The 288358-nt window shown below is 47.1% G+C and overlaps 1 protein-coding gene and 1 long non-coding RNA gene across 2 annotated transcripts; both read left to right on the top strand.

Annotated features, from left to right (window-relative positions):
* Window positions 1–11566: 11566 nt before the first annotated feature.
* On the top strand, window positions 11567–13354 carry LOC138579834 (piggyBac transposable element-derived protein 4-like). Its single transcript, XM_069650061.1, has one exon. It carries the CDS (start codon window positions 11567–11569, stop codon window positions 13352–13354), a length of 1788 nt encoding a protein of 595 aa, XP_069506162.1.
* A 75779-nt stretch (window positions 13355–89133) lies between these two features.
* Window positions 89134–236591, top strand: LOC138580173 (uncharacterized). Its single transcript, XR_011304195.1, has 2 exons — window positions 89134–89272; window positions 236267–236591. It is a non-coding gene; the product is annotated as an uncharacterized lncRNA (long non-coding RNA).
* The last annotated feature ends 51767 nt before the right edge of the window (window positions 236592–288358 follow it).

Genomic DNA, 288358 nt, shown 5'->3' on the forward strand with positions numbered 1-288358 from the left:
AACCAAGCCCTGCCATTACAATCTGCTCCTGGGTGCTTTATTCTTTACTGTATATGATTTGCTTCACCAATGTACATCATTTCTTAGTCTGAATATTCAAAATAAAAAGTGGTTCAAATGTTCTTCCCTGCACTTGGACCAGTTAATTTTTTGTCCACCCCTGCTTCATTTTCAGTATTTCCTGCTCCCACTGTCAATCAAACTGCACCCCCTCCTTATCCAGCCCCTTCTGGAATGTAAGTCCTGCCCCTCTACTCCCACGTGTCCATTTTGTGCACGTGCAGTCTGCCTGGGTTGCCCTCGCCATTACGTGCAGTCAGCCTGGCTTGCCCTCGCCATTAGCAGTTATACGGTAAAGGATTTGTTTTTTCACCCCAATCTACGCTGGGCTTCTAACATTGAGTGCAGCTTTGCTGCCTGCTGGCCACTTTCACTAAACAGTGGCAGGAAACCCACAGCATGACTACGCATGTCGGGTCCTCCATTTCTGCAGAAACCGCACTGACAGGTCAGTTCTGAACGTTCCAGTTCTTAGACCTGTGCCGGCGCTGTTACTGCCTTTGCAATGTGAGAAGGTGCTCTCTGTGCAGAAAACGTGTAAAAACGAGTGTTTTGCCGCTTTAATCCAGTCCGCAAATGCACGAGTCTAAGAGGTGAAAGTTAATTGGTCGTGCGGTTTCACTTCCGAGACTCGCGCGTTTGCAGGATTTTCTGGTGAAAACTAGCGCTCTCTCAATTGCTGGAACTTTGATTGTTGCATCATGCAACATTTCTGCTAAACGCTGCAGGCCCCTGGGAAAGCACCATGAGGTGCGCTGGAGGTAAAGGGCCGGAATGTTTGCATCGGAGTGAAAGGTCCTGGATATGCGCAGTTGCTGTTTCCCAGTGCTGTAAGTATGCTCTGACGGTTTATTATTCCAATCTTTTTACACATTGGACGTTTTCTTTTGCTGAAATGTTGTGCTCTGAAGCTTGCAGGAAACTAGAGTATGGCATTAACGTGTGGCCACTAATTTGAAGGTAATTGGATTTAAAACCTATGACAATATACCGGGCATTTGTTCTCACACGGATGATGCACATTTAAATGATGGCGCTATTTAGCATGGCGAGGCCTTATGTACACTAATTTGGCTGTTATTGAATGGCTTTTTCTCGAATGCTAGGTTTGCTAGCCCGTTTGCTGCCTGCCTCTTTCTTTCTGGAGTACTAGAGGTAAGGGGGTGGCTTGCATGAAAGCGTTGCATTTTGCTGGTTGCTCTCACATTGGTCTCGTCCATGGCTGTGCACAGAAGCTCCAGGGCCTAGGCCCTAGGCAGTCTTCATGGAGATGTCAGCGAGCAGGATTTACTGAACCCATACAGTGCTGCAGGAAGGGTGGGTTTGATGTCTGTTAGGGCTGTGGGTTTCACTTTACCTGTGAACTGCACTGAATTCCTGCCTTATAGCACCCCCTCTCATTGTGTTTGGTTGAGATCTTATTGACCCCACTGGGAAACGTAATGCACCTGTGCGGTGTGCTAAAGTCATAGTTTAAAAATAAAAACCATTGGACAACTCGTTGTGCCAACATGTTCCAGACTTCACGAATTAGTTACCTGTACCGACTGGCTGGCAGGCGCCATAGACCGTAAGATTAAGCCTTTGGTGAGTTGCATTTAAATGCGTCCCCTTATAGGGAAAGCAAGCTCATTCATTTACTCACTCTCCTTATTGGCCATACGCCCTCTGCCTTTCAGGTATACAGACTGTACATCTCTAAGCTCCAGTATCAGACCCTCAGCTTATGTGTGCAGACTTCTGCCAACCCTGAATAGACATAAGGTTGGCAGGTTTCAGTCTAACCATCGCAGGGCCCAATTTCATTTTGCAACTAAGATCTCACAATGGCGTCTCGCAAAGCAGCACGAGAGAACACCATTGTACGGGGGAAGGTGGTGTGGGCTCAGTAGGCAAAACATAATACACTAGAAGTACAGGGCTGGAATTCCAATATGCCTTCCCCGATGTGTAGCTACATTGTGCGAACATACTTTTGCTTTACTTAAAATGGACGTTGAATACACAAGGTTGCTCCCCTCGCATTTTGCACTTTCCACACATCTATCACTAGTGGGTTGGTCCCATTTTGTAGCAGCAAATGCGTCCCTTGTACTCGCTGTACTTCTGGTTCTTGAGATTTTGAGAAATGGCACAAGCAGCACACAGGGAACACAATCTGCATGTTTGCATGAAATGATGAAATATATATGCAATCGAAAATAACTATAGACACGCTTTGAATAACTTTGCTGCTCACAGACTAGGCTGCCAGGAAATTAGAAAGTTAAGGTGCGAGTTCTGCAGGCCTTGTTAAAAATGTGTGGGGGCCTGCTGAGGTTGAGAATTGATTGCCGGCACTGGTTGGGTGATATTGTATGTATGAAGCACTTAAGCGTAAGTGCTATATAATAACTCATCATCATCGTTTAGCCTTGTTCGTACGCTTGCATTCAGTCATTTGCAGTATGGGCTTATGCACTGATTTTGACGATACATATGGTGATCCATTCTTGTATGAAATGTATTTCACTTTAGAGTGATATCGTAACCATATTTTTCGTAGTGTACTTAGAAAAAATGCTGTGTGATGCCACTTCCTGTTTTGACAAGGGGTGACATTTTTAGGCAACTGAAATTGTAATGTGGGTTTAGTACTTGCATGTCATGAGTCATTGGAAGGGTAGGGAGGAAAGGAGGCAGCTCATTCTCACAGCAGGTCTGAAGTGTGTGGTTTCGGACATGAAGGAGAGAATTAACTGCTTGTAACATTAAATCTTCACCAGACGAGTTTCATTAGAATGCTATAAAAGTTAGATGCCCCCACCCAGGTATGTTTGCCCCTTTAGATATTTTCAAAGAAATCACTGTATAGCGATCCAGCAGGGAGTTGAATCACTGAATGCCCACTGAATATCTAGGAATCTTTCTATGTGAGCAACTGGCTGGCCTGCAGGAACCAGTGTTGAAAGGCAGTGCAGTGATAACACTTCTTTTTTCCCCAATGGAAGACGGTCTGCAGCAAACGCAGCTTGTAAGGCAAGCGCCATGAAGTAACCACTTTAAGCCCCATTTTTTAGTAATGTATAAAGGATTATATAGCCATGTTGTTAGACTGCTTGCTGGCAATATGAGAGTAGTGGCTAGGCCCCCATCTGAGGACTGAGGCTTATTTCAATTGAAAAAGTTGAAAGGCCCTGGCGCCATCCCAGGGATCCAGGGCCTTTTAATCTATGAATCCTTCTTTGTGAGCAAGTGGCTGGCACGGAGGAACCAGTGTTGAAAGGGAATGCAGTGATAACACTTCTTTTTTCCCCAATGGAAGTGACAGCCAACGGGCTGCAGCAAACGCAGCTTGTAAGCCAAGTGATGCAAAGCGCACACTGTAAGCCCCAGAACGTAAGTAATATATAAAGCATTATTATTCCATGTTATTAGACTGCTGACTGGGAATATGGGGGCAGTTTCTGGGGGCTTAAGGCACCTGTTATTTGAAAGGGTTCAAATGCCTGCAGGACACCTTTCCAGTTGTGTCCCTCTCCACAGAGACTGCTGTGTGGTGGGGGGATTTCATTTTATTTATTTTATTTGTTACACGCCCAGACCCTCGGGTGTCACAGCGTGGTTATAAGACAGCTTAGAGATTAATAAAAACACCATTACATTGGTTACATTACATCATTAGTGGACAGTTATATTCAGCACGGGAATATTGGTACCATCGATATTGATGGTTGAGTATTCTGGGTGAAGGGTTGCTATTTTGGCTGGAGATCCTACAATGAGGACTTCTGTCTTCTCATCGTTAAGACATAGGCTGTTTAGCGCCATCCAATTTTGTATGATGAAGTACATTTTATTGATTGTTACGGTGTCCTGGTCATAGCAAGCTGGTTCATGCATTTGTAGGATTGGGACTGGGTGGGGCACTGTGCTTTTGGATGTCATTCCCTGATCCACCTTCACCCAGGTGTGCCCGTGAGCATGTTACGTGTGTTTGTGCATGTGTTTCACCCACGTCTCTAAGCCACTGACTTTTGTCCTGTCTCTGCATCTGCAGTGAATGAGGCTTCCCCTGATCACAGTCCGATGCTTCAGGAGTGGAGCACCATGAGCAGGAGTAACTTCCAGCATCTCCTTGTCGGCCTTGATGAGACCCCTCTGGACCAGGAGTCCAAGTACAGCCAGGTAAGAGAACGACCTTACAGGCATGATATGGAGTGTGGGGTGGAAGGTGCAGGAGAGTGCAGTGGGAGAAAGTGGCAGTAGAGGTCTGCAGTGGTTGGGTGGTATGCAATAGGTAGGCTGGTGCGTGCATTCGGAGGATTGGGGGTGGGGGCACTGTGCTTTTGATGTCATTCCCCAATCCACCTTCACCCAAGTGTGTCTTTCAGCATGTGACATGTGTTTGTGCATTTTAACCCTACTGTTTTTTTGGGCTGGTTTTCTCATGGAGACATCATGAGTGACCCTGGTGTAGGGGGCATGTGTGAATGTTATCCCCACCATTTAAATCCAGTTCAGGAGTAACACCACATTGACTTTTTTAGTAGACAAGAAAGCACTGGATACAAAAGAATAAGAAATAAGCCACTAATATATGGTCTAACAGTGATATTTCTAAACCGAAGCATCTGAAAGACAATTGCCATTCTAAACATCTGAGTATCTTGAATGTGTGTATGTATGTACTATATTGAATTCAGTTCATATTTATCTGTTTTGGGCTAGCATGTCTGTGGTGTGTTTGAAGCTGTTAATGTGTTCCCCTATCTTGTCTCTGAAGGAGCTGCTGCCGGTATTGCACTTGTAGGTGGATTGTGGTGTTGCAGGGTCTGGCAACAGCCTGATGACATGCTTCATAGCTTGGAAGATCGCTCTGCTCTTGTTGGAGGCTTCCATGAGAATTATGTCGTGGTTTGCTTTTGCTGTGGTGATGAGTGTCAAATGTGCTTATACGAGGGCTCTCAGGCTTAGGGCTCTTCTAGTTTGTGGGACTTTCTGTGGAATTTGTCTTTCCTGCTCATGCCATGCTTTTTGCTGAGTAACAGTGCTCATAGGTGTGGAGTGCATGGCATGCTAAGGGTTGGGAGACACTTGGGGAGACCAGGAGACCAATGACAGCTGGGTAAGAGAGCACCCCTATGGCCCAGTGTGGTGACTGCAGTGTGCCAAGAAGTGTGCAGTGGAAGGTGGGAGCAGAGTCCTGCAGTTGGTGGGGGGATGCACCAGGTAGGTTGGTGCATGCATTCAGAGGATTGGGGATTGGGGGGCATTCACCCAGGTGTGTCCTTGAACATGTGACATGTGTTTGGGCTTCCCCGTATCACAGTCCAAAGCTGGAGGAATGGAGCACCATGAGCATGAGCAATTTTCAGCACCTCCTCATCCACTTCGAGAAGACCCCTTTGGACCAGGATTTCAAGTACAGCCAGGTGAGAGGGTGCTCCTACGGGTGTGCCATGGAGTGTGGGGGTGGAAGGTGCATGAGAGTGCAGTGGGCCCAGGTGGCAGCTGAGGCCTGCAGTGGGTGGGGGGATGCGCCAGGTAGACTGGTGCATGCATTCTGGGGGATGTGCTGATTTCAAAGTAGTCCCTTTTTGCTATTTTCGTGATGTGTGCTGTATTGAAGCAAATTAAATCCACAAGAGAGCTGCAGTTATCAAAGAGGCGCTAAGTGCCGGTTTGATAACTGGTAAACTTAGCACCTCTTTGATATGCTAAGTAAGGGCAGTTGACCTTGCTGGCTGCACGGTGTACCGTGGAGTGCTGATAGATAACAATAATGTTCAGATGTTAGCAAACCTTTGGCTAATCAGTGATGTATTTATTTTTCAAAATGACAGATGTGTTAAAAATGCTTATTGGTTGCGCTTGTCATTACCTGATTATTTGTCAGGTGTTGATGTTTAAAGGCACATGATTATTTGCCTTGTGCACTTTCTTTGATTGTGAAAGGCCAATTGAATGTATAAACATGTCCATTAAAGATCTGCTCACTTGCATATTTTAGAGTGCCCCCCACACTTGTTTTCTTAAGGCTTGTGCCCTTATGGGATGCATACATGACAGCTGGCAGTGCAGTGCACAGGGAGTTGCATTCCGTGCACACATTGGCACGCTTTGGAAAAACGTTTGTTCTCCCACTAAACAGTAGATTATGAGCTGCACTTACTAATTGCAAGTGCTTACAAATATGTTTTAAATATTTAGGGCAACCACGCAGCAGTCATTGATGTCATGGCATTAGGCGCTCTGCCAGCGCCGGGGCTGTGACTCAGTCGAATCATGGCGGGATATTCCCCTCGTTTCCGTGCCAGTTCAATCAATTTCAGTTACTTAAGTGCTCTATAGTTGTCGTTTTGGGTCATACAGGCATAGCCAGTAGGAAACACTCCCTTAGCCCCCCCCTGACGGCCATCTTTAGATTTTATACTGCACGTTAGTGTTGGGAGTACTCTAAAATATTCATTTACGTTCCCGCAGTGTGTTTACCAACCTGGGGGTGGCTCTATTACCAGGTGGCCTTGTGGTCCCAGCGTTCTTTTGTTTTGCAGGTGGTCGGGAGGTATTTATAGAAGGAAAGCTGGATGTATAGTGGACCCAGGCCACCAACAGCCTTGTGGATGATGCAAAGGGTCTTCAATTTGATCCTTGCAGTCACCAAGAGCCAGTGGAGAGATTTTAGGGCTAGAGAGATGTGGTCCCTGGGCTTGAGGCCATGGATAAGTCTTGCAGTTCTATTCTGTATTAGTTGAAGGGGTGTCGAAAGGGAGGAAAGAGGAAGAGGCTGTTGCAGTAGTCCAGCCTAGAGAGAACCCGGGCTCTGGAGATGTTGGGCTTCTGGGTTAAGATGAGGAAAGGTAGAATGCCCCGAAGGAGGTGCAGCTGAAGGTTGGACTCCTTGGCAAGGTCTGTGATGAGTGGAGAGAAGGAGAGAGAGGAATCAAAGATCATCCCAAGGTTTTTTGCCACACAAGTGGATGAAGGGGACACAAGGAGTCTGGCGAGAGAGTGGGGAACAAACAAGGAGCAGGCATCCCAATGAGAAGGATCTCTGTTTTACTGGCATTAGGGCAGAACCCATTGGCAGAGCACCATGCCTGAATAGCGGTCAGGCAGTCGGGTATGAGGGAGGAGGAGGTAGAGGATGGCAGCTTCAAAGAAAGTTGTGTGTCGTCTGCATAACACTGGAAATGAGTGGAGAACATGGGGCCAGGTAGATGTTGAAAAGCCCTGGCGATAGGATAGAGCCCTGAGGGACGCCACAGGCAGAGAGTGAGGTGGAGGAGGGAAAAGGACCCATTTGCATTTGAGATGGTCTGTTTGAAAGGAAGGAGGTAAATTCCCTGTCTGGGAATCCTAGGGTATCATGGAGACGGTTTATGAGGATGAACTGCTTGACTGTGTCAAAGGCAGAAGAAGGATCGAGGAGTATCAGAAGCAAGGGAGTGTTTGAGTCCAGATTAGAGAGTTACTGACTAATGGGATTGACTGCAGGAATGGTCTGATATGATTTGTTTGCCTGTGGTGAGCATCTGATGAGGCAATGTGGTATGCAAGTGCTGGATGTGGTGACAGTGGGACAAATGGCCTAAGTGAGTTTCTGATGGGGGTGTGTGCCTCAGGATGTCTTATAGTTGTGTTAATTGGGAATATTTAACACTGGGTACATCTTCTGCACCTGTGTCCTCTGTTTCCCCTCCATTGCCTTCTTAACACTTTGCAACATGCGTGTGACTCCACCATCTAGTCTTCTCTGGTCTGGTGCAGGAGAATGGGTCTTAACTCTTTTGGTAAAATGGGTGTCTGATGCAAATGCCTGGAATAGTGAGAACTCCTGCTGATGTTTCTTTGTAAGAGGTTGAACTGTTAGCCTGCTGAGACATGGAAATTGGCTGTAATGGGTGGGGCGAGGGATTGTGCCTCTTTTTTCTTTGACTGACTTCTTTTCATTCTATGTTTTTGGAATTATTTAATTGAGAACGGTGGCTGCAGATGTCTACGCACACTACCAGATCAATCTGCAGGCAAGTGTTGCAGATCATTGAAATCATCTTCCAGGTAAGTCGGTGACTAGCTGGGTATACCTACGCTGTGGGCACCATGTGGTGACTTTTGAAGCAGCATGGTATACTTACTAGGAATCCGAGTTTATTACCAGAATTCTTCTTGCGCTATGAATATAAATACTTTTCTGAGGTTTGTCTACTACATGTAAAATTATAATTTAGACGAGGGCTCTCCACTAGATTAGGCCTATGCAGTTTGCATCTATCCAACCCGCCCATCGCACCACCTGATGGGGCAATGAGTTCCCCCCGCCCCTCCGTGTGCTCCCCTGAGCAGCTGGTAGACGGCAAAATCTCTGCATCCGTCTTTTTTTTGCAGGTGGATCCGGGCATCGTCTTCTCTACACACAACACAGTAGACCAGGGAATGCCACTAGATTAGGCCCATGCAGTTTGTGTCTATCTAACCTGTCCATCGGAGCGCCTGACGGGCAGAGAGTTCTCCCACCTTGCGCTCCCCTGGGCAGCTGGTAGACGGCAAAATCTCTGAATCTGTCTTTTTTTTGCAGGTGGATCCGGGCATCGTCTTCTCTACACACAACACAGTAGACCAGGGATTGCCACTACATTAGGCCCATGCAGTTTCTGTCTATCCAACCCGCCCATCAGAGTGCCAGACGGGCAGTGAGTACTCCCGCCTTGCGCTCCCCTGGGCAGCTGGTTGACGGGAAAATCACTGCATCTGTCTTTTTTTTGCAGGTGGACTCGGGCATCGTCTTCTCTACACCCAACACAGTAGACCAGGGATTGCCACTAGATTAGGCCCATGCAGTTTGCATCTATCCAACCTGCCCATCGGAGCACCTGATAGGCAGTGAGTTCTCCCGCCTTGCGTTCCCCTGGGCAGCTGGTTGACGGCAAAATCACTGCATCCGTCTTTTTTTTTGCAGGTGGACGCGGGCATCGTCTTCTCTACACCCAACACAGTAGACAAGGGCTCACCACTAGACTAGGCCTCAGCAGTATTTTAATTAATGCATTTCTAAATATGTCAGTAAACTACTGGTTGCTCGCAGTAATCTTAGTTTGATTTTCAGCATCTATGTTTCAATTTGTAATTTGTTAAAATATTTTGGTGTTGGAGTTTGAGGGAGGTGGGAGGGCATGGGTGAGGTGGGATGGCATGGGTGTGGGGAGTTGAGGGAGGTGGGAGGGAATGGGTGTGGGGGATTGATGGGTTTGTGAGGGCTAATTACTCAGTTTCTCACTTGTTTTCCCATACACAGTTACTTAAAGTGTGCATACTCCTCTAGAGACTAGCACAACATATGCAGTCTCCCACTGGCCTTCCAATGTGCTGTGGTTAAGGTTCGCAAAACGATTTTGCCCTACTTTCACCACCATTTGGACATCGCGATCGTCTATTGATAAGTTTGTGGGGGAGTATTTTAGTCTTATTGTGGGTGACAACCAATTCTTTGTGTGTTTTCTTTGCAGCATGGGAGTGAACACTGCACCAACCACCTTCACCCCCCTTTCTGCCTGAGCCGCCTGGTTGCCGTGTGTGATATCTTATCACGGACGCCGTGCTCTCAGGAGGAAAGTACCCTGTTTTAGGAGACTTTACACTGTAGTAGTTTGAGCGGCCTGACATGTTGCATGCAACACTATGGATCTTGCTTCTCTATTGCTCTGTTTTTTTTTGTAGGTGAATTAATATATATATATATATATAAAAACTAGGAGGTGCGGGGCGCACTCTGGCTCCCAGCTTAGTATACCTTCCACAGTCCAGTTGATCTTCTGCTCCAAGTGCTTTCATTTCTCTTGTAATCTTCAGGAAGGCAGTCTGTTCAGGTGTTGCTAGTTTATACCAAATGTGGCCACATGGAATATGTTGAATAAAAGTGCATACCTTTTATTCTCGTTTACATTTTCTGTGTGCAAAATGTGCTTAATGATCTTCCCAACATGTTCGGTCTAAGGGCTGGTCAAAGACAGATGCCATAAGATTTTTTTTATGTTGAAGTTAGAGAAGCAGAAATTACCACCATAGGAGATTTTGCCCGCATCAGTGATCCCAGCTGTGTCTATGGTTGGCCAGGCTCTCTTAAAATTATTGTTTGTGGTGCTTATTACTGAAATGGAATGCATTTAAAAGCATGAAATGTGTTTATAATTAGGAGGTAACTAAGCCCACAGCAGGGGTCTGCAACATGTGGCTCTCGAGATCGTACTTATTTTACTACAACACCCATAATTCCTCAATATAATCAATATGTGTCATGGTGGAAGGATTTTGCAGCCCACACGATCTGCAGTTTGAAAGTTTATACTCCCCTGGAACCCTTTCTTTTTCATGCCACACTTTGATTGCACTACAGCATTTTTCCAAGCAGGCTTTGCCCATAGTGAAGTGGGTGTTTTAAAAGAGGAGGAAGTGCATTAATTTCATGTTTTTACTGACATTCATGATTACTAACAACATCTACCATTTCTCCATTTAAAAAGCATGCAATATAAATGACCAATGTGATGTGGTTACTCTTATTCATGTGCACTGGGTGCTGCTTGCAAAAGGGGCTGAGCTTGCAGCCATGGAGAGCTGAAATAGATACATTTACCTGCTTTCTGTCAGCAGGCCTTCTGACAGGGCTCTCTGTGTGAGGCGAAGTAGACTTTTTTTTCTCCAATGTTTGTGACAGAAAATGTAGATCTATTTCTTGGTTTATAAGTGCTTTTTGGTGTTACATTATAATTTTACCACACACTTTACAGTAATAGATTGTAGGGACTGTTCAAGAAAAAGGCTCTCCAAAAACATTTTCTGACAAGACAGTCACACACAACCCATTCAGCTCTTTTTTCTCTCTTCTCTAAGAAAGTACTGATATTCTTCAATAAAATAACCAAATCCACCCACAGTCCCCACATTTGACCACATTATAACACATGTCAAGTATTCTCAGAAAGGCTCCTCAAAGGGGTTCATGTGTATAACAAATGTTAGCTATGGGGCATGACCAGGCAGCAGGGGGTGCTACAGTGCCCAGACATGTCCATTGTGTGTGACCTTTGCTAATAAAGTTCAGCCTTGCGGCAGTGAAAGGGGAAAAAAAGTACATTTAGCCTCTGACTGACTGGAATCTCTCTTTGAGGGCTTTGTGTGTGAAGGAGAGAGGTTGTGTTTTTACTGCTTGTGTGAAACCAATTCTTTGTCAAGGAGATTGATTTCAAAGGTGAATTTGGATATTTGGGTGACTAGGTGATTTTGTTTTGGTAAATTCTACTTCGTGTAGCTTTACTGAGAAGGAAATATTTTTTTTTTACCCCTTCCTGAGTCTTTCTAGGACACATGATACCATCCCTGTGTGTTTTTGTTTTGTTTTTTATTGGCTGAAATTTCTTTGTCTCCATCCTGTCATTAGACTTTTTTTTTCTGAGAGGGTTAAAAGATTGTGAAAAGGATCAATTAATTTAGAAAACATTTTGACAGGATATTTTAGGGGAAAGAAATGGCAGCCAAAAGATTTAGAATTGACAATCAAGATGCTTTATTTGAGCTGATGGCAGAGGCACCAGACATTAGCTCAGAAGGGGAGAGTGATATTGAGTTTGAGCCTGAGGGGTTGGCAGAGACAAGCAGTGGAGAGGATAGTCCCTCTGAGGATGAGTGCAATGACGACTCTGGGGAGGAGGGACTGTCACAGGAAGATGTTTGTGACGCCTATTGGGATGAGGTTTTGCCTGGCGCAGATCCATACAGCAATGGAGTGGAGTTCAGCGTCAGGAACCCAGGGGGTCGCAGTCTTCCACTCAGAAATTCTCCTCCTATTGTGTATTTTAACTTGTTCCTCACAATGGACCTGCTAATCCACATATGGAGGGAGACAAACAAATATGCAAGGGATCTACTAGCAGCAAAGGCAGAGTGGATCCAAATTCATCCTCATTCACGGCTGCGCCGGTGGATGAATGGAGGGTTGACTGTGGCACTTCTAAAAAAATGGATTGGCCTTTTTATAAATATGGGAATTATTCGCAAGAAAAATGTAAAAATGTACTGGGACCTTACACACCCTTCTCAGGCCACACCTTTCTTTGGCCAAGTCATGCCGTTGTGGCAATATCTCATTGTCACACGGATGATCCACTTAAATGACAACGCCACTGCAAAGGCACGGGGAGAGGAAGGGTTTGATCCCTGGCATAAGGTGCGTCCAGTTTTGGACTCCCTGAACCGTGCATTTAAAAAATACTATGTGCCACGGCAGGTGCTCTCCATTGATGAGTCCATGATTGGCATGAAGAATAGGGTCGCCTATATTCAGTACATGCCCAACAAAAGACATGCCAGGTTTGGGATTAAAAAATGTGAGGTCTGTGACAGCAGCAACAGCTATATTTTGCACGTTGACCTGTATGCAGGCAGGGATAAAACAACAGGGTGTGAAAAGGGATTTGTATATAACAAGGTCATGAGCCTCTTAAAGTCTTGTGACTTACTTAATAAGGGATATCACTTAATGACCGACAATTATTACACCAGTGTCGGCCTTGCTGAGGATCTCTTATTAACCACAACCCTTCTAACAGGCACAGTGAGGGTCAACTCTAAGGGTTTGCCACCCGAGATAACCAGGGCCAAGTTACAGCCGGGTGGATCAAAATATTTGAGAAAAGGTGGGTTGTTGGCATGTGCCTTTAGAGAAAAAAAAAGCCATCGCAAGCCTGTGCTGCTGCTGTCCACTGCCAGTCTGGCAAGTGATGTACTCGTGCATACTAGATGTGGCCAGTCAGCCATCAAGCCCCAAATCATTCTTGACTATAACAAAGGAATGGGTGGGGTTGATGTAAGCGACAGAAAAATATATGAGTTTGCTGCAGAGAGACCAACACATAGGTATTGGTCGAAGATATGGCGTAACCTCATAGACGTTTCCATAATGAACGCCTATGAGCTTTACAAAATTAATACTGAACACAGCAAACTCCTTAGCAGGCACAGCTTTGTAGTTGATATCATAGAGGCTCTCTGCTTTTCTCAGGAGGGAACGTCCTCTGAACACTCAGCAGCAACCCCACTGCTCGCCCCATCATCAAAGGAGCATGGTTTTGCCATTTTGCCGGCAAAGAACGAAAGGGACTGTGCCATATGTTCTGACAGAAGTAAGCCTGGTGGACGAAAAAGATCACGCCACTGGTGCCCAGGCTGCAATGTTGGCATCTATGAAAGATGCTACCCGCTTCTTGTCCATAACACCCCATGCAACATAGACCCGGATGATTCAAGTGTAGGGTGATACACATGAAAGACACTGCAAAATATTGTCTACACAAACACCTATATGTACTTTACCTCCCATTATAAAACTGATCAGGTTTTCCATGTGGGGGAGGGGATAGATTAAGCAGTTTGGGGGCTTCTTTTTTTAAAAATGTTTAAAAAGGTTTAACTCGGAAAACAAGTAAAAAATACTCAAAAAAATATAAAGTGAAAAAAATATGTTTACCATTTTTTTTGTCAAATAATTTTCCCTCCCTATTTTAATAAATATATTTCATTGTACATATATTCTGGAAAAATATAATACATGTTATAAAATTAACACTAACAACCCTTCAAAAAGTGCCCAGTCCCTAGAAATAATATACACGTAAAAATAATTAACAAATGGGCATGTCGATGACACAAATTGGACTCTGACCCATCTCCATTCCATTCCCCTGCTGATCTGTCTGCTTTGGCACCGGGCACCTGGTTACCCTCTGAGTTTCGGGCCCAGGTCCCTGCCCACCCAGCCACACACCCGCACTGCCTCCTGGCAACCCTGGCACTTGGGTCTGTATCTGTAACCCTACATTCCCCTTACCTGCACTTATCAGACACCCCTTGTCTGCGCTTTAACCTTGCACTTGCCACATTGCTTGCTGCACTACCAGTTGTTGTTGTTTTATCCCTTGCTCTGCACTTTCCACTCCTCCCCTCTCCCTTGCACCTTCCCCCTTCCCTTTCCCATGCACCTGCGTGTTCTCAATGTCACTGGGCCTAGTAAGATTGTTGTTTTGTCCTCCCTTGTTCCGCTCACTTGCCTCGTCGTCCTCTGAAACACTTGTGTATGAGCGCAATACAAATAAAATATCATATCATAGCCTGCTCTGTCCGGAGTAGGCGCACGTGGGAGTGCACCAGCAAAACAGAGTGACAAACAGGGGGCATCGCAGCTTACTTCTTGATGGAAGAGCCTACCCCCTGCACGGGGAACACGTTTTACCCAAAATGCAGGCCTAAAGTGACAGGCAAGCGTCTCAGCTGGTTGAAATGCATGACCCTTTTGATAGAAAGCCTTGTGCCCACAGACAGGCTTGGCAGGCTGCAAGTGTGACAACTGCGAGACTGACCCTAAGCCATGATGAGCACTGTGCAGTCCTCATCAGACCCAGTATGTGAGGATACTGTGTACATTCCAGTGCTGTGACAGCCAGGAGAGCATTGTTCAAGCCATGTAGAAGGCCAGTGTTACTTTCAGCACTAACACACTTCTCCCAGGCTGTAGCTAACATACATTGGAGACTGATCCCTCTCCATTCCACGGCCTGCCCTGTCCAGAGCAGCCATACATGGGAGTGCACAAGCAAAACCAAGTAACGAAAAAGGGGCATCCCAGCTTAGTTCTTGATGGCATAGCCTACCGCCTGCACGGGGAACACGTTTTACCCAAAATGCAGGCCTAAAGTGACAGGCGAGCGTCTCAGCTGGTTGAAATGAATGACCCTTTTGAGAGAGAGCTTTGTGCCCATGGGCAAGCCTGGCAGGCTGCAAGTGCGACAAAGGGGAGAATGACCCACTCCACGATGAACACTACAGATTCCTCTTTAGATACCATACATGTGCAGGGTTTGGAATTGAGATTCAATGAGCAAGAGCTACATCCAGCTCCTGAGTGTTGGGCATCCCACTGTGGGCAGGAGCTACCACAGGGGAACCAGGAGCCACCAGAAATGCTCCTTTTTGTTCATTTTGTATGAACCATTGTGCTTAAATGTTTATTAGATGTGTTCTAATTCTTCTGTATTAACATTCCCAAATACTCAAAGTTAATGTCACATTTCCGTGGTTGGAAGGCACCAGTTGGCCATATGAGCCAATGGTAGCTCCTGGTAGATGTTGGTTTTAAGCTAACCAGGCTCTACTATGCTAGAAGCAGGAGCTAACTAGCACCCAGCTCCCCTCAATTTCAAACCCTGATGTGTACCCTGGGTACACTCCACTCCATTATCTGCCAGGAGAGCATTTGAATGCCATGAATGAGGGCACAGTTTTCTAAGTACTGGTACTCTTCACCCAGGCTCTAGATCACACAAAGGTCCTTGGTGGGTGTCACAGAAGAGGAGGCTGCTGCAGGATTGGCCAGTTCCTTACAGACTTTGAAAAGATCGGCCATGTTGTTTGATGCCGCAGAGATGCGTGCTTGAATAAAGACTCTTATCTTAGAGTGGATGCAGAGTCGATATTGCCTTTGAAGAAGGCAGCAGGCCGGTTTGTCAGAGGGGCGGTCCACCTGACGCATTCCATTTCCACTCAGCTGCCCAACACATGTGTTTAAGGGCAGCCAGATCAGAGTCGTACCAAGAATTGTTCTTTTTGGAAGGCTTCAGTCCGACCCACATGACAGGGGCCAGAGTATCAAGGGTGTTAGAGATAGAGAGATTGAAGTTAGCGAGGGCACAGCAGGCAAGGGAGCCTGTGCAGAGGAGGAGGAAGACACAGCAAGCAAGGGAGTAATCTTAGTTTGATTTTCAGCCTCTATGTTTCAATTTTTAATTTTTGTTTTTAAAAATAGTTTTGTGTTGGGGATTGAGGGAGGTCGGAGGGCATGGGTGAGGGGGATTGAGGGAGGTGGGAATGGGTTTGGGGATTGATTGGTGTGTGCGCTAAGCGCCGAGATGCCTAAGGGCGATGCGCGCTTTACAAATAAACAACCAAACCAAACTAATTACTCTGTTCCACTTGTTTTAACATACACAGCTACTTTAACTGTGCATACTCCCCTAGAGACTAGAACAACATATGCAGGCACCCACTAGCCTCCCAATGTGCTGTGGTTAAGGTCCACAAAAGGATTGTGTCCATTTTGCACACCCATTTGGAGAGCGTGTTAGAGAGTGTGTGTTGTTATTTCATATTAGCTAGGGTTATTGAGTATGGTATGTAAAACATGTTCGCTGTCAGCAAGCACTGTACAGAGCACTATGAATTTATGTGCAACACTTTGTTCAACATAGACTTTTTTTATATGTAGCGTAACATGATACCTCTTTTCAAGGCTGAATGTATTCCCTTGTCCAAGCTGACCCACATTTGCATTGGTAATGTGGATGGTCTGAAGAAGGACAGAGACTGATATCTTCCAGTATCAAGTATTTTATCAATTACAAGAAAAGGTGTAAACTCCTAACTCTCCCAAAACTATGGGTTTTCTATGCTTTACACAAAACTAACTAGGGTGGTCGTCAGTAATAGTCAGTCCAAATTGAAGATCTGTTCTCCATCCAAAACTAATCTATTCTGTCCCTACCACTATCACCGGGCCTGTATTCAGGAAGAAGAACTTTTCTCATGTTGTCAGGTTGGCTTCAGGCTTCTCTGCTTCTCTTTCTCTTGCTCAGTGTCCACTCTTTGATGTGAGCGGGTCTGTGGTTTCTGCGTCATTGTTGGACTTAACAGTCCACTGACGCTCGTTCACGCCACCACCTAAGGTTCGGTATCTTCCTTGGCGTTCCCTTCCTCCAGCTTCTCCTGCTTCCAGCTTCACTTGTGTCACATTCCCACGCCAGCTTTCTTCCAGGTTTGAACCCTGCATGTCCCGGTCTCTCTCATCTCTCACTGCACAGCTGACTCGAAACCCCCGTACTTATCTCTCCAATGGGACTCTTTCTGTTTTATGACATGTTGCTGGGACTTCCAGAGCGGAGCCTCATAGTCATTTGTATCTGTTTCCTGAGTTTTCTCAATTACTCGGGCACTTCTTCTCAGTATTACAAGAATACTTCTCCTTATGGTGAAACAATGGTTTTATACCACAGTAACAAACATTAGCTCGGTCTTCTTGTCTTCTTTTCGATTATAGCTGTTAACGGTGGGTTATAGGGGGGAGTCTCACCCAGTGAGGTCCCGCTTGCCTCTACCCCTTGAGAAAAGCTATTGTAAGGGATGTTCCAAAGATCACATAATTTCAGGCAATGTCATAAACATGCATTCTAGTTCCAACCTCCAGTTTTTTCTAAGAGACCAAATTCCTTGTTTTTTCCTATATGTTTTTTTATAAGACACTAATGCTAAATGGCTAGTAATGCTTTTTGCTGGCTCTCCCATTTTCAGGAAATGGCCATTGGCAAATTCAGGAGGTCAATGTTCAAAGAACAAATCATTCTCCAACCCATCTTACTTCCATGCTCCCCTGTCCCTCCGGTCATCGTTTCCTCCCCTCCACACCCTTTTAACCCACTCAGCTTATTCTTTTAGCTGCAGCACAACTGCTGCCGCCATTCCAGCCTCCATCATGGGCCGACGTGGAAAGAGAAGAGGGACTCAGCATGGAGCCACACCTTCCATCTCTACGGCCCCCATCTTAAGTTAATATTTTGTTTGAATGGGAAACATACCATTTATTCCAACAAAATAAATTGTTATTAGAACCCAGGTTTCCGGATTGGAAACCTGAGACACTACTGGCAATAGCACCAGATCCGGCAGGCCAGATCATGGGGTAATGGCAGCTGGGCCCATTGCTGAGGTCCTCCCTGTGCTCCGGCCTATAATGTGGGCTCAGGGCCATCGCCCCGCAATGTGGCCTGCCGGATCAGGTGTTGTTTCCATATTACAGTCACATTTCTGTAATGTATGTCTGGTCCGTGGTTTTTGAACAAAATAGGAAAGTATGTACCATGGCTTTGAGATGACATCACACCTGTCTGTACTGGTTCCACGGTTTCAAAACAATTGCCAAAAACCCATTAAGAATGATTGTTCTAAGATCAAAGCTCAACAATAATTGCCACTTCACTTAGATATCCAAATCCTGGGATAGTGCGTACCAACAAATTACTCATGGCTTCACATTTTTATAAATCTGCTCAAGAGTTGTGAAAATATAATCAAAAGTCATATTTAGAATATTCTGAGATCAAATGTCAAATTAAATGGCCACTCTGACTAGCTACAACATTTATGAGATAGCACATACCATAACCTTTACAGGGATACCCCACTCATCGAAATCAAACAAATGGTTGCTGAGAAATTACAAAAAAACATTTTGCAAATGCAAATTTCAAGGTCAAAGGTCACATTTCCTACCCCCATGCCCTACTTGATGCATAGAAGACAAAGTACATGACATGACCATTCCAACAACACCTCGCTTGTATAAATGTTCTACATGGTAGCAGAACAAAAAAAAGTTTTAGTTGAATGATTTAGAGGTCAAAGGTCAAATCCCAAAGCATCTCAAACTATCTGTACCTTTTATACGAAAGAATGTACCACGGGATTGAGATGACACCACATTTGTCTATATCGAACCCAGTTCCAAAGCAATAGCAAAACACACATTGAGAATAATTATTCTAAGGGTCAAAGGTCAACGATAATTTCCACTTGACTTATATATCCAATAGATGTGATAGTACATACCAATACATTAGTGTTGGCTTCACCCTTTTCTAAAACTGTTCAAGAATTGTCATAATATAACAAATAAATCATATTTACAATCCTTTTTTCTGAGGTCAAAGGTCAAATAAAAAGGCCCCTTTGAGTATCTGCCCCATTGATGAGTAGCACATACCATGTCCATTACAGTGATACCCCACACAGCTAAATCAAATGAATGGTTGCTGAGAAATTACAAAAACACTTTGGAAGTGCTCATTCTAAGGTCAAAGGTCAAATGTCACACCCCCCTAGACCCTACTTGATGCCTCCAAGTCAAAGTACCCAACATGACTGTTCCAATAACACCTCTTTTATATAAATGTGCTAAATGGTAGTAGAACAACAACAAAAAAACACTTTTGGGTGAGAGATTCTAAGGTCAAAGGTCAAATAACAAATCCTGAGGCCTAATCTGATCCATAAATTAAGAAGCACAATTCAGGACTTTCGAAGAGACACCTCATTTGTCAAATTCAGTCCCACCGTTGTATAACAATTACTAAAAAAGCACTTTGCACTTGATTATTCAGAGGTCAAAGGTCAAATGTCATAACCTCTCAACATATTAGACAATGGATTATGGAGAACATGTCATTAACTTTCAAAAGACACCGTAATTAAGATAAACAGATCTAGGGTTACAAAGATATGATGACAAACACATTTAATGTAGTGCATTTTAAGGTCAAAGGTCAGATATAAAGACTCTGTGACCCATTGGCTCACATACAGAGATAACACGTTCGAAAATTGTCTGATGACTAAACATACATACCAGAACAAACCATTTACTAGACTTTATTGAGTCCCAGTTCTGCAATAGAGATTCTTGCAGGGAAAACAACAAGGGAAATAAACAATGTCAGCCATTTTGAAGTATATGTAAGACTACCCAGAATGTTTGAAAAGTGATGATATTCTCTCTTGGTCTGCCACCAGCCTCCAGCGTCCTTCAGATTTGCTTCCTGCTGCATACACTCTGCATCCTTCAAAGGGTCGTGAATGCTCTGCTTGCCACACTGCTTTCCCAGAGAGGTTTGCTTTTGCCAAGCAGTCCGCAGGCCTCCTTCCACAGCTGACTCCATTTGCACAATACTTCCGGCTTTTAAAGTTCCTGCCACAATGATTGGTCCAAAAAGGACTAGACCGCTCACTGTTGAAACTGGAGTTTTGCATTACTCTTGCTGGCCTCCACCTCGACCCAGTGCACAACTGATGTCTGCATGTCTGTGTGTGTCTTAATAAAGTGAGGATGTGTTTCTCTAGTTCTCTAGTTGGTCTCTTCCTCATTCCAGTACCAAACCAGTATTTCCTGGGGAATGTTTCAGGGGACAAACAGGGAAATTATTGACAGTAGCCTATTAAGGCTTGCGGGACAGAAGACTCATTATGAAAAGGAAATGGGGATACCATGTCTCACCTAAGGGCACCTCTTTACCCACTCCCCAAGTCTTCTCCACCCAGGTGATATTCCATTGCATATCCACCCCCAGGATCAGGATCCAAAAGCGATTGCCTTTCCCTGGTCACCCAAGAGGAGGATACAAGGGGAAAAGAAGTGAGGACGCCCTCAGGTTCCTCACATTGAACATTTGGGGAAACTGACTGTGAACAATCCTGGGAAAGGGACATACCCAGAACAAGTGATGGTCATCCAAATTGCTGGTTGTTTATTATTTGCTCATTTATGTTGTTGGACATTTGCTTTATATGTGTTGTTGCTTAGTGTGAGGGCCAGTTTGTTTCGGTTAGAAGTGATTCCCTTAGTTCTTAGACTAGGTAGGGAACTCCCTGATAGAGTAGGTTAGGCAAGGATTTATTTGCATTATTATCTGTTAATAAAATGTTTCACCCCGAGAACCATACAAGCAGTTGTCCGTATCGCATTACTGACCCCTCACACAACCCTCTTGTATTTTTGGGACAAAACTGCCCCCAAGCCTACCTTCATGGCGTCAGTTTGCAGTAAGAACTTCTTGTTAAAATTCAGAGCTTTCAGAATAGGCTCACTACATAAGATGGTTTTCAATGTGTCAAAACAAGTCTGATCAGACATTTTCAATGTATTTTCTGTGGAGCCGCATTCTTCAATTTGTCGGTTAACCCAGCTGTAATAGTGGAGTATTAGGGAATAAACTTCTAGTAATAACCAGCCAAGCCGAGGAATGCTCTCAAATCCCTTTTGGTATTTGGAATTGGAGTTTATTGTATGGCTCTAACTTTCTCTCTTTGGGTCGTACCAGCCCATTCCCTACAAAAAAGGCCAGGTACCTTATGGCCGATTAAGCTAGATGGCATTTCTTAAGGGTACCAAAAGATTAAGGAGGAATCCCGGAGAGCACTCATCAAACAAATAACAGAGTGCAGTCTCTATCTATTTCTGGGTAGGGTCAATACTTAACAATCATGAGAGAATCGAATGGCACAAAATCAAGGACTGAAACTGGAGAGAAACAACACCAGGATCCACATCTAGACGGTGGCCACTCCTGACCCCCAGCTACTCGGGGTGGCCCCAATGCAGATCCATACCTAGTGACCATGACACATATCCATGGACTCCACTATACTAGATGACACTTAAAAGTAGGGTGATTATCTCCCAAACCACTATCCATCTGCCACGTCCCACCTAAACTGTAGATAAACCACTACAGATAATCTGAGAATATGAAGGGGCCTTTGACAACTAAAACCGCAGTACCAGCACTTAACTATACTCAGAGAAGTGATTGATGATTGAGTTCCAGCAGCACTATGGCCACTACAAGATAGCACCCATTTCGGACACGCTGCTATGAACAACAACGAAGGACACAGCACATCCCATGTGCGGAGCATGTTCCCTAGCAACCGATGCCAAACCGCCTGCTAACTTAACAAGCGAAACGCTGTGGCTGCCGTGCCCCATTTGACAACACGAGCCTGGAAGGAGATTGCAAGATTGAGAAGACACATACACGCGCACATCTAACACCCTGCAAGTTGAGACACTAATAGAAACTATGCACTAATCAGATGCCGCTCGAAGTCACCAAACAATCGAGCGCATTACAAGTTCACAGTAGCCTTTACAATGCACGCTGACTCCTGCCTCATTCCATTACAGCGCACTTGTTGAGGCGCCGATGTAAATACGTGATCAGGGAGTACGAAGGATCCAAATTTTTCAGCACCACCACTACGTGCACAAAAGTAAAACCGCAAGGTAGGAGCTTACTCCTCTATTCCACACTATGGCCTCACACAGATCTATGTATGCCCGGCAGAGTATTACAAGAAACACTGTGCTCTGTACCTCATGTCTGTAGGAGCTTTTCTTCAACCCTGACACCGGTCCTGAAGGAAGCAAAACCGGACGAATATAGAGGAGAAATAAACCCTCCAATCTCCTTCTTACTTGACTTTAGTATATGCAGTACATGCTAGCCAATGTTTCCACTGTTCTGTTCCACCCCCCCGCGCGCCGTTGCACCAAGTTGGCGACTACATGCAAATGTGAAGTCCTATAACTGCCAGTGATGTCAAATCCTGTATTTGGGCCCCCCCCCCCCCGGGAAATTCATAAGTCGGCTCCCCTGCCTGGGGGCTCGCCTCAGTGATCTAATCATGCTCTGTGTGCACAGTGCGCTCGCACAGAGCGGATTAGGTCAAAGGAGCGAGCTCCCCAGGTTTGCCAAGGGTCTGCCTTGGCTCCTGCTGTGACATAGGTAGGGAGGGCGGAGCCAGAAGAGCACCAACGTGCCATACAGTAGCGTTTTCAAACAACATTGAGTGCTTTGGTTTGTGATGGGCTATTTGCGGCTGAGGCTGGCCGGATCCCGAGATCCAGCTACACATCTGATGCCAGATCTCGGATCCAGCGAGATCTCGGATCCGGCGAGAGCCGCCACATTGGCCTGCGTTGTTCGACACCAACATAGGGCATGGTGCAATATATACATGCCAACCGTCCCGATTTAGGCGGGAGACTCCAGATGTTCCTGTTAAAAATGTTGCTGTTTTTTACTGTCTCCCACCTAAAATAGCCCTAACCCCAATGCAATTCAATGGGGAAATTGCATGCTCCTGATTATCATGATTTCTCCCTTTAAAGGGATCTAAAAAGTTGGCATGTATGGCATAGATTTCTAACAACATAAAACATAGAGGGTTTAATAAAGTGCTGTTTAACTCTGTTTGCTTATACAAAATTAAAACAATATGGTTTACTTCCAAATGTATGCTATAGCATTAAAGAACATGTTTTTTAGAGCCGTGCCTAGATGGTATGCGTAAGTTGGGTTTGTGTGTCTAGCTATTCCTGGGTTTTTTGTTCACCTGCTGGGAGTGTAGTCCCATTTCTATTTTGTGTATGCAGTGTTGTGTCGTGACCCTCCCATGTGTATTGCCCCTGTAAGGGAATGTGTCCCTCCCACGTGTAATGCTCTTTTAAGATGGGCCATGACTGTGTCAGAACGGCTGCCATAGCTCCCAACCTTTTTTGTCAGCATGGCGGGTGAAAACACCCGATTTTCTTTTTGGCGGGTGAGAGGCCCATAGAAGTGAATGGGCGTACGAAGGACTTGACGGGTGATTCATCTGCTTTCAAGGCGGGTGACACCCGCCAAAAGCGGGTGAGTTGAGAGCTATGCTGCAGACTCCAATATGGAATGACCTGAGTCCGTGCCTCATTCAGGCATGCAGGCCCACATCATGTAAGCACAGGCCTGTATGCCATGTTGCCATGGGGCCCGCCAGCCAAAAGAATGGCAAGGGTCCGCACGTGCGGGTAAGGCTCGCCCTGCCCCTCCAAGACCGAGTGTCTCCCGGGCAACCCCTCGAGGCACTGGGCCTCCGTTGTGCTGATGTCCCATAGCACCCCCAAGGGGCTGGTGCGATGTCCATGGCCAGCCCCCCATAACAATGGCGACGAGGAAGTCGGAAACCTCAAAAAGAAAAAAAAGAAGGAAAGAGGACGAAGAGCCCTGCAATGCACCATCCCTGCTGTCCCTCATTTGTATTGGTGAGGGGAAAGGAGGGAGAGAGAGAGGAGGAGCAGCATTAATTGTCGGAGACCAGGGCAGTGCTGGTGGATCCTCACGGGCCCTCTGAGAAGAGGGTGCTTGTGCGGCCAGGGGAGGGTCAGCCCGCAGCCCCCGTGGGCCTCGGAGGCCCTGCGGCATCCGCCGCCGTAAGGGAAAGAAAGAAGAAGAGGCGAGTGCCCAGCCCCCACCGCAAGCCATGGGATTGGCCTATGCTTCACGGTTCAAGTTTACAGTGTAAGCCCGGGCCCCCCCGGCGGTGAGGTATGTGAAGCCCGGGTGCCCGCGCTCTGGAAACAAGGCCATGCCGGGTAGTTGCTGTTTCCGGGCCGCCCAGTGGTGAAGTGAAGTGAGCCGGGAAGGCCCACACAAGGAAGTCAGAGGTGGAAAGCCCTGAGTGATCCAGGGCCACCAGCTTTGTTGAGAATGCCATCTGCCGCCGGGGGAGAAAAGGAAATGGGGCGGCCACAATGAGGAACCCTGCTGGTGGGTCCTCCCTGGCCGTGGCCCTCTGTGTGGAGGGTGCTCGTGTGGCCAGGGAAGAAACCTGCCTGCAAGCCCCTGCGGCATCCGCCGCTGTGGGGGGAAGAAAAATGGTGCATCCGAAGCCGCGGCCAAGAAACAGCCTCCCGCTGAGAGAAGAGAGTCCAGCTTCCCTGAATTGGAAAGAATGACCGGTGAGTGCCCCATGCAGGGTCAGCCTGCATGTCCCCATGCAGCCGGCGCAGCCGGAGTACACCCCGGACCACACCCCGGACCATCCGGCGGTGGAAAATACTGCTGCTGCTCCTGCCATCGGAGCAGTGCGGGGGAAATAATGAGGATGCCCACTGGACCCAGCCGAGAAATTGAAGGCGGCCATGTGAGATCCCGGGCCGCTGGGCGGTGTGGATGTAAGCTCCAGTCCGGAGCGAAGATGAAAGGAAGCCCCTCCGGCCAGTGGCAGTGATAGAATATGCATGCTCCATGCCGGAGCTAAGGCACGTGGAAGTAAATGCCCCCCAGAGCATAAACGAAGAGGGGCGAGAGTGCAACCCGCCCCCACCCTTGTTGGCAGCAATGAGACTGCAGCCCGGAGTGAATCCGGCACCGTAGGTGAGGAAATGGCTCCTCGTAGGAGCAAAGATTTGATGGCACGCGGGCCCAGATGGCGGTGAAAGCTGTAGAACGCATCAGGTGCAGGAAGGGGGAAAGAACAGAGAAACTGCCCCTGTTTGATGGAACATGCCGGAAGGAAGGCATGAGAGCTCCGTGGCATGCCGACGCCCCCAGAGTGATTCCTGGGCCTGGCAGTGAAACAAAGGAGGTCCTAATATCGGAGTTTCATAAAACATGCTCCTATTTAGCTGAAATACTCTGGCGTCGGAGCTCGAGAAAAGGAAAGGCTCCCCAAATGATCCCAGGCGTGGCGGTCTGGAGAATGACATTCTCCGGTCTGGAGCAGTGAAGCATGTAATGCTGCATAGCAGAGCTGAAGTGCCCTGCTGTGGGAAGCAGCTCTGTTGTCTGGTGGCCTCGCATCCACAGAGGGGTAAGCAGCTCCCCCTGTACTCCCAGAGTGGAGCAAAGGAGAAGGAACAGCTGCTGCCACTATAACTACAGCCCTCTAGGGCGGGACATGAAGTGCTCCACATCGGGGCAGAAGGAATGAAGAGCTTGCTGCCCTGCCCTGCAAGTTATGCTATGTTGTTCAGTCGATCGACTACAATGAAACAAGTGACTGTTTGACGATTGCTTTGCCTCGCCTGATAAACAATTAAAGTCATCAAGAAATTGCGAGAGGGGCAGTCGTGGCACATCTTGGCGTCAGATGTTCATGCAGGGTTTTTCCTGGGGTAGCTAGATAATATGCAAGTGGCTGTAACACCACTCTCAGCGCCTTGCTACCAGCGTTACCCGTCTCACCCTACCACTGGTGCGGGCTCCTGTCTGGAGCAGAGGAGGTGAATGTCTCCCGCCTGGAGGAGGGAGAGGCTGAGGTCAGAAGGCAGCATCTTGTTGCTGTGGAGAGAACTGGGCAGCAAGTGGCCCCAACACTGTACCACTACAGTCACCCTGCCTCCCCTACAGGTGGCCTTCATACCATGCCACAAATGTTCCTTGACTTCTATACCACCTAAGGTCCAGGCCAATGTGGGCCCAGGAGTGAAATCTGCCAGCCCCCTGAGCTGAGCCAACAACTTGTGTCTGGCCGACCAAGACATGTAGCTAGGACACACACCACCAAGAAGCGGTACAACGGGCAAGATAGGGGTTGTGGCTCCTCACGAATGCTTGGGGCCCTCCTTTGCCCCGGGAGGAAAGGAACACTCCTGACTGGGGGCGCATGGCCAAAGGGGGTGAGTGTTATCCTTTCACCACTGTGCCCTGTTAACATCACATGGCGCAGCCTGGATGCCCTACGACCTGTGTTTTGCTGCCCTGCCCCCAACATCAAGTGACCATGTCGATGTGGCCCCTGGTACCTGCCAGGTGCGACTTTGCCAGCCTCTGAACAGTACCATCAATGGACCTGCACCCGGGGAAGGGAGTGCTGAACGGACACAGATGAAAAGTGGACTGGTCTCCTGCAGTCCTGCAATTGCTCAAAGAGGACACAGTGAAAAGGTGTTTTGATGCTGGTGAACCTGTCTGTTAGATACATGCTTAAAGTGGTCTCAGTAACGAACAGTGATGTGAAGCTGTGCTCCCGCAGTTTATAGGGGTGCTCTATGTGGTACCAGTGGCTACACATGGGCGTCAGGCAGTGGTTGCAATTCCATACCCCAGGTTAATAAAGGGTTTTGTAACTTGTGGTCTAACTGCCAACCATCCACCGGCACTTCGCCCACCTGAGGGTGATGGGTTGACATGTGTTGTATGTGTATAAATATGTGAGCATCATGTGTGTAGCAGTGGCATATCCTATTTGTGGTTGGTCCCACGACTCTGAAGTAGCCCAAGTAATGTCGTTCTGTAACGGACGGGAGGAAATAATTTATGTTGTAGTAACAATTGTTTGTTTGTTATGAAAAAGGAGGAGTGTTGTGTTGTGACCCTCCCATGTGTATTGCCCCTTTAAGGGGATGTGTCCCTCCCACGTGTATTGCCGTTTTAAGATGGGCCATGACAGTGCCATGGCCCAAGCTATTAAAAGGAGCCATGCAGGCGCGTGCACCAGAACAGCTGCAGACTTCAAGATGGAATGATTTGAGTCCATGTCTCATTCAGGCCTGCAGGCCCATACCGTATAAGCACGGGCCTGTGGGCCATGTTGCCATGGGGCCCTCTTGCCAGCAAGGGGCCAGGGTCCGCATGTGCGGGTAAGGCTCGCCCTGCCCCTCCAAGACCGGGTGTCTCCCTGGCAACCCCGTGAGGCACTGGGCCTCCGTGGTGCTGGCGTCCCATAGCACCCACAGGGGGCTGGTGCGATGTCCATGGCCAGCCCCCCATAACATGCACTGTCCTGTCATCCATTTTGTGACACCTTTGGCTTCCCCTTTTTTTCAAGGAGGAGCATTTGTGTCCCTGAGGTGATTTAACCTCGCAGGTTGGGAGAACTCCCCTGCCAGGCTAAGGCGCTCGTTTGGGTGAAGACTGGAGCTATTGCCCGGAGCGCGGGCACAGAAAAGGAAACACGCAGGACACGGAGCGAGGATAGTTATCTCTCCTTTATTCAACCGCCAACTGGAAACTGGCGCCAACGTGCGCCTGTTAGGAGGTGTTTAGACTTACATCATTGTGTTTATACTTACATCATTTCAGCTGCTGCCATGTAACCTAGTTACCAAAGAATCTTTGTTGTTATGATTAAGCAAGGGTTCCAGATTCGAGCAGCAGAGAGAGGATTGAGAGCAGGAGGACAGCCCACAGCTGGGGGCCTTTCTCTTGGATGAACTAACTAAATAAATCCTCACTAAAGACAAGGATTGCAGTGAAGTGTGGTCATTTACTTATTAACATTGGCGACGAGGACTGGGCCAAGGAGAAAAGGCCCCCAGCAGCAGCAATATTGATTACAGTTTGGATGCAACCGGACGGAGCGGCACACTACATGTGTAATAGCAGGCGAGAAACACGGCCATTCTCCTGGAGCGGAGTAAACCAGTAAGGTGTATCCTGGAGCGGAGTACGAATTCTGAGGAAGAAGTCAGTGCCTGGGAGTGAAGTGAACCACGAAGGAATCCTGGAGCAGAGCACGAATACTGAGGAGGTTGATTTGTGGTTTGTGATTTGCAACTACGAGAGACTGCGCTGACAACACCAGCAGAGGTCCCACCTGAGGTCACTCACAATTTGGATTGCCATTGCCTTGATTACTCACTGTCTGGCCGTTACACACACGGCTGCGGCTTGCAGTTGTTTATCTTTGAATGGAACCCGGCTGTCAGGTGAACGAATAGTCGACCAAGCGAGCGAGGAATTCTTGGAATGTTGCAGCCTGGGGTCACGTCAGCACGCAAGTAGACTAAGGGACGTGGAAACGTGGCGGCCATTTTTACGTCGTGTCAATAATACGTTTCGAACAAACGAGACTGTCGAGTACTTTGACACACAGCAACTGGTACTGCAGTTGGACGCCAGACCTGGAACGGTGGATCACACAGGAATCTACCTGGTGGGTGCACACCTTGTAAAATTAAGTACAGTTGAGTGACATTGTGGCTGTGCAGGGTTTGTTGTCTGGGGGTGACATTCTTTAATTCACAGCATGGCAAATGTCCCAGCCCCAGTTTTCTTCCTTCCTACACCAGGTGAGCCTAGAGTGCGTTGGATAGACTGGAAGGAGGGATTTCAAAAATATGCACTGGCAGCATTTGGACCCAACTTCTCCAATGAGCGCAAAGAGGCGCTCCTATTTCACTGTTTAGGCGCCGCAGGGCAGGAAGTGGTCAAAAAACTACCAGAACCTCCAGACATTCCAGATGGGGGGCCATATGAGAAAACATTAGCAAAATTAGACAAACACTACTGTGTTGAAGAGAATATAATTCTTGAAAGGTACAAATTTGCTACGAGAGCTCAGAAAACTGGAGAGAGTATTGAGGAATTTGTAACTGCTCTCAGAGGTTTAGCCATCAAATGTAGATTTGACCATTGTCGAGATGAGCATGTCAGGGATCAACTCATGATTAAGTGTTCTAACGATAACATCAGGAAGGAGTTATGGAAGGAAAGAAATCCTTCTCTTGATAGAGCAATTGAGATAGCGAAAATGATAGAACACACAGACAAATGTATACAAATGCTTCAGTTGGATAATACATCTCAAGATAAGCCCAAAACAGATGACAATGAAGCTGCCATACACAAGGTTTCGAGAGTGATGCAGAGAGGTGCGGCAACTTCGCGCCGCCCTTGGCAAATGGGTAGGAGACCTGAGGGTCGCCAAGGTCCCTCTACCAGAGCATGGGGACAAGGATCATCTACCAGAGGGTCGCCCAGTGAGAATGTTACATTCAGGGGTGGCAGGGACTCTGGTTATCCTAGAGGTGCATCAACTAGGAGGTGTTTCAGATGTGGGAGTCTATCTCACAAAGCATCTGACAAAGAATGTTATGCAACACACATTGTATGTAATGAATGTGGGGTCAGGGGACACATGGCTAGATGCTGTAGGCATTTTTATACTGCCTCAGGTCAAATACATGAAGTTAATGCAGATCAAGAATTTATATCAATTGATGATGCTGGTAGGGAAGTTATTTTTTCTGTCAATGCCATCGATGGGAAGGTCAGGAAAAAGAAACCATATGCAACTGTGTTAGTTGGAGGGGTGCCAGTATCAATGCTCATGGACAGTGGAGCAGATTATACTTTGATAAGTGTGCAAGTGTGGAAGGAGAAATTTGGATGTTGTACATTGTGGGAGAATGTAGTCAGAGCAAATGCTTATGGAGATGTGCCCATAGAAATTTTAGGGTGCTTTAAAGCCGAGCTCCAATTCAAAGACAGGAAGGCGATAGGGACTGTCCATGTGGCCAACAGAGGTGGAGAGCTGTTGTCCTGGAGTGATCAGGCAGAGCTCAAGATAAGACTTGAAGCAAGCCACCCAGAACAGGTGTTGGCTGTGGAAGGTAAAAAATCTGGTGGAAAATCGGTCTCGAGCACTGTTATGGAAGGGGCCAGAGGGCAAATGAGTGTTACTAAGTTAGGGTGCTTAAAGGGATTTGTGCACAAAATTCGTTTGAAAAGAGATGCTATTCCCAAAGTTGCCAAATTACGGACCATTCCCTTGGCCCTGAGAAAAGATGTAGAGAGTGAATTGAAAAAAATGGAAAGTGAAGGAGTGATAGAGAGAATTGATTCCTCAGAGTGGGTTAGTCCTATTGTAATAGTGAGAAAGGGCAATGGATCTCTGCGGATATGCATAGACCTTAGACACCTGAATAAAAATGTAGTGGCTGACAAATTTCCTTTACCCAGAATAGATGATTTATTGGCAGGTGTGTCTGGTTCCAAAGTATTTTCTCTTATTGACCTCAAATCTGCATATCACCAAGTAGAATTACACCCTGATTCTAGAGATCTCACAGCGTTCATTACCCCTATTGGCCTTTTCAGATGTATAAGAATGCCATTTGGATTGGTTTCAGCAGCTAGTGTATTTCAGAACGTCATGTACAGATTACTGGGAGGAGAGAGAGGTGTCATGTGCTACCAGGATGATGTGCTAGTATGTGGGAAAAATGAGGCAGAACATGATAAAAGGTTAGAGAGAGTTTGAACATATTCAAAGAGGCTGGCCTTACAGTATCGTTAGAGAAATGCATATTTAAAACTGACAAAGTTGAATATCTAGGTCATGAAATTACAGGTGAAGGGATCAAACCCAAAGAAAAGGCCATAGAAGCCATTCGCAAGATGGAAGCACCAAAATCCAAAGCAGACATACTGTCTTTTCTAGGTTTGGTTGAATTTTATGGCAAGTTCATTAGAGGGTTGTCAAATTTGTCAAGGAATATGAGGATGTTGACTCGTAAAGGTGTTACGTTCAAGTGGAATGAATCATGTGAGGAAGAGTTTGGTAAGATTAAAGATGCCATAGTTAATGCACCCATTTTGAAAACGTTTGAAGAAAGTAGACATTCATTACTATTTGTGGATGCTAGTGACTATGGTATTGGGGCAGTCCTAATGCAGGAAGATCAGGAGGGATTACACACCATAGCATTTGCATCTAGATCTCTCTAAGGACCTGAGAACAGATACTCAGTGGTAGAAAAGGAAGCATTGGCTTGTGTCTGGGGAGTGGAAAAATTCAAGAGATATCTGTGGGGCAGAGAATTCACAGTATGTACTGACCATAAACCCCTTATAGGAATATTTACCAAAGGTGGTCTGGAGGGAGTCTCCAGACGCATCATGAAGTGGGTGACGTCCCTACAAGGCCTGCAATATGACATGCTTCACGTTAGTGGTGAAACCAACGTAGTTGCTGATGCCCTATCTAGATCAGTAGTGAGAGAAATTGTGTCTGAGGAGTCTTCTCTGACTCGTGAGAAAGGTGTTGAAATATTTCAAGTTCATGAGTCAGTAAAGAAAGAGGAGTGGGACAATGCATGTTCTGAGGATGAATTGTACCAGAGAGTTTTAACATTGGTGACGCAGAACAGAATAAGAAATTATCTTGGTGATTTAGGTGGGTTTGCCAAAGTTAAGGAAGAACTCTGGATTGATAAAGGATATTTACATAGGGGACATCAGATGGTTGTACCTATCAAAATGAGAAAATTAATAATTGAGCTAGCTCATGTTGGGCATTTGGGACTGCCTAGAACCAAAGGCTTAGTTAGAGCAGAATTTTGGTGGCCCAATCTTGACAAAGACACTGAAGAAGTGGTCAACAATTGCTGCGATTGCATTGAAGGTAATAAAGGTCTCAGAATTCAGAAAGTACCCATGACTGTTAGGAAGCCATCCACGGTTCTCTGGGATGAGGTTGCTTTAGACTTACTAGGTCCTTTCAATATCAGTGGTGGGAGAGACACCTATGTATTGGTCGTCATAGATTTATTATCCAAGTGGCCTGAAATATTTACACTAAGAGATATATCCAGCAGTAGCATCATTAAATGTTTGGAGCAATTATTTTGGAGAGAGGGATTCCCCAGGAAGTGTTTATCAGATAATGGCACCCAATTAGTTTCCAAGGAATTTAGAGAGTTTTTGAGTAACCATGGCATAGAACAAGTAACTACCTCATTATATCATCCCCAGACCAATGGGTGCGTAGAACGCTTCAACCGTACACTCATGGATGCCATTAGAATTGCGGTAGCCACAGGAGGTGACTGGGTCAGGACCATTATGGAGAGAACATTCCAATATAGACTAGCACCGCACAGAGTTACGGGTGTATCTCCATTTGAATTATTAAGAGGGAGGAAACCTAACTCACACATGTGTCCAGGCTGGATGGGAAGGTCAAAATTTGTAGGAATAGATCTGGAGGGAGTGAGAGAGAAGATATTTGAATCAGGGGTAAGATCCAAGGAGCAATATGACAGGAAAAATGCTTGTAGAGAATTCAGTCTTGAGGAAGGTGATTGGATCAAGATCAAACTTCCCACCAAGGTGCGCAAAGGCGCATCCATATTTTCCCAGCCCAAACAAGTTGTTAAAGATTTGGGATCTTCGGTTCTTGTTAAAGGAGGTGGGGTCTGGAACAAGGAGAGGATAGCAATTTGCAAAAAGGTAAACAACACCTTGTAACTGCACTGCACGGTATTTACTGCATTTTACTTATTCCTCCACATAGCGTTGTATCAGATACTATGTAAATAATGAACTGTTTGATTTTCAATGAAATTGTTTATCTACTTTAGGCAAACACTTATATTTTGGTAAAAGGAAGGGAGGTGTTAGGAGGTGTTTAGACTTACATCATTGTGTTTATACTTACATCATTTCAGCTGCTGCCATGTAACCTAGTTACCAAAGAATCTTTGTTGTTATGATTAAGCAAGGGTTCCAGATTCGAGCAGCAGAGAGAGGATTGAGAGCAGGAGGACAGCCCACAGCTGGGGGCCTTTCTCTTGGATGAACTAACTAAATAAATCCTCACTAAAGACAAGGATTGCAGTGAAGTGTGGTCATTTACTTATTAACAGCGCCTCTCTCCACAATGCCCTTGGGCTCCCTCCTCCCACCATGTCGTGCTCGCCTCTAGGGGCGGCGCCTAAGGTTAACCCTGTGGGGGCGGGTAACACCTACCCCTGACAAATGTCCAAACGACACACTAACATTCTTCGACCAATCTCACTGGCTTTCTGATGGCTCGTCTTGGTCTTTCGTGTTGGACTTCACACTTGTCATCAGTCTGCACTTCTTCATTTTGATCTGCTCCGCTGTTGTGATCTCCTGGCGGATACCATGGGTCATCTCGGGGAATCCGAGGCTCTGGAATGTCCGGTAGCATGGGGGACTCATGATCCTCCCTTTTAACGTAGTGTTTGAACTGTTGACAGTTTCTTGTGATGGTCTTGTCCTGCCCTTGGGCCGTCACCATTGTTCCTTTCACTGCTGTGATTTTCATGGGGCTCGGGGCGTAGCGAGAATCTGTCTTGCGAGCCATGGGTTGTTGTACCAGGACTTCGTCCCCTATGTGGAAGTCTTTGGGCGTTGCTTTGTGCCTGATGTCGGTGTCTTGCCTTGCTATTCGTTTGTGTTCGGCATCTCTTTGTAGTAATTCTTCGTCAGGTCTCACTGTGCTTAGCGGAGTTCATGGGCTGCGAGTGTGTACCTCGTAGTGTAGCATTAGTTTGGCTGGTGGCTGATTGGTGGCGTCATGAGGTGTATTTCTGTAGTCTCTCAGAAGTCTGCATAGGGCCTGATACGGGTTGTTGGCTTCTATTCGTGCTCTCTGTATGGTCTTTTTGATGGATGCCATGAAGCGTTGGGCCATTCCGTTGGCCTGGGGATATCGGGGTGTGATCTTCATATGCTTGAAACCTAGGTGGACCGCTAATGCTGCGAACTCATGTCCACAGAACGGGAGCCCATTGTCTGATTTGATTATTCTGGGGATTACCCATTCGCTGAGGACTTCTTCCAGTGCTTCTGCGACTTGTGGGAATGCTGTAGTGGCTACCCTCTTTACTATAGGGAACCACGAGTGTTCGTCTATCAGCAGTAGGAGGTACTCGCCCGATTCCTTTGGGCCGTAAAAGTCTGTCGCTACTCTCTCCCATGGATGGTCTGGTATTTGGGTATGTTGTAGGGGGGGGGGGCAGAGCTTCTGCCAGCGACGTGCACTGACATGCGTGGCAGTTTCGTACCCATTCATCTACTGCAGTGTCCAAGAACGGAAACCAGACGTAACACCGTAGTTGTTTCTTTGTGTTTTCGGCACCTCTGTGTCCTTCATGCGCAGTTCGGACCACTTCTTTTCTTAAGACAGCTGGTATTATGATGCGACAACCCCATAATAGTATGTTGTGGTCTTTTACTGCTAGTCGCTGTGCACCCTTGCCAGTCTCTCAATTTCGTCTGTGCATACCCCCGGGTGTGCCAACATCGCGCGTCGATAGTCCTTCCACTTATTGGCTGATGTCAGGCCTATGGCAAGTGCGGTGGTTGGGTCCGCTGCAGATGCTGTTGCGACAGCGTCTAGTGAAAGCGCTGGAGGCAGAGAGTGTTCGGCGACGTAGTCAATATAAGTAATATCCCCACTCCTTGATATTGGTGGTCCAGCCGGATGCCGTGACAGGTAGTCGGCCGGGTTGAGGTCGCCCCCGGGCCGATGAATATCATAGTCGTATTCTTGTAGTCGTATGCCCCATCGTTCTATCCGCTGAGGCATCTTGGTGTGAGGGTTTCTGAACAATGACAATAACGCCTGATGGTCAGTCACTAGGGTGAATATTTTGCCAATCAGGAAGTTGTGAAAGTGTTCAGATGCCCAGTCTGCTGCGAGACTTTCTTTCTCCGCCTGGGAATAGGCCATTTCGGGTGTGGACAGGGCCCTGCTGGCGTAGGCCACCACTTGTCTGGGGTTTATGTCGGCTCCACTGGTCTGTGCCAGGATCGCTCCCAAACCCATGGGGCTGGCATCCACAACCACTTCTGTATGCCATTTTGGGTTGAAATAGGCGAGGCGATGTGCTTCAGCAAGGGCTTTCTTGATGTCACGAAATGCACGTCGGCGTTCTGGGGTCCATGCGAAAATGGATTCCTTCTGAAGCAGTTTCCTCAGCGGTTCTCTGAGTGAGGCATAATGTGGAATGTACCTGGAGCAGTAACCAGCCATCCTCAGGAAGGACTGGATGTCGGCCACTTGAGTCGGTTGCTTGAGGTTGGGGATGGTGTCTACTTTGTCGGGGTGAGGCATCATTCCTTTGCTGGAGAAAATGTGTCCAAAAAATGTTAGCTTGCCTTTGCTGAATCTGCACTTTTCGATGTTGAGTGTGAGACCAGCGGCTTGTGTGGCCTCGCACGTGGCAAATAGGCCTGCGTCATGTGCTTCTTTGGATGAACCAAAGATGAGGATGTCGTTGCTGTAGTTTAGCGCTCCTCGTATGGGCCTGATGATTTGTCGTACAGTCTCTTGAAAAATCTCAGCTGCGGAGGAGATGCCAAAGTTAAGTCTGCGGTTTCTGAAAAGTCCATCGTGGGTGGCAAACGTTGTGGTAGCTTTGGAGCCTGGGTGTAATTCGAGTTGATGATAGCCCTGTTTTAGATCAAGTTTGGAGAACAGGGGTGCATTGTTTAGTTGTACGATCATGTCCTCAATGCATGGGCCCGGATGTCTCTCGCGCTGAATGGCGGTGTTGGCTACCCTCATATCGACGTACAGATGTACAGATGCCTCCTTCTTTTGGCACTATGACGAGTGGGGATGCCATCAGCCAGCAGTTGCTCAAGCTCACGCGATACTCCGTCCTGAAGGTGAAAACCGACTCTTCTCGGGTGTTGTGGTATCGGCCTCACGTTTTGGTCAATGTGTAGTTTGATTGGGGGACCCTTCAGTTTTCCCAGTCCCGAGCATATCTTTGGGTATCTCTGCTCAATGTCTGTTTTTGAGGTCAGGTTCTCAGGGTGTTCATGATTCACTGCTCGGACTTCTTCTTTTGGCTCCTGATCGACTGTGGTAGATGTGATTGTGTCTCCTGCTCTCACGTGGATCTCGATTAACCCTAGGCGAGAAGCGGCATGGTAGCTGAGTAGACATCTGCCTTTTGTGAGGGACCTGATCACGTGGATGGTAGTGTCCACTTGGCGACTATTTAGGAGCAAACGACGCGTGAATCGTCCGAGGCTGGCGTGGCTGCACCCAATTGGAAGATCCTGGAGTGTGAAGGTTCAAGTGCTGGTGGTCGTGGATTTTTCATGTATTCTTGTTCTCCCATTATGTTAACGGTGGCACCAGAGTTTACCTTGAAATTAAAAATGCAGTTTTCCATTTTGATCAGTATTTTTGGGTCTTCTCTGGCCTCCTCGTTGTCAAGTATCAGGTTGACGTATTCGTCCTGGTATTGTGGGTCATGGTGTATGTAGTATGCGGTGGCTGGTGGTTCATAGTATTGTGTGTCTTCACCATGACCTTCCGGAGGGTTGTCATATTCATCCGTCAGTTGGCGTGGCTGATCTGGGTATTCATATGCTTGGACCTGTTCATACTCTTGATATTCGTCAAGTGCTCTGATGTGTCTCCTTTGGTTCTGTTGGTAATACGTTTGTGCCCCTGGAGGAGGTGGGCAGAATGGCGTTCTAACCAGAGCTTGGGGCGGCATTGTGGGGAACGGTTTTCCTTCTCTGCATACTGATTGGAAATTACCTTCCCTCCCGCAGTTCGAGCACCTCTGTGACAGCGCTGGGCAAGTTCCTGAATGAGGATATGCCATGCCACAAAGGTAGCATTGTCTCTGTTGTCTCAGGATTTGTGGTTACTGTGATCTGTAGGGTTGTGTGCTCCGATCATGCTGGCGAGGTGCCTGAATTGCAGCGATGAGTTCAGTGGACTCATGTTTTGGGTTGTTGGTGCCGGTCATAGATGCGGCTTGTGCATCCACTCTTTCCAAAATGCGTGCTAGTTTACTGCCTTCAGGGATGGTGAGTGGTTTCTTTAATAGCTGCTTCTTTAATGCAGGGGATAGACAGCCTTCTATGACTCTGAGGCGAATTGCTTCTTCTAGTGAGAACTCATCGAATTTGCAGTGTGCTCCTTTCACTCGTAAGCGGGTTATAAACTCATCCACTGTTTCTTGAGGTTTTTGGACACACTGGTTGAAAAGGTATCTTTCATAATCGCGATTTGTCTCGATTATGAGCAATTTGTCTAGGGTGCTCCTCAGTTTTTTTCCGTTGCGGGGACTGTCTTGACAATTGTTTTGATCTCCCCCCCACCAAATTCAGAAAAATGTCTTTTATGTATGGAGAGTCCCCATCGCCCAAGCCTCTCACGAAGTGGTGGAAATCTTCCATCCATTCGGTCCACCTTGGTCCTTTGGTGGCTTGTGGCGTAGTGGAAAATGGGGTGGGGGGCATCCTCAATTGGATGGACTTGGCAGCGCGCGTTGGCTGTGGCGACGCAGGACTACTCATGTTTGCTAGGTGGCTTGGCTGGCGTGGACCTGCACCGGTGGGTTGTTGGTGGAATTGAAAACCTCACAAGAAATGTATGCAGAGACACAATGTAACTGGCAGCATGTGCCTGGTGGCACTGTGGGCGTAGCCACTTGCGGTGTGTATTATGCGTGATGTAAGTCTTGATTTTGGGATCCTCACCTTTATAGATTGTTGTGCCAGGGACTTTCAGTTTTCTTCGTGTGCAGTGTTGTGTCTTTTGTTGTTATTTTCTTGTAGAATGTGGTTAACTTTTCTTGAGATGTGTTTAATTCTTTCTGGATTCAGATCTGCTGAGCCCTGTGTTGAAACTGCTGCTGGCTTGCAGGTATTGGCTGCTCATAAGAGGAGGGGTGGGCTGCTCACACGCCGCGTGCACGCTCTCCCGGATTGCCGGTTCAGGGCGAAAGAGAAAATGAAAGCGGAATCAGGCGGCCTGCCGGTTGTGAGTAGAAGAGTGGTGGGGCGCTCGGGCGACGCTCGCTGGATCGGCGGGATCGGCGACCGAAAGGAGGAGAGCAAACCTGCACACGCCGGGGGCCGGGGTTGCTGTCAGCATTGCGGACTGGAACGCCGGTAGGAGGAGGATTGGGCGGACTGCCCGTGTGTCTCCGGAAAGTTGTTGATGAGTCGAGCGGACAGCCCGTGTGGAGGAGGAGGACTGGCGGTGTAGGCGTCCTGCCTGCTGGGACCGACCTCGTCGCCAGTGTTGCCTGGAGCGCGGGCACAGAAAAGGAAACACGCAGGAGACACAGAGCAAGGATAGTTATCTCTCCTTTATTCAACCGCCAACTGGAAACTGGCGCCAACGGGCGCCTCTCCCCACAATGCCCTCAGGCTCCCTCCTTCCACCATGTCGCGCTCGCCTCTAGGGGCGGTGGCCCAGGTTAACCCTGTGGGGGCGGGTAACAGGAGCGAGCACTGAAGAGGGATTGTGAGGGAGTGGGTACCCTGTCCTGTGACTGGTTCCTCACAGCGTTTGACAGGCCTAGCTGTCGGGTTCTTAGCTTCCCACAGAGGAGAGTGCAGAAGCAGGGGGCTCCCGTACCCTTGAAGTGTTTTCCAGTCCGCGCTTATCCCACCATTGCGGGTTGATATCTCTCTCCCCAGAGAAGCAACCAATAGGGAGCCGCAAGCCTTCAGGGCCTGTCAGCGCTGGACATGCGAGGTACCTGGCGTGAGTCAGTCTTCCCTCTGTGTGTGCGAGAGCATAGCGGTGTCTTCTGTCAGAGCTCACTGCTTTCGAAGGCAGTTTTCCCTCTGTGGTTGAAGCAACTGAGAGATAGGACGTGAGGAGGCACCACGGACAAGAGCCACTTTACTCATTTTTCCTTAGCAGATTGTTTTTTTTTGTGTTCATGTGGCGCCTGGTGCAGGGGTGGACTGGGAACCAAAAGAGGCTCAGGGTGCAGAGGCATTCCAGGAAATCTCCAGAGTTCCTTATAGGCCAGTCCACCCCTGACCGGATGAAAAAAACCAAAATGTAACCCCCCTGCTAATTGGACGTCTTGTCCCGTTTTCAGCTCCACCCATTCTCTCACCTGTCTCATCCTAAGCAGTTCATGTTTGAGACACGTGATGAGTTTCATTGAGCCTGTTTCAGCAGACACCTGTATGGGTTATGTGCCAATTCCCAGGCGATATGCTTTAAATTTACTGGAACTGCGTTTCTAGACTGGATTTTCTGTTATTCAAATTTAATATCCTCTCGGTTGTCTGAGGAAGAATAAAAACCTAACACTAGCCTCATACGTGGTCATATTCCCGTATTGTTTTGTTTCTCTCACTTCCTTTCATTCATTCACTGCATTGGACTCAGCCATTGTACATCGGACAGATATCCCAGGATGCTGTGGGCCAAAGTTCCTCGCGCGCAAAGGGAGGTGAGAGATTGATAAAGTGTGCGTGGAGAGGAGGAAAACTGAACTCTGCCAGCGCCTAACCCTAGGCAACTGGCAGGGTTTTGCTCCGACTGCACAAAGTGGCACTGCATGGACTGTATTGCTACTGTCAAGTCCTGTGGGGACTCTTTGCCATTGTAGGAATATATGATATGATAGGTTATTTATAACGCGCTTAATACCCAGAGGTTGCTAATCAGGGATCCGAACCTGTGTTGCTCGGTGTAGTCTTGCTTCCAAGGCCAGCACGTTGCCCCTGAGCTACCCTCCCGAGACCTTTTGGATTGGAGCAGCCCATGTTCCTTTGGGCTGTTAGCAGTGTGTGGGTTGTCCTGGCCTTGTGAGTTTTGTCCTGTGTGTGACTTTGTGCATGTGTGGTAGACTGCAGCTACCAGGGTTTTCTCGGGGTGTTGACATTATGAATAATTAATTTCTCATTCCTTTTGCATATTGCTGGGGACGTTGGAAGGTACGTGATTCAGCTTAGACTGTGCCCCCAAACTGATTGTATTTGAAAGCGTTAATATAGCACCCGCAATGGGGGAACTGTTGTGTTCAGTTGTGTAGGCTCAGGTGGGGTTGTAGTAGCTGAGAGGAAATAACCTGCCTACTATAAGATATATGTTGATGGATGTAGAGTTGTGTTAAAATATAGTTATATCTTCTTCTTTCAAGCATTTGGACCCATGGTCATTCTAACAAAACATGAACTGCGGTGTCACTCATGATGTTGTGGGAAGATCAAAGTGCATTTCTCCTTTTGTGTCTTGTTATTTGATGTAACACTATAATTATGTATTTATAGTGCTAATATAAACAACACCCAGTCTCGGGGTTGACAAAGCCATTGGATGTGCCTTGCCTTCATTCCTTCCATAGGGAGCATATAAGGCTTTTCTTTCTTTATAGGGGGTACTGCATTATTTTCCCTCCCCAGGTAAGGGGTTCTGGGAGCTAGCCCTGCTATTCTCTACAGTAGAGGCCTTTATTTCCTATCAAGAGGCCTCAGTGTACTGCCCCTGCCCCCAGATTTCCAAACAAGTGCATGTTGCACAGTAGGGGGTGAGCCCATTCCCATTTTACCTACAGCTTGTTGTTCAATCATACATTCCCACAGGTGCTCCTCATACGCTGCTAATTTAGAGCAGATACCCCTTACAAAGTCAGACCGAAATGCTCATGCTGAAAAAAGTCAACAGCTCTTCTTAGTTTATTTATTTAAAAAATCAAACTGCCTTTTCATCTGGCCCAACGCTTCTGGATGAATGAATACTCAGGCTGGCGTAGACTCCACACCTAGCAGTACCCAAGGGCATTAAAAGTAGGACCTCTCCAGGTCTGGGGTACTTTTGAGCGTTTCAGGTCAAGATGACTTTTGGGGCTCTAGCCTGAGGTACAGGTGATATGGCCTGGCCTAGGAATGAGAGGACTCCCGTGATGCTCTTTGGTGCTCTGTGTGAAGGCTGACTTTGAGGGTCTTGTCTGGTTTTTTAGGGAGCCTTGATTTCTTGAATGGAATGCAGATGACGTATAATAGTCTGGCCTGTGGTTATGCCTTCTTTGGTAGGAAGCTAATCTTTTGGGATCTGTTGGGGGTAACTTTACAGGGACTAGTTCGAGGAGGAGATAACCTTTCAGTGTCTACTCTGGGGGTAGAGGTGACCTTTGAGGGCTTGTCCTGGTGTGGAAGTGATCTTTGAGGGCTTGCCCTGGGCGGAGGCAGAGCGTAAACAGGATAGGGCCTGAGCGGGCAGGGTCCACCCAAAATGTGTAGATGACCACTCTGCATTGCTGTGTGGGCATTTACAGATGTTAATGTCACTGCGGTGGTCCCAAATACATTAGATTCAGGCCCCACCCACTGTCTGGGCAGAGGTGACCTTTGAGTGGGTTTCATGGTAATGCAGGAAAACGTTTGAGGGCCTGGTGTTGGGTAGAGGTGATGTTCAATGCCCTTTCCTGGGGTGTAGGTGATGTTTAAGGGCCTGTTGGAGGTGTTGGATGGGGGTGTAAAAGTGCATTTTAGTGGCCTGTCCTAGAGTGGAGCCCTCAGATGCAGGTACCTTTGTGGTCCGGTTGTGAGATGGAGATAAAGTAGAATGGCCTGTGTGACGAATCAACTTCCGGGTCACAATTGTTCCAGGGATGAATATTGGTTTCTAAACCATCAAACAACCCCACACCTCTAGTACACCAGAAGGGATCCGAACAGATTGGAATACAAGTAAATTATAAGACCTCCTTGTCCAATTTTGGTAAAGTGGACGGAACGTCAGGCTTATCTCCTCATGGTCATGGATCATTGGTTAGTTGCAACACAGCGAAAATACAATTATTACCCAATGATAAAAGGGACTGTCCAGTCAAGGTTATATACAAATATCTACTTTATTATTCCTACAACAGACAGTTCTAGCACACTGTAATTACAACCCCCCCTGAAAAGGAACACAGAGGACAGACAGTTTCACGAAGGAAAGGGATGCACTCTGGATACTGACAGGAGGGTAGTTGGTAAAGCAATCAGTCTTACTGTTCAAGGTTATTTGGTTTCAGCACCCAGGGGGCAAAGGGTCGTAACTTTCTCTAGGGGCCTTCAGAGAAGGACCAGGGGGGCAGAACCACAATGTACCTGGTGTTGAAGAAGTTCTTGGCGCTTGACAGCGTCGAGGCCGTTCCAGGGCGCTTTTTTGCTCCGAGTTATTCATACAGATTAAAAGATATATGTTTACTTCTTCTATCCAGGCAGTAATAGCCGTTTCTTCCTGTGATACTATGTGCACCACTGATATCCTTGCAGCTGTGCAAGTGAAAGCAGGGGCACAAGGTCCTAAGTGTCTGTTTCTTATTTTTGTTGTGAGTATTTGTACTCCCCATTTTTATTTTGGGGAGTATTTGCCTATTTTCAGGGAGTAAAAGTGACCAATACACTGCTTATCTGTCATGCTGGCTAAAATCATAGTTTTTGCGAACATATTTTTTATAAAGATGTATATATTTGTCAGAGTGGTTTATTATGGCACGTACACTTTTCAAATCATCTCTATAAAACCGAGTTTTCTTGATAGCCAAACAACACATTTCTACCAGACGTGGTCAAGTGGCTAAGTTTAAAACTGGTCTCAAATCACCACTTAACTAAGGTGTGTGATCCTGGCATAATTCTTTTATTTAGCTGTGCCTTACCTGTTAAACCCAACCCAAAACCGCAGCGAGCATATCTATAGATTTATCACATCACAGAGATTATTTTGGCAACACTTAGTGTAACTTGAAATGATTCCGTCGAGTATAAACAACCTAAGGTTCCTGTGACTTAAATGTCTGTGATACCACAGTGATGCCAATACAAATGCAAATGACTGGGGCATACCTCGGACTGGGAGCCGGGCAATCGGCCCTCGGCTAAAAGCGCTGACTCAATGGTGTGGGCTGGTTTTATTTCACAGTGTGGGCCGGTGTTGTGCACTACATAATGCACGCTTCAGCGCCACAACATTAGAGATTCCAGTTTCACTCAAATTAATTGAATGCAATGGTGTGCCTGGCATTATCGAATATACGTATTTTCCCTTGTTCGTGCACACTTGACCTATTGATATACACTTGTCAACTGGCCCTGGAGGTGGAGTCTCACATGTAAATCAGTTGTCTGATGTGCGTGCAGTGCCCGGGCTTCAGGACTGCACACCACGGGTAGAACACAAGTTGGAAGCGGCTCCTGGCAGCTGGCACAGCGCCACCCTCAGTAGCTGGGCTTCAGGACTGCACAACCGGAAACGGCCTGGATCTATTCACGAGCAGAGCTCACACCTCAAAGGGAAGGAGAAACAGCCTGCAGGGCTACTGTAAGTGCCCTATGACTCAGAAGTACATGACGCACGGTTCATCTCTTCTTGACAAACAAAAGTCGCAGGAAAAAAGAAAACTTGAGGAAGTAACTGCTTAATTTAAGAACTTGAGAAAGATTTTCAGGGTAGAAGAAAGCTTTTGGGCTGTTAAAGGAAGGGAACGTCATTTGGGAGGTCTCCCTTGCTACCCCCGTGGTCTCCCTTGCTACCCCTAAAAAAAAAGATTTAAAAAAAAATGATGTTTTTTTTTTTAATGGAAGCTCCTGGGCTGTGGCCAGCACCATGTGGCCCTTTGTTTCTGGAGTGCCTGGCTTTCTTGTACAGGCCTCTTAAAAGAATCAGGGTGGGTTCCACCAGTGTAACACTTTGAGCAGTGACCCTAAATAAGAAAGAATAGTAATAACAAATAATTTGTCTTTCTGGAGTTCTATACAATAATTGCTAGACTCATTAAAGGTTTATTTCAGGCACACTTCAGGGGCTGAGTCACTGATTTAGTCTGTTCATGAACACCTCAAATTCATAATGTAGACAAAAACTTCCAAAAAGTATTTAGAGTAGAATAAGCATCCATTTCAGACAATGCATTTTGCTTTTCACAAGTTGCAGTCATAGCAGGTTTCTTCTGCCGTTGTCTCTGTTAAGATCATCACAAGACATTGTATTTGTATTTATTACATTTATAAAACGCCTTTCGCCAAAGGTATTCCATCTCGGTGTCCTCGGTCACTTGCCAAAATCCTTGTGCCTAAAAGCTTGTGCACAGTGCAGACATGTTTGACCATAGCCCTTGATGTCATTGTGCCACAATGATTGCCTTGTTGTAATGTGTCTATCTTTCCCATCTCCCTGCATGCTGTTCAGGATGTTTGTTTGCATCTATGAGGTAACGAGTGACCAGAGTACGCGATGTCGTGTGAGTGCACTGCTTTCCCAATTTTGCCAACCTCTGAAGCCTGAAAAGTAGATCCACGCAGGCTTGACATGTGGCCAACTTTGCACCAGACCTGCAGATGAACTGGCCTGCTGTTAAATCTCAGTTACCAGATTAATGGTATCCACTACAGAGTGTAATTTGCTTTCTGACTTTGAGAACATTCACACATGTAATTGCTCACTTTACTATAGCCAGAAAGATAGCTCACTGGGTGAAGTGCTTGCTGCTGCGATGTGTGCGTGATCTTCAGGTTGCAGGTTCGAATCCCGGCAATGCCAACTCTGCTTTTTATCCTTCTGAGGTCGATAAATGAGTACCAACACAGGTTAGGTGATATTGTATGTATATTTGTTATATATAAAGTGCTTAAGCAGAAGTGCTACATAATAACACATCACTATCACTTGGCCTTGGATGTCTGCTTGCATTCACAGTAATTTGGTAATGTGGGCATTTACACACTGATATTAACGATACATATGGTGATTCATTCTTGTATGAAATGTATATCACATTAGTGATTTCGTAACCATTTATTTCGTAGTGTACAATGCTATGTAATGCTACTTGCTGTTTTGTCAAGGGGTGAAAGGTTGTGTTTCATCGCTTCCTGTAATGTCACTTTGGGGTGGGGTCAAATGACACCACTTCCTGTGATGTCATCAGAGGTCAAAGGTCATGTGATGTCACTTTTGCTACATCTGGCATTTTGGTGAAATGACGTCCTTGGTAATACGATCCTGCAGGCTGGCTGCAAAGTGATTTTGATTTCAATCTGCTAAAATGTTCTGAAAAGGGGTGATTATCAGCACGTGATGCAGGCTGCAGAACTGGGCTCAGCTTGTGAGGTTTTCCTGTTTCCAAAATCAGTCGCCAGTGAGGCTTTCTCTGTGTACAGGTGTCCATAGCTGCTTCCAGTTTACGTGGTGCTTTACTCGCAGTGTAAAGTAGGGGCTGATTAGTGTTGTAACGATCTTCGCTAATCCATGATGGAGAATGAGAAAGTTATATTAATCCCTACTGGCTCACACAGTCTGTGCGATGGAGGGTCAAGAATCTGTGACCGAGAACTATGGGTTGCTTTGAAATGCAATGAATGATGATGACTGCACAGACCCCTGTCACGAGTGAGTGCCCTTTAAGACACCTCACTCGTGAGGTGGACGTCACAGGCGGATGTGACGTGGTGAGGGGCGGGGGAGTGCGGGCACGGCACTTGCCGGTTAGAAGAGCAATAAAGAAGTTCTCCTCCACTCTGCTGGCTCCTGTCCGTTATTTGGGGCCCTCCGCCCCTAACATTTGGCGACGAGGATTCTCCCTGCTGCCAGCAGTCCTCCTTCCCGCCACGTTGGGGATCCCCCCCGTGTGCGCCTACTTTACTTTGGTGATCCCACCGACGAGCGGATCCCCGCTGAAACGGCCTCCTTTTCCCACCTCCTCCTCCTTCACACGCGATCCGAATCCTTGGAAGCCTCGCACGCAGCTGCCGTGCAGCTGAAGACTTCTCTGCACACTGCGCCTGGTGCTTTCCGCCAGCCTGAGCACCACCACAAAGCAACCACAGACTACCACGGGCCCACAGAGCTTAAAAAGAAAAAAAAAAAAATGTTTTCTTCTACATCACCACTCCTCATTTGCTGGGGCCTTCTTCCTCGTCCCAGTACCTCTGTGACTTTGTGCCGACCTGCCTGCAGAACGACTCTCAGCCCCAATCCACCGCTGAGGCCACATCCTACACGCCACCATGAGCACCACTGCTGCCCAGGCATCTTCTAGCTCCCAACCCCCACCTGCGCCGGCTGTCACCAGATCCACCGCCACAGCATGGCGCATGCCGCCCCCGTTTTCCATGACACCTCAGGCAGATAAAGGACCACGATGGGTGGACTGGTTGGAGGACTTCAATAATTTCATTGAAGCCGCTGGAGAAAAAAACTCCCCTCGACTGCGCAGCATGTTCATAAACACGGCAGGGGGAGAGATAAAATCACTTATCAAAACCATTCCGCCAGGGGAAATGGCTGATTTTGATGCCCTCATCGCAGCCCTGAACAAACGTCTTGTCATCGCTCCCAACAGAGACTATGAACGATATGTCTTTAACCAATGCCGTCAGCGCACTGACGAGACTGTGGATGAATTTCTCACGAGGCTCCGCGTCAAAGGTGCGCATTGCCAATTTGACGCGTTTTCACTTGATGAAGCGCTTCGACTCAGAGTGATTGAAGGGTGTGTATCGGCGACGCTACAGAAGCAACTCCTGAAAAAACCTGTCACCATCAAAGAAGTAAGTGCAATGGCACGTATACTCGAAAGAGTTGAAAAACAAGCCACTCACATAGCCAGCAATGCCGCTGGACACCTTGACAAAAGTGACGTGATAGCTGCGATCCACGCTGGGAACAAGAGCGTTTCTCCAAGCAACATGTCGACCCCGCGTTTGCAGAGACAATGCTATAGGTGTGGGATGGCGTTTCCGCATGCAGGTTCCTGCCAAGCTCTCTCTCAAAGTGCGGCAACTGCGGTAGGGAGGGCCACTTCCAATCTGTATGCAGGGAAGGTAAGCCGTTCCCCACCGCACGTGACACGACGAGAGCCCAAGTCAGACCCATTGAAAGATTCTACACTAGCCCGCCTCAACAGCCCCGGTTCTACCAACAGAGCCCGAGGAGATATGTGCGGGTGGTTGAAGAAGTGTACCCGGAAGATGACGGCCAAGGCTATGAGTCACAAGGACAAATTGCGCATATTACTGATGAATATGATGGACCGCCAGCAACGCGCCGCGAGTTCATAGCTGAAGTGCAAAGTGAACATGATTATGACGCTACGTATGACCCGCATACAAGCGACGAATTTGTCAATCTCATAATGGACGAACAGGAAGCCCGAGAAGCACCCAGGATAGCCATTGACATCTGCGGCAAACAATTCTGCTTTCTGATTGACTCTGGAGCTACGGTGAACGTCATGGGTGAAAAAGAATTTCTAACGCTCTGCCAGAAACCGACGCTAAACCTGTCCATGTCCAAAATCTACCAATGGGGGGCAGACACACCGCTGCAAAGCGTCGGGTCCTTCAAACGAAGATTGACGTTCGCTGACAAATCCACCGATACTGTGATCCACGTCATCAGGAGCCCCACCAAAGGTTGCTGCCTGCTAAGTTACAAGACGGCGTCCTGTCTCGGATTAATCAACATTCTCGTGCGGTAGGAGGACGTAGTCAAATCGTCGGAGGGTCCAGCTATACAGCAAGGCCAGATCCGCGCCCTGATATCCCGCGAAAACACTGCCATAACCAAGGATGACATTGTCCGGGAATTTCCGCAACTGTGTCAAGGCCTAGGTAAATTGAAGGGCCCACCGATAAAGTTACACATAGACGCGGCAGTCAAACCAGTCCCACAACACCCACGTAGGGTAGGATTCCACCTGCAGGAGGCGGTGTCCAGAGAACTGAACCAACTACTTAGAGATGATATAATTGAGTCTGCCACGGGGCCGACTCCGTGGGTGTCCCCCCTTGTGATTGTCCCAAAGGAAGGCGGTCGTCTGAGGATATGTGTAGACATGAGTGTAGAAAACACCGCCATACAGCGGGAGAGACACCCTGGACCCAAGATTGAGGACATGATAGTCCAACTGAACAAATCTGTCCTTTTCTCCAAACTAGACTTAAATCAGGGGTACCATCAGCTAGTACTTCACCCTGAGTCACGGCCAATCACCACGTTCGCATCGCATGATGGACTATTCCGCTACAAGAGACTAAATTTCGGCATCTCCTCGGCGGCCGAAATTTTTCATTAAACCATTCGGCAAGTCATACGTCCCATTAAAGGAGCTCTCAACTATAGCGATGACATTTTGGTCTTTGGCAAGTCTCGCAGTGAACACGATGAAGCACTCCGTGCAGCATGCCAGGCAGTACAGGACGCAGGTTTGACCCTCAATATAGAAAAGTGTCGGTTCAGCAAGGCGAAGATGAAGTTTTTTGGCCACATCTTCTCTGCAGATGGCATGACTCCGGACCCGGACAAAGTGGCGACCATCTTCCACCTCGATAAGCCTTCCCAGATTGCCGACGTCAGGTCCTTTCTGGGGATGGCGGGATATTGTGCCCGGTATATCCAACATTTTGCTTCCATCACTGAACCCCTCAGGCGTCTGCTCCAAAAAGACACTCCCTTTGTATGGTCTGAGGAATGTCAGGTAGCATTTGATACCATCAAACACTCTCTGACTGAGGCAAGGAGGCTAGCATATTTTGATCCTGAATGGCATACTGAGATAGTGGTGGACGCAAGTCCGGTGGGGCTAGGGGCAATCTTAGCACAAACCAGTGGACAAGACACTTACCCGAGACACATTGTGGCATACGCCAGCAGAGCTCTAGCTCCGCCTGAGTCTGCGTATTCCCAGGCAGAAAAGGAAAGCCTGGCAGCCGTCTGGGCGTGCAAACATTTCCATAATTTCATCATCGGAAAAAAATTCACACTAATTACTGACCATCAGGCCTTGTTATCGCTGTTTGGCAATCCTCGCACGAAAATGCCCCCCAGGATCGAAAGATGGGGCATCCGCCTACAAGAATATGATTTTGACATTGTTCATCGGCCTGGGGGCGAGCACAACCCTGCTGATTACCTCTCCAGACACCCAGTGGGCAACCACACTCCAAGACAGGGCGACGCGGAATACATAAGCTATGTCACTGCCAATGCACTACCGCCCGCCGTATCCATTGACACCATTGCGACCGCGTCTGCTGCTGACCCGACGATGGCACTAGCGATCAGCTTGACGGAGAACAACAGATGGAAGGACATTCGCAGAGCAGTCCAGAGCCACCCAGGAGCATCTCGAGATGAGATGGAGCGTCTGGCGAGAATACACGTAGAACTGGCAGTCCAAGACAACTCCATTTTGCTGCGAGGATGTAAGATAGTCGTTCCTACCTCACTGCGAGCAGCAGTCATCAAAACGGCGCATGAGGGACATCGAGGTGCGGAGAACACCAAACGCCAGCTGAGGTGCAGCGTGTGGTTCCCCTTCATGGACGATATGGTTGACCGGTGGGTAAAGAACTGCATAGCATGCAGTTGCACAGCAAAACCTGAACCGCCAGTCCCACTCAAAGTCATGCCAATCCCTGAACATCCCTGGGAGAGAGTGGCGGTCGACTTCTACGGGCCACGGGAGGAAGGAGACTACCTACTACTATTCATCGATGAACATTCAAGATTCCCTATAGTAAAACGTGTCAAGTCGACAGCATTTGCTCATGTCGCAGCAACATTTGATGAAGTCTTCAGTGAGTGGGGAATACCAGAGACTCTCAAGTCAGACAATGGGGCCCCGTTCAGTGGTCATGAATTTGGGGTGTTTGCAAAGCACATGGGATTCCGTCACCAAAGAGTAACCCCGAGATGGCCGCAAGCCAATGGAATGGCGGAAAGGTTCATGGCGTCCATTAAGAAGACCATGCAAAGAGCACGCCTGGAAGGAACTGACCCTCATCAAGCGCTGTGCAGAATGTTGCGTGATTACCGCAACACGCCCCATGAAGCCACTAATAGGACTCCAGCAGAGCTCATGATGAAATATCAAGTGAGAACTAGGGTCGTCACCAACCCAGCGAGGAAGCCCAGAGTAGATCAGGAAATCATCAGAAGGGATGAAGCCGTGAAGGAGAAAGCTCGCGAACAGACTGATAGGAGAAGGAGAGCACGTCCCAAGGAATTCCAAATTGGTGATGAAGTGTGGGTTCAAAGGGCCATGATGAAAAAAACTGACTCGCAGTTTGCACCAGAACCGCTCCAAGTAGTGGCTGTCAAAGGAACAATGATCACTGCCACTAATGGAGAGCAGGAAGTGACCCGCAACAGCTCAAGGTTTAAGCATGTTATGCAAGAGACAGAAGAAAGATCACCACAGGAAGAAGACGAAAGAGACAGTCAAGATGAAACTTGGGTCCCCCTCGGACCACAGGTCCAGCGCCAGGTGTACCCTGATGAAGACACTGGCGGCGGCTCTGACCCTGAGCCGCGAGGCAGACCCCAGAGAAATGTGAGGAGGCCTCCCAGGTTAGTGGAGGAGTGTTGATAGCGTTGCCACTTGGCCAAGTTATGTTATGAGGAGCGAGTTTTGCAAAGGTGACTTGAAAGGACATTTTGTCCGGGGGTGTTGTCACGAGTGAGTGCCCTTTAAGACACCTCACTCGTGAGGTGGACGTCACAGGCGGATGTGACGTGGTGAGGGGCGGGGGAGTGCGGGCACGGCACTTGCCGGTTAGAAGAGCCCCTAACAACCCCCTGCCTTTATGTGGAGTCTCTGTGGAGTCCACCCTTTTTTCTGTGCCTGCGCTGAATTGTGAACATTGTGCCTTTAACAATTTTGGCGAGCAGTCTATCTACAAGCAGTCTATCTATACCATTTTCAACATCGGAAGGAGGAGACTTGCTGACTCGCAGACTCGCGGCTTAAACCCCCAGCTGATCCATTCATGGAGTGGACGCAGAGTCAGCAGAGTCTCGTGGAGTCTCTGTGGAGTCCACGCCTTTTTCCTGTGCGTGCGCTGAATTGTGAACATAATGCCTTTAACTGCTTTCAACTGAAATTTTGGCGAGCCGTCTATCTACAAGCAGTCTATCTACTATTTTCACCATCTGAAGGAGGAGACTCGCTGACTTGCGTCTTAAAACCCCAGCTGATCCGCGAAGCGGACGCAGAGTCAGCAGAGTCTCGTGGAGTCTGGGTGGAGGCTGCAGTGAGGCAGCGACTACACCTAAACCCATTCGGGAACCGACGATTTGTGCGAACTGTGTGAAGTGTGTATGCTGTGGAGGCGAGGGAAGCGAATGCTGATGGTAGACATGGCCACAACAACAGGACCCCGTATCCAACAGCGCACCAAGACAATCGACATAGTGGAGATTCCCCCTTGCCCAGTTCCATCTCCTCTGTTGGAACAATCACCTTCCGAACGTATCCAGCTGCGTGAAGATGCAGTCTGGAAAACCAGCAACAGAACACGAAGGTGAGTGCCTTTCCACCTCTAATCTCTATTCTTGACTCCCCCACGAATTTAGGGACATCAAGCACGGATGATGTGTTATATAACGAAGAGCTTATGAGACCAGAGAAATCAGTTCAGGAAGCTGATAAGGTGAAGCAAATTAATGACTGCTCTGCTCAGCCGAAGGATGAGAAATTAATTTAATTCAACATCGGCTTCTTGCACGTATTAAATAGAGAAACGAAAACAGACACAATTGATGACCAGATCAAAGAACGTGACTTTGATGCTAATGATAAACAAGCTGTGGCTGGTAAAGAAATGTTGCCTAAAACCTCTAGGTGCCACGAAAAGAATTCTGATGCGCCTAATGAAAGACCCCATAGCAGAGAAATAAAATCACAACAAGCTCATAGGAACTCTTTGAAACACTGACAATGAGCCGAAAGATAAAAGCTGAGTTGGTGGAAAGCAGTTGTCAATCGAATTATGAGCAATATACCAAACAACCTTTGAATACACGATTGCCAAATTTGTCAAAACATAACAGACGTATGGCACACCTTTCGTTGCATGTAATTGAAATTGAGGATCTGATGGTGAACGGAATAAAGTATTAGAGCCCTATACTACCAAGGAACAGATCTCTTCAGAAACAGTATTTACATCAACTTCTTTCCCATCTGTGGGCATAGAAATGTCTAAAAACTTAACATTAAAGCAGAAAAAAGAGTCAAATAGAATACAAGAAAATTAGGATCTAGGCAAGCCTCAACTGCCGACTCAAAATCTTTCACTCAGGAATATGCAACAAGATGGGAAAGCAGATAAATGCCAATGTACGCTGCCACCAGAAATAGAACATGAAGCAATTCTAACGTCGATGCTTGAGCTCCAAAACCTGCTTACGGCAGCTTCAACACATGCATTAATCCCATTTGTAAAGTTGTATGAGGCAATCAGTGAATCAATAAAGGGCCAGGCTACATTATTAGTGATGATTCACACAGAGCAAATATATTTTGAAACCTTCATGAATAAAATCGAAGCAAGACTAGATGTGGAAGCAGAGGCATCTAATCTTTGGCAAATGAGACTATTTGATATTGATCGCAGCGATAGAGCGGATAAAGCATTAATGACGACAACTATCAATGCTCAATGAAAAACAGAAGCGACAAAGTGATAACAGAGATCAGAATACTAAATGGCATAGTCCAAAGCAACAAGATAATGTGACAATTTGTATAACAGAAGAACAAAGATCCGTATCAAGGATGGCAGGAAATGATGCAATGAATAACAAAAGAATACCAACTGAAAAGAATCGAAATGACAATGGTAAAACAAAAAGTGCCAACTCTTCTCGAATGCCTCAAACTACAAAAGAGTTGGATACACAAAGACAAGGAACCCAACAGGTAGCTATATCTACATCCTTAGCCCCTCAAGAGATGGAAACGTTTCCGAAATTTGATAGAACAACATTTGTTGCTGGTAACTCTCAGCTAAACCCCCTTAAGGGGAAAAGAAAGACCGGCACTGCTGCACAAAATATAAAGAAACAGACGAAAAGAGAGTCAAGAGCCTTTCTAAGAAATCTGACGATACCGACACAAAGGAATCCTTCAAAACACTGTAAAATGTCTGAAAAGATGAATCCACAGAAAGGCCAACAAAATGAGAAGGACAAAAGTGATCTAAATACAATTCAACTAATTCCATTAACAACTGAAGAACGCCTAGACCAGGATGTCCTAATGAATTTTTCAACATATAAAGAAGAAGAGACGACTCCACATGAGAAAGAGGAAACTCATGAAGAGGACCAATCTCTAATCTTAGTCGATGAATACGAAGAAGGCCAATCGACAACTACGGAAAGAAGAGATTTATCCTGTGAAGCCATCACAGATAATGAATTAGGAAATATAACTACGGATTACAGTCTCATTTCAGATACATCTCTTCAAGAACAATCTACTCAACTGGAAGAAAGACGGAACAGCGACAGTTCAATAAACGCTCCAGAATCAATAACAAAACGGTTAAAGCTCCCATTTCCAAAATCCCAGACGTAAAGATACAAATAATAAGATAAAGTTGAAACAGACACACACAAAGAATGATGACCTCATCTTGAATAGAACTAATATTATTCAGCTAATTAATGTTATTCCGCGACTAAAAAACATTAAATCTGATGACATTAACTGAGTCGAGTTTATACATAAACAACAACCAGATGAGGTCTGGATCCAATTTAAAACCTCTCTAATGCTTGAAAAGGTGATGGACAACATAGAAATATTTACTAAATTGGGATTTAATTGTACCCGATTTGCAAGAAATAAAATTGACGAATATGACGGTCTAATCAACAAAATGGAATAGAGGCTTCCAAAACTCAGAAAGCTATGTATCAAGGCTCTTATCAGGAACAATATGGAGATGAAGAGGCTAATTCCACAATGAATTATCATTATGAAAACTCTATGATTCGAAATAGAAAACTGGCCCACTTATATCGGCCAATTCATAGAGAGGATGAACCCCGAGAACATAATAGAAAACATACTAAGAGGGAGAAACAGTAACAACTAATCGTGCCTCAAACTACAAGATTAAGCTTTTGCTCATGTAATTCCAGATGTGCGGGCCATCTATTAAGAGACGAAAACACTGCCTTGAGCCAACATCAAATTATCTGCTTACAAGACACTTAGCTTAATCAGACGCCAATCTGTGATACACAACTCATATAAACCCTGCTAAATTCGGCAGGCCTTTTAACGCTGGTCAAAATTTATGGTATTATGGAAGTTCTCCAGAGGACAAACCTAAATTTGTGGATGCAATATACCATCATTGAATATAAGACACTGATGCATTCCATGACGAATAAGGAAAAAAATAATTCCATACCCAAAAATTGTTAACATCTACTTGAAACAGATCGCGATCAATGCTGATCTATTAATTGAATCAGTTCTGACATCTATTGATGACATCTGTAACAACATAGATATATAGATCTGTTCTTGTGTGGAGATCTCAATTTTCATTTGTTCGATAAGAAAGGACAGAAGACCGAAAAAGGGAACCTCCCAATACGAGCACACATTTGGACCAAAGAAATGGAGAAAAGGTGTATGATATTAATCAATGGCCACAGGCTTGAAGATATTCCGTCCAATCCAAATTGGTAGAGAGGCTTGACATTCGCCCACCTGGACTATATATACCTCTAAAGGAATTACAGACATGATCATTACATTTTCAAACACCAAAACCGATACAAATGATCATAACAGAATTTCAATCGAATGGACACCCTACATGTCTACACCAAAAATAGGCTATAACCATCCAATGGAGTTAAATTCTGGCACAAACCATCTAAGAATATCAGAAAAACAAGCGGAAAAATTATCCAGTGCGTATCGAGTGACAATCTTAACAGACACTGAGAAATTAGAATATAGTTGCCTGCTAAAACCATTCATGTTAACAAACAAGAACAAAATAACTGAGAAAAACACATATATACAACAAACAAATAGCAATAAAAAAAAAGAGAAGCTACGAAAGAATATAAGAACAACCACTAAGTCTGGTTTGGAAGATTGCTGGACAATTATAAAACAGCTAAAGCAACAATATAGAAATTGGCTCAAAACTATTAAAGCGACTTTAATTCAGAATGATGTGGAAAATATGCTCATGGCACTCCGAAATAAGAACAGTAGGAACCTATGGAACACATTAAATGAAAACTACTGACAGAATGAGAGATTGATATTAGATGTTCCCGGAATCTGAGTGACCAGTACATTTTTCAATACTATACCAGAGGACGGAAGCTCAACATAATCATCTAATCTGATAAAACTAATAAATGGAGCATCTGCAGGGACTCTGAAGACATTCTAAGACAGATAAAACAACTGAATACTTCTCAGGTGCCCGGACCTGATGGACTGAGCAATGAAATGCTCAGCCAGAACCCAGAAGCATGGACTGACTTCTTCGTACAAATAATGACGACAATTGAGAAAAATTAAATAATTCCGAGGACATGGAAAACCGCTATTCTGGTCCCAATTTTAAGGCAAGGTGATCGAATAGCGTCTGAAAACTATCGACCTATTGTACTTCTGGTTCCTTTAGGTAAAGAATTTGCTTCTCTTCTACTCAGAGAGTTAAACAAGTGGGCAAAAGCAGCCGGAAGAATGGACCAGAGACAAACTGGGTTCGTAAAAGACACAAGAACAAATATTAATTTTATTATTCTCAACTTGCTGAAACAAGAAGCATATAAAGACAGGTCAACGACCTATGCAGCCTTCATAGACTTCAAACTCACGTTTCACTCTGTCAACAGAGAAAAGCTGTGGCGAAGGTTGGCGACATGGAAATGCCCGAGCGAAATCCTTGATCCAATAAAATCCCTGTATACAAATACAACAATAAGAATCAGACTATCGCAAGATGAATTCTTATCAGAGGAAATAACTACCTGGAATCGACTTAAACATGGGTGCCCTTTGGCTGCGACTTTATTCAACCTCTATACATCGGATTTTGCAGAAAACCAACAAACTATGATAGCGAATCCCCCTAAATTGAATAATTTGCCGATAGCATGTATGCTGATGATTTAGTAATATTTGACAGAACACAAGTTGGCCTACAAAAAAGACTGAGATAGTTGGAAAGCTATGCATTAGACAACAACCTGCATATTAATTAAAAAAAAACACAAGTAATGTCCCTAACAAAACAACCAAATAAGAAAAAATCACACAGTCAAATATTTGGGCGTGCTGTTGAATCAATCGCAAGCTGAAAATGAATGTGTAGAGTAATTAAAAAACGAAAGCCCTATCTTTAGCTCACCAGGGAAGGGTTTTACACAAAATATACGGATCGTATTCAATGAAGTCTATTATTACCTTTTATAGGCAGAAAATAGTAGCAATCTTAATCTAGCAAGCAATGCTGAATGCTCCAATTGATATATGGCATTATTTAGAGGGTCTGGTATGGCGCAAGATCCTATCTCTTCCTCCTGTATACCCAGCTGAAAGAATACGATTTGAGCTTGCTTTACAATCTCTTGAACTAATTAAGAAGTGGACATTTCTAATACTCTATAGGAAGACCTTGACCATAGACGGCATACCAGCAATTAATATTCTACGCCAAAAAGAATCTTCATCAAAATAAATTGTCTTGAACATGTGGAAAAAAGCACGCACTCAAATAATGGCGAACAAAGGGATAGCTGAATACATGCTAGTCCATCGTCCACAGCACGCAAAGAAGAAACTTCAAAACAATGATTGGATCCAAACTATAGAAAAAAAGCAGAATACCAACTTGCTCTTCATTGCACAACCAACGTACGTCCTCTAAATCAATTGCCTCAATACCTTCAAAACAAAACAGCTACAGGAAACAATGGCGTTTTGTAGATTTTGAACATTGTTCAGAGACATGACTCCACGATGAAAATAGAACTTGATGCTAAACTACGATGGTCACAAATTCTAAGTGGAGAAGACAATGTACTTACATTCAGAATTATGCAATTCTGGAGAGCGATTATTGCAAAAAGTGCTAAACACATATCAGACTTGTGATTAATAAAGACTATAGACTGCAAGACTTAGACACTATGAAGAGGGAAAAGAAAAATTGGAATTATTGTATAATAAAAAAGTTTGTAATAAACTATAATATTAATAACAAAAAATAAAAAGGAATATGTGGAGTATCTCAGTCACACAAGGGACGCAAGCCACCTATTAAACACACCAATATCATCAGTTGTCACCTCACTGAGGGCTTGTTTTACATCAAGCAGGGAAGGGGAATTCTGGCCAGCAGGGACCTGTAGGAAGCACCTTCAAACAGTCAGTTGTCCATGGTTCTAAACAAAAAACATAGACGAAAAAAGGGTGTGCACCTTTTAATCTGGCAGGCCTACACAGGAGGTAAAGCTGGAAATGGGCCTTCTTGGCAAGGTCCGAGATGTGAGGAGAGAAGGAAAGAGTGGAGTTGAAGATGACACCAAGGCTTTTTGCCTCCCTCACAGGAAGGCGAGGGTAGAGGGCCCCAGGTAGGCGGCCAGAGTGAGAGAGGGAAAGCGGGAGCAGAGGTCCCAATGAGAAGGATTGGAGGCGCACCAATCCTGAATCGCGGATAGACAGTCAGGAATGAGTGAGGAAGGAGAGGAGGCTGAAGGAAGCCTGAAAGAGAGCTGACTGTCATCTGCATAACACTGAAAGTTAGAGGAGAAGGTAGAGATCAGGTGGGCCAAGGGGGCCAAGTAGACATTGAAGAGCCAGGGTGAGAGGTTAGAGCCCTGGGGGACACCACATTTGTAAGGGAGGTGGTGGAGAGAAAGGACCCAAGTTGTACCTGGGAGGGATGGTTCAGGAGGCAGGCGGTCAGCCAGGCCAGGGCCTGATCCGAGATGCCCAGGTTCTTGTGCAGTCGATTGATCAGGGTGGCGTTATTGGCCGTATCAAATGGAGAGGAATGGTCAAGGAGAATGATGACAGAGGGAGAGCTGCATTCAAGATTAGAGAGCAGATTTTCAGTGTTCAGGAGAGCAGTTTCTGTGCCTCTGGCTGCTCAGAAGCCAGAATGATGGTCATGGAGACAACCAACAGATTCAGTATGGAGAGTAAGCTGGGAGGTTGTCAGCTTTTCCAGGAGTTTGCCCAGGAAAGGAGTGCTAGAAATCGGGTGATAGTTTGCCAGACAGGTTGGATGGGCAGAAGGCTTTTTTAGGAGGGGGTGAACAAGGGAGTGCTCGAGGAGAGAGGGGAAAGATCCAGTGGTGAAAGAGTGATTACAGAAATCGGCCAAGGGTTGAGCGAGGGTGGAGATGTGGTCCTTAATAGTTCTGGAAGAGCAGGGGAGCACCTGTTTGGACTACACTTTTATAGATCAGACTTGTCTAGAAACATTGTCAACTGTTGCGAGAGAGACGGAAGAGGGGATGGAGATGCAGGGGGAGGCAGCCAAAGGGGGCCTGAGAGAGGTAGAGGGGGAGTGGGAGAGAGAGGAAGAAAGCGAGGGCAGAATGTCCTTAGTTTTACTGATGAAATGAGAAGCCAAGGCCGTACAGAGGACCTGGGAGGGAACAGGCGAGGTGGAGACTGCAGTAGGTTTGGCCAGCTCCTTGTAGATTTTAAAGAGTTTGGCCGTGTTGTTAAAGGCTTCAGAGATGCAGGCTTGAATATGGGCCCTCTTCTTGGAGAAGACAGAGTCTGTATTGCCTTTGGAGCAGGCGGCAGGCCACTTTGTTAGAGGATGCGTCCAAAGCTTTCCACTTGCTCTCAGACTCCCGGCACTTGTGTTTCAGGGTGGCGAGGTCAGCGTCATACCAATAGTTGCAATTGGAGGTAGGCTTATGACGGTTGTACAAGGATGTACAAGGTGTTGGAGATAGAAAGATGCAAATTAGAGAAGGCTGTGTCAGAGTGGGAGTAGGAGGAGAAGAGAAAGTAGAGGCAAAGGCATCCACTGACACTCACTTCATGGGCCGAATGACCGAGAAGGAAGGTGGCAGTGCTGGGGAGGGCTTTGCCTGGGGACAAGAAGGTTCAGGTGGGAGGAGAGCAGAAAGTGGTCAGTCCAAGAGAGAGGAATGGTGAGAGGGTTTGAGAGGGATGTCTGAGGAGATGAGTACATCCAAGGTGTGTACGGCAGAGTGTGTCGGTCCAAAGGGTTCAATGGAAAGGGAGAGAGAGTCGCAAAGGTTGCGGAAGAGCCTGGAGGAGGGATTAGAAGCATCCAGGTGGATGTTAAGTTCTTTGAGGAGGAGAGGGAGAGAGGTAGAGGCAAGGAGAGAAGAGAAGACGTCACCCCATTCAGAGAGGAAGAGGGTGACCTAACCAGGTGGCCTTTAGATGGTGGCCACAGTCAGAGAGAGGCCAGGAGAGATAGAGAGCCTGGAGACCAGGCATTCGAAGGAGGAATAGGCCTGCATAGGAATGACAGAAGCAGGAACCCACTCAGAAAAGATCAGAGCCACTCCCACCCCACATCTGGGCTCTTCATCTGCTCTCTCTCTCACGCTCCTATTCTGTTCTCTAGTTTCCCCTTCCTTGCGCCTAAACTCTGGAATTCCCTACCAATCACACTAAGGAATCAGACCTTTCTCATGGCCTTCCAGAAAGCCCTCAAAAGCACTCTCTTCAACTAGCCCTGTTGGCCCTTTGTGGCCCTTTGTCCTCCCACCACTACCCTTTTTCATCACCTTGGTAGGTCTTCGTCACTCCTCTTGTACTTCTCTCATTGTCTTTGTCTGCTGCCCTCCCCTCACTAGCACTGTTGTAAGGGTTCAATGTAACCACACACCTTCACTGTTTGTCTTGGCTCTCTGTAACCTCGAGCCTGCTGTCTTCACTTTCATCTATTTTTTCTTGTAACTAAGCTAAGTTCTGCATGCAACAGCACTGTGATGCCTAAGGGCTGCTTTGTGCGCTTTACAAATATAAAAAATAAATAAAATAAATAATATTATTTGATTTGTTTTCTCTTTTCGCTTGGGGCTCATCTACTCTTCTCTGATTAGTCACAGTGAGACTTTCTCTTTATTCAATGTCCAATCTTTCTCTTGACTAGGACAAACAACACTGTTCCAATTACAATGGTTACACTTCTTATGTATTTCCAACACTTGGTCCTTATACTGGGTCGAGTATGAGTGTTGATTCTTGCTCTCTTCCAACACTTGGGATTTACTGACACGAGTATGAGTGTTCCAGTAATGATTCACACTCTTTTCAGTACTTTTTCCTTACCGGGACGAGGATGATTGCTCCAGTAATCATTCTCAGTCTCTTTCAATACTTGTTCTTTACTGGGACGAGTATGAGTGCTCCAGTAATGATTTCCACACTTCTTGTATACTTTCGATACTTGGTCCTTACTGGACGAGTATGACTATTCCCTCAGTTATTTTCAGTCCCCAGCCCGGGTTTCCCGCTCACCACGTTGTGTGTGGTGAAAAAACAACACCAGAGTGACAGAGATGGAAAGGCCATGCTAGGGCCCTATTGTGAGAGTGAAGCTGGCTAATGTGGAGTTCCATTGAAATATAAAAGCCAGTACAAAACAGTGATTTCCAACACAAGGCCTAGTAAAATGGAAAGACATGGGCCTAGTCAAGTCCTCTAAAATGGACAGGTGCACAAGTGAAGGGGAATCTACCTGAGAGCTTAAAACTGATGGATATGCCCAATGAATAAGAAATAACATGTGGTGCTGCAGATTTGAGGACTTCGTGTAAACAGGGAAGAGGCACCTTTTGACAGATTCAAAACTGCATCAGTACTCATGGGAACATTTACATTGAAATGATAGGCATGTAAAAAATACCAAGGTATTTAAAAAGTGAAGCCCAGTGATATATTTCGGAGAAAGGCACTTTTTAGAAATAAACTGACATGCAAGTGGAAAGGCCCACTTGTTGGATTTTCTACGTAACTGGGGCCGATGTGTGAATAATACCTAAAGTGAACTTATATCTGTCCAAACCGTATGTCAAGAAAGATTGTAGCTTAAACAACATGCCCAAATATAATGGTAAAATGTTACGTGTAAGCACATCTTCTCGATTTAAAGCTGCATTTTTTGAAGTATGGATGCAGCTGGTGTTTTCCTCACTGAACTGAAAGGTCTGTGCCTTTGACAATTTGAACTCACGACCTGAGCTGGGCCTACCAGGAAAAGCAGGCCTAGTTCAGTTAGAAATGCAAAGAAATAATAGAGAATTAGATGCAAATTGTGGGAGTTGTAGATAACACAGCCAGCAGAAATTACCTTTAAGGTCAGGTCCCCATTAACTGTGCATTAGTGACCAACAGAAATTACCTCTCGGGCTGACTCAACCTCACTAATGGGTGATCAAACATTGTGTATGAAACAGATAAGCAGATGTTCATGTCAGCTGACGATGGAGAAATGAAACGTAGGAATAGGTGGGGGCTATGTGAAACTGAGGGACATATGTGATGCCTTTCCATTGATTAACATTGGACTCCTTTTCCCTTAATGAAAAGAGAATTGTGTGTCCCGGTGAGCTCATCCCTGACTCATTTTAAAGGGGAGAAGAAGCCTGTTGGTATCATGTAAATATGAATCCTGTGTGATGTATACAATTTGAGCTATGAAGACCATTATGATTCCGGCTTTCTCATAATTCAGAGGGAATGGAAATTTGGCGTGGTGATAGGTTATGGAAGTAAGGTTTGAATCATGAAGGGTCACAGCTGTGAATATCTCAGCTGAGGAGTAAATCGATAAAAATTGTAGCTCCTCCTAGGCAGGAATCATATGACTCGCCATAAAATATAGAACTCAAATATATATATTTGCCTGCAGTTATCTGAAAAATGAGGGTAGCTGCCATTTCGTTTGATTTCTAGGAACACTAAAAGTTAAACCCACTTGTCATTTTTGGATGATGAATCTTTCTCCTCCCTCAGCCTTCATCATCCACACCTCCCAACTCCTTGTCCAATCAACAGGAAGTGGGCGTATTGGGGGAGCAGATGGGGAGAGCTGGCCAATCTGTAGCATGGGAATTATGATAATACTGGAGTGTTACCAGCCCTATAACAGTTCCGTTTTTATTCTTATAGGGATCTTTTTTTGACTTTTGACTCTTGGGACATTTCTTTGGACTTTTGATTTTTCCCTTGTCTTTCCCACTCTATTGCTGGAGGTAGTCTACTGCTGAACTCTTGCAAAGAACAACTAGCAGAGAGACCGGGAGAACTACCCAGGCCTTAAACATTGCATGGGAGACGGAGACCGGGAAATCTAGAAGCTACTTGGGCCTGCCATTTGAGGAGCCAGAGGAAGTCTGGGTGCTGGGGACTATCCCTGACTGAAGCCTTTGACCAGATCTGTGCTATCCTCAGAGGAGCCCTGCTGTTTCCCTGGATGCCCCATAACCAAGGCCTCCGATGTAAGTAGATTAATCCAAATGCCAACAACAGTGTGTGGTGGATTCTGCCAGCCTTAATCTCCATCTTGCGTAGTGGGGTGGAACTGGGGAGACCCTTGGCACATTTTATTAAATTTTACTCAAATTAATTCCACTGTAGAAAATCACCCTTTCAATTTAAATTGAATTGTTTTGGGGACTGCCTGCCTTAATCCTTTCCATTAAATTGTGGGGAGGAGGGGAAGCTGTGTAGCACATTGAATTGAAGTTAAATTAATTAATTCCCATATAGAAAATCACGGGATGAGTGTTGTTAGAGTTCAAAACTAACAGAGATCATGCCCAGTGTGTTAGAGCCGGTATAGACAATGAAGTACTTGGTTGACTCTGTCTTTCTGAAACCCCTGTCTTCTGTACCGAAGGGGTGATGTCCATAATCCCCAAATAAGTAACTCTAAAACGCTGCCATTCAAGTGAATATAGAGGGTGCAAAACGTAATTTCCCATTTATGTACTTGCATCCCAAAACGATTTTCCCAAGGCTCTGCATTTTATGCTAATGAAAAGCCCAAAACGAGTTTCCCATTGAGTTCCTTTCCTAAACTTTGCCTTTCAAATAAAAAGGCCCAAACAATTTTTTTCATTGTGTCTATTTTTAAACCTGTGCCTTTTTAATATAAAGCCAAAACGATGTTGCTACTGTATTCCCGCTCCCTGCACCTTGCCTTCAAATGAAGGGGCCATATATAACTGATGCCTGGGGGTTGCTGGGAGAGAAGAGCATTGTGATAACCCGAAGCAATCACTGGGGGTTGTTTCAAATTTCATAATTGTTAATGTGCAGGACATTCTTTGTGTTTGTTTGGATGCAAAGTCTCTAAATCTTACCTGTGTGTTGTAGTATCTGTAAATTCATTAGAAATACAAGTCAGTCAATTGTTGCAAATAATTTGAAATTGTGATATTGTGTTGTGCCACTGCATTGGTGGCTGATGTTTTGGTTCTTTGTCAAACCTTAAATAAACAAATATTCTTACTATACACTGGTCTGGTTCCTAGCTCATTGGTGGTACAAAGCGTATTTGCTGGGGTGATGCGAGATAGGTTGGAGGCCACACTAAAGTTGAACCTGTATAAGCACTTTGGGTGTGCACGACCTTGCTTGGGGGGGGGGACTCCCTGAGTTAAGAGTGACCGCCTAATATATCGTGACAGTTATCTTTATGTCTTAGGGATCGTGTCACTGGGCCCACAGTTAGGATGGGACTCTCTTTTGAGATTGTCAGGTTGGCTTCTATGCGCTCCTCTTTCTCTTCTTTTGGCACACTCTGTATTACCTTCTGGTAAGTGGTCTTTGCGTCCCCGCGGCACTCCCAGGCCCTTTTGGGCATGCCAGCACTTCTTATTTGGTTCCTCGTTGGACCCTGTTCCAGTACTTTGGTTTCTCGAACCTCGGGTCTTCTGGAGTGTAACTCGTTGGGGTTCATAAAACAGCTTCGTTCCAGCATTGGAAGCCATGCTTTCCCATTTCCTTAAGCTCTGTTCACCCGGTTTGACAAAACTGTGGTAATTCTCCCATGTAAGCCCCGGGATATGAGGGCCATCACTTTTGGATCCCAACCCTAAGGGTTTGACAAGCGAGGGAGGATCACCTGGGTAGGGGAGTCCAGGGAAATAAACTTGTGACACCCGCAGGCGAAACGCAGTATTCGATTCGGAAGGAAGTGACATAAAATATGCGTGAAGCCTTCATAGGATATTCGGTTTATCTTTCTTTGAGCAGAGAAGGAAACATCGAACTATAATAGGGTACCCAAGGAAGGGAAGTGTAGAGACCAGTGGGAACAGAACCTTTTGTTTAGCCTTAAAACTGATTGGTTCCCCTCCTACTCAGGTCGCAGGACTTACTACCAACTCCAATCCAGCTATTCTAGGTTGTCAGAAAGAAAGGGTAATGCAGGGAAAAGGGAATTACCCAGGTTATACACAAATCAAACCTGGTATTCCCCTTCTCCACACACTCAATCATCCTATTATTCCTCAACCTATAATAGCCATCCTCAGTCTTATCCCGATCCCGCTCCCCATTTCCAGCATATACTGAGACGAGGAAGAGGCGTCCGAGAGTAAGAAAGATTACCTATGGGAAAAGTCCCTACAGTACTGTGAGGAGGAAGATGACTGAAGAGGCCTACTACACAATACCAACATGTCCCATTAATGAAGTCAGACACTTGAGAACTATGCACACCTGACCTTTATTGAACACCGACCAAAGTATAAAAGGTGGAGTTTTGCCAGAGGAAATGAGTGGGTTGTGAATGCTGAGCGAGCTGTGGAAACCAGAGAACAGGAAGCTGTAGCAGGAGGTCTCTGAAATACCCGGTGGAGAACGGGACACTGAGACGCTGACCCGCTGCAGTGGGAGGGTTGCAGCGTGGCGAGGGAGCTGTGTCTCTGAGGAGCTGAATTTGGGCATGCTGAGTCCTTTGCGTCATGGCCAGGCTGATGCGTGTTCCCCTGGGAGGAGTCCAGGTCCAAGGGATGTCTGAGGGGCAGGTAGCAAGACCCTGACCTCCGCACCAAAGTCGGCGAGCCTTCCCGACAGCATTGCGTTAACCGGTGACTTTCTGAATGCTAAGAAACCACATGTTAGGCTGAAGCGGGAGATTTGAAAGTGTGCAAGCAGCCCAAAAGGAAAAAAGACAGAAGTGAAAGCGTGCAAGCGGCACAAAAAGAAAAGACAGAAGTTAAAACATGCAAGTGGCACAAACAGAAAGGAGAGAAGTTGAAGCGTCCGAGCGACACTAATGGAAAGGAAAAGAAGGGCATGCAGTATCGGAGTGGTCGCGCATAGGGGAAAGTAAAGCTATGCGTTCTTGAAAGTCTCTGATAAAGACCCAGTGCTGGAAGGAAGATACAAATGGTGCCACTTGAGAGAAGGTGGAGCTACACCGAAGGTGAAGTGGGTGCAAAATCCCCAAAATGTTGTGAAAAGCTGTTTGAACTAAAGAGGAAGAATTGTGTTTTGAAAATGAACCGTGAAAAGCAGAACTTTTGTGTTTTATGAATTTTTTGTTGAGCCTGGAAACCAGAGGGAAGGAAACCCTGAGAGACCTAAAGGTGTACTGTGTGTTTCATGAAGCTTGAGGAAGGGAGTCCAAGCTAGTGTAGGAACATTTGAGAAATGTGTGTTTCATGAAACAGGGGAAGGGAGTACAAGCGAGCCTAGGACATTTTGTGAACTGTGTGTTTCATGAAGCTTGGGGAAGGGAGTCAAGGCGAACTTTTGTGAACTAAGTTGTTTTGATGCTACAGGAGCCTTGCCTGGAAGATTCCAAGAGCATTTCTAAGTTGAATTATTTTTGCACTGGAGAGGTGAATCCTGAAAAGGAGGCAACCTGAATCCAATCTTGACTTATACTTTTCTTTGGAACACTATTTTTCTTTTGGAAGATATCATACACAACATTTGTTTCGAGAGTGAGGGCAAGCATTAGTTTGACAAAGACAGATTTTGTTTTGGGACTTACGGACCTCGACTATCCTTAGAAACATCATTTAAGGGAATGCCCAAAGTAGAGATAGGGCAAGATAGGCATTCATCCCAACCCATTATCTTGAAATAAAGGTTTTCAAACTGTTGTCTCTTGTGTCTGTGTCTCTCTTGTCAGCATGCTTGTCTCACACCAGTTGGTTTGGAACTTCTGGGCTTCTCTCTTTCTCATGCCTCCGCCTTTCAGATTTATGACGCTGTGCTGGGACTTTCCCGGCGTAACGTCAAAGTACTTCTTCTTTGTTTTACTTGTGCTCTGTATTACTCCAGTGGTTTTCTTCGTCTATGTACCAGATAAGGATTTCCCTTCAGTTTTTCTCACGGATTCTATATGACAATAACAAATACCAGCCTATTTTTCATGTTGCCTTCCAGTAGGCTTGTTTAGCAGTGGGCTATAGGTGGGCTGGTTAGGGAGCTCCTCATCGGAACGTGGGTCCTTGATCCCAAGGGGGAGTCTCTCCCGGTAATGTCCAGCTTTCCTCTAACCCCAGGGAGGCTACTGCGTAGTGGACTCACCTCTCTAGTCTCCCAGGAAAAGGCTCCCCCGGGGAGAAGTGAGGGTATTGTGTAGCGGGTTCACCGCTCTAGTCTTCTAGGGAAAGGCTCCTCCGGGTAGAAGTGAGGGTATTGCATAGTGGGCTCACCTCTCTAGTCTCCCAGGGAACGGCTCCCCCAGGGAGAAGTGAGGGTGTTGCGTAGTGTGTTCACCTCTCTAGTCTACCACGGAAAGGCTCCCCCGGGGAGAAGTGACTGAATCCTGTGATTTGTCACAATGTGTACGCTGGGTTGAAGTGAGGCCACTAAACATTGTGTAAAATTTAAATAGAAGTTGGAGTCTGATGCGCATGGGAAAAGAGAACTGGTCTCTTTCTTTCAGTGCATGGGGATTTCTGGACTGCAAAGTTTAGCTATTTATTATTTGAAGACCAATTGTGCACAGCAGGAGCGTTAATTCACAGCAGGAGCGTTTGTTCACCAGATTCTGGGATGGCCAGATTCAGGGCGGCATACTCACACTGTCTTACAAATACAATGCTCACCATTTTGCTGATAAATGATAAGAGCGTGTCTGCTTTCTCCTCACTGTATAATTAAGCTGAATACGTATATGTTTACCACTTTGATACTATTTGGGTGAAAATTCATTTTAAGATTAGTAGGTTGGATTTGTAGAAATTGTGTCTTTTCTTTTTTTCATCTATTTGGGGGTGAACATATTTAAGTCCACAATAACTACTGATAATAGAAAAGCATTATATGCAATACTATTATTATGTGTCATTATATAGTACTTGGTGCCGGATTCCTCCTGCTTTTACGTGTTTTAATAACAGGTGTTATTACCACTCCATTAAAGGCTGAGTACGCCCTGATGTGTGATGCAAACTTGTGATGTGCAGGCTGTCTGCTTCCCCCCCCTCGCTCCCGTGAGAGATGAGAGTACTTAATTTGTGACCGATCCACCTGGGCAATTACCATAATTATGCGTGGCACTATCCCTCCACGATCTTCCCAAAGAGAAGTCACGAATCGCTGGAATTCGCAGATGTGTGGCCAGTTTTTCGGTTGTTGTGAGCCACTTTATATTGGCTGCCCGTGCTAAATTCTTGACCCCGAGTGGGACCTGGACTCCCTGACTTTTGCCACGCACAAGGCCTTGCAAATCTTAGAACCAGCCCCACGTGTTACTTTAATAAGACGTTTTACAGTTGCAGATCGTAACTGCAAACCCTGCTGAAAGCATTGCAAAGTCAATGCTCCCTGTGAGAAATGCTGCAAAGCAGGGTCAAGAAGAACGACAGAGACTGCGCTGCCTGGCCAAGGAATGGGATGCGACATCCACTGCAACAGGCAGCAAGCAGCAGACAGGGCACTCGTAAGTGAGCAGAAAGCCCAACATGGTCTATGGGTTTCATTTGCCTGTGGTCCTGTTTACCTTTGCTCGATCTCGAAGGGCGGTACATTGTGGCAATAAGCCACGAGGTGGCGGGCCAATACCGCCCCAGGTAATGCCCCGTGGGCATTACCTGCGGCGGTATTGGCCCGCCACCGAGGGGCTTATTGCCATTAGCACCCCGGCCCGTTAGACCGGGGTGCTAATGGGATTTTTTTTTTCCTGTTTCACTTATTTCGAAACAGATTTTTTTTTTTAAACATTGAAAAAAATGGCCACCGGGAAAGGGAAAACGTAGTCTGTTTTCACTTTCCATGGCGGCCATCGGGAGCGGAAGCGCTGGAAACAGAAGTGTTCCCAGTGCGTTCGCTTCCAAGACCAGAAGAAAAAAAGAAGGTAAGTTTAAGGGAGGGGGACGGGGAAGAAAAAAAAAAAAAAAAAGAAAAAGTACCGCGGTCTCCGGCGGGGGACGATGGAAGGCTCCAGCCGTGTGGAGGCTTGGAGCGGGGATGGCCCCACTCCGAGTCTCCGCACGGCTGGAGGTTTCCATCGTCCCCCGCCGGAGATCGCAGGATAGAAGGGAAGATGTGCACCTACCCCCACCATTCATACACACAGCCCTCACAATCTCATAACTCCTCCCACCGCCCCGTCTGCCTCACAAAATTCAACAGCACACTGCTCCTCCTCCTGCCTCTCACCCCGTCACCTCCCAGCAAAGCCTTCCCACTCAGCTCAGCCACACCCAGCGCAGACATCCGAACTCTCATCAATTCTCTCTCCTCAAAATGTCTCTCACACCTAAGCAGAAAATGTCCCACAGCCTCAGGCACCCCACACACCGCACAGTCCCTTGACTCACGCTTCCCCACTCGAAACAGACAGTCATTCAGCCCCACATGCCCTATCCTCAACCGATTCATCATCTGCGAATTCCAGTTCAACTTCCTATCCAAAATCACCCCCAAATACCGAAACTCTTCTACGCTCTTCACCCTCATAACTTTCAAAACCAAGTCTAACTCCTGCTGCACCCTTCTCCTCGAGAAAACCATACTCACACTTTTATCCACAGACACCGAAAAGCCCCATTTCCCACACCACTCCTCCATACGCACTATTGCAGCTTGCAGCCGACTCTGCACCAACAACAAACTCCGCCCATACCACACCATCATCTGCGAAGAAATCCACCTGACACCCGATTCCCGCCAAAGCCCGAAACCATGGGGAGGCTTGGAGCGGGGATTGCCCCGTTTCGAGGGTCCTCATTGGCTGAGGGGCTGCCACGCCCCTCGCCGGGAACAGAGTAGCCGGCACGCACGGCGTAAGAGGGAATACTGTGTGGTATGGCTCGCCAATGAGCCAATCATCACGTAGTATTCCCTCTGCGCCGCACGTGCCGGGTGCTAATGTTTAGTAATTCTGAAAGGGCAAAGAGCAGCCACTACCCCATCTAGCAAGAACTGTATGCCACAACTTTAAAGAAGCAGTGACTCCCAATATCAACACAATGTGATCTGCCGGCTCCCAAGCCTCTCTTTACTATTGTTCATTCTAAGTTCATATCTCCAACATCACCCCCTTACGGACTTGGTACATTTCCTTTCATTTATTGGGATTTATAACCCGCTTTCGCCAAAGCGTCATTAGAACAATTAAAACAAGAACAGTACAATCATAAACTAACAAAGAGATAAATAAGTCAGGAAGAGGCACATGATCGAAGATGAGTTTTAAGCCGAGCACGGAAAAGAGAAAAAAGTAGAAGTAGAACGAATTAGAAGAGGGAATTAGAAGAGGAAGAACATTCCAATGAAAGGGTGCCAAAAGAGAAAAGAAATGGAAACGGGACGAGGCACAGGGGAGTTTAGGAACAGCCAGTCGATAAGTGAATTCAAAACTAAGAGATCTGGCTGGAGCGTAGCATGATAAAGAAGAGCAAGACCTTGAAGACATTTCAACACAATAGAAAGGAAGTGAAAGAGAAGATGAGACCCAAAAGGCAGAATGGCAGCAGAAGAAGGAGCTGCAGCAATACATGAATGAAAAGATAGCTCGAAAAGCAAACAAACAGTAAAATTATAGAAAGATCGAAGAGGAGCAAGACGAGTAGCTGGGAGTCCAATCAACAGAGAAGGACAATAATCAATGCGAGAGAAAATAAGGGTGAAAATAAGAAGCTTAGTAGTGTTGGGAAGGGGACACAATCTTCCCGCACCCCCAGGTGCTTTAGAATAAGGCAACCCCATCACCAACGTTGTAAGAGACCGGGGGGAGGAGGGTGCCCTTACTGGCTTCCGCGCCAGGACATTATTGCATATTTTGTAAGTATAGTGTACATGCCCAATAGCAATATTAGCAGCCATTACTGTGGCACAAAGCTTAAATGAAGCACAGTAGTTTGCGTCCCAGGCCTAGGCCACAAACATTAGCAAAGGAATAGGTTGCATCCCAGCCACTGATTAGAAAGGCCAGAGCTGCACCAATCCATAAAGCCTCCATTGTCTTAAACTGTTGCCAACCATCGCTCCCTGGGAAGAATGCACCCTGCTAGGCCATGGGAGGAGGGCTGCATGTCTGTGAACAGTGCAATCCCATGAGAAGGAGGGGACGGGCCTACAACCCCCACCAGTCCCCATCCTAAGTTATAGCACCCAAATTCCCTGGCTTTGAGGCCCCTGAATTCCAAGGTTCCAGATAACCCCAGACCACTGACCATATAACTGTTGGACCCCTCATCGATCAAAAAGATCAGAAAGCAGGGTCTTCCTGCCTTCATTCCCGGGTCACGTGATTTGTGCTGCAAGGTGCAGGAAGGGATAATATTATTGCCCAGAACAAGGGTGGGAGACCTAGGAGCAATACCTGCCTGTCTGGGAGCGGGTGAAGTGTGTGAGTTAGTATGACTTCGCCTTTCCCCCTGTGCCCCTGTCTGTTTGTACCAGGTGCTCTATTACATAGATATAGATATGTTTTTCTTAGTTAGTAATATAATTGGCGGAGAGTGCAGTGAGTGTTTGGTGTTGGTGGAATACACTTGTTACACTTGCTACCTCAATAACCTGTGTTGGAACTACAGCGTTTGCCCAGAAGCTGCAAGAGCCTTTCTTCACTGTTTTCTACCAAGTTGTGTTAAAAAGGCTGGGTTTAAGCAGAGAGTGCAGTGAGTGTTTGGTGTTCGGTGGACGGGGGTCCACGCACTCTGGCACTCTGCTGATAACACTACTGGACCGTCTGTGGTGAGCTCCATTTCCGATTTGGATTCTGAAATTATTTGGGTTTGTGGCTCGGCATTCCAATCCCCCAGTCCGTCCGTCTTCCATCTCGTGGGGTCAGCTGGGCTCAGCATCTTCGTGGCACCAAGGTTGACAGCACAATTAGCTACTCCCTATGAACAACGCTTTTCTATCATTCTACCGTGCACCTGGCAGGCTCGGGGGGGGCTGATAAAAGGGGAGGGTTGAGGTTATTCTGACCCGCACATTCTCCATTCATTCCCGCCCGCGTTATGGGCTCCAAGGCTTCCACCGTCGCTTTTGGACTTTAATTTATCCCTCCCAGTATCTCACATTACAAATCATATGGCTGTCAAAATGTACTCATTTGTTTAGATCTTTATAGTTTATTGCTTTATGGTCGGTGATCTGGGGTCAACTGGTGTCCTGGAGTTCAGGGATCTTATGACTGGGGTGGTCGTGAGGGCCATAACTCGTTGTGAGCAATGGTGGGAGTCGGGAACCTACCTTGGCTTGCACCAAGGCGCCGGCCTCTGTCTCGTGGCCTTGCAAAGCACATTCTTCTCAGGACGTGCTATATTTTGTTTCATCTTCTAACGTCGTGCGGGCCTATCTCACCAGTGCTTGGGCCTAGCCAGAATCCATTGTGGGAACGCAGCCAACTTTTGCTTCGGCAATGGCTGCTCCTAGCTACAAAAATGGCGTCTGTTTATATGCGCACCAGTCCGCCTCTCAAAACTGGACCAAGCCTACAAAGCCTTCAACATCGAAGGCCATACCATACCACTAGCTGCCCCTATGAAGACTCTGGGTGTTTACTTGGACTCCAAACTAACCATGACCCGCAAAGTCAACCACATTGCTGCTTCTTCAGGTAACGCCACTAAGCTCACTAACCCCGCAAACCCTTCATTTCACCCAAGACCGACTTGAAGTAGCATGTACCCTCATAGGATCCAAACTTGACTACTGTAACTCTCTCCTATGCGGCACCACTGAAAAGAACTTACACAAACTACAAGTCATACAAAACAATGCCCTCCAGGCTGCCCTTGACATTGGCAGACAGGAACACATCTCGCAATCCAGAAAATCAGCCCATTGGTTCCCTGTCAAGGACAGAATCACGCTCCCCTTTACCTGTCCCAGAAAATCAAGAAGCACTCAGCAACAAGGCCAGTAAGTTCTGTCTATGCTTTTCGCCTCACTACACCAAGATTCCACCGGAAAAAAGCAGGGGGTGCCAGCTTCCCAATGCAAGCCTCCACCCTCTGGAATACGCTTCCCCCACACCTGCGATGAGAACCTTCCTACAACTGCTTAACATTAAAACATTCTTGTTCAATTGACATTCTACACCTGTGTAACTCCCCCCTTTTTGTCCATCTCCAATCAATGCCTATCGAATGACGTTCTCCCCTAAAAGCCCCCCGCCCCTCTGTTTCCTCTTTTATTCTTTGCAACCAGCGCCTAGATGCCCATGGGCTTTGTGTGCTGCTTTATAAATGTACAAATAACTAAATAAATATGGAGGGGAACAAATCCAGATAGGCATAAAAAAATGAGTATGCTGCCCTATTTGTCACGCCATCCTGTAGGAGACCTGTTAGAGGCTAATACTCACACATATGATGAAGTACTGGATACAGATGGGGGGACGAAGTGGAAATAATGGGTTACGAAAAGGAATGTGACAGCCCAGGGGAACCAAATGAAATTAGCTTTTTGGGTAGGGCGGACAATAAAAAGTCAGCGAAAACGAGATGTGAGAGTGGGCATGAAATGGCACCTAGATGCTCTGAAAGGGCCATCTAATCCGAAACCATTGTATTCTGAGTTCTTGAGGTGTGTTATGCCGCCTGGTAAGCTCCCACCTCTTGATAACCCCAAGCTAACGACTTCTGGGAGTGATAAAAACATCAAATGGGTGAGAAGCCATTGCAAAAAACATTCCAGGAAAAGGCTAGTGCCAACACGACAAAGCCCACCCTTAAAGAGAAAAACTGATTGATACTGTGTGATCTTTTAAAATCAAATAATGAGATAGCTTTGAACAGATGTGTACATGGATATTTTACCTATGCGGCTGATTCTATCTGCCGGCGTAGATCAAGTGGTGTTTATACTTGAGGAATGGAGGACAGAGTTGTATTGCATGTAAAGCTGAAAATGATTTATAACATGATCCAAAGTGAAGAAAGCTATTTTTAGGGGTGGATTATGATATCTTCCTGTTTAAAGGTTCTTTTAAAACAGATCTTTGCCAGAACTTCAGAGTTAATGTAGAAAGGACAATTAGACGTAGATGACATAAGATTTAAGTGTACTGTGGATAGCAAAGGGTGTTGGACAGTACACATGTAAAATGGACATGGGAAAGCTCTCGCTGTACAGGAATATTGGTTGTAGTTGGCATCAGGCCTTGTTCTCCCGTCAGCAGTGACACCTAATTGTATTGTATTTTATTGTATTTATTTATTTATTTATATAGCGTCATAGCCCTAAGGCATCTGGGCACATTTCTTAGAGTTACATATTTACAGTTACAAGCAGTGTATTTGCACATTTACAGGAGAATATTCACATAGGGAGTTAAATATATACAGAAAAAGGCAGGGTATATGTAGGTTACAGTAGAATTTTGACATAAGCTTTGTTAATTACATGAGAGGAAGTATAATGCATACAGAGCAGAGTAGCTGGGTAAAAAACACAGGCATTTGGAAGAATGGACTATGTATAGCAGGACGCTACGACAAAGAAGGGTTAGTTTTCCTTCAGGATGAGCCAAGCTTTGACCTCACTACGGAATTTGTAGTAGGACAGTTCTAGTCTGGTATTAGGAGGTAGGGCGTTCCAGGTTTTGGCTGCAAGAACCGGGAAGTTTCTGACATCTGCCTTTTGTAGTTTAAACCTGGGTATGATGAGGCAGTTGGAGTGGGAAGATCTGGGGCCTCATTACGAGGTATGCTGGTAGCCATGCCGCTATTGGCGGCATGGCTGCCGGCAAAACCGCATCCGTGTCCGTGTCCTCGGAATGAGGACTTACCGGACCATTCCGAGTTCGGATGGCCCGGTAATTCCTCACTCGAGGACACGGACACGGTTCATCCCCATTCCCATTTCAGCCCCCATAGGGCTGAATGGGAATGGGAGAGGGAGTAAACAACGGGCCATTACGAGATGGCCCGTTGTTTGCTCCCTCTTCCCCTCGCGGGACCCGGTATGCACGCCTGGTTTTCCCAGGCGTGCTTAACGTGTCCCGCGAGGGGACCTCGTAATGTGGCGGAACGGGTTGAACGGTGCCGCAGCCTTTTACGGCGCCGTTTAACCCGTTCCGCCAGGGTCGTAATGAGGCCCCTGGTCTGTCTGATGTGTTAAGTTTGAATTTGTCGCAGAGGTATTTTGGTGCCTGATTGTGTATGAATTTGTATATGAGAGAGAGAGTTTTGAATTTGAATCTTTGATTGATTGAGAGCCATCTAACACTACGTCTCATCTCTGAGATGAGTAGTTTTCTTGAGAGGTTAGTTGCTGCTCTAAGTGCGTTGTTTTGATAAATCTGCAGTTTGCGTAAATTATGCTGACTGGTGCCTAGGTATAATGCATTACAGTAGTCTAACCTAGTTAGTATGAGAGCCCTAGCCAGAGTGATACAGTTATCAGGTGTCAGGAACGGTCTACAAGCGTTAATGAGCTTACAAGTGTAAGAAGTGGTGGACGCTGTAGCATTGATTTGTCTTCCTAGAGAGAGGGTGGAGTCAATGTGCATACCTAACGTTTTGACGTCTTTTAGACTTTAATATTGTTGCAGTCAATGTCAAAGGTGTTTAATTTGTTGTCAAGTTTATTGAGTCTAGCTTGGGGTCCTACTAGGAGAAGCTCAGTCTTGTCGTCATTGAGGCACAGACCATGTTGTGCCATCCATGCTTGGATGATGAGGTATATGTCATTAAGTCATTGACAGTCTATGTCGTAGTTGCCTGTGATGAGTAGGAGAATTTGTGTATGGTCCGCGTAGTTAGTGTAAGAGATACCCATATTGTCTAGTTTGTCAAATAGAGGCTTTGTGAATATGTTGTAGAGTGTAGGGGAGACACAAGGGCCTTGTGGAACCCCACATGTGACAGCAGTTGGGGAGGCGGATGCCGTTGGTGTGAACACTCTGGTTGTTCTGTTGTTGAGGAATGATTGGATCATATAATCGCGTCATTGGAAAAGTGGGCTGCTGAAGAGAGATGGTTACAAAGAGTTTTATGGTCAAGGAGGTCAAAAGCAGCTGATTGATCTAGTAAGAGAAGGTGGGCAAGGTTTCCTGTATCTTTAATATTTTCAATGTGGGTTACTAGATCTATCAGGGCTGTTTCAGTGCCGCTCCTAGTCCGGAATCCGGATTGGCGTAGCCCTAGAAGGTTGTTGCTTTCCAGGTGGTGCTGGATCTGCAGATAGGCTGCTCTTTCAATGATCTTCAGAAGGAAAGGCACTGTGGTGATTGGTCTGTAGTTGGAGGGATTATTGGGGTTGAGGGATGGTTTCTTCTTGAGGAGTGGCATAACTCAAGCATCCTTAAGGTTGATGGGCACTGTATTAGACTTGAAGGAGGTGTTAATTAGCGAGGTAATGAATGGAGCGATCTCCTTCGCTGTTTCTTTTATGATAGGTGCAGGGCAAATGTCACCCATGCATCTGGGAGGTTTTAGGCTTAGTATTATTACTTCCACTGCTTTATTGCTGAGTGAGGAGAATGTGAACAGGTCTGATTGATCAGGTGGAGGTGTAGGTATTGTCATTGAAGGAGGGTTGTTGGTTAGGCTCGAATTTTTAGTCTCAATTTCCTTTTGTAAAAGCTCGATTTTGTCTGACAGCGCTTTTTGGATATTCTGACATCAGCTGATGTCCTTCGCGCAGGTGGTAGGAGGAGTCGTTGGTGATTCAAACACTCTAAGTATGTTAAACAGTTCCTTAGTATTTGATTTGGCATTATTGAGCCGGTCGTTGTAGGAGTGAGATTTGGCTAAGAAGATGGCAGATTTGTATATAGCTGAAGCTGATAAGAAATTTTCTTTGTTAGAAGTTGACGGGAGGTTTTGCCAGATAGTTTCTGCTGTTCTTTTGTTTTTACGCATTGTTCTTAGTTGTGGGGTAAACCATGTAATTAAGTGGGCATGAGGTTTGGCTTTGCGCAGTTTTTTAGGTGCTATTTTATTGATAGCATTCAGTAAGGTTGTGTTATAGAGGTTAACCAGGTGAGTAGGATCGTCATTGAGCTAGAAGGCAGTGTCCGCATGTAGGAGCGGTTGCAGAAGTGGGAGTAACTTGTGGGACGTTATGTTCCATGTATTTCTTGCTAGTCTAGGAGGGGCCATTGTTTTCTCAGGGTTCGAGATGTTGTTCTTAATTAGGGTGAAAAGGATGGCATGATGATGGGTCCAGGCGAGGGGCTGATTAGATGTGATAGTGGTATTGCAATTGCAGTCAGCGATCCAATCTAATTGTTTGAGTGAGGCCCAATTCCACAATACTATTACTAATCACTTGTGCATTCTTATCGTTGGTGTCATATAGCCCGAGGTTAAAGTCTCTGAGGAGGAGGATTTGTGAGCTCGGTTTACAGTTGTTTGTAAGCAGTAGTGATATGTCTTCCTCAAAGGAGGAAAGTGGCCAGAAGGTCTGTAGAGCAGATGGGCTGTTATAGTTTGCAAGGGTGATAGGGGCAGTTTGATGGGGAGATGTTCTGCAACAGGGAGTGTTTGGCTAGGAACCTACCTGAGGCCTTGGGAGGTTTTTGCAATAAAGGTGACGCCGCTACCTTTTGATGAGGTTCTATCTTGCCTGATAATAGTATATTGGTCTGGGATAGCTAGTGCTAGCAGAGGGCCTGAGGGGGGTTGGAGCCACGTCTCCGTGATGGCTAGGAGGTCTAGGTCGTTAGTTCTTATGAGGTCATTGATGTCAAGCACATGGGCTTTTAGTGACCTGGCTTTAATGAGGCCCCCTTTCAAGGTAGTGGTGATGTTTACAGGTGATGGTAGAGGGATGTTTTTGGCCGGAGGGCTAGGAGTAGGATGCGGGTTGTTCGAAAGGCTAGCCTTTTCCCTGACTGTATCGAGGAGATGCATCGTTGGGGAGAAACAGGAGGTTGTCTTGAGATGTCTTTTTGGGAATCAATGTCAGTCTTAGACATCTAGTTGCTGTAGGGCAAGGTATGTTGGATGTTGGCTTCCGGGCATAGAGGTTTATCCATTGATCTGGCGTGAGACCTTGGCCTTGACTATGGATATGTGTGGGCCAGGTTGTAAGTTTTGTTGAGTGTTATTCAAGATCCGGTAGGAAGTGGGTAGGCTTGATATTGGCTGAACAGGGCAGAGTAGTGGCCATAGATAGGGAGCGGCTAAACTTTGTTTCCATGGAGTGGGAGAGCCAGTGAGTGTCGTTAGCTAGTTCCAGTTGCAAGTTGCTATGAGCAAGATTTTCCATAGTGTTTAGGAAATGCTCACATGAGCATAAGTTGGTTAATAGACAGCAAATAATCAGAAAGGGTAGTATCCTGTCTGAGTTGGTTAGCAATAGGGCCATGGGGTTGGCTGCAAGGGGCGTCTATATAGAAGATCAACAATAGTTCTAGTGCAACCTAGGGCGTATAGTTAGGCAGCAACAGTGAGTGTGACTAAGTGCCTGTTTGGTTAAGGGTGTGAGGTATGGTGGTTATGTTGTGCGCGCAGATTAGATGGTAGGGCCGCTAGGTGATTGTAGGAGTAATAGAATGGGTAGCAGTGTGTATACGTCCAGTTATGTCGTTTAGTTGAGTTTTGGCAGAAATTACAACGTTTTACATGATAGCATCAATCCTAGTAAAGAAATATGAACATAGGCGCCTGTGGGTCGCCAATATAATTGGTAAATAGCGTCAGTAGTAGTAGGGCTGTAGTAGTATTGACTCTGCATATAGAGATATATCATAAAATGCAGAGATAGTGCATAGGTAGACAGTAGTTGCAATATAATGAACGTTAGGGCAACTGGGATGCAGGCAATAGGCAAGCACAAATACAATTAATATCGGTAAAATCAGCAATAGGCAGGTATAAGTGAACAGTCAGCGAGGCAGCGCTAACCGCTAACTCCTTGTGGGCACTCAGAGATACTTAAAGTTGACCAACATTGACTTAAAATTAAGTGTGGAGTGTTGTAGGCAAGTAATAACAATTAGCGGCTGCCGCGTTCAAGATATACGATGTGATGTCGTTTAACAGTTGTGATATGTTGTTAGAAGTTAATCAGCAACTTGAAACAGTAAGGAGGCAGTGACATATGCATAGTGAATGGCCGGAGGATCCAGTATTGCAGGATAAGGCAGTAGAGCATTCGGTGAGAGGCCAGGTTATGATCGAGATCAGTGAGAGCAAAGGTTAAAAGACCAAACATCCTCTTTAAGAATATTATCAGTGGGCAAATAATAATATCCCGGAACAGTAGGGGATATAATCGTTTTTTAAACCCTGTAGGGGATGTTCCGCTTCTGTAATCCTATAATATTTTTGCATTGCAGGAGCTATGGTTATCTGCGGTGCCCTGGTTGGATGGTTATAGAGTGTTTTTGAATGCGCAGTAAAGGGGGTCTCGGGCTGTCCGAGTGGGGACCTCTTTGTTTGGATTCGTATTTCTTTATACCCAAAAATGGAAAGGATACAGCTTGATTCCCAGTATATATTGGCAGTAAAGTTATTATGGTTAGAGGTTGGGGGACAGAGGCTTCGAGATATGCTTTTGGTAAATGTGTTTTGGAATGTATATGTATATAGAACAAAAGAAGAAAATCTCTTCAAGAGTCTGAATAAACCTTTGTGTGATTGATTTTATCAAGGCGGTTCTACATGTGTAATTGTAATGTGCAAATTGAATTGTTTTATTAAGGATGATAGCGAGTGCCTAAAAGAGCGAGAGAACCTATTGGGCAGGGGCCATATTAATAAGGAATGTGAGTCCTGGAAACTTGCTAGAGCGTCCGTAGCATTCAGGGTGCGTGGGCGCATGTGGGCAGAAGCTATGTCCAGTTGGTCAATGCATAAACTTAATGGGAATACCCCTGGGGATTATTAAAAGAATCCTACGTGGATTAGAGGTCAGAGCAAATCCGTCTTTGACTATATTTATGTCTCAGAGAGTTTATTGTCTATGGTGGAGAAATTAGTAATTGGGAGATGTTCAGCTATTGACCATGCCCTATCTATCAGTATACATGTCCTTGAAGTTAAAACTAGCAGCCTAGCAGTAATGGGCCTATAAATCTTGAGGTTAATAAGAACATAAATAGAATTTGTTAGTCGCAGAGAATTACCTCTATCTTGAACATAAAGATAGGTGAGTCGTGGGACAAGGTTGGCCCGAGTTGGGAATATTTTGATCCAAGGTCTTTTGGGCGATTTACAAAGGGCAATGGCCCAGAGAGTAGAGGAGCAATGAAAGAAAACACATACTGGTGTCTCTGGTAGGAAGGATTATGATCAAGTTTTGCAGGAATGAAAGTGAAGTTTGAGGAGAGAAATTCAAGAGCTCAGAAGAAAATAAAATAAATATAGAAGAAAATAGGCAGATTATAAAAAAGCTGAACCAACAATATATGAACTGGGATAAGTCCTACCACTACAGACTGGATGATACACTTGCCCAAAACATGTTGACGTATGTAATTAAATGTAATGCTACCATGTTTTGGAAAGCTGTCAATGTGGTAGATGGTACACGTAGGGTGCCCGAGGAAGCTATGGACAATGTAATATCCAAGGGTGAATGGAATGATTATGCAACTAGGACATTTTATACAACAAATGTGGCTAGACGTAATTTTGTAAAACAAAATTAAAACATGTTGGCGGGCACCTTCGACACATACCACCTTGAACTATTGATAAAGAAATTCAAAGGGGTCTAGGGTGGTGGGGCCTGATGGAATTCCGAATTTGATATTTAAATCTGATGCCAAATTATGGGCTAAGGTATGCCAGGTGTTAAAGGCAGTGATAATAAGGGGAGTGATTTCTGAGTCATGGTGGAGGGCATATGTTGTCCCAATATTTAAAAAGAGCCCAAGGGAATTATCGAACCATAACCATTATGGACTCTTCCTCCAAGGTGTTTGCTGGGTTGCTCTTGATGGATATTAAAATCTGGGCCAAATAGACTATCCAAATATAAAACAAGTTTTAGGGAAAACTGTGGCACTACCTTGAACTGTATGATAGTTCAGTTGTTGAGATGAGTGCTAAGAAGGGGGACACTGCCATTATATATGGCGTGTGTGGATCTAGCGAGTGCTTTTGATACCATTGATCAAAATAATCTTTGGAATAATCTCTATGAGTGGGGATTCCCAGAAGGTCTGCTGAGAGTGTTGGTAGAATTTCATTGAAATACTTGTGTACAGATACGGTTGGACAGCTATGGGAAGCTGGGGGCCCCAGTCATGACTGATAGGGGCCTTAGACAGGTCTACCTTTTAGCGCTCTGTCTTTTTAATCTTTACTTGTCTGACATAGTTAATTACCTGGGGGAATGCTCTTCATTCCCCCCTAAATTAGGCAACTTAAGCGTGCCAATCCTTCTCTTTACGGATGATATACTCCTCTTCAACAGTACCCCAATCGGTCTTCACAGTGCTTTGGATTCCCTTCAAAACTATCTAATGGCAAAGAATTTGGTTATCAATGACGAAAAGACGGCTATAATGAAAGTTTGTAATAGGGAACGTAGGAATTTAAGGGCTTGGTAGATTGAAAGTAAGAAGATGGTTGTATTAAGTGAAATAAAATATTTGTAGAGTTCCTAGTTTGTACTTGTCTTAAGCACATGTGTACACACACACACACACACACACACACACACTCTCCTCTCTCTCTCTCTCTCTCTCTCTCTCTCTCTCTCTCTCTCTCTCTCTCTCTCTCTCTCTCTCTCTCTCTCTCTACCTTAGTGAATCTTGTTTTCTCGATCTCACCACAGGATCACTCTTGAGTTGGCAGCTTCTCCAGTGCATTGTCATGCTAAAGACCTCCTTGTTCATTAGCTGCTTGGCAGCTTTAGTTTGTTAAAGCCTTCAGGGCTGCTGAATTCAACGCTGCAGAGACCCATACAGGGCTGGTGCTGCTACCCCATCCTCAGGTGGCACAGTACACTCTGCACATGTGTTTGTGTGGGGCACAGAGCATGTGCCTCCTGCAAATGCACAGAGTGTACTCTACACTTCAAAGTTAGGAAGAGCTAATTAAGCCATTTAATTAAAGGGAATAACATAAGAACACAGTGGCTGGTTCAGGGATTGGGGCTGGGTGAGCTATGCCCCAACGCCCAAAATGAAAAAGCCAGCACTGAATGTACATCACATTTTATATATGATTTATGTATTTAGATCTGAACCAATGGGGATGAGGGGAAAACAGAATGCAGTTAATAAGTAAATATATAATCCATATTCGGTGAAGAAGCTCTGTCCCCTTTAAAAACCCTTACTCACTGAATTTTTTATGTTTGCATTACGCCAACGTAACCATAGCATCTCTTTAACTATAGTTGGCCAGTGGCCAATTACCCATGCCTTGGACTCCACACTGCCACCCGGATTGAACTTTCTGATTGGCTGGCCGTCTCCTGTGGCCCTTGTACCCAAGGCCTATGCCCATGCCTTAGCCTACCCTTGCTCGCCACAGGGGCTACTCAGCCTGGCCTGTGGCAAGGCACAGTGGTGACATTGACCCCAGTGGTGGTTTGTGTCACCCAGATGATCCTGGTGCCACTGGTGATCCATGGGCCATGGATGCTCTCCTGGCAGCCCCCAAAGCTCCCAGATGGGCCACTGGCCGGTATCTAGTCTATCCATCGAATATACTTTCATCAAATTAATATCCAACAAAATGTATTCATTGAAAGCCTTTTCCATCGAAATTCACTTTCATTGAATACATTTAGTTGGATTTTAGTGTTAGGGTTAGGGAGGGTGCCCTTGGTGGTTGGAAGGGAACCCCCCGCCCCCCACAATAAACAATAAACACTAAAACGTTACATGGAGCTGGCCAGTGCCAAAATACTTTATAGATTTCAGCACTGGACAACACCATGTTACGTTTTAACATTAGGCATGTTTCATCAAATTGCCATGCAAAAAATGTAGTGTTTATACAACAAAACCCTTTTCGATTAAAGGGTTTCGATGCATAAACACTTTGCATTGTACGTATGTTAATTTGATGGAACATTTTTCGTTGAATACATTTCGATGCATTCCATTTCCGATGGAATGCATTTGATGGAAAGACCATAAAGCCACTGGCCATGGCTGCTGGCCACCGAATGTCAAAAGGTGGTGATAACCTCTTACTCCAGGGCATTGCTTTTGGCCATGCCCTGATCCATCTGACCTCTCAGAGTGGCCTCAGTGCCCCCTGAAATTACCAGTTAAAACATGCTGACTTTAAGTACATTGACCAAACCTGAACGTGATTTATTGCATATAGGGAACATTTCATTTTTATACTTTTCTATGTATTGGTTAATAGGTCATCAACATCCCCAAAATGAAACCTTCTGACAAAATGTATGTCAATTTATATAAATATTTATCATTAGATGTATATAATATACATTTGGTGTCTAGAAGTGAGATTTAGAGAATGTTAATTTTATATTCTAATACCATTTACTATTTTAGTAATTTATTTTTTAAACAATCATTAACTTGTACTAGAAGTAATTGAGCACCTATTTTTCTCGAAATCAATTGCTTGTCTGTATTTGGTGTAATTGTAATTAATACTTAAACTACACAATATTGCGGCTTTTAAGTATTTCTGGGGATCCATACAAATACCTTTTTCCTGCAACAACAGTGTGGCCTAATTGGTCGATTTAACTCTACTACCTTTGTACAGTGGCGTGCACTGAATTGGGATGGCAATTGGGGCTTTAGTAACCTTCATGCTTCCCTCACTGCTCTCACTCTCTGATACCCCCACCATCTGATTCTCTTCCCACTGACCTCTTCAAACAGGATACCTTTCCACTCTCGCTCTCTGTGCCTTATCGGCCTCTTTTATCCTGTCTCACTATATACTTCAGCTGTCTCTAACTCCCCTCTATTCTCTTCTCTTTCTGACACTCCCTTCTCTCTCACTTCTTTTTCTCTCTGTCTCTCTCGATCCCTATCTATTTCTCAAATGGATACATTGTACACTGTGGTTGCAGGTAAGAGTTCGCCAGGTCTCCCACTTCATTTCTGTAAGTGCAACACTAACCATCCTGCGACGCAAAACTTTAAAAAATGTACATCACCAAAAAAACTGAAACTGTATAATACCAACTTGTGCCCCTCTGCAACTTCAAGCCTTTTATCCCTGCCCTGAATTTCAGAACAGTTGCCCAAGAGTCAGCCATCTCCCACCTGGCATCTGGGAACCCCCTACTCACAGGAGTCCCAGATGCCACGTTGCCTCCCTCCCTGAAAACCATCCAGAATGCTGTAACAGTACTAAGAATATTTGACATCACCCCATCCTGAAGACTCTGCACTGGTTACCCCTTTAAGCACGCATCATGTTCAAGCAGGTTGCTTCACCTACACAGCAATCACAAACAAAACAACTGTACAGTACCTGGCTGAGAAAATCACCATCTCCGAAGGGCAAGGCGCCACAGAAGCCTCAACATGGTCAGACTGTAAGCAAGGAATTGCGAGAGCGAGAAAAAAACGACTTGGAAGCAGGCATTTTCCTGCTATGCACGATGTCTCTGGAACAAGTTTCCAATGCAGCTAAAACTGCCCCCCTCCATCCTAAAATGTAGGATAGACTTGAAAACACTACACTTCAACGAAAATCTCACCAATCGCTAGTTTTTTCCACTCAACCCTACTTGTCCACCTTTGAGGTCTTTCCTGCTCAGTCTACCCATTCCAGCTTCTCTGCTATCCCTACACCTTACCTGTTACACCATTGGTGCATTCCCTATTCGTAGTGCTCTTTAGCTCTCCAACTCAGCGTCCGCCTTATAAATGCCATGCATACCTACAGAAACATCTTGTCTGCTGTACCTGGCCAACATTTTCAATTGCCTTATTCAATCAACATTTGTAAACACCTCATTCCTTCTATAATTCCGAACCTCTTGGCCATCATTAACAAATCATTGAAGACATGCTCAATGTTTAAAGCATATACAAAATAAGCCATTCTACCTCTTTTAAAGAAACCATTTGATTATCCCTAAAAAATGGAGAACTGCAGTCTCATTCCTCACTGGCCAATCAGTGTTTGCATCCTCCAGGGCTGTCGTGCTAACCAGTATTGAATGACTGTGTTTTGGCTTTACAATGTTGTATTTGTATATATTGTTTTGGATTTGTGTTATTATGTTCTGTTGCTTTTAGTTTTGGATGTTCTGTATACTAGAAACAAAATGAGCCTAGTCTAGGAGATAACAGGGATTTTAGTCGCCAGGGAAATGTTGACCTGTTAAAAGTCAGTAGTTAAAACTGTGTATGGTTTAGGTAAAAAAAACAACCTCTAATATTACATCAGATTACATATCCGCAGAGTGCTCCAAATGAGTGAACATCTTAGGCTGTACTCTGGCAGGGCATATATACTGAGTGAGCAAGAATGAATTGTGGGAAGTTTAGTTCTGTGTAGAGGCTGTACGTATTGGGGTAATTTGCTGCTACAATAAATGGGGGTCTTTTCCAAGTCCCCTGAGCCTAAAGTCAAGACATAAACCCAAAGGGTACGTGATATACCCCTTTATTTATACTCTAGTGGATTTCAAAAGTTTTACAGGTGTAGTGGGACACAAAAAATGAGTAGTGTGTCTGCCTGACTTTGCCACTTTGCCTACTAAACCGCAGTGTTTTATGGCAGCATGACATTTTCATGCTGCTGTAAAAGCTATGGATTCCTATCGTTTATTGCACCTTATAAAGTAGCAATCCATTGTAAATGCTGCCTACCATGTGTAAATGGAAGGTAGCATTTACACTTTCTTTGCAAAACAGAGTGTACAAAAATTGTATTTAGGTGATTTTTGTCTGTTTTAACACTGTAACGTCTTGGAAAATGTGCATGTTGGGGACACAAGTGCACATAAGTGCTAACATTGCTGGTCGCCTCCATACAATTACACTTTTTGCAAAATCACCTATTACCTATAGCGAAGTGACCACATTGACGTTGCCATATCAACCCTGGTATGCTATCCACATGTACACAACAGCTGTCTGCTGTAAAAGAATATCCCTGTTCATGGACCAATCCCTGGGGGATAAATAAATCAGAACAAAACTGCATGTCCCATAATTCCCCACTTGAACAGAACCAAAACCAGGACTGTTTCCAAAGAGTGGAATTTTTCCCTTGGGATGGGATGGACCAAACAACAGACCCAGTTAGGTTGTCTAGGCCAGAAGACTGGAAAGCATGCCCCTGAGCAAGATGGCCCAAACCATGTTAACAAACCAACAAGAAAGGGACTACATCACCCATATTGCCTTGTTCCCAACAGAGAAAAACCTGGACCAGATTGCAAAACATGCTTACAGATTTGGAATCAGGAATATAATAGGGAAAACTGGACTAACCCACAGGAGTGTTTTCCAAGTGATCAGTCTTTGGGAAGTCACATCACTCACCCATTTGATATCCATAGTGGCAGCAGGAAACGCAGTCTTTACTTGTACAGTTATTGGACAGATTGGAGACAGAGCCCCCTTCCTTTCCTCACTACCAGGAACATTGGGGAGGTGAAAACTCATGCCACCTTTACAATTTCCAGCACAAGGGAAACACATTCACCTGAAGCTACAGCCTCCGTTAAAAGGGTATCCCTACATATTATCCCCACCAAAAATATCGTCGTACATATGGTCGTCTGTCACGCCATAGGCGATATTTTTTGGGGGGATAATTTGTGGGAGTGGGAGTTGCGGGGGTGTCCCCTGCTAATTTAAAAAGAATGCAGGGGTTGTGGGGGTGTCTCCCGCAAGGTCCATGGCTCAATATCGCCGCAAAAATATGGCAATATTTTTGTATCGCAATATTTTTGCGGGGATATTAGCATATGGAACCGTTAAAAGAAAGGGAAAAGATACCAGCACGAGAAACAGTCTTTCCAAACACCCATCCATCGGAGTATTGCTTAATACGTACCCTGAGCTAGTTCACACAGAAGGAGTCACCAAAAAGAAATTCATGGAAGGGAAATTCCCAAGCCACAGACAGGGGCACAAACCAGCAGCTCCTTCCCCACCAGCAAGAAACACAGACTGAAGTGGGTTCAAAGATGGCGGCTTCCCTATTTACCGACTTCCTCCATGAACTGAGGGCTACAAAGCATTCCTGACATGGAGCATGCCCAGAGTAGGCAGGTGACCCCCTCTGGCCAATTAGCGTGAAGCTACTCAGTCCAAACGCTATATAAGGTCAAGCTCCCATGATATGAGTGGAACAGAGTTTTGCGGCACAGAAAAGGCGAATTGAGATTTTATATAGGAAGAAAATTGCTGGAGCAGAGAGGAACATTGCTGTCCTAGCTGTAAGAACTGCAGGGAAAGAACGGATTGCAAGACCCAGAGAGTAGGGAAGCTTGATGGGGACATTTTAAGGTCTGGAGTGGAGTGGTTAATTCTAACTCCTGGAGAACCCAACTCCAGCCCCAGTGAAGAAAAGGCTAGAGGAAGGAAATGTTGAGGCCAAGACAGAGAATATGAACGTGATGTCTCTAACTAAGGGGAAGGCAGAGAAGGTGAAGACGAAGGCTTTGCTAAGGGGAAGCCAGAGCAGGAAAGGGCATGGCCTCTATGTCAAGTGAAAGAAAGGATGAAGGCCCTGAACAATGAGAGCATGTAAGTGCCCCAAGACGACAGAGAATGGAAAGGTAGAGACATTGCTGGTCATTGGACTGGATTTTTTAGATCTGACAGAAGATGTCTCCCTGGGTTTTGGATCCAAGAAATCTACTCGTGGCCATTAAGTTAAACAATCTGCTTTTGTTCCTGAACCCGGATTCGAACCGTGACCACCAGGCCCAAAGTCGAGTGACTTACCCACTACACTACAACACCTTCTGCAATATTCCTGTCAGGATTGTACACTGCAGAAAATATGCAAGAACAGCTTTGCAAAGATGTGCACCTTTTCTAATGTGCTTTTAACATTACAGGAAACTCCTCCTTTCTTTAACAATGTATTCATCTCCTGCAATGTAAATGTTTCATTATGGGTGGTCGGGGTGCTGAGAAAAATCTTGTGAGTTCTCCCTTAACTTAACGTACAACCCGTCTCCAACTCCCTCAGGGTCAGTCGCTTCTCCAAGCAACGAGTTGATGGTAGATTTCTTTATTCGGCTGGGGCCTCCCTCTGGAACAGCCTCCCTGAAACTGGAGGCGAACCATCTCCGGTTCTGGAAGCACCTCAAGACCTTCCTCTTTGCTTCTGCTTTCTCTCCTCCTCTTCCCTGCTGATCTCCTGCCTGAAACTGCACTGGTCACCTGGCTACCCTCTGATCTCGGGCCCAGGTCCCGTCCCCCACCAGCTGCACACCTGCACTGCCTCCCAGGCAACACCTGCATTTGGGGGCTGTTTCTGTATCCCTACAGACCTCACCAGCTCCTGACACTGGATGTCTGCACTTACACCTGCACTTGCCACTAGCTGGCTGCACTTTTACCTTCTTGCTTTATTTTTTTATTTATTCTTTACTGTTGATCCGATCTATTGCACTGTCCCCTCCCCATACCCCTGCACTTACCCTTTTCCCCCTCGCCTGCACTTGCGCAATCTCAATATCACCTGGCCTAGTAAGATCATTTGACTTCCCTCTGAAACACTTGTGTATAGGTGCGTTATAAATGCCTTATCATATCATGTCATGCTTCTAACTGCCTGCCCCTCCCCCTCCTAACCCCCAGGGCTAGTGGGATCCCACAGTTAATCATTTCCATTTCCAGCACTTGGTAGAGACGGTGGACTATAGCGACAGCGAAGGTGTGGAAAGTGAAAGATCCCCTGGGGACTAAACCAGGAAAGAAAAACATACAGTGTCCTTGTGAAGTGTGGGTAAACACTATAACAAACCCCAACCTTCCTGACACCTTACTTGAACATCCTTGCTGCGTCACTTCTTACATGGGGCTCCTAGGTTTCTGTCAGCTGGAGAAGCAGAGTGCATTTGTAAAATGCAGTTCTGGAAAGATAACTGTACTGAGTGTGGCAGAATGCATTCTGGAACATGTAGGCCTCTGAGAGATGTTTGTGTTGAATGATGCAGTGTATATTCTGAACATGACCTGCAAAGACCCTTTTACTGAGTAAAACAGGTGCATTTCAGGGCATATGCCTTGAGAAGGCACAGTATTAATAGTGAGTGTGGCAGGATGAAAATGGTAAAAATGCAGGCCAGTGTGGGGGATTCCATAGAGCATGGAACAGAGTGCATTCTGGGAAATTTAGTAATTTGGAGAAGTTTGCAGAGGGTGAGCCAAGTGCATTACGATATGTAAAGTCATGGGGGCATTGCTGTATATAAGGTTTAACGCGTACTTTACATGCTTGCCAACCCTACCAATTCAGGCGGTAGGCTATCGCTATTTAAGCAGTCCTACCACCTACCGCTTTGCTTGTCAAAACCTACTGATTAATGATGGCCCCATTAGGCCTGGCTACCAGGCCCAGAGCAGCATCCTCCATTCAGTGTATTGAAGGGCGGCGTAATTGCCCATTCATTTTGATTGATGATGGTCCACCCTCGGTTTCAGAGTGTGGCCTCAGTCCCCCGCCAGCTAAAATGAGAAACAGTGAAAGTCTTCCTTGAATTTAAGAATTAAAGCCAACATCATAACCACCGTCATTGCTCAGTGGGTAACCTTGAATATTACTGTTTTGTTATCCAATCTGTACCATTACAGAAGCGATGGAAGTTTGTCGGCAGCAATGCCAGTGTTTATGAATAATGATACACCTTCCATCTATGTCTTTTTGATGACAGTGGTGTGGTTAAGATGAGGGCCAATGAAGCCTATAGTGTGCACTATAAACATGATGATAATGGTGATGCATGGTGCAACACTGTAGTCATGTATGTATGAGTGAGGCATTTCTGTGTAATGGACACGTACATGAATTACTGCTAGCTGTTGAGTTCCTATTTTTGAAGCCACCGCACTTTAAATCCATTTAGGTAGAGTGATTTTTGACAGCATCACACATTGAACAATTGAGGTGAGCCCAGGTTTTCATGATGTAGAGATCCATTTTGTAAATATGTTTTTTTTAAAACTTGTAATCAATCAGCTTGAGTAAACAACATGTGGGAATAGTTCCTTAAGAGGCACTCACTCCATCCATTCCACCGCTAATTAAAGATTTCATTGATGTGACTGCTGCAGGTGATGACTGCCCAGAGGAAACAAAAATGCAATGAAGAAGACCTACTGTAGGCTGCTCCAAGTGCAGATGCCCCCATCGCCTGGCATGCCTTTGATGGCTGAGATTCTTTGTCTGAGGGGTCCCAGCCCTCTGACGAGTTCAGGTGAGTCAGTGAGGGCTTGACATTGATCAGTGGATTCTCTTCCCCAGGGGCCACTAGTGCACCACCTTGTCCATGTTATGTGATCCTTTGGGTGCTAAGGAGTATTTTGGTGGTGTGACAAAAGAAAATAATAATTGGCATTAGGGAGCAATATTCTTTCCTCGGCCCATGATGCAGACGCAGTCTTTGCATTTGCAAAGAATATAAACCTGTTCAGATTATCTGCAAATGCAAATGCAAAGACTGGTTGTGTTCCCAATGCCCTGCACATCAACGTCAATGGAACAGAACCGGCAACAGAGACACCTAAGCATTGATTCCTGGACAGCCTGTGAAAAGCATTATCCAAAGACACAGGAAAATTGGCACATGGAAAAGATGATGCCCCTTCACCCCGCCCTCTTCCTGCCTCATTCAGGCCGGGGATCGGCTCAGAATTGCTTGTGCATGCTTGCGGTTTCGTGCAGAAGCAATGTGACCACGCAGTTCGACTGGACTGCCCCTTTTGGGGTGGGACCAAGCCGGATTTGCATATGGTCTTTCCCCTTTTGTAATTGCTTGGCAGGTGAAGAACGATGGTCTGGAGGGTTGCCCAGAGCAATGCCAGAGGTTAATAATAATTCTAAACATTTCAGCCATCAGCTCTTTTGTTTTATTATGGGCAAAGTGACCATGATGAGTGTTTTTTGTGTGGCCATACCGGCTTACATTGATGAAGCCACTTTGGACATTGCCTGAGTGGCATACATTTTTACTGACATTATGGACAGAGCCAACATAATGAGTGGTCTTCCTTGGGGGTGCATAGGGATTACATTTGGTGAAGACAGCATGGACATGTTTTCATGCTTTTTTTACTGGCATTGCGTGCAAACTCAATATGATGAGTGTTCTTACTTTTTTGTATTTTCTATTTTTTATTACATGCCTATGGCTAATATGTCTATCCTTTTGCATATTGTTTGTTTGTTTGTTTGTTTTATTATTTGTAATGCGCGAGCATACCCTAAGGTAAAAGTGCGCAACCTTTACATGAAATTGTGAGGCTTAGTTACAACAACAAAAATATATAACACACAGTAAAAGTAATATCAGGATTATATACATATATACAAATAGGCAGCAATAAGTACAGGCAATAGGCAGTACAATATGTACAGATGGCAAGAGTATGAAAGGAGGCGCCTGGATGTGCTTGGCGGCCTACGTTTTCAGCCATAAAATGACCTTACATTGAGAAAACACAGACTGTGTAACAATACAAAACAGTCATTGCTCATCACAAAAAAAATATATGCATAAATGTAAGAAAACACCATTCAATAACATTTGTTAAAATCTTGTTTCACATTTCTACAGATTTGGGGAAAATCCACTCCCAGACATGTAGAGCAGCTGCCACAATGAATAATGATTTGGCCGAGAAAATGGGGGCCCAAAATTGGTCAGTACGAATACACTCGGGCGTGGAGCAGAAAAGCCCATAACCCTTTATGTAAAATTCATTAAACAGGTGCAACTAGTAAGTATGTGTCTGGCAGGCTCAACCGACCCCTTGCAAAATCGACAGTCTTTGCTCACGTGGGATTTTGGCCCATGCGCCAGTATATTCTATCACCAAATTCAGACGCAGATATAGTATAAAATGACTTAGGGCAACGCTGCAGATTTTCGTTAAGTAACTATGTGGCTGCCTAGGGTAAATTACCTGCATAATGTAATATGAGTACTGTCACTTTGCTGATAGGCTATCAATAGAAGACATACAGTGCCAATCTAGGGATTTTGTTTTTAATTTAAGAAGGAAATTGCCAATATCCGTCATGTCACTGATTTGTAAACCAATAGCAGCCAGGTGGATTTGCACTGTATTGACCAGATCTACGTGGTCAAGATTGCCAGTCCTACAACGTGGGTGTTCTGTGAACAGTGTTAGTATGGAGCCAGAAATGTTGCCAGACAGGTGTATTCTTCCAGAAGTTTACAACAAGCCATCTTCTACAAAGTCTGCAAAGAAGGCATCCCCAACTCCAGCCAAAGGGCTTCAACAGAGACTGAGGAGGGGAGACCAATGATGGATCACAGTAGTTCGCCTCAGTGCTACTTATCCAGTTTACAAGCTTCCCGATAAGGGTCTCGAAGCCATGCAGAATGCACAGGATAATGGCCTTTTTATAGACATCCAGGAAGCCCTCTATTGAACCACCACCTACACTGTTCATAACACTTTTAATCACCTGCCACTTACGAGTAGCTTTAATAGATAGATTAATCTTAGTGATCTACATGTACTGATTTAGATTGAATTGTGAAAATTAGCCCAGCATCACATTTAGATAGAATTGTGAAGATTAGACATGTGTTACATTTAGATAGAATTGCAAAGATTAGCCATGCGTCACATTTAGGTAGAATTGTGACAATTAGCCATGCGTCACATTTATATAGAATTGTGAAGATTAGAAATGCGTCCCGCTTAAATAGAATTGCAGATTAGCCATCCGTCACATGTAGATAGAATCGAGAAGATTAGCCTTACGTCACATTTAGATAGAATCGTGAAGATTAGCCACTTAGAAGATCTTTGAGAGTACTTTGAGGGGTCAGAAATTTGAGACGGACACACAGTTATACTTTGTTCACAAGTTGCCATTTTTATTAAATAAACTAAGGCTAAAGATAAATGACCTAGTGTCCAAAAGATATCTGACCTTCACACTAATATACACAACAAAATATACAAGGTTTGTTTGGCTTTATTAAATCCTACGAAATAACATGTTATGTTGAACTCAACATTTGTAAACAGTAATCCTTGTGACCGGGGTTGGATGTCCTTTCCCTGCATCAATTCAGGAATATTTAGAACCAAATTCAGTTTCAAGAAAGTTCTGTATAGTAACAAAGTTCCATTCAATGTAGCATAAAAAGTCGTTTTCATTCAATGTATCCTTTCACTTGGCAAAGTGATTGTCTCTCTTCCAAAGGCTTGCTCACAAATCAAAGCAATTGTTAATGTTTTCACAAACCCCTGCTTGGAAAACAAAATTCTTCTCGTTCCAAATACCTCCTGCTTGGTATAACAACAGTATTTTCCTCCAAAAATAAATTCACAAATCAAATGTAAGTGTTCTTTTCTCAAAAGGCCAAGCACTTGTTAGTACCTCATTCTTCTTCTTCAAAAGAAACACTTTAGTCAGGATGGTTTCAACAATCGCTTTCTGAAATGAAACAGTTTATCAAGACAAGGTGATGGAGTCAACATTTCTTTTCCACCACAACCTTTTACCACAACCACAATGGTTCAAATCAACTTCTTCTTCCTGGTCCACTCGCCTGCCAGTACTAACTTCAATGGGTCCCTTTCCTGGTTTACTCACCTGCCAGCATAAAACTCCTACTACTACAATGTTTACTCCGTGGTAATGTTTGTTCCAATCTCTCCACACTAGAACCATAAATGAGGAGTTTTGAACCAACTGCTTCTCTTGATATTCTTTTGACTTTCATCAAAAAGGGTTACATCTTTTCCCAAATTGATATTCCACAAAAGGATAATTGTTATCTTGCTTGTCTTTTGGATTTTGGCAATGCAGGTTACAGTTCTCTCCACCTTGGTCTCTCATACAAGAAGTGCTTTGCTCCTGCAGCCTTTGTTTTCTGGCATTGCAACCTCTTATCTGCTGGCATTGCAGGTTATAATTATCTCGCAATTGCCATCTATTTCTGGGAGAGTTATACCCAATTTGACTTGGTATTTCTCTTGTGAGTTACAATAAACCCCTATTTGCAATCCCTCATTAGGAGAGTTGTGCCCAGTTCATCTTAATTCAATTGTTTGGTATTCAAAATAGTTCATATCACCTAGTGGTCTCCTTCGGAGTGCCCCAGGGTCACCTTTTTCAGCCCAACTCAATGGTATGCCTTGGCATGTACGGCTGACTCGCCGGTGTTGCCACTGCTTTCTTCTGCTTCTGACAGCTCCTCTTGGTCTGCCGCTGTGTGCGCCGACCTTCAATGGGGCTATCGCAGCTCTGCACACCCTCCTGTGTGAATGCAATATGCCACAGCAGTTCACAGCGTGTCAGGAGCTTCTTTCCCACACGGCGTGGCTTGCTTCAGCACCGCTTCCCGCTGCGTGTCTTCTGCATGGCCATGTTGCCCAGACCTCTGCCACATCTCCTACACAGCGTTTGGTTGCCTCCACAACGCCATCAGCTTCTGCTTCTCCCTGCTGCTGTACTGCTGCTTCTCTCCCACCTGAAATTCCTTTACGTTTTTAAAGGTCCCACTCAGGTGTTTTACATCAAAACAACTAGACCGCTCATACCACTTCTTTAACTTTGAGCCCCTCTTCATTGTCTCAGTGATAAGAGCATTATGGGACTTGAAATCCATAATGTTCTTGTTTTTTTTATTCTTAGTTAACCCCATCTTAGTTAACCCTGACTTAGAGGAGCTTATTAAAGGAGTTGGTGTTTTGTCTTTAGGTTTAGGACCTTGATATAAGGCATAATCAGAACATCTAGAAGATGTGATGTTAACTTCCTGATCTCTGAGTGTACCATTTTCCTACTTGTTAAAAGGGTCTTTATGTTTGGTACTTTGGGTAATTCTGGGAGAGGGAACCATACAGTAAGAACATGCCATTAGATAGTTAGGCATTAGGGAAATCTCATCCTCAAAAGCGGATGAATGCCGCTCTCCTAACAGAGTCACCACTTCCCCCTGACAGCCGCCACCTCCCATGGGGTCCTCCCTCATGCTACCATCCCCAGGGTTAGGATCAAGTAGCGGCTGCCTTCCCCAGGCCACATGAGAGGAGACTTTAGGCTGGGGTTTAGTGATGACACTGCAGGATTCATCACAGTACCCAATGTACTAACCACCCCTTTCCTGCTCCCCTGCGACACATCTCACTTATACTATACATGCCCACTCAGCTAGCCAAACAACACACAAAAACACACCCAACATAACTAACACCCACAAACAAAAACAACCCCAGGCACTGGACCTTAACCCCACAGATACAACAAGCCAGTGCACACAACCATACCCTTAAATACCCGCTAATGTAACACATAAAACACACACCAGCATAACAGCCATTCACACACAACAAACATCCCAGGCATTGGACCTCACCCTGTGGATACAGAAGCCAGTTTGCATGAACACAACCTTAAATACCAGCTGATTTCCACATAAAACACATAAACACTCATCCAACATAACAGACATTGACTCACAACAAACAACCCAGGCATTGGGCCTCACCCTTATGGATACAACAAGCCAGTGCATGCAATCAACCCATCCGCAATCCAACACACACAGATGGCAGTTTCCAGATTATGCCCCATCCTATCCCTCTACTCTCACTAATCTACCCGATCCTCCGTCTTGCAAAATCACATGAGTGCCTGGAGACTGGCCCTCAGTGGTAGCTGTGAATGGTATAAATCAAAACAACTTAACAAACATCTACAATATTGAGCTTAACCCCCACCCCCATATGCCAACATATGCCTTCTTTCATGTATCTGCATGATCTTGTGTTTGCTCTGTGAGTTTCTGACTCCTCCCATCTTCTGTGTCGGTGGAAGATTGCAGCACTCATTCAGGGCAGTATCCATATCGGCCACATAGAGGTTAAATAAGAGGGGGATGAGCAGGCACCCCTGCCTGAGTCCTTTATTCGTGACCATTGGGGCTGTAATAGAACCGTTCTGAGTGAGCCTAACCGTTACAAAGGTATCAGTCTACAGCAGTTTAATGCAGTGTAGCAAGTATGGGTTAATACCCCAATGTTCTAATTGACCCCATAGTCGGGGTAGTAATGTGTTGGGGTGTTATTTACATTCATTATACATACTCATGTATTAAGATAGCCATAGAATAGAAAGTTATGTATGTTCTGAACTCACTCGTGGGATTCCACTCACATGTTTTTCTCCATACGTGTGCTGAATTGTTTTATGATGTCACACTATTCCACATTGAGTGTTTTCCTTTATGAGTGATTCTAAACTGGTCAGTTGGGGTCTGCCTTGGAGGGCAGCGCCTGCTGTTGTGTGTTTCTCCACTTAATAAATACTCAAACGTGTGTTCCTTGTTTGAGTCCAATTACTTAACATTGGCGACGAGGACTTGTTTCACTGACTCACCTTGGAGCTTTATTCGGACTATCTGTGGTCCATCCAGCCCACCGTGCCCTGTATCGGCCGAGTCCTGCCCCTTCCTGCGTGTGCGACGGCAGGCGGTTTGGCAGGAAGGTGGAGGAAGACAGCGGATCATTTCAGAGCTCCAGGCAAGTCGGGGTCATTCTTTGGGGCAGGAGGGAGAGCCGCGAGGGAGCCGCGTGTGCCATAGCGCTGCTCCAGGATCCCCGCGAGGGGAGCGCAACGGTCTTGGGACTGAGCCGTGCACGAGCGCCGCCCCACGGAACCCTGGCTCCGCCCCACGTGCTGGCCTGCAGTGATGCGCACGTCCTTGGGTGTGTGTCAGCCCCTGCAGACCCCGGTCTCCCCATTGTGACGTTGGTTGCCTGGCAACTAGACTCCCACGCCTGGGAGCGGTGAAGGAACACTGATTTCTATTGTTTCTTTGTCTCCAGAACGAAAAGCTTATGCAGCACTGCTTCTTTCGCTGCTCATTGCATCAGATGAATTGAGAGGCCTGTTCTATCCGCATATTCTACTTCACATTGTTGGAGGAGGAACTTTATGATTACATACCTCCTGGGACATTTATCTTCTGCAGCAGTTGGCACACCCAATGCTAAAGTTAATTTGCTGATTTGACATTGCAAGTCCTGTTTCCACAACACAGTCCTGCTCCCACAAATTCGCAAAAGAATAAAGAGAAGGGATAAGAGAAAGAGGAGAACATTTTTGTGTTTTGTTTTTCCCTTCTTTCATATTTTGTTTTGCATTTACCATGGCTGCATCCGTTCCTCCCCCCCTGTCCTTCTTGAATGAACCAGGCCGTCCCCCCATCAGGCGGGACAGTTGGAATTTGAGGAATTCATGTTCCCGTTGTGGGAACCCCAAATATGGTGCCAATTTCCCAACCTGCCCCGCTAGGTTCACAGAGTGCTTCAAATGCAAGGGCAGAGGGCATTTTGCAAATGTCTGTAAGGCCACTACCATAAACCTTGTAGAGCCCAGAATAGAGGGCAGACTCAGCAATGAAGAAAGCATTAGGAGGAATTACAATATACAAGAGGTGTCGAGCACTCAAGAACCAGGCCCCAAGTATGTGTTTGAAATTTCGGCCATTTCTGGGGAGACGAAGGGACCGGTGGACACCTTCTTCATTGATGGATGCAGACTAGTCATGAAAGTTGACACTTGCGCTCCCTGGACCATAATATCAAGGACACTTTGGTGAACACCTTGAAGAAGAGTGATGCAATAATTGGCCCTACCAACATCAGAGCTTGTGGTTATGGGGAATCTGCAATAGAGATTTTGGGGGAATTCGCTGCAAAAGTACTTTACAAAGAAAGGGAATGCCAGGCCAACATCCTGGTAGCCAAGAAAGGGGCTTCTTTGTTGGGTTGGGAGGAACAAAGGAGTTTGCGCGTGAGAGTGCAGGCAAGTGCACCCAACCCAGTGACGATTGCTGAAGTTGAGGATGTCTGGACCAAGGAGTTTCCTGACGTATTTTCTGAAAAATTAGGGAAACGCAAGGATTTCGAGCATCACATAAAACTTAAGCATGGTGCACAGCAGCAAGTGCCACTGAATATGAGGGGTCAACTTCGAGATGAGTTGGATGATCTTGTTGGCAAGGGAGTGATTGAACCAGTGACAGCCACTGAATGGCTATCGCCAATTGTACTGGTGGCTAAAGCTAACGGAAAATTGAGATTATGTGTTGACTTGCGCAGTCTAAATCAGAATAAAAATGTTGAGAGGCATCCGCTCCCAAACATTTCGGAAACTCTTTCCATGCTAGGCGAACCAAGGATATTTTCTATCATCGACCTGTCAGCAGCTTATCATCAGGTTCCATTGTCCAGAGAGTCTCAGCACCCTACTGCCTTCATCACCCCTGAGGGCATCTTTAAGTACAGTCGCATGCCATTCGCTCTAGCTTCCGCGGCGTCTGTATTTCAGAGGGTGATGGAGGAGGTAATTAAGGGCTTGAGAAAAGTCACTGTCTTCCAGGATGACATTTTGGTGTTTGCTGACAATGAATGTGAGCACAATGAGACATTGAGGGCTGTCCTAATCAGACTCAGGAAAGCTGGCTTAACTGTTCAGAGGAATAAGTGTAAAATTGCTGTGGGGAAAGTAGACTACTTAGGCCATAGAATTTCTTGTGATGGTATTTCCCCAAAGAAGTCTCTTGTTGATAGTATTAGTAGTGCTCCCCAGCCACAGGACAAAGAACAATTACGTTCATTTATGGGACTGGCGGAGTACTACCATAAGTTTGTCAGTGGTTGTGCCACCATTTCCTCTCCGTTGAGAGACTTGCTAAAGAAGGGTGTAAAGTATGAGTGGTCGAGTGAGTGCCAAGAGGCTTTCCAGAAGATCAAAGAGTGTATCATAAGAGCGCCCTCTTTGGGGGGGTTTGTTTCAGGTAGGAAAACAATTTTGGCTGTAGATGCAACTACTCTGGGTCTTGGTGCTGCACTATCCCAGTATGATGCCGGAAAGGTTGAACACATTATTGCCTTTGCATCTAGACCCATGAGGGGGGCGGAGGACAATTACTCTGTTATAGAAAGGGAGGCGTTGGCAGTTTTGTGGGCTGTGGCACATTTTAAGTTTTATCTCTGGGGTCAAACCTTTACAGTAAGAACAGATCATAAACATTTGGTCCAGTTGTTGGGTAGCGTGGAATGGGCCAAAGGATCTCCCAGGATATCAAGATGGATGATAGAACTGTTGGCCTACGATCTCAGAGTTGTGTATATACCGGGCAAGGACAATGTTGTAGAGGATTGCCTATCTAGGCTACCCGTGGAAGGAAAGGATAATGGGGAGGTATTTCTAGAGCAAGGTCTGAGCATTTCTGAAATTGAGTGTGAGGCCATAAGCAAGGATGAGTGGGAAGTTGCTGATGGTGAAGATGTTGTGTTAACACAAGTCAAAAAGTGGACCAGAACAGGGTGGCCCAATAGAAATCTTATTGAGAAGAAATTTGACTGCTATCATGGAATAAAGGATGAGTTAAGTCTGTCAGATGATGGTTTCAAGCTCAGGAAAGGTACTAAAGTAGTTCCCCCCCAGTGACATCAGGTCCAAATTAGTGAGCATAGCGCATCAAGGACATTTAGGCATGGGGGGCACGAAGAGATATCTTAGGCAATCGTTTTGGTGGCCAGGAGTTGACAGTGATGTGGAGAAGTGTGTAAAGAACTGCAGGGAATGTGAGAGAAGTGATAAGAGTAAAGTTGTTAGGGAAGCACCCATAAGACCCGTAAGTGTTCCTGATGAACCCTGGAAAAAAGTTGCTGTAGATTTGGTGGGCCCACTGCAGAATTTGGGCGAAGATCTTAAGTATTTGATTGTCCTAGTTGATTACCACTCAAAGTGGATTGAGTGGAAGGCGATTTGCGAAGCTACCACCTCCCAAATGATTTTGTTTTTTGGGGAAGTATTTTATAGAGAGGGTTTCCCTACGGAACTGATTTCGGATAATGGTGTTCAGTTCTGTTCTGATAAGATGGTAGAGTTTTTCAAGAGGTTTGATATAAAACATTCTAGGACGGCTCTCTACCAACCCAGGGCAAATGGTCTGGTAGAGAGGGCGAATAGGTTGGTAAAAGGGTGTCTACAGCTGGCGATGGCAGCAGGCTTGAACTGGCAGAAGGTATTGAGAGAGATGATATGGAATTATTGCACGACTCCGCATACTGTTACAAAGGTCTCTCCTTTTATGTCCCTCAAGGGTAGACAACCGGGCACAAAACTTTTTCCGGGTTGGTTAGACTTGGCAAAGAGTGTGAATGTGGATAGAGATAAGATCATGACGCTTATCAGAGAAGCCCAGAATGAATATAAGGAGAGGTTTAATTCTGAAAGGAAATCCAAGGAGATAATCTGGAAGGAGGGTGATCTGGTCTATGTCAAGAATCCCAGATTGTCTCCCAAATGCATTGAGGGTAAATTCATTGGCCCAAAGAAAATTGCTCCCGTGAGAGGCAATGTAGTTATCATGGAGGGGGGAGAGTGTTGGTCCATGTCCAGATTGGTAAAGTGCAATAATAATGGTGAGGCAGAGGACCATGAGACAAGTGAAAATAGCCATGACAATGAGCAGTTGTATGAGTCAGAAGCGAACAAAGGTGTACAGGAAGATAATAACATGAATGCAAATTCAGGGAGGATAAGAAACAAGCCTCTCTGGTTGAGAGACTACTACCTTGAGTGGTTCTGTCAATATTGTAGGGGAGAAGATGTGTTGGGGTGTCATTTACATTCATTATACATACTCATGTACTAAGATAGCCATAGAATAGAAAGTTATGTATGTTCTGAACTCGTGGGATTCCACTCACATGTTTTTCTCTATACGTGTGCTGAATTGTTTTATGATGTCACACTATTCTACATTGGAGTGTTTTCCTTTATGAGTGATTCTAATCTGGTCAGTTGGGGTCTGCCTTGGAGGGCAGCGCCTGCTGTCGTGTGTTTCTCCACTCTTATAAATACTCAAACGTGTGTTCCTTGTTTGAGTCCATGATGCACAATCAAAAGCTGCTGAATAACCTTTAAATCAGAGATATAGATCACTATCGTCACTGCACTGGACATCGGCAGCCAGGAGTTGTAACGCCCACATAGAGTATACAGTACAGCATCATCTTCTAAAGCCGATTTGTGGTGGCTTAAGTAGCTTAATAGTCTCAGCACAACTACAAAGCAGTATTGTTGAGAAAATCTTGCTGCTTGAGTCCAGCATGGCGAGTAGCAAGAAATTACTGGGCTCATCATTAGTTCCCCTTTTGTGAACCGAAATGAGTGTCGACCACTGCCAGCTGTTTTGTATGGTACCGCTGCGTATAATCTCTGCAAACATGATTGCTAGCAGTTTTGCCCAGTAAATCAGGTTCCTCTTTAGATTGACTATGATATTTAATATGGCAATGGCATTACCCTCCACATCCCCACAGCTGTATATCGGTTTGTCTTGACCCTAACCAATTCGGAATCCCAGTATAATTCCTTAACGTAGGAGGTACAAGCTAAGCCTGTGATTCCACATAGCTCCTCGCAGGGTTTGTGCAGAAAGGTGGCTGCGATAAAGGTGCCAGAACTTTCTGGAATTGTGAGTTTTGATTAAACCAAACCGCATCTTCCAGTTAGAGGAGAAGATTGTATGTTTATGCAACCGCAGCCAATTTTTATGTTGGGTGCTCAACGCCCCACTCTGCAGTTTCTTGTGGACAAAGTAATAGTGTTATTTCTCTTATTGCAGCTACTGCCTTACTCCTATGTATAAGAATATCAAATAGAGGTCGGGGGCCGTTTTGCGGCATATGTTTGCAGCGCATTGAGGGAGGCCACAAGTATTTCAATAGGGTAAGCATGTCCCCATTGCAAGTCTGCAGCAGTGCCTCTGGGGAATGATGACAGACCACCACTAAAGCATTCATTTTGTAATATTAGCTTCGGACCACACTATTCGGTTCCCCTGTAAATTACAGGTGCCCGTGCCAGAGAGCCACTCTGGTTATCCTGTTTATCTATTTGGAAAGTGGCACACAGCATGGTATGATCACTCAAAGGGGAACAGTTCCTAAGTCTCGAGTGACAAACATACTGTCCAGGCAGGTTGAGCTTTCCCCGCACTGCCGGGTAGTAACCGTAAGGAAAGTGTTGCAGTCACTGGGGATGAGTGGTTCCAGATTAAAATTCAGCAACATCTCGGTCCACCTGTGTCCCTTACTTAGCAAGCCACATGCATATTTCGTCCCTGGAGCAGTGGAACACATGGGCATATTCTCCCCAGACTCAAGCAACCACTCCTCCGCGACTCCTATGCAATGAGCATTGAAATCGCCGGCAAACGATATTGCCCCACCAGGATGTTTCAGCTGCCACCCCTGTAAGACCTTCGTGCACAAAACCATAGTGTTTGCAAAGGTTAAGAATGAGAGTGCCAGCACCTGCAGAAGGAAAACATTTCATTACAATGCGTAAACAATAAGGACATTCTGTTCCCATGTCATAGCAATGTGCATCCGAATGAGTCTTCACTCAGCTACATAGGCCGCCACTAGGGCGTCCCTTGGCAGATTTTATAGCAGGACGAGTAAAAGACTTGTATCCATCAAGTATAAAGTTGGATGTCAGCCATGCCTCTTGAAGAAGGAATAAGTCAGCCAAGCGTATGGCATTGATCCCATCTGTGTGAGTAGAAAAAGTAGAAAAGCCGTGAGTGTTCCAGGAGAGAACAGGAAGGAATTACCCCAGGGTGTCAACATTGGGCTTCATCCAATACCAGTTGCCAGCCGGTAGCAATTGAAGGATGAGGCTTCACATGAGAGCACGATTTGTTAATTTCTTGATTTCGAAGGGGAAGAAACTCTTTCTGCAGGTAAATTATTTCTTTTCCCATCCATTCTATATAGTGGTGTAAGGAGATGTTCATAACTCGTAGGATTCTGTTGGATCTGTAGGTCAAAGCCCATACTCCTAAAAGATTTAGCAAAACAGATCAACCTGTCAATCATCACAAATGACACAAATGTGACCCTAGCCCAATTACTGTTACTACGAAGGACAGGCAGTTCAACACTCTTGATATCATTAGATGTAATAATCCTTAATTCGTGTATCTGAGTATGAAACAACCACATCAGATTTGGTTACTACGACAGCTCGTGCTTGATCGAGAGTGCATTTGTCTGCTTCTGTCAGAGGATGTGAAAATAGGCCATATTATCAAAGAATGTTGCCGGCATAGCTTGCCGTAGGTTTTGTGGCATAAGTGTTGGGGCACTCTGTGCCTTGATGGTGCATTCGGCGATAGTCTTCGTAGTATTCCGTCCTGGCCAAACCCGGGGCACTTCACAGAGCGGCGCACACTGCACGCCAATTATATTTTTCAAAGAGGACAACGGAAGCCCATTCGCTACGCCTGGGCTCTTTTGTTCCAATGGTCTCTGCTTGGCAAAAATGAATTTCGGGGCATGGGGCACGGGAACCAAAAACTATGCATCTAAGGTGCCCGCTTTGGCGGTGGTCATATCAGGGCTGTGATTTTGGATGCTATCAGTCTTTGGCATGGTCATCCTGGAGTTGCCCACTGCAAAGGCTAAACTACCGTTGTTACTTGTCTCAGCCAATGGGCCCGCGTTGTCTGGGGGTCTTGAGGACCTCACAGATGTTGAACCAGCGGACTGTACAAACGTCTGCATGGATTTCCGTTTTTTGCACTTATTTTGAGGTTTCTTACTGGCCAAGCTTGGGGCGGGCTTATAATTAGGAATATGCCATAAGGCTTTAGGTGGCAAGATTTCAGGGCGAGAGACTTCTGGCAAGTTCTCCTTTATTTCTGCTATAATATGTGGCGATGAAAAAGTAGACGGTGGAGAGTTCATCATGCTCGATTCATTTACTGGGTCTGCGTCCGATATATAAATGCTTTCGTCAGAAGGCGTATGGTTACCTGCATGATCAAACCTAGAATTATTAGTCAGCATGACATCGACTACCCTTGCCAGGATGGGCTTAATTGTTGTATGGTAGCTGTCTGAGGTGAGATAGCTTGAGATGTCATGTGGAATGTTTATGTGTGGATGATGGAATATTCTGAGTGAGTGTTCTGTGTAGAGGCGGCTACAGCTGGCTGGCCCTGGGTGATGGGAGCCGGTGTTGTCACAGCTTATGTCCTTTATGTCTTCATGTGGAATTGTAACTAAGAACTTGGAAATAAACTTACCTGAAGAAATCTTAAAAGAGCCTGGAACCTGCTTTTTAACAATGGCGACGAGTCGGTCTTTGGTAACCTACGTGCCACAAGCTGATGGACTGAGGACCCTGCTGCGGGGGGTGCAGGAAGGACAAGCTTCTGGAGAAGGACAAAACCGCCCCCAAAAAGCCAGAGGATTAAAGCCCCAACTTTGGTGGGACCGGCGCACATAAGTAGTGGGCAAGCTGGGCCCCAGGGAGTCTTCAGGAAGAAGCCATGACATGGCTCCCCAAAGCGCAGGGGCAGGAACAGGAATTGGGCCCCATTGCAGAGGGATCAGCTCCAGGAGCAGGAAGGAGGACTGCGTCCCAGGGCTCCGGGGAAGTCCAAGAAAGAGACCCCTTTTTGGATGGGCAGCTCCTAAGTAGGAGGCAGAGCTCTGCCCTGGGGGCTGGAGATGGCGCTGGACCAGCAGGTGAAAGATAATACTGGCAATACTGGGAAATTGATGTGGAAAGCTAACACTGTACCCTGGTCCTCCGTGAGATGTAATGAAGAGCTAGCCCACTGGGAGGAATGTGATGCTACTCACGTTTTTTATTAAAAGTTAGAATGGCAATAGAAAAAAAGAGACACTGCTCTGGGTTTGGGAAATGGATGTGAATTTGACATGAACAAGGAGGACTGTTTGCCTGACTACACGTCACTCCCATGTCTTGTGCACTCATAGCAATGGGGAGTTGTTGTTTTAAACAGTGTCCTTCTCACGAGATAATTGCAGGCTTTGAAGTTATGGGAGCCTGGCAGCACCGTACTGTGCTTATCGTGCACATCATGTTTTTGGCTGTCTGAAACTCTGGTTATTTATGAGCCTTTCGTGGCGAGGTCTCCTGGGAAGTGAACGACTGTTGGCCTATGAAGCTCTGCAAAGCCCTGCTGAGCAGTATTGACTGATGATGTCACACATGCAGCAGGGGGAGATGGTGAAGCGTAGAATGTTCTTTGGAATGTGCTATTGTTAGAGCTTTGTATTATAAGGGCTGTTTGCTCTGAGGATATTAAAGGGTAAGTACTTTAAGGAATCTGACGTTTGACAAGACATGTGTCTTAGAAGGAAGGAAGCAAAATATGTGTGCAGCTATATTAAGGCAGGAATGAACAATGCTTAGAACATGGGAACCCTATGATACAAATCGAATCCAAGAGACATGGTTTGTTTAGGTGCCAAATGCTGTGGTCTCTGCTTGGCAAAAGAGACATTTTCGGCGGATTGTGATGCTGGCATGCCGCTCCGTCTCAGTTAGTGAGGCCACAGGTAGCGGCCAACAAATAAGGTGACATGTTTAGGTCATGACAGTATGGTGGGGTATAGGCTTGTGCAGAGAGTAACAGCCATAATGTTGGGTAGTTTGGAACTTTAATATACCTATTTAAAACTGGCAGAGCATTTTGCATGTGCAGGATGGTGAGTGCCTTGGTGCGATGTGAATCTGTAGAATGGGGGCACTGCGAGGATGCAAATGAGTTCGTGTTTATAGAAGATATACATGCATCTTAAACAGCGCTGTTCTGTTATGTAAATGGGTAAGTGAAACAGTGACAATATAGTGTGGCAATATGTTGTATTGAAGGGTATTTAGCATAATTCTTTTGAGGAATTGCAGGTTTCGAGTGCCAAGCACCATGGCACATGGACACTAACATGCATAAATCGTTGCTGTTAGTGTAAGATGGGTGGTATATGTATGATTGTGATAGCTTTAATCATTTTGAGGATTTTCAGCTATATTGCACATGTCATTAGAGCCTTTGTAAATGGCTATGGGCTCATAGGTTCGCTTAAGAGCCTACAAATGGCTATGGATGTTTGAGTTCATAAAAGTGTTAGTTTTGGGGATTTTACTTACATGAGCAACATGGTTTTGTATTCAAATGTGCACAACGCAAATGTTTTCAATGCGGTTTATGTATTGTTTACAGCATATGGTTGCAGCATTCTATGATTTTGGAATGCATGTTATGATGAATCTGACTCAGATAGGTTGGAGAGAGTCAGTGAGTGTTGGGTATTTGGTGAACTCACATTCAGCATTGATGTGTTGCAGTGTGAAATGCATGGTTTGAATTGTTTGGGTAATGTCAGTGGGGTATATAGTTTTCCTTACATTGTTTTGGTTTGGTTTGGATGGTTACCTGATTCCGGTAAAGGTTGAACAGCGATGAGGTTGTTCTGTGAGGGAGGTAGCGCCTCGACTCTTTCAATTAAGGATGTTAGGATTTTCTAATTTCATGTAAGGGGATTGGTCTGCTTATAGGGGTTACCTGATTCCAGTAAAGCTTGAACAGCGATGAGGTTGTTCTGTGAGGGAGTTAGCGCCTCCTCTAGGTTTTTTTTTATCCTTCTCATCACATTGGACAGTAGGTAGCTGGTGGTAAAGGGGTAGCTGGGGACGCCTGGTAATGACCCGTCGGTATTGAGTGTGGCAAGTCCTGAGATGATGAGTAAATTGCTTTCTATGTTACTTGTGGTATTTATTGTGGATTTCGTTGTATCCAGGGGTTCAACAGCTTGTTTTGGGTTAGGATGTTTTCCTTGCTATAAGACCGTTTAGTTTTTACCAGTCATTGATGTTGGCATTGGGAGTGCGTGGCCACTGCTCCCAATGTGTTTGGAAGGCTTGTACATCCTGGGCTGGTGTAATGAGTATGGTATTAAGACCATGGGTGTTTGTGATCTCAGTGATGTTGTATGTTTCCACTTTGTGAATCCCTGTTGGAGTGAGGTTGTGATTGTCTTTTTGGAGGCTTTGAGGTCTCAGTTCTCTAGAGTGGCAGTCTAGAAGCCTGCTGGGGTTCCAGGGTGGCAGCCTGGACACCCGCGTTGTTGTAGGCGGGGGCAGGTGGTGGGAGGTGTAGCAGTCATGTGGTTGTTCAGGAATGTAGGTGAAGTAGCCCAGTTTCAGGGTTGGCCAGGTCCTGGGGCGAGAGCCCAGTTGCTTGTTTGTGGCAGGAACAGGCAGATGGATGACAGTATTTTTGTTATTGGTACATGGAATGTAGTTTGTCAGGGTGTGATATTTTGATGGTTGGGTTTGACCGTGCAAGTGTCTGTCTGCCAGTTGAGTGTTACGTGTGCATATATCTTGGAAGGTGGTAGTTGTGTTGTTCTGGTATGTGACTTGTTCTGTGCGTGTATGGTTAAGTAAAGGAGGGAAGTGTGTTGTATTGTGCCTGTCTGAGGTGAGGTAGCTTGAGATGTCATATGGAATGTTTATGTGTGGATGATGGAATATTCTGAGTGAGTGTTCTGTGTAGAGGCGGTTACAGCTGGCTGGCCCTGGGTGATGGGAGCCGGTGTTGTCACAGCTTATGTCCTTTATGTCTTCATGTGGATTTGTAACTAATAACTTGGAAATAAACTTACCTGAAGAAATCTTAAAAGAGCCTGGAACCTGCTTTTTAACATTAATAACACAAACTGAAATGTGCGTCCACTGTCACTAGAACTGTGTTTAAACTTGGGGTAAAGGAGATGTCAGTAGGTGCAGGGTTATCGTTCACGTATGACACACTAGAGTCCATGCTCTATGGTGAAGGGAGGATAGCTCTCTGGTAACGCGCAGGTCTTGGAAGCAAAGCCACGCTGAGCAACACAGGCTCAAATCCTGGATCCTCGCTTGAAACCGATCTAGCGATTAAGCGCGTTATAAATAGCCTGCACTTGCACAATCCGAGTATACAAGGCTTAGTAGGATCATTCCTCCCTTGCCCTCCCCCTTGCCTTGTTGCACCTTGAGACGCAACTGTATAGGTGCATAATAAATGACCAATAAAATAAATAAAAATATGAATCCAATTCCGCCAGCGCAGCTATAGCAATTCGTTCCAAGTCAGGACTGGCCGACAAATTTGTATTAAGTATTATGCATTGAGAGGCCAAGTTTGTGTTCGGCAATGTACCTCGGAAAGATTCTTTTTGGAAGTTGAGACATAAATTCAAGAGAGAGTTATTGTTGTCAGTGTTATTTTGTGATGAAGGAGAACTTGCCGTAGCGGGAGCACTGATTACGTTGACAGACTTAGTGCGAGCCCCGGCCGCGGGTGAGCAAAATCTGGTGATTTTGGTAAACTGTGTTTAGTGCAGTAGTGTTTCTTTCTTTTTGTAATGACAATCACAGACAAAACCATGCACACAAGGAAAACCATTAAGCCTCCATTACCCCGCCCCTATGCACTGAGCAGCCAAGTGAAACGCCAGGTTGTGTCTTTATGGAGACAGAAGGCTCAGTCGCCGGCGAAAGTGTGCCAATTCAAAAGGAAATCAGTGATGCAGAGCAAGTGGACAAACAGGTTCCTCCTACACAAGCCGGTACAGCTAAACAAACTCAGCGGTCCTCTACAAGCCGGCACAGCTAAACAAACTCAGCGGTCCTCTACAAGCCGGTACAGCTAAACAAACGCAGCGGTCCACTAACAAGTGAAAGCTTTTTTAATGATGGCTCCTGCCCCTCGGGGCCGGTGCAGGGAATTTTGCCACCCTAGGCAAAGTGTCAGATTGGCACCCGCCCCACTCCATATCCTAATCGTTCTCAACCAATCTTCTTCATTTTGTTACCGATTGCCCCAAACCCCCTTCTACTCCATCATATGCTTGTGCATGAGGGCTTGGTTCAGTGAAACAGTGCCGCAAAGTCCTCTTCCATCCAATGTGATGAGCTGTATAAATACCAGATTTGTGGCAGCGATTTACCAATTTTATAAATAGGTTTTAAAAGTTACCTTACCACATTTCCTTGGAAGGCTATTGAAATCATCCCCTAGTTTCATCCTGAAGGCTGTTAGGGAATAGGCGTTTGGAACAGGATTGGTTAATCATCTACAGTACCTCCTAGAAATGCAACTAAAACATAGGAAAGTAAGCCATAAGCTAGATAGTGGGTTGAGCGCTCACTGCTGCGATCTGTGTGTGATCTGCAGGTGCATGTTGGAATCCCGGCATGGCCAACTCAGCCTTTCATCCTTCCGAGGACGATAAATGAGTACCAGCTTTGATTGGTGATAGTTGTATTTAAATATGTTTCATGTAGGTTCCAGGTCTATGCACTCACAATGTAGACACTTAAGTGGACTGAGCGACAGAGAGCAACTGTGATTTGCTCAGGATCACCCAATTTTGGTAAAGTGGGTCATCCCGTTTTCTGATCCAGTTTTCCTGTTGCCAAATTACATCCATCCAAACAGGAAGCACTGTCTTTCGAAGACCCACCTTACAGAAAATCTCCCCCAACAAACATAGCAAAACATTTGGTTGGCTTTTCTGGGAAACAACTGCGGCTCATATGTGAATCTGGCAATACACAATATAGAAGGTTAAGAAAACATGTTATGCAAAACATGCCCAAATCGCTTTTAGAGGAGAAATGACCGCAGGAGGAAATGTATATCTTCAAACGTTAACGCTGTAAAATAGGTTGCTCAAAACATTAGAAACACGTGGCATGTCAAAAACATGTTGAGAATTAAAATTTGAGAGTAGACAAACTTAATGAAACAAACCCCACTTCCACATTTTGAAAACGATGAACTGTTAATTGTCTTTTTTTTTTAAAGAGCTGAGTCATGTAAAAGCATGCTGAAGACAGCTGTTGGTACTTGCCAGCCAGCTTCACTCTCATTGAATTGGCCCCTTTCCACCAACCACACCCCGCACAGCCTTAAGTTCACAAGGTGTGAATTGCCCTGCAGGAGTGGCTGACTTCTAGGCCAGCATGCATAAAAAGAAATCAACAAATGAATGTGGGGCAGCTCAAAACAGCAGCTCCAGATGCCCTGCCAGATTTGGTGCCACACCACCAAAACAAAAGAAACAAGCATTGGCAATGCCAATGGTTTGGGCCTTTTTGTAGACATGGGAAAGGCATTTGCCAGGCACTGCCGCAGTGGTATCAACTGGCCATTGATGGTAGCAGGTGCAAATGGTGTGAGTACCTGATCATATGACTGCAGTGCCTGGCAAATGCCTAATACCTATACACAAGTCAAAACTGTTGGCTTTGCCAATGCTTGTTTTAACCGACCTTCTGTCAAGGACAGCATAGTGCTTATAAATCAAGTGGCTGCAGGCAGGCCTGGTAAGATATTTTTATTATATCAGTAGCACATGTGAAGCTCATATTAAGTGAGTAACTCAGAAGACTGATTTGAAAAAACATTGGCATGCACTACAAGTGCAAAGTTGTATGGTAAGGCTTGAGTAAAGCGAGCTCAAAGACATCCCAGGAGTGAATACGTTTTGTGCAGGAAGTGGGTTGGAATGGCCATAGGCATTAGCATGGCCTTGCATAGTCAATGGGTGGGTCAATAAGCAAACAACACCGACAACCTTTGTGTTCCTCATACGCTATTGCTCCCCACTCAGATGCAATAGTTTGGTGGTGCTTTCCAAAACAAAAAATAAATGCTCTCATCACATGGCCTGCGTGAAGTCCAGGACTGCAGAATAACCGCCCCTTCTGCCCGCCACCTCCATCACCATTGTGGCAGGCCTGGGCCTGACTGCATTTTTTTCTTAAATAAATGGTAACCAAATCTACAGTTACCTGAACGTATTAGTTCACTGAAAGCCCAGGGCCCTGAAAAGATGGGCAAACTGGCACAGACAGGCTCTTTGCATGGTGGGCACAGGGGAGTTGTAGACGTGGGTATTTTTTCAGCATCACCCTACATGGAATCTTGTGGGTTGCTGTGGATCGTGGTAACCCTAAGATTTGCTTATTGCTAAGCCACCTCTCTCCTTTCTTGTAGCCGGGCAGCAGTCGGAGGGAACACTGGAAGCTCAAATGGGCACACGTGTCCCACACAGGCAGATGGGGGCAACTCGGCACGCCCAGCATGACTATTGCAGAGGAGACTAGATTCACTGGGCATTTAATTATCTTATTAATAGGTGAGAGGGCAACGAGTCAAAGAGGGGTGCATTGTTGTGAGATGTGGGAAGAAAACAGTGGGAACGGGACAGGAGGACAAGAACAGGAAACATGAGCAAGAGAAAGGTAGGCATTGGAAACATGAGGGGAGAGTAGTGGGACAGTGACAGAAGAGCAGAGGAGACTGGGACGAAAACACAGGAGCAGGGCACAGGGGGAAGCCAGGCAGTGACAGGAAAGTCAGCATGCTGCATGCAAGAATATGGTCGGCCGGCGGCGGCACGGGCTGTGCAGTGTGCAACTGAGAGAGGAGAGCAGGGGTCGAGTGTCCTGGCGGGGAAAGGGATAGAGTCGTATCCTGGTACACACTTGCATCAGGGCACAAAGGTTATGCAGTCTATGCTAATGATGTGAGCAACTCATACAGCGAAAGCACTATAACAATAACAAATTATCAGTAAAAACGGATTGCATTATTTTCCATAATATTGCTGTAAGCCGCTGTGGCAGACTCAAGCTGCCCCCCACTCCTGAGGGGCTGTTACTGTTATAGCCAACAGACTGAGCCATTGCCAGCCAGCCAGCCAGGCATAGGCATAACATTTAATTAAGACAGAGAGAGGGGTTGGTGGGCACCGCATGCACGATGCGCCATGGTGTTGGTCAGCAGTAGTCGGCACAGCACCTTTGTCCTCACCTGCGTCGGACTAATAGTCTCTCTCTCAGAAGAGCCAGGGCACGGCCCAGGCCGCTCTCACAGGCAAGGCAGGGGCCACCGCCACCAGGATGCAACAGTCGCCTAGTACTGGCCTGGTGCACCACACAGCAAAAGGCTGCTGCAGGCCTGGAGCTAGTGCAGGGTGCACAGGCGGCTATCACGTCTGCCGGTCCGTACCAATTCAAGTTAACAGGCTCGGGGGGCTCAGCCAGGCTGCACAGTGCACTGTAGCATTGACTGACTCATGCCATTGAGTTGACAATCAGTCGAGGAGGCACGTGCAGTGCTTAGCGGTGCTCTAATGCGCACGTGCCAGTGCTGTCATGGCCATGGCACTCGTGACCCTGAACTGACCCCAAGTCCCAACCTTCATGGCACCACCTGGTCTGCTGCTTCTGCAGGCAGCCTGCAGACAGTATAAGAGGGCAGGGCCGGTGCTATCACTACCGGCAAGGCAGTACTTGATGTGAAGGTGTTAATGCAGAATTTTGCCGCTCAAAAATTCCCAACATATAGGTAAGCGCCTAACCTTGCCTAGTGATAGAACCGGCCCTGTGCTGAAGTTTAATATGGACACTACCTGGAAGGGAAATTCAAATCTTGTGGTCTTGAGTCTGCCAATTGCTGAAGCTTCTGTCATTTTCATACCGTCTGCTCAGGGGCAAGCTTCTCAAGCATCACAACCAGCAAACAAACCCGTATGCGGGTGTTTATTACAAAAGGGACGGCCGGCGAAGGCTGGTGCCGTTCACAGATTCAACAATATTGTTACATGTGAACAGTGCCTACTTCCTTCACGGTGCTCCTCTCACTTGAAGTGACCTTTGCTACAGTTTACTTTCCAAAACTGCTCAATGCGCACTTTAAATGCAAAGCAGTTTTGGAAAGTAAATTGTAAGGCATCACACATGGAGCACCATGTCTCGTACCGCTGTGTGACAGAGGGAATCTGGATCTATAGCATGCTGTGTGCCTCAGGCTCACCTTACTTTCAATAAACATTTGGGCATGCACTTTGTAGTGAATTAAGAGTACTGCTCCAAATAGCCAGCTACAGAGATAGTTTTTATGACAACACTGACTGTAGGAAGTGCCGGTGCTCAGCTCTGCCTCCAGAATGTGCCGTGGTTGAGCACCGCCAAACACTGGCACAAACTAAGCAGTGCTGAATAGGCTGGAGAGGGTCTTCAAGAGATAATACAACAGCTAGGTTTGACTCTGCACAGGGACAAATGTGAGTTCTGGAAGAAGAGATTTGAATTCTTTGGGTTTGTGTTCTAGGATGGAGGGATATCGGCTGTTCCGGCAAAGGAGCGAGGTATTGAGGAGGCAAGCCCCCCCATCCAACGCGTCTGAGGTGTTTAGCTTCCTGGGAATGGCCACATACTGTGGTAGGTTTGGTACAAAACTGGCCACGCTGTCAGAGCTGCTCTGGAACCTAACCAAAAAGGAGTGTGCGTGGAGATAGATGCCCATGGAACAGTCAGCGTTCGAGAGCATCAACTGCGTCCTCACGGCCAACGACACAATGACGTTTTTCAATCCAGGATAAAAGGCAGAGATCATTGTGAACACAGGTGCGTTTGGCCTGGGAGCGGTGCTGTTGCAGCCGAACGCCAATGAGGAGTCTCGGCCTATGGCGTTTGCCAGCAGAACGTTTTCGGCGACAGACTACAGGTGCTCACAGATTGGGAGGGAAGCCCTGGCAGTGCTCTGGGGCTGCAAGCACTTTCACCTGTATATCTTTGGTAAGCCTGTCACAGTTGCCACAGATCACAAGCCTTTGATACCGATCATAGCCCATATCGAGTAATGAATGCTCTCCCTTCAGGAGTACAATGTGGAGCTAGTGTACCGTCCAGTGAGTGCCAATGTGGCAGATTACCTATCCAGACACTGCCTTAAGTCGGGTCAGACCGAGGGCAGTTGCGAGGAAGAGGAGACAGAAGAGTTTGTACGGTAACTCGCAGTGGTGGAGAAGTCCAATTCTATGTCTCTGGATGACATTAAGGCAGTGTTAGCACCAGAGGAGTGATTCCAGATCATACAGGCGGCAGACAGGAGTGGCGAATGGAAGAGATTCATTGAAAAACTGGACAGGCGTATCTGTGAGGCCTGTCAGGCACTGGAACAACTATGGCAGGTGCAGAATGAGCTCACGGACACTACGGATGGGTTCTCCCTGAGAGGATCCAAGATGGTTATACCGGAGAAGCTGGTCTCAAGGGTGATGGATCTAACGCACAAAGGACACCGGAGAGCAGCTAAAACAAAAGCGCGTCTCCGTATGAAAGTCTGGTTTCCAGGACTGGAAGACAAAGTGGACGCATTCATCAGGGGTTGCATCTGGTGTGAGGCGGCAGCCCTCATTGCAAGGAACCTCAGATAAAAGCCATGGACCGAATCTGCCTGCATTGGGACATTGTGCACATGGATGGATTCTGGGTCCACGTGTCGTGACATGCATTTTCTGGTATTGGTGGACCAATGGTCGGGGGACCCGAGGAGGAGTTTGTGGAGTCAACATCCCTGGTGGATGTCGATCTGGTACTTGAGAAGTGGTTTCCCCACACAAGTGTGCACTGAAAACGATTCCAAAGCGGGGCGTCTTCAGTCACAAGGAGTTTGTCATCGGAAGGTGACGCCCATTTGGCCATGTGTAAATGGGGAGGCAGAGAGATTTATGCGCACCCTGAACAAAGTGTTTCGAATACTGCATTGCCATGGTGAATGTGAAAGAAGGGCACTGTATCAGTTCTGTATGAGTACCGCACAACCCCCCCATTGTTCCACCAGGCTGCCACCAGCGGAGGCACGGTTTCAACGGATCCCAAGAGGGCTGAAACCTGAATATGCACCTCGCAACCCAGGGGTCATTGATGACTAAGAGGTGTTTGAGCAAAGCAGAGTTGTGAATGAGAATGAGAGTGATCGTCGAGGCCTACAGGACTATTCTTTGGAAGTAGGGTATGAGGTACTGCTGCGGTCGAGGCATCCCAAAGGAAAGTTGACTCTGCCACACAAGCCCAACCTATTTGATGTTGTGGACGTACATGGGTCGATGATTTCACTCTGCCAGATGGACCGGACATGGTTGCCAGGAACTCCAGTTTCATCCGGAAGTTGGTGGAATCACCAGGTCAGGTGGGATGCTCTTCAGAGAGAAGGGCGGAATCCCTTAGGAAACATCCCTTAGGGAACACTGTTTGGGAGGAGCTAGTGCATTTGGCTAGCGCTTTCCTGCACCCCTCAAGCGCTTCACAATGAGGCAAGACTTCTAAGCACTATAGCACTGAGAAAGCTTTTTTTCATGCAAAAATAATCACACACAGGCATGGCAGTCACTAAATTTAGATATGTAGTATTTAAAATATAATGTACACATAAATTAGTTGATAAACATGTGTAAATGTTATTCTGTGTAGTTTTAAAAATCAAATGTCAAAGCACACGGTAAAGTCAAGCTGTGCTAAATATAGACTAGGCAGGCTAGAGAGAACGAAGTGTTCCTGTCAATCACAGGCCAATCGAGAGTAAGATTCAGCACGACATAGTATTAGAGAAGTGTTTTTCTGTAGACGTTATTGGACCATATCAAATATAATTTTATGGAGTTAATGTTGAGAGAATGGCAGGAAGATGTGTTTATGTATGAATGTTTATAACATAGTAAATTATGCTAAACAAGAGTGACAAACTATTCCTGCTAATACAGCATTAATCTTAAGTAGGGAACATGACCATGCAATACTGGAGCCTCTGCAGCATCCCTTGTATGTCAAGAAGAACGTGTTTGATTGAGCTCTGCTGGGATCCAGTGACCAAGTGAAGGGTATTTAAACCCCAGGCACAGCAGCAGTCTTCAGAGGGTCTTGGAGTCAGCAAAGGACAACGACAGAATGCTGGCCTGGAATGGCAGTCCTCTGCCATTTCCCTAATCCTCATGATCTGTAAAGATTACAGCCTTGTTATCACCTGCAATACAGACTCACGGCTTTTAATTCCCTAGAGGGGTGCATTTTACTCTGGTTTATGGTGATTATGGGTCCCCTGTATTTAAGGGGCGTCCCTGTAAATTGGGGTTCGCTTTCAAAACCTTCTCCATTGTAATCCCTTAGGAAACATCTTCTCCATTAAAATCCAATAGAATCTATAGTATGGACCACAGTAATTTCTTTCAAACCCCACAGATGCACAGAAATCCTTTACCTTTGTTGCACTGAACTAGTTCTTATTATTCCTTATAATTTATTGATTTTGTGATAAGGTATGGTAGGAGTATACAATCTCTGCCACTCCCGTTTTTTGGGACTACAACTCCCATCAGCCGTAGTCAGCATTGTCAATTGTGAGGGACCATAGGGGTTGTAGTACAACACATCTAGAGGGCTGCAGTTTACAGACCCTTGAAGTATGTGCTTCGGGGATATAAAACTGTGCCAAATTAAACAGATTGCACCAAAAACAATCTTACTTAAAAACAATTCCAAAACCCTTTTGAATTTGAATACCATAAACTAACACTAAATATTTGTTAACATATACAGGTTGGTTTTTCAAACTGTAGGCTATGGGTGCCCAAAATAACATTTTTAAATGGGTCCCACGCATCAAGCAGATAGACTGCAAGCACAATGGTTGAGTTAGCAGCAATTCGGGAAAAAAACTGCAGACACATGCCTTGTAAAAGGAACCCACACACAATATAAGTCATGTTTGCTGGTAAAGAAGCCTTTCTCGTTAGGATTGGACTTTTCTGATAGGTGTTAACTCTTTAAAGCCTGCTCAGAGCCCCTCGCAGACCATCATTCACAGTGTGTTTACTCCATTATACTACAACGCAGGGTTCTGTTGAATGGAGGCAAACAACATATTTTAGGTCTGTCGCAAGACCAAAATCCCATTGTTCAAATCTACATGTTATTAGAGTGCAATATCAACAATGATCACTGACAAAACTGTCACTGCACCTGCCATTGCGTTATGATTTACCTTGTGTTCCAATTGGAGGTTCTATAGAAATTTGGGATCAGTGTGGGGTGGGGGTTCCAAGGTGGACGGTTGCTGGAGTGCGGGCTGAGTGGCTGTATTGTGGGTGTATCTCCGTGGGCGCTTAAATAAACAAGTTGTCAACTCTCCGGAACCAGCCTGATCCTTTCATTGGTGAAGAGCGGGATTGCTGTGTGGGTGCGGTGGCAGCCCGCAGAGCCCCGGAGCTGAGCCAGCAGGCTCATCTGGCTGCTGCCTGCCAGCGTGTGGATGAGGGATTCTGCAGCAGGATCCATTGAGGCGGGCCATCAACGGCGCTTGAACAGTGGGATCCATTGAGGTGGGCCATTGACGGCACTTAATCAGTGAGGCACAGCAGGTCCGCGCATCACTCCTGGGCATGGAGATAATCGAGAGGGAAGAGCTGGGACTGACATGCTGGCAGTGCATTAGAGGAAAGGTCCCAAAAGTGTGCGCAACGTGTAGCCATTTTAGGGTAAGCAATCACCATGCCCTCTCCTTTGTTACAGTACTTTCACAATCTTCAAGATTTGAACCCTGTTCTTCGTCGCATTATGCCTGGAAGGAAAATAAACAGGAAAAATCATGTCCTTGAGCAGAGTGACTCTCTAGTGTAATATCACCTGAGATACTTCAGGGGCCACAGTCATGGTGGCATCCGGTATTCCCTCTCCACCACAGTACCTATCTGAACCTGGGCTTCTTCCAATTCATTGGGAAAGATGGAGAAAAATGTTTCTTACCTATTTGGTGGCCATGGAGGGGGGACACATTTTCACCTGCCAGGAAACAGGCAGTCCTTTTGCATAATCTGGGCACTGAAGAGCGCAATGTTTCTGTTGGACTGTAAGCGATATTCAATCAACACTACAGCTAAGTCAATGCCTAGTCTGGGATGCTGAGGAAAACCCTTATTGATGTATTTTTATAATCAGTTCAGTACTCTGGATGACAACCCTTGTATAACACCCCCCTCTTAGAATCCTCCTGACCCCACTGAGCCAAGAAGTAGGTTTGTTTTGCAAATTAAAAGGTTTATTTGAAAAATTAAACAATTTATATTTATGTCCCACTTTTATAATAAATTGATATCTGATAGTACACTTAGACATATGATGTTGATCAACAATGGGTAATCTGGCACTAGCACACTTCTTTACAATCAATGAGGAGTTAGGATAGGATGGATAAAGTAGCAAAAATACTTTTATGGTTTCAAGGGAAAAGCAATGAGGAATAAAATGCAGTACAGAAATACTTGATATGATTTTAGCAAAAGATAAGATAATCACTTTTTCTCTGGCAATTCACCCCCCTCCCCTATGTAATGTAAGAAATGGAAGGAGATGGAAAGAGGAGCACACAGTTCTCAGGAATGCAATCAAATACAATACGAAATTCAGTTCCCCCCCAGCAAGCTTAGAGGAAACAGGTAGGAGTTTGAAACACAGGCCCAAAAGGCTTTTTAAATGTGATGGCAATGGATGGGAAAATGTGCCAACTGATTTTAATTCCCTCTAGAGATTCAGGGTGAGTGGGAGATGCGTGTTGGTATTAGTTCAGGCTCACTTTAGCAATGCTCTATGAGTTATTACCAAGTTGCAAACGGATTTTAACAAAAGAAAGAATGGAGCTGCTATTTTGACAAGTGGAGAAATTGAGCCAAAATCGCAAATCGCTGTAAATTTCGCGAGTGCGTGTCTCGCGATTACGGGAAAAGTATAAGGAGTAGGAAGTTCTAGATTCGTGGGAAAGCTTAGATTCTAAGCTTTCAGATGAAAGTTATATTTCGTTCCTAGCCCAAACGGTTCCAGAGATACGGACGATTAAATAAAGGTAGTTTTTCGGATTTAAAGTAAACTCAAAATGACAGGTGACAGCTTGCAGCTGCAGAATTGACAGGTGACAGTTGTGCAGCTTTACAAATGACAGATGACACGATTTCTAGGAGGCAGTTCTACTTAGGTTAACATAGTTTGGATTAGATTATTTTAACTAAGAGATTGGTTCTGCACAGTTCTGCTAGGTACTCACAATATAAATTTGGAATAGGCCTCGCCACGGATCTGGTCAGGTTTTGGACTGGACTCCGGTTCTGGTCTCGGCACTTCACAGTGATCTGGGTCAGCTCTCTGGTTCTTCTCACAGCGGTCTAGCCTCTCTGGATTCTGGATGTAACACTGCTTTCTGGGTACTGCTACAGGTTCTGGAGATTGATGGATTTGAAGTCTGGATCTCTGGATGTGAAGTCGTCGGTCAGCATGCTCTGCAGCAAATGGAATTGAATGTCTCTACCTGTCCCAGCAGTCTCTTTTTATGTGTTTTGGAAAGTGGGTGTGTGCGTTGGTCATAACTAAACCTGCCCCTCTCACTTGTCATTGGCCCAATTCTCCCTTCTCCCATGATTGGTGGAAGGACATGTGAGTCAGAGTGATGCTGTAGGTTTTATGGTCAGAGGAACCTCCCCTTGTCAGATTGCACACAAATCTATTTCTGACCCAAATACATATTTATCTATGCACCATTTTTCTAATATTATAGGTCCAGTTAACATATTTTCTGTAGCACCAAACCATCCGATCCCTGGCTTTGTACGATGTCGTGTCCACTGATGACAGAATTCTCCCCTTTTCATCCAGATAACGACCTCTAAACCTTTCCAGATTTTACACAAATGTGCACCAGGGATATGGGTTACAGATGATAAAGTGTCAGATTTTTAACATGCATACATTTGGAGTGAGACCCTATTTTCCGCTAGCAACCCCCCAGAATACACCACAGGGTCCTCACGCCTCTTAAAATGTTCACAGAAAAATCACAAAAATAAAGATATTACTTATATAATTCTGACAAGTCCGCATTATGAGTAATCTATCTTTTTAAAATTATGCTCTGGTCAAAAAGGGGTGTGGCTTCCCACATCACAGGGTGGAATAACTGGTTTATCCACTTCCCCCAAGCTCAGCTGGCTTGCAGAGGCACTTCCCCTCCCAGTTTCCCCTGAGAGGAAGCCACTTTACGGCCCCCCCAATATAACATTTGCCTGAGTCCAGGACAGGCCTTTGTTCAACTCCCTATAGTCCCCAGCGGCTCCACCCCTAATCTAATCAGAGAGGTGACAACTCCTTTTGGCAAGGGGCAGCAGGATGCAGCTAGGCCTGGGAAGAGTGGCTGAACAGGTTTCTCCTGTCGGGGGTAGTTGTCAGGCAGAATCCAGTTTCACTAAGCCAGGTTTCAGCTAAATGTCACTTTTTGTTCCCTGTTTTCTACATTCAAATCAAACTGACAATTTTTACCTATACATTAAATAATTACTTCCTTCAAGTCATTTCAGAATATAGTTTTACATTGTATCCATCTCTTAGCAAGTCTTTCCTTGGCCTGGTTTTGTTTCATTTGTTCAGTTTTACACAAAAGTCTGGTGGTTTTAAAACACCGGCTTTCTGATAGTGGTGAGTACTGGTAATGCAACCATTTTTGGGATTAAGAAAATGAATTCCCCACAGTTCTGAGTTGCTTTTTTTTTTTGGCAATTAGCATTGCCATTCCCAAAGGTTTCAGGCTACTGTGTGTGTAGCCCAATGGTGGTTTTAGGCAGTGCCCTCCTGTGCTCACAACATAGGCAAAAATGGGTGGCAGCCTATTCTTCATGTTTTCCCTGTGCGCTCTCTGGGGAGTTCTGGCCATCATGATGTTTTCCATGCCAGTACTGCACAGTTTTATTGTAGGGCTTGGATGCATGGGTAAAAACATCCCACAAGGCCCCCCTCTTGCGATGGCCATTCTGTCCTTTCTCAGATGGAACTCGCAAGATCTGGGATGTTCTCCTCATCTTCTTCCGGTAGATGGCACAGTTCAGCATCTTTTCCCCCATCCAGTTGGATCGATCGATTCCCCTCACCGGTCCTGATGGGAATATTGGGCGATACCCCGGGCCCCTCGGGTCTCTGCTCCCGGTCCCCGGTCGTCCTCCTTGGTCAGTCTCCATGGTTTCATCTCTCCTAGGATGATAAAGCAAAGCGGCAATACACATTCCTAGACATTTTTCCACCACTATTAATGGTGTGGTGAACATATGCATTTTATGAATCAGAAGATATGTACATATACATTTTCTTTTTTAATTTAGGAGACAAGAACATATATATATATACAAGGATCACAGAATTTTATATGCTATATGTGGAATATTTTAGGATTGGAACTGAGTTATTCTGGAGCGGCCCCCTCTGGGATTCCAGTGGATTCCTCCAGTTGTTGCAGAGTGTTCCTGGGATGGCAACACTTTAGCTGATTTATATGTACCCACTTGTCTTCCCCCTCTGCCAAACCGCCTTTGGGGATGTGGATCTTGTAGGCCACAGGGGAGATTTTGTCTATAATTTCAAACGGTCCCTTCCATGTAGGCAAGAATTTTCGCTGTTTGGCCTGGTTCCTTTGGAAATTGTATAGATAGACCCGATCACCCACCTTATATTCCTTTCGGGTAGTTTTTAAATCATAGTGGGTCTTCATGCTCTCGGCTGATTTTTCTAGATTCCGCTGAGCATAGGCAAAAGCATGCTGAAGGTGTTTCTTTAAATTCTCCACATACTCATGAGTTGTGGAGGCATTTATCAACGTTTGCTCTTGGGTTCTGTAGAGCAAATGCTGGGGAAGCACCATCTTGCGTCCAGTCATCAACTCAAATGGTGACATTTTAGTTGCAGGTGAAGGGGAAGATCTGATGGCCATTAGGACCAGAGGTAATCGGATATCCCAACTTGGCCCAGAATCTGCCACAAACTTTTTTAAGATGCTCACAATGGTTCGGTTGCATCTCTCTACTGCCCCAGAAGAAGCTGGCCGGTAAGCAATATGTAGCTTTCTTTTGACCCCCAGTATCTCCCACATCTTTGTCATTACTTCACTGGTGAAGTGGCTACCTCTGTCTGACTCAATCGTTTGAGGTAGACCGAAACGGGAAAAGATGTGGTTAATCATCAGGACAGCTGCTGTTTCTGCCTTGCAGTTTGGTGCCGGGAGACATTCCACCCACTTGATAAACAAGCATGTAACGGTCAACATGTACTTGTTTCCTCTAGACGAGCGAATCACAGGGCCTACAAAGTCGATTTGCAAATCTGACCATGGCAGTGTCATCCCCCTCTTTTGGAGAGGCGCACGGTGTGTGAGGGATGATGGCTGAAATTGTGCACACACAAGACACCCCTTCAAGTATTGGTCAAGGTCCTGCCCCATGTGTGGCCAGTATGCAACCTCTCCAGTGTTGTGTGAAACCCCCTATGACCGGCGGTGGCCGCATCATGGGCGTGACTTAACATCAGGCTTCGGACTGAGGTAGGAACCACCCACTGATCGTGGCCAGCTTTGGATTTCCTTACCAGCAAACCGTCTTGGATTCGGAACATTTTTGGACATTTCATCAACACTCTTAGGTCCTCTTTCCCAATGTAATCTGTGTCCGTCAGGGGAAAGTTCTCAGGGTCCTCAAGGTGTTGGTAAAACTTACCAATGATTGGATCCCCCTTCTGAGCTGTAATCAAATCAGCATCAGGGGTCTCCTTGCTCCATTGGGCAGTTGAAAGATCATTGTGAGCATTTGTCTGGGACCTAGTGATCGCAGTGACCTGGATTTCCCCCAACAGGAACTCTATTTCTATTAGATCCCCTTGGATGGCTCCGGTTTTGGCCAGCTAATCAGCTAAGTAATTTCCAGTTTTGTCTGGTCCCTCTACTTTGGAATGACCCTTGATCTTTTTCCAGTAGATGGTCATCCCATTCGATGTGACCAGATCATCAATATTTTGGATTAACTTCCCATGTTTCAGGGGTTTGTTATTAGCACATAACATGCCTCTGGTTTTCCAGTTAACCAGGTGCTCCACGAACCCGTTCCGTACATAATCCGAATCTGTGATTATGACCAGTTCGTGGAGTTGATGTTGGACAGCAGTGAGGATGGCCTGATGCACAGCCATCAATTCTGCCACCTGACTACTTCGGGGACCAACTTTGTATCCAGCGGAGGGTTCTGGGAACTCCTTCACCCATGCATTCCCTACACCAGCCACCAGTTCTTTCTCCCCGTCGTTGTCAACATGGTAAGAGCATCCATCCACATAGACAGTGGCCATTCCCTCACACTTGTCTTCTTCAAAGACTTTGTGTGGGGAATTAAGGTATGCCTCCATGTTGTCCTTGATTTTTAGACTTTCGTCCTCAAGACAGTTTTCTCTGGCACAATCATGCAAGTCAGCCAGACCTTGCGCGAGGGGACTCTTCTTATTTTGGCCATATCTGACCTCCACAGGAAAGCCTTGCATTGACAGAATCCAGGAAGTAATTCGGGAATTACTCACATTTCCGGCCCGGATTCTGTCACTTTGGAGATATTGCAGAGGCAGGTGTGGAGTCTCCACTATGATGTGTTCCCCCTGGATAAACGGGCGGTAATTCTTCAATGCCCACACCGTTGCCAGGAGTGCCTTCTCACAATCGTTGAATTTTTCCTCCACAGAGGATAAAGTTTTGCTCGCATAGGAGATTACTTTATTGACCTTGTCATGCTTTTGGTATAATACTGCCGTCAAGCACGTATTAGAGAACCCTGTCTCCAGGAAGAACGCCTTGTTTCTGACAGGGTAAGCTAGGCAAGGCGCTTGTGAGAGGCTTCTTTTGAGTTGTCTTACCGCCTCGGATTGTTCTGGACCCCATTCCCACTTGACCCCCCCCTTCAGGAGATGAATCAGGGGTCTAGTGATCTCTGCGTAGCCCTCAATGAACTTTCTGCTGTAATTAGTCAGTCCAAGGAGGCTCCTTAGTTCCCGCAGAGTTGTGGGATCCTTCAGTTTCTGGAGTGCTTCCACTTTTTTTTCTTGGGGACAGAGACCCTGAGGAGTAATCTCATGCCCCAAGAAATTAACACGGGTTCTACACCACTGTGCTTTCTGAAAGGATTGTTTTGCTCCGGCGGCCCTCAACTGTGTCAGAACATAACGGATCTCCGCTATGTGTTCCTCCACAGATGAACTTTTGATGAGGACATCATCTACATAAGCCAGGTTACCCCTCGAACCCAGGTCGGGCATGGCCTTATGTAGGAAAATGTTTAATTCATTGCCGGAGTTGAGGTATCCGAAGGGAGTCCGGGTCCATGTGTACTGCTGGCCCCCAAAGGTAAAAGCCAGTTTGTATTGGTCCTCCCTACTGACAGGCACGGTCCAGTATCCATTGGTCAGGTCTATTGCAGTGAATACTTGTGACCCTTGAATCTGGGCCAGCCCTTGGTCAATGTAGGGCAGGGGCCATCGGGAAGTATGGACCCGTTTGTTGAGCTCCCTAAGGTCGGCGCAGAGTCTCCACTGGCCGTTTGGCTTCAATATTCCCAGCACCGGATTATTGAAGGTGCTGTGTACTGGACGTATTATTCCCCGGGACTCAAGGTTCTTAATTATTTCAGTAAGGGACTCCATGGATGCGAGAGGCAAACGATATTGCTTCACAAACACTGGAGTCATTCCAGGGTCCGTGGGAATTGTTGTTGTGTGGATGTCGGTGCGACCACAGTCATATGAGTCTACCGCAAAGAGATCTTGGAAATCCAAGAAAACTTGTTTCAACTTTTGCTTCTGTTCCAGAGTCACACAGGCATCAGCTAGGTTGACTCTCTCTTCCACCATCTGCCTGAAGCCTGGAAAGACTTCTGGTTTGGCTATCTCAGCGGCCTCCTCCAGCTGGGTGGAGAAGTCCCTGGTCAGAGTGTTGATTTGGACTGGAGGCTTCAGGTGGGAAAGGAGGTCCTCATGGACCTGGAAAATCACCTCATCCCTCCTGAAGTCACAAGTCACATCTTCCTTACCATAAGGGCAAGAAGTGTACACCAGGAAGTTCCCCCCATGCCGGGTGAAAATCCTGTCTGGTGTTGTATTGTCCTCACTGTCACTGTCAAAACAGTCCTTGGGGATTGGTCCTAACAGTTCATTTCCTAAATCAATGGAGAAATGTCGGTCATCAACCGCCATTCCAGTAGTGGTGCCTGCGGCTAGAGTAATACTCTGTAAGTCGCTGTTATCCACCTCGATTGGAATTGTCTCATGTTCTATGTTGACTAATGGTGTTGGGTTTACCCCTAACCCTTGCTGTTGGAGAGAAGCATTTAGATGAATATAAGCATCAGGGTTTTGCAATTTTTGTCCTCTTTTAACTTTCACTTCCAGGGAGAATTGTCGGGTCCTTTCTGGGATGGTGACTTCCTCTTTGATCTGAATTTCAACTGCATAAGGTAGCAAATGAGCTGACCTAAATGCTTTTTCTGGATCATCAAAGCCCATGGGATTATCCGCTAATCGGGACCAAGCGTTGAAGTTTATTAGGTCCAAACTAATGGCAAAGCGATTGAGAATGTCACTGCCTAAATAAAAGGAGGCAGTGACGTCTCGCAGGACCCAACAATTATGGACTATGCTCTTGTTGCCAATGGAGATTTTGAGCATACACCTGCTTGGCAGGAGATGTTTGGAATTAGGTGCTTCCAGGTCCATTTCCCATTTGTCTATCAGTTTGAATGTGGGAATGGCTGGATCTTTTGGGAGTTGGCGGAACATGGCTTCGCTGATGAAGCTCTTACCGTTGTTCACAAACACTCGAGCGAGAACAGAGTCCTTCCCATCATTTAACTGAACAGGGATGAACAACTGCTCTCCAATTTGCTGAATATCAGCCAGGCTCTGAGCTGATTTCACATCTTTCTAGACTATAGGAGTGGGAGTTCTGATTGCGGATTAGTAAAGAATTTCAGGGTGTTTCCTTCCAGTGTGGAATACCACCTTAAACTGGAAGGAAGGTTGATTTTCAGAAATAGAGAGGACCCCCATCACCAGTCTGTTGTCCTACTGCTATTACTGTCACATCTGGAATCTGGTTGTTCTGGAAGTGAAATTCTACTTGGTCAGATTTTTGTTCAACCATGTGGCAGGTGCCGTTTAAACTAACATGGTTGACATTCTGTTTTAATTGTATTGGTCGGCTAGTCTGGGTCCAGAGGACCTTGTTTACGCAATCTATTAGGGGTGACAACCTTCTCAGGAGGTCATTCCCTAGTAAACAAGGGGTGCCCTCTGGAGTCACTACTATGACCGGGTGTTTCACCTTGTGTCGCCCAATTTTGATGTCCAAATCTGCAGTCCCCTCGACAGGAATTTCCTTCCTGTCAAAGTTCTGCAGTTGTCCAGGAAGAGAGGTGAGAGGAATACGGTAATTCTCCCCCCTTCCTGCATTTAGTTCCTCAAAGGCCCTTTTGGACAGAAGGGTAGCTTGGGATCCAGTGTCCACCAGTGCCAAAATTGTACCCTGCCCCTGTACTTGTACCGGGGCATAGTATCTTCCCTCCTTCTCCTCAAGGGGGCACAGATAATGCAAATTTTTGGACAACTGGTGGGCTAACTTTCTGGTTTTGGACATTGCTAGCGAAGAGATTTGGGCAGAATTCTGTGGAGAGCCTGGGGAATCTGAAAGAAAAAGTTGGCAACTGGAAATGGTTTTGGGTTCTGGGCCACCCCCCCTTTTTGGAGGCAGTCCTCAGGGTGGGTTTGACCCACGGGATTTTGGTATTGTCGGTTCTGGAATGAGATGATGGGCGGCGGTAGCTCAGTCTCCACATCTCCCCAGTCTGAATTGGCATCCCTTGGGACCCATTTTTCCTTGGGCGGAGTTCCCCCATCTCTGAAGGAGAAGATCCTTTTCCCAGGATCTTCTGAGGATCCCTCTCCCTCAAATTGGAAGACCTGTACCTCCTCCACAAAGTGGGTCTGTTTGGGTCCTTTGTTTCTCCTACCCCCCCTCTGCTCCTTGGGAGGCAGGCTTTCAGGGGCAGGAGATTTTGTTTCCGGTTCCTGGTTTTCCAGGGGCTGTTTACAAGTTGGGAACAAAGCTTCCTCCAAGGCTTTACACCCCCCTTCCCCTTGTGCCTCCTCCCTGGGAACCGGTGGGTTATCGGGGTGCTGCCCCCGTCATTGTTCTGGAGCACCACGTCCAGAGTTTGGGGCATTCTGCGGTGGCATACTCATCTGAGGGTTTTGTTGAGCCCTCAGTATGTGACCCAGATCTCGTGCCATATTTTGGACCTGGCGCTCAAGTTGTGAAACCCGCTCAGGCTGATACGGGGCTCTATTTTCTCCCCTGGGCTGATCCCGGGAAGGGTAGCTATCCCTTCTCTGTTAGTACCCCTGGTTGGGAAGATTTTGGTACCCCTCCACCCTTGGCCTCCCCTCTCCCGGATTAGGTTGTCTGGGCTCAGGGAATTGGGGAAAGAAGGATGGATGATTTTGGGGCTGGAAATTGGGTGGATACCTGGGGAAAAAGTTCTGCCCAGGATTTGGAGAATTTCTGCCCTCCTGTGGGAAGTTGGGAGGGAAGTTCCCTGGGTTAGGTGCTTGGCTGGATCCCCCCCCTTGGGCTGGAGGAGTCCACACATAACCCAGGATTGGTCTGTTTCCCTTGTAGCGGGGACTTACATAGTCAGGGGGGCGGGGGACCCCATTTGTGGGACTACCTCCTCGACTCCCTGTCTGTGACTGGCCCAAAGGCCTTCTGGGCTGTGAATTATTTGGTGCAGGCAGGTTTTTAGGCCCCCCCATCTCCAAATCTAAAACGGGGCAACCTTTACCTCTGCCACCTTGGCAGCAGCAGGGGTGCTGTTGGTTTTGGGGTTTATCGGCGCATTATTTTTATTTTCGATGGGCTTCTGCACCTCATAGATCCGGGTAGCCTGTTCAATGACCCAGTCTAAAGATCTTTTCTCATGAAAATCTCTCACGAGCTGGGTCATTATGTATTTGGGTAAGGCATGGAAAAAACGTATTGATAAATTCTCTGCTATCCGTGCACACCCTTCTGGTGGTCTGCGCAAAAGCACGTTTTAATTCTTGCACAAACTCTTGTGGGGCATGATCCTCCCCCACATTGCAAATTGTAGGCTGCCTTGCGAGCCTCTTGAGGATTTCTGTGAACAGAAAAATGTTTCAAGATGGCCGCCTTATAGGTGGACCATCTTAAATGATTTTGGTCCTCCAGCCCCGCAAAGAAACTGGAGTATTCTGGGGAGAATGTCCATTTGACGTACTGGATGCAGCTACTGCTGTCCTTCAAATGGAAAGTCTCCATCATTTGCTCATAGAGCTCCAAGTGTTCCCAAACGGAATACTTGGCGTTCTTATGATAAGGAGTGATGACACTCCGGATTGCCTTTATTTGTTTCAATGGGTCCTTAAGCAAGGCCCTTTTTGCCTTATTGGCCTTTTTGGTTCGGGTAACCCTGGTCCATTCATCCTCCGACTCAGAAGCGCTGCTCCCAGAGGTGCCCGTCTGATCTTCCAGGTTTTCCCGGATTCTGTGAGCCTGGGAATGGCTGGCAGAATGTGGGGACCTGGTCTCCTGTGTCCTGTGACACTCAGAGGAGTCTTCAGATCCCTCCTTGCTACCAGGATTTGCTGGGTATCCCCCCCACTGACCTAACTGGGTAGAGGTTTTCAGGATGCCCTTAATGGGCCTATTCTCCTGGAGTTCCCCACTAAATTGCACTGTGCTTGGGTGCCCATACCCGGATGCCCGCCCATCCATTCCTGCGAGGTACTGGCCTATGAGCCCCATACTTCTAGCTGGATAGTAATCTGCCATCCCCGTGGCCCTGGGCTCATGTGCGCGAGGGGACATAGGGGTGGCAGAGTCCAGGGACTGGGAGAGATGAAGGCCTCTGGTACGAGGGCTCCTGAGGTTATGCTCAGGAGTTTCTCTTTCCCAGCGAACCTCATCTCTATCCGCCCCTGCTTCCTGTTGCAATGCAAGAGCCTGCGCTTTCAGTTCCTCAGTTAAGGCCTTACTAGACTCTATCAGTCTCTCCTGCATGGCTACCTGTTGCTGGAGCCTATCATTGTGCTGACAGAGAGCATCATTTTCTCTCTGTGCCTCCTGATTGGTCCTGGAGTACTGGGCCAGTCTCTGCTGCAGGAGGGTTACCTCCTCAGTTCCATCCCTACTGGCCTGCTCCTTTCTTGCCAGAGCATCCTCCACCCTCCTGGTGTGCTCTAACAAGTTCTGGTGTTCTTTTTGGAGGTCACCCAGTCCCTGGAGGGCCAGGTGATTTTCTTCCATTTTCCTTTTTAAGTGGCAGACTTCCTGGCCTAAGGTATCCCTTTCCTGACTAAGAGCCTGCATCAGTGCCGCCAGGTCGTCCCTTTGCCTTTGGAAGGCATAAGCTTGCTGGCGCTCCTGGTCAAACTCTGCCTGGGTATCCAGGTCTTTCAAAATCAGTTTATTGCTCTCTGCCTTCTCCCTATCTAGGTGGCTTTGCAGGGTGACTACCTGCTCGGCACATGCCCTATTGAAACCTAATTGTTGCTCCAGCTTTTTCTGGCTCTGCAGTAGGGAGTCCAAACCTTCTTGGTACTCCTTATGCAAGGCCAGAAATCTGGTATCCTGGTCCGCCTTTTCCTGTTGCAGCACATCCATATCCTCCTTTATTTTAGTGATGTACTGTCTGCTGTCCTTTTCTGACTCCTGGCTCCTGAGCAGCCTCTGCTCAGAAGAGTCCAGATCAGATTGGGCCTACTCTAATGCCATCTGTTGCCTATTTGCCAGATCTTGGCCTTCAGCACATTTGTCCTGCATGGCTCCCATATATAGATACAAATATGCCGCTATCTTGGCAATCTTATTATGTTCATCTTTGGCTTTAGGGGCCATATATAGTTCACTCAGGGCCACATGTAGGGGACCCTGATCTCCCCATATATCTGACCCCGTTTCAGTGACCTGTTGCGCGATTGCCTGCAACTAGACCGTTTGGTCCTGATGAGTCCACTCACCTCTCACAAATAGCTTATGTAAGAAGTGCTCTCTGGCTATTTTCATATCTACCAAGGTCGTCATTCTGGAATTTGAGTTCCTTCCTGATTTACAGAAGTTTGTATTTTATTTTGCAAAACAGACCGTTTCCTTAGAGCGTTCCTTTGAGGGATGCTTTCACAGTGTAAAACAGCGTGGTGATCTAACCGGATATGTGTATCTGGTGAGTTGGCACACTGTATTAATCTGCACAAATGGTAAATCTAACCCAGAATATCCCGGACGAGCCCCCACTTTTGTAAGCGATATTCAATCAACACTACAGCTAAGTCAATGCCTAGTCTGGGATGCTGAGGAAAACCCTTATTGATGTATTTTTATAATCAGTTCAGTACTCTGGATGAAAACCCTTGTATAACACCCCCCTCTTAGAATCCCCCTGACCCCACTGAGCCAAGAAGTAGGTTTGTTTTGCAAATTAAAAGGTTTATTTGAAAAATTAAACAATATATATTTATGTCCCACTTTTATAATAAATTAATATCTGATAGTACACTTAGACATATGATGTTGATCAACAATGGGTAATCTCGCACTAGCACACTTCTTTACAATCAATGAGGAGTTAGGATAGGATGGATAAAGTAGCAAAAATACTTTTATGGTTTCAAGGGAAAAGCAATGAGGAATAAAATGCAGTACAGAAATACTTGATATGATTTTAGCAAAAGGTAAGATAATCACTTTTTCTCTGGCAATTCACCCCCCTCCCCTATGTAATGTAAGAAATGGAAGGAGATGGAAAGAGGAGCACACAGTTCTCAGAAATGCAATCAAATACAATACGAAATTCAGTTCCCCCCCAGCAAGCTTAGAGGAAACAGGTAGCCCAAAAGGCTTTTTAAATGTGATGGCAATGGATGGGAACATGTGCCAACTGATTTTAATTCCCTCTAGAGATTCAGGGTGAGTGGGAGATGCGTGTTGGTATTAGTTCAGGCTCACTAGGAAGTTCTAGGAAGTTCTAGATTCGTGGGAAAGCTTAGATCCTAAGCTGTCAGATGAAAGTTAAATTTCGTTCCTAGCCCAAACGGTTCCAGAGATACGGACGATTAAATAAAGGTAGTTTTTCGGATTTAAAGTAAACTCAAAATGACAGGTGACAGCTTGCAGCTGCAGAATTGACAGGTGACAGTTGTGCAGCTTTACAAATGACAGATGACACGATTTCTAGGAGGCAGTTCTACTTAGGTTAAAATAGTTTGGATTAGATTATTTTAACTAAGAGATTGGTTCTGCACAGTTCTGCTAGGTACTCACAATATAAATTTGGAATAGGCCTCGCCATGGATCTGGTCAGGTTTTGGACTGGACTCCGGTTTTGGTCTCGGCACTTCACAGTGATCTGGGTCAGCTCTCTGGTTCTGCTCACAGTGGTCTAGCCTCTCTGGATTCTGGATGTAACACTGCTTTTTGGGTACTGCTACAGGTTCTGGAGATTGATGGATTTGAAGTCTGGATCTCTGGATGTGAAGTCGTCGGTCAGCATGCTCTGCAGCAAATGGAATTGAATGTCTCTACCTGTCCCAGCAGTCTCTTTTTGTGTGTTTTGGAAAGTGGGTGTGTGCATTGGTCATAACTAAACCTGCCCCTCTCACTTGTCATTGGCCCAATTCTCCCCGCTCCCGTGATTGGGGGAAGGAAATGTGAGTCAGAGTGATGCTGTAGGTTTTATGGTCAGAGGAACCTCCCCTTGTCAGATTGCACACAAATCTATTTCTGACCCAAATACATGTTTATCTATGCACCATTTTTCTAATATTATAGGTCCAGTTAACATATTTTCTGTAGCACCAAACCATCTGATCCCTGGCTTTGTACGATGTCGTGTCCACTGATGACAGAATTCTCCCCTTTTCATCCAGATAACGACCTCTAAACCTTTCCAGATTTTACACAAATGTGCACCAGGGATATGGGTTACAGATGATAAAGTGTCAGATTTTTAACATGCATACATTTGGAGTGAGACCCTATTTTCCGCTAGCAACCCCCCAGAATACACCACAGGGTCCTAACGCCTCTTAAAATGTTCACAGAAAAATCACAAAAATAATGATATTACTTATATAATTCTGACAAGTCCGCACTATGAGTTATCTATCTTTTTAAAAAGATGCTCTGGTCAAAAAGGGGTGTGGCTTCCCACATCACAGGGTGGAATAACTGGTTTATCCACTTCCCCCAAGCTCAGCTGGCTTGCAGAGGCACTGCCCCTCCCAGTTTCCCCTAAGAGGAAGCCACTTTACGGCCGCCCCCAATATAACATTTGCCTGAGTCCAGGACAGGCCTTTGTTCAACTCCCTGTAGTCCCCAGCTGCTCCACCCCTAATCTAATCAGAGAGGTGACAACTCCTTTTGGCAAGGGGCAGCAGGATGCAGCTAGGCCTGGGAAGAGTGGCTGAACAGGTTTCTCCTGTCGGGGGTAGTTGTCAGGCAGAATCCAGTTTCACTAAGCCAGGTTTCAGCTAAATGTCACTTTTTGTTCCCAGTTTTCTACATTCAAATCAAACTGACAATTTTTACCTATACATTAAATAATTACTTCCTTCAAGTCATTTCAGAATATAGTTTTTTTTTTTAAACATTTTATTATTTTTATTCAAACAAAACAACAAACAACAAAACATAAATAACAACTGTAACAACATAAACACTGCACTCCCCCCGTCCCCCCTTATGAGCCTGTTTGTTCCTCGCCCTCAGTATCTGTACCGTATGTCAGGGCTTCGCTGCTTTCGGATTCTGCTGGGGCCACTACTGCTCCAAACATTTCAGCTATCAGCAGTTTCCATGCCATGAGGGACCCCATTTCCTCATCCTCCCCTGTGCTACTTGCTTCTTGCCACACAACTGTTTCAGCCTCCGCCCATTTTTGTAGGTCCTTCCACCACACCTCCACCTGCGGCCTGTGACACTCCTTCCACTCCATAGCGATCCTATGTTTTGTAAGCACATATGCCAGGGCTTTCAATTTCCCAACATGTTTGTGCTTCCGCGCTCTGGGATACCCCCCCAGCAAGCAGGCCCAGGCCGAGTCTATTATGAGCATGACCCCCTTCTCCGCTAGCTTCTGTGCAACCTCCCTCCAATAGGCTTCAATCACTGGGCACGCCCAGAACATGTGTATCATGTCTGCGTTCTCATTGTCACACTTAGGGCAAGCCTGGCGCCCCACATTTCCAAACCTTGATATTCTCCGAGGGGTCATGTACGCCCTGTGCGTTATGTACAGCTGCAGTTGTTTAAACCTGGCATTCCTCGACACCTTCTTGTGATATCCCAAGGCCCGTCCCAAATCCCATCTTCCATGGGGGCTCCCATCTCTGTTTCCCATTCTGATCTCAAATGCCCCAGGTCCTTCCCGATTTTAGTCATCAACATCTCGTACAACCTGGACACCTCATGCCCACCCTCTGATGCATCATATATCACCTCGCCGGTGGTGTCTGGCGCCTCTGCCAAACTGGCTGCCGGCCACCTACTCCGAATCTCCTGTACTATCCTGTGATAAGTGACATATTGACCACTGTGCAGTCCCGACGTCGTTCCAAGTTCCCCAAACTCCGTAATAGCCCCCTGCTGCCAGATGTCTCCCAAGGTGACTAGACCCACCGACTCCCAATTAGTCCTAATGATTACCCTCAGTTGCCCGTCCCCCTTCGTCAGCGCCACCAGCGGTATCTGCGGGACTCACGGGGAAGGGTCCCCCATCATTCGGCAGGCACGGCGCCACATGGTCCAACCTAACAACAGCATCTTAGGGCGCTCCCTCATCTCCGAGCCAGCCAACCAGATCATTTCCCGCAAGTAAAAAGGAGCACAGTCCCTCCCAAACAATCTGTGTTCCGGGGTCTCCTCGTCAGAAAGCCACCTAGCCACATACTGCAATTGTGCCGCTACATAATAAGCCTCGAAATAAGGTAGTTTAATACCACCCTTCTCATAGAAGTTCTGCAGCTTCAATAATGCAACCCTATGTCGGGTACCGTGCCACAAAAAGTCCCTGCACATGCTGTGCAGCTTAACAAAATACTTCCTAGGGATCATATAAGGGATGTTGTTAAAATAATGTAAAAGTCGGGGCAGGACCATCATTTTAAGCATAGCCCCTCGACCCATCATCGCTAGGGGCAACCTCTCCCAAAACCGCATGCACTTCCCAATTTTCCTTATAGCAATTTCGGTGTTGTTCTTGTGTTCCTCCTCCATAGAGTGATACACATCTATCCCTAAGTAGCGGAAAGAACCCACCGCCCATGGAAACTGCAACTGTAACCTCTCTACAGGCTTTCCCATGTACCTCCCCAACGGGAATAGGCAAGATTTCTGAGGGTTCACTGCTATACCGGAAAGCCTGGCATACCGTTCCATCACCTCCAACACATATTAAAGGTTCTCTTCCGGATACATTAAATACAATAACAGATCGTCTGCGTACAAGGATATGAGATGCCTCTCCCCTCCTATCTCAATGCCAATCGGCTCATATTGATGCCTGAGGTATATTGCCAGGGGCTCCAGGGCCAGAATGTATAACATCTGGGACCATGGGCACCCCTGTCTAGTGCCTCTGCCCAGCTGCCATCTCTCAGATTCCACTGCCCCCGTACGGACCCTGGCTAGCGGTTCGCTATATAGCATTCCAGCCCATTTAATATAGCTTGGTCCCATGCCATACCCTCGCAGGGCCGCCAGCAGCCACGGCCACTTAACAGAGTCGAACGCTTTGACTGCGTCCAGTGCCACAATGGCCATTTCGCCGTCCTGACTGCACCCCCATTCAACCACTTGGTGGAGTCGTCTATGGTTGTGAGTGATATTCCTACTCGGGACATAGCCTGTCTGGTCTGGGTGAATCAGCTTACCGATCACTCTCCGCATTCTATTGGCCAGAACCGCTGTCAGGATCTTACTGTCCTGATTCAACAACGATAGGGGCCTGTAGGAGCCACAGCTATGTCCCGGTTTATTGGGTTTAGGGAGCGGTATAATAATCGCCTCCCTAAGCGACTCCGGCAACCGTCCTATTTCGAACGCCTCATTGACCATTTCTAGCATGGGTGGGAGCACCTCCTCCTCATACATTTTATAGAACTCACTGAAGAACCCATCTGCTCCCGGAGCTTTGCTAGTGGGCAACTGCCTCACAGTCTCTTTCAGTTCCTCAAGAGTGATCGGTACATCAAGCTCCTCCCTTTCCTCGTCACTCACCTTGGGCAGACCTATGTCCTCCAGTACTTACTCAATTTCATCTTGGTTGCTCCCCTCAACATCCCCATATAAGGCAGTATAGTATCTCACAAACGCCCTGTTTACTCCTTCTTGAGTGTCCTCAGTCTCACCCGCATCGCTGGTTACAGTCTGAATCGAGGACCTAGGGGTTTCACTCTTATACAGCCATGCTAGGAGCTGGCCCGTTTTATCTCCTCCCGCATGTTGTCTCTCTATGTACTTTTTGTAGTTACAGAGCCTATCCCAGCATTCCGCGCACTTCTGCTGTAATCTGAGTATTCCTTCCCTATCTACCCCATTCCCCTCCAACTCCTTCTCCAATTCAATCTCTGCCGCCTGTAGTTCAGCCAGAACCCCACCCAGCAACCCCTGTGACTTCGCTATGGCAACCCCATGCATCACCACCTTAAAGGCCTCCCATAGAGTGCCCGCCGACTGCACACTGCTAGTATTCTCTTTGAAGTAAGCAATAATTTCATCTCTCAGACCCTCCCTGAAACAGAATATAGTTTTACATTGTATCCACCTCTTAGCAAGTCTTTCCTTGGCCTGGTTTTGTTTAATTTGTTCAGTTTTACACAAAAGTCTGGTGGTTTTAAAACGCCGGCTTTCTGATAGTGGTGAGTATTGGTAATGCAACCATTTTTGGGATTAAGAAAATGAATTCCCCACAGTTCTGAGTTTTTTTTTGTTTTTTTTTGGCAATCAGCATTGCCATTCCCAATGGTTTCAGGCTACTGTGTGTGTAGCCCAATGGTGGTTTTAGGCAGTGCCCTCCTGTGCTCACAACATAGGCAAAAATGGGTGGCAGCCTATTCTTCATGTTTTCCCTGTGCACTCTCTGGGGAGTTCTGGCCATCATGATGTTTTCCATGCCAGTACTGCACAGTTTTATTGTAGGGCTTGGATGCATGGGTAAAAACATCCCACAGGACTGACAGAGCTCGTAAAAGGGGGCCAAGGAGAACTGGATGATTTCACTTCTGCACTTAAGAAACTTCAAGAACACTTTGAACCCAAGTAAAACATCACGTCTGAGAGACATACATTTTTCAAAGGGTCCAAGAGCCACCGGAACAGTGTAGCTGCCATATGCTGCTGTGTTGAGGACAATGAGCCATTCATGTGACTTCGGGCCACTAACACATTCTAGTGTATTGCACAAACAGCACTAGAGTACACTGCTGGCCGCCAAGGATTTGACCTTGGATGAGGCAGTCGAAACCACCAGAAGTATGGAACGGGCAGTGCATTATATAAGAAACATGAAACTGGAAAAGTAGCTTCAATAGGTGGGTGCCCTCAAACCCTCAAAGAAAGGTGGTTAAGGGAGCAAGGGTGTCAAGTGTTTCAAGTGTGGAAGTGGCAGGCACATATCAAACAGTGTATTTTGCCCAGCTAAGAATGCTAATTGCCTCATGTGTAAGAGGAGGGGACATTTTCGCTTGAGTGTGCAAAGATGGTGTAATAAGTATAGTGGAGTCTATGAAACAACGTCCAGAGCAGGAGTTCTCCAATTCAGCCCAGCTACAGACCTCGCAAATGCAAGTCAGGCATGATCACTGTTCGAGATCACTGCCATCACTGGAAAGAAGACGGGCCCAATTGATGACTTTGTGTTGAATGGCAAAGCCTTACTGATGAAGGTTGACAGTGGATCCCCGTGGACGATTGTATCCAGCGATACTTACATGAGAGTCTTGGGCGGGTCTCTGCAGGAGCTGTTGGAGAATGAAATCGAATCATGTGCTTATGGAGAAGTTGAAATTGAGCTACTTGGGAAGTTCCCAGCATCAATTGAGTATAAAGGCAGGACGTGTTCAGCAGAAGTTTATGTGGCTCGTAAAGGTTCGTCATTGTTGGGTTGGGATGAACAAGTTGAGCTACACATTCACATTCAAGCTAACTTGAGTGAGCCGGTATCTGTGGCGGAAGTAGAAGATAGATGGGCGAAAGAATTTCTAGAGGTGTTTGCCAACGAATTGGAGAGACTAATGAAATTTGAACACGAAATCAGAGTCAAAGATAAGGCGATCCCTGTGGTCCGTAAGGTGAGACCAGTACCCCACAACATGAAGGAGAAGCTAAGAAACGTGCTAGATTCATTATTCCAGAAGGGAATTATTGAGAAGGTAGAGAGCTCAGACTGATTGTCTCCCGTTGCTTTAGTGACTAAAAGTAATGGGAACTTGAGGCTATGTGTGGACTTGAGAGACCTCAATAAGAACATTTGGATTGATCACCATCCATTCCCAATTTTACCTGAAGTTGCGACACTGGGGGAAGGTAAACGGTTTACAGTGATAGATCTATCAGCAGTTTATCACCAGATATCACATGGGGCCTCATTACACGGTAGGCGGTAACCATGGTGCTATTAGCGCCATGGTTGCCGCCGGTACCGTACCGAGTCCGCCTTGGTGGATGGCGGAATTACCGCCCTACTCCAAGGTGAGCGGGGGCGTTAATTCCCCATTCACCAAGGCCCTTCCCCATTCCCATTTTTGCCCCCATGGGGCATAATGGGAATGGGGAAGGTGCTAATTACGGTACCGCAAATTGTGGTACCGTAATTAGCTCTGAGGTCCCTTTGCGGGTCCCGTCCTTAATGCCTGGAAAAACCAGGCGTTAAGGGCGGACCCGCAAAGGGACCTCGTAGTAAGGCGGTAAGGGTTTACCGGTACCGGTACCGTTACCGGTACCGGTAAACCCTTACCGCCTACCGTGTAATGAGGCCCATGATGTTTTGTTTCATGCCAATTCCAAGGAAGAGCATGACAGGCTGTTGAGAGTTGTTTTGAGCATATTGAGGCAAGCAGGTCTCACGGTTCAACAAAAGAAATGTAAGATTGGTGAGTGTGGAGTATTTGGGACACTGCGTCTCAGCAAGTGGTATTAGTACTAAGTTCAGTTTGGTTGAGCCGATTAGCAAAGCCCTCGAACCAAAGGACAAGGATCAGCTGAGGCCCTTACTGGGGTTAGCTGAGAACTACCACAAGTTTGTTCTGAATTTTGTGATGATTTATATGCCACTAAGATCCTTGTTGAAGAAAAGGGATGATGTACATCTGGTCTGAGGACTGTGAGCGTGCGTTTCAGAGAATCAAGCCAGACATTGTGAAATCTCCCTCTTTAGGGACATTTCGGGTTAAGGACAACACCTATCTCACAGTGGATGCCAGTATGTTGGGTTTGGGAGCATCCCTTACTCAGAGTGATAGTGATAAGGAGAAGCATGTAGTGGTGTTTCTATCTAGGCCTCTTAAAGGTGCCAAAATGAATTACTCTGTGGTGGAGAGAGAAGCCTTGGCAGTGTATTGGTCCATCCTACATTGCAAATTAATTTGTGGGGGCAGCATTTTGTAGTCAAGACACACCACAAACCCCTGGTCTCGATGTTTTCGAGTGGTGGATGGGGCAGTGGCTTGCCTAGGATATCCAGATGGCTTGTAGGTTTGCAATCCTATGACTTCCAGGTGTGTTGCCTCCCTGGTAATCGGAATGCGGTAGCAGATTCTTTAGGAAGGCTTCTGGTGGGGGTGCCAGACTGTAAGGAGGACCAGTGTGGAGAAGAGGTTGTGATGGCCAGCATAGATCAGGAGGCAGTGTGCCAGAGTGAGTGGGAAGTGGTGGAAGATGATGATGAAGTTCGAAAGTGCATCAAGGAGTGGACAGTGGTTCTTTGGCCCGGTAAGGAATTGTTGAAAAGAAATTTTAGGTATGGTTTGAAGTGAACAATGGATTATCTTTGATAGATAAGAGGCGCAGGACCGGAGCCAAGATTGTTCCTCTTCAAAGTCTCAGAGGGAGACTAGTTGATCTTGCACAACATGGGCATTTGAGTGCTGATGGCTAAGAAGTGTGAGGTGTGTGAGACAAGTGACAAAAGAAAGTTAGTACACAAGACTCCTCTAATTTCTCTGGGGGTGCCAGCGCAATCTTGGCAAAAGGTTGTCTTTGATGTTATAGGCCCCATCCAAGGGTCCGGGAATGGTTTGAAGTTCATTTTGGTGATGGTTGATTACCATACGAAGTGGGTGGAATGAAAGCCAGTAAGGAAAGCTACCACTGTGGAGCTCATTAGATTTTTGGAAGGAGTGTTCTTCCGGGAAGGGTTTCCTATGGAAATGGTTACTGACAATGGTGTTCAGTTTTGTTCCGGGGTCATGAGAAGATTTTTGGTGGAGTATTCAATTAAGCATGTTCGAACAGCACTCTGTCATTGCAGCGCCAAGGGTCTGGTGGAAAGCAGGAATCTATATATATTAAGCTGAATGCATGTATGTGTGTATGTTTGTCCGGCTATACAAATCCACACAGTAGAATCCACATTTACCAAATTTTGCATGGATTCCTCTTTTGTCTGGTACAGGATCGTAGTCTATGTTTGGATGCAAAAATTGTATATGCAAAAATAAATTTGGATGTGTGTGTGTGTGTGTGTGTGTATGTTTGTCCGGCTATACAAATCCTCACCGTTGAACCCACTGCTACCAAATTTTGCATGGATTCCTCATTTTTCTGGGGCAAGATGTAGTCTATGTTTGGATGCAAAAAATCCACTGCAAAGACACCCTCATTTACTGATGCTCACCCTGATTCACTATAGTAGGTACTGGAAAAAGGCAATATTTCGAAAAGTGTCTGAAGCAAAATGTTCCATGTGTTGGTTATTCCTTTGAAATTTATTACTACTATATACAGTTCAAATGGTTTATTAAAGCATTTTTAAAGGGAATACATTTACATTGTTTTATTTTACTAGGCCACTCCAAATATGGGAAATGGCAAGGTTACAGTCTACTTAAGTTCATTCGCAAGCAGAGAGCACAATCAATCAATCTTTCTTGGACATTTTCTCAAATGTCCTGAAGCCATTGAGTGACTGAAACATGCCGCACAAAAAACGAACATCACTTGGAAAAGCTGCATCCGATGCAAAGCGAAAATCAATATCAAGAGCTTCTGAAACACAACAACAAACAGCAGCACAACTTGCCGATTAGAGGACAAGAGCAACTTTCTCCAGGGCAAGTGACATGCCAGAGGAAACTGAAACAAGACCTGCGCTGACATGAGGACAAGAGCATTATCCTCCAGGGCACATGAGACACCAGTGCAAAATCAAGCAAGACTTGCTGACAAGAGGAGATGAGCAACATCCTCCAGGGCATGGGACACCACTCTATCAGGACACGTGCAACGCTGGGCAACCCAATTAGTAGATTCATAAAGGGAGGTATTTAATTAGCTATGTTTACTAATTTGCACTAGCTTGTGGTGTTGAATCACATGATGTGGGGCTGTTGCACCACCCCGCTTTTGGTGACCAAAGCGTCTCCTTTTGTATCTCTCAAAGGTCGTGAGCCTGGCACCAAATTGTGTCCCAGTTGTCTTGGTATGGCCACCTCTTTGTTGGTTGAACGTGACGAAGTAATGAAAGTGATAAGGGAGGGTCAGGAGCATTATAAGAAGATTTGTGATGAGGACAAGAAGACTAATATGATCAGGAATCCCAGATTGAGACTCAAATATCTAGAGAGCAGGTTTCTGGGCCCCATAAGGCCCTCAGCTGTGAGCAATGGAGTGATTATGTTTGAAGGTGTAGAAGTGTGGTCGAAGGGCAGGTTGGCGTCCTGTCTAGGGCAAATGACTAAGGACGGTATCAAAGTGGAAGATAAGGTCAGTCCTGAGGGTGGTGGAGTTTCTGGAGTGGGTGGGTCAGCCGGGCGTGCTGGAGCGAATGAACCGTCTGTAAGGATGAGTGCAAGAGCAAGGACAGAGTCGGCCCGGCTCAGGGATTTTCTGTGCAAAACGTCATGTGTCTCTATATGAAGCCTGGGTAATTGTTGCCATCATATAGGTGAGAAATTGTCTTTCAACTTTTTTTTATCCCTGTTATAGCTGTGATCTTTACTTAGTGCTTTATCCCTTTCCCTAATTTTGTTGCTTAGCTCCCTTGTCCTTTTCTCCCATTTTCCTTTTGGTTCCATAAGGAGGGATATATGTTATGGTTTACTTTGTGTTCCAAGTTGGGGTTCACACTCTTAAATAATCAAGTTGACAACTCACCTGGCCCAGCCTGATCCTTTTACCCTTTTCCACCAGCGCCCACAAAAAGCTGCATGGTCCTAGCAACACACCAGTCGACATCTTCTGCAAAGTGTGCTCCAATGTGTACTTCAGAGCTGGAGGCCTGGGCACATTTGATACCTTTATGGTGCTGCTGGCATGATCGTTGCTACGCAGCGGGCCTGCTGGCTCCTCTGTCTCTCACGTAATTTTTTATTTCACTTTACTGTAAGAGACAACATAAACAAAAATATAATGCTCTCTTTACACCCATCTACTCCGTACAGAATCTTCCATCCTGTGTTCCTCCCGCCTCATGATTTTTGCAATGCCCTCGTATGCTTCTTTCAAGTCAAGTGTTTATTTTTTGTACTAGTTGGCGTGAGGCAGCTGCAAGCAATTTTTACAATACGTAGTGTTGAGACCTTCGACCTGGGCCGATATGCTTTGCTGCCTGGTCTCCTGTCTCCCATGCATTCACCAGTCAGACAAGGAAATGTGAGCATCTCAGACAGAATGGTGCAAGCCATTGTGCACTCACTGCATTCTCTAAACAGACTTAGGGAGTCATTACAAGTTGGGTGGTAAGGGATACCGGGCACCGGTAAGGAGACTGGTGCTGGTAATCCCTTACCGCGCAATTCTGAGGTCCCTTAGTGGGAACCGCAAGGGACGTGTGATCGGACCACACGTCCTTTACGGGTCCCGTTAGAGGACCAGGGCGCTAATTACGGGCCTGCTTTTAGCAAGCCTGTAATTAGCGCCTTTCCCATTCCCATTGAGCCCTATGGGAATGGGGAATGGCATTTGGAATGGGGACTTACCGGGTCAGCCTAGGACGGAATGTCCCGGTAAGTCCCCACTCCACCAGACCGGGCCCGGACACGATTTTGGAGGCAGCCATGGCTGCCTCCAAAGTTGTAATGAGGCCCTTAGATGCTGACATTTCACGCTAAACCGCTATAAATCAATTCATGGTTTTTATGATTAAATTAAGCATTTGACAGTAATTATACTGGTATACTGGTAAAACGTTACACCCCTGCCCATGATACTGCCAAAAACATTATTTGATTGTGGAATCTCTTAAAGCCAAGAATCCTCCTTTCACACAACTCTTCAAGAGCTTTTATTCACGCAATGTTGCAGTTGTGGGTTAAAGGTCCAACTAGATCCGTCAGTGAAAGATTGTCCAAACCGGTAGAGAAATTATATGTACCTACTATCCCATTCCAGAAATAAGTTGTATTAAAACACCATGATGCCACAGCAACAGTTTTTGTTGCCCAAAAGGTAATTGGGCATCCAAGACTATTTAGAAACATGCTCCATCTGCTCTCAATATAAGAGTTCCAGCATGATTACACCAGCCACTTCCTGACCATGCCATGTATTGTCAATGGGCTTTATTGTTGATTTACCCCTCAGTTGTCTAAAGAACAGATTGGGTTTTAGTTGGTCTCTTTGCTGAAATTGACTACTTTATTGAACATAAAGGGCTACATACTGTGGCGGATTGTCATTTGGCTAGGGTGTGAAAGATCTGGCTTTTTTATTTTTGTTAAATTATAAAATGATGCAGGTAATTCTGTCTCAGAAATGGTGGTCTGCTAATCAGACACCCATTTCCAAAAGCTCCATGCCAAAACCATAGTGCATGCATGTGCCCTGCTGCATCAGTCTCCTGATATCCGCAGCACCTTCTCTCAAGTGCCACAGGGCAGGTTCAAAAGTCACATGTGCATTCCTGACAGGCTGGAACTCCAAGTGTATGCAGACAATGGCTGTATTTTAACTTCTGCACCTCTGACCGAAATCCAATAATTGTCTGCCTTATCTGCTGACAGGGTAATCTCCAAGAACACACCATACCTTATTGTATGGTAACTGATAAGAGCACACAGGTTTTAAAGCCACCCCAGTTTGATACTATACCAGTGTCAACTCTGTCAGCCCATCTTGTGTTTCTGTGGGGTTCTCTTTAATTCCTGCACACTCCATTTCCTGTGAAATAAGGAACTCTTGGTATCATGCAAGAAGGCAAGAGTCACTTATTACAGAAATAGGGATTGCCCCCTTCCAGCAGGCTTGTTTTTGTCTAATTCCCTGTGGTATTTTTCGATTATGAGGTCTCTTACTCTTTCCTTGTTTCATTTTGGACTTTCCAGAAGACAAGAAGAATGCATTTGACCTCTATTGGGGATGCGGTCCATTCCAAAGCCATCCACGTTACACCAAGCCAAATGTAATTACAGAACAATGGGCCCTGCAGTGGTGAAATTCACTCCGTATGCACTCTTTAAACCAGCTAATGTCTGTGTTTGGTTGCCCTCTGCACCACCTTCAGTGCAGATTGATGGGGAACGAGAATTTGAGGTGGAAAAATTGTTGCATTTCAAATAGGTATGGGGTGGTATATAGTACATTCTAGACTGGGCGGGTTATGGGACTGAGGAGAGGTCGTGGACAAACATCACTGATAAATGTCCCAAATTGATTAGGACATTTCACCAGAAATATCCTTCAAAAACAGGTCCTGTTATATGTTTTGTTATGTTAAATCATTTCTTAAGCACAACATACACCAGCTAGGGCATCTTGGCGTTGTGGAGGCCGGATGGACAAAAGAAAAGGGAGCTAAAAAGGAAAGATTTGATGGCACGAGGGAAAGGCAGATGATCCCTCCTCGCCCCGGAGAGACGGAGGCAGCGCATTACATAGTCGTGCAGTGGCAACAGAAAAGGAACACCCATGAACACGGGACTGCTTAAACCGAGGGACAGATATGTGACAAGCCAGCGAAGAGCGGAGGCAGCGTGTAGGGACATATGGTCAAAATGTTGTCTGCAAGTACTCGGGCCCGTACTTGTAAAAATCCAATGGACAATGCATAGGGCCTTAAAGTTAACCCGCTTAGTTAGCGGAAGTCAATGAAGTGAAGCTAGAAGAAGGGTAGCTAAGGCAAAAACGGGAGGTCCCTAGGGCCACCCTAGCTGTGCCATTCTGCATGATCTGCAGTCGTTGAAGAAGATATGCAGGTTGTGCCAGATATAATGTGCTACAGTAATCCAGTAAGCCAGAAGTCAAGGCTGACGCTACCAAAGGGCAAAGATGGAGAGGCAAGTATGGTAAAAACTGGCGTGGAGTCTGAAGTTTGAAATACACTGCCTGGCAAACTGCACTCACCTGCACCTCCATTGAAAGTGAAGCAGAAAGGATCACCCCTAAATCCTTTAAAACCAAACTGGGAGTAGGCACAGAACCCAGCTATGGCGGCCAGAAATCAGCAGACCAAAGAGAGGCATCCACAGCTGACCCTATGAAAAGCACCTCTGTCTTGTCGCTGCCAAGGTGAAGCTAGTTGCTGGACATCCAAGAGTGGACAGCCAGCAAGCAAGAACGGCAGATATGAGAAGTAGAGAGAAGGAATAGATCAAGACGCACCAAGATCTGAGTGTCATCCGCGTAAGAGTAACTCTGAAACCCAAAGGAGTGATTCAGTTTAACTAAAGGCTGTATATACCGATTAAAGAGGAGAGGAGAATGAGCGGAACCCGGAGGTACACCACAAGTGATGGGTATATCAGATAACGTAAAAGGAGAGAGAAAGAGGGACTGTGAAAAGTTAGAAACTAGTCAAGGATCGAGCCCACAATGCCCGTAGAGACGAGTCTGTCAACCAGGATAGTATGGTCGATTGTGTCGAATGCGGCGAAAGATCTATTAATATCAGTGCACCAGAGTTGGAGGTGCATGGTGGGGTACACTCCACCCCACCTTGTTAGGACTCAACCCCCATTGATCACAGCCAGGCAGCTTAAACCAATTCCTGACAACCCTACGAGAGCCCTGTATCCCATTGCCTGGTAGTGTGAGCGCCCAAGATGGGGCATGGGGGTTGATTCAACAGTGATTCTCCATGGGAAGCAACAGGTACAATAGGACGTCCACTCCCATGATTCCATGTGCTCACACAGGATATGGGGAATATTTTCACCCACCATGGATGAAAGGCCTATAATAGGGCACATTGTGTTCTAACATGCTCATCTTTGATGGCAATGAGATGCCTACCTACCCACACTCCAATGTTAATTCTTATGTTGCCTGAGTGAGGAGTATTGCTCTCGCTCCAGCTCTGATCATTCCTCAACCGGACTTTGTATTCAGCCCTGCAGTTTAGCAACCGCCCTATGCCTTGCACCCAGACAAAAACAAGAAGAAAGAACAGAAATAACATGTGAGTAACCTTAGCATTAGTTCATCACAGTACTTGCATTTAGTAGACTTACCACCTGCGTGAGTATGAGAAGATAGTATTAACCTCTTACAACAGATCTTGGACTTACATGCAATTAATATATTGCATACATTTCTGGGGGATTTTGGGACATAGTATATCACGCATAGTGTAGAATAAGGACTTTACATGGTGCTGCACAAGTAGGGCACTAACAGCGTGTAAAGCCAAGGTGTGTGGAAACCCTAGACCTGAGCCATTCCCATAATCACATGTGCTAATCATAATTTACAGATTTGACATAACACTGGGTATTGCTAAGAATTAATAGGTGTGAGGAAACACTAAATCCTCTGTATACTAACCAATCGCCATGCGTGTGAAGGAACATAGAAGTTGATTCTAACTAGTTGTAGAAATCTCCAAAATAAAGCTATCATCTATATGTGTGGTCATGCTGTTATCAAGGGCCAATAAAGTATTATAAAGTCTATTGTGGGATCTTGGGAGGGAATTGCAGGAGTCAGGGCCCCAACCAACTTCCCATTTCTTCTACGTTGTCCTGGCGGGCAAGCCTTTGAGCGAATTTGTGACGGGGGACAACGTGATACTTCCTGCACACGGATTCTAACAAGGCTCTTTTGTTGATGCCAAAAAAAGATTTGACATCAAAACTGTTTAAAAAACGAGGGGTGCTGTTGCGCGCATCGAGTATGGCTGCCTGAAAGGCGAGCTCCGGCTCGAACGAAAATCCTGTTCTAAATATATCCTCCCAACGCCGGTCCAGGCGCTAAAAGAAGGAAGATTCCTGTGGCAGAAGGTCTCCTGGACAAACCCTGGAAAAACTGGGCGCATATGTGACGAGATCACTGTGTTATCCTGCCCGAAGCGCTTTGGCGGCCGAGAGGAATTGGCGTAACCCAGCAGCTCCGCAGGACATTCACTGTGTGCCGGAGGCGCGGTGGGAAAGAACAGGCTGCATTGGGGGAGGGGCGTCACGGCGACTGCCATACCGCAGAGCCTGGGAAGAAAAACGTAGTGCGGCTGCGCCCCAGCCTGGTTCGTTGTGCTGCCGCTGGAGGACAGCGTGGGCGACCAAAGCTGAATAGGCAGAGAGGGAGAGAAGCAGAAAGCCGACGAAGCCGCCGGAGGAGCTGTGCACTGCTCTTGCTGGCGTGCGATGCAGGACGCTGCAGATGCTGCTGGGGGACTGGCCCCTGCTTCCCCGCGGAGGCACACCGACGGAGGCACATCAGAGCAGAGTGGAGACACGCTGGGGGCGAACTCCCGTCCCTCACACCAAGTAAGTGGGGCGAGGTGGGGAAGGAACCCACCACCACAATAAACATTTGTGGATCAATGCTGGCCCTGCTGAGGAAGCGCAAGGGGCTGCACCCCCCAACATATGGTGAAAAAACATTGATCGGATAATAACAAACCCCTGGTGTGGTGTGGCTACCGGTGCCCTAAGGACATCCTGAAATACAGGGGGCAGGACTGGGCGGGCCCCACCGGGCTCAACTCCATTCGCCCCGGAGTGGTGCAGAGGGGCGCCCCGTTGAGAACCACATTGAGATAAACATCCTGATCAGACTTTTGCGGTCCCCCTGGCAGAGATTTCCGCTCCAATAGAAGGAACGAAATAAGTGTGAAAACACCCTGTGCAGGTAGGGGGTGAAAAGGAGAAAGTGCTTCCATACTATCCGCTCCCTTTCCACTGAACAATCACACAGCTGACTTTAATACGTGGGAGAACACAGTCCACTCTCAGGCCATACACCACAACACATGGGCCGCACCGAGAGGAAGGGCACAGGAGGGAAAAAGACCAGCCCAATGGACTCCTTCGCCAGCTCCCAACCACACAGGGCGGCCGACGGGATGCAACAGGTGCCCGACAGACAGGAAGAAGATCCCTTAGAGCGCCTAGCAGCACTGGTCCAGAACGGATTTATGGCGGTCAATGTCAAACTGGATGACATAGTGGCAACGATTGGATCCCTGAAAGCTCGAGTGGAGAAGGAGAGCACGCGTATCATGGAAGCGGAGAGTAGAATAAGCACGAACGAAGACACAATTTCACAACATGGCCGCGACATAGCCCAACTCCAAACAGAACTACGCAAAACCCAAAGTAAGTGTGAAGATTTAGAATCGAGATCTCGAAGGAATAACATCCGCATTGTTGGAGTTGCGGAAAACTTTGGCAAGGGCGACATGGAGCGACAAGTGGAAAACCTTTTGAAGGATATCCTGGGAGCAGAATCTTTTTCGGAACATTTCCTTGTGGAGAGGGTCCACCGCACTCTGGCACCACCGCCGAAACCAAGGGCACCACCTCGCACCATAATAGCACGTCTCCTCAACTACAGGGACAGGGATGCTATACTCAGACTGTCCAGAGAGAAAGGCAATTTACATTTTGAACACAACAGAATTCACTTATACCCAGATTTCTCCGCTGGTATACAGGCACAGCGACGATCCTACGAATTGGTGAAAAAACAACTGAGGATGCGCAACGTACCATATGCCTTCATCTTCCCTGCGAAGATGAGAATCCAACATGGTGGTAGAGCCCACTTTTTCGAAAACCCCACGGAAGCCATGACATACTTGGAGGCTTCTATCCCGCTGCCTCCCAGAGACCAGGTAATTGATCAAAATGCCAGACCACAGCTGGGAGAGGAAAGGCGAGACTCAGCAGACTGACTGGAGTAAACCATCTACTCCCCGTCACAGGAAGAAAGGAATACTTGCAAAGAATGGCCTGGACACAGGTTTATTGTAGTTTCGAGCCGTGAGCCCTTGACAGGGTAAACCGGATGGCTGCAGCAGGCTACCCTGAGGAAAGCTCCATCAGTTTTGTGGAATGCCCATGGGGAAGGTTTCGAGAGTTATCGGGCAGCATCGTCATGTTGGGGGAGATGATGCGGGTGGGGGGGTCAAATTGCCATATGAGACTTCGATATGTTGAGCTGTATGGGATTCGAGTTGGGGGTAGGTGGTTCTGGGACCCAGTTGGAGGGGTCCTGCAAGTTAAAATTTGTGGTCGCGCCGCAGTACATGACACGCGTCCAAGAAACATTGGGATAAGGAACACAGTAAAGACACGCAGTCATGGCACACACTAGGCCGAAGCTATCTATATAAACTTCTTACATGGAATGTTCGAGAATTGAACAACCAAACTAAATCGAGCAAGGTGGGAGCCTATGTCACTAGGCACCACCCGCAGGTGATTATGCTGCAAGAAACTCACGCACTCCGAAGGTAAACATAGAATTCTTGTAGAAGTGGGGGCAACATAGATATTACACTGAATACTCCACACAGGCAAGAGGTGTTCTTACTCTGATTCACCCCTCTGTAGGCTTTCGATTTGGTAAAAGCAAAATAGACACTCAGGGTCGCTATGTCATAGTATGGGGTAGCATTGTGGGGAGGGAGATGGTGTTAGTAAATACCTATGGCCCGAATTTAGATGACCCTGATTTTTACATAGACGTGGTACATGAAATAGGCTACAAGGGGTGTGAACAGATCCTGTGGGGAGGAGACTTTAACACCATCCTGGACATCACGCTAAACCGCTCCACTACCAAACACCGAAATCCCTCCAAGACAGCAGCAATGTTACAATAAATCCTACCACAATTGACAATGGTTGATGCCTGGAGATCGCTACATCGACATAAGAGACAATACTCGAATTACTCCTCGGTGCACGACACTGAGTCTAGAATAGATTACTGGCTGGTATCTACATCCCTCATGCACCAGATCGATAACTGTGAGATACTTCCCCGCACCCTGTCAGACCACTCCCCCATCACAGTGTAAATGAAACTAGAAAATGTAAAACCCCCGTCTCGGAGATGGAGGATGCCACCAGACATTCTTAAGGACCCAGCAGTAGTTGACGCACTGCATATAGAGGTGGAACACTTCCTTGATACCAACAGGGGATAGTTCCTGATAGGAACTCAACCCTTTGGGAAACCTTTACGGTATGGGTGAGAGGAATACTAATCTCTAAGTCTATGGGTATGTTGAAGTCAGTCAGGGTAGAACTGGCGGAGGTAGAGAAATGCTTGGGAGACCTGGAAGCGCGGTATACAGTTGCGCATGAAGACAAAACCCTCTGAGACATTAACAGCAGTCTACTGGAATTCAATAAACTAGAAACTAGGGAACTGCTCTATATGTCAACCCCTCTCAGAGCACGCAGATACGGCGAAGGGAATAGAGCAGGTCGCACCTTAGCCAAGACCGATCTCCAGCATATTAGCAGGGGACGGCACAGTGGCCACTAGTGTAGAGGGGGTAAATAGAGAATTTACCCGTTTTTATTCAGAACTATACTCTAATCATGATTTGAAATCAGCCAGCGATGTAAGAAAGTACCTTGATAATATCACTCTCCCGACACTGCCCATAGAATACAAACTCGCGCTCGACCAACCCCTAAAGACTGATGAGATCACAGAAGCAATCAAGTCGTTGGCCAACGGCAAAGCACCGGGCTCAGACGGATTGGGAGTAGAGTTGTACAAGGAACTAAACGAGGAACTGGCCCCGGTGCTGCTGTTGGTGTGGGAGGAAGCTATAGAATTAGGAACCCTCCCACCATCAATGAGAGAGGCTATAATAACAGTGCTTTTGAAACCTAGGCGACCACCCAACGAGATGTCCTCCTACGGACCCCTGTCCCTAATAAATTGCGATGCCAAAATCTTTGCTAAAATCCTGGCCACGAGACTCCTACCACATATGCCCACATTAGTACACCCAGATCAGTGCGGCTTCATTCCCACCGGGTCAACGGCTCTAAACCTCCGGAGACTGTTTGGAATCATGGCCCAGATAAAACCTGAAGCCCAGGCGGTAGCTGTATCCCTCGACGCTGAAAAAGCATTCGATTCAGTGTCATGGACGTACTTATTTACAGTGCTTGAGAAGTTCGGAATTGGCCCGTACTTCCTGAGATGCGTCAGGCTACTGTACTCTGACCCCGGAGCTAGAGTGCTAACTAACCGTACGCTGTCCGACTGGTTTGGGTTGAGAAGGGGCACGAGACAGGGATGCCCATTTTCCCCCATACTGTTCGCCCTCACAATGGAACCAGTCGCAGCAGCCATCAGGGAACATCAGGGACAGAGGGGCATAAAGATGGCTGGCTTAACCCAATCAATATTCTTATACGCGGACAATACATTGCTGTATATCTGGGAACCTGATATACATCTAGGTCCGGCGATGGAAACCATACACGAGTTTGCCGATCACTCAGGCTATAGGACCAACAGATCTAAATCCGAAATCTTTCCCCTAACCCCTGCCACGCGGTGCCCGAAAAACACACATGGACTGCAATGGTCCCCCACTAAAATAAGATACCTGGGAATTATTGTGTCGGGGGAAAAAACCTCCCTATACTCCGACAATCATGAACACCTATTGAATACTATCTCCACCAAACTCCGCCTGTGGGCAAAACTTCCTATTACACTTATTGGTCGAGTGGCCATACTAAAAATGGTAATCCTACCGAAGCTATTATATATTTTTACTAACATCCCGATATGGCCTGGTGGACAGTTTTTCGCAGCCCTCCGAACCTTGTTTGTAGAGTTTGTGTGGTGCGGGGGGGGGGCGGCCAGAATGAAATGGGAAAAAATGGTGGAGCCATATAACAAAGGGGGCATAGCAGTCCCGGACTTTGAATTATATTACCTGGTAGCGCAGGCCCAGTTTGCCAGATACTGGTATGACGATCTGAACACCTCACCTCACATCTGTATAGAGAGACACGCAGCACACCCGACCGATTTACGATCCATCATCTTTAAAGTTAAGCATAAAGATGACTGCCCATTCGACCCAGTCAGTACAACAGTACATGCATGGTCTAGGATCTATCGTAGGCTCCAACTAGAAACTCCTTATTACTCGGAAGTCCCCTTCTGGAACTTCCCCGGCATCGCACCATCTTATGACCCTGACGTTCAGAAAACATGGGACCCAGAGGGAGAATTCAAAATTAAAGACATCTTCCCCAATGGTAAATTCATAAAACTCAAAGAATTCAAGATTGGGATGTGGAGGGATCAGTTGAAAATACTACAATATCATAGGATGCGAATGGCCTTTAAGGCTAGATGGCCTCTATTCCCAGACAAACCCCCTCCACACCCATGCCTCGTGGTCTTGTCCACCCAGGCGGGAGTCAGTGTCTCGGGGCTCTACGCAGTTGTACAGGCAAACATGCCGACGGTAAGGAAGCTGACCTGGGAACCACCATATCGGATAGGTCATGGGAAAGATACTGTGAACTAACCAAGAGGGTATCCATCAATGAGGGCCTCCGCCTGATCCAATTTAAGGTATTAAATAAATTGCTCTACACACCCGAGAAAATCGCTAAATTTACAAGGAACGGCCCTGACAGCTGCCAGAAATGCAGGAGCGAACATGCCGACTCATTTCACATGTACTGGAGCTGCCCACCTATATAAAGATTCTGGGGAGAAGTGACGAACATTCTAGTAGAAATCACACAAGTCCCAGCAGACCTAACACCCCAAAAATACCTATTCGGAGACATTGGGAAGATCTCAGAAGTCACTAGAAGACTATTTAACGTTGCGTGCGTAGTGGCTAAAAAATTTATATTACAGAACTGGAAGAGTACACACGCGCCATGCATAAATCACTTTCTTAAAGAACTGGCGTATGTCAATGAATGTGAGGAACAGTATGTAATATCACTCCCGAGGACAAGTAAACCTAAAGACATTTGGGCTCCATTCAGAGTATATTTGTGCGAGTTGGGATCGGCCAGTAGTAGCCCAGCAGGGCCTTGAAATGAGCCGGCTTTGTAAATATTATATGTCTTACTGTGTTTCTGTACTTGATATCTAAGTTACTGAAATGTATGGAATGTTGTGTTGATGAGGTGACGTGTACCACAATCAATAAATAAAGTTTTTTTTTTTTTAAAACTGTTTAAAAAACAGTGTCCTTGTGCACACATTATGATGAATTCTCAAGAGAGGACCAGAGGGATCCTGAAGCAAGACTCAGTCACAAAGAAGATGAAGCAAAGAAATACAGAGCTCACTCATAGAGCAGAAACTCACTCATAGAGCAGAAACAGAGTGAACCACTCATCTCCTAGGAGAAAATACTCAAAGGATAACCATGACCGGGGACAGTGGAAGCAATTACTGACCCACAATAGTAAGCGTTGCTTCGGCAGGCTGCTGATAATCGGCACACCTTGCTGTCAAAATATATCTTTTTTGATGTAAAATATTTGTAAATGTTTGATGTACTTTCCTGCTTTGAGAACACAGGTTACTGTGATTGCCTTTGCAACAGCAAGTTTTTGTTACCTTTTCAGTGATTTATTTTCCAAGTGCTCATTAAAATTGACCTTTTCATAAGTTCTGCAGTATAGTGTAGATGTGAGGGAGGTTTGGATTAGAAGCTGACAGGATCACATCATGTTCAATATCCCAAAATCTCTGTTTGTGGATTGAAAGTTCCTCAATGCTGAAACTTCATAAACAAATTAGCTTGGAATGTTATATTTTAGATTGGATTTAACTCATGATATTGACTTTTTCCCAGATTTGGGGGCCGATTCATGGAATAAATGTGCGCCAAAAATAATGGCGCAAGCGTGAAAAAACAGGCACACGCGCACGCCTGCGGTACATGGAAGTCCCTGCGGGTGTTTTCCTTGGGATGTGCGCCAAACCCACGCGTCATAGCAACATTCTGAAAGCCGTGCGCGAGGCGCACAGCGAATGCGCACCACCTTAGTGCACACACCAAAAATTGGGCGTAACGCGCAGAATGGGGAACAACGTGTGAAAAAGAAGGCGTAACTGGGAAGTACTGCAGGGAAATACACGGAACACGCACACGAACAACATGTATTCATGGAATAGAAAACGGGAAACCCGTGCACGGGCAAAGATGCGCACAGGCCTAAACACATCCGCCACACGAAGGCAGGCGGTAGCGTCCCTGCGCATTAAAAAAATGTGCGCCAACAAAAAGCATGTATATACAGCTCTGATGAATGTCCCATACTGTGGCCCTGTAGGACAAATGACGTGCAAAGGGGTACGTGACAAACACGGACACCCACTGTGTGAAAAATAGCGTGTGCGTGTATTTCGGGGGTGTGCGGTAAGTTTGACACGCGATCGGGCCTGAGTGAGCGGGGTACGTGTATTACTGGGGTGCGCAGGAGGTTTTACACATGATCAGGCCTGGGTGAGCGGGGTACGTGTATTACTGGGGTGCGCGGGAAGTTTGACACACGATCGGGCCTGGGTGAGCGGGGTACTTGTATTACTGGGGTGTGCGGGAAGTCTTACACGCGATCGGGCCTGGGTGAGTGGGGTACGTGTATTACTGGGGTGCGCGGGAAGTTTGACACGCGATCGGGCCTGCGTTAGCGGGGTACGTGTATTACTGGGGTGCACAGGAAGTTTGACACGCGATTGGGCCCTTTCCTCCAATTACACGAGCTGACACTCGGACGTGAAGTTTTTGGAGGTGCACGATGAACATGCACCCGTGTTCAGGGAAATGCCCACGCGTGTCACGTCACAGACGCGCTTACGCTCTAAGGGCCTTTGGTCCAATGAAATCGCACACGTGTGCTGACGCGCTTACGCGCTAAGTGCCTTCCCTCGAATTACACGCTGACGTGCAATTTTTTCACGTGCCAAATCACTCCGCATCAAGCTGGCTACGCGAAAACACACGGAAGACCACACTCTTGCCCTGAAGGCCATTTTCCTGCCCCTAAGAGCCCTGAGCACGCTCCCACCTGCCATCTGCTGCTGCTTGCCTGCCTGCTGCCTACGTGCCCTGCTATTTGCTGCCTGCACATCAGCCAGGGGTGCAGTTGCTGTGACCACCCCTGCTGGAACTGAAGACTCCCGACTGGGATACCATCACTCCACAGCCCAGCCCCAGGACCCAGTTGCCCACCCACACCTGCCTCTTGGGTTGCCATGTCGGGTACACCACCATCTGGCACCACTGGCAACCCCCAGCCAGAGAGGCAGAGGGCCACCTGCTTCACTGCCACCGAAGTTGGTGTCCTGGTGGAGCAAGTCCTGGGGCAGTATGATGCCCTCTTCGGACGTTTGCGCGCTGACAAGGAAGGACGGACCAGGATCTGGACGGACATTGTGACCGCCATCAACGCGGAGGGGGTGGTAGTCTGCAAATTCAAACATGTCAAGAAGCGCTGGGAGGACGTCAGGTCCAGGACCCTCAACAAGGCCCGGCGCCTCTTGAAGGCAGCGGATGCTAAGGGGCGCCGGGGCCACCTGTCGGAACATCAAATGAGGGTCCTGGAACGCATATCCCCAGCGCTCCACGTCTAGGTCCTTGAGAGGCAGACCCGTCTGGAGTCGAGCGGTAAGTGTACATGCATAATGATTGTAAGCTGTGCGTGTGGTGGTGTGCCAGTAGTGTGCAGGTTGCACATGTGGTTGTGTAGGGCCATGTTTGGACATGTATGTACAGGGCCATGAGGCTAACACATGCGAGTCCTCTCATGTGTGAGACACATGGATGGTGCTTGTGTGTGTGAGCTTGCATGCCAAATGCAGATGTGTGAGCACACATGTTTCAATGACTGTGTATGTAAGTTGGCATGGTTGTGGTGTCACACATGGATGTCGGTTCCAGCTGCATGTATCTGCAGCGTGTACATGTGCATGTATGTGTATCTGACAAGTGTGCAACTGTTATGCAGCATGGATGCACGTGACACTGATATGTAGAAGGATGAATGGCAGATGTGACATGTATGGCGATCTCATCACTGCAACAGTTGGAGGGGATGTAGACACGCATGTAAGTGTGGTGGCGTGTGTGCATGTCTAGTGCACTCCTTGTGTTTCATGTGATGTCAGGCTCACCTTTGGCTGTTCATGCTGTTGTATGTGTATGGATGGTGCTGCCTGGTGCAATATTGCTGTAGAAATGTTCATGTGTGTGAGTTAAAATGACATGTGTGTCGTGGAGTGTGATGCTGGGTCTGTAGTTAAACAATGCCCCTCATGTACAACTGTCATGTGTGTATCAGTCCATTGTACAGTGCCCTGATGCCTGCGTTTTTTCTCTCCCTGTCTGCAGCGTCAACTGAAGAAGATGGCGGAGAGGGTGCTGTGGAGCACAGCGGCAGGGATCTTCCCGCCAGCCGGAGACGCAAGGCCCGGCTCCCCTCCCAGGTTGTCATCTTGTCAGGGAGTGAGGAGTCCGGTGCCGCATCCCAGGGCACAGCTGCCGAGGGAAGGTCCAAGAGGCGGAGGTCAGAGTTGGACTCCTCGGCAGCAGAAGGGGCAGCTGAGACCCCACAGGGTGCGACAGAGGAAGATGGCACGGAGTCATCCAGGTTGGTGGGGGGTTTGGTGGAGGAGGAGCCCGTGCAAGGGACAGACACGGGGTCTGGAGGTGGGGATTCCACTGGTGCTAGTGGTGCAGTGCAGGGGCAGGGACAGGAGGCAGCACAGGCTGCCGCGGTGGTGCCTGTGTGTAATCCTGTCCCCGATCCTGTGACTGCATCATCCCGTACCAGCAGGGATGCCTACGTCCAGACCCGTTTTCAGGGAGGGGATCTGGTTACAACAACTGGCCTTGCTCTCCCTGCGGACGTGACTATCCGGGACCGGGTTGAGCCTGTCCTGGGTGGGGTGGCGTTGCGTCAACGGGCCATGCAAGGTGACCTGCAATCTTTTCATGGGGAGACTGCACGTCATTTCGAATGGCTCGTTGACCACGTCAGCCTACTGGGACAGATCACCCAGGCCAGATTCCTCCGTTTGCTGAACCTTGCTTCGACCCCCTCCTCACCTGAACCCCCTATGCGCCAGTCGTCCTCCGTGCCATCTTCCCACCCATGTATCACCTGGGTACCCTGTGGAGCTGCCTCTGACCGTGCGGCCAGGCTGGTGGAGGACACATCCCTGCCACAGTTGGGAGTCGGACGTCCAGCAGGGGTGGCCACCTCAACAACTGCACCCCAGCCGGAGGAGGATGTGCAGGCAGCAGGAGCCAGGGCACGGGCACAGGCACAACACCAGCAGCAACAAGGTGGGAGCCATGATGATTCGGGGCCTTCGACATCGGAGGGGCAGGCATCGGCCGGAGGGCAGGAGGACCCAGGACGGGAAGTGTCTTCCGTGTGGCAGTGGTTAGGCCATGCTATAGATGCGGAGCGGCAGCGGGCGGAAGAGGCACGGCTCACGATGGTCAGGGCGGAGAACTCCATGCGGAGGGCCCTGAGGCGGGCCAAGTGCCTTGAGGCAATTCGCAGGGACCTGGAGGTCCGGATGTCATCGTCCCTGCGAACCCTGGGGGCCATGGAAGAGGACTGCCTCCAGGACATTGAGCAGGAGTTCGATGATGCCCTGGCCCGGGACATCCAAAAGTGAGCCGTCGGACTAGCCCGCTGCCCCTGTAAATAGTTTTTAGAGTTAGGTTTACTTTTCGTTTTCCTTTTATTTGTGGTCAATGGACAATGCCACACAAATTTGTATATAGTTATATTTTGAGGTAGTTTGTTAGGTAGGTTTCATTTGTTTGGTTGGGATCATGGACCCTTTACATCCTTGGACAATGGATTGTATATAGTTTCATCATGTATTCATTTTTTTAAATTTTTGCATTATGGACATGGAGCAATGGATTTATTTTTTCCGGACAATGGATTGTAAATAGTTGGACTATGGATTGATTTCTCTTTTTTGTTTATTATGAAGATGAAGCAATGGATTTTCTTTTTTTACATTTCCTTTGGATTTGCGTTGCTGGAGGGTGACTTTGGACTGTTTTCCGCTCTTATTTTTTTGGATTGGTTAACATTTTCATTCTATCATCTTTTTCACATGCTTTTCATTTCATGTTTCATATTTTGGTAGGCTTTCATTTCATTTTTGATTTCATGTACAGAATACATTTTCATTTTTTAGTTCCATGTGTGGGATTCGCTCATTGGGTTGATGCATGTGAAAATGTGGGTTTACACAAGTAATGCCAACCAGTGTATGTGTGTGACGGACATGTCTTGTTGTACATAGTTGACTTTTGGTTTGTGTCATGAGATCGGCATTTCACTGCTGGGGGGTGGGGGTGCTGGGGGACATGAGTGGGACATGAGTGGGGGCCTGCTGGCAGGTGCCTCTCACTGCTGGGGGGTGGGGGTGCTGGGGGACATGAGTGGGACATGAGTGGGGGCCTGCTGGCAGGTGCCCCTCACTGCTGGGGGATGGGGGTGCTGGGGGACATGAGTGGGACATGAGTAGGGGCCTGCTGGCAGGTGCCCCTCACTGCTGGTGGGTGTGGGTGCTGGGAGACATGAGTTGGTGATCATATTTCAACGTGACATGTGGCTTGGCTGGGGGGCATGCCCATGGTGGATAGGCTGCCTGCGGGACATGACCAGGGGTGCAGGGTAGTCCCCTGTGGTGTGGGCTGCCTGCAGGGGCTGTGGAGGGGGTAGAGGGGTCACCTGGGAGGACCCACACTGCCAATTCATGTGGAGGACTCCCTGCGCACCCCCGAAATACGCGTTCCCCGCTCTGACAGCAAATTTGCGTGCAAAACTTCCTGCACACCCCTGAAATACACGTACCCAGGCCAATCGCGTGTGAAACTTCCCGCGCACCCCCGTAATACACGTACCCCACTCGCACAGGCCCTTTCGCGTGTGAAACTTCACGCGAACCCCCGAAATACACGTAACCTGCTGAAATCGCGTGTGAAACTTCCTGCGCACCCCCGAAATACACGTACCCCACTCGCACAGGGTCTATCGCGTGTGATACTTCCCGCGCACCACCAAAATGCACGTACCCCACTTGCACAGGGCCTATCGCGTGTGAAACTTCCCGCGCACCCCCGAAATGCACGTACCCCACTCGCACAGGGCCTTTCGCGTGTGAAACTTCACGCGCACCCCCGAAATACGCGTACCCCACTTGCACAGGGCCAATCACGTGTGAAACTTCACGCGCACCCCTGAAATACACATACCCCACTCGCACAGGGCCTATCGCATGTGAAACTTCCCGCACACCCCGAAATACACGTACCCCACTCGCACAGGGCCAATTGCGTGTGAACTTCACGCGCACCCCCGAAATACACGTACCCCACTCGCATAGGGCAAATCGTGTGTGAAACTTCCCGCGCACCCCCGAAATACACGTACCCCACTCGCACAGGGCCAATCGCGTGTGAAACTTCACACGCACCCCCGAAATACACATACCCCACTCGCACAGGGCCTATCGCGTGTGAAACTTCCGCGCACCCCTGAAATACACGTACCCAGGCCAATCGCGTGTCAAACTTCCCGCGCACACCCGAAATACACGTACCCCACTCGCACAGGGCCAATCGCGTGTGAAACTTCACACGCACTCCCGAAATACACGTACCCCACTCGCACAGGGCCAATCGCGTGTGAATCTTCACGCGCACCCCCGAAATACACGTACCCCACTCGCACAGGGCCTATCGCGTGTGAAACTTCCCGCGCACCCCCAAAATACACATAGCCCACTCGCACAGGGCCTATCGCGTGTGAGACTTCCCGCGAACCCCAGTAATACACGTACCCCGCTTGCAGTGCTGGTGCAGTGTTAGCACAGCCCTTTGCGCTGGATTGGGGATTTTGATGGCTTTTCCCTGCGCGAGGGGCGTTCTTGGGGGCGTAACTGGCGCTGCTGCAGGGTCGCTGCGCCACGGCTGGTTATAGATGTTGAAATCCATGAATACGCTGTGCGCCTAAATGTGTTTTGGCGCACGCGACTGGTGGAGACTGCCGCACGCGCACACTGTGCGCAAGCCGCGTGCGCCTCTTGTGCGCTGAATTCTATGAATCGGCCCCTTGGTCTTTTAACCCACAGCGAGGGAGAGAACTAATTTTGGAAACAATGGTTTCCTGGTATGAGGCTGCTGTTATAAGTAAAAAATATTGTCTTTCTGAATGAAGAGCATCTTCATACCCATTTCTTTCACATTCATTCTTCCTCTGCATCCTTCTTCAGAGTTGCCCTTTAAAATGTACCATGCCATTTCATCGTAAAGTTGGCTTTAGCACTTCAATGCACCATGTTTTTTTTCAGTGAGAAGTGGTAGCTAGAAGTCAGGTAACACATACTGCATTAAGGGAGTGTTTCATATGGCCAGGTAGCTTCATGAGAGGTGTGCCAGTCCAATTCAGGAGGTCTTCATTGAATCCTTAATGTGGGTACCGATGTTACCTTTGCATGTTTCCTTCTGCTGCTCTGCATCCCTCACCTTTCATTATCTGGCAATGTGCAGCAGACTGAGCTATGGCATTGTTCCGTTGTGTCCAGACAGGCTCAGATCTGCTCTAAAGTTAATGTCATACCAATATTACATTCCAGAGATTGAGATGCATTTTAAAGTGTCATTGGAGAGACCAATGTTACAATGGCATATTGGTTGGGAGCTTTCAGTAAACTACACTACAACAGAGTAAAAACCTCTGAAATGTGGCTTCTCATCATACTTTATTTCACTTCATGTGCCAAGAATGAAAAGTGCTTGCGTATTCCCCCCTTTACTATAAATGAAATCAGGCATCCCACCAACTCTAGGCAAGGCGCCATGGTCTACTGCGCCATAGTCATAGACACTAGCCACTAAGCCAAACAAATATCTGGCATCTGTGAATGGGTTGAAAGGCAGGATACATTTACTTTTCATCTACTCTATGATCAGGGTGAACACTAGTCCATAAGGCATCATGCAACTGATGTAATTTCCTTGGAGCACCTCGGCCGAGGTCCTCATTAACTCTGATGCCATGAGGAGAACCAAGAAGAGAACAAAGTAGGCAGAGAGGGCAGTCTGGAATTTCCAGGTGGATAGCTGAAGAGCAACGTGTTCACCTTAAGGACAGGGTGATGCCCTGTGTCATGGGTTCTATACTGTATCAAACCTTTATTCTCAGAAAGACAATATATTGAGTACCATGAGTGGGTAGTAGTAGTGCCATCAATCATTACACTGCTTAGAAGCGAGAGGAGTCTGTCATTCTCTATAACTCACCAAATGATTACTAAATGATGTACTATTTTCAGGCACGGTGCTTGGAAAGGGACGGGGGGACCAAAGGGAGTTTCATGAATGGTGTGACAGGGGCATTCATCTAATCAGGGTCTCCCTGACACTATTATTCGGTATTACCCAAATTGATCGAATAACAAATTGGCCTACTGGAGACTTGATCTAATTTTTAGATCCAATTTGTTGGTCATTTTGGTTAATTTATAATAAATATAGATGTGGGGTGGGGTAAGTGAATAGGTTAAGGTACAGGGAAGTAGGGGGCGGGGTTAACAAAAAATAATTCAGTAATTTCTCTAGTAGGTCAATTTCTTTCGATCACATCACAGTAATCCCTGTTATACAAGATTAAGGCAAAAATGTAAGTGTATAAATGCTCTAAAGGAAGAAGCAAGCAATCTGAACACCTTTGTATCCTGTGACAAACCAGAGAAGCACTCAGACTACTGTGTGCCATGTTAAGTGTTTTTATTCAAAATAAAAGGAAAACACCTATATAGCCCTACAGCTATGAGGGAAATTACCTGCCTAATGCAACTAAAACTAAGGGTGCTCTTCATTAATGTATGAAAATAAATAGTCCCCTCCTGACTCCAAATCCTAGAAGATAACTGACCCTACCACTTAGAAGAAAAACAACAAAATGAAGGAACCCAGAACAATGACCTCTGTCTTCGGCTTCTGCCTGGTCCAATTACTTGGATCTCTTGTTCTTAAGTAAAAAAGTTCATCAGTGTCTCAAAACATAGTTCATAACCTCTCTGTAGGTTCTTTTATGAAAAGCTAATGTCATACGGTTTCCTCTTCCTCAGGAAAATTAGGATTTTCATCATACCATTTCCCCAGATTTGACTCAGTGCTGGAAACCCTCCAGGTTCTCTTTATCTAAAGTTATTATTTTTCGTGGTTCTCTGACTCTTCGAAGTCTCCTGGTCCTCTGACAGGCTTATCTCCTCATGGTGTCTGTGGGTCTCAGCCCATTCAGGTTTACACGGTTACTGCAAACCTGCTGGCTCTGTCAGCCTCGAATGTTACAGTCTATTTGTTTCTCAGGACTCTCCAAAGTCCTCTGGCCTTCTAGCCTTGTAATCTGGTTTAAATGGCGCTTGCCGCACTATCCCTCTACTAAGCAAAGCAAGCCGCACGATTCTCTTAGCTTTCTTGCGGTTCCAAGCGTATGTACATGTGTAAACTGGTCAAATATCTTTGCATTGCTTATAGCTTAAGCTTCTTTCATTTGACATCCCCTTCACACTCTAAGTTCACGATATCCTTTTTCATGGCGTTTCGTCTCTTTATGTCATTCTCAGGTCGTCATTTCTTTTACATGTGAGTCAGTTTTAGGTTCTTGTGACGTCACCATTTGTCTTCCATTAAGACCTTTTTGGTTTCTTCATAGACTGCACTCAGACGATCTTCATTCCGTTTCATTTGTTGATATGGTTTTCTCAATGGATACCTTACTGTCCATGGTTTCCTTGGTATTGGTACTTCAATAGGTTCTGTTCTTCTGATAGGTACTGAACAGAGCCCTACTGCGGCTCTCTGCTGGTTTATTTGCTCATCATACGTCACATATCTCGGTGTGAACATTCCTGGCACTTCAAAATGGGTGATTGGAGTGCAGGCTTTATTTGGGAGCTCCTCTACACTCTCCCCTCTGTGCGATTCATCGACCACTTTCACCTCCTTCTTTGGAGCCATCTTCTTTGGCTCCTCTGCATTCACATTCACTTCATCGCCTGGGTCCATTCTTTCTTCATCTTCTGTGTCTATACATGATGGTCTGAAGAAATGTCTCTTTGTAGTACATATTTTTATTTCTCCTTTTAAACTTCCTGCTGTTCTCACATGTTCATCCGTGTTCCATGTCATCAGCTGACATTGTCCATTTGGGCTGCAGTAAACCCATCTTCCCACATAGTTTGTGTGTTTTCTGGGATAGAGAAACTTTGTTCCATCTGGTGCGTGAATGCTGGCCTTCACGTAATCTCTTATCTCCTCTTAAATCAGGTCTTTGGGCTCCCATCCTGGCTTGACATCAATCATGATCATCATCCCTATGGCTTTTTCGCAGTTTTCTGGCACTGGGATATTATTATCTTGATAACAGAGAATCCTAGTAATAGCATCACTATCAGGGCTCCCAGGAACTTGAATGCATCTGCCATCCATTGTGGAACCCATGAGAATAGTGATCCAAACCAGCTGTCATCATCAACTTCGTCCGTCTCATCAATCATCTGGTTCTGCAGTTTTGTCAGCATACCTATGGCTTCTGTTAGAGTTCCATTTTCCTCATCGTGAGAAGGTGTAAATGTGCAACATGATTCTCCGATTTTTGCGCAAACTCCTCCATCCATGGCTGTGATCATGTCAAGCACATATCTATTCTGGAGAGTCATCAGGCGGACTGCTCTTAACTCTTCCTTGATCGCGTTGAATCCTTTTATGGTTGTGTTGATGGTCTGCAGTAACTCCCATCCGGTTATTTGCAACCATTTAGTATTTGCTCCAACTTGGAATCTTGGCATGAAGATTGTTGCGAACACTGATGAGGTGAGGCTAAACAGCCTGTGTTCATATGGGATTGCATGAAAGGCTTCTTCTGATTTGGCAGAGAAGTAATTCTCCCTTTTCATTCAGACCAACAGTTCCACAGATCTCCTTTTCCTCTGGTGTGCATCTGCTTTTGGGAAACTATCAATATTAAGGTCACTTTTCTGGATCACTAACGCTGGAACGAGGACATTCACTATTGTGCATATGCCTCCCCAGTTTCTCGGCAGTCTGATGTATGCTTTGGATCCACATGCCCAATAATGATCCATAATCACTGCAGTTCCATGCATCATTCCTGGAGCATCAAAGATTCATCCACAGTTCTGATTCTCTCCCATCTTCCTTGTGCCATTATTCCTAAACACAATTTTGAGCTCTCCAGTGGTGCTATCTGCAAGGGTCCTCCTCTGTTTTCGACCCATGTCAGCTGTTTTGCAAGCCTTGGCCATAGTGGCTTGCATATTCTTTGTGAATTTTCAATTACTTCCTTGCAGGCTCCGAGGACCACCATACCCTGCAAATTACTACTCCTTTCTCCCATCAGTCTGGTGAAAGCACTGTTCTCCAAATCTGCATTTAGCCTCTGTTTTTCCAACTTTGAACCTCTTCTGGAGTTTTTCCTTGGACATTTAGTTTCTGGTTCACTTCCCATCTGATTTCCACTCCTTTCACTCCAGGTTTCTCGTACCTGATCATATGATTCCTCGTATGAGCTCTGTCTCTTATCTTTATGTCTTAAACATAATCATCTTCATCAGGATCAGTTTTTTCAGTTGCCCACTTCAGTGAGGCATCACTACCCATGAACTGGCCTCTGGTTTTGCACATTGCTACATGCGAGAGACGGTGTGCTGTCTGGACATCAATTTCTACAGCTACGAAGATCTTGGACTTCCCCATGCTGTATGGTAGGAGTGCACACACAAAGCATTCCCCCTCTGAACTTCGTCTTCCAACTTCCTTCATGTGTTTGTACCAAATGTTGTTTCCCAAATGTGCTGTGCTGTCCAAGTAATCGTTTAGTTCGTTGTTGTCTCTGTGCATGCTTCTCTTGATTCTTAAAGTTTTCATGTAGTTCACTATAACTAAATCCCTGAATGCATCTATATGGCTCTTTCTTACTGGAGGATTCTCAGGTATCCTGGTCCATGGTGCAGGCCTCCTCATCTGTGCAATTTGAGTAGACAAAAGTCTGGCAGTTCTTTCTTTATCCTGATATATGTTTTTCCTTCTGGTTAGAAATGTCCGTATCCACTCTGGCTTGGGTTCAGTGTATGGCTGCACTGTGGAACTTGTACTAGTCCCTTTTACTGGAACATATATGCTCGGCAATGTTGTCTCTATGGGTTCATTCTTCAGCTCTTCTAGTCTTTTCCTTTCTCTGGCTATAAATGGCCATACTGTGTCTGCTATCAGTTGTGCTTGTGCAGAGAGTTTCTCCGAGTTTGCTCTTGTCTTTATTGGTGTTGGCTCAAGAGTTTCTGTTGGCTTTCTTTTCAACTCTTCTTGTCTTTCCGAAACGTCCGCTTCCTTCATTTGGCTCCTTACTTTACTTGTAGTGAGATTTCCCATAGTAGGCAGTCTTTTCTTCTGTACTGCTTGGGCTTGTGGTTCTACAGTCATTGACACTAGGCCTGGGGTATGTGCATTCAATGTTTGCATGGGTGTGGTTGTCAGTGACCTTTTTTCATTCATACTCTGCCGACCCTATCTCTGTTTTTTCGATTTGCTTGTTACCACAAGTGTGTGTGTGTCATTGCTAATCACATCCATCTCAAGTTCACTCACTCCATTATCAGATTTCCTAGGGACTGGAATTACTATAAAGGGCCTGGGTGCTTTTGTGGGCACCATACGTGCATCATTAGGTGGATGTACTGGGGTTGGAACGCTTCGTACAACAATAAAAAATGCAGTTCTGATCGTTAATGACAGTAAAATGATGAATATAATACACAGATACATTATGCCCCCGTAGGTTAGGCGGCAGCATTTAAGTCCAGGGCACTGTGACTATATCTCCTCCTGCAGGAGGACTAGAGTACTGTTCTGGACCCCCATCTCGATCATCTGTAGAACCGTGTTAACTTTTAATACACATTCTAAATAATATTGTCTCTGGATCTTGTTTCTTCTATTTGTGAGCTTTAGAACTTAAACGATTGTCTCTCCTTGTCAGACCACTGGATTTGTCTATTAGTTCTGGATACAGTTTTCGTGTTTAGGCTATGGGGAGTGTCAAAATCAAGAAATAATTCAACAAGTCTCTTTACTGTGCATGTTCAAAATATATCAGCTCCCAGTCCACGCCTTTAATCTGTTTCATTCCAGAAGACATGACGTGTCCTTGTCAGTACAAAAAATAAAAGAAAATTAAAACAAATGAAATCTTTGACACTGCTCTCTCGATCTGTCCCTCGGCAGAAAGTTTCAAATCTTCTCAAATAGTTCTGCTGATGGTTAGAAAGTTTGATTTGCATCATAATTCCATGCAGGAGCATGCCCATCTGTGCGGAATTTGCTGGTTCTCTGATGTATGTGAGGACATCAACATCGGTCAGTCTCCCCACAAGCTCTGGAAAATCCTCAATTAGGCGGAAAAACACATTGCTTGCCAACCTGCTGTCTTCTGATGACAGGGACATTTGTCCTGTCGTTGCTGGAATTTGGGACTGTATGCTTTCACTGCACTGTGAACAGTGTCTGCACTTTCCGTTTGTGTGGAGAGCAACTTGAATGACTATACTATTTAGGATTATGCTCAGACGTCTGTATTTGCTGGATCTCGAAGAAAAGTCAATACGTCTGTCGTTCTCCCGACAAGTTCTGGACACTCTTCGATTAGGCGAAAAAATGATATGTTGATAAGCTCATTTGCTTCATTCTCCGCTTGGGACATTTGGCTTTTCTTCGCTGTACTCCGGAAGTAGGAGGAACTGTTTGGCAATCACAGTAAGTCATCTGTTTATAATCTTTTCGTTTTCAGGATCTTTAAGAAAGTTAGTGACACTTGTGAGCCTCCCCACCAGTGACGGGTACGATCTTAGCACTATATCGAAGTATGCCACCACATCTTTGGTGATGTTGCTACTGTGGAACACCATACGTGATTCCGAACTAGATTATCGTGCGGAAAGAGTCGGGATACTGCTTTTTCTTCCAGCTTATGTGTCCTCGATCAAAATTTTGCATGTTCTCTTTTCCTTAATAAGTCTTCATGGTGCCTCAGTCCAAAGTTCAAATTCGGTAGGCTATGTTGTGGTTTATAAATGCAATTTTCTTATTCACCCTGCAACTAGGATGCACAGAGTGTCCGTTTTTATGTCCTTATCCCCTTTTTTTTCTTAGAGGAATGTCCAAAGTAAAACCACAACTTTTGTACAAAATGTCTTTGTCCTTGCTTTGCTGCTCATGCGTCCTTCTTCCTCGTCATGGATCTCGTCTGCACGTGCTGTGGCTCTTCCCTGTCGTCTGTAGTCTCTTTACGCTGGGGTGCAGACAGGGGGCCTTCTCCGATGTTGGGTTTGATATCGCCCAGAAAAATCCAAGCTCTGCTGCCTTGTAGTTTCACTGCGGAAGGAGTGCAGTCTTCCACTGTAAAGGGACCGTTAAACCTTGGTTCGTCCCACATTTTCCTCGTATGGTTTTTTACCAACACACAGGGTAATTCATAGAATTTCGCAGAAAAGTGTCGCAATCGGCTGGCGCAGAGTGTCCGCGTGCGATTGACTGCGCCAGGCACGTGCGATAAAACCGATTTCCGCGCACAGCGTATTCATGGATTTCATGCTCCCAAACCAGCCGTGGCGCAGAGTATCGCAGCGACCCAGCAGCAGCGCCAGTAACGCCCCCAAGAACGCCCTCGCGCAAGGAAAAGCCAGCAAAATCGCTAAATCATCGCAAAGGGCTGCGCTAACCCTGGACCAGTTTACAGGGCAGCCAAACAAGGAACGCAAAGCGGGTAACGTGCATATCAGGGGTACACGTGAAGTCATACACGCGATTAGCCAGGGTAAGTGTATTACAGGGGTACACGTGAAGTCATACACGCGATTAGCCAGGGTACGTGTATTACAGGGGTACGCGGGAAGTTTAACACGCGATTGGCCAGGGTACGTGTATTACAGGGGTACGCGGGAAGTTTAACACGCGATTGGCCAGGGTACGTGTATTACAGGGGTACGCGGGAAGTTTAACACGCGATTAGCCAGGGTAAGTGTATTACAGGGGTACACGTGAAGTCATACACGCGATTAGCCAGGGTACGTGTATTACAGGGGTACGCGGGAAGTTTAACACGCGATTGGCCAGGGTACGTGTATTACAGGGGTACGCGGGAAGTTTAACACGCGATTAGCCAGTGTAAGTGTATTACAGGGGTACACGTGAAGTCATACACGCGATTAGCCAGGGTACGTGTATTACAGGGGTACGCGGGAAGTTTAACATGCGATTGGCCAGGGTACGTGTATTACAGGGGTAGGCGGGAAGTTTAACACGCGATTAGCAAGGGTAAGTGTATTACAGGGGTACGCGGGAAGTTTAACACGCGATTAGCCAGGGTACGTGTATTACAGGGGTACGCGGGAAGTTTAACACGCAATTGGCCAGGGTACGTGTATTACAGGGGTACGCGGGAAGTTTAACACGCGATTAGCCAGTGTAAGTGTATTACAGGGGTACACGTGAAGTCATACACGCGATTAGCCAGGGTACGTGTATTACAGGGGTACGCGGGAAGTTTAACATGCGATTGGCCAGGGTACGTGTATTACAGGGGTACGCGGGAAGTTTAACACGCGATTGGCCAGGGTACGTGTATTACAGGGGTACGCGGGAAGTTTAACACGCGATTAGCCAGGGTAAGTGTATTACAGGGGTACACGTGAAGTCATACACGCGATTAGCCAGGGTACGTGTATTACAGGGGTACGCGGGAAGTTTAACACGCGATTGGCCAGGGTACGTGTATTACAGGGGTACGCGGGAAGTTTAACACGCGATTAGCCAGTGTAAGTGTATTACAGGGGTACACGTGAAGTCATACACGCGATTAGCCAGGGTACGTGTATTACAGGGGTACGCGGGAAGTTTAACATGCGATTGGCCAGGGTACGTGTATTACAGGGGTAGGCGGGAAGTTTAACACGCGATTAGCCAGGGTAAGTGTATTACAGGGGTACGCGGGAAGTTTAACACGCGATTAGCCAGGGTACGTGTATTACAGGGGTACGCGGGAAGTTTAACACGCGATTGGCCAGGGTACGTGTATTACAGGGGTACACGTGAAGTTATACACGCGATTAGCCAGGGTACGTGTATTACAGGGGTACGCGGGAAGTTTAACACGCGATTGGCCAGGGTACGTGTATTACAGGGGTACGCGGGAAGTTCAACACGCGATTGGCCAGGGTACGTGTATTAAAGGGGTACGCGGGAAGTTTCACATGCGATTTGGCCAGGTACGTGTATTACAGGGGTGCGTGGGAATTATCACACGCGATTTGGCTTGGTACGTGTATTACAGGGGTGTGCGGGAATTATCACACGCAATTAGGCTGGGTGGGTCCTCACAGGTGTTCCCTGTACACCCTCCACAGCCCCTGCAGGCAGCCCACAAAACAGGGGACTACCCTGCACACCTGCTCATGTCCCCCTGCACCCCCACCCCCCAGCAGTGCAGGGGCACCCTCCACCAGGCCCCCACTCATGTCTCCCACCACCCCCACCCCCCAGCCACCAGGGTCACCCTCCACCAGGGCCCCACTCATGTCTCCCACCACCCCACCCCCCAGCACTGTGGGGCACCTGCCAGCAGGCCCCCACCCATGTCCAACTCATGTCTCCCACCACCCCCACCCCCCAGCAGTGCAGGGGCACCCTTCACCAGGCCCCCACTCTTGTCTCCCACCACCCCCACCCCCCAGCAGTGCAGGGGCAGCCTCCACCAGGCCCCCACTCATGTCTCCCACCACCCCCACCCCCCAGCACTGTGGGGCACCTGCCAGCAGGCCCCCACCCATGTCCAACTCATGTCTCCCACCACCCCCACCCCCCAGCACTGTGGGGCACCTGCCAGTAGGCCCCCACCCATGTCCAACTCATGTCTCCCACCACCCCCACCCCCCAGCCACCAGGGTCACCCTCCACCAGGGCCCCACTCATGTCTCCCACCACCCCCACCCCCCAGCACTGTGGGGCACCTGCCAGCAGGCCCCCACCCATGTCCAACTCATGTCTCCCACCACCCCCACCCCCCAGCCACCAGGGTCACCCTCCACCAGGGCCCCACTCATGTCTCCCACCACCCCCACCCCCCAGCACTGTGGGGCACCTGCCAGCAGGCCCCCACCCATGTCCAACTCATGTCTCCCACCACCCCCACCCCCCAGCACTGTGGGGCACCTGCCAGTAGGCCCCCACCCATGTCCAACTCATGTCTCCCACCACCCCCACCCCCCAGCACTGTGGGGCACCTGCCAGCAGGCCCCCACCCATGTCCAACTCATGTCTCCCACCACCCCCACCCCCCAGCCACCAGGGTCACCCTCCACCAGGGCCCCACTCATGTCTCCCACCACCCCCACCCCCCAGCAGTGCAGGGGCACCCTCCACCAGGGCCCCACTCATGTCTCCCACCACCCCCACCCCCCAGCAGTGCAGGGGCAGCCTCCACCAGGCCCCCACTCATGTCCCCTATCACCCCCACCCCCCAGCCACCAGGGTCACCCTCCACCAGGCCCCCACTCATGTCTCCCATCACCCCCACACCCCAGCAGTGCAGGGTCACCCTCCACCAGGCCCCCACTCATGTCCCCCTGCACCCCCACCCCCCTGCCACCATGTGCAGCCCCCACCAGGTCCTCACAATGTGCGTAATGGTCAGCCTCCACAGCCAAAAAGCCCTACCAAGTAACCCATTCACCCACATGGAAATGGAAATCACATGTTACACCCCCAATGTTCATGAAGCAAATGAACCCATGTCCGTCACACACATATTTTCCAATTGAATGGGAAAACACACAACATGACATGCATGAAACCAATGAGATGAAACCACACAGTGAACAATGTAAAAAAAAATGTATTAGAAAAAAATACGAATGCTAAAGAAAGAAAACTAACTACAATGTAAATGTGAAAAAAGAAGCTGCATGTCCGCATAAAAACACAAAACTAGAAAATCTAATCCAAAAAATTTTGTCCAAAGTGAAATGTCAAAACTCTCCGTGCAACAAAGAACTATGTACAAAAATAACAAGGGTCCATCATCACAACAGAACTAAGGAAACCTCCTAAAAAACCTACCTAAATATCAACTATATACAAAAAGTGGAGCAGTGTCCGTCGACTCCAAATCATAAGAAAAAACAAAGGAAACCTAAAACTAAAGAACTATATACAAAGGCGGCGGGCAAGTCCAGCGGCTCACTCTGTGGTGTTCCGGGCCAGGGCATCATCGAACTCCTGTTCGATGTCCCGGAGGCGGTCCAGTTCCATGGCCCCGAGGGTCCGCAGGGACGACGCCGTGTCCTCCTCCAACCCCCTGCGGATTGCCTCGAGGCACTCGGCCCGCCTCAGGGCCCTCCGCATGGAGTTCTCCGCCCTGACCATTGTGAGCCGCGCCTCTTCCGCCCGCCGCCGCTCCGCACCTATGGCGTGGCCCAACCGCTGCCACACGGAAGACACTCTCTGTCCTGGGTCCTCCTGCCCTCCGGCCGTTGCCTGCCCCTCCGATGTCGAAGGCCCCGAGCCTTCATGGCTCCCACCACTTGCTGCTGCTGCTGCTCTGCCTCTGCCCGTGCACTGCCTCCTGCTGCCTGCACATCCTCCGCCGGCTGGGGTGCAGTTGTTGATGTGGCCACCCCTGCTGGACGTCCGACTCCTGACTGTGGCAGGGATGCCTCCTCCACCAGCCTGGCCGCACTGTCAGAGGCAGCTCCACAGGGCACCCAGGTGACTGATGGGTGGGAAGATGGCACAGAGGACGACTGGCGCGTAGGGGGTCCAGTTGAGGAGGGGGTCGGAACAAGCCCCATCAGACGGAGGAATCCGGTCTGGGTGACCTGTCCCAGCAGGCTGACGTGGTCAACGAGCCATTCGAGATGACGTGCAGTCTCTCCATGAAAAGACTGCAGGTCACCTCGCATGGCCCGTTGACACAACGCCACACCAGCCAGGACAGGCTCAACCCGGACCTGGATAGCCACGTCCGCAGGCAGAGGAAGGCCAGTTGACGTCAGCTCATCCCCTGCCTGAAAACGGGTCTGGACGTAGGCATCCCTGCTGGTGCAAGATGATGCAGGGACAGGATCGGGGACAGGATTGCACACAGGCACCTCCGCGGCCGCCTGTGCTGCCTCCTGTCCCTGGTCCTGGACTGCACCACTAGCACCAGTGTGATCCCCACCTCCAGACCCCGTCTCTGGTGCTTGCACGGCCTCCTCCTCCACCAGACCCCCCACCAACCTGGATGACTCTGTGCCATCTTCCCCTGTTGGGCCCTGTGGGGTCCCAGCTGCCCCTTCTGCTGCCGAGGAGTCCAACTGCAACCTCCGCCTCTTGGACCTCCCCCCGGCAGCTGCGGCCTGGGACGCGGCACCGGACTCCTCACTCCCCGACGAGATGACAACACGGGAGGGGAGCCGGGCCTTGCGTCTCCGGCTGGCGGTCGGATCCCCGCCGCTGTGCTCCACAGCACCTTCTCCGCCCTCTTCATCAGTTGACGCTGCAGACAGGGAGAAACAAAACACAGGCATCAGGGCACTGTACAATGGACACATACACGCATGACAGTTGCACATGAGTGGCATTGGCAAACCTCAGACATGTCATCACAATCCCCAACACACATGTCATTGCAACTGGCACACATGAGCCATACCACAGCCATATCGCAACTGCCACCACTGTCCCTACACATACAACAGCATCAGCAGCCAAAGGGGAGCCATACATCACATGCAACACAGGAAGTGCACCACACATGTACACACACCACCACACTTGCATGCATGTCTACACCTCTGCCAAGTGTCGCACTGTTCAGACGGGCATCCATGTCACATCTGCCAATCAGGCTTCCACATACCGCTGTCACATGCATCCATGTAGCATCACTGTTGCACCTTTGACAAATACACACACATGCACATGTACACAGTGCTCATACATGCAGCCGAAAACAACATACATGCCTGAGATCACGGACATGTCTACTTACATACACATTCATCCAAACATGTGTGCACGCACAACTGCATTTGCCATGCAAGCCCACACACACAAGCACCATCCATGTCTCACACATTACAGCCCTCGCATGTGTCAGCCCCACGGCCCTGTACACCCCCACCCATACTCCACCCCATACAAACAGATGTGCAACCGGCACAATGGGGAATGATCACCACACGCCCTGCTCACAACCAGGATGCATGTACACTCACCGCTCGACTCCAGACGGCTCTGCTTCTCTAGGACCTGGACGTGGAGCGCTGGGGATTTGCGTTCCAGGACCCCCATCTGTTCTTCCGACAAGTGGCCCCGGCGCCCCTTGGCATCCGCTGCCTTCAAGAGGCGCCGGGCCTTGTTCAGGGTCCTGGACCTGAAGTCCTCCCAGCGCTTCCTGACATGTTGTAAGTCCCGGACTGCCACCCCCTCCGCGTTGATGGCAGTCACGATGTCTGTCCAGATCCGAGTCCGTCCTTCCTTGTCGGCGCGGGAACTTCCAAAGAGGGCATCATACTGCCCCAGGACTTGCTCCACCAGGACACCAACTTCGGTGGCACTGAAGCTGGTGCCCCTCTGCCTCTCTGGCCGGGGGTTGTCAGTGGTCACAGATGGTGTTAGCCCCGACATGACAACCCCAGAGGCAGGAGTGGGTGGGCAACTGGGTCCTGGGGCTGGGCTGTGGAGCGATGGAATTCCAGTCGGGAGTCTTCGGTTCCAGCAGGGGTGGTCACAGCAACAGCACCCCTGGCTGATGTGCAGGCAGCAAATGGCAGTGCACGTGGGCAGCAGGCAGTCAGGCAGCAGCAGATAGCAGGTGGGAGCGTGCTCGGGGCTCTGGGGGGCAGTAATTCGGCCTTCTGGGCAGGAGCGTGGTCTCCCGTGTGCTCACGCGTGGCCAGCTTGGTACGGAGTGAATTGGCACGTGAAAATCCTGCACGTCAGCGTGAAAACCGAGGAAAGGCCCTAAGCGCGTAAGCGCGTCAGCACGCATACGCGATTCCATTGGACCAAAGGCCCTCAGCGCGTAAGCGCGTCTGTGACGTGACCCGCACGGGTGTTTCCCACACTGCACGTGATGACAGAGCACACGTGGAAAGACTGCACGTCAGAGTCTCATCGCGTGTAATTGGACAAAAGTGCGTGTACACGCGATTGGCCTATGTACGTGTATATGAGGTGTGCGCGGACACTTACACACGCAAGTACGTCAGCGCACCTGTATCCCGGTGTACGGCCATTTCCACCAATCACACGCAATGAGACTCTGACGTGCAGTCTTTCCACGTGTGCTCTGTCATCACGTGCTGTGTGGGAAACACCCGTGCGGGTCACGTCACAGACGCGCTTACGCGCTGAGGGCCTTTGGTCCAATGGAATCGCGTATGCGTGCTGACGCGCTTACGCGCTTAGGGCCTTTCCTCGGTTTTCACGCTGACGTGCAGGATTTTCACGTGCCAATTCACTCCGTACCAAGCTGGCCACGCGTGAGCACACGGGAGACCACGCTCCTGCCCAGAAGGCCGAATTACTGCCCCCCAGAGCCCCGAGCACGCTCCCACCTGCTATCTGCTGCTGCCTGACTGCCTGCTGCCCACGTGCACTGCCATTTGCTGCCTGCACATCAGCCAGGGGTGCTGTTGCTGTGACCACCCCTGCTGGAACCGAAGACTCCCGACTGGAATTCCATTGCTCCACAGCCCAGCCCCAGGACCCAGTTGCCCACCCACTCCTGCCTCTGGGGTTGTCATGTCGGGGCTAACACCATCTGTGACCACTGACAACCCCCGGCCAGAGAGGCAGAGGGGCACCAGCTTCAGTGCCACCGAAGTTGGTGTCCTGGTGGAGCAAGTCCTGGGGCAGTATGATGCCCTCTTTGGAAGTTCCCGCGCCGACAAGGAAGGACGGACTCGGATCTGGACAGACATCGTGACTGCCATCAACGCGGAGGGGGTGGCAGTCCGGGACTTACAACATGTCAGGAAGCGCTGGGAGGACTTCAGGTCCAGGACCCTGAACAAGGCCCGGCGCCTCTTGAAGGCAGCGGATGCCAAGGGGCGCCGGGGCCACTTGTCGGAAGAACAGATGGGGGTCCTGGAACGCATATCCCCAGCGCTCCACGTCCAGGTCCTAGAGAAGCAGAGCCGTCTGGAGTCGAGCGGTGAGTGTACATGCATCCTGGTTGTGAGCAGGGCGTGTGGTGATCATTCCCCATTGTGCCGGTTGCACATCTGTTTGTATGGGGTGGAGTATGGGTGGGGGTGTACAGGGCCGTGGGGCTGACACATGCGAGGGCTGTAATGTGTGAGACATGGATGGTGCTTGTGTGTGTGGGCTTGCATGGCAAATGCAGTTGTGCGTGCACACATGTTTGGATGAATGTGTATGTAAGTAGACATGTCCGTGATCTCAGGCATGTATGTTGTTTTCGGCTGCATGTATGAGCACTGTGTACATGTGCATGTGTGTGTATTTGTCAAAGGTGCAACAGTGATGCTACATGGATGCATGTGACAGCGGTATGTGGAAGCCTGATTGGCAGATGTGACATGGATGCCCGTCTGAACAGTGCGACACTTGGCAGAGGTGTAGACATGCATGCAAGTGTGGTGGTGTGTGTACATGTGTGGTGCACTTCCTGTGTTGCATGTGATGTATGGCTCCCCTTTGGCTGCTGATGCTGTTGTATGTGTAGGGATGGTGGTGGCAGTTGCGATATGGCTGTGGTATGGCTCATGTGTGCCAGTTGCAATGACATGTGTGTTGGGGATTGTGATGACATGTCTGAGGTTTGCCAATGCCACTCATGTGCAACTGTCATGCGTGTATGTGTCCATTGTACAGTGCCCTGATGCCTGTGTTTTGTTTCTCCCTGTCTGCAGCGTCAACTGATGAAGAGGGCGGAGAAGGTGCTGTGGAGCACAGCGGCGGGGATCCGACCGCCAGCCGGAGACGCAAGGCCCGGCTCCCCTCCCGTGTTGTCATCTCGTCGGGGAGTGAGGAGTCCGGTGCCGCGTCCCAGGCCGCAGCTGCCGGGGGGAGGTCCAAGAGGCGGAGGTTGCAGTTGGACTCCTCGGCAGCAGAAGGGGCAGCTGGGACCCCACAGGGCCCAACAGGGGAAGATGGCACAGAGTCATCCAGGTTGGTGGGGGGTTTGGTGGAGGAGGGGGCCGCGCAAGCACCAGAGACAGGGTCTGGAGGTGGGGATCCCACTGGTGCTAGTGGTGCAGTGCAGGACCAGGGACAGGAGGCAGCACAGGCAGCCGCGGAGGTGCCTGTGTGCAATCCTGTCCCCGATCCTGTCCCTGCATCATCTTGCACCAGCAGGGATGCCTACGTCCAGACCCGTTTTCAGGCAGGGGATGAGCTGACGTCAACTGGCCTTCCTCTGCCTGCGGACGTGGCCATCCAGGACCGGGTTGAGCCTGTCCTGGCTGGTGTGGCGTTGCGTCAACGGGCCATGCGAGGTGACCTGCAGTCTTTTCATGGAGAGACTGCACGTCATCTCGAATGGCTCGTTGACCACGTCAGCCTGCTGGGACAGGTCACCCAGGCCGGATTCCGCTGTCTGATGGGGCTTGCTCCGACCCCCTCCTCAACTGGACCCCCTACGCGCCAGTCGTCCTCTGTGCCATCTTCCCACCCATCAGTCACCTGGGTGCCCTGTGGAGCTGCCTCTGACAGTGCGGCCAGGCTGGTGGAGGAGGCATCCCTGCCACAGTCGGGAGTCGGACGTCCAGCAGGGGTGGCCACATCAACAGGTGCACCCCAGCCGGCGGAGGATGTGCAGGCAGCAGGAGGCAGTGCACGGGCAGAGGCAGAGCAGCAGCAGCAGCAAGTGGTGGGAGCCATGAAGGCTCGGGGCCTTCGACATCGGAGGGGCAGGCAACGGCCGGAGGGCAGGAGGACCCAGGACAGAGAGTGTCTTCCGTGTGGCAGCGGTTGGGCCACGCCATAGGTGCGGAGCGGCGGCGGGCGGAAGAGGCGCGGCTCACAATGGTCAGGGCGGAGAACTCCATGCGGAGGGCCCTGAGGCGGGCCGAGTGCCTCGAGGCAATCCGCAGGGGGTTGGAGGAGGACACGGCGTCGTCCCTGCGGACCCTCGGGGCCATGGAACTGGACCGCCTCCGGGACATCGAACAGGAGTTCGATGATGCCCTGGCCCGGAACACCACAGAGTGAGCCGCTGGACTTGCCCGCCGCCTTTGTATATAGTTCTTTAGTTTTAGGTTTCCTTTCGTTCTTATTATTATTTGGAGTCGACGGACACTGCTCCACTTTTTGTATATAGTTGATATTTAGGTAGGTTTTTTAGGAGGTTTCCTTAGTTCAGTTGTGATGATGGACCCTTGTTATTTTTGTACATAGTTCTTTGTTGCATGGAGAGTTTTTACATTTCACTTTGGACATAATTTTTTTGATTTGATTTTCTAGTTTTGTGTTTTTATGCGGACATGCAGCTTATTTTTTCTCATTTAAATTGTAGTTAGTTTTCTTTCTTTGGCATTTGTATTTTTTTCAATACATTTTTTTTTCCATTGTTCACTGTGTGGTTTCATCTCCTTGGTTTCATGCATGTCATGTTGTGTGTTTTCCCATTCAATTTGAAAATATGTGTGTGACGGACATGGGTTCATTTGCTTCATGTACATTGGGGGTGTAACATGTGATTTCCATTTCCATGTGGGTGAATGGGTTACTTGGTAGGTCTTTTTGGCTGTGGAGGCTGACCATTACGCACATGATTGGGGATTGTGAGGACCTGGTGGGGGCTGCACATGGTGGCAGGGGGGTGGGGGTGCAGGGGGACATGAGTGGGGGCCTGGTGGAGGTTGAGCCTGCACTGCTGGGGGGTGGGGGTGGTGGGAGACATGAGTGGGGGCCTGGTGGAGGGTGACCCTGCACTGCTGGGGTGTGGGGGTGATGGGAGACATGAGTGGGGGCCTGGTGGAGGGTGGTGGCTGGGGGGTGGGGGTGATAGGGGACATGAGTGGGGGCCTGGTGGAGGGTGCCCCTGCACTGCTGGGGTGTGGGGGTGATGGGAGACATGAGTGGGGGCCTGGTGGAGGGTGACCCTGGTGGCTGGGGGGTGGGGGTGATAGGGGACATGAGTGGGGCCCTGGTGGAGGGTGCCCCTGCACTGCTGGGGGGTGGGGGTGGTGGGAGAAATGAGTGGGGCCCTGGTGGTGGGTGACCCTGGTGGCTGGGGGGTGGGGGTGGTGGGAGACATGAGTTGGACATGGGTGGGGGCCTGCTGGCAGGTGCCCCACAGTGCTGGGGTGTGGGGGTGGTGGGAGACATGAGTTGGACATGGGTGGGGGCCTGCTGGCAGGTGCCCCACAGTGCTGGGGTGTGGGGGTGGTGGGAGACATGAGTTGGACATGGGTGGGGGCCTGCTGGCAGGTGCCCCACAGTGCTGGGGGGTGGGGGTGGTGGGAGACATGAGTTGGACATGGGTGGGGGCCTACTGGCAGGTGCCCCACAGTGCTGTGGGGTGGGGGTGGTGGGAGACATGAGTTGGACATGGGTGGGGGCCTGCTGGCAGGTGCCCCACAGTGCTGGGGTGTGGGGGTGGTGGGAGACATGAGTTGGACATGGGTGGGGGCCTGCTGGCAGGTGCCCCACAGTGCTGGGGTGTGGGGGTGGTGGGAGACATGAGTTGGACATGGGTGGGGGCCTGCTGGCAGGTGCCCCACAGTGCTGGGGGGTGGGGGTGGTGGGAGACATGAGTTGGACATGGGTGGGGGCCTACTGGCAGGTGCCCCACAGTGCTGTGGGGTGGGGGTGGTGGGAGACATGAGTTGGACATGGGTGGGGGCCTGCTGGCAGGTGCCCCACAGTGCTGGGGTGTGGGGGTGGTGGGAGACATGAGTTGGACATGGGTGGGGGCCTGCTGGCAGGTGCCCCACAGTGCTGGGGGGTGGGGGTGGTGGGAGACATGAGTTGGACATGGGTGGGGGCCTACTGGCAGGTGCCCCACAGTGCTGGGGGGTGGGGGTGGTGGGAGACATGAGTTGGACATGGGTGGGGGCCTGCTGGCAGGTGCCCCACAGTGCTGGGGGGTGGGGGTGGTGGGAGACATGAGTGGGGCCCTGGTGGAGGGTGACCCTGGTGGCTGGGGGGTGGGGATGGTGGGAGACATGAGTTGGACATGGGTGGGGGCCTACTGGCAGGTGCCCCACAGTGCTGGGGGGTGGGGGTGGTGGGGGACATGAGTTGGACATGGGTGGGGGACTGCTGGCATGTGCCCCACAGTGCTGGGGGGTGGGGGTGCAAGGGGACATGTGTTGGTGTTCATTAGTTCAAGGAGACATGTGCCTTTGCTGGGGGGCATGCCCATGTTGGGTGGGCTGCCTGCGGGACATGACCAGGGATGCAGGGTAGTCCCCTGTGGTGTGGGCTGCCTGCAGGGGCCGTGGAGGGTGTACAGGGTACACCTGGGAGGACCCACACTGTCAAATCACATGTGGGACTCCCCGGCACCCCTGAAATACACGTACCGTGCAGAAATCGCGTGTAAAACTTCCCGCGCACCCCTGAAATACACGCGCCCAGGCTATTCGCGTGTAAAACTTCCCGCGCACCCCTGAAATACACGCGCCCAGGCTATTCGCGTGTAAAACTTCCCGCGCACCCCTGAAATACACGCGCCCAGGCTATTCGCGTGTAAAACTTCCCGCGCACCCCTGAAATACACGCGCCCAGGCTATTCACGTGTGGAACTTCCCGCGCACCCCTGAAATACACGGGCCCAGGCTATTCGCGTGTGGAACTCCCCGCGCACCCCTGAAATACACGGGCCCAGGCTATTCGCGTGTGGAACTTCCCGCGCACCCCTCAAATTCACGCGGCCAGGCTATTCGCGTGTGGAACTTCCCGCGAACCCCTGAAATACTCGCACCCAGGCTATTCGCGTGTGGAACTTCCCGCGCACCCCTGAAATACACGCGCCCAGCCTATTCGCGTGTGGAACTTCCCGCGCACCCCTGAAATACACGCGCCCAGGCTATTCGCGTGTGGAACTTCCCGCGAACCCCTGAAATACACGCGCCCAGGCTATTCGCGTGTGGAACTTCCCGCGAACCCCTGAAATACACGCGCCCAGGCTATTCGCGTGTGGAACTTCCCGCGAACCCCTGTAATACACGTAGCCCGCTCCCCCAGGCCCGATCGCGTGAGGAACTTCCCGCGCACCCCTGTAATACACGTAGCCCGCTCCCCCAGGCCCGATCACGTGTGGAACTTCCCGCGCACCCCTCAAATTCACGCGCCCAGGCTATTCGCGTGTGAAACTTCACGCGAACCCCTGAAATACACGTAGCACGCTCCCCCAGGCCCGATCGCGTGAGGAACTTCACGCGAACCCCTGTAATACACGTAGCCCGCTCCCCCAGGCCCGATCGCGTGTGGAACTTCACGCGAACCCCTGTAATACACGTAGCCTGCTCCCCCAGGCCCGATCGCGTGTGGAACTTCACGCGAACCCCTGAAATACACGTAGCCCGCTCCCCCAGGCCCGATCGCATGAGGAACTTCACGCGAACCCCTGTAATACACGTAGCCCGCTCCCCCAGGCCCGATCGCGTGAGGAACTTCACGCGAACCCCTGTAACACACGTAGCCCGCTCCCCCAGGCCCGATCGTGTGAATTACTTCACGCGAACCCCTGTGATGCACGTACCCTGCAAATCGCGTGTGACACTTCCCGCGCACCCCGGTATACATGCACACGTATTTTTTGTCAGCGGGTGTCCGTGTTTTTGGGTACCCCTTAGCACGTCATTTTTCCTGGAGGGCCACAGTATGGGACATTCATCATGGCAGTATATAGGTGCTATTTGTTGGCGCACCTTTTGGCGCACATTTCTTACAGCCGCAGAGACGCTACCGCCTCCTTTCTTGTGGCGGTCGTGTTTGTGCCTGTGCGCTGGTTTGAGCGTGCGCTTTTTTCCCCTATTCTATTCCATGAATACGTGTTGTAGGCGAGCGTGTGGGCGTTCCGCGCACTTGTGCCCTGTACTTCCCCCGTGACGCCCACGTTTTGGCAAGTTGTTCCCCATTCCGAGTGTTACGCCCGTGTTCCGCCTACTTTTATTGCGTGCGCCGCGCTATGTGCGAATTTCGCTGTGGCCTGTGCGATTTTCGCTGTGACCTGGCGCACGCTGTTAGATGGCCTGTGCGCCAACGTGCGCCGCGCACTTTTTTTTCGCACATCCGCTGGTTTTCTCGCGCACGGCCTTCCATGAATCGACGTGCGCTGCTTTTCGTGCGATTTTCGCACGTTCACTGCGATTTTCGCTATTCCACTGCGAATCGCACGTTTTTGCCCACTTGCGCCGCGCTAATTATTCCATGAATCGGCCTCACAGTGTCTCAGGGAAAACGGATGGAACACAAAGTCCTTGAGCTGTGCCTTCAGTAATATCTCCTTCTCTGTTCTGTGCTGCCCTGCACCTTTTTCGTCGTCGCTGCAGCTGGCCTGAAATTACAGTAAGGCAAGATGTCATGCAGTTCAAGTAATTTTGCATTTCAGACCCTAAGATTTCTCCTGTTGACTGGGCATCACATCTAGCTCTCTCTTGGGGAGTCAGTGGAGTGCGCATTCTTCTTCCTGTGGCTATTTCGTGCACCGTAAAATGATGGTCGGAACTGGGTTGGTTCCTGAGTGCATACAGTGCCGAAGGAAGTCAGTGCAACCATCCCTTCCTAAGAGTAAGCTTCAACTTGGCTATCCTCTCCTTTAATAGGCCATTGAGCTTCTCGCATATCCCATTACCTTGTGGGTGGTACGCCGACGAGAACTTGTGCTTTATACCAAGCAGCAAGCTAATCTGTTTGAAAACCTCGTTTACAAAGTGGGTCCGTTATCTGATCTCATGACTTCACATACCCCCCCACCTGGGAAATACCTCTCTCACTAGGAATTCGGCCGCACAGGTAGAGTCTGGGTGATTACATGGATCTGCCTCTATCCATCTAGAGAATGGACACACCACAACAATTAGGTATCTGTACCTGTTACATACTTGAATCATGTCGACGTAATCGATATGCAAGTGCTGAAAAGGCCCATTTGGCCTTGGGATGACTCCTCCCATTACCTTTAATGTGTGACCAGCTGTGAATTGTTGCCAGATTATACAGTTCACTATACAAAATGCAACGTGCTCGGTTAAGTTCAGTATGAACCAGTCTTCTGCGAGCGTTGCCGCTAGATTCTCTTTGGTCATGTGTGGTGGGTAGTGTAACTGTTTCAGCGCTAATTTTAACAGGGCTATAGGCATTACTGGTTTACCAGTGCTGTCTTGTCACCACAAGCTGTCAGAGGGGTTTAAAGAACACCCTTGCCGCTTCCAGAGGTTCTTTTCCTCCTGTGGTGCCTCCCCTTGGAGTTCCATCAACTGTGTTTGTCCCAGATTCTTATAGCTTTCAGGTGTAATCCGTGCAACCATCATTTTCTCTTTTGTGTGGGTGACTTCCACTTTCATGATCATCTCACTCTTGGATGCCATACGTTTGGCTTCCGTGTCTGCTGTTTGGTTTCCACGTGAGATAAAATCTGTCCCTCTCGTGTGAGCGGCGCATGTTACGACCGCTACGCCCACTGGGAGCTGTAGTGCCTTGATCAGCCTGTCCAATAAGGCTGCGTGCTGCACTGGCATGCCATCTGCTCGGAGGTAACCCCTCCTTTTCCAGCGCGCTAGGCCATGCACTGTCAACGTCACATAGGCGGAGTCACTGTATACTGTCACTTCCTGGTCTGCGTGATTCTCAATGGCGAGTATCAATGCCAATAATTCTGCTGAATAATGAGATGGTAGTCGTGCACTAAGGAGTACTCGAAATTCTCCATTTGCGGTGTGTTTTATCACAGCAACGCCTGTATATCTTTGCCCATCGCTTTGATCGATTCTCGAAGAACCGTCAATGAAGACGCTTTCTCCTTCTGCCAATGCATTTCCTTTCACTCTGGGAATTTCATCATAGAATTCTTCATCATTTGCACAGTCATGTATTGGCTCTCCTTCAGTGACTGGCTCTGCTATGAACATAGCTGGGTTCACTATCTTACATCAGACTATTTTAATCAATGGATTTGATATGATCACTTCATAAGCAGAAGCTCTCTGAGATGTTAGTGTGCCTCTAGAATAGCAAATAGCGAGTGCTCGACGTACAACATCATGGAGCATCCGATTACAATGGTAGTAGCCTTCTCAATGGCGACCGCTGCGGCAGCTAAACTTTGTTCGCACAGGAAATGGCCTCTCATCACTGGGTCCAAATTTCAACTATAATATGCCTGGGGCTTATACCCCAATGTGGTTCTCTGTGTGAGTACCGCAGTCATAACGCTGCCATTTGTGTGCGAGAACAGGTAAAATTCCTTGGCATAATCGGGGATTCCTAGAACTGGTACCATGCAAATGGCTCTCTTGAGTTCAGCAAATCCTTCCTTCATGGCTTCACAGTACCCCTGGGGAAGCCTTGTGCTTTTCAGATGCATCTGTCTGAACGTAAAAGACATCAGATCTTGTGAGTCCGGGTGCAACGGGATTGAGAAAAATGCATTTTTCAAGTCAATCACCGTGAAATATTTTTCATCAACGGGTATATTACATAGAATTGTAGCCAGGTTCGGGTCTAAAGGGAACTCGGCCTCAACAATATCATTTATTGGGCGTAAATCCTGAATTAGCCTCCAGGACCCTCCCTTTGATTTTTTTATCGGGTAAACCGCAGTATTGCATGACGACTCTGACATCACTAAGATGCCCTGTTCCATCACAGCCGAAATTGTCTTAAGAATTCCTTCATCTGCCTCCCTGGACATGAGGTATTGTCGTCCTTTCGGTAGAATCGCTTCTGGCTTCAGTTTAATCTTCACTTCTCCGACTCCTTTCAATAAGCCTACGTCATAGGGGCCTGTAGTCCATACTGAGACAGGCACTTGGGCCATGTCATCATGAAAATATTCGGAACGGTTCTGTGCCAACATCATTCTATGGGGCACATCTCTTTTGATCATTCTCACCCAAAAGGTGATGCTCACCTCAACTGTTGTCTCTCCCATATCTGCTTGCTCATCAAACAGATCGTCATCAGTGACGTCAGTCAATCGGTATCCTTCTTCAATGGCGATTACTGTGCACCATTGTCGGCCTTCATTGTCATAACCATCAATCAAAGCCATTTTCCCTCGTACTGTAGCTGTGTGTATCACCAAGGGAAATACTTGTCCCTTTTCCTCGTGCATAGGTATTCTTGGCCTGAATAGAAATTCATCTGGGGTCCTCATGATCTTGTCTGCAAGGCCTGGCAGCCCTGCCATTAGTACACGTATTCCATACGCAAATATTTCAAGATATAAAGGTATAGCCTTCATAGCTGTGTGTCCTGCGTATGCTCTAATCATTTCGCATACGTTTAAATAGTGCAATCCTGGAGTTGAACATACTATGCCCTCCTCCGTGAACGAGATTGTCATATTTAACTTCGTCATTAGATCTCGACCCAAGATGTTTACTGGGGTTTGTCGTAAATATAATAGAGGCACATTCATCTTGCATTCTCCTATAGAGACTGGAAGTGCGTTTGTAAAGGGAACACGACTTGTAGCTCCTGTGAAACTCTGAGTATTTATGGCATCGCCGGACAAGGAAAACTTGCCTTCACGTATACATGAATGTGTTGCGCCCGTGTCAACTAAGAAGGAATATTCTTTATCCCCTATAACAACATCCACCCTCGGTTCCCGGTGAGGGTCTGGTGTCACTGATAGGATAGAACACATCAGGGTTCCCAGTGAGCTGTCCTAGTCCATATATAGTTTTGGCCCACTTTGTGCTGATGGATTTCCCCCATTACCAGTGTTACCCCTCATTTCAGGGTTCACAGCCTGTCCTGTACTCACTGTCTGTGACAGTTGCATCAGTGACTGTTGGGACTGTCCTTGTGGAAAACTCACCAAATTCTGAGGTTGCAAGCCTTGTTGCGCTCCTGGCGCTTGTTGTTGCACCATGTGATTTTGTGCAACTCCCTGCTGAAAGAATGCAGGAGGATTCGCCATGCCTACTCCTATTCCTTGGGCGTTTTGCAACATACCTTGATTTCAGCATGTGCGCGCTAAATGTCCTGTCATCCCACACAACCAACATACTGGCAGTGGTCTGATCATTTGCCCGTTTGACATATCTTGATTGCCATGTTGCATATTTTGAAAGCCTCCTTGATTATTCTGGAAACCGCCCTGATTACTCTGGCATCCTCTTCCTCTGAATCCTCTTCCCCTGGGGTAAAACCCTGTATTGCCCTGATTATTCTGCTGTGGATTATTGACTTGTTGCGTGCTCGATCCATATGTGCTATTTATCATTGCTCTTTCAAGAGCAAATTTTGATAATTTCTTTTGTACTCATTTTGCCTCTTCACCCTTTCGTGCAGCTTCTTTTTTGCAATTCTTTTCCTGTAGCAGCCTGCAATAGTGTGCGATGGACAGCTGTATTTCTGACCATGGTTTAGCCTCGATTCCTACCAATTTCTTGAGCTGTTTCTGTACCGGCTCTGGCAGCCCTTGGCACAATATATGGTAGAACACAGGTATAGATTTCCCCCAAGATTCATGAGTCTCGATTACCCACCTGTCTTGAAAATTCTGTATGTAAATCAACGGATCCTCTGACTTTTTCATTTTCCGTGTTATTATAGCTCCCATATCGGAAATATCTGGGTATAGCACTCGTAGCTCTGCAATTGTTAAATGGAGCTCCGTCATGTGCGGTATTAACTGTGGTCACACCAGGGTAACCTGCCCGTGTCCACACATCGTCTGCTCTCTCACCAAGTATGGCGATTAAGAGACCCTTGATATCCCCTATAGCTAACGTGTTCCCTCCTGTCATTTTTTCAAGCTCGTGTATCCATTTTCCAGCTCCCGATGTCAACATGGGAAGCTTATTTTTCAAGTTTTCTCGATCCATGTGTGGCCATGGAATATATTGTGGTCTTGCTCACCCTTTCTCGAGTAACAGAAATTGGGATGCATAGCCCTCTCTCTCTTCTCTCATTGTTCTCCTGTCTATTGCAGGGGTAATGTTCCCGCATCGCCGCCTACCTGGCAATGTCCTTAGCCAGCTCACATAGGGTGGTGGTGACACCCCCCCTCTGACCGTGAGATATTTCTTTGTGTCAGTCTGACTGCGTGGCTGACTCTGATGTCCACGGTGCAGACACACTAGTGTCTGACCACCTTATCCCTTTGTCCCTCGAAACTCGTCTTTCGCATCTCCTCTCTGTCTCCTTTTCCTCACACTCCTCTCTTTCGGTGTCAGACATTGTCTGTCTCCAACTCATGCAATGTCTTGCATCTTCTTTGTTCCTGCTTATTTCTAATCTATCTAGGGATAGTTCCCTATTCCCACTACTTCGGGAGACATCCTCAGTGTCATAAAGCTGAGTGCTCTCTAGGCGCTCATCTCCCTCCTCCCCTTGGGGTATTTGTTCTAGCCCCTTTTCGTCATATATTCTATCGATCATTTGTCCGATGCTTCTGGTGTCAAAGTCATCCTCAATGTTCGCTCTAGATGTGCCTGGTACTAAATCGCACTCAGGAAAGAATTCTTCGATGTCTTCCCAATATACTACTGGATCAGGTTTTTTAACCCCTCTTTCCAGATATTCAAGATCGCATGCTCTCTATCTTTGCTTACATTCTCCATCGTCATCGTATTCTCTGCGCTTCCGCGCTTCTTCTCTGACCCTATCTTCTTCCTCTTTCTTTTCGTTTCTACGTTCATTCGCCCTCCGGATTTCCTCATCCCTTAATCTCTTTATTCTTTTCTCTCATATTCTTTGCTCTTCCTCTAACTTAAGCTGCTCCTGTCAGTCTTGATCATTGGCTGCTCTTTGTTTACGATCGTGCTGCTTTTCTAGGCCTTCACGATATAACTGTTCTCGTCTCTGTCTATCTTTTTTCCTTGTTCTTTCGTCTCTCAATCCTTTTTCTTTCTCCTTCTCCCTTCTCTGTACATCGTCTAATATCTCCTTTTGTTTTGCGTCATCAATGCCTTTTCCATTGAGTTTCAACAAAATCTGCCCTCCGATCCATTCGTTCTTTGTGAGTGCTAACTCATCATTTCTATCCTCTCTTCCTTTCCATCTTTTACCTTCTCTCTCCTTGTCGAGAGATGCACTTGTCTGTGTCTGGTCCCTTCGTTCGTCATTGCGTCTATCCTTGTCCCTTGGGACTGTGGAGGTGATATCTTTATCTTTAACTTGATTTTCGTCACTACTTTGCGTAGGTGACTCATACACCTGTGGCTGCTTTAAATTCTCTCAGTGGGTATAACCCTTCGTCCTTATTGCCTTCACTCTTCGTTTCAGATGGGGCGGTGGGCGTCTCACCCCCCTCTGTGCATACATTAAGTAACCAATCTATTTGCGGCTCCTCTTCCTTCTCCTGTTCATACATTTTCCAAAGCTCTAGAATAGCTAGGTGTTTGTCCAACTTGTTGCCCGTGTATGTGGCTTGCAAGTATGTCGTCATGTGTTGCAAAACAGCTTTAGATAAGGACCCGCCCTGTGGCCACGGCATAAACCTTTAACCCACTCTGTACTGTATTTCTTCAGTTTAGGTGCATGTTTCGGCAGCTGTTAGCACAGGTGTGCTAATGGAGTTATATCCTCCATGCTTAACTCTGTTCTCTTTCCCTTTATATAACACTTGTCAAAGCTTCACGTGACTTAAACAATTTCAACAATATGAGCGAGCACCAATCACTGCAAGCTCCAATCCCGATTTTTCCACAAAATTTTATATCTCTATTTTTACTCAATAAACATCAGGTTACCTACTACAACCTGCCAAATATCCAATCGCACAGTTTTTATGCTAGTTACTCGAAGGAAAACTTTCCGTCCTATGACGTCACAACAATCAACACATAAAACAGACGTTAACAGACTAGACAAACTCCAGCTGGCCACATGTATCTGTGCCTCTAAAATTACCCCGACATGGAGTTTAAACGTCTCCCTTTCACGGCGCCTTTAATCGCTGTGGTGGCCTATTCGTTCCCCTTTATTTGGGACTCTGGATAAAAGTTTCTTCTAGCCGCTTGTATAAAAGCGTAGGAATAAGGCGGATCCTCTCTCTTCTCGGGTGTCCTCCCCGGTAACCTCTCTCTTCTCGGGTGTCCTCCCCTGCTTCTCTACTTCTAACTATATTTTGTTTTCCTGCCTCCCTCCGTTACCTTTTCCCTTACTTGTTTCTAAGGCATGCACTTTAGCCAAAGCATTAGTCTTTTTCACTCACTGTTTGCATGTTTCATCTCTCAATCCTCGGGATCACTGCCTTCGTCACCGCCTTCTTTGGCTTTTCTCCCGCTCAGCTGCCCGTAGGAGTGGGAAGGGGTTGTGTGGGGAAGCACGGGTCCCACGGGTCCCTTCAGACCTCGTTCTGCAGATATTTGTTTTTAGTCTACCACTGTCTACGGGGAGCTTCACGGTCTACTCAGCCGAATGGCAAAGGACTTGTGATATTGCCGAGGACCTAGAGTTACTTTATGTCGACGGTCAATGGGTGTCTTATTCTAATCGATAATTGATAACCATCAATCTCTGCTACCAAGTGTGCTCCGAGACCCCCAACCGGCCCATAGAGTCGGGGTTTGCTCAGAAGCACTTTAAGACAAGATAGCGGCACCTGTGAGATGGATGAGGGTGCAGATTTATTACTCCAACACCAATCAATAAGGACAACTCAAACGGTTTGGCAAAGGGAGTCCGTTTAATGACAAGTACAAAAAACGGGGAGTTATGAATATCAGCAATGGTGCGATCTTCCTTCTCGCTTCAACTCCAATGAACTTCATAAAAATCCTAACATTTATACTAAAAACTCATCATCCTTGATGTGTAGCACTCAAAAGTTGACATGCAATTCTATTGGTTAGGAAAAGGTAACTTTACTATAGGTATTATATCTGTGTATGGTAAGGGAGTGAGTGGATTGGGAAAACACTGTCAGGTGGGTATCTAAGCCCTTCCTTCAAAAATGACTACTGCAGACGTCACTAAAAGTACGACGTCCCATTGGTTCTACTAACTATAGGACCCTAGATTACTTGGTCCACTGTGATTGGGTTGGCACCAACCCCATGCATACTTTTTCACTTTGCTTAGTAGCACGCAGAATGGTCGGCCAGGTGCAGGGTGCCCCTCAACTCACCCGGCCTTCCTCCAATCAATCATTACTTTAGTGGCTATGTGTCAATTATTTTGCAGTGGTTGGCCTCGAGACTGCATCTTCTCCCTCGATATCTTCTCCTGGCTCACAGCCATGCGTAGGTGTGGGGGTCTTGCTCTGTTCGTTCGGCTGGTCACGTGATTCAGACACCATGGATTTGCCTTTTCCTCAACAATTCGTGTATTTGATTTTATGTTCACCCGACACCTGCCTTCGCCTTCTTATCTTGCCCCTTCAAAGCAGTATATTCTGGTCCTTGCTTCAGCTAATTGTAGCTACTGCTCGTTCATTTTGATGGATACGACCTTGGTTCCTTAGGCACGAGTTGCCTCTGCTGAGTTTCGTTTCTACTGCTCAGCTCCCGATTTCGTTGACTGTGAAACTCGAATGGCCTTCTGTAATTTTGTTGATTCTGCTTTTTGTGCAAAGTGGAAGTATACTTCATATAAAGTGCTTTATTTGAGGTAGATGTATATGGCGCTTGCCACTCGATCCCTCTCCTAAGCATAGCAAGCCGCACGATTCTCTTAGCTTTCTTGTGGTTCCAAGCGTATGTACACATGTAAACTGGTCAAATATCTTTGCCATGCTTACAGCTTAAGCTTCTTTCATTTGACATCGCCTTCACACTCTTAAGTTCATGATATCCTTGTTCATGGCGTTTCATCTCTTTATGTCATTCTCTGGTCATCATTTCTTTTACATGTGAGTCAGTTTTAGGTTCTTGTGACGTCACCATTCGTCTTCCATTAAGACCTTTTTGGTTTCTTCAGGGACTGTACTCAGACGATGTTCATTCCGTTTTATTTGTTGATATGGTTTTCTCAATTGATACTTACTGTCCATGGTTTCCTTGGTATTGGTACTTCAATAGGTGCTGTTCTTCTGATAGGTACTAGACAGAGCCCTACTACGGCTCTCTGCTGGTTTATTTGCTCATCATACGTCACATATCTCAGTGTGAACATTCCTGGCACTTCAAAATTGGTGATTGGAGTGCAGGCTTTATTTGGGACCTCGTCTACAGGTTCATCAGGCTTCCGTAACATTGCCGGCTTCCCCAGCCTCAAGTCTCTTAGTTTGTCTGGGCTCTCTTAAGCCTGATGGCCCTCTGTTAGGCTTGCTTTCTTTCTGCTAGGGTTTGTCAGGCTTGACTTTGTTGTCTTTGATTACCAAAGTTCGTACCTCTTATTTTTTTATTCTCTCCTTTGAAGCGTTCGCTTCACTGCTCTTGCTCGTCTCAGCGGCAAATGCAGATCTCATGCAGAGCTCAGGGATCCGGGCTCCCTTTGGCAGTGTGGTCTCAGCATCGGTTACCAGGCACTAGGCCCACCACGACTGTCTTGTGGTCGCGCCACCAGATGAGACGGTTGCTTCTCTCTCTCTTTATCGACCATGGCCTCTCAGTCAGTCTGGATGCCAGCCTTCCAGCATCCAGCTAGCGATTCACTTGCTCTCCATGCCACCAGTGACTCTGTGGTCTAGCGTGGCTCTGTCCCTGCAGGACGTCTTCTCATCAGAAGTGTGCCTTTGCATAGGAGTTACTCTCCTCCCTGCGTAGTTTCTCTTTGATAAAAAATTCCTCTTGCTTTTATATAAGTCATCACAAACAAATAAATGATGTCGTTCGTTGACTTACCTGAAGCCAAAGAGATAGCAGAAATGTCACTGTTTGGTGGTTTCAAATCAGAAATAACAACAGTCTTTCCATTTCCTGAATGGGCAGATAACATACGTTGGACCAGGAGTTCCTTATCAGAAGGTTTGTGTTTGTCCCAGAGAGGCGAGTCACTCCCAGTGAGGTCCCTCTTGCCCAGACCCCTAGTGAGGGACTTGCTAAGCGGGCTCACCTCCATAGACTCAAAGGGGTGGCTCCCCTCTGGGAAGAAGGGACGCCTTGACCAGATTCATCACAATCCTTACATGAATTCACAAGCCCATACCTAGGGATAGTTTGACAAAGTTGGCTTCACCATCTTTCAGCCACAACCAATGAACTACTTGCCCACAATTCTTGGTGCTGGTTGATATTCTCTGTACTTTAGTCATGTGCTGTGCAAGGGTTCCAAATGCCCTAGGCAAGGTGAGATGTTTGCCCCCTCCCTAACACGGGACCATATTTCCTCTGTGTATGCCCAATATAATGCTCCTGATGCTGGGAATATCCTATGGTACTCTTTAAAATTCCTGCACTAAAATCCTTGCCCTGTCTTTAGTGGAACATGTCATACCAGCATTCAGTTCCCGAGTGACTGAATAGCACCGCACACACACACACACACGACCACTCCATACAGACAAAAAGAAAGTACACTTTATTTACTGCAATTTGCCTATGCAAATACATTTCTACAAGACCCTTCTTGAGTGTAAAACATTGTGAACCAACTTGGATAAGTCTTCAATTGTTCCGTCTTCAAATTGAAACTCCCAGTTCTAGCTGCTATTCTTTCATAGTTAATGTCCACATGATTTCCAATTCAGTCTTCTACCGAGATCAGTGTGTTTAAATGCTAAATACTTGCATGAACCTTTGTAGATGGTGTACCTAACCTATGGTCTACCCTGTGCTACCCTAAGACATGAATCTCACAAGTGCGATTTGTGTCTCCCAGCCACTGCCAAACTATTGTATTTTATAATAGAACATCATCGGAAGGAGTTATTTCCATTTTGATAAACAAGTCTGAATTCCTTTATGTAAGTAAACTTGCACACTCTAGATTGAATCCTCATGCATTCGTTTTCAATCCTGCTTTGTGTAGTATGGGGCAATGTATATTAGAATTTCATCATCTGCATGTTTATGGTGTTTTATTTTGTTTGCTGAATACCGTCAAATGGTGGATTCATGGTGGGCACAGACAAGTAAGGAGGAGCTTGAGAGCCACGGCCAGATTTAGAGCGACAAAGTAGGCATTATTGATCAGAAAATTAGTAAACTGGCCTTCAGATCTGACAATAAGCTTTCTGATTGTTGTCTCAAGCATGATACAATCTTGTTCCCATCCAGGCTTTAGAGGATATACACCGTAGCACCACCAATATTCTTTAAGGCTACACAAACGTTTAGAAGAGCTGCATCTAAGTATGCTCAAACGGTGTTGTTTCTGTAGGAGGGTTCTGAGCAACAGTGCACCTCTCAGCACAATTGTGTTGTGAGCAGAACACACTATTAGTTGTATATGAACAGATAACAGCAGACAAGGAAAGCTTTATAAAGGCTGTTGAAGGCGATCACTTGTTAGGTCTGACTAGACAGAGCTGTAGCTATTGAACACATATATTATGACATCCACGGTGCCATTCAGGTACTCCATGAGGCATAATGAGTGAGTCCTGCTGAAAGCTCTGATAGAGTGGTGGCCACTTGGAAGTAGTTAGTGGAGCTGTGATTGCGGCGGGGACAGTGGAGACATGGTGCAGCACATGCTTCAAGGGGTTGTAGCTGTGCAGGTTGACAGCCAAGTGAGTTGAACAGACAAAAGGAGAAGCTCCCTGTATTGTTTTTCTTTTTTTCTGTCAGTCGGTCATTCAGTTGAATTATTTATATATCAAGTTTTGCGAAATCACGTCTACTCACTGATCTTAATTCTGTGGAACCCAAACGTAACACCGAAATGAAGAAATGCTTCTTCAACAGTGGCCTGACACTTGAAAAACGTGTGCAGTCATGAAATAATTTGCTAATATATTCTAAAGCCTGGGTCACACACCATTATCTCCTCTGATCTGACTAGAGCCCTAGGGATGAATGGTCTGTGATCCACCATTGACCAAGACCGGACCGTCCGATAGCCCCAGGTTTGAGATTTTAGAGGGTTGGTTCTGTACGGAGGGGTTGTGGGATCTGGGTAGGAAAGATTTAATGGGAGGAAGCAAGGCAGATGTATTATAGCCTATAGAATCTTCAGGGATATTGTCCGCTTCTTCCCCTACCTCGGCATAGTACTGCGTTACACCAGGACTATTTTCTTGAGTACAACCCCGAGCTTCCCCATCTCAGTGAGCCTTTCTTGCTCTCTCACCCCTAGAGTTGGAGTCTGAGATGATTAGCCCTTTGTTGGCCACCTGAATAAGGGTTTCTTGCGGATCACTATGTGAGATACCCTCAGGTATTTCACACTTCTCAAAGGAATTCAACCTTTTTTCACCTTCCCCCAGAAGCTCAATGTTACCCGAGCCCTGGTTCTCTCTAGGTTTGACTATTGCAATAGCCTCCTCCTGAATCTTCCTTCTTCCACTCTGCGTCCTCTCCATCTAATCTAGAATAGAGCAGCAAGGCTTATCCCTGGCCTCAAGCCCAGGGACCACATCTCTCCTGCCCTAAAAGTCTTCACTGGCTCCTGGTTCCTTCATGGATTAAATTCAAAACCCTCTGTATCGTCCACAAGGTTTTCTGGGGCCAGGGACCACACTATCTGCAACTCTCTCTTACTAAATATTCCCCCTCTAGATCCCTACGCTCCTCTGGCACCAACTCTTTGCGCCTCATTACAACCCTGGCGGTAAGGGGTTTACGCCAGCGTTAGCTGCGCCGACCCCTTACCGCCAATTACGAGGTCCCTTAGCGCTATGGAGGTTTTAACACCCGCTTTTAGCGGGTGTTAAAATCCATGGCGCTAAGGGACCATGGAGTTAATTACGCCACCGTAATTTACGGTGGCGTAATTAACGCCCCGCCAAGGTCGGAATGGGGCGGTAAGTCCGCCAACCACCATGGCGTAAACGTAGTTTACGCCATGGTGGTAAAGTCACGGCCCAGGCGGTAACTTACCGCCTGGGTCGTAATGAGGCCCTTTGTGTGTAAAGCGTTTCACTAAACAGAGGGCAGGAGGTCTATCTCTTTCCTTAGCTGACTCTCACCTTTGTAACAGCCTCCCCTCCCTCTTCATCTTGAGCATGACTTTCTCAGATTCCAGAAGCTCCTCAAGACTTTCCTCTTTATCTCTGCCCCCCACTCTCCTCTGCCAATCTCACAGTTGCTTGTTTGTTGTTCAGTGCCCTTATGCATCCCTGGGGGCCTGACCTCCCACACCGAAACCCCCCCAGCTTCTGTCTATCCTGAGCACTTGCCTCCGCTCACCCTCCACCCTGGTGGCTTGCACTTAGCTTACATTGCACTTCACTTGTTGCTCACCCAGGAGCACCACAGCACCTATCCCATTCCCTCTCCCTTCTGCACTTGCACGTTCTGAACACTCACAAGGCATAGTAGGTTTGTCTGCCCCCTCCCATTGTATTTAATATTTGTATGTATTTCGATCGTTGTTACATCCCCTTGTCCCCTCCTTGTTGCCCTGTGGGCGCTTTGAAACAGTATTTGCTTCCTGTATAAGCTCCTAGCAAGCAAACAATAAATAAATAAATAATGAAAAATGCCTGAAGAGAAATTTTGCATCACTAGATATGCATGCACAAAGCAGATTTCAATAAAACGATATCACTACATTCAGAGATTTACGGTTATCTTCTCTTGAAGTGAGATGTAAAGATTGGCATATTTCCATCAATCAAGGGTTTTCTAAATGATTTCGAACAAACATGGCTGCCATTATTCTGTGGCAGGTGCCGACACCTGATGATGATGATCCAGTTTTTGGTAAAGATGTTGACTATTGTCCTGCTGATAGGGGGCACGTGGCAATCTATCATCTTGCTGCAACAGCACCAATAAATTCCCCCAGGCCAGGCGGCTTGCTATGCACAGCACTGGGAGGTGGCTCATGGATAGTGTTTGAATTTGCATGCAAAAATACATCACGACCAAAGAATGAACATTCGTCTAACATTCAGGCTGAAGAATGTCCTTTTATGTATTCTTTGTATGTGCAATGAGTTTGTATATGTGTGTGTTGCAGGTGTTTTCATTGTAGCATTAATCATCCACTCATCCTCCACCCACTATATTCACCCACATATCCACATCCCTCCACTAATCCATCCATTCATCCATCCATCCCAACAGACATATTCACTCACTCATCCAGCCACAAATATTTAAGAACTCATCCATGTATCCATCCATTCAATCATATGTACCTACTCATCCATCCATCCACCCATATACACCCACTCATTCATCCATCCACCCACCCATACAACCGCATTAACCATCCCATCAATCCATCTGTCTGGCCACACAACCAATATTTACTCTTCACTCACCCATCCATATTAACCTACTCATCCATTCACCCATACAACCATATTTACCCAATCCGCCCACCCAACCATATTCACCCACTTCTCCCTCCATCTACTGCATCCATCCATACACCCTTACAGCCGTATTGTTCCACTCTTCCATCTACCTATATATTCAACAGTTCACCCATTCATCCATCACCCATAGTCACCTACTCTGTCATCCACCAATACAACCATATTCACCCACTTGTTCTTCATCCAACCATTACAATCATATTCATTAATTGATTGATAAAACAATACACTTATCCATATACCCTTACATCTAATTCCTCCACTCATTCAACCAGCTTAGCAATTCATCCATCCGGCACCCATATATCCATTGCCACTCACTAATCCACCCTTCACCCCTATTCATCTGCATATACAACACCCACTATTCACTCACACGTCAGACCTATGCCTTTGCTTTGATGCTTCAACAGCAGTCTTTTGTGTTTTCTGTAAGAGGGCCATGTCTGTCTTGCTGCTTAGGATAGGATGTTCCTACGCTGACCACATTGTTGAAGCTGTTAACATTTGCCCCACCTAGAAATGCTGTTGCGGAGGGACGTTTGATGCCGAATACAAAGGGAATAGAGAGAAAAGAAAGAAAAAAATATAAAAAATAGAAACTTGTTTTCTAACTGTCAAAGTAACTTGCAAATAGTTGTATGGCGCACTGTAAGCCAACTGCTAACACCAGTCTCTTTGCACAGTAACCAAAGGTTAGGATATGCTTGCCTCTTGCCTGGCTCTTGCCCTCCACTTATATAAAAAATTGAATAGAAATATGTAACCTTTAGTGTCATTACAACTTTTACTCGTGACGATTATGGCAAGACTAAATAGATATCTTCTCTCAGCCGCAAACATTGGTTAAGGAATAAGGACCAGAAATTGATTTTTTAAGACTGATAAACTTTCATTCACATCACACGAGGATTACAGATAAAACATAGTCATATATGGATGAACTACATGATTAAAACTACATGCAGTACATACAGATTTCATGGATTAAGTTCTTCACAAAGAGTGAATTGAAATATTGAATTTTGCATTGAAGCAAAATATTATGTATTAATCTTGATAAAGGCCAAAACTCATGGCCATGATGCAGCAGTTTTCATACATTAAGATTAAAAGTCTATTTGCAATGCTTTATAAATGTTCAATTCTTCTTTGTTACATTTTCTAATTTCTAATTTTGGGGTGCATACTTTAAGGCCATACCGCATTTGTACAATGTTTGACAAAGGGTTGTATGATATGGCCTCTCTTTGAATAGCAGCCCAATTTAATAAACATACTCATCAGAACAGAATGTTGACCTAAGTTTAGCCAAGTGTAGCACTTTTACAAATTGACAAGCCTGTTTCTCAACAGTATACTATAACCACAATTATTCTGCAGCCTTCTTGACTGTATAATTTCAATATGGCTACCTATAACCTCTATAGAGATTAGAACTTTGAATCCATATTCGCTCCGAGGGGAAGGACTAGAAATGCCTTTAAGCACCCAATTAGCAGTCACGAAACCTTCAGACAGACTTCATTGTCCCCATGCACACAGGTAACCCTAACTAGGGTTGGGTTTTCAAGATCTTCTGTGTGACTAAATCTTCTCTCAACACAGTTTGTTTACTGCCAAAGTCTATTAGGGCATTTACAATTTTTCCATTTACCAAAGCTTTTAAATAATTAAACTCTGTCGGTGACTGACATAAGCATATGCTAACTGATTCTATATTTTCTTCCACATCTTCTAATTCTTCTCCTCTTAGGCACCCTAATTCCATGGGTTCTTCCCTTTGATTTCTTGGATAGTGTCTAGCCATATGACCAGTTTCCTTACACTAGAAGCAGATAGGCAGTGAAGGTTTAACCCCCCTAGACTCCTCCCTTCTCATTTCCTCTCTGATTCTAGGCTCTGGTTTTCGTGGCACTAGTTTTTCTTCATCATCCACTCTCTGGGTTTAGAAAGGCCCCCCCTCGCTCTGATGTGTGTGACATAGAGCGGTAGGGCAGCTTTTGGTCTTTTCTATCTTCGCTCCTATGAAGGGAGTGGGAGTGTTTTACGGTTTCTGAACGGCTTTGAGCAGTCTCAACGGCTATTGTGTGACTTGGTTTATTTAGTTGTAACACTGCCTTTTGTAAATAGGGAGGTAGAGAGTTAACACATTGTTCTAATGCTATAATTTCTATTAGTTCAGCCAGAGTTTATTTAGCTACCCATGGTGTCACAGGTTTCCCCTTTTCTCACCTGTTTTCTTTGCTTTGCAGAATCCTTCTCCGGGGTTTTTTTCCGTGCAGTTCGGCTCTTGTACAAGCCCGCTCGGCCGTCTTCGGATTCCAGGATTCGTTCAGCTTCTTCGTCCGGGATCAAAGGAAACTCCAGGAAACTCGGAAAGAATGCAGCACACGGAGGCAGCCTGCGCGGCAACGCAGAAAGAACAGGATCAAGGAAGTAGAGGGAGTGAGAATAGGAGGAAGGTCCGGGAATCAGGGAGCAACACAGTTCAAAGAGACGAACTACGGCACACGTCAAGCCACAGCTATCGGTAGCGTTGAGACGCGCAGAGCCGCAGGGGAGTGGCTAATTTATAGAACGTGCTGCATAGGACGTAAAGGTCGATAGACTGCGTTCCGTGTATACGGCCATGTCCGGAATACTGTAGCGTACAACCCCCGATGTCCCAGGGACCAGGAAGACCAGAAGGGGCGTGATCGATGGATCATGACAGCATGCCCCCTTCTAAAACCGTTCCACTGGGTTTACCTGGATGTATTCGGTGGAACCTTCTGAGCAAGTTGGGGGAATTTAAATTCGAGACTGGTTCCCAGGTACGTTCACTGGGTGGATAGCCTTTCCATTCCACCAAGTATTGAAGTCGGCCTCGTCTATATCGGGAGTCACAAATACGAGAGACTTCCTATTCCAGCTGGTTATCAACAATCACAGGACTAGGTCTAAGAGTAGTCCGGGTGGTTTGGACGAATGGCTTCAACCGAGATTTGTGAAAGACTGGATGTATTTTCTTCCAGGAGTCCGGAAGTTGGAGTCGAGCCAACTTATTCGGTCTGAGATGTCGGGCATAAGCGTCTAGGATAGCCATACTTTATCCCAAATAGAGTAAGATGGCCCTAGTCTTCTCCTTTAATCTGCATAGTGCTTGGTTTGGATTCGTGCTCTTTCAAGGTGTTCCTTGGCTTCTCTCTGTATATTGATGAGTGTCTCAATCCAGGAATTGACAGTTGGAACAGGTGTTGGGTGTGGAAGAACAGAAGGTAAGACCCCAGAATGGAACCCTTGGCTGCAGAAAAAGGGGCTGGTCTTAACAGTTGAATGGTCTGAATTATTGTAGGCAAATTCGGCCACTGGTATTAAAAGTGACCAATCATCCTGGACTTTGGAAGAGAAACAGCAAAGATATTGTTCGAGGGTTTGATTCACTTGTTCTGTGACTCCATTGGTTTGACGATGATACCCCGAGGAAAGAGCTTGTTAGATCCCTAGTATCCTGCAGAGGTGTTTCCAAAACTGAGAGATGTACTGTGGTCCTCTGTCCGATATGATCTTGGAAGGAAGTCCATGCCGTCGGAAGATGTGTTCCAGGAAAATACCAGCAAGTTCTGATGAGGATGGTAATTTATACAGAGGAGTAAAGTGGGCCATGTGAGTGAATAGATCAATGGTGACCATGATAGTGGTATAACCTCTGGAAGGCGGCAATTCCCCAATTAAGTCTGTAGCAATGAATTCCCAAGGTCTTGTTGGTTTCTGGTTATCATGTTTGTTCTGATTACAGACGGAGCAAGATTGAATGTACATTTGTACGTCAGTCTTCATCTTGGGCCACCAAAATTGTCTTTGTGTTAGATGGAGGGTGTTGGAAATACCACGATGACCGGAGTGAAGAGTATCATGGCAGAGATTTATTATCCTTTGTTGTAGTTTCTGTGTGGGAATGACCAGGTTAGTATACTTGAACAAGTATCCGTCCTTGATTCTTAAGTCCCATTGATTTTTCTCTGAAAGTCCCTTCCAAAATTCTGAAGTCTGAGTTTGCATGCGTATATCTTCCAGGAGGTTGTTTGCATTAGCTACAAATATGGTATGAGGAAACATCTTGGGATATGTCCGATCATCCGGAGGTTCGTAGTCTGGACGTCGAGAAAGGGCGTCAGCTATTATATTTTTGGTTCCAGGGACGTGGTGAATTGTGGGATGTTTTTACCCATGCATCCAAGCCCTACCATAAAACTGTGCATTACTGGCATTGAAAACATCATGATGGCCAGAACTCCCCAGAGAGTGCACAGGGAAAACATGAAGAATAGGCTGCCACTCATTTTTGCCTATGTTGTGAGCACAGGAGGGCACTGCCTAAAACCACCATTGGGCTACACACACAGTAGCCTGAAACCATTGGGAATGGCAATGCTGATTGCCAAAAGCAACCCAGTACTGTGGGGAATTCATTTTCTTAATGTCAAAAATGGATGCAATACCGGTGCTCACCACTATCAGAAAGCCGGCGTTTTAAAACCACCAGACTTTGGTGTAAAACTGAACAAATGAACCCAAACCAGGCCAAGGAAAGACTTGCTAAGAGGTGGATGTAAAACTATATTCTGAAATGACTTGAAGGAAGTAATTATTTAATGTATATATAAAATATAGCTTCATGTAAGTTGAATTTGAATGTTGAAAACTGGGAACTAAAGTGACATTTAGCTGAATTCTGCCTGACAACTACCCCCGACAGGAGAAACCGGCTCAGCCACTCTTCCCAGGCCTAGCTGCATCCTGCTGCCCCTGCCAAAAGGAGATGACACCTCTCTGATTGGGTTAGGGGAGGAGCACCTTGGGACTGCAGGAAGTTGAACAAAGCCCTGGCCTGGACTCAGGCAAATGTTATATTGGGGGGGTCGTAAAATGGCTTCCTCTTGGGAGAAACTGGGAGGTGCAGTGCCTCTGCTAGCAAGCTGAGCTTGGGGGAAGTGGACAAACCAGAAACTCCACCATGTGCTTGGGGGAAACCACACCCCTTTGGGCCAGAGCATAATTTTAAAAAAAGATGGATAATTCCTAGTACGGACTTGTCAGAATTATATAAGTAATATCATTATTCTTGTGATTTTTCTGTGCACGTTTTAAGAGGTGTTAGGACCCTGTGGTGTATTCTGGGGGGTTGCTAGCAGAAAATAGGGTCTTACTCCAAATGTCTGCATGTTAAAAATCGGACACTTTATCAATTAATGTCCATACTCCTTGCGCACATTTGTGTAATTTTTGGTAAATGTCCGATATTGGTAAACCGACCAAAAAGCGCAAAATGTTGTCATTTCTGAATCCCAGCTCGCAGGAACATAGGGCTTGAACAGAGACCTGTCTTAATTCATCTGTAATATATACATGTAATGTCAACCACTTGTGTATCTGGGAAATATGTATTTGAATCAAATATAGATTTGTGGGCAAATTGACCAGGGGAGGATCCTCTGACCCATAAACAGACCTCATCATGATGACAATCCACTTCCTTCCCCCAATCATGGGAGAGGGGAGAATTGGGCCAATGACAAGTAGAGAGGGGCAGGCTCAGTTATGCCACGCACACACCCACTTTCTAAACACATAAAAGCAGACAGTGCAGGACAGGTAGGGACATTCACTTTCCACTTTCTTGCTGGACGCTTTGCTGGGAGACTTCAGACTTCACATCCAGAGATCCAGACTTCAAATCCATCAATCTCCAGAACCTGTAGCAGAAATTAACTCCAGAATTTGTAGCAGAGAGGCCTGAATCCACAAGTGCTTGACAGACCCAGAGAGCAGAGCTGACCCAGATAGCCGGGACTTCAGAACCACCCGCCGGAAGTCCCATCCAACCTGACCAGACCTTGACGGCTTATTTCAAAAATATAGTGTGAGTACTCACTGTGCCAAAACCAATCTCTTAGTTTAAAATAATCTAATCCAAACTATTTTAACCTATTTAGAACTACCTCATAGGAATCGCGTGTGTCATTCTGTCCTTTTTAAAGCTGAAAACTGTCACCTGTCATTTTGAACTTTTAAATTTCAAATCCGAAAAACTACCTTCACAAAATTGTCCGTATCTCCGGAACCGTTTGTGCTAGGAGCGACTTATAGGGCCTCCGTAATTACGCTCGACGCACGCGATTAAATTTGCCACGATTTGACATTTTGCCCAATTTCAGCAGCTCCTTGCTTTCCTTTGCTAAAATTCATTTTAACCTGCTAGTTACTCATAGAGCATTGCTAAGGTGAGCCTGAACTAATATAAACTAGATATCACCCACCCTGAACCTCTAGAGGGAATTAAAAGCATTTTTAGCACCTTTCTCCCTTCATTGTCATCACATTCAAAGCATTTTGGGCCTGTGTTTCAAACTTCTACCTGTTTTCCTCCAAGCTTGCTAGGGGGGAACTGAATTATATTGTGTGCATTCCTGAGAACTGTATGCTCTCCTTTTCATCTCCTTACATTGCATAGGGGGGGAGTGAATTGTTCAAGAAAAAGTGATCACATTATCTTTTGGTTGAAATCATCTCAAGGTTATTTCTGTGTTGTATTCTGTCTCACCTTGCCTTTCCTTGAACCATATAATGCATTCTCTGCCACCTTATTCTTCTTTTCATTTTCATAAGTAACCAAGAACTGTGCTACTGTAGGATTACCTATTGCTGATTACTGCTCATATTCACAAGTGTGCTATCCATTATCAATTTGGGTCAGGGGGATTCTAAGCGAGGGGTTTTATACAAGGGTTCATCATCCAGATTATAACTTGCCATAAAAATATATAAATAAGGGCTTCCCTTGGGCATCCCAGACAAGGCACTGACTTCGTGGGATTGCTTGATTGGAGTCACTTACAGAATCTGAAACTGATATTGGGCAAAAAAGAAGGCCTACCGAGCTTGACGGCTATTCCTACATTCCAAGGCTTGCAAAACTTGTAAATTTCGATGATCCGTGCGGACCTGGACCGGAAATTTGTCTCCTAGAAGTAGATGACGCCATTCTTTGAAGGCTTGACGGATGGGAGCTGGGAGTAGTCTTGACCATCAAAATAAAAGAAAACGCAATCCTAGTCAGTCGCTGTCAAAATAAAAGTGGCCCATACTAAAAAACCTTGATACCTGCCCATACTCTAATATAATAATTGTGAAGAAGGAAATTCAATTGCACAAAAAGAAATCTCAGTGTTCAAGTTATATGTCGGTGTGGCTGAGAAAAGTCTCTTCCCCATGTTATGTAGCACAGGGTAAGGTGGCACACTTAGGTTAGCTGATACACTCTGGCTCTGGACACACGGTTGCAGTTCAGAACATGGACCAGGGTCCGCCTGGCCCTCCACGATAATGTCACTTGGTTTGAACTCAATACAGGTCTCCCTCAGTTGTGCTCGGACCTTTCAATCACACTGCCGGGGGGCTCCTTTCCCCAAGTTTTAATACAATGTCAAATCAACATAGGTCTCCCCCAGTCAGGCTCTGGGCTTTTCCCTTTCGCTGACGAAGATTTTTGAATGTGTGAGGGGTTTGCAAATACCTCAGCATGACCACTTCGAATTTACTTCAGCTCTCCATTTTGTTATTTACACCAGTGTCTCTTGGTCTTGGTAGTTTCATAACACAAACCGGAAAGTTCCAAGAAATCTTTCTCTTCAAAGCATTTGCATTTAACTTCCCCTTTTGTTGGGATTAATCTTTACCATTTCGCATTTCATAGTTCATTCACTTCATCGTTTTAGAACAAGACATCAAACATTTCGTGGAGGCTTTCGAATTGGCAATTTCCTTTCGCCGGACCACTCCGCTATTCAGTATCGCTGGCTTCAAAGTTATCGGTCGGTTTACAGTACTCTTTCACTTTACTTTCTTTCGCATCTCATCATACACGCAACCTTCACTCGCTGGATACACTGTTGCCGCCACAATCTTGGCTCCACACAAATCAGCCTTTCACGGCTTTCATTGACTCACAGGATGTGTGAATTCCCTTCCCTTCTTTTGCGACTTTGATCCTTAAGTCAAGGCCGATACCACAGCTGCTGTTTCGCCTCCACAACTTTGTCTTTCACCCGGGAGGGTGGCTGGCATCTTGGACACTCAATGCAGTTTTTCTTCTTTCCTTGAGTTGGCCTCTCATGCATAACCTTTGTGGTTCTTTGGAGATAACAGTTGTTCGCCAGCATGCTCAAGTTCTTTCCATTCCTTGTCTCAGCCCCTCGGTCTGCCATCCTGCTCCACCTGGTTCACTGTGGCCCCGGAAGTACTGCTTTTTTTCGTGTCTCACCTTGTTCAAAGTGTGTCTCAGTGCTCCACCTTTTATCTGTGTGGGGAGAGCTAATAGCTATCCGGTATGTGCAAATGTAGTCAATTGCCTGACCCTGTCTGACCATATAAGAAGGACATATACAGTGGAAGGGATGTGTGTTAGTCCTGTTCCTCTCAGACCTCCTCTTCCTCGGCTCAGTGTTTATGTAGGAAAGGGGGGAGTTGGGAGGTCGGAACAACCTATAAAATACAATGGGTAGGGATATAGAAATGAGGGGAATACTGTGTCTCACTGGGAGATGTCTCTCCCCCACTCCCTGATGACACCTTCACCCAGGTGATCCTCCCGCACTGATCCTCCCCCAGGGTCTGGTTCCAAAGGCAAAGGCCGTGCCCTGGCCGACGGAGCAAGAAATCCCTGGGGACTAGACTGTGAGACACCCCCTGGTTTCTCACACAACTAAAATAAAAAATCCTTAAACCTTAGATATAATCCTTAAGAAACATCAAGATGAGGTAAAACTACGAAAGGCAAGAAAATTCTCTAGGTACGACAGGGACTATAGGGAAGATCTATGCAAGCATGGTAGGCAGCGTTTACTTATTTGCACGGCGGAGTGCAAATGTGCAGGGCAAAAGGCGGCGTGCATGAGTGTACATTTGCACACAATTTGGTAGAGCGGAACCGCCTACATGTATGCCTACACATAACCTATCTCCATTACCCCCTTCCTGGGCAAACTCTTGGAGAAGCTGGCCATCTCCCAGCTTATCCACCACACTGAATCTGTTGGTTGTCTCCACGACCACCGGTCTGGCTTCAGAGCTGCCAGAGGCAAGGAAACTGCGCTCCTGAACACCCATGAAGACTTGCTCTCTAATCTCGATTCCAACTCTCCTTCCGTTCTCATCCTTCTTGACCTTTTATCTGCCATTGATACGGTCAATCACACCACCCTTATAAATCGGCTCTGTGATACCCTTGGCATCACGGACCTGGCTCTGTACTGGTTGACCTTCCTATCTGACCGACCTTCCCAGATTCAAGTGGGCCCTTTTCTCTCCTCCATCTCATTCTCCACCTGTGGTGTCCATAAGGGCTCTATCCTCTCGCCTTGGCTTTTCAACATTTACCTTGCTCCTCTAGCCCATTTGATCTCTGCCTTCCCTCCTAACTTCCATTGTTATGCGGATGACACGCAGCTCTTCTTCAAGCTTCTCCCCTCTGCCTCTTCCTCGCTCATTCCTGACAGTCTGTCTGCTATTCAGGCATGGTGTACTGCTAACGATCTCTGCCTTAATGCCAGTAAGACTGAGATCCTTCTCATTGCTCCCTCTCTCCCTCCTACGCTCCGACACTCTGGCAGCCCACCTTAGGCCCCCTCCCTATGTGAACGGAGGATAGCACTGGGGGAACGCGCTGGGCTTGGAAGCAAGACTATGCAGAGCAACAGACGTTTGAATCCCGGATCCGTGCTTAGAAACCGAACTCAGGTATGGTATTAGGCACGGTATAATAAAATATTAAATTAAATTAAATTACATTAGTTAACTCCCCTGTTTGGAGGCAACTGTTAACTGTGAGGCAAAACACATTGGTGTCATCTTCCCCTTCTCTCTCTCCTTCTCTCCTCACATCAGAGACCTTGCCAAGAAGGCCCACTTTCAGCTGCACCTCCTCAGAGGCATTCTCCCTTTTCTCACCTTCCCCAGAAACTCAATGTCTCCAGAGCTCTGGTCCTCTCCAGGCTAGACTACTGCAATAGCCTCTTCCACAATCTGCCCAACTCCTCCATTCACCCCTTCAACTAATCTAGAATAGGACTGTGAGACTTATCCTTGGGCTCAAGCCCAGGGACTGCATCTCTCCAGCCCCAAAATCTCTCCACTGGCTCCCGGGTGCTGCGAGGATCAAGTTCATGACCCTCTGCATCATCCACAAGGCTTTCCAGGGCCTGGGACCCCACTACACCGACTCTCTCTCCCTAAATACCTCCCTGCTAGAGCCCTTCAATCTTCTAGCTCCAACTCTCTGCGTATCAGATGCTTTTCCAAGCAGAGAATGCGGGGCAGAAATCTCCCCTCTGCAGGTTCCTCCCTCTGGAATGCCCTCCCTGCCCCTTTTGAGCCGGATCTCCTTAAGTTCCGGAAGCTTCTCAAGACCCTCCTGTTCTCTTTCTCCTTCCCTCTCCCCCTCCCATTTGAATGTCCCCCTCTGCCTTTTGACTGGATGCCTGGTTCCTCCAGATTCTTATAGGGCACCAGGCCCTCCTCGTCCAGTCTACCCCTGCACTTGGTCTCCCCTGCCCTTCCCCCCAATCTGCACTTGCCCTTCTGGCCCCTGAATTACCATGGCTGGGACTGCACCCCTTGAGCCTTTCCAGCCCTTTCCCTTGCACTTGGCACGTGGATGTGGACCTCCCCCGCACTCTCTGCATTCCCCTGGTTCTGTCCACCTGGCCTCCCCGGCACTCGCTTAACCCATGAGCCTTCCCCCCACTCGTCTCCCCCCGCACTCTTGTTACTGCACTTCCACGATCCGAATGTCACAAGGGCTAGTAGGACCGTTTTTTGTTATTGTCATCCCTGTCCCCCACGCCCCTTGTCTTGTTGCGCCTTGAAACACATTGTGTATAGACGCATTATAAATACCCTATCAATAAATAAATAAATAACGACACCCCGCCGCCAAATTGAGCTCCGTTGTGGTTGGAAAAATGTTAGGCTGCTTGAAACATTGGGCATTTAAGACAATTGTACAGTCAAACCTTTTGTTTGATTTTAAAACTGGACGGACACAGTACCAATCTCTTTATCTGCAGCGATTTAACAAAAAGCATTGAAACACAGGCAATAGTGTTGGCATTTCATATTGTATTTTTCATTCGTAATCATGGATGTACAGAGGGTGACCTGCATCCCTGCAGAACAGTGAAAGTGTAAAAACATCACAATAAAAGGCCTTGCAGAGAGCAAGTCACACGTGTCTACTGATGAAAATGTTAAGCTATACATTTCAGTGGGGGAGGGGAACACTCACCTGACTGCTCAAGCACACACGCCTTTATGGAATGATTCCCCAGGCTACATCAAAACAGAAGAATGTTTACAATTCAAACGGGTGCCTGTGTTATTTGTCACTTTAAACTAGACATCGAAGGGCATGTTTTTAGAGCTGTTCTCGGGTTGTCACGCGAGAGGTGTGATTGGATCATCCAGTCCTGATTTCCATTTTTGCATTCTGGATCTTGTGGTTTTCCGAATTTTATAAGCATGTCTGCACGTGTTAGAATGAAAGAAAAATCAAGAATGCTTGAGTTACTCGCACCTGACGTGGAATAAATATCATAGAGAATTATATGCAGCAATATATATTTTGAATAAAAAAGCGGAAGGTTAATTCGCTGATATTGCAAAAAGATTGCGATTTCATGAGATTCTGTGGTGCAAATAAAACTATACTTCAGCAGTAGGTTGCACGCGTTTTCCATCATAAAGAAGACCGAAGGCTTGGATTATGCTTTCTCTCTTTACTTTAAACTAGAGCAGTCTCGAAACTTATTACAACCATATACAAATGTACACATTAAAAAAAAAACATTTCCCAGGGAATAGTCTTTTTTTGTGTAGTCCATTTTGATATGCTAAACTAGAACACGTGACCTTTCCAACCAATCCTGTCACTCATAGTCAAATATCTTCCTTTCCATTCCTCTGATCTTCCTCTTTCTTTGCTGCTCGGGCAGCCAGTTAAGTGTTTTGACTTCATTATGGTGTGTTAATTGTATGACATGTGTTTACGTTATAAGGTGCATAGATAACCTAGCGTAGGCAGCCAATGAGCGAGCAGTGCGAGGGAGTTTGGCTGGAATTTATCAGGAGGCAGTAGTAAAATGATATTTACTTGATTGACGTTCGTGACGGGGCAGTGAGCTCCGGCGAGTGCAATGTCTCCTTTCATTGAAAGAGGGCACTACGGTAACGGAAGTGATCCTGAGCACGATGGGACCGATTAAGGTTCTGGCGCTCAATTATCATATTCCAGGCTGTTAGGAGGAGCTAGACAGCATGTATAGCCTCACAACAGACATTGAGTGTGCGTGATAGTGCAAACAGGGTGAGGGCTGCGCAACCACCGACAGGTAAATTCAGCAGCACACATCAGCGTGCCACCTCATGCCTGATAATAATACTGATGGAAAGTAAAGTCTGTCGAGGTTTCATTCAGCTGCAATCAGGCAGGGAAGGTAGCAGCCATTATCGGACAAGTGCTACGCACAAAAGATGGGCACAGACCGAAGATAAACTGCTATAACAAGTTAACCCAGACCCACATAAGCTGCCATTTCTAGACGGGTACAGGTCAAAGAACCCTACAGAGACCCACCAGCATTACAAAATGCATAGCTCCAGCGAGGAATTTGACGAACCCCATAATAGCAGGCAGTGGACAGCGTCCAACAAGGGTCAAGCAGTACAGAGTGTACCAGGCACAGGTTTGGGGGCACTATCCCAAGGTAGGAGCTTGTTGGAGGTCCTTATTCCATTCTACCAAGGGAAGGAGGCCCTGAGGGGAGAAGCCCCAGAGAGATACCGAGAAGGGTAAGGGGGAAGAAAAAAGCCAGAAAGGCCTGCAGCAGCCGAACATCCACCGGGCACGCCGCGCAAAAGGAGACTTGGTGAAAAAAGAGTGAGGTCCTGGGTGAGGAGAGGCAAGGGATACACAGATGATGAGTCCATTTCAGGGGACTTGGATGAGGAAGAGTGGGACGAGTCATGCGAAGACAGCTCAGAAGAGCGAGATATATCATCCCGAGCCCACCCAACAAGCGTAAGGCTGCCAAGAAAAGGAAAAGACAAAGGGAGGAGGAAGAGATGGGCGAGTGATTTGGCCCAGACTCTCTCATCCATCCCAGATCGGCGGAGTGGGAGCCCCCTGCCAAGATTGCCAATGACATAAAGAGGAGAATGCGTAACCACCTGTCAAAAGATACCAGGAGCAAACTCTGAAGGCATGGCAGAAACACCAGAAATAGATGAAAAGATGTTATCCTTCATGGGACGCTGAGGCAGGGACATCAAGAAAGGTATAGATAGATCCTGGCGATCATGCCAGGATAAACTCCTCGATGTCCTATGTCCTATAACACAAATCTGGCAGATGGTGGATGAGGCAAGACAGTCAGAACAGAAGGTAGACCCTAAATCCTAGAAGGATGGGCACAGAGGGCAATATGCCTGGTCAGCAATGCTAATAACGCCCTGACAACAGAAAGACGGAGGTCCATTCTCGTTAAAATAGACCCCAAAATGAGCTAACTAGCCATAGCAGAATCAACATCCAGCAGTAAAGGAAAACTGGAGGTGCATTTATCAAGGAGATGGCAAAGTTTGCAAATACTTACGCCACCATAGACAAGGCTCAAGTCTCATTAAAAAGAGTGTTTGGACATAAGGTTTTCGAAAGGGCTGGCGGACTCAGCCAGTCGCTATTCCTCATGCAGGCCCAACTACAATAACAGAAATGACTGGAGAAATCGGGAAGAGCACAGACCCAGAGGCAGAGGCTGGAGAGGCAATAACAGAGGCCAACAGGCAAACACATGTCGGGGGGAAATTCTCCCGGGGTCGGCAGAGCCGTCCGCGGACCTCCGGGCAGGGAGGCCCCAACTCCTCCCGTGTATCCCAAAAATGAGTATGAGGCACACGCAAGAAGCAAGGTGGTTCTGCTGTTTATTGAACAAATGGCAGGGATGGGTCAAGGAACGTACGCGTCCGTCCTGACACTCTCACTTCACCATGGGCTCGCAGGCCCTTTTTACCTTAGTATGACGCGCTACTTGCGTCACCTGGGAAAGTTGGCAAAAAACCTATCGCCACTCTGGATTGGCTCTTCGAGTGGTAGGGTTAGTATAGCATACGTATAGAGAGCTTTGTTAGTGGTCGAGGGTTAGTCAGGTGGTATACATGGGTTGTCCCTTCAAATTGATACATGAAAATTGTTACATGAAGGCCCCTGAGGATTGGTCAATGTTAGTGGCGTCAGTGATAAGAGCCCCATGTTCTGATTGGTCCACACACGAGCCCCCCAGTCTGGGACCATCGCTGTTCCCAGCTCGCGGTGCACCTGTCATTTGCAACAATGTTTCACTATTGATATGTGTAGACAATGTAAGATTTATTCGTATGTTGGAAGGCCGGTTACTCCCACCGCTGCAGATGTCCTTTGAGACGCTTACTTGTATCTGCCTGAGCCTTTGAAGCGGGGAATCCAGGCGTCTCTCTCCTCCCGGGCCTGGCACTCTGTCAGGTTCGGCTTGGTCACGTGAGGTGGGACCGTGGTTGAGGCATAATTCTGCACGATTAATATTGCATCTTCCACTGTGCGCCTCGCTTAATTGCAAGGGTGACCTTGGTGTCGACTTGTGGCATGCGAGTTAGCAACATCGTGCCCTTGACTGTCTGCTTCCGTCGGGCTCATTCTGCGGGCTCAGCAACTGTACTCTTGCTCATTCAATGTTCATGGAAAACTCTTGCTTGAGGCCTACTCGGGCCTGGTGTATAAGTGGAGCCGTTTGGTACACAGGCGCTTTAGGTCATGGTGCCATATTGTTTTGTCCCCAGTATCGTGTCTTCATTAGACTTTTCGTTGTTGCACATGGGTTTAGGAGAAGCGTAAGCAAGCTTTTAGATAAGTTCATTGTGTGTCTTGCGTTTCTGCATTTTGAGAAGCCTAAGTGAAAAATAATAAAGATGCGCGTCTGTGGGTGAGCCCGTCACCTATGTCATAGCACTGAATATGTTCTTCGTGCGGATTGGTGTGGGAGTGTCCAGTGTGTATGTTGCACGGGTATTCTGTCCGTTGGCTGAGTCGTCATGGCATCTCTAACGATGTGTTGAGTTAGTGCTGGATGATTCAGTCGAGTCCCTCCATGCCGCAGGCGTCGGCGAGGGTATGGCAGGCTGGCGGGCGCACGGGTGGGCACATCCGTATGTTCTTGTACCAGGGTACTTGGTCATCTGGTATATGGGCAAACTCCTCTCGTGGTGGATGCCTGGGCCGTGATCCTCTAGGCCAAGGGTGGGAGATGATTGTTGGGAGCCGTTTCTTCCATTCTCCCACTTCAGTCCCCCCTCTGGTCGACTTGTCGACCACAAACATATCCTTTTCTCTATCTCCTCTTACTCTCCATATTTTTGTTATTCCTCCCAAATGTCCATAGTGGTTAACATGGTCTTCAAATGACCAATACATATATACGCATGTTCCTCCAGGTGTGCAGTATACCCACTTCCCTACGTAGCTCCTTGGGTTTCTTGGGTTTTCAAGCTTCACAGATGGTGGGTCCAGATGGTTGGTGATGATCTGGTTGCGCAACTTTTCTCTCTCCTTTATTATTATGCCTGTGTGTGGGCCATCATCTGCTGGCATCAAGGGTTGCATACCAACCATTTCGATCATTTCGTCAGTGGTGCGTGCCTTTCGGGCCTTCCAAAATCTTGTCAAGATCAGTGCAGCTCCAGCCAGGATAATGCACCCAACTATAATCTTCAGTCCGTCTAACAGCCATGATGGCATCCATGACCATAATATTGAAAACCAGCTCTCATCCTTATTTACAGCTTTACTTTCATCCATCATTTTGGAGTGCATCTGGGCCAATTGTGATACTGCTTCCGTTAGTGTGCCATTGTCAGCGTCGTTAGCAGGAATGAATGTGCAGTATGATTGTCCTATCTTTGCGCAAACTCCTCCTTCCATTGCTGTGAGGAGGTCCAGTACATATCTATTCTGTAGTGCTACCATCCTTACTGCTCGCAGTTCTTCCTTTATTGCGTTGAATCAATTTACTGTAGAATTAATCGTCATCATTAATTCCCACCTGGTTATCTGGAGCCATTTTGCATTTGCGTAAGCCTGTAGTCCCGAATGTATTATTGAGGAGAAGAACATTGCTGCTCTGCTGAATAGTCTGTGTTCTGGAGGGATTGAAGAAAGTGCTGTTTCCGATCGTCCCTATAGATAATTTCCTGTCAGGGGATCTCCTTGTCTCTTTTTCCTGTTCAGGACAGTGTTGTTGCTGCTGTCTTTATTTTCTGGCTCCTTTTGAGTGTGTGCAGATCTTTTCTTCCTCTTGTTTCCTTCATCCATCTTGGGAAAGCTTGCCACGTTCACATGTTTTTGGGTCACCACTAGTGATGGTACATTGACGTGTACCATTGAGCATATACCATTCCACAGAGGGCGCAGTGTGTGGTATGCCTGGTTTCCGCAGGCCCAGTAATGGTCCATTATCACTGCTGTTCCTGCTCACCCCTCAGGTAACTCCGTCACACTTACACAGTTGGTGTTGTATCCCACATCCACTTCTCCTTTATGCTGGTAGCATACCTTAGGCGCAGTCAGTGGCAGTATTGTTATTGGGTCTTCATCCTCCTCTAACCACGTTAGCATGGGTACATATTTGACCCAAGTCATCCAACATCTTTCGTTGTGTTCAGCAATGCTCTTAGTATCTTCTCTCGTTATCATATTGCTGCCAGCCACACCTGTGTCCCATTTGTCACCCAGGTACACCTTCCCTGTTATTATTATCAGCGGCCTTTCCCAACATCCTTGTTTACCAGGGACTTCAGTAGCATACCAATCACATGGCAGGTACTGTAGTGTTACTTTCTTTGTTTCTCCTTTTTCAGGGCCGCTGGTTATATATCTGAACGCTTCAGTATACAAACTGGCCTTGTGGTAACTCAAATAAACCTTGAGGAAGTTGTTTTCGTACGGGTATGTGTCTCGTGTTTTCCATACCAGGTGCACCGTGTTTCCTTGGAACCTCCCTTTCTTTTGGAACAGTGCCATGTATATTATACATCGTGCTGTTTTCTCATCAATTTCTGTGGCAACAAAAGTTTGGGAAGCGCTCATGGAGTATGGGATCAATGAGCAGACGTAGCAGCTGTCTTCCGTTGTCTGTTTACCTATTTGGGTCATGTGCTGGTACCACATGTTGTTCGAGACGTGTGCTGAATCTTGTATGTAGTTGTCAATACCTTTTCGGTCTGAGTATGTGCTGCGTTTAACTCTATCTCCTTTGTGTGAGGTTTTGCTGGTACCACCTGACGTAACACCTGTTGCAGCCGGGAGTGGGGGCATGTTAGATTTGGGAACAGCCAAAATATTAATAGCACAGCTGTTCTGCCATACAGAGGCAGCCAAGAACCCGGTGATTATCAATATCCCTATCATTTTTATTACAGATGCTAATCTCACCGGCATTTTGCTCTTACCTTGCTGCAGTCCGGCAGCTAATTCTTGCGATGTTAAAGTTGCCCGCCTGAAAATTCTCAATATGCTCGTTATTAGTGTTAGTTGTTGTTTTCAAGCCCTCCCTATCAGATAGTCGTTCAATGCCCAGGCGAAGAGCTGTTCCCACGCCAATCTAAGTGATCTATCTCTTAGGACAGGCAAGTAAGGGTGGAGGTGGGGCATTGATTGCTCTATGGCCAAGAGGAATGCTGTGTAGTAGACACGTACCCTCCTTCTTTTTAGGTACTTTGGCCTTTTTATGTGATAGACAAATTGGTGTGATAATTCTTCAGGGTAGTTATCGTCTGAGGGTAGCATCTACTCCTGGGCAGTGAGCCTTGTTAGTTATTTATATTCTTGACAGTACAATAATATACGGTACCTGCATGTGCGAGAGAAAAAGAAGAGAACATTCAAGTGTATACATGTGTATATGTGCAAGACAATGTCCTTCAAATGTCCTTCAGTTGGGTTGTTCAGGCAGGGGGGAGGGTTTAGGGCTCAACTGGCGGGGGTTACTTTACTCTTTGATCGTGTGACCATGGGGTGGGCTGTGGGGGTATTGTCCTTCTCTATGCCGGTAGTTGTCTCTGGGTGATCAGGGGGGGTGGTGGTGGGGGTCGTTAGCTGTGGAAGAAGTCTCTTCCTCCGTGGGAGACGCTGTTGCTGTTTTTCCAATGGCCCTGTCGGTGACGCTAGGGCGGGTCTGGAGCTTGCAGATCTTTACGTCGTGTAGATGGTTCCAGGCGCGTTTGTCCTGTAGCTTTACTGCTCTTGTTGATACTTCCTCTACCAGGTGGGGGCCAGTGAAACGTGGGCTGTTCCACTTTCTGTTGAAATTGCGGAGTAGCACGTGGTCACCTTTAGCAATTTTGCACAGTTTTTCTGTTTCTCGTTCTCTGTCCTCGTCTTCTTGTTGATCACTCTTAGACCAGCCCGCGTGCGCTCGAGCTGTAGAGACACAAACACAACACTAGTAATCAAAGAAGACACATATTGGTACATTTCATCCCCAAGAACAGCTGCAGTGCTGTCATAGTCTGTGAATGCTCTTGAGGTTGGCGTCAGAGGAAGGCGCATTTGGCGTCCAGTTACCACCTCGTGAGGGGTGAGGTGGTGGTCGGAGCCTGGTCTATTCCTTAACTCAAATAGGGCTAGTGGAAGGCAATACAGCCAACTCTTCTTTGTTGTCTGCTGTATTTTTGCAATTGCCTCCTTTAGTAGGCCATTCAGGCGAACGCATATACCGTTAGCTTGTGGGTGGTATGCACATGCAAATTTATGCTTGATGTTCAGGAGGGATGTGATGTGCTGGAACATTTCGTTGGCGAAATGTGGGCCATTGTCTGACCACAGTACCTCGCACACTCCCCACCTGGGAAAAAACTCCCTCACTAGAAACTTAGCTGCTCTGAATGCATCTGGGTGTGAGCAGGGTCCTGCTTCAATCCACCTGGAGAATGGGCATACTACTACAATCATGTACCTATTTCCTTGACATACGTTGATCATATCAACATAGTCAATATGGATGTGTAGGAAGGGTCCCTCTGGCCGGGGTATAGTACCTTTTATCACCTTCAGAGTGTGACCAGCCGTGAACTGTTGGCATGTGAGACAATTGCTTATGAAGTTTGTCACATGGGAGTTTAACTCGGGGCAGAACCAGTCTTCCCTAATTCGTGCTGCAAGGACTTCCTTGCCTGTGTGAGCTGGGTGGTGTAATTGGCTCAGGGTGGTGTTCAATAGTGCCAATGGCATTACCATCTTCCCAGTGTTACCCTGGCGCCATAATGCGTCAGTTGGTGACATTGTACATCCTCTTTTTACCCATATCTCTTTTTCTGCCATTGGTGCCGCTGCTTGTAATTCCATTATCTGTGTGGCTAGGAGATGGGTGTACCCTTCTCTTATCAACATCTCTTTAGCTATCCCCCTCCCTCTCTCTGACTCTGGGGGGTTCCAAATCTCATCAAAATATGCAGCATATTTTGCATGTGCGTCTGCTGCTTCATTTCCTTTTGAGACATGATCTTCTCCATTAGTATGTGCGGTGCATTTGACCAAAGCTAACTCTAGGGGGTCATTTATTACTTCAAGTAGTTCAGCCAGCAGGAGAGCATGTTGCACTAGAGTGCCGTCAGCTCTCCTGAACCCTCTTCTTCTCCATTTGGACAAACCTGAGTGGACTGTAGATGTGACATATGCACTGTCAGAATAAATGGTCACTCGTTTATTAAAGCTTTCCTTCAACGCCAAGATCAGTGCAACCAATTTGGCTGCTTGAGCGGAGTAATGCTGCGGTAATTGTACACATTTCATCGCCACACACACCGGTACTTCCGTCATTTTCACCACTGCTGCCCCAGTTCTCCTTATCCCATCACTTTGGTCAATTGTTGATGACCCATCAATAAATAAGAGCTCACCTCCCTCTAGTGCGTTCTCTTCAACCTTTCTAATACATGAGTACATATCAGTAGTCTGCGTACAGTCATGTGCATAGTCACCCTCCTCAATTACTTCTGCTATGAACCTTGCAGGGTTAACCGTGCTGCATCTAACAATGGATAGTTCTGGTCTGGATAAGATGATCTCATAGCCTGACGCCCTTTGCGTGGTTAGTGTCGACTTAGGCTTGTTTAATATAGCAAACAGTGCATGTTCCACAAACAGAGTGGTTGGGCATCCCATGGTGATTGCTGACGCTTTTTCCACTGCAAAGGCAGCTGCGGCGAGACCTTGTTCGCAGGGGAAATGTCCTAACCTCACAGGATCTAGGTGGCCGCTGTAAAATGCTACTGGTTTGTAGCCCATACTTGTTTTTTGAGCCAGCACTGCTTTCATTACGGCTGAGTCGCAATGTGAAAATATGAAAAATTGCCGTTCATAGTCTGGGGTGGCTAGTACCGGGGCAGTTGATATTGCTTCCTTCAGTTCATTAAAAGCCTCTCTCATTTCCATTGTCCACCCCAACTTTTTCTCCCCTCTGTTAGCCTCTTTTAATCCCTCAAGTAGGGGTCCTATGTACGAGCTGTAGTCAAATACCCATGCTCTACAGTAGTTGCATAGTCCCAGGAACTGTTGTAGTTCCCTTACTGTTTGTGGCAGGGGTGTTTTTGAAATGGCTTGTGCCCTTTGTGGTGCAATCTTTCTTCTGTGTTGGGATATGAGCTGACCAATATAAAGTACCTGTTCCTGACAGTACTGTAATTTTTCCTTGTCTACCTTGTAACCTTTCTCTGCCAGTATCGTCAGCATTTTCACTGAGTCTTCTCTGCATCTTCTCTCATTGGTGCTGCAAATTATTATGTCATCAACATATTGTAACACTGTACTTTCCACTTCAATGTTACCCAAGTCCATCTGTATTACTCTGTTGAATATTGAGGGTGACTCGCAGTAACCTTGTGGCAGTCTGGTGTGTTTCCACTTTGTGTTTCTGTAAGTGAAGCTTGTCAGATCTTGTGAATCTGGGTGTAGGGGTATTGAGAAAAAGGCATTTTTGAGATCTATCACTGTGAATCGTGATGCTTCTGCTGGAATGCCGCACAAGATTGTGGCCGGGTTCGCTGCTATTGGGTATTCTGCTTCCACTATGTTGTTCAAGGGCCTGAGGTCCTGTATGAAGCGCCAAGACCCCCCTTTAGCCTTGCGCACTGGGTACACAGCAGTGTTGCATGGTGATTCCGATGGGACCAATATGCCATTGTTTATGAGGGCCGTTATTGTTTCATATATGCCCTCATCTGCCTCTTTTGATAGTGGGTATTGTTTCACTCTGGGTAGTATTGCACCCTTTTTCAATTTTATCCTCATTCCCCCAATGCTTTTTATGCATCCCACGTCATAGGGACTGGTAGTCCATAATGATGTAGGTACCTTTGCCATATCCTCTTCAAAAAATGGAACTGGGGTGGACGTGGGTGCCTCAAGTGCCATTGCCATTTTCTGTGCCACTTGTTTGTAAGTTACTCTTAGCCAAATTTCCACACTCATCATAAACATCATTTCACCTTCTTCCTTTCCTTCTGAGAAGAGCTCCTCATCTGACACCTGGGTGAGCCTACATCCTTCTGCTAGTGCTATCACTGCCATCCAAGCCCTTCCTTCACTGTCTTGGGCATGTACTGCGATGTAATCAGCAGTTGCCATTATGCTCTCTATGTCCACCGGGATCACCTTCCCTTCTGGTTCATTCGTTGGCGTTTCAGGTCTAAACAAGTATGCTGCTGGCCTTCTCCAAACCTTTCCTTCAATCCCTGGCATCCATGCAAATGCCATGTCTGTCCCGTACTGGAACAGTTCACCATCCACTGGCTCAGCCCTAGCCACTGTCTGTCCACAGTATGCTTGCATGATTTGTCGTGCAGTGAGCATGTTAATTCCTGGGGTGGAGCATATTATGCCGTCCTCCGTAAAGGAGATCGTCATATTCAGTCTGCTCATGATGTCTCTCCCCAGTATATTCACTGGTGAGGCCCTAGAGTACAAGAGTGGAACTGACATGTCATAATCCCCTATAGATAAGGGAATGTTATCAGTAAAGGGAACCAATCCCCTAGCCCCAGAGAATCCTTGTGTGTTCATGGCTTCACCTGACATATTAAATTTCCCTTCCCTTATGCAGGACCGGGTCGCCCCAGTGTCAACAAGGAATGATAATTTTTTGTCACCTATCGTCACCTCTATGCGTGGTTCCTCCGCACTGTTAGGTGTTACTGACAGGATGGGACACACCAAGGCCGTCTGTGGGCTGTCCTATTGGAGGTATAAAGATTGACCACTTCCAGTGTAAGGGTTGTGTCCCAGGACCGTCACCCTACCCAGTTGTGTTTGCTGTAACTGTGTATTGGTAGAGGATATGATGTTGTCTTGGATTTGTGCGGGTTGTTGTACCTGCTGTGTTTGGGGCTGTTGTGTTAACGCCACCTGTTGTTGCTTTGGCGAATATGCCTGTGGCTGTGGTTGAGTTACTAGGTGTTGTTGTCCATTTCCCATTTGCAAATGCTGCTGTTGTTGGATGCCCTGCTGCTCCTGTGTGTGCCCTTGTTGCCCCTGTTCATTCCAGGATGGTGTGCCTGGTCTTACTCTACATGTGCGTGACATGTGCCCTACTAATCCTCTGATCCAGCACACTGGTGGTTCCCTGCTCTGCCATGGAAAATTACCTGTGTTGTCCTGATATACTGGTTGCCCCGTGGGGTAGTAGTTTGGGAAGCGCTCATGGCGTATGGGATCAATGAGCAGACGTAGCAGCTGTCTTCCCTTGTCTGTTTACCTATTTGGGTCATGTGCTGGTACCACATGTTGTTCGAGACGTGTGCTGAATCTTGTATGTAGTTGTCAATACCTTTTCGGTCTGAGTATGTGCTGCGTTTAACTCTATCTCCTTTGTGTGAGGTTTTGCTGGTACCACCTGACGTAACACCTGTTGCAGCCGGGAGTGGGGGCATGTTAGATTTGGGAACAGCCAAAATATTAATAGCACAGCTGTTCTGCCATACAGAGGCAGCCAAGAACCCGGTGATTATCAATATCCCTATCATTTTTATTACAGATGCTAATCTCACCGGCATTTTGCTCTTACCTTGCTGCAGTCCGGCAGCTAATTCTTGCGATGTTAAAGTTGCCCGCCTGAAAATTCTCAATATGCTCGTTATTAGTGTTAGTTGTTGTTTTCAAGCCCTCCCTATCAGATAGTCGTTCAATGCCCAGGCGAAGAGCTGTTCCCACGCCAATCTAAGTGATCTATCTCTTAGGACAGGCAAGTAAGGGTGGAGGTGGGGCATTGATTGCTCTATGGCCAAGAGGAATGCTGTGTAGTAGACACGTACCCTCCTTCTTTTTAGGTACTTTGGCCTTTTTATGTGATAGACAAATTGGTGTGATAATTCTTCAGGGTAGTTATCGTCTGAGGGTAGCATCTACTCCTGGGCAGTGAGCCTTGTTAGTTATTTATATTCTTGACAGTACAATAATATACGGTACCTGCATGTGCGAGAGAAAAAGAAGAGAACATTCAAGTGTATACATGTGTATATGTGCAAGACAATGTCCTTCAAATGTCCTTCAGTTGGGTTGTTCAGGCAGTGGGGAGGGTTTAGGGCTCAACTGGCGAGGGTTACTTTACTCTTTGATCGTGTGACCATGGGGTGGGCTGTGGGGGTATTGTCCTTCTCTATGCCGGTAGTTGTCTCTGGGTGATCAGGGGGGGTGGTGGTGGGGGTCGTTAGCTGTGGAAGAAGTCTCTTCCTCCGTGGGAGACGCTGTTGCTGTTTTTCCAATGGCCCTGTCGGTGACGCTAGGGCGGGTCTGGAGTTTGCAGATCTTTACGTCGTGTAGATGATTCCAGGCGCGTTTGTCCTGTAGCTTTACTGCTCTTGTTGATACTTCCTCTACCAGGTGGGGGCCAGTGAAACGTGGGCTGTTCCACTTTCTGTTGAAATTGCGGAGTAGCACTTGGTCACCTTTAGCAATTTTGCACAGTTTTTCTGTTTCTCGTTCTCTGTCCTCGTCTTCTTGTTGATCACTCTTAGACCAGCCCGCGTGCGCTCGAGCTGTAGAGACACAAACACAACACTAGTAATCAAAGAAGACACATATTGGTACATTTCATCCCCAAGAACAGCTGCAGTGCTGTCATAGTCTGTGAATGCTCTTGAGGTTGGCGTCAGAGGAAGGCGCATTTGGCGTCCAGTTACCACCTCGTGAGGGGTGAGGTGGTGGTCGGAGGTCTATTCCTTAACTCAAATAGGGCTAGTGGAAGGCAATACAGCCAACTCTTCTTTGTTGTCTGCTGTATTTTTGCAATTGCCTCCTTTAGTAGGCCATTCAGGCGAACGCATATACCGTTAGCTTGTGGATGGTATGCACATGCAAATTTATGCTTGATGTTCAGGAGGGATGTGATGTGCTGGAACATTTCGTTGGCGAAATGTGGGCCATTGTCTGACCACAGTACCTCGCACACTCCCCACCTGGGAAAAAACTCCCTCACTAGAAACTTAGCTGCTCTGAATGCATCTGGGTGTGAGCAGGGTCCTGCTTCAATCCACCTGAGAATGGGCATACTACTACAATCATGTACCTATTTCCTTGACATACGTTGATCATATCAACATAGTCAATATGGATGTGTAGGAAGGGTCCCTCTGGCCGGGGTATAGTACCTTTTATCACCTTCAGAGTGTGACCAGCCGTGAACTGTTGGCATGTGAGACAATTGCTTATGAAGTTTGTCACATGGGAGTTTAACTCGGGGCAGAACCAGTCTTCCCTAATTCGTGCTGCAATGACTTCCTTGCCTGTGTGAGCTGGGTGGTGTAATTGGCTCAGGGCGGTGTTCAATAGTGCCAATGGCATTACCATCTTCCCAGTGTTACCCTGGCGCCATAATGCGTCAGTTGGTGACATTGTACATCCTCTTTTTACCCATATCTCTTTTTCTGCCATTGGTGCCGCTGCTTGTAATTCCATTATCTGTGTGGCTAGGAGATGGGTGTACCCTTCTCTTATCAACATCTCTTTAGCTATCCCCCTCCCTCTCTCTGACTCTGGGGGGTTCCAAATCTCACCAAAATATGCAGCATATTTTGCATGTGCGTCTGCTGCTTCATTTCCTTTTGAGACATGATCTTCTCCATTAGTATGTGCGGTGCATTTGACCAAAGCTAACTCTAGGGGGTCATTTATTACTTCAAGTAGTTCAGCCAGCAGGAGAGCATGTTGCACTAGAGTGCCGTCAGCTCTCCTGAACCCTCTTCTTCTCCATTTGGACAAACCTGAGTGGACTGTAGATGTGACATATGCACTGTCAGAATAAATGGTCACTCGTTTATTAAAGCTTTCCTTCAACGCCAAGATCAGTGCAACCAATTTGGCTGCTTGAGCGGAGTAATGCTGCGGTAATTGTACACATTTCATCGCCACACACACCGGTACTTCCGTCATTTTCACCACTGCTGCCCCAGTTCTCCTTATCCCATCACTTTGGTCAATTGTTGATGACCCATCAATAAATAAGAGCTCACCTCCCTCTAGTGCGTTCTCTTCAACCTTTCTAATACATGAGTACATATCAGTAGTCTGCGTACAGTCATGTGCATAGTCACCCTCCTCAATTACTTCTGCTATGAACCTTGCAGGGTTAACCGTGCTGCATCTAACAATGGATAGTTCTGGTCTGGATAAGATGATCTCATAGCCTGACGCCCTTTGCGTAGTTAGTGTCGATTTAGGCTTGTTTAATATAGCAAACAGTGCATGTTCCACAAACAGAGTGGTTGGGCATCCCATGGTGATTGCTGATGCTTTTTCCACTGCAAAGGCAGCTGCGGCGAGACCTTGTTCGCAGGGGAAATGTCCTAACCTCACAGAATCTAGGTGGCCGCTGTAAAATGCTACTGGTTTGTAGCCCATACTTGTTTTTTGAGCCAGCACTGCTTTCATTACGGCTGAGTCGCAATGTGAAAATATGAAAAATTGCCGTTCATAGTCTGGGGTGGCTAGTACCGGGGCAGTTGATATTGCTTCCTTCAGTTCATTAAAAGCCTCTCTCATTTCCATTGTCCACCCCAACTTTTTCTCCCCTCTGTTAGCCTCTTTTAATCCCTCAAGTAGGTGTCCTATGTACGAGCTGTAGTCAAATACCCATGCTCTACAGTAGTTGCATAGTCCCAGGAACTGTTGTAGTTCCCTTACTGTTTGTGGCAGGGGTGTTTTTGAAATGGCTTGTGCCCTTTGTGGTGCAATCTTTCTTCTGTGTTGGGATATGAGCTGACCAATATAAAGTACCTGTTCCTGACAGTACTGTAATTTTTCCTTGTCTACCTTGTAACCTTTCTCTGCCAGTATCGTCAGCATTTTCACTGAGTCTTCTCTGCATCTTCTCTCATTGGTGCTGCAAATTATTATGTCATCAACATATTGTAACACTGTACTTTCCACTTCAATGTTACCCAAGTCCATCTGTATTACTCTGTTGAATATTGAGGGTGACTCGCAGTAACCTTGTGGCAGTCTGGTGTGTTTCCACTTTGTGTTTCTGTAAGTGAAGCTTGTCAGATCTTGTGAATCTGGGTGTAGGGGTATTGAGAAAAAGGCATTTTTGAGATCTATCACTGTGAATCGTGATGCTTCTGCTGGAATGCCGCACAAGATTGTGGCCGGGTTCGCTGCTATTGGGTATTCTGCTTCCACTATGTTGTTCAAGGGCCTGAGGTCCTGTATGAAGCGCCAAGACCCCCCTTTAGCCTTGCGCACTGGGTACACAGCAGTGTTGCATGGTGATTCCGATGGGACCAATATGCCATTGTTTATGAGGGCCGTTATTGTTTCATATATGCCCTCATCTGCCTCTTTTGATAGTGGGTATTGTTTCACTCTGGGTAGTATTGCACCCTTTTTCAATTTTATCCTCATTCCCCCAATGCTTTTTATGCATCCCACGTCATAGGGACTGGTAGTCCATAATGATGTAGGTACCTTTGCCATATCCTCTTCAAAAAATGGAACTGGGGTGGACGTGGGTGCCTCAAGTGCCATTGCCATTTTCTGTGCCACTTGTTTGTAAGTTACTCTTAGCCAAATTTCCACACTCATCATAAACATCATTTCACCTTCTTCCTTTCCTTCTGAGAAGAGCTCCTCATCTGACACCTGGGTGAGCCTACATCCTTCTGCTAGTGCTATCACTGCCCTCCAAGCCCTTCCTTCACTGTCTTGGGCATGTACTGCGATGCAATCAGCAGTTGCCATTATGCTTTCTATGTCCACCGGGATCACCTTCCCTTCTGGTTCATTCGTTGGCGTTTCAGGTCTAAACAAGTATGCTGCTGGCCTTCTCCAAAACTTTCCTTCAATCCCTGGCATCCATGCAAATGCCATGTCTGTCCCGTACTGGAACAGTTCACCATCCACTGGCTCAGCCCTAGCCACTGTCTGTCCACAGTATGCTTGCATGATTTGTCGTGCAGTGAGCATGTTAATTCCTGGGGTGGAGCATATTATGCCGTCCTCCGTAAAGGAGATCGTCATATTCAGTCTGCTCATGATGTCTCTCCCCAGTATATTCACTGGTGAGGCCCTAGAGTACAAGAGTGGAACTGACATGTCATAATCCCCTATAGATAAGGGAATGTTATCAGTAAAGGGAACCAATCCCCTAGCCCCAGAGAATCCTTGTGTGTTCATGGCTTCACCTGACATATTAAATTTCCCTTCCCTTATGCAGGACCGGGTCGCCCCAGTGTCAACAAGGAATGATAATTTTTTGGCACCTATCGTCACCTCTATGCGTGGTTCCTCCGCACTGTTAGGTGTTACTGACAGGATGGGACACACCAAGGCCGTCTGTGGGCTGTCCTATTGGAGGTATAAAGATTGACCACTTCCAGTGTAAGGGTTGTGTCCCAGGACCGTCACCCTACCCAGTTGTGTTTGCTGTAACTGTGTATTGGTAGAGGATATGATGTTGTCTTGGATTTGTGCGGGTTGTTGTACCTGCTGTGTTTGGGGCTGTTGTGTTAACGCCACCTGTTGTTGCGGTGGCAAATATGCCTGTGGCTGTGGTTGAGTTACTAGGTGTTGTTGTCCATTTCCCATTTGCAAATGCTGCTGTTGTTGGATGCCCTGCTGCTCCTGTGTGTGCCCTTGTTGCCCCTGTTCATTCCAGGATGGTGTGCCTGGTCTTACTCTACATGTGCGTGACATGTGCCCTACTAATCCTCTGATCCAGCACACTGGTGGTTCCCTGCTCTGCCATGGAAAATTACCTGTGTTGTCCTGATATACTGGTTGCCCCGTGGGGTAGTAGTTTCTAAGTCCTCCCACCTGCTGTTGTAAGTTATATCCGTATCCTCTACCTCTCATCATTCCTCCCCGCCCCCTGTTGTAATTATAATACCCAGCTCCTGGTGTTGTGTACCCACCTCCCATGTTGGTTGTGTATGGTGGGAGTGGTGGCTGCTGTTGTGTTATAGTCTGTGATGATTGAATTTGAGAGGGATCCAGTGCAGCCACTACTTGTGTGGGGCTTTGAGTCATTGTTGCAGGTGTGGTTATTAATGCACCTTCCCTCGTATATTTATTAAGTTTTTTCTGCACTAATTTGGCCTCTTCTGTTTTTCTATCCTCTTCCTTTTGTCTCATCTTTTCTTGCCATGTTCTACAATGGTGCACTATTGTGAGTTGTATTTCTGGCCATGCTTTTGCTTCCATCCCCACTACCTTCTTCAGTTGCTTCTGAACTACGTCTGGGAGCCCTTGCACTAGTATATGATAAAATATTGCTGGTGTCTTGTCCCACGGCTCTCTAGTTTCCATGCACCATTTCTCTTGAATTTCCTGGACATAATCAACAGGATCTTCGTTGTCACGCATCTTGCGCGAGGTAATTGCCCCTATGTCTGATGTGTCTGGGTACTGTACCCTTAGTGCCTGCCATAATGCATGTCTACAGTTCGCGAATGGTGCCTCATCATGTGACGTGTTTGTTATTGTTACCCCGGGGAAGCCCGCTCTCTTCCAGATCTCATCCGCTGCATCCCCTAATATTGATATTAGAAGGCCCTTGACATCCCCCACTGCCAACTTTTGTCCTGCGGTGTGCTTTTCCATTTCATATATCCATTTACCCGCACCTCCACTTAGTGATGGGAGCCTGCACTTTATATTTTCCTTGTCTGCATGCTTCCAGGGGACGTATTGTGGTCTAACCCCTCCCCTCTCCAGAAGTGGCATTAGGTTGTGTCCTTGTTGGCCCTTTGGGTCCCACACAATCGAATCTGTACACCCCTCCTCTTCCTCTCTCTCGTCTACATCGTCAATTGGCTCCATATGGCACGTAGCTTGTTCACCTCCCTCTCGTCCTTTTCTTATATCTTTCCCTCTATCTAATATGGGCGTGTGTAGTTGTTCTCTCTGCCTACGCCCAGGGAGGTCCCTAAGCTTCCCTGCATAGGGGGTCAGGTCACGTGGGAAGGGCGCTGGGTTAGATGGGGCTGCCGCACGTAATGAGCGCGGGGTAGTGGAGCATGTTGGGCGGGAGGGTGACGGTGTTACTGCACGTGTCTGCTTTACTACTAACCCTTGCTCACCCTCCTCACTTCCCTCCACTTCTTCCTTTCTCCTGCATACCCAGGGTGATTCTCTGTTTGTCCTAGTGATGTATAGTTTATCTAAACTTTCCCCTTCACTATCTCCCCCTTCCCTCTCAATCCCTTCTTCTTCCTCACTACAAAAGCCCTCCGTTAATGGCAACCCCCACTCTGCCCTTTTCCCCTTTATTGTTACTGTTTGTAAGTCAATTAAATCTATTCCTTCATTGCTTTCTTTCCCAGCTGTTCCCCTTTGTTGCGATGTTGTTGCTACTTCTGTGTCTCTGTATAGGTACTTACTTAATTCACTCCCCCCTCTCCTTTCTTCTCACTCTCCTTCACATTTTACCACTGTTCCTCTATCAATTTCTGCTCTTTCCTTTATATATTCCTTCAATGATTTAATATTCATTTTTTCCATTATTCTTTCTTTCTTTCTTTCCCATCTCGCTCTTTCCTTCTCTAATATGCCCTCTATCATCCTTCTTTCTTCGTATTTCCTTGTCGTTTCTGATAGTAATTTTCTTCTACATGTTTCCAATTTCTCTTCTTCCTCTTCTTCTTCCCTCTTCTTGTCACGTAGTGCTGCTCTAGATACCCTTTCTGCTGCTGCCTTCATCCTTTCTGCTTCTCTCCTTTTCTCCTCATTCCGTTCCCTTATTTTGTCCAGCTCGTCCTTGCTTTCCTTCTTTTTTCGTGCTCTCTCTCTTTCCTCCCTATCGAGCTGCTTGATCAGTGTATTCTGCTCATCTCTTAGTTCTTCCAGTCGTTCCTCCAACATCTCTTCCTTCCGCCTTAACAGCTTTTCCCCCTTTATTTTCCCCTCTTCCCCTGTCCCGTTGCTCCTTCTGGTGTCATCCTCCTCCGTTTTCCTCACTACCTCCTCCTCTTCTTCCGTTAATGAACCTCGTAATTTCAATAATACCTGCGCAGCTACCCACTCATCCTGTCCTATTCCAGCGATCCGTTCCTCACCTGCTCCTCCTGCCGGTATTTTCGTGCAGGCTGATCCCGTCGTGCTGCTCTGTTCCCTTCCTGTGTAGTTACCTGCGGCAGTATACGGTGGCGGGCTGTATGGTGGGTTCGAGTACCCCTCAGCCGCCCTCAATTGAACCATGTCTCGTAGTTCTGTTAGAGGATATAACCCCCCTCCCTCCATTTTCACCACCTTCGCTAGGGGTATATCTTCTGTCTGTTCCTTTTTTATTTCCTTTCCACTTATGTTGTTACCCTTCTCTCCTCCCTCTCCTCCATTCCCCGTGTTCTGTGTGCCTTCACTCTCCTTTTCCCCATTCTCTCCCTCCTCCTTAATCTTCTCTTCCTCCATTGTTCCACCCATAACAAACATTCCGTTTGGTCCTGGTCGGGACCCTTGGAACATTCTCCATAAGTTAAACACCTCCACGTGGTGTGTCAACTTCTTCCCTTTGTATGTGTTGTGCAGATGGGTCAATAGTGAATGTTGGATATACGGATCGAAACTACCGTTAGGTGGCCATGGTGTCGTCATTTTGTTGTCCGTCCCCTGTGTCCATTCAATGCTATACTTCATCAATTTCTCCCTGTGGGGCGATAATGTTTTACATATGTGTTGTAACGGGGTTGTGAGGGTGTTCCCCCACCCTCCCGATCCTGTCCCGTATGACATCGTAGTTCTCCTACTCGTTGTCCGTCCCCTATTTGGTAGTCGTTACCTTACTGGCAGTTTATAATGCACAGCCTCTTACCTGGCCCCGTAAATTTTTGGGGACTTGTGATAATCCGACAATGTAAAATGTAAAATATAGCATTCACGTTTATATGTTCTTTTCTTTCTTTCCCACCTTTACGGCCCCCTGCGGCCGAGGCGCACGTAGCCCCCTGCGGCTGTGTGCCCCTTATTACGTTCCTATACTGCCACCCCACTCGCGCCTCCTCCCTCCTTTATACTTGCCGTGGCCGGCGTTCTCCGTGCGCAGCCATGCCCCTTTTTCTGCCTTCCCCCCTGGCCAATTCAGTACCGTTTACCTCCGTTTCCGCTCCCCTCCACTTTAAAAAAAAAAAAAATATATATGTGCCTTCTATTCGAAATATCCTATGAAAAGCCCTACTGGTGACGTCACCTATTTTTTTCAAACTACTGGCAAATTCTTCAAAAGTTCAAAATATATATTTGCAATCCACCCCCGTCAACCCCACAGCTGTCTTCCTGTCACGCCTGGAACAAGGTAATCAACAATATAATCGGACTGCGCACGCTGCATCGCCTCGCGTGTGATACGCCCCTCGACAGGAGGGCTTAACCAGCCAATTATCTTCCGTATTGGGCAACCAGCTAGCTACCGCCTACAGGGAAACGTCATCTACCTATCGAGTTTCCTGCTCGATCAATAGGGATCCTCATCTACTCATTGATCAATAATCACCAAATCGTAGGAAACCGCGCACGCACGCCGACCCTTACACGTGGTCGCGACCTATGCCAATCAGTGTCTCCGAGTGGCCGCACGTGATGTTTTCATGCTCCGCCCCCTTCTCTCCCGTAACGTAGCGGACTGCTCTCGCACTTGTCCGGCTACCATTCATTCATTGCCAACACTAATTTGTCAAACCTTCGCCGCGCACCTGTGTAACACCTCCCGCTTCCCACATTCAATTCCTCCCCCCTCCCTCACAATTTCACATTGCTTGTTGTGCGTGGCATACTCATCAAGTGCTCCTGATGCGGGGCCGCTCGACTGCGTGCACCCCTCCAAGCGGCTCGCCACCTCCCCTCGTCTGGACCACGTCTGGACACTCGCCAACCGCGGGCGGGATACTTCTCAACCGGTTCCCGAGGGCCAATATCCGGATTGCGCTGTCCGGTCTTCTCGCAGTTCCGCGATGGTCCTGTAGTCCTCAAAAGGGGGCAGCGGCAGAGGGGGCCGCGCCGCCGGGCCTCCTCCCAACGGGGGCACTCGGAAAAATAAAAAAAAAAATAAAAGCAGACCTCAAACAGATCTCAGCAGTGCCTCCAACTTGTCGGGGGGAAATTCTTCCGAGGTCGGCAGAGCCATCCGCGGACCTCCGGGCAGGGAGGCCCCAACTCCTCCCGTGTATCCCAAAAATGAGTATGAGGCACACGCAAGAAGCAAGGTGGTTCTGCAGTTTATTGAACAAACGGCAGGGATGGGTCAAGGAACGTACGCGTCCGTCCTGACACTCTCACTTCACCATGGGCTCGCATGCGAGTTAGCAACATCGTGCCCTTGACTGTCTGCTTCCGTCGGGCTCATTCTGCGGGCTCAGCAACTGTACTCTTGCTCATTCAATGTTCATGGAAAACTCTTGCTTGAGGCCTACTCGGGCCTGGTGTATAAGTGGAGCCGTTTGGTACACAGGCGCTTTAGGTCATGGTGCCATATTGTTTTGTCCCCAGTTTCGTGTCTTCATTAGACTTTTCGTTGTTGCACATGGGTTTAGGAGAAGCGTAAGCACGCTTTTAGATGAGTTCATTGTGCGTCTTGAGTTTCTGCATTTTGAGAAGCCTAAGTGAAAAATAATAAAGATGCGCGTCTGTGGGTGTGTCCGTCACCTACGTCATAGCACTGAATATGTTCTTCGTGCGGATTAGTGTGGGAGTGTCCAGTGTGTATGTTGCACGGGTATTCTGTCCGTTGGCTGAGTCGTCATGGCATCTCTAACGATGTGTTGAGTTAGTGCTGGATGATTCAGTCGAGTCCCTCCATGCCGCAGGCGTCGGCGAGGGTATGGCAGGCTGGCAGGCACACGGGTGGGCACATCCGTATGTTCTTGTACCAGGGTACTTGGTCATCTGGTATATGGGCAAACTCCTCTCGTGGTGGATGTCTGGGCTGTGATCCTCTAGGCCAAGGGTGGGAGATGATTGTTGGGAGCCGTTTCTTCCATTCTCCCACTTCACACAGGTGAGACTGATCAGAGCATTACACACTCAGCCAATAGATGCAAGGACCCCAGTGATAGGGGGGAGAACAGCACGGTTCTTAGAACAGTGGAGAGAGCTTTCAGGAGATACATGGGTCGAACAAATGCTACAGGGTTTCCAACTAGAATTCTGGGAAGAAGCAGTACAAGTAGAATACCTTAGGCCCATAAGGTTCAGCAAAGAGGACGAAAAGTTATTAGACAAGGAGATAATAGAACTAGAGAAGAAGGGTGCCATTGCACTAGAGTCCGATTCCTCAAACGGGTTTGTAAGCAATATGTTCTTGCTAAGGGTCAAAAAGAAACAGAGGCCAGTGATAAACTTGAGAAGTTTGAACGCCTTCATAACATACAGACATTTAAAATGGAAGGTATTCATCTCTTGAGGGACGTGTTACAGGCAGAGAATTGGCTGGTCAGGATAGACCTCAGAGATGCCTACTTGATGATCCCAATCGCGAAGGAACATCAGAGGTTCCTTAAATTCTGGTGGAGAGGTCAGAAGTGGGAATTCACATGCCTCCCATTTGTTCTAGCATGAATGCCTTGAGCCTTTATAAAGTTAATGCAGACAGTTGTGAGTCACCTCAGAGAACAAGGCATCAGACTGATAGTATACCTAGACGACTTTTGTCTGATGGGACAAGACAGGGTGAGGCTGGTACAGCAGACAGAGGTAGCAATCCAACTATTGCAGAATCTGGGATTTCTCATAAATTGGGAGAAATCCGCTTTGGAGCTGGTTCACACAATAAAGTTCCTAAGTTTCGTGATAGACATGAGAACAGCCACGCTCAGACTACCAAAAGACAAAGTGAATGTGATCAAGAAAGAGATCAGCTCAATAATAGCGAAAGAAGAGTTATCGCTCAGAGAGCTAGCCAGATTGGTAGGGAGACTCGCATCATCCATTCAGGTGATCTTCTCGGGCCACTGCACTACAGAGCTCTTAAACGCCTGAAGATCCAACACCTGCGGAAAGCGTTATCGTATGAACAGAGAGTACCAATCTCCCCAGAGGCGAGGACAGAACTATGGTGGTGGTTCAGACACATGGAGGCATAGATTCAGATGCCAGCCGCTGTGGCTGGGGGGCCTGTTGCTGAGAGTTGACAATTGGAGGCAGGTGGTCAGGGAAGGAACTAGAGCTCCACTTCAATTGTCTGGAGCTGATGGTGGGGTCCTACGCAGTAAGATGTTGGACCTAAGACAAGGTGAACTATTGTGTATTACTGAAGATGGACAACGTCTTCACAGTACACTACATAAACAGGCTGGGGGGGATGAAGTCCAGGATGCTAGCTGAGCTGGCAAAGGATTTCTGGTGCATGTGCCTATAGAACAAGATCAGCATTACAGCAGAATATCTGCAGAACTAAGTGGCAGACTGGAATTCGAGGCACCTGAGAGATGCCAGTGACTGGCAACTAGACAGGACAGTATTCCTATCGCTAATGGAAATTAGGGGATCATGCAAGACGTATCTTTTGCATCCAGGCTGAACGCGCAGCTGAGTCACTTCTTCAGCTGCAGGCCGGATCCAGCAACGGAGGCAGCAGACGCATTTCTACAAAAGTGGGGACCGGAAAAAGAATACTCTTTTCAACCTTTTGCAATGATTCCGAGAGCGGTCGCACAGATCAGGAGACAACAGGCGACACTAATAATAGTAACGCCAGACTGGAGAAGTCTGGTATGGTTCCCGGACCATCTGGAATTGTCAATCGATAAACCACTGTTACTTCCCCAGTTCAAGGACCTGATTCGGAATCCAGTGGGGGAGAGTAATCCACTGCACCGGGTGGGGGACTTGAGACTGATTGCGTGGGCGACTTATGGAGAGCCTGGCAGAAGTCAAGACTTTCGGGAGACACTGAAAAATTCATTGAGGAAGCTTGGGCACGGGTACCAGAAAGGCCTACAGATTGGCTCGGGCACGGTGGAATAGCTGGTGTGTGGAGCGACACATACATCCCACTAGAGCAGATGTAACTCAGATAGTGAATTTTCTAGCGGCTTTGGCAGCACAAGGCAAAGCATACAGAACAGTAAACACATGTAGATCAGCCATATCTGCCTGCCACCCTAAGATAGGGAATGTGGTGGTAGGAGAACCCCTACTTGTATGTAGACTCTTCAGAGGAGTGAGACTTTTGAGACCACCATTACCGAAATATTCACAGACATGGGAGGTGAATACGGTCCTGAATTTGTTTAATAACTGGCCAGACAATGAGCACTCAACAAGGAAAGCAATATAGGCAAAGCTCACTACACTGCTCTGCCTCATATCTTGCAAAAGGGTGTCTGATGTAAAGGCACTCAAAATAGAGAGGAGATTCTTTAGCCCTTCGGGGGTCACATTTTACATTAGCAAGAGAACTAAAACAGGTACCAGGAAAGTTTCATACTCAGCTTTCCCGGACCAACCCAATTTATGCCCGCTCCGGTGTCTGAAAGCTTGCTAAGAAATGACAGGTACTCTTGGAGCAACCGGGGTAACTCAATTGTTCATCTCACTAAGGAAACCTTTCAAGGCCATAGCAAGGGCGACCCTGGGTTATATGGTGTGTGCTTCAGGCGGGCATTGACATTGGAACCTACGGGCACATTCCATTAGAGGAGCTATGCCGTCAAAAGCATATAACGCAGGAGCTAGGTTGAAGGACATCCTAAAGGCAGCAGACTGGTCGAGGGAGTCAACGTTCAAACCATTTTATTTTAGACTGATAAATGAGAAGTCTACATTGGTGGTGAGTAAGCTTTGAACAAGCATAATCCGAGCCTCCGGTCTTGACATAGAATACTGATTTTCCATACTAACGTAATAGAAAGTCAAGATTCTATTAAAGACACAGAGGCGAAGCATTATCCCACCCAGTCAATCGTTTTTTTTTTTTTAAATATATTTTTATTTTATATATATAAACCACACAACATTACAACTTGAACATAGATAAACACATTTAACAACAAACAACACTGCAATCCCCATCCCTCCCCCCTATGAGCCTGTATGGTGTTCGCCATTGGTATCCGCTGTGGGCGAGGGGGCGTCAGCACTCTCAGAGTCAATTGAAGCTGACCCCGTTCCAAACAGTTCAGCTATTAACAGTTTCCATGCCGCAAGAGAGCACATTTCCTCGTCCTCCCCTGCGATACTGGCGTCTCGCCACACAGCCGTCTCGGCCTCCGCCCATTTTTGGAGATCCCTCCACCAGACCTCCGTTCGTGGTTTATGACACTCTTTCCAACCCATGGCAATCCTACGTTTAGCAAGCACATAAGCCAGATCTTTCAATTTATCGACATGTCTAAGTTTACGCGCTCTGGGATATCCCCCCAGTAAGCAGGCCCAAGCTGAATCCACTTTGAGTGTGACACCCTTTCCTGCCAGCTTCTGCGCCACTTCGCCCCAATAGCTTGCAATTACTGGGCACGCCCAAAACATGTGTATCATGTCTGCATTCTCCTCGTCGCACTTGGGGCACGCCTGGCGTCCAACACCCCGAAATTTGGATATTCTCAAAGGGGTCAGGTATGCTCTGTGCGTTATATAAAGCTGTATTTGCTTGAACCTGGCATTTCTCGATACTTTTTTATGATACCCAAGGGCTCGCTCCCACAACCCATCTGTCATCGGGGCCCCCATCTCCGTTTCCCATTCCAGTCTCAAGTGCCCTAAATCGCTCCCAGCCTTCATCATCAACATCTCATACAACCTAGAGACCTCGTGCCCGCCCTCCGATGTGTCATATAGTATCTCCACCGGGGCATCCGGTTCATCGGCCAGGGTAGTTTCGGGCCACTTATTCCGGATCTCCTGCACTATCCTGTGATATGTCATATATTGACCCCTGTGCAGTCCCGACCCTGCCTCTAATTCTTCGAACTCCAAGATGATCCCATCCTGCCAAATATCTCCCATGGTGACCAACCCCACTGACTCCCAGTATATCCGAATGGTTGCCCTGAGCTGCCCATCTCCCCTCGCCAGTGCGACCAATGGGAACTGCAATACACACGGCAGAGGGTTGCCCATCATCCGGCAGGCCCGTTTCCACATGTTCCGTCCCAAAGCTAGCATACTAGGCCGCTCCCTCATGCATGCATTAGCCACCCAGATCACCTCTCTCAAGTAAAAAGGGGAGCAATCCCTCCCAAACAGCCTGTGTTCAGGGGTCTCTTCATCAGAGAGCCACCTGGACACATATTGTAGCTGCGCTGCTACATAATATGCCTCAAAGTTCGGCAGCTTGATTCCGCCCTTCTCATAGAAGTTCTGCAGCTTCCACAGTGCGACTCTGTTGCGCATGCCGTGCCACAGGAATTCTCTGCAAACACTGTGTAGCCTCACAAAAAACTTCTTAGGAATCATGTAGGGGATGTTGTTAAAATAATGCAGAAGCCTGGGCAGCACCACCATTTTAAGCATGGCTCCTCGGCCCATCATCGCTAGTGGCAATCTTTCCCAGAACCTCATACATTTCTCGATCTTCCCCACAGCAAGTTCCGTGTTATACTTGTGCTCTTCCACGGTCGTATGATACACATCAATCCCCAAGTATCTAAAGGATCTCGTCGCCCACGGGATCTGCAACACTGGCAACCTCTCCACTGGAGTCCCCACATAGCCCCCCAGCGGAAATAGAGTGGATTTCTGAGGGTTCACCGCTATACCGGACAACCAGGCGTACCTCCCCATCACCTCTAAGACATACTGCAAATTTTCTTCTGGGTATCTTAGGTATAACAGCATATCATCCGCATACAGGGATATAAGGTGACACTCTCCTCCTACCTCGATGCCGACCGGGTCATATTGTTGCCGGAGGTAAATCGCCAAGGGTTCTAGGGCCAGGATGTACAACATAGGGGACCAAGGACACCCTTGTCTAGTGCCTCTGCCCAACTGCCATCTCTCTGACACCACTGCGCCCGTACGGACCCTGGCCAGTGGTGCACTGTATAACATCTCGGCCCACCTAACATAACCTGGTCCCATCCCGTACCCTTTCAGAGCCGCTAGCAGCCAAGGCCATCGAACAGAGTCGAACGCCTTAACCGCGTCCAATGCTACTATCGCCATTTCGCCGTCCTCACCACCACCCCACTCGACCACCCTGTGGAGGCGCCTGTGGTTGTGAGTGATGTTCCTATTAGGGACATAGCCCGTCTGGTCAGGGTGGATCAACTTGCCGATCACTCTACGCATTCTAGTAGCCAGGACAGCTGTCAGGATCTTGCTATCTTGGTTCAACATCGACAGGGGCCTGTAGGAGCCACAATCATGTCCCGGTTTATTTGGCTTGGGGAGCGGTATTATAATCGCCTCCCTAAGTGACTCCGGCAACCATCCCATCTCGTACGCTTCGTTGAGCATTTCCAACATGGGCGGGAGCACTTCCTCTGCATAAACTTTATAAAATTCACTGGGGAACCCATCTGCCCCTGGGGTCTTACTAGTGGGCAACTGTCTCACAATCTCCTTCAGCTCTTCCAGGGTGATCGGAGCATCCAGCTCCTCTCGCTCCTCATCGCTGACCTTGGGCAAGCCTACATCTTCCAGCACTTCGTCTATCTCCTCCTGGCTGCCCCCCTCGCGATCTTCGTATAGGACCTTATAGTATTCCACGAATGCCCTGTTCACGCCTTCTTGGGTGTCTACCTCCTCCCTCTTTTCATTGGTTACCATTCTGATCGGGGATCATGGGGTCTCACTCTTGTACAGCCAAGCCAAGAGTCGGCCCGTTTTATCTCCCCCCGCATGCAGTCTCTCAGTATACTTTCTATAATTCAAATTACAGAGCCTGTCCCAATGTTCCGCACACTCTTGCTGCAACTTAGAGACCGCCTCTGCATCTGTCCCACCACCTTTCAACTCCTCCTCCAGCGCGGTCTCAGCTCTATGCAAATCCGCCAGGACTCCCCCCATCAATCCCTTAGACTTCGCAATGGCGATCCCCCGCATTACAACCTTAAAGGCCTCCCATAAGGTGCCAGCCGACTTAACGCTCCCTTTATTCACCTCAAAATAAGCAATTATCTCTTCCCTGATATCCTCTCTGAAGGCGGGGTCTTTGAGTGCCTCCGCCCTTAGGCGCCATGTTGGTATACGCGCTCGTGGGGGATACAGTTGCCATCGCATGACCAGGGGTGAGTGGTCAGAGAGGACCCTCGCCCTGTATTCTATATGGTCGCACTCCGCGACTATGTCTGGCGTGGTGAAAAAGTAGTCAAGCCTCGTGTGCAGTAGATGCGGAGCCGAATAGTGCGAGTATTGTCTCGCGCTCGGGTGTTTCGCTCTCCACACATCAACTAGGCCAAAATTCGCCAGCAGCGTCTGCAATACCCTAGCCGCCGGACCGGGCCCAGCCATCTTGTCATCCGACCTATCCTCCTTGGGGTTCAACACGCAATTAAAGTCACCACCCCATATCACCGTGCCCCCCATCCCAACACTGAGCTTGGTGCACAGCGTCCTAAAATATGTCGCCGTTTCCTGGTTAGGCGCGTATGTATTTACAATGCACACTACTTTGTTCTCTACCAGCCCCCTCACCATAACCAACCTCCCATCCTCCCCCACAACCTCCTCAATTAGCTTGAATGGGACGTGTGGCGCCACCCACACCAGCACTCCTCTGGCATAGGCGGAGTACGTTGATCCTACCACTGTTCCCTTCCACTTCCTCCCTACCAACTCCAGTTTCTCTCGCTTTAGATGTGTCTCCTGTAGCAGGGCTACGTCTATCTTCTGCCTCTTGAGATACAACATGACTTTATTTCGCTTAAGGTAGCTGTTAAGCCCCCTAACGTTCCACGTTAGTATCCTAAGGTCTCCCATGGCCTATCAGTAGTTTCCTCCCCCCATCCAAGGCAATCCCTCCCCACTTGCGAACCCCCACTCCCGGTTCCACCCTCAGGCTCATACAAAAACTAAAACTCCCCCCCAAACCCCTACCCCCAACCACTGCCCAGCTCCATCCCTGGATCTCAGGCATCCCTGTGTTCGGTCCTCCTTGGTAACCCAAATAGAGAACCCGACAGGGTGTCACCCTACTAACAGTGACTAAACTAAACACAAAAAGGGGGTGTAAAGGGTGGCTTCAGGCGGCTCCACAACTTCGCAACCATGTCCGCGCAAGGACCACGTTTCATAACCCCTGACGCGTGCATGTTCTCAAGCGAGTTCAGTGACTATAATCTAGTCCCAATGTTCATGGCCCGACCGGGCCTACAGCGTTACTTATCTCGTCCTTTATTTTCCACCGGCTGTCTGAACATCTGACTCCTGAGGGCAGTTGTGTGCATCCAACCACTCCATAGCATCCTCCGGGGTGACAAAGAACAGTAGCTTGCTCTGAAAGAAGACCTTCAGTTTGGCCGGATAGAGCAACATGTATTTAAGCCCCGCTTCCCGCAATCTCCTCTTCACCGTTCCGAAGTTCATACGACTGCGCTGTACCTGCAGGGTGTAGTCGGGATAGGCCGTTATATTCGCCGCTCCTCGTTGTATTGTGCCTCCCTTGCGGAAGTGTTCAAGGATCCTTTCTCGGTCCCGGTAATTAAGGATCTTAGCTATCACTGGCCTGGGCGGGTTTCCCGGTGGTGGCTTCCTAGTTAAGGCCCTGTGCGCTCTCTCAACCGCAAAACCCTGCGACAGGGTGCCTCCCGTGATCTCCTGCAGTAGCATGTTTTCAATAAATTCCGTTGGATTGTGGCCCTCAGTTCCCTCCGGCAGGCCTACGATGCGAATGTTGTTCCTCCGGGCGCGCCCTTCTGCCTCCTCCGCCCTACTCTCCAAGTTGCCCACGCGTTGCACCAGGGCATGGAGTTCACGCTTATGCACAGCGCAATCCGCCGCGGTAGGGCCCAATTCTTTCTCCAAAGTCTCTGTACGCTCTGCCAGGGTACGCACATCCTGCCTTAGGAGGTTCACGTCCTCCTGTACTGCCCCGACCTGGAGTTCCATTGCGGTCTTCAATTCAGCCACAGCGAGTTGGAGCTTGGTCTCCCAGGTCGCTTTCAGGTCTGCGATCGCAGCGAGGACCTCGTGGTTCGCACCCCCGGCGGCCATTTCCTTGGCTTGCGTTTTGTCCTTGCTTTTGGCTCCGTCTGGGCCGGGAGGCGTTTTAGCGTATTCGTCGAGCGTGTGCTGTTTGGTCTTCGCTCTCAGGGGCTTGTTAGACATGTCTCACGTCCTTCAATCCCCGCTCGGATCTGGGGCAGGGTTTCACAGTGCGCCCTGCGGGTGCCCCGTTGTTATCACCACTTCTCTGACACTAAGTTCCTCTGTCCTCCGGCACCCCCGGCCATCTTTTCTGTTTACCTAGCTAGGCCAGGTCACGTCTCGCCCTCTGAGGTCCACTTTAGGCCACAAAGGGCCCGGGGCACAGTTCCCGGTCACACCGCACGATCCGGGTATAAAGTATCTTCGATCAGGCCCTGCTCCCTTCCCAGGTCCACGCCGTCGGCCTCGCAGGACTGGGTGTCCTTAATGACCTCGATGCACCCGCGTCATGCACCTACACCATCACCATGCTCCAGTGCGACCGACAGGCGCCCAGATCAAGCACCCCTTTGTTCCTTCGTTCGGCGGCGGCGGCCATTTTCTCGTTCAGCGCACTCTCGCCTCCAGATCTTCTTTTAACTTTTTGTTGCGCTCTCACGGTGCAGGCACGTGTCAAAACATAACCTCACGTTCACCTGAGTTTCATGCGCGCAGTCATATCGGTCTCAGCAAAATTGCATCGGTCCTTGCACTGTTTTCAGTCGGATAATGTGCGGATCTTCGGGAGCCCCCGTACAGACACGTCCTTTCACATGGCTTCCAAGCCACGCCCCCCCCACCCAGTCAATCGTTATATGGATTTTGTTAAATGCATGTAATACATATGGAATTCTAATGTTGTAAAAGATTACTGTATCGTAACGAATGCCCACCTTATCGCAGCTAGTCTCAGCTTGTTGTTTGATTACTCTACAGGAACAGAGGTGAAGACAACAGGATCATGAGCAAGGGAAGAGAAGGCCACGGCAGAAGGCAGCGCCCACCGGTTGGGGCGCAAGTCTTGAAGTTTGAGACAGACAAAGAAAGAGGAAGAACAGAGGAATGGAAAGGAAGATATTAGACTATGAGTGACAGGATTGGTTGGAAATGTCACGTGTTCTAGTTTAGCATATCAGAATGGACTACACAAAAAAGACTATTCCTTGGGAAATGTAGTTTTTTAATGTGTAAATTTGTATATGGTTGTAATAGTTTCAATGCTGCTCGAGTTTAAAGTAAAGAGAGAAAGCATAAAGCATAATCCTTTGCCTCTGAGTCTTTTATAGAGTCTTGACTTTCTACAACGTTAGTATGGAAAATCAGTATTCTGAGCTCAAAAAAGTGTCATTCCGTGATGAAAAGACACTTTTCTTTTTTGCCCCATATTCTGTGCCTTTTTTAAACATAGGCACAGAACATGGGGCAAACAAGAAAAGTGTCTTTCGATCAAGGAAATGGCACTTTTCTTATTTTGTACACAGCTCAGAATCAGAGTTAAACCGGTATATAAAAGTACGTCCCCAAGCTTCAGTCACCACTGCAAATAATGTCTCTAATAATGCTTCCAGGGTTACATTGCCATTGAAAGGCCAAAGGAAAAGGTATCCACTTTCAGTTAAGCAAAAAACGGCAATATCCCTTCGTTATCGTATGAACAGAGAGTACCAATCTCCCCAGAGGCGAGGACAGAACTATGGTGGTGGTTCAGACATATGGAGGCATAGATTCAGATGCCAGCCGCTGTGGCTGGGGGGCCTGTTGCTGAGAGTTGACAATTGGAGGCAGGTGGTCAGGGAAGGAACTAGAGCTCCACTTCAATATCCCTTCTTTTCTGTAATTTGTGATCTTGGAAGGGGCTTTCACATGCAAAAGAGTTTAGCATTTTCAAATGTGTAGAAAAAGGCCTGCAACAGTGGCGTAGCAGAACATTTGGGGCCCATACTGCGACCCATGCGGAGGTCCCTCCAAATCCCAAAGCCTGACAACAAAGCAAGGGATGCGCCACACTCCTGGCTGGCCAAGGATAACAATCCAAAGCAATATTCAACAGTGCACACAAATGTTAAAGAATGCGTTCCGTAATGTATCTAAAAGAAGTGTGGGCGCAGGGGAGGAAAATCAACCCTGACACGAAGCCGCCAATATACATATACTCATTCAACTCGGAAGGAACCTTTGACTAAACATGCCTTGAGGTTAGGAGGACAGTTCATTTTTGTTATTTAATGGCGATTAGGTATTTAAAGGGCTGTACATCAAGGCACACGTGTGAACTACTGTATGGTCGACTGCCTTTTTAATGTTTGGAAATAATTACTATGAAAAGCATTTTATTTCGCTTATTTATGACTGATATGAATAGCAACATGGTTCCTTCCGTGTTGAATGAGTTCTCTGGACTATGCTGAAAGGGGATGAGGATAGCCCCCTCTAGATAGGAATGTTCCGTATTTATTGAAATTACACTCGGGAACAATTTAATGTACATTTCCTTACAGGTTCGAATAAGTGATTTCCACCTTTTTGACTATGCATGTAGAAGTGGGCTGATGAGTCCTGCTTTGTAATCCCTAGAAAGTGAACCAGAGTTTTCCTCGCTAATTGGATGTCTGCACTTGGAAATTCGCCAATCTTGTTTACAGAAACTATACACATGTGTAATCCCCTGACTTGTTTTCAATATATTTTCACAGGCAAATTCTGAATGTGGTATTCCTTGTCTTTTTTATTTTTCAAAGCGTTACTTTCAGTGTCGGGCACATTTTCACATAGCGAGCACTCTTTTTCTTTTTGCACAGTTAGTTCTTTATATAATTTATTTTGATTTTATCTCCACTTCAGATTTCTTATGAAGATTTTTTTCTGTATGCACCAGGGACGTCATTTCACCAAAATGCCAGGGGTAGCGGAAGTGACATCACAATGCCACACCCCTACGAGTGACTTCACAGGAAGTGATGTCCGACCCCACCCCTCTGTGACATCACATGAAGTGATGTCCTTTGCCCCCGCCCCTATGTGACATCACAGGAAGTGCCATCATAAAGAAAAATATGGTTACAATATCACTGTATTTTGACATTTCATACAAGAATGGTTCATCATATGTAGCAGTGTGTCAAGGCCCATGTTGCCATGGGAAGAGTAGGAACCCAAATCCCCTCTTTATGTGGCTCCGCCCTGTTATTTCAACAGGACTACAGAGCAAAATCACATTCTGGGGGGACAGGGGCAGATAGGCAGGTATAGGGATAGGGGAAAGCCAGAATAAAAGGGGAAAGGGAGAATATTTCACTAGAGAACATGTATTTTTCTAGTCGATGGCATCCACAGTCTTCAATGATTTTGGCACTTACCCAATTTTCTTCTGATTCAACAAGTTACCTTCAGTGTTGTGTTGTACTGTTTGGAGTTGTTTCATGGACTTCATTATTCCTGTACAAAACAGCCAGACGTCTCTGATTTTCATCTCCTTCAGAACCTAGAGCTCAGGGCCATCTTAAGCACTTTTGGGGCCTGGGGCAAAGATACCTTTGGGGCCCACCTCCAACGAACCAAAGGAATGAATCAATACAGAATATCTGGTCGTGCCACGCTCGTCGCAATCATAACACATCTTGATATGCTGTTTTGCAGTGATCAGAATAGGCATGGGTACTCCCTTTTAGTACCCTTCCCCTCTTCATTCTTGCTGTAATCAGAATGTTGAACAAGAAGCATTTCAAGGCCAACAGTAACAGTCCATGAGTTGTGTTGTAGCATCAGTAGGAGCCACGAGGAAGGTATACGGGCCATAGCATGAAGTACACAGGAAAACAGTGCATATAATCCAGAATAGACAGTACTAATCGGTTGTCTCGCTAAATTCAACAAAATGCTCAATCAGGGATACAGGAGATCAATTTAAAGCAAGGAGAAATAAAGCTTCCCATACCAGAGCATAGATAGTGGATGACGATTAGAAGCTACAGGGAAGGTGTCCATGTCCTGACAGACTGAGATTACAAGAGGACATTGTTTTCACATAGTGTTGCCATTAGAGAGCAAAGAAACACGTTGCTGTAGTGTGCTATAGAGCAATACTCACTATTATTGTAGAGAAAGCAACATTATAGCCAGTGAACCCCTGAGTGAGGCTTTTTTGAAGATCATACATTGATAATGAAATTACTCTGAATAATGACAATTTTGTAAGGTTTAGGGACTGGCAATTATGACAGGTTAGGCAATACCAGATTACATGATATCCCCAGGATCACACCGGTTGAGCAGTGAAGCTGGAATTTGTGCCCACTCAGCAATTCATGCACATTACCACTTTCCTTTCCAGTTCTTACCATGAATTTAAATAATCCCATTTTAAAGAACTGATTTGGAAAGTACACAAATCACATAATCCAATATTGTTATTTGACATTTATATGGCGCTCTATATATCATTGGTATGAGCTCAAAGCGCTTGTGGGTTGAACACCCTTGGGGACCGTAGTCTAGGTCAGTCGAGACAGTAGGGAAATATAGGGTGCTTGGGTGCACTCAGTATGTGTGCAGCTAGTGTGAATTGCTTGATGGTAGCTGCATCCTAACATTAGGTGCGGTGGTAGTGAGAGATCAGTTGAATGTGTGCAGTCAGGTGGTTGGTCTCTGAGACTGCATTCTTGCGGTATTAGTCTTGTGTAGGACAAATTGTCAATTTTAAGTATAAACCATTATAAGCATATCATGCAAAATGGGAAGGATTCTAGCTTTAATGTAAGTACCAGCATACTTATTGATGTGAGCTTGAAAGATTTCATCTGGGTTTTAATTTTGTGTTTTGAAGCTTTAAATACACCCACAAGACTGATGTAATTGTTATTTATACATTTGTAGACAAACCTTAGAATTCTACAAAAGGAAACACGTTTTTTGTGTAACTTGAGCAGTCCTTAAAATATGCTTCCCAGATGCCTGTGATATCTGGTCTGCTCTCTTCTGGGTAGAACCATTTCCACTCAAATGGCCTAATAAAAAGAAAGATCAGGTAATGGGCTGGAACAATACCACCAGCATGCGAGAAGGCAAATCTTCCCACAGAATACAACACAATAATGTGAGTGATATAAAATTTGCCCAGGATCACTGTGTCGTCTGCTGGCAAAACTAGGATACAAGCATGAATGCTTTTCTCTACCCAATAACCTTTCAGACTAATACTTATGCTCCTCATTAGAGATGGTGCCTAAGGTTTACAACTGCCTATCTGAACAAACCAATTTCTAGACCTTGACTACACTGATGCTATGTTTTATAGAAGCCACTATCTGATGCAGGCACATTGCTGATAATAGCACCTGTTGTGCTACAAAACAAAGTACATACACATGCAGGTTTATTAACTTCAGACATACGAAAGGCTGGGCTGTCCTTGCTGTAATTTGGAATTTATAATTTGCATATAAACACCGATTTCTGAAATGAGTGCTTAACACTGAGCTATCTTCTGATCCATCGCAGCACTTAAATTTATTAATATACATTTCAACTTTGGTTATTGCACATGATCAATATAATCCCCACAGAAAGGTGAGAATGCTACAATAGTTGTGCCGTAGTGACCGCAGAAACGATTTATACTACAGTAAACACAGAAAGCATTACAGAATTAAATGATCAGGGCAAAATGTACTTGTCAACAACAAAGAGGCCATAGTTTATATTTAGAGCCTCAGCAGCATGCCATAAACAGCATACCATAAAATATCCTGACGTGTGCTATTAACTTTGGTAAACCATGTGAAATTGACTTAAGAGCAGACAGCATTGTGGGGCCTCCTCCAAGGTGGGGGCCCGGGGCAAGTGCCCCTTTTGCCCTCCCATAAAGACATCTCTGCTAGAGCTATGTTTACAATGGGTTTGATTAGTCTATTGGCAAATACTGCTACCTGATCATCTTCCTGTATCCCTTCAAAGTACGTGCATGAGTCAAGAGGAGAAACATTTCAAGTTCTCGTTCCTATACATTACTAGTATCGCGCTCTCACACTTTCAACCAAGTATCATTTTTTGGTTTCCGGTACACATCCTACCATACAAGGTCTGCAGACGTTTGGTGCGTTACAAAACCTGATTACCAACATTGAAAACCTGTTATTCCTGTTCTGCAGTGCTTCTGCATTGACATTCTAGTGGGGCCTATATGTCACACACCACAGTGAGGAATTGTAAAGATTAAGGCCTACATTCCCTTTGCTGCCTCCACCTCAGCGCTGTTCTGCGCTTGCTCGTTGCCGCTCCACACTCAACACCACACTGGCACGTGTTGTCAATAACCATTTTTTTGTTTCTGCAATAGAAGCAGCTATTACATCTGACCTCCCTGTTTCATCAATTATGGATAGATTATTGGAGGCGAACATCTGCAAGAGCTTGCTGCCAAACTCACCTCCTGGTTGGGATTAGATAGCATATGAAACTGTTTGTCAGGCCAAAAACTCAATTGGGAACCCGGGGAATTCCAGTACTAACAATCACTTTTCAGCAGGCACCACAAATTGTTTAGTGTTGACATTAGTTCCCAAAAGGTCTTGGGCGTTTATTATTCAGACTTATTTCGAGTTGTTATAACATTCTTGATAAAAGCTCGTGGCGGCAGGCATTGCCTTCCCAGTCATTGTCGCATCTGCCAGGATGGAAATGATACACACACAGTGCTCCCCTTTCTTCCACTTATCATTGTTAGAGGGTTGCAGAGGAAGCCTCTGCACAGGCGGTTAGGAGGCATGTATGCTTTATTGGCTTTTCAGTGCAGCCCTGGTGTGAAAGCCACCACGCTACGTGTAATAGGAACAATAACAGTGCACAGCCAGGCTGTTGCATGGCAAACCAGTAGAACACAACAAAACGTGCAAAAAAAGAGCATGCAATGTGTACTAGTGCCGGTTTAGATTGACAAACAATCCGAGGAAGTAGGTGCGTGGAGTAAAGGAGAGAAAGAATGGGATAGAGCTGGTATTTGGGAAGGTGCATAGCCTTGGGGATTTTCATCAACAAATGAACGACAGTCAATACAGCAAAAAAAAATCCTTAAAAACATTATTTGCACTGGAAGAAATGACCAGGACTGCGGAAGACATGGGCTGAAAGAATATGCTGTGGGGTCATTTTTGTTCTAGTGCTAATTACACTTGCACCAGTAAAAGGCCCCTTATTCGCATGGCGTTTTAATGTGGTTTTCATTTGAATAAAGCTTCGTGAATCAGGCTCTGTGTTGTCAAAAGATCTGTCGTGCTTGTAAGAAAGGTAACTAATGTCCACAGCCCATGAAATCTATTTCCAGTAATAATACGCATCAGCATAGCTTGTTCTACATTCCTTCAGCCTCATGCGTATTTCTAGGACCCCCGCTGTGATTGGAGCAAACAACATGTTCCTACCACACCCACAATTTTTAAATGCGTTTCAGAGTTTCAGAGTTTGGTTTATTGCATAATATATACCTTCTGTTCGGTAGTTGCAGTTAAATATTGACTCTGTCGTATGCATAGTTCTGACTTACCCTGATGACATGTTTGCCTGAAGGCACTGCACATCCAGATTCTGTTGACAAAGTATGCACTGTACAATTGGAGAAAGTTTTGTGATGACATTTATTAAGCCATTACAGTAACTGATTATTCTGCGCCTTTTCCCCGTTTGCTCCTCGGTCATTCTTTCATACTTTTACTGAAAGAACCCTGCCGGTGAGTGTTGCGCCCAGGATTGTGTGCTGACCCTAACTTCTGGGCATTCCGTGGGCCTAGAGCCCCTCGAGCCCTGTGTTTTCTCCCTCCTTCCCTCCCCACTCCCTCTTCCAGTCCCCGAGCCCTCCCGCCCCCAGCCCGCCTCCCAGCCCGCTTCCCCGCCCGCCACGAGCTCTGATTGGGCCATCCGTTCAGGCTTCCGGGTCTAGCAACCCGCCCGTAGCCATTGCGGTCTATTTACTGAAACTACCCTGCTGGTGAGTGTTGCGCCCAGGATTGTGTGCTGACCCTAACTACTGGGCATTCCGTGGGCCTAGAGCCCGTCGAGCCCCGTGTTTTCTCCCTCCATCCCTCCCCACTCCCTCTTCCAGTCCCCAAGCCCTCCCGCCCCCAGCCCGCCTCCCAGCCCGCCACGAGCTCTGATTGGGCCATCCGTTCAGGCTTCCGGGTCTAGCAACCCGCCCGTAGCCATCGCGGTCTGTTTACTGAAAGAACCCTGCTGGTGAGTGTTGCGTCCAGGATTGTGTGCTGACCCTAACTTCTGGGCATTCCGTGGGCCTAGAGCCCCGCGAGCCCCGTGTTTTCTCCCTCCATCCCTCCCCACTCCCTCTTCCAGTCCCTGAGCCCTCCCGCCCCCAGCCCGCCTCCCAGCCCGCCTCCCAGCCCGCCACGAGCTCTGATTGGGCCATCCGTTCAGGCTTCCGGGTCTAGCAACCCGCCCGTAGCCATCGCGGTCTGTTTACTGAAAGAACCCTGCAGGTGAGTGTTGCGCCCAGGATTGTGTGCTGACCCTAACTTCTGGGCATTCTGTGGGCCTAGAGCCCCTCGAGCCCCGTGTTTTCTCCCTCCATCCCTCCCCACTCCCTCTTCCAGTCCCCGAGCCCTCCCGCCCCCAGCCCGCCTCCCAGCCCGCCACGAGCTCTGATTGGGCCATCCGTTCAGGCTTCCTGGTCTAGCAACCCGCCTGTAGCCATCGTGGTCTCTTTACTGAAAGAACCATGCCGGTGAATGTTGCGCCCAGGATTGGGTGCTGACCCTAACTTCTGGGCATTCCGTGGGCCTAGAGCCCCTCGAGCCCCGTGTTTTCTCCCTCCATCCCTCCCCACTCCCTCTTCCAGTCCCCGAGCCCTCCCCCCTCCCGCCCCTTCCTGGTCCCGCCCCCTCCCCGGCCACTTGACAGACAAATCTGAAATCCCCAGGGCAGCCCTCTGCCCGGCAGCCCCCTGCGGCCAAGGGCCCGAAGGGCAAGGGCGGCTCCTACATTGGCGGCTCCAAGATGTGTCTGCAGGTGTCCGCAGGGGACGGCAAGGAAGCCAACAGACACCAACAAAAACCGTGAGTGTTGCATGGGTGGGGATTAGAGCAATCACTCTACTCCAGAAAACCCCTGCCACTCTATCTTACCTACCAATAACATAGAGTGCCATAATACTAGCATGTCCACTCTTAGATGGAATTGTGAATGTTAGCATGTCCACATTTAGATGGAATTGTGAATGTTAGCATGTCCACTCTTAGACGGAATTGTGAATATTGGCCTGCGTCACATCTAGATGGAATTGCAAATGTAAACATGTCCACACTTAGATAGAATCGTGAATGTTAGCATGCCCACTCTTAGATGGAATTGTGAATGTTAGCATTTCCACTCTTAGATGGAATTGTGAATGTTAGCATGTCCACTCTTAGACAGAATTGTGAATATTGGCCTGCGTCGCATCTAGATGGAATTGGGAATGTTAGCATGCCCACACTTAGATGGAATTGTGAATGTTAGCATGTCCACATTTAGATGGAATTGTGAATGTTAGCATGTCCACTCTTAGACAGAATTGTGAATATTGGCCTGCGTCGCATCTAGATGGAATTGGGAATGTTAGCATGCCCACACTTAGATGGAATTGTGAATGTTAGCATTTCCACTCTTAGATGGAATTGTGAATGTTAGCATGTCCACTCTTAGACAGAATTGTGAATATTGGCCTGCGTCGCATCTAGATGGAATTGGGAATGTTAGCATGCCCACACTTAGATGGAATTGTGAATGTTAGTATGTCCACACTTAGATGGAACTGTGAATGTTAGCATGTCCACACTTAGATGGAATTGTGAATGTTAGCATGTCCACTCTTAGACGGAATTGTGAATATTGGCCTGCGTCGCATCTAGATGGAACTGTGAATGTTAGCATGTGAAAGTTGCATTTAGAAATGTTCCCAATAGCCTCTCTGGTAAATTGTATTTAGAAGTGTGCCCAAGATCCTCTGCGAAAGTCGCATTTAAAAGTGTGCCCAATAACCCCGCTGTGAATTTAGTAGTGTTCCCAATAGCCACTCTGTGAAAGTTTCATCTAGAAGTGTGCCCAATAGACACTCTGGAAAGTTGCATTTAGAAGTGTGCCCAATAACCCTGCTGTGAATTTAGTAGTGTTCCCAATAGCCACTCTGTGAAAGTTTCATCTAGAAGTGTGCCCAATAGACACTCTGGAATGTTGCATTTAGAAGTGTGCCCAATAACCCAGCTGTGAATTTAGTAGTGTTCCCAATAGCCACTCTGTGAAAGTTTCATCTAGAAGTGTGCCCAATAGACACTATGTGAAATTTAGAAGTGTACCCAATAGCCTCTACGCGGGTTGCATCTAGAAGTGTGCCCAATAGCATCTGTGAAAGTTGATTATAGAAGGGTATCCAATAGACGCTCTGTAAAAGATGCATTTAGAGGTGTACCCAATAGCCTCTCTAGAAAATTTAATTTAGAAGCGCTCCCAATAGCCTTTCTGGAAAATTGATTTTACAAGTGCGCCCAGTAGCCTCTCTGCGGAAAATTGAATTTAGAAATGCGCCCAATGGCCTCGCTGTGAAAGTTGCATTTAGAAGTGTGCCCAATATCCTCTGTGAAAGCTGCACTTAGAAGTGTGCCCAATAGCCCTCTGCCCAATAGCCTCTCTGGTAAATTGAATTTAGAAGTGTGCCCAGTAACCTCTCTGGAAAATTGTATTTAGAGGTTCGCCCAGTACCCTCTCTGGGAAAGTTGCATTTAGAAGTGTGCTCATTGAAAGAGCATATAACCCATCATATCACACCACCACGCTTGCTCTCTCCTTTACATCACCACTCAACTAGAACACAGAGATACTATGACACCATTCGGTATAACTGTTCTCATACCAACATCCGCCGCTTACTCCACATCATTCTATGTAAACACTGCTGGTTTCACACCCCCAGCCAGGCGTTTTCCTCAGGCCTAACGCAGCCACATCCGTTCCGGATAAATCCTGCCAGAACGAACACATTCTCCTGATCTCTCAACCACCACACCTACCGCTAAGAAGCAGCTATTACACAAGTACCGCACGAGCTGCACACATACCCGGTGCTCACACGCACCTTTTGACTCTCCCTACTCTCTCTACTGATCTGAACTTCGGTTCCCAAGGGCGTTCAACCTACCAGCGCCTTCAGAACATACCAATAGTATATAAGGCGCTATATAAGTGCAAATTAACATAACATAACATAACTAAATGTCAGCCAGCTATAGACACACCAAACTACTGTCTGACTAAGCTAAAAAGGCTGCAGGCGCACCTTTCGCAGATATGAGCACAGCACACTCACACACGACCATGAGGACCCACCGGCAACCTTCCCACACCCAGGCCAGCACACTCACTCACCCCGACCTGAATCCCACACACAGGCCCCTTGGCTGGCATCCAGGAGTTCCCAACCGCTGTGCGGCTGGCTGCTGTTTAGGCCTGTGAATGCAGCCCGGGGTCTGGATGCCGGGAAACCCGGAAGCCCTGCACCTGTCTAGGGCAGGGAGACTACTCGGCTCGGGACATGGGTGCCCTGCTGCAGCGGGCCAGAAAGTGTTTCCCAAGGTAGGCAGCGTGCTGTCCAGGCCTGGGTTCAGTGACTGGCCTTCCCCCATGTTGGTGTTCCTGCCCTGATGGCAGCAAGATATTGGATGTTGATGTAACTCAATTTTTGCAGGTAATCGAGGGATATGCAGCCCAGGAGCTCGATGGCACGCTCACCATGCAGAGGACTGGAGTTCTGTACTGCGCCACACACGTGCTGCTGAAACGATGAGACAAAATGGAGGAACCCGGCACACGCACGCTGCACCATGCTTGCTAGCTGTGGCCACACCCCTGCATTCTGATTGGAGGAATGCAGAGGTCGCAAAAGATTGTCAGAGGTTGCAAGCCAATCAGCAGAGGTCGCTCTTGCGACCTCTGGCAACCCCTAAATGATGTCCCTGGTATGTACATTGCTACCCATATTGGCTGTCACCCTTTTTTCGTTTTGGCTATTGGGTGGCGCTGAAAGCGCTACTATAAAGCCAAAACTATTGTCATTAAAATAAGAGCTTGAAACAGGGGCTTTGGGTGCAGGTTTGTTGTAATGCTTTACAATGCAGGTTGGCATATGAGGATGGATATGTGGTAGTTTGACAATGTGTCCCACCCATTTAACACCCATTGCTACGTGAAATGGATGGCATTTTTCATCCCTTCCCACCTATCACCACCCACGACACGCCTCTTTTGGCACTCTTTGGCTGAATTTCTACTGTGTGGTGGATTTGTCAGCCATGTTTACTTCCAAAATGGCGGCCGCCATGTTTTAATGTTATAAAAAAGTTATTTGACTTGATTGATACTTTAAAACATATTTACAGCATCTTATTTGGTTTTCAAAATAAAGAGGTTTTGTTTAAGATACGTGTTTGGTAAAATGGCTTTCAAATTGTCCATGGCTTGTGGGTGTGGGTGTCTAGTGTTTTCTGCTGTAGTGCCTGATTGGATCTCCATTTAGTGATGTCAGAATGATGTGATGTCCAGTCTGCGTTTGTTTTCCCCCAGGCAGCCATTCTATTTCAGCATTATTAGTACAGCTGGTTTACTTGAACACCACAGCACGCTTGTTCCAGTAACCCAGCTCTTCTTGTTTTAAACAGTTTAGAGAGGGAGTGGTCTCTTTGCACACTCGCTCCCCCTGCAGCAGGATCAACTTTGTAAAGTGTTTTGTTTGGTGGTCGGGATAATGATCTCCTTTTCGGGCATTGCAGCAGGGTAACATTTTTGGAGGGGCATCAAAGTGGCGGTTTCATCGGCAGGACAAGGAGTTGAGGGAGTGGATGCATTGCGCACTGCTCCTGGCTGGGCTGGCCAGGCTTTTCTCCACACGTTCATGGGCAAAGAGCGCCTGCGCATTGGTAACGGGTGCTTCTCCCCATCCAGTGCCTTGCTTTAAAAGGTAGCAGTGCTGCTGGGGTAACATGTGCGAGTCACGTCAATCTGCCTGCATGGAAAGCGGACAGTTTTGTGAAGGGTCCCTCCCCAAAATAGGATCTGTTTTAAGGGTTCTGCGTCTTAATATCACATTTTTAGCTGCCGCCTATGTTATCGGTGCAGTTTCACTGGGTTAAGCCCGCAGCCTCTTCATTGTTAATTTTCCCTGCTGCCCGGAGTTAGCCATTGTATGCTCCCCACCCCACAGGGTGATGGATGCAACAGAAATAGATCAGCGAGGGAAACGCTTGCTTTGAAAATGGGGTGCATTCATAAGTTAGTAACCCCGTTAGTCACGATGGTAAGGGGAGACAGCTAGTTTGGTTGCATGGGTTCTGGCATGGGTTTCGGAAATTGAGGCCACATTTTTTAGGTTGCACCATCGTTTTGTGCTGCTAATGGTACTTGTTTGAAGACTCACACCCTGCTGACTGTCTTGGGCCTCAGACCCAGGACCCTCTCCCCCACCCCCTCCTGACCCTGTGCGACCTGCAGTCTCCCGTGGCGTATATGTGGTGTGTGACCCTCCCCCTTTTAACATGGGCCATGACTGTGTCATGGCCCAGGCTAATAAAAGGAACCTCTGCAGACACGTGAACATAACGGCTGCAGACTCCAGAAGAGGAGCGACTGAGTCCGTGTCTCATTTCATGTAGGCTGCATGCCTACCAGCGGGTGGCGCAGGCTTGCATGTCCTGATGCTGTGGGATCCTCGTGCCAGTACGGTGGCAGAGGTCCACATGGTCATGGGCATCGCAGGCTGTGCCCCTACCCCCAATGGTGCTGGAGCCCTGTAGCACCATGGGGCCTGCCGGATGTACAGGGCAGGTCCCAACCCCCGCAGTAACTGGGCCTGTCGAGTGCTGATGTTTATAGCTCTATCATGGCCTGCTGCTTGTACAATATATATATGCTTATATGTTAAGGATACATCTTTCCCAGGCATATAACAGAATACTTTTGAAGGAAAAAAAAAAGATGAAATTGAAACTGTTCTTCGAGGATCTTGATGAGGATCAGGATTTGGGAGAACCATCTGAATTCGTGGAGCTTAGTCCCAAGAGTTCCTTCAATCCACCAGTTCAGAACCACATCTTGTCAACATTTGAGAAAACCATACTCCAAAATCTTTAGAAACTACAATTTAAGAGCAAGGGATATGGCAACTTCACAACACGGGAGCGACAGACGTTAAAGAACATGTTGGACAACGATACGATTATTTTTAAACCTGCAGACAAAGGTGGGGCCCTTGTCCTAATGGACAAACAGGACTATATCGAAGAAATAGACCGGCAACTGTCCGACAAGGAGACATACAAAGAAATATCTTTTAATGCAACTAGACAGGTGATGACACTGATCTGGGAAACACTTGATGAAGCTGAAAGGAGGAAAGTGATATCCGAGGAAACTCATAGATTTCTGGAAAATAAACATCCAATCATGCCTGTCCTTTATATATTACCGAAAATTCACAAGAGATTATTGAAACCACCAGGGCGCCCAATCATCGCTGCCACTGAGAGTGTCCTTGAGCCCTTGGCACAATATTTGGACAAAATCCTGCAACCTCTGATCCAACGTACGGACACGTATTTAAAAGACACAATGGATTTTCAACAAAAAAACGACAAGATGTGCAATTTGTTGATGGACGGGATATTTTTCTCACCCTGGACGTAACGTCACTTTATACGAACATAGCCCACGAATCAGGACTAAAAGCCGTTGAGTGGCTCTTGTTAAGATCAGAGGATTGTAAAGGAAGCTGTGTATTTGTTCTTACCCTGCTCAAGTTGGTTCTAATGAACAACTTCTTTAAGTTTGGAGAGAGATTTTTTCTACAGATATCTGGAACCAGCATGGGTGCAGCAATGGCCCCGTGCTATGCTAACATATTCATGTTATTTTTAGAACATGAACACGTATTAACATCTCCAAGGTGGTCGAGACATTTGGCACTTTATACACGTTATATTGACGACATATTTGGGATTTGGATTGGTCCAGAGGAAGAACTTAAAGAGTTTTTTGCTATGATGAACCAAATGCACTCAAGAATAAAATATACTACTATGATCAGTAAATCCAGTATCCACTTCCTGGATGTTGAAGTCTATGTCAAGGAATAGAAACAAGAAACACGGATTTTCACAAAAACTACAGATAGGAATAGTCTGCGTTTAGCTACGAGCTTTCATCCTCAGAGAACCCTTGACAGTGTTCCACTAAGTCCGTTTCTCCGGTACAGACAAAACATCTCGGAACCAACAGAATACACACGACAATCCTCTTTATTGCAAACCAAATTCAGTGAACGAGTTTGCCATAGTAGACTGATTACCGATGTGAAAGAAAGGGTCAGTACCATACAAAGAGAAACCTTACTGACACCAAAGCCACCTAAAAACAGGGAAACTCTTCCATACGTAACTACACATTCAACACAAAGCAGAAGGATAAAGAAGATAATCTAGAAACATTGGTCGATGCTGCAAATGGACCCTAAACTGCAACAACTCTTTCCACAGACACCATCCTTTGCATATAGGAATCATAAAGCATTACACAACAGTCTTGTCAAAGCTGAAATATTGACCTCAGTAACAGGCACCACAACATTCAAGGGTACGATACCTTGCCTGAATTGCCAGCATTGCGGAAATATAATAAAGGGCATTGGCATTAGACATCCTCATTCATGCAAACCAATTTGGTTAAAGCACCCCTGTACTTGTGATTCAACAAATGTCATTTATGGCCTGAAATGTCCATGTTGTTTCTTCTATGTGGGTATGACCACAAGGAAAGTTAAAACACGTTGGATGGAACACAAATCCAATATCCGCACGAAGATTCAGAAGTCCCCTGTAGCGATGCATTTTGCAGAATCTAGACATACTGTGGCGCAATTAAAATGCGTGATACTCGAACAAGTGAAACTAGGTCCCAGAGGTGGTGATATAGTTAGGACGCTCCAGCAAAGGGAAATTCTATGGATTGACTTACTCAACTGCCTCAGCCCTAGGGGCATGAACTCTGAGTTTGAGTTGCTGTATTATGTTTAAAAGGTTGACAAGTGTTGATGGCTACAGGCTGTCATTAGGTCGCTCTGCTACACGAGTTTGAGCTGTGTATTGTGTAAGAGATTGACAAATGTTTATGGATACAGTTTGTTATCAGGTCGATCTACTACAGCCATGCAGTATAATTTGTGAACTTGGGGTATGCCGAATACATTTAGAGTGTGAACGTTTTGGAACCCGCATTGGTGCTTGTCCCAACAACGGCAGGAACGATTCGGGTCCTATCTTCCATTAAGAGTGTGAGCAGACCTGAAACTGCGAGTCTCAACTGTAAATGATTGATCTTTTTTGTTAACAGGTGAACAGGCCTGACACTGCTAATCACATTTAGTCAATATGTACCCTGTACCCGATGTGGGATTTGTGTATCGTGAGAACACTATGATGATCCGAACAAGTTTGTTCTAACAGGGAGGCCATCACCATGAACCTGTAGACACCTCTGGTCTAGGATGACTCTAATGTGGAGTCCATGGGGGCCAGAGCAGAAGTGGTCTGCAATCTTCCACATTTCCCCTGTTGATAAATAGCGATCAAGCCCCTTTATGTAACTGGGCTATGATAACACTGGCTGACATGGGGGCCAGAGCAGATTTTATCTGCACTTCCCCCATGTCTGCACCCTTATGAGGCATACATCTTTACCCCTGATTGGGTGATAACTAGGTCCAGTATGAAAATAAAAAGCCGGGTTACCATGGAAACTATAACAACTCCTGGGACTCAGCACCGCTCTCTCACGCCGGGTGGCTGGTTCCAGCGTCTTTCATGGCGAGGTAAGATAAGAGTTTATAACTTGTGATAGCCATATATGTAGCCACTTTAGTTTGTATCTTAGTATATCTTATCTGGCATTAGGTCTGATGCACGGTCACCGCCCATGCCTCTTAAAGCTTATAGAATGCTACAGATTGTCCTATGCGACTGTTGTTTTACGTACTATCTCCTGGCAAGATTATTAACCTATCGATGCCTTCCCACCGAGTGGGGGGACGCTTCACTTTTTTGCCATGACTAATTGTATCGGCAGCGTATTCAGTCTTACCCTTCTGATTTAAGCTTAGTATGTGACTTTACCCGCATATTTAGGGCGTCTCAAGGCATTTCATGAATATTTTTAAAAAGTAAACAAAGAAACTTTCTCCAGCGGTTTCGGACCTTCTCTCGGTGCCAACAGGAGTGGCGATTTAAGCATGGCCTTATACTGTGTTTAAACATCGTTACTAGTGTTTTTTAGATGTATGATATAAAAGCCATGCACGCTACATAGTGAGGGGCAGTGTATTACAATATCCAAATAAAATTCTCTACATTTTTAAACACTCTAGAGAGTCCGGGTTCCAATTACCTGCCACGTATCTGCACCCTGCTTCAGTGTGCGACTGCACTCCAGTGCGGCTAAATTTCCATGAGAAGTTCTCACTGTGAAACGGAAGGTTCATTGTATTCACCTCTACTTTTTTGACACGCCATTGGGCTTCCACATTGAAATTATAGTGATTTCCTTCTTATATTTCCCTAGCTACCCACATTTTGAGTATGTTGATCAGTTGGAACCAATAGCAATCCTAGCCCTGAAGATGGACTAATGCTTAGTCCGAAACGCGTTGGCAACACAATAGACTACATGGTGCTATTTGGGACAATTTACAATTGAATCAAAATGCCTTCTTACATGTGTGGATGTTGTGAACACCAGTCATTGGTTTTGCTTTACATTTGCATGGAATGTATTTTCACTGCCACAATTTTCTCTTTGGTAAACTCTTGCTGAAACTGAGCAACTGTCAAGGCTATTTGTTTGACAAAAAGGTATTCATTTGGTTTATAAATACGATTTGTTTTATATTGGAAACATTTGACATAAATGGTAGATCTCAGAATTGCACAATATTGCCTAAAAAAAGATTATTTGATCATTTAAATTAAAAATCGATTCTTTGACACTGAGTTTCTTGTTCTTGGTGAAGTCAAGTCTACAGATGTATGTTTATTTGGTGTATACAATTTAATAAGTTATTTTACTTCCTCGTTGAGGATATTGAATGTGAATTCTTGAATATACTGAATCTGTTTATATGTATGATCCAATCTATACTCCTGACTATTCCCTCCCTATAGGGATCGCAGGACTATAGACCAACGTAACTTAGTCTTGGAATCTAGGTTCCTTAGGAGTGCATATGGGGTTATCGTGTGGCGACACACAATCTCGTTTCTCAGTTTGCTAATTGCCAGACTGTCACGATTTCAATTTTGAAGGGTTCACAAGGGGCAGAGAAGAATCAGGTGGAACGACACAGAGAAATAGGGACTCGCACAATACTCTCCACAAACACACTGGGCCTCATTACGAGAATGGAGATAATGAAAATAGGAAGGCGGAATGGTATTACTGGCATCGTTAATGGGTCTGGGCAATTACGACCCGACACCCCGCCAATACCGCCACCGCCCGTACCGTGCCCCTTCATACCGGCTTGCGCACGTACACGCGCCCCTTCGTGGAGGAAATACCGGGATGCCGGTAACAGGAGCACATCACAAGTCAGGCGGGCATGCACTTACCGGCATCCCGAAGGCGGTAAATAGGGCCTGCACGACGGCGGCCATACAGGCATCGCGGACCACCCGTAAATAGCAACCTGCAGTGAAGGCAACTGCCACAGGTGCACACAATCACCACAGGTGGAGTCAATGTAGCCTGTCCCAGTATAAAAGGAGTACACCCACACACCACACCCCTTCCCAGGGCCGGTCTTGCAACAGATTGCACCCCAGGCGTGAAGCATCGTTGGCGCCTCCCCCTCCCCCGACCTGTGATCTCATGCATGTGTCATGGGCTCAGCAGCGGGAGTGGGGACTATGAGTTAACAAAATTGTCAATTCTGGCATCTGCTGAATTTCATGAACCTCAGAAAACAGCAATAAGAGGGTCAAACCCGAACAGGCCTGGTTATGTTAGTCTGCTTTTGCTCTTCATTTTTAGTAATAATGACCAGTTTGCTGCTGTGACTCAGGTCAGAGAATTGACAATTTCAGATCTACACTAATGTCATTCATATGACCTCAAACATTTAGCCACTCTTAAAAGATGATGAACTGGTCTTGAACAGTGTTACTCGAACCTCCAAGAACAAGCACCAGCAACATACCCACCGATAGCTGTACAAGCCCGTCTATCTCAGCATCAAAATACATGCATTTATGCAATATGTATTGCATCAAATATTTCACGGGAAGTTAAATATATTTAGGAGAGACACACGTAAACAATATCACTACTCCATGTGAGTGGTAAAGTGTACTTTAAACATATGCAGAGAGTTGACATGCATGTACAATTCAACATAGCTCCCAATGTTAATGTTGGAGAAGTGGCGCTCTAAATCTATGACATTACAATGTGGACTTTACATTGAAACACACTGCAGTGCATTACCGCGGCAGAGAAATGGCAGTTCGAGTATTGGGATTTGTTTCGCTCATGCTCGGGAACTCTCAAAATTCTTAAATGTTACCTTCGTGATCACTCATTTTAGCTCCCGACAGCAGAAAAACGATGTCTACCATCCCAACATAAAAACAAAAACAATCAAATTCTTAAAAGGTGGAAGTCAACCTTTTCTTGGGACTTGTTAAGTTTACTTTTTGCAAATTACTAGTCGCGTGCTGCTGGAATAACAGCGGCCCTTGCACATTGTGCAGTGTATAGACGAATTTCATTTCAAGGGACTTGGAGTAGTGTGGGTATCAGGGGAAGCATCTCCAGTGTACCCCAAGCGTAGTGCACTTTGCCCTCCACCCTCACCCGCCCAGCCCTGTAGCCCTACGCCTTTTCACATTCTCCATTATGGTAAAGAACATTGTCCCGAGCTTGGGAGAGAAATGGACTATGCAGAAGGAACTGCCTCCCCAGGGTGTGTTTAGCTGCTGGTGTATCAAATGCAGAAATGGGTGGCATCTAGAGCCCCACGCTATGAAACATCTTTTGCGCACTGGTTGGTCACATGACATAAAGTGTGAGCAGGTGATTCCCTAACACTTGAACCATTCTTTAGAGACTTGGCTTTGATTAACGTGGCGTTAGCTAGTCATGGCCATTTCCCAGAGTTTGTGTTAAAGGAGATCTGAAGCTGCACCGTGCAGGGTATTTTAAAGGCCATGAATTGATGCTATAGCATGTCGCCCCCAATGGAATAAAGAAAGTGAAGCATGCATCCTGCAAGTCTGGGTATTTACATTATATGGAACACGGGCCAACCGTCCACAGTGACGGTTTCTACTGTAGTTGCTGAGTCGCTTTCCCAAGCCAGCTGCTGTGTAAACTTCACTCAGCTTTTGGGCCAGCGCCTGCATCCATCCTTCACACCATCATTCACAAGGCGCGTTCGTGTAGGTGTTTGTTTATCTCTTTAGACTAGCGTGATTGCTATTCCAAAAAAAAGAAGCACAATGACAAAGAAGAGTATAAGACAAGTCTGAGCAAACAGTGATTTGTATTAAACTCTTGCACTAAAATAAAGTCAGCAGTGCATGCCCAGGAAAGAGGGAACGACAAACAATATGCTCGGGATCTAGGGGGGTGTAGTAACCCCCAAACCGGCCCAAGCATGGTACCGGCGCCCAGGGCCTCGCCCTCAAAGTGATTTTGGCCTGGCCACAGGACGAATGGCCGATGGACGGACCAATCCAACCCCGCTAGAACTTGCAACTGTCTAAGATCTGCTGACGGTGACACTCTACCCAGGTCTTCGGAGAACCGGCCTTTTGATCTCCTGAGCAGAGTCCACCACCAGTGCTCGCTCAGGGCAATTGAACAAGAGGAACTATAGGGATAGAATCAGGTAAAAAGGCTTAGGGATAAAGTCACTAGGTCAAAAATCTTTTGCTCAAGATCACACGGTTCAGGGTGGTTTGTGGTAAAGCTGTGCCACTGATTCCGGACGAGGTTGGTTAGTAGAAAAGTTAGTTCAAAGAGAAGAGAAGGACAACCCCTCGGGTTGAAGAAGGAGTTTCAACACTTTCACCGCGGTTGAGCGAAACGAACAACCGGATTTGCACAGTACCTCGGGGGGCGCAATTGCCCCGGTCCCTGGAGCCTCTGGATGGAATGGAATTCCCCAGTTTCTGGGGCAACGCATTGACGTGGGGAAAGTTCTGCAGGTCAGGTGCTGGTGCTGCCCCTTCCGACTGTAATGTCACGTAGTACAAAAGTACTACGTGACATTACAGAAGTCAGAGGCTCCCTCTGACCACTTTCGCGCCACTTGGGGTGGGGGGCATAAGCACAGTGATAAAAACCCTTTAGGTCCCCCTGCAGCTAAGACCAGCCCCTTCCAACACAAGGCCGGCAGGAAACTGCTAATGGTGGCCCATTAGTCACTAAATGGTTTCGTGCTGGCATTGAGATGGGAGGTGCAGTGGGCTGTGGGGAGTGGGCGTGCCTTGCAGGGACGCACCGTGGGCCCCGACACGGTACAAACAGAGACCCGTTTGGCCCATGGTGCGTCCCTGCAAGCCCAGAAAATGGCCTAAATGATAGTTTAAAGCAGCGCTATTTCTTTCATGCCGCTTCTTTTCCAAACTATATATCAATTACACTTTAAACCACTTCCATTGGTGATGAGTTACTTCACTATGCGGATAATAGTTTTGACCAGTGTTGCTGAGTAAATATTCTTTAAGCCATGAACCACTTTATTTATTTATGCAATGTTTGTCGGGTACATGGAGATGGATAATTTATTTATTTATGCAATGTTTGCCGGATACCTGTATCCGACACACATTGCATAAATAAATAAATATGCAGGTACCCGACAAACATTGCATGAATAAATAAATAATCCTGGTCCATGTATCCTTACAACAGTCAAGACGTTACTGTATCAAAGCATGCACTTGATTCCCATTCAAAGAATGTTAAAGTAATTGTTTATTGGGTTCAGGTGTCAACTGTATCAAGACAGGGGGTTGGTTTTGAATCGTTCGGCAGTCTTGACTTTGTTCTCTGAAGTTGTCAAGCTGAGTTATATCGACCAGAGGCATTGAGAGTGTGGAATTCTTAGATCAATGCCACACTGACAGAGTATTGCTTGGATTTGAATCTAGAGTGGTGTTTGAATTAATATTGAAGGAGGCTGAGACATTGAGGAGACTCGGGGTTTGTATTTAAAACCACACACAAAGGCGAGGGCTCCCACCACTATTGATAAACATTATAAACACACCACTCCCTCTCCACAAATCACCTGTATAATGAACGTGGGTAAACAGGACAGGAGGGTGGCTTTTGATAGAATGGTAGGGGAGGCGGGCAAGCTCCAGCTGGACCCAAGTTGTGGATCTTAAAAACCTACATGTAGGCTGTAGCATTCTCAGCCTTTAAATTAGCCACCAGGAATTCGAGACAGCAATAAGCACCTCTTCACAATCCGTGGGGCTCATGTTGAAAACACTAGATCTAATTTGCTCCTGGAGACCTGGCTGATGAAGTACCCGCAATGGATGGTTTTACTGTGACAGCACAATTGGCATGCAAGGGTGTGAGGAGGAGGCTGAAAGGGGGCCTTGTGACCATGTGTAGGTCTGATAGTGGTCTAAAAGATCATAAAAACATATGATGTCCGAATAGGTTTATTGGCCACTGAGTGGGAAATGCAAACTGACCTGATGTATTACAACGCCTAAATTGTAATATTTACTGGCACAAGGATGTAGAACAGTTGGATACCTTTCCTGAAGCCCTGAAAACTGTCTCTGTTGATTGGATGGGGTCTCACAAATATGAACATTATTGTTCTTGGTGATTTCAACTCAACATGTCTCGACCTAGACTTAGATGCAGCATCATTATCTTGGCCAACCATATGGGACAGTGATCTTGATGGGGCCCCTAAGGGACCCTCGCGTATGGAAACAAGGCACAATCACCACACACAAACTGATACGCCAGACACGAGGTTGTATTCAGAAAAGCTGGGGTTTATTGCAAAGCAAATAGTCTCAGTTGGCCAACTGGGTCTCACGTCCCGCAACGTGTGTCTCCGGACCCCGAGAGATGCAAGAGAGTGAGAATTTTTCAACAGTTACATATATACAAAGCAAACATCTTGCTATCAGTAATGACATATTAAAAACCACTCATAATGTATTTCCATTGGAATGGATTCAATGATTGACAATTGTGACGAATATGACACCTTCAGACATTCATTTAGCAACAGTTTGCAATTTTGCGGACACGCAGACATGATTCTTTGTTTTAGAGAACACCCTGCTCCTGTTCTTTCAAGCAAGCTGCGTGCAGGGGAGAGACACATTCCAGGCCTCGCTATCTTCTACTTTCTATTCCTGTGCTAGGGGTCAACTCGCTCTCCAGGGCTCTACAGGGCTCAGTGAAGGGGGGCCGTAAAAGAGAGCATAATTCAAGCCATTAATTGTTCGTTTTCTACCATTTCTACCACATCAGCGAAACTAACTGGCACCAGCGTAATCATTAAATGCCTTGTTGCTTACTTCCAAGGACTTGTGAGGGAGGAGACGGGGCATTGCAGTCTGGATTGCCTGCGTTGTGTTTCAACATGTATCTTGTGGCCTTGCTCTATGCATGAGCAACAATGAAATAGCGGAATAGAATAAGCTTACAGCAAAGCAGTTTAAACAAAAAGCAAGAAGCGAAAATTAGACAAAATGGCGAATTCAATCCCATCAAAATGGACGCACTTTGGTCATGCTTGTGAGTCTGCATTTGCTAATACTGACATATGAGGCGGTTGGTCTTCAGCCAACAAAATACATTGCTTATGTTATGGGAGGGTATTTTTTTCTGGACTGACAAACCCTCCTTTTGGCCGTATGCCAAACGCCTCATCCATACATTGCATCCTCTTCCGACCAAGTATCTGATTCCGAACTTTGCATACTACTAGTTTCCTCCTCGTTGTCATCAATATTGATTGATATGAATTCTTTTACTGTCTTCATTTCATGATTCATTTGAGTATCCAACTTAGTAGTGTTTTTTTTTGTTACTATCTGTACACACTCATCACTTATTTCAGTGCAGATTATTGATAAGCAGTGTATGCAACAGCAACATGTCATAAATATCCCAAGCACTGCTACTAGGATCGCAAGTAATTTCCATCCCCATGAGCGTAATATTTCCCAGAACCAGGAGCTTATGTTCAATTCCCAACTCCCTTCTGGGGTGTGGTGGTCAGAGCTCAAAACATGCAACTTTCTTATCGCTTCGAAAATCGTAGGCGAGGAGTCACTTACAAATACGCAACATGATGATCCCATGATTTTACAAACTCCCCCACGATCAACCAAAATTACGTCAAGAACCATCCTATTTTGGAGTGTCATCAGTCTAATCCCTTTTTCCTCCAACGTCATATTGTATAATATATCCGTTGTCCCATTTATTGTTTTCTCTAATATTCTGGACAGTTGCCTTATGTTATAAGAATTTATTGCTTGGCCCCAAAATGGTATAAATGATTTTTCTATGTCTTCCGCGATCAATCCTCCTTCCTCAACTCGCCGGGGCCTTGATCTGGACAATTTGGCTATATCTGCTGTTTTTGAAAGAAATACACCCGGGAACAGAAGCCCCAATTAACAAGTACCTCCCCAGTTTCTAGGTAACCAGGGATAAGCTTTTTCTCCACATAGGAAATAAACAGGGTCACCTACATACACAGGTTCTTCCTCTCTGTCAAGGAATGCTATATTCATACATCTAGTAAATTTTCCCACTGAATAGGAGCCCTTCTTCTTTATGAAAAAGGGAACAGAGCGAGGACTGTAGTTTACTGTATGGGAGGGGGGCACTGCATCTTTATTTCCTTCTAGATTCATATGAAACGTGATTACAGATGATTTATATGGCACAAATAATCTCGTGGCATAGCTACTGGTGTTATCAAATGTGTTTTATGAAATATGGAGCAACCTACAGGTTTCATAATTATTTCCTCAAACTCATTCATGTTCGTTCTATCTAATTGACCCGTTTCACTTTTGTTCCATTTCCCATAATATAATGCACTTAAGGACACGTAGCATGCAGAACTCAATGGCAGTGGCTGCACATACCAACCTATTCCCTTACCACCATGCTGTGGCAAGTGAGCACACACCCAACAATAGTTTTTTCTCAAAATTGAGTGTGTCATATTCATTATTAGCAGCAATGTGCTATTTCTATATCCTTCCCTGTGTCTCTCTTCCATTGGGGACAAAGTATAAGTAATCACATGGACCGGGCTTTCGGTGATGAAAATATTTCAAACCGGCAAAAGCAATTCTAATGGGTGTATTTCAGTACCAGTACTGTCATTATCGGTGCTAATATACTCATAAAACACATGACTATTGTTAAGATCAGCATACAATTATTTCGGCAATCTTTTTTTTGTAACCTTCCAGTCTCTATAGTTAACTCATTATCAGCAGCGGTGCAGGAGGGGGCAAAAGCTGGTGCAGGCATTTTTTCTCTCGCTGTCCTTCTTCTCCAACAATGTTCATCGTGAATATCTCTTATCGTTGCACTTGTTCAAATGTTAATAAGTTCAGGAATATTAACAGATTGTTTTGCCAGTTCTCAGCAGCCTGGATTGCTATACGTTGGGCAAGATTTCTGTGCTTCTGCACATTGCTCAAAGAACTCCAGAGCAGTTATCAATTGCCTTTGTACCATATCAGCCCCTCTTGTCTGTGAGGGGTGATCTGCACATGGATTTTTTTTAGCACCGGGGAGCCGCGTTCTTGAGCTGTACGATTTGCACAACCCTCACGCCGCTCTCCCCTAGGCCTCCGGTTCCCACTTCATCCATGATGGGAAACAGAGGCAACAAAGATCAATAAAAAAATGAAGATTTGATCACTCCTTCTTCTGAGGCCGTAAATTATACCGCCTTGCTCCTGGTACTGTGCGATCGATGAATAGTGCGGGTGCACTTCTAGACTCGGGCTCAGTGTCAGCCTACGGCGCAATGTAAAATGATGGGCGCCAGTGTGATGATACAGGCTTCGTTTCAGCCAGCAGTGATGCAGGTACTACTGGACAATGTTGGGGCACTCTTTGCCCTCTCTCCTTTATAGCAATCGTTCCAGGCTTTGTTTCAGGATCAGACAGATTTTGTGGCAGCGAGCTGGCAACAATTTCTTTCATTTCTGGGGCTGCGGTCTCTCTTTGGTCGTCTGGATCAGGCAGTTTTTTCAATGGCGATGGGACCTTCTTCGTATGCGTTGCATGAATCCACGCCTTCCTCCCGTCCACACGGATTGCAGTCTGTGTTGCCAAAAGGATTTGGTAGGGTCCACGCCACCTGGGTGCAAGCAATGATTTTCTTTCAAAGTTCTTCACTAGAACCCACTCTGCGGGTTCCAGGGAATGCCCCGGACCAGTATATCTGATGGGAAGAGCCTCCTGCACCAGCTGATGAATCAAACGCAATTTCTGTATTAACATGTTACAATGTGTACTGAGCACAGGATACTCAACTTCTCTCAATCGCCTCTGCTGCGGTGCACACCAAACATTCGCCGGCCTCCCCATCACAATCTCGTACGGGGAGAGCCCGGTCCTTGCCTGCACAGAGGTGCACATGCATAGTAACGCTAGGGGCAATGCGTCTATCCAACGCAACTCGTTCCCCGCACAGATTTTGCTAATTTTGGCTTTCAATATGCCGTTTTGGCGCTCAATAAGACCGGCACTCATGGGATGTTTGGCGCAATGGAATCATTTGTCAATCTGGAGACCTGCGCAAATCTGTAGTACCACAAAATGCGGGCCATTGTCTGACCATATGACCCGGGGCAAGCCAAACCGTGAGAAGTATTCCTTCAACATCACTTTGGCAGTGCTCATGGCAGTACAATACTTCAATGGATATGCTTCCACCCACTTACTGAACGCACACACAACCACTAAAACATATTTCAAGTTTTGACACCTTTCCATCTCTATGAAATCAAAATGGATTACCTCAAATGGCATAGAGGGAGGGCCAAAACTACCTGTTGGAGTCGCTGTTCCCTTCCCCACATTGTGTTGCAGACACTTAATGCAAATCTGTACCAGTCTTTCTGCATTTTTCTTTATGTGTGTTCTGCCATACTGTGGCTAAGTGCCGGACTATCTTTTTTGCACAGATGTGTGTGGGACTGTGGGCCATTGTGACCATCGCGGTTACATAAGAGTTGAGCAGCATCCAGTTTCTACTCCTCTTGTCCCCCCAGCAACCTTCTAGATCTAGTTCTAGTTCTGCGGAGCCCTCAGCCCATTCTTGTATTTCATCAGCAGTGGCTTCTGCCTGCATCTCTTTAACAGTGGCAATTCCATTCTCTATCATGCAGGGCACTTCCTCCGACTGTACTCTTAACATTTTGGTATTCAAATCAGTGGCAGTTTGCTTCGCAATCCTGTCTGCAAATGCGTTTCCCTCTCCCACTTTACATGTTACTTTTTATGCGCTTCGCATTTCACTATTGCTAGGCGCTTCGGACACGTAAGTGCAGACAGCAATCGTACAATCAAAGGGCCATATTGAATTCTGGTTCCATGCGATGTCAAGAAACCCCTCTCAGCTCAAAGTCGGCCAAAGTTATGTACCACCCCAAAGGCCTATTGGCTGTCAGTATATATGTTTATACTCAGATTTTCAGAAATTTCACATGCTCTGGTTAACGCTATTATCTCTGCGGCTTGTGCGGAGTTGTAGGGGATTCTTTTACTTTCTACAATACTTTTTTGTGTCGTAATAGCATAGGCAGCAGTTGATGTGCCATCAGGTAATTTGAAACAGGAGCCGTCACAAAACAATTCTCCATCTGGCTCTTTTTGTGAGGTATCTGTTAAATCAATTCTTCCTTTCGTTTCTTCCTCAGTAACCATTAAACAATCATGGGGAGGAGATTCATTCTCACCTATTTCTTCCTTGGGCAGTGGCATTAATTCTGCAGGATTCAAAGCGCTACACCTCATTGTAAAGACCGGTAGGGGGTGTCTGTACTTCCGCTCTCTATATGGTAGATGAGAGGCACAACGGACCCCAGCCAAGATTCTCTATAAGGTAGCAATGGGCGAACAATCAAGGCCTAGCTTCTCAGGAGGTGATGCGGGCTGGTTCTTAAGTACAGTGTACTCCCCGAACCCCCACAAAGGAATGTCCACACACTGTATTACTGAAAACACAGTCTTTATATAATTAATATTCAAAGGTACGTACACAATCACAATAACGCACTTTGTACTTGGAAGTCAATAATGATAAATATATACACGTCTAGAGTGGTACCACTAAGGTTATCAAATCTCATTAAAGTGCATCAACAGTACGGTTAAAATGTCACACAGATCAATAACGAGTAAACCAGCAATAGAGATGGGCAGGAACGTAAGATGGTTGGAACAATAGGCAGAACACTGACCCCTACCACTAGGCGCAGTTCCGAGTGGAGATCTCCCCACCTGGGCAACCTGTAAATAAAGATATATAGCACAAGCCCAGTCCATATATTGTCCGATAGTCTTACTTCTTCCTATTAAGGTTTTACCCCCCCAATGTACCTGGTGGAGTAGAGTTCTCCGACGATGCGTCGACTGATCCTTCTTGAGTGCCTCCCTTTCAGGAAGGGAGCCACGGATCGTCGAGAGGCGTCGGGGAACTTGGCGTTCGGTGTCGGGGAATCGACCGCCCTTCTTGAGTGCCCTCCCTCTAAGGCAGGAGTCACGGGTCGTCGAACGTCCGACGAGGAACACAGTGAACTACGGCAGGGAAGTGGCAGCTTCGTTCCTAGCGGTGCTCGTCGACGACAGAGCGTTGTCGTCCTGCAAGGAAGAGGCATGCGGGGCACCTCGATGACAATAGTTCTGGACCGCAAAGAGATGATGAAGAACTGTCGAGTCGTCGGCGTCTCTGCGGTCTTTAGGTGGCGGGAAACCCACCGGTGGATGCTCCTCGGTGCGTGGACGGTCGGGCCTTCTCCAGCGGGAGACAAGCGGGTGACGATGCAGACGAGAGCGTCCGATGATCAATTGAAGTTCTTAGGCAAACGGGAGCACGGCGGCTCCGGTCGGCAACAGCGGTCGTCGACAGTGGCGGACAACAGTCCGAGTGCTTCTCCTTGGAGTTCCGCAGCAGTCCCCCTATCGGGTCGGCAGCCTGTCGAAGGTCTGTCTACCAGGGAGCGTTGGCAAAGATCAGCTGTGCACGATGGTCCCTCGTAGCTCGGGAAGAGGGCGCCTTATCAGGTCCTCTCTGGGTCAGTCCTTGGAGGCACAGCAGCTTTTGGATTGTGAAGGAGAGCAACAGCAATTTTTCTCGTCCAGCAGGGCTTCAAGGTCAAGCGTCAGTTAATCCAGTTACTCGTCGTAGTGGACTTCAGCTTCTGAACACGATTCCTAGCAGTGAGAGGTCCCTAGATATACTGTTGATCTCCTATTCATTCCGCTGGGTCACACTCAAGCATCCAATCACGACTACAGGCATTCATGCAGGCAGGCAGCCAATCAGGCACACAAGGTATTCAGGCCATTCACTTCTCTCCAGACACTCACAACAAGTTATGTGTATTGGGACAAGTACCGAACCATTCAACACTCCAAGCTGCATTCATACCGGTTTCGGGCAGGGTTGTCTCGGTCATTGTGTCAACCACCAGATACTAGACACCCACAACACAGAATGCATATTCGTCACACACTCTATTCACCCAGGTCCCACCCACAGGAGGTACCCACAACATACATCACGGGAAGGCTCCAGCTAGTCTGACTGGGCCTTCACAACAACACCATATATGGCACTTCCATCCAACAGCCAGCCAGGGGGAAGGGACAGAGTCAGGGCTTCCCAGGACTTTGGGAAAACAAGGTAATGGGTAATAGAAAGCAAGAGGCCACCGGGGCCATCTTGTTTTCCATCAGGGATCAACTGATCCCAATGGCAGGGCTGGGGTATCCCAAAATGGAGGATACTCCGCGCACCTGTAAAATTCAGCATGGAGCAGCCACCAGCCCATACCCTGCTCTGTGGGCCACCCACAGGTGCCCAAAAACATACACCAGGGGCACAGGGTTGTACCCCCACCCATGGGTGCCATAAGGGTATCCCACGGGTCCGTTCACCAAACCAAAAGAAAGAGAGCTGCACCGCCAGGAGTTCCACATGAACTCCTGTGCGGAAAACACAACAGAACACACAATAAAAAGCAGTAAAGGACAAGGATATGGAGGCCCTGTCCCTCCGATGCATTTCCAGCATCAAATTCGCCCCCCCCAGACTGAGTGGAGGGTGCCTAATCTCCCACGGGATAGACACCCTCATCCAGACGGTCAACATACCTTCTGGAAAGGCCATCTGCATTATCGTGACTCTTCCCTGGTCTGTGCTCTATGGTGAAGTCTAGCCCTTGCAGGCTAATGGACCACCTGAGCAGTTTTGAGTTCTCGCCCTTCATCTGCATAAACCACTTTAGGGGCTTATGATCTGTTTGGATCTTGAAGGTAGACCCCGTAAGGTAGGGCCTAAAACACCTGACACTCCAAACTATACAAAAACACTCCTTTTCAACAGTAGCCCACCTAAGTTCTCTACCCTTGAGTTGTCTACTGATGAATATGATAGGATATTCTATCCCTTTGTCATCTAACTGGGACAAGACAGCTCCAATTCCAGTGTCGCAGGCATCCGACTGGACGATAAAGGGTCGCCTGTAGTCAGGCGCACACAACACGGGTGCCCGACACAGACTTTCTTTCAAGCCTTTAAAGGCCCTCTGACAGTCTTCAGTCTAATTGACCTTCCTAGGCTGCTTGGGTGAAGTCAGAGCTGTCAGTGGTGCAGCTATGGTTCCATAGTCCGCCATGAAATTGCGATAGTACCCAGTGAGACCCAAAAAGGCTCTCACCTGTGTTTGAGTAGTGGGAGTCTCCCAGTCCTGTACATCCTGCACCTTACTGGGGAGAGGTTGGATTTGACCCCCTCCTACCTCATGACCAAGATACGTGACTTTCCCCTGAGCTATCTGGCACTTGGTGGCCTTGATAGTGAGGTTAGCCCTCTTTAAGGCCTGCAACACTCTACCCAGATGTGTCAAGTGCTCTTCCCAAGTGGAACTGTAGACGGCAATGTCGTCTTAATAAGCCACACAAAAGGCTTCCAGCCCACTGAGAGCATGATTGACCAATCTCTGGAAGGTGGCAGGGGCATTCTTTAACCCAAAAGGCATGACCCTAAACTGGTAGAGTCCCTCTGGTGTTGAGAACGCCGTCTTTTCCTTGGCATGGTCCGTCCGAACTATTTGCCAATAGCCTGAGGTGAGGTCAAAGGTGCTCACAAATTTGGCAGCACCTATGGTGTCCACAAGCTCATCAGCCCGGGGCAGTGGGTGCGCGTCGGTTTTGGTGACGGCATTGACTCCTCGGTAGTCCACACAGAATCTCCAATCCTTGGTACCGGCCTGGTAATTTGCCTTGGGGACAAGGACCACTGGACTGGACCAGGGACTGGTTGAGGGTTCAATAACACCCAGATCCAACATCTTGGCGACCTCAGCCTGGATGTGGTTCTTAACCGTATCTGACATTCGGTAGCTCCTGCTCTTGACAGGGACGCTGTCACCAGTGTCAATCTTGTGCTTACACCACAGTGTAAGGCCTGGCATCAGCGAAAACAGAGAGGCATACTGCTGGAGCAAAGTCCTGCAGGCCCTCTGCTGCTCGGTTGTCAAATCTGGAGAGAGCTGCACTGCCTCCACTGAGCCATCCTGAGGGTTGCTATGCAGCAAATCAGGAAGGGGCTCACTCTCATCCTCTTCTTGCTCTGAAGCCAGCAAGAGACATGAGACTTCTGCTCGCCTGTGGAAAGGCTTGAGCCTATTAACATGGAATACCTGAGGGGCTACCCCTGGAATTCCCATGTCAACCAGATAATTGACCTCGCCCATCTTGGAGACTATCCGTAAGGGTCCAGTCCATTTATCTGCCAATGCCCAAGGCTTGGTAGGCTCCATCACGAGGACCTCCTGTCCCGGAGTCCACTCCAGTTGCGATGCTTTTGTAAGAGGATTCAATTCAACACTACAGCTAAATCAATGCCTAGTCTGGGATACTGAATGGAAACCCTTATTGATATATCTTTATGTCCAGTTCATGCGTTCTGGATGACTACCCCTATATAACACCCCTCTCTTGGAATCCCCCTGAACCCACTGAGCCAAGAAGTAGTTCTGTTTTGCAAGTTTAAAAGGTTTATTTGATAATTTAAACAATAGATATATATATCACACTTTATAATAAATTAATAATTGAATATCACACTTAATCTGAGCAGTACTCAATAATGGATAGTCCGGCACTAGCACACTTCTTTATGATCAATGATGAGTGGTTATAGGATGGATAAGATAGCAACAATACTTTTATGGTTTCAAATGGATGCAATGTGGAATGAAATGCAGTACAGAAAATAACTTCATAGGATTTCAGCAAAAGACAATGTAATCACTTTCTTGGACAATTCACCCCCCTTTTATGCACTGTAAGGAGATGAAGATGACACAGTTCTTAGGAATGCAATCAAATAGAATTCAGTTCAATTCCCCCCCAGCAGCTTATACAACAGATAGGAGTTTTGAAACACAGGCAAAATGCTTTGAATATGGTGACAATGCAGTGAGAAATATGCTGAAAATGCTTTTAATTCCCTTCAGGAGGTTCAGGGTGAGTGAAATATACTTGGGTTGAGTTTAGGCTCACTTTAGCAAGGGTCTAGGAGTAACTAGCAGGTTAAACGAATTTTTGGCAAAGGAAAGCAATGAAGCTGCTGTTTTCACACGTGGCTGGATTTTTAACCAAATTGCAAATCGCGGTAAAATTCACGAGTGCGAGAATCGTGATTACGGCAAAAGTAAAGTTAAACCAAGTTCCTAGCCCAAACGGTTCCAGAGATACGGATGATTAAATAAAGGTAATTTTTCGGATTTGAAATTTTAAAAGTTCAAAGCGACAGGTTACAGCTTGCAGCTAGAAAATGACAGGTGACAGCTTTGCAAATGACAGGTGACAGGATCTCTAGGAGACAGTTCTACTCAAGTTAAAATAGCTTGCATTAGATTATTTTAACTAAGAGATTGGGTTCTGCACAGTTTTGGCGGATACTCACTCCTAATTTTTAGAAGGACTGGGGCTCGTCACGATCTGGTCAGCGGGTTTTCTTCACTCGCCACGGACGGTCTCTGCACACAGCGTCTGGGTCAGCTCTACTCTGCTGGTCTGGTCTGGGTCTCTGGTTCTGATCAGGTCTGTGGGTCCGGATACAGCGGTCTCCGGTTCAGCTGGTCTCTCTCTGGATACAACACTGCTCTCTGGCAAATGGCAAGAGTTCTTGCAAAAAATTCAAACAGCTCGCCTGGCTGTGAATAGTGGCAATGATTTGAGGCCTGCTAAAGAGGGATTTAGCTTGTAGTTGACCTCTCTGCTACAAATTCTGAAGTAAAGTCTTGGTCACTGAAGGTGGATAGATTGAAGTCTCTATGTTGGCTCTCTGGAGGTTGATGGAGGTAAAGTATGGATTTTCCCGGCAGAGCGTCCCGCAGCAGATGGAATAGAATGTCCCTATATGTCCTGACTGTCTGCTTTTATGTGTTTTGAAAGTGGGTGGAGAGGCTAGCTTTCTAGGCCCTACCCTTCTCCACTTGTCATTGGCCACTTCCTCCTCTTCCCCTTGATTGGGGGAATGAAATGAAGTGTCATCATGATGAGGTCTGTTTATGATACAGAGAACCCACCCCTGTCAACTTTACACACAATCTATATTTGACCTAAAGACATATTTCATAGATACACAGTGGTTTGAAATTACATGCACCCATCACATTTACTGATGGTAGCCACTGTTCCAATTCTGTCGCTTCTAGGAGCTTGGGTTAAAAAATGGCAACATATTTCACTTTTTGGTCAGGTTACCAATATTGGATTTGTCCCCGCATTTACACAAATGTTCGCAAAGCATGTGGGCATTAGGTGGTGGAGTGTCAGATTTTTAACATGCATACATTTAGAGTAATATCCTCTTATCCGCTAAAACCCCCCCTGAACATACCACCGGGTCCTAACACGTCTCCAAATGTGCACAGAAAAATCACAAGAATAATGATATCACTTATAAAATTTTCACAAGTCCGCTCTATGAATGATCCATATTTTTAGATTTATGTTCTGGCCCCAAAGGGGTGTGGTTTCCCAGGTCACATGGTGTAGAAACCAGTTTATCCAGTTTCTGCCAAGCTCAGAGACCCTGCTCCTCCCAGCTTCTGCCAAGAGGAAGCTATTTTACGGTCCCCCTAATAAACCATCTGCCTGGGCCCTGGAAGGCCCATTGTTCAAGAGGAAGCCATTTATGGCCTCCCCCCAATAAACCCTCTGCCTGGGCCCTGGACAGGCCTTTGTTCAACTCCCTGTAGCTGCTCCACCCCTAATCTAATCAGAGAGGTGACAACTCCTTTTGGCAAGGGGAAGAGTGGCTGAGCAGGTTTTAACTCCTGTGGGGGTAGATGTCAGGCAGAATTCAGTTCCTTAAGACAGGCCCCAGCTAATGTCACTTCTAGTTACCCAGTTTTCTGCATTCAAATAAACTAACAATTTTTAAACATGCAGCTAGAATGCTGATTCTAAGTTTAAAACTATGACATTTAAATAATTGAAACCTATGTGACACTCAAAAGTAGGTCACTCAGTTAATTTAAACATTTCGATTTTGGTGGTTTTAATCCAGTTTCAGTTAGGCTGCTGACATGCATAGCTCAGCCAGTTTTGTTATGAACATTGTTTTGGGCTCTTCATCTTCCCAGATTTAGTATGCACACATACTTCATTCTGCCAGATGTCCGCTGGTGTTCAGTGAGATTTTTGGATGTGTTGCAATGTTTGAAAATAGGCATTTTGAGCTGGCATTCAGAGAAACAAAAGGTGATTTTTAAAGTGCTTTCTAGCGAACAGGCACTGCTGTTTTTCTCTTTGGCACCGCATTTCACTCATGGCTCTTCTGACCCAGCACACCCGCACCGGGGGGTGGCAAGTCAGGTGACCATTTTGGTGTGCGCACAAACTGTGCGGTTTTCATAGATTCTGGCGCACATGTGGGCTTTTTCGGCCATCTTGGATTTCCTAAGCCCACAGCACCAAATGTTGTAGCATAATAGTCCAAACGTGGGTCAGAACACCCAACAAACCCCCCCGCCCGACTGCACTTGGATTGAGTCGAGGGGATGTCGGGTGCTAAGGATGTTGACCCACATGCTGGGAGGTCCGCATCATCTTCTTCCAATTCTGCAGATGACAAAGTTCAGCATCCTTTCCTCCATCAGGGGTGGATCAGTCGGTTCTCCTCGCCGGTCCTGATGGGAGTATTGGGCGGTACACTGGGCCGCTCGGATCTTTGCTCCCGGTCCCTGGGTCGTTCTCCTTGGTTTCATCTCTCCTAGGACGAGAAAGGAAGAGCGACAATACCTATTCATAGACATTTTTCCCCCACAATTGATATAGTGGGGTGGCATATAAATTTATAGTCAAAACATATGAACATGCACATTTCTTTTTGCATTCAAAAACCAAAACACCCACATTGAGAAACTTAGAATTTGATAGGCGATATGTAGGATATTTTAAGTTAGAACTGAATTAATCTGAGACAGTACCCTCTAGGATTCCCGAGGATTCCTCCAATTGTTGCAGAGTGTGCCTGGGATGGCAACACTTCAACTGGTTAATGTGGACCCACTTGTTTTCCCCCTCTGCCAAACCTCCTTTGGGAATGCGGATCTTGTAGGCCACAGGGGAGATTTTGTCTATAATTTCAAATGGTCCCTTCCATGTAGGCAAACATTTTCGCTGTTTGGCCTGGTTCCTTTGGAAATTGTATAAATAGACCCGGTCCCCCACCTGATATTCCTTCCTGGAAGTTTTCAGGTCATAGTGGGTCTTCATACTCTCGGCTGATCTTTCTAGATTCCGCTGAGCATAGGCAAAAGCATGCTGAAGGTGTTTCTTTAAATTCTCCACATACTCATGAGTTGTGGAGGCATTTATCAACGTTTGCTCTTGGGTTCTGTAGAGCAAATGCTGAGGAAGCACCATCTTGCGTCCAGTCATCAACTCAAATGGTGACATTTTGGTTGCAGATGAAGGGGTAGATCTGATGACCATTAGGACCAGAGGTAATCGGATATCCCAACTTGGCCCAGAATCCACCACAAACTTCTTTAATATACTCACAATGGTTCGGTTATATCTCTCTACTGCCCCAGAAGAAGCTGGCCTGTAAGCAATGTGTAGCTTCCTTTTAACCCCCAGTATCTCCCACATCTTTGTCATTACTTCACTGGTGAAGTGGCTACCCCTGTCTGACTCAATCCTATGAGGTAGACCGAAACGGGAAAAGATGTGGTTAATCATCAGAAAAGCTGCTGTTTCTGCCTTGCAATTTTGGGCTGGGAGACATTCCACCCACTTGGTAAACAAGCATGTCACAGTCAACATGTACTTATTCCCCCTAGCAGAGCGAATCACAGGGCCTACAAAGTCGATTTGCAAATCTGACCATGGCAGTGTCATCCCCCTCTTTTGGAGGGGTGCACGGTGCGTGAGGGATGATGGCTGAAATTGTGCACAGACAAGACACCCCTTCAAGTATTGGTCAAGGTCCTGTCCCATGTGTGGCCAGTATGCAACCTCTCTTAAGATTTCCAGTGTTGTGTGAAACCCCCTATGACCGGCGGTGGCCGCATCATGGGCGTGACTTAACATCAGGCTTCGGAATGAGGTAGGAACCACCCACTGATCGTGGCCAGCTTTGGATTTCTTTACCAGCAAACCGTCTTGGATTCGGAAAATTTTTGGACATTTCATCAACACTCTTAGGTCCTCTTTCCCAATGTAATCGGTATCCGTCAGGGGAAAGTTCTCAGGGTCCTCAAGGTGTTGGTAAAACTTACCAATAATTGGATCCCCCTTCTGAGCTGTAATCAAATCAGCATCAGCGGTGTCCTTACTCCATTGTGCAATTGAAAGATCATTGTGAGCATTTGTCTGGGACCTAGTGATAGCAGTGACCTGGATTTCCCCCAACAGGGACTCAATCTCAATTAGATCCCCTTGGATGGCCCCGGTTTTGGCCAGCTGATCAGCTAAGTCATTTCCAGTTTTGTCTGGTCCCTCTACCTTGGAATGACCCTTGATCTTTTTCCAGTAGATGGTCATCCCATTCGATGTGACCAGATCATCAATGTTTTGGATCAACTTCCCATGTTTCAAGGGTTTGTTATTAGCACATAACATGCCTCTGGTTTTCCAATTAACCAGGTGCTCCACGAACCCGTTCCGTACATAATCCGAATCTGTGATTATGACAAGTTTGTGGAGTTGATGTTGGACAGCAGTGAGGATGGCTTGATGCACAGCCATCAATTCTGCCACCTGACTACTTCGGGGACCAATTTTGTATCCAGCGGAGGGTTCTGGGGACTCATTCACCCATGCATTCCCTACGCCGGCCACCAGTTCTTTCTCCCCGTTGTTGTCAACATGGTAAGAGCATCCATCCACATAGACAGTGGACATTCCCTCACACCTGTCCTCTTCAAAGACTTTGTGTGGGGAATTAAGGTATGCCTCCATGTTGTCCTTGATTTTTAGACTTTCGTCCTTGAGACAGTTTTCTCTGGCACAATCGTGCAAGTCAGCCAGGCCTTGCGCGAGGGGACTCTTCTTGTTTTGGCCATATCTGACCTCCACAGGAAAGCCTTGCATTGACAGAATCCAGGAAGTAATTCGGGAATTACTCACATTTCCGGCCCGGATTCTGTCACTTTGGAGATATTGCAGAGGCTGGTGTGGAGTCTCCACGATGATGTGTTCCCCCTGGAAAAACGGGCGGTAATTCTTCAATGCCCACACCGTTGCCAGGAGTGCCTTCTCACAATCGTTGAATTTTTCCTCCACAGAGGATAAAGTTTTGCTCGCATAGGAGATTACTTTATTGACCTTGTCATGCTTTTGGTATAATCCTGCCGTCAAGCACCTATTAGAGAACCCCGTCTCCAGGAAGAACTCCTTGTTTCTGACAGGGTAAGCTAGGCAAGGCGCTTGTGAGAGGCTTCTTTTGAGTTGTCTTACTGCCTCGGCTTGTTCTGGACCCCATTCCCACTTGACCCCCCTTCAGGAGATGAATCAGGGGTCTGGTGATCTCTGCGTAGCCCTCAATGAACTTTCTGCTGTAATTAGTCAGTCCAAGGGGGCTCCTTAGTTCCCGCAGAGTTGTGGGGTCTTTGTAACGCTCACCTGATTCCCGTAGAGGCGCCGGTCTTGACTGGGCGTATACCGTATCTTCAAAGGTGATGTGTAACACACGGCTGGCTCTTTGGGCTGGTCCTCTGTGCACTGTATGTCTGACTCGAAGGGTAAGATGTCTGCAGATAGAAAATATGGGATTAATGAACTGGGTTATTGAATGTCTCTCTCTTCTTCCCTTTCTCTTCTCCTGTAGAACCCAGAAGGTTAACGCTCTCACCTTAGGTAAGTGAACGCCATGCTCTCCATCTGCCTCGGGGCAGGGTGCTGTACCAGTTTCTTCACTGGATAAGGGGAGCAGGCCTCTTGACTTCAGAGGACTGCTGTCCGTCGTTTACTGCACGAACGGTAAGTTTCGAGTAATTCTAATGTCTTTAAAGTCTTTAGTATGTCTCTTGTTTTGCAGGGTTCCGGCGATGGTGGATGACGGGCTGAAGTGAGTTGAAGATGGAGCCTGTGTGATGAATAGAAGCGCCTGGAAGCACGTAAGTAAGCGCTTGTTGCCTGCTTCACGATGCGCTCTAACTGTCTTTTTATTTTGCAGGTACAAGTTCGGAGCGGCTGCAGGGTGCCGGAATACCCACTGGGTTAGATGTGGAAAGGAGTAATGGCACGTGAGTATTAAAGTTCCCCAATGTCTTTAAACGCACCTTGTTTTGTCTTTCAGATGCGGGATGCAGCGCCGAAGGCCTCCGGAGCATGCGAAGAGTTGGTAAGCTTTTGTCTTTCAGATGCCGGAATGCAGTGTGAAGACCTCCGGAGCGCACGAAGAGTAGGTAAGCCTTTGTCTTTCAGATGTCGGAATGCAGCGCGAGGCGTTGGTGACAGCCGATGGACCAGGTAAGTGAAGAGCTGTCACTGAAGACCGGAATGCTAACCTGTTCTTTCTTGTCTTTATAGGTGTTGCTGAAGACTGGATTCAGGATGGTAAGCCTTTTTCCTTAGGCCCAGGATCAGATGCAGAAGACACAATGAGCGTTCTGCTGCAGAGGATGCAGAATAACGCAAAGCAAGATTCATCCATCGGGTGTGGTTTAAATAGCCTCCTGTAGTGCTTAGGTGTCTCCTTCCACAGCCACGCCTAGGTAAGAAAAGAGTTCCTGCTTTCCAGAAGAGTTCCAGTGTTCTGAACCTAGGGAGTGGCTCCTGCCCCACCCAACAGGAAAAGTAGTTCCAAACAGAAGAGGATCAGAGGCTCAACTGGCAGGCAAGTAAGCAGCATGGTCTGCTGCAGGTAAGTCCACCCAAGCATTATGAGCCCGGCGCTTCCAGCGCTGGGACTGGGCATATTTATGAGCCTGGTGCCACTGGCGCCAGGACTGGGTCCAAAAGGTCCCAATTGGGACTGGTTGGCACTCGGAACCTGGGTTATGGATCTGCTTCCAAGGGAGTTGGGAAAACCCTGACCTTTTGGAAGCAGAGATCATGACAGTACCCCCCTCAAGGCCCCTCCCAAACCGGGCTTCTCCGGGGGTTTTGGCTTGTCAGGAAATGTTCGATGAAATCTTTTGATTAGGCGAGGAGCGTGGACATATTCAGCAGGTTCCCAGGATCTCTCTTGGGGGTCGTAGCCTTTCCAGTCAATTAGGTAAAACAGTTTAGATTTGGAGATCTTGGAGTCCAGAATGCTTTTGACTTCAAACTCGAGTTCCCCATCAACTAGGATAGGTTTTGGAGATTTAGTTAGTCGGGTTTGAGGTTGCACGGGTTTTAATAGAGAGACGTGGAAGACCGGATGTATCTTCATGTGCGGGGGCAAGTCCAACTTGACCGCTACTGGGTTTACTATGGTAGTGATGGAATAGGGACCAAGGTATCTTGGGTTGAATGTGCGTGGCCCTTTTAGAGGTAGATATTTGGTGGATAACCAGACTTGATCCCCTACTTGATATTGAGGGGCTTCCTTCCGATGTTGATCTGCTCCTTTCCTGTATTGTTCTTTAGCCCTTTCAAGGTGAGAAACAGCTTCCTTAAAGGCTTGGGTGATTCTAGAATGCAGGTAGTCTACTGCTGGTGTTTCAAGATCTTGGAGGGGATCCAACTCCGAGGTTCGAGGGTGACTGCCGTACAAAAGAAAAAACGGGGTTTTCCCAGTTCCCGAATGGACAGAGTTATTGTAGGCATATTCGGCTATCCAAAGGATGTCTTTCCAAGTTTTTTCAGTTTGTTGCAGCATGCAGCGTAAATACTGTTCCAGAGTTTGATTGGTCCTCTCGGTTTGTCCGTCGGTCTGAGGGTGGTGACTGGTCGATAGTCTCACATCAATTTGAGCCGACCGACAGCAACTTCGCCAAAAATGAGAAATAAATTGACTACCTCGATCCGAAATTAGAACCGAAGGAAAACCGTGCAGTCGGACGATGTTTTCGAGAAATTCTCGGGCCAGAGTTGCTGCTGTTGGCAAGCCTTTGAGCGGAATGAAATGCTCCATCTTGGAGAATAAGTCCACGATTACTAGAATCGTATTGTATCCGGAGCATGGAGGTAGATCGGTGATGAAGTCCATAGAAAGCATATGCCAAGGGCGAGGTGGGATGTCAATAGGGCGTAAGAGGCCTGCTGGTCTTTTCTTTTGACTCTTGTTTTGGGTGCATACTCCACAGGACATTATAAAGTCTCTGATATCTTTTTTCCAAGACGGCCACCAGAAGTAGCGCTTGATCTTTTCTGAGGTCTTGGCTATACCGGGATGTCCTTCCATTAAAGAATCGTGATAACAAGAGATAACTTCTTTCTGTAAATCTGTGCTGGGTAGGTATAATCGTTCTTGGAAATACAATAAGTTGTCCTTTACTGCAAAGTCCTTTCCCTGCAGATGCCAATTCTGTATGTCTGCTGGAGTTACAAGTTGCCTGGCTTTATCCTTAACTTCCTCTATGGATTGTGTGGCGATTACACCCAGAATTCTTTGTTCGGGAATGATTGGTACAGGTTTAGGGTTGATCAAGTGTTCTTCCACTCCCATCCGAGAAAGGGCATCAGCTTTACCGTTTTTTGTACAAGGTCGATAGGTAATTATGAAGTCAAACTCAGCAAAGAATAATGCCCAACGGAGTTGTCTAGAGGATTGGGCTTTTGCGGTTTTCAAATATTGCAGGTTTCGGTGATCCGTAATCACAGTAACGGTGTGTCGGGCCCCCAGCAGATAATGCCGCCAAGCCTTAAAGGCAGACTTGATAGCCAGAAGTTCCTTGTCAGTAATCGTGTAATTGATTTCAGGAGGCGAGAATTTGCGGGAGCAAAATGCCACGGGATGCAACTGATTGGTTACCGGGTCCTTTTGTGATAGAACTGCCCCCATGGCAAGGCTTGAAGCATCAGTTTCCACGATGTAGGGGAGTTCGGGGCGAGGGTGTTTTAAGATTGGTGCAGAGATAAATTTAGTCTTCAAATCCTGGAAAGCTTGTTCCGCCTCGGTAGACCATTCAAAACGTTTGTTTTTCTTTAACAAGGCAGTGATGGGCTGGACTATTCGAGAGAATTCGGGGATAAACCTGCGGTAAAAGTTAGCGAAGCCTAACATGCTTTGCACACCTTTTACGGAGGATGGTGATGGCCATTTGAGAACTGCATCGACCTTCTTTGAATCCATACGCACTCCGCCAGGTGATAATATGAATCCCAAGAATTCAACTTCAGTCACGTTGAAAACACATTTTTCCAACTTAGCGAAAAGTTTGTGTTGACGCAATCTTTCGAGGACCATTTTCACGTGTTTCCGATGTTCAGATTCCGATGAAGAATAAACGAGGATGTCGTCAATGTAAACAACAACACACACATCTATGAGCTCTCTGAGGACATCGTTCATAAAATATTGAAAGGCGGCCGGGGCATTGCAAAGTCCGAAGGGCATGACCTGATATTCAAATAGCCCATACTTGGTGCGGAAGGCCGTCTTCCATTCATCGCCCTCTTTTACTCGTACCAAGTGGTAAGCTCCTCTAAGATCCAGCTTTGTATATATGCATGCTTTTCTGACTTGGTCCAGGAGTTCAGGGATCAAAGGTAAAGGATATCTATTCTTAACGGTGATCTGGTTCAGGGAGCGATAATCTATACAAGTTCTAAGGTCTCCTTCCTTTTTTGGAACGAAGAACAAAGCTGAAGAAGCAGGGGACTTGGAAGGACGAATAAACCCATTTGCCAGGTACTGATCCAGGTATTGTCGAAGGTGAAGGTTCTCAGGCTCGGTGAGGGCATAAATTCTACTACAAGGAGGAGTAGATCCAGGTATCAGGTCTATCTGGCAGTCATAAGACCTATGAGGAGGTAGAGAGTTAGCCTGATCCTTCCGGAAAACATCTTGGTATTCTAGGTATTCGGGAGGTAACTGGGGAGTCTCTGAAGAAATTGCTGCCAGTGCAACACCAGGTGGAGGGTGACAAGTAGAGACACATTCTGGAAACTGGACCGTTCTTGCTCGCCAATCGATCAGAGGATTGTGTTTCTCTAACCAAGGTATTCCTAGAATAATCTGAAACTGAGGGGCCTTGATCACATCGAACACAATCTTCTCATGGTGTCCATCTTGACTTACTAGCGTCACTTCTTGAGTGGTATGCGTTACTGGCCCGGAGGCTATCTCCGTACCATCCACCGTAGTAATGACGTCCTTTACAGCCTTGGGACAAAGAGTTAGATTCATCCTCAAAACCATTTCATGATCCACATAATTGCCGATGGCACCGCTGTCGACGTAAGCTTCAATTGCATGTAATCGATCCGGATTATCAGGGCTAATGAGGACCATAGGTATCACGAAATGCGAGGTCACGGAACTGGTTTTCACGCTCGGCAAGAGGACCTCTATTCTTGTCGGGCGAGGTCGTTTCCCTGCTCAGAGTTTGTAACTTTGGTAACTGCAGCTCCTACTGCCTTCTTGGCAGGTTTCACCGGACAGTCTCGAAGAAAGTGCCCTGATTTTCCGCAATAGAGGCATAATTGCAACTGTTTTCTCCTTTCCCGCTCCTTTTGTGTTAGAGGACCTTTCAGACCCCCTATTTGCATGGGTTCCCCGGAGTCTACTCCTTTGGAAGGAGTTGGCGGTTTGGAAAATACTCGAGCATCAAACTTGGAACGATCGGCCTTCCTGTTCTGCAGTCTGTGATCTATTTGAACGACTAAGTCTATATAGTCCGAACAATCTTGTGGGGGATTCACTACTTGGGCTAACACATCTTTGAGCTCTCCACGTAGACCTCTATAAAACAGCGTAATCCTTTTGTCCTCAGGCCATTGAGTTTCCACTATCAGTCTGTTGAAAGACGCAATATAAGCCAAAAGGTCTTGATTACCTTGTCGCAACGAAAGAAGCTCATTGTCCAAGGCCTGCCCCTGTGAATGTCTTGCGAACAGTTTTTCCATACTGAGCTGAAAAGCTTGAAAATCATGGAGGACCGGATCATCTTGATTTACTAGAGGGATCGACCAGTCTGCCGCATTGCCACTAAGGTACGAAAGCACGAAAGCTACTTTAGCTTGATCAGTTGGAAAGGCTGCTGGCCGGCATAAGAAATGCAACCGGCACTGATTGATAAATACTGCAAACCTCTTTGGGTCACCAGAAAATCGTTCGGGCGGAGCCAGAGGTACATTCCCAGGTAGGTTGATCTGCACTGGATTCATAGAGGATGTAGAAGGAAGATTTCCCCCAGATGCGGGTAACGGGGTCTGTCCGGCTTGTGACTGTAGCAATTGTCTAGCGAGATCATCTGTTCGCTCCTTGGAAATAATCAGTTCCCTTCTTAGAGTGTTCGTTTCCTGACGGGCTGCATGCACTTCTGCCCTTAGTTCCCCAAGTAACTGGGCTAGTTGGTCGGTATCCGAGGTTTCGATAGCGCCTGGACGGGAGTTTTGTGGTAGGCTTTGCGTTCTGTAACTCTCACCTGATTCCCGTAGAGGCGCCGGTCTTGACTGGGCGTATACCGTATCTTCAAAGGTGATGTGTAACACACGGCTGGCTCTTTGGGCTGGACCTCTGTGCACTGTATGTCTGACTCGAAGGGTAAGATGTCTGCAGATAGAAAATATGGGATTAATGAACTGGGTTAATGAATGTCTCTCTCTTCTTCCCTTTCTCTTCTCCTGTAGAACCCCGAAGGTTAACGCACTCACCTTAGGTAAGTGAACGCCGTGCTCTCCATCTGCCTCGGGGCAGGGTGCTGTAACCAGTTTCTTCACTGGATAAGGGGAGCAGGCCTCTTGACTTCAGTGGACTGCTGTCCGTCGTTTACTGCACGAACGGTAAGTTTCGAGTAATTCTAATGTCTTTAAAGTCTTTAGTAATGATGTCTCTTGTTTTGCAGGGTTCCGGCGATGGTGGATGACGGGCTGAAGTGAGTTGAAGATGGAGCCCATGTGATGAATAGAAGCGCCTGGAAGCACGTAAGTAAGCGCTTGTTGCCTGCTTCACGATGCGCTCTAACTGTCTTTTTATTTTGCAGGTACAAGTTCAGAGCGGCTGCAGGGTGCCGGAATACCCACTGGGTTAGATGTGGAAAGGAGTAATGGCACGTGAGTATTAAAGTTCCCCAATGTCTTTAAACGCACCTTGTTTTGTCTTTCAGATGCGGGATGCAGCGCCGAAGGCCTCCGGAGCGTGCGAAGAGTTGGTAAGCTTTTGTCTTTCAGATGCTGGAATGCAGTGTGAAGACCTCCGGAGCGCACGAAGAGTAGGTAAGCAGAGCTGTCACTGAAGACCGTAATGCTAACCTGTTCTTTCTTGTCTTTATAGGTGTTGCTGAAGACTGGATTCAGGATGCTAAGCCTTTTTCCTTAGGCCCAGGATCAGATGCAGAAGACACGATGAGCGTTCTGCTGCAGAGGATGCAGAATAACGCAAAGCAAGATTCATCCATCGGGTGTGGTTTAAATAGCCTCCTGTAGTGCTTAGGTGTCTCCTTCCACAGCCACGCCTAGGTAAGAAAAGAGTTCCTGCTTTCCAGAAGAGTTCCAGTGTTCTGAACCTAGGGAGTGGCTCCTGCCCCACCCAACAGGAAAAGTAGTTCCAAACAGAAGAGGATCAGAGGCTCAACTGGCAGGCAAGTAAGCAGCATGGTCTGCTGCAGATAAGTCCATCCAAGCATTATGAGCCCGGCGCTTCCAGCGCTGGGACTGGGCATATTTATGAGCCTGGGGCCACTGGCGCCAGGACTGGGTCCAAAAGGTCCCAATTGGGACTGGTTGGCACTCGGAACCTGGGTTATGGATCTGCTTCCAAGGGAGTTGGGAAAACCCTGACCTTTTGGAAGCAGAGATCATGACAGTCTTTTAGTTTCTGAAGTGCTTCCACTTTCTTTTCCAGGGGACAGAGACCCTGAGGAGTAATCTCATGCCCCAAGAAATTAACACGGGTTCTACACCACTATGCTTTCTGAAAGGAAAGTTTTGCTCCGGTGGCCCTCAACTGGGTCAGAACATAACGGATCTCCGCTATGTGTTCCTCCACAGATGAACTTTTGATGAAGACATCATCTACATAAGCCAGGTTACCCCTTGCACCCAGGTCGGGCATGACCTTGTGTAGGAAAATGTTGTATTCATTGCCGGAGTTGAGGTATCCGAAGGGAGTCCGGGTCCATGTGTACTGCTGGCCCCCAAAGGTAAAATCCAGCTTGTATTGGTCCTCCCTACTGACAGGCACAGTCCAGTATCCATTGGTCAGGTCTATTGCAGTGAATACCTGTGACCCCTGGATCTGGGCCAGCCCTTGGTCAATGTAGGGCAGAGGCCATCGGGAAGTATGGACCCGTTTGTTGAGCTCCCTGAGGTCGGCGCAGAGTCTCCACTGGCCATTTGGCTTTAATATTCCCAGCACCGGATTATTGAAGGTGCTGTGGACTGGACGGATTATTCCCCGGGACTCAAGGTTCTTAATTATTTCAGTAAGGGACTCCATTGATGCGAGAGGCAAGCGATATTGCTTCACAATCACAGGAGTCATGCCAGGGTCCGTGGGGATTGTTGTTGTGTGGATGTCAGTGCGACCACAGTCGTATGAGTCTACCGCAAAGAGATCTTGGAAATCCAAGAAAACTTGTTTCAACTTTTGCTTTTGTTCCAGAGTCACACAGGCATCAGCTAGGTTGACTCTCTCTTCCACCATCTGCCTGAAGCCTGGAAAGACTTCTGGTTTGGCTATCTCAGCGGCCTCCTCCAGCTGGGTGGAGAAGTCCCTGGTCAGAGTGCTGATTTGGACTGGGGGCTTCAGGTGGGAAAGGCAGCCCTCATGGACTTGGAAAATCACCTCATCCCTCCTGAAGTCACAAGTCACATCTTCCTTACCATAGGGGCAAGAAGTGTACACCAGGAAGTTCCCCCCATGCCGGGTAAAAATCCTGTCTGGTGTTGTATTGTCCTCACTGTCACTGTCAAAACCGTCCTTGGGGATTGGTCCTAACAGTTCATTTCCTAAATCGATGGAAAAATGTCGGTCATCAACCGCGATTCCAAAAATGGTGCCTGCGGCTAGAGTAATACTCTTTAAGTCGCTGTTATCCACCTCTATTGGAATGGTGTCATGTTCTATGTTAACTAATGGTGTTGGGTTTACCCCTAACCCTTGCTGTTGGAGATAAGCATTTAGATGTATGTAAGCATCAGGGTTTTTCAAATGTTGTCCTCTTTTAACTTTCACTTCCAGGTAGAATTGTCGGGTCCTTTCTGGGATGGTGACTTCCTCTTTAATCTGAATTTCAACTGGATAAGGTAGCAATTGAGCTGACCTAAATGCTTTTTCTGGATCATCAAAGCCCATGGGATTGTCCGCTAATCGGGACCAAGCTTTGAAGTTTATTAGGTCCAAACTAATGGCAAAGCGATTGAGAATGTCACTGCCTAAGTAAAAGGCGGCAGTGACGTCTCGCACGACCCAAAAATTCTGGACTATGCTCTTGTTGCCAATGGAGATTTTGAGCATACACCTGCTTGGCAGGAGATGTTTGGAATTAGGTGCTTCCAGGTCCATTTCCCATTTGTCTATCAGTTTGAATGTGGGAATGGCTGGATCTTTTGGGAGTTGGCGGAACATGGCTTCGCTGATGAAGCTCTTACCGTTGTTCACACACACTCGAGCGAGAACAGAGTCCTTCCCATCATTTAACTGAACAGGGATGAACAACTGCTCTCCAATTTGCTGAATATCAGCCAGGCTCTGAGCTGATTTCACATCTTTCTGGACTATAGGAGTGGGAGTTTCTGATTGTGGATTAGTATTGAATTTCAGAGTGTTTCCTTCCAGCGTGGAATACCACTTTAGACTGGAAGGAAGGTTGATTTTCAGAAATAGAGAGGACCCCCCATCACCAGTCTGTTGTCCTACTGCTATTACTGTCACGTCTGGAATTTGGTTATTCTGGAAGTGGAATTCTACTTGGTCAGATTTTTGTTCAACCATGTGGCATGTGCCGTTTAAACTAACATGGTTGACACTCTGTTTTAATTTTATGGGTCGGCTAGTCTGGGTCCAGAGGACCTTGTTTACGCAATCTATTAGAGGTGATAACCTTCTCAGGAGGTCATTCCCTAGTAAACAAGGGGTGCCCTCTGGAGTCACTACTATGACCGGGTGTTTCAACTTGTGTCGCCCAATTTTAATGTCCAAGTCTGCAGTCCCCTCAACGGGAATTTCCTTCCCGTCAAAGTTCTGCAGTTGTCCAGGAAGAGAGGTGAGAGGAATACGGTAATTCTCCCCCCTTCCTGCATTTAGTTCATCAAAAGCCCTTTTGGACAGAAGGGTAGCTTGGTATCCAGTGTCCACCAGTGCCAAAATTGTACCCTGCCCCTGTACTTGTACCGGGGCATAGTATCTTCCCTCCTTCTCCTCAAGGGGGCACAGATAATGCACATTTTTGGACAACTGGTGGGCTAACTTTATGGTTTTGGACATGGCGAGAGAAGAGATTTGGGCAGAATTCTGTGGAGAGCCTTGGGAATCTGAAAGAAAAAGTTGGCAACTGGAGATCAGAGCCATTGTGGGTTCCCCTGGTTCCGGTTCTGGGCCGCCCCGCCCTTTTTGGAGGCAGTCATCAGGATGGGTTTGAACCAGGGGATTTCGGTATTGTGGGTTCTGGGATGAGATGATGGGTGGCGGTAGCTCAGTCTCCACATCTCCCCAGTCTGAATTGACATCCCTTGGGACCCATTTTTCCTTGGGAGGAGTTCCCCCATCTCTGAAGGAGAAGATCCTTTTCCCAGGATCTTCTGAGGATCCCTCTACCTCAAATTGGAAGACCTGAACCTCCTCCACAAAGTGGGTCTGTTTGGGTCCTTTGTTTCTCCTACCCCCCCTCTGCTCCTTGGGAGGCAGGCTTTCAGGGGCAGGAGATTTTGTTTCCGGTTCCTGGTTTTCCAGGGGCTGTTTACAAGTTGGGAAGGAAGCTTCCTCCAAGGCTTTACACCCCCCTTCCCCTTGTGCCTCCTCCCTGGGAACCGGTGGGTTGTCGGGGTGCTGCCCCCGTCATTGCTCTGGAGCACCAGGCCCAGAGTTTGGTGCATTCTGTGCCGGCATGCCCATCTGAGGGTTCTGCTGAGCCCTTAGCACGCGACCCAGCTCCTGTGCCATGTTCTGAACCTGGCGCTCTAACTGGGAAACCCGCTAAGGCTGATACGGGGCCCTGTTTTCTCCCCTGGGCTGATCCCGGGAAGGGTAGCTATCCCTTCTCTGGTAATATCCCGGATTGGGAAGATTTGGGTACCCTCCACCCTTGGCCTCCCCTCTCCCGGATTAGTTTGTCTGGGCTCAGGGAATCGGGGAAAGAAGGATGGATGATTTTGGGGTTGGAAGTTGGGTGGATACCTGGGGAAAAAGTTCTGCCCAGGATTTGGAGAATTTCTGCCCTCCGGTGGGAAGTTAGAAGGGAAGTTCCCTGGGTTAGGTGCTTGGCTGGATCCCCCCCTTGGGCTGGGGATTCCACACATAACCCAGGATGGGTCGATTTCCCTTGTAACGGGGACTTACATAATCAGGAGAGCGAGGGACCCCATTTGTGGGCCTGCCTCCTTGGCTCCCTGTCTGTGACTGGCCCGAGGACCTTCTGGGCCTAGCATTATTAGGTGCAGGTAGGTTTTTAGGCCCCCCATCTCCAAATCCAAAACGGGGGCAACCTTTACCTCTGCCACCTTGGCAGCAGCAGGGGTGCTGTTGGTTTTGGGGTTTTTGGGCTGGTTTTTGTTTTCCACCGGTTTCTGCACCTCGTAGATGCGGGTGGCTTGTTCAATGACCCATTCTAAAGATCTTTTCTCATGAAAATCTCTCACGAGCTGGGTCATTATGTATTTGGGCAAGGCATGGAAAAAAGTATTAACAAATTCTCTGCTGTCCGTGCGCACCCTTCTGGTGGTCTGCGCAAAAGCACGCTTTAATTCTTGCACAAACTCTTGTGGGGCCTGATCCTCCCCACATTGCAAATTGTAGGCCGGCTTGCGAGCCTTTTGAGGATTTCGGTGCACAGAAAAATGTTTCAAGATGGCCGCCCTGTATGTGGACCACCTCAAATGATTTTGGTCCTCCAGCCCCGCAAAGAAACTGGAGTATTCAGGTGAGAAGGTCCACTTTACATATTGAATACAGCTTTGGCTGTCCTTCAAATGAAAAGTCTCCATCATTTGCTCATAGAGCTCCAAATGTTCCCAAACAGAATACTTGGCGTTCTTGTGATAAGGCATGATGACACTCCTTATTGCCTTAATCTGTTTCAATGGGTCCTTAAGCAAGGCCCTTTTTGCCTTATTGGCCTTTTTGGTTCGGGTAACCCTGGTCCATTCATCCTCTGACTCAGAGGCACTGCTCCCAGAGGTTCCTGTCTGATCTTCCAGGTTTTCCCGGATTCTGCGAGCCTGGGATTGGCTGGCAGAATGTGGGGACCTGGTCTCCTGTGTCCTGCGCCATTCAGAGGAGTCTTCAGATTCCTCCTTGCTGCCAGGATTTGATGGGTACCCCCCCCACTGACCTAACTGGGGCTATTAATGGGCCTATTCTCCTGGGGTTCCCCACTAAATTGCACTGTGCTTAGGTGCCCATACCCGGATGCCCGCCCATCCATTCCTGGGAGGTACTGGCCTATGAGCCCCATGCTTCTGGCTGGATAGTAATCTGCCATCCCTGTGGCCCGGTGCTCATGTGCGCCAGGGGACATGGGGGTGGCAGAGTCAAGGGACTGAGAGAGATAAAATCCTCTGGTACTAGGGCTCCTGAGGTTATGCTCAGGAGTTTCTCTTTCCCAGCGAACCTCATCTCTATCCGCCCCTGCTTCCTGTTGCAATGCAAGAGCCTGCGCTTTCAGTTCCTCAGTTAAGGCCTTACTAGACTCTATCAGTCGTTCCTGCATCGCTACCTGTTGTTGGAGCCTATCATTGTGCTGACAGAGAGCCTCATTTTCTCTTTGTGCCTCCTGATTGGTCCTGGAGTACTGGGCCAGTCTCTGCTGCAGGAGGGTTACCTCCTGAGCTGTGTCCCTATTGGCCTGCTCCTTTCTTGCCAGAGCATCCTCCACCCTCCTGGTGTGCTCTAACAAGTCCTGGTGTTCTTTTTGGAGGTCACCCAGTCCCTGGAGGGCCAGGTGATTTTCTTCCATTTTCCTTTTTAAGTGGCAGACTTCCTGGCCTAAGGTATCCCTTTCCTGACTAAGAGCCTGCATCTGTGCCGCCAGGTCGTCCCTTTGCCTTTGGAAGGCACCAGCTTTCTGGCGCTCCTGGTCAAACTCTGCCTGGGTATCCAGGTCTTTCAAAATCAGTTTATTGCTCTCTGCCTTCTCCCTATCTAGGTGGCTTTGCAGGGTGACTACCTGCTCAGCACATGCCCTATTGAAGTCTAACTGTTGCTCCAACTTTTTCTGGCTCTGCAGTAGGGAGTCCAAACCTTCTTGGTACTCCTTCTGCAAGGCGAGAAATCTGGTATCCTGGTCCACCTTTTCCTGTTGCAGCACATCCATATCCTCCTTTATTTTAGTGATGTACCGTCTGCTGTTATTTTCTGCTCAGAAGAGTCCAGATCAGATTGGGCCTTCTGTAGTGCCAGCAGTTGCCTACTCGCCAGATCTTGGCCTTCAGCACATTTGTCCTGCATGGCTCCCATATGTAAATATAAATATGCCGCTACCCTGGCAATCTCGTGGTGCTCATCCTTGGCCTTCGGGGCCATGTATAGTTCACTCAGGGCCACATGTAGGGGACCCTGATCTCCCCATGTATCTGACCCTGTTTCAGTGACCTGTTGCGCGATTGCCTGCAACCAGACCGTTTGGTCCTGATGAGTCCACTCACCTCTCACAAATAGCTTATGTAAGAAGTGTTCTCTGGCTATTTTCATATCTACCAAGGTCGTCATTCTGGAATTTGAGTTCCTTCCTGACTTACAGAAGTTTATATTTTATTTTTGCAAAACAGACCTTTTCCTTAGAGCGTTCCCTTGAGGAGTGCTTTACAGCGTAACACAGCGTGGTGATCCGACTGGATATGTGTATCTGGTCAGCTGGCACACTGTATTAATCTGCACAAGTGATAGATCTAACCCAAACATCCCGGACGAGCCCCCAATTTGTAAGAGGATTCAATTCAACACTACAGCTAAATCAATGCCTAGTCTGGGATACTGAATGGAAACCCTTATTGATATATTGGCAGGAGGAGATCCCATTTCCTCCTTAGGGGCTCTTCCAAAGCACCTAGCATGCCCTTGAGAGTTTTATTAAACCTCTCAAACAGACCATTAAGTGGAGAACGTGTAGGTTACCCCGCACTCTTTCTACATGGTTTTCATGTAACTAGACATGAAGTTGGATCCTCGGTCAGAGACAACCTCCTTGGGGAATCCAACTCGGGTGAAAATGCCCAGGAGGGCCTGGGCAACCACCTTGGCAGTAACAGTCCGAAGGGGTATAGCCTCAGGGTACCTGGTGGCATGATCTACCAAAACCAGGATGAACCGAGGTCCACCTGACGTGGGAGGGTCAAGGGGACCGACGATGTGGATGCCCACCCTCTCAATTGGTGTGCCAACCACTTGCAATGGCTGCAGTGGGGCAATGACACTGCCTCCAGTCTTGCCAGACAACTGACAAGTTGGGCAGGTCCTGCAGTGGGACTCCACTTCGATTCCCATCTGGGGCCAGTAGAAATGGGCACAGAGCCTCTGCTTAGTCTTTTTGGTACCAAGATGACCAGCCAAGGGCACCTCATGCGCCAACTGCAGTAGGAAGGGCCTGTAAACCTGGGGTACCACCAACCTCTTGAGGACATCAGGTTCAGGCTTAGTGGGCTCACTAACAAGGAGCTCACCCTCCCAATAAATCCGGAAAGTCCTAGGCACTTCGCCTTGTGGCTGGGACAGGGCCTGTTTCCTCAGACCCTCGAGAGAGGGACACTCTCTCTGTCCTTTGCAGAAGTCTGCCCGGGAGGGTCCCCCTTCAGCTAACAAGCATTGAAGATCGGGATGATCCTCCGGGTTGAGAACCTCTCCCACAGGAGAGTCTTCTGGCTCTTCTACCAGAGGAGTTGAGATGGGGTTTGCCACTGGACCCAGCCCGTCCGGGGCATGGATCCCAATGG

The sequence above is a fragment of the Ambystoma mexicanum genome, chromosome 3p (assembly GCF_040938575.1).
Source record: "Ambystoma mexicanum isolate Mex_15411 chromosome 3p, UKY_AmexF1_1, whole genome shotgun sequence".
Classification (NCBI taxonomy): domain Eukaryota; kingdom Metazoa; phylum Chordata; class Amphibia; order Caudata; family Ambystomatidae; genus Ambystoma; species Ambystoma mexicanum.

Excerpts from the sequence above, each read along its gene's own strand:
- LOC138579834 (XM_069650061.1), top strand. The coding sequence starts at position 11,567 with ATGGCAGCCAAAAGATTTAGAATTGACAATCAAGATGCTTTATTTGAG.